Source organism: Coturnix japonica, chromosome 1 (assembly GCF_054131305.1).
Source record: "Coturnix japonica strain WE chromosome 1, WE-NBRP24, whole genome shotgun sequence".
Lineage (NCBI taxonomy): Eukaryota > Metazoa > Chordata > Aves > Galliformes > Phasianidae > Coturnix > Coturnix japonica.
Genome location: NC_140663.1, coordinates 171,593,825 through 171,882,182, shown reverse-complemented (window position 1 = coordinate 171,882,182; position 288,358 = coordinate 171,593,825). Strand labels below are relative to the sequence as shown.

Genomic DNA, 288,358 nt, shown 5'->3' with positions numbered 1-288,358 from the left:
CATATCAGACATTAACCAAACTATCCTGCAAATTAATTAAGTCAAATGTTTTTGCTAATATCCTGATGCATGAATGAAACTGGCTTTTGCTGAGAGACATACTACAACCTCCCACCTGAGGTCCAGCTTCATATTCCTTCTCCTGGGAGCATCCAACTACTTTGACAGGGCCTGGATGCACATAGAGAAGAGGAACCCAAGAGGGTTGCATGACTGTGTAGAAATATATGTCTGTACTAAAGACCAAACTGAAAGTGCACTGATTTCAGAAGGCAAAATTCACTGTAATGTTACTAAGAGTACGATTTGGATGCTTCTCTTCCAAATACACTGATTTCATTCCTCTTTGTGGAGAGCGCTTGCAGAGGAATCTGCAGACTGTTTCAGTCAGACTTGCCTAACAGGACATCCATCTCTCCTTCCTCATTAAGACAGCACCATTAGTTATCTAATTATTTTTCAGACTTCTTATCTTTCACTTTTTGTTAATGATTTTCCCATAAGCAACACTGTTTGTTTCTGGAATTACTTGAGTAATGCCCACTTAATTATCTTTTGTCTGTTTCACCTTGTAATGAACTCAGATAGGAGCAGTGATTTACCTAAAAGGAAAAGTTCTTTCAGCCTTCAGTTAAATATTTACTTATGCCTTTTTTGGCTTGCCTTGGTGACTTATTCCCATGCCCTTTGAGACATCATTATCAATTCCCACTGACTTTATAGACACTTCTCTGCTCATTCAGGGTTACTCAATACTGTTTGGCCTTATTTTCTACTACTTGATTGCAAATATTCTTGTATTTATGTTACAAAGGCCAGCAGAGACCTTGAGAAGTACTTCCTCCCTTTCTTAACACTGACAAATATTAGGATTCAGACATTTCAAACTGAATTCAGACTGGACTGTAGGACTGGGACAGGATTAAACTAGGACTCATGGTGATTAAGAAATTACAGATTGAAGGACCTGTGTCACACTTCCCTCATCTCAGCACACTTACTATCAGTAAAAGGAAGACCAGTGCTGAGGTACCTTGAAACCTCTTGGCTTTCCATAAGCTCATAGAATGTAGGATACAGAAGGCTTTACTTGTGCACTACAATATTTCCTCTTAAGCATTAACGGAGACTTTTCCTATGATGCCAGGCATCATCTAACATGGCTCCAAAACTTCCAGTGGGACTCTAGTATCAAATTTCTGCACCTAAGTAAAGAATTTGGTGCCTGAAGTCTGCTGTGAAACTTGACTTTAATGCCTGTAGCCCAGATAGCCATTTTTGTATACTCCCAGCCTTTCAACGTAGGTAAACAGAGGAGCTTTTCTGAGTTTTCCACTATTTCCCTAAAATAATCCTTCCACATCAGTTCTGTTTTAGCTGAAGGCTCAAGATCTCTGCAGGAGCTGGAGTTCAGTAAGAGCTGATGTCTTGGTCAGCTTTCTGCCAGGGACTTCACTTCTCCAAATGTTTTAGCATTACCAGAATTGCTCATTTGCAGAAGCTAACGCCCAAGCTTTCTGAAATGCTGTGTGTATAATTTCTGCTTGTCCCTTGTCTGGGAATCACATTTATATGGCAAACATACAGTAGTGAGACAAAACAGAAATATTACAGGATTGTGTCTAAAATGTTTATGAGTTTTATCCTGTGTTTTAAGTATGAAATCCCTACCAAACACAGTATGGCATGTTTTTATTCCAGTATTTCATTTTATGAACCATGGTGATGCTGTTTTGCCTTTTGGCCTTTTACTATCAACACCCTGACCCTTAGATACTTACATGCCCAGCCTATATACACACAGTGGCTTATAAAAGGTGAAACAAAAGGGAATAAAGAGTGCTGGTAAGAAGCAGAGTCCCTAAGTTGATCCTTTCCAGCATACAAATTCTTTCCACAAATGGCTCAGAGGGGCAAAAAGATATCCGTTGCCTCTGAGAAAATACCTGTACACTGTCAATCTGAACAACTACTAAGGGAGGTGGCTGATATGAGCAATCCAAACCTTCCCATAAGATTACTCACATAAGAGTGCTTCAGGTTAGGAGATATTTGTGTTTAGCTTGAAGATAACAACCGATCAGGTTCAAGACAAGCTGGCTTGAACAGGCCTTGTACATGCCTGCAGGCATGGAAAGGTATTTGGGAGGGACAGTGCTAAGCCTTCTATGTGCACGTTTAATCTTTGATTTCTGATAAAGCTTGGGAAGTGTGAGAAAAACCTCAGGGCACAGCCTGTGCTTTGACAGATCACTGACATTTGGAAACGTTCTGCTCTTCCACTAAAGGGGATTGAGGCAGCAATGTCACAACCGCGGGCTTTCTTCAGAAGGCACCCAGCGCTGCTTTTCATAGGCGGGTTAAATCGGTCCATAGAGCTTGTTATTAAAAAGTCCCACTGGATACATCCGTCATACTAACTGCAATTAGACCAGTGATTGTTGCCTGGCAAGAAGCCAAAGGCCATGTTATGACTCATATCCACATGACTAAATACTTTTCTCCCCCCAAAAAACAAGGTGGCCACACCCAAGCTGCCTATTGGGAACGGCCCCAGGAATGCATGGTTCTCTGTGCTGGGCTCAGGTGTTGTCTGCTAGTTGGGGCTAATTCATGTCAAGAGACCATTAAGCAATAACAGATGATCACATGCCAGTCCTAGAGCTAGTGTCATACTCTGTTTAACTTACTGGTCTAGACATAGCCATTAAGAGTTTAGCAGGATTCTTCAAAGGGACAGTATATTTATATAGCTAATAAGAATATCCAGAGGAACAGGAAAAAATACTTCAAAAAGAAAAAACAAATCCAGATTAGGATTTTGGTTTTGATTTTTTTGGAGGGTGTGTGTGTGTGTGTGTGTAAATGATAAAGTGCTGGGTTCCTCTGGGAACAGATTACACAGAAATGCTTCCTGCAGGGTTTCTGGTATCCTTCCCAGTAACGTCTGGTGCTGCAGGTTCTTGAGAAGAAGGTGCTGGACTGGCGGGCCTCTGCCCACTCTGCTGCCCTGCACATACACTGAAGATTGTCTCATCCAGACTTGGTGGAGGGTTGCTTGTCTCATGCTGTAGTATGCTATATACACCTCTCCAGCTGACCACAGGACCTCAACATGTCTGACCCAGGTAATGAGACTGATGTTCCATAGTCTAAGTTCCAAGAGAAAGCTGTTCTCTCTGGATTAATTCATTAATTCATTTGGTTTTGCTACAGCTGAAAACTTTGGTTCTCACCTGTACAACACTCAGTGTCTGAGAACCTTTTTATATGAGTGACTGTCTCCCTCTGTGTGCCACATAGATATTGGAATAATACTGAAGAAGCACAGAAATGTGGAGTAACCTATGTTGGAAGAGTCCTCTGGAGATCATCTATTCCTAAGCCCTCTCAAAGCCAGGCTGACTGGACCAGGTTGCTCAAGAGCTTGCCCAGTTGGCTTTGAGTATCTCCAAGGATGGAGATTCCACCTCCTCTGGGCAATCTGTTCTATGGCTTCACTATCCTCACAGTGAAGAAGTCTTTCTCAGTATCCATTTGGAATTCCTGCATGGAATTTTTCACATCAAAATTCCAGCAAAAGCGTTTGGGTCTCCTGGGAGTCCACTGCCCTCCTTGGTCTGAGCTACTTCAGACCAGTAAAGCTGTGCTTTTTGCATATGCCTTTGGGAAGAGCTGATGTAGCTGGGACTGAAGGTCCTTTGGGGACACGAGAAGACAGAGAAAACACTGATTCCATTAGTATTGCACTTTCTTTGCCCGGCATTTTTATACTTGTGGGAAGTATCCAGCTAAGTTGTGTCTGTTGTGAATTTTGAACTGTTTTAACTGATCTCCAGCTTAACCTTTTTTTTTTTTTCTGTGTTTTCTTATTTAAATGCAAATAAAGACATGGTCTCTCCCAAGGAGACATACCATGGTTTGCCTCCTGGGGCCCTGCTTTACCTCCAGGATGCAACACTTGCAAAGATAGGGAAGGGTCTGAGGGCAAGGTGTGTGAGGAGCAGATGAGGTCCATGATGTGCTCAGCCCACAGCAGAGGAGCTGAGGGGAGGCCTGATGGTGGCTGCAGCTTCTCACAGGGCAGCGTTGAGCCCCAGCTCACACCATGGGCAGACAGTGTGTTACAGTGTCAGATTGAAGACACATATTATGAAATCACAAGTGTACCCTGAACCAAAATGACTCACGAGACACCACTTCCTTTAGATGAGTGTCTCTACCTTTGATAAGTGATAACTGGTCTGCTGGTATTTTATGCACTGTATGTATTTACACTGAAGAAGTATTAACATACATAATATATTCATACACCCCTTTCATTGCAAAGGCAGGTTTCACGTATGAAGTGAAGCTGGAAGCTACATCCCATATCTCCTGCTGACTCCAAATTCCCATCAGAAAAGGGCTATGGAAATACAGAATCAGGCCAAGGAAAACCCAAATGCAGTTTATTTGTGTTCATTCTTCTGAATGATATTCAGGCTACTACTGGAGGTTAGCACAAAGCCCAGCCAACACTTAAGCCTCTCGGCAGGATGTTTAAGTGGCATCTAGGCTTTGTGTAGGGTCTCTGCACTAGCATGTACTTTTAAGGGTTGCTTTGTCCATACTGAAAAGTACGCATCCAGCCTTGTTGGTAGTATGCCTCTTAATTTCTTTTTGATTTAATCCTTTGCACTTAGGGGATGCTGGTTGGTTGCCTCCGAGGAACAAAAGCTATCACTATGAAGCAAGTGTCTTTTACTATCCATACAATCCAAACAATTAAATCTAATTGAAACACTCAAAGAGCCAAATCTAGAGCAGATTTCTTAATTAGTGCATAAAGTTTTAGTTCCTTTCATTAATATTTTAAGGCAGTTAAAAACAGTATTTTAAATGTTAAGGATTAAGCACTGTCAGCTTAGACAAGCAAATACTCCCACATCTCTTTCTTCGTATGGTCTGCCTGAGCTCTGACTAATGGTAACCGCACGTCTTTGAAGATAGCACCTAATCTGTAAGAGCTGCAATAGATGTATTAGGCATAGCTTATCACAGAAACAGCAATATATGCCAACACATGTCCATTTACAATGATAAAGGTACCTTCACTTTGCAGTACATATGAAGGTTTCCCTTTGCTGCTACTGTGATGCCATGACCATTGGCTCTCTGGATGTTAGGATACTGCATACTGGCCTCACTGGCTTTGCGTGGTGTTTCTAGCGATAGTCTCAATATAAAATGGCTGTCGTAAAAAGAGGGGCTGAAAAGCTCTGACAAAATTGTCAGCAGGACAGTAAAAACAAATATTTGGTTCAGTGGTTTGGTAAAAATATTCCAGGAACTGTTCTTCTCTCTATGTCGCTGGGAGGCAATCTGCCCTGCTTTCCCTATCTCCCTGTGGAGGTGGATGTGTCTGGTACTCGTTAGAGGGTGGTTAACACAGCAGGACCAGAAGAGCTCAGATTATAGTTGTGACGCACTGCAGGCTCCTGGCTCAGGCAGGGGGCTGCAACTCAGTTGTCCTGGCTTGCACTCTGGGTTTGTCACATTGACTCAGGTCAGGCTAAGAGCAAGACCCTGGTGCTCATATTCTTCTTACCCTTATTCTAGGTATGCACAGCACTGTCCAGCACAGAAGCTGGTAGGGACTTTGACGAGAAGCACTCTCAATGCAAGTATACTGGCATAGAATCATAGAATCATAGAATAGCTCAGATTGGAAAAGAACTTAAAGATCATCAAGTCCAACAGCAACCTGACCATACTACCCTAACAACCCTCTGCTAAATCATGTCCCTGAGCACCACATCCAAATGGTTTTTAAACACATTCAGGGATGGTGACTCAACCACCTCCTTGGGGAGCCTATTCCAGTGCTTAAGAACCCTTTCTGTAAATAAGTTTTTTTGGATATCCAACATAAACTTACCCTGGTGCATTAAAGTGATGAAGGAGAAGTATTTTACCAAGCAGACCCGTAGATGCCAGAATGGGAAGGGGAAGATAGAAACAGTAGTCAGTAACCAGCCAACAGGCAACACTGGGTAGCTCAGAAGAGCATGGGAAGGAACATAATCTCTTGCTTGACTCCATAAGGTACTGAGCACAGGACTGCCTGCACAGCATGGGCTTAATCATTGAGCTTATATCCATGAATAAACAAATGCTTTCCAAGAGCTCTGAGCACAAAAATGAGATTTTCTTGAGTTCCAGTGAGGTATTTGGTTGTATAGATTTACCTTATCAACTTGATTGTTGGTCTGTCCATCCTTTTTGACGACTAGGAATGTTATGAGGCTATGGATTGGGAAGAGTTAACCCTGTCCCTCATACAGCCAAGCTGTCCTAGCACATCTCAACTAACTTCAGGCACTTATCTCAGGCATCACCTTTGCCTCCACTAAACCTCCCATCTGTGATCCCCACAGAGACACCTTGATCTAGAGGACAATTGCATTGGATGTTAGCTGCTCTGAGCCACCTGACCTCAGGGCTGGAACTTGGATGCATTTAACTTGCTAACAGAGACAAAGCCTAATAATCTGGAAAGATATAGATGCTTCCAGAGACTGAATCAGCACCTTCCCCCTCCCTCCCCCCTCCTCCCGATCTGGATCACTCCTGGAGGTGTCTGTATGTCTGTCTGCATTGGAAAATGAAGGTGTTATCTTCCTGTGCAGCTGCCTCAGCTGCAGGCAGTCAGGTCAGACAGCCTAAGGTATCCAAGGTATATGGGATTAGACTGGAGGAATGTATTTCCCTTGTAATTCACTGGATGAGAAAACAGCTAAATGATTGTTATTGTTTAATACTCCTATCCTAAGTCTTCAGGAGCTGGAATCATAACATGTAATCCTTTGACAGCTTCTCTGGATGCTTTTAGAATAAGAATGTAAGGCTTTGCATTCACCCAAGGTCACAGACCGCTGTATAAATTGTAATTCATTTCCATAATGTTCTTAAGAGGACTCTTGAGAAGTAGTGCCCCCACTTGATGAATGTATAAACTGAGGTTCGGAGAGCTGAGAGGACTTTTATCTTGTTTCCCATATAGATCCTCAGAGATGAAGCTGGAAGAGCAACCCCTGGGGCTTGATTCCTCATCTCCCAAACCTGCCAGCTGAGGATGTGTCTTACTTTGTTTTAATGAAGCTCTGTTTGCTATTTCATTTTACAGGCTGTTAGCCCAGAATAATGGAACATGGGTACACTGATGGATGACAGGAAGCTTCTGCAATTTGCTGAAGTACAACTAATAGCTGGCAAGCTGAAGATCAACTCTGTCTGTAAATACAGTTTGGGTCAAACAGAGTCACTTCAAGGTTTCTGACCTTGTATCAGCTGCAGCTCAGGCTGGAGGTTGAATCCATGAGTGCAGAAGCAATCCTTGACCCTGCAGCCTGCTTATATCCCAGGCCTCTAAGGCCACGAGTCTTTCACATCTGGTCAGAATAAAGGCAGAGACAGGCAATGAGGGGCGAGGTCTGATTTCTGTCTCGTACTGAGTTTTGCTGTCCTCAAGCTCTTCTTCGAGGTGAATGTTCTTGCCAGACATTATCAGCTTCAGCAGTTTGGCTCAGAGTTTTGCTCCAGACTCTTTTGTTCTGTTGACTTTTGGATCAACTCTGCACTGGCTCTGTTTTGAAAGTTACTTTACCCATATTAATGTTTAACTTAAACAAGTATTAAATCATAAGTCTTAACATGAAAATGTTTTAGTCTCTGGACAGTTCCTTTCCTTGTTGCTTTTGAGCCGTACACAAGCACAGCTTCACTTGCCAGGATTTCTTCTGTTTGGTGCTGGTCTCATGACACTGTTATTACTGCTGTTTTAATGCAGTGGAAAACAAAACCAAACCAAATCAAAACCCAAACCCACTATCATACTTTAGGCAATACTGTGGGCTTTTGTGAATCAGAGCAGCTCGATGGTGAGGGATAGAAGCCTGAAACTCATTCCTTTTCTTCGCATCACAGCTATTTTGTTTCCACAGAGAGTGTTTTGGGGCAGGGGACTTGATGGTAGATCTGAAGGATCTATAAGGAAGGAAAATACTTCTTACTGCCTCTTCTGATCATGGTCTGACCATTTTAAGCTTATACCAATAGTACTGGCAGAGAAAAACAGATATAGGTGTTATCAGGATAGTATTGTGATGAACAGCAACTTAGCATTCCATATTGGCACCTACTTCGGTTTGAATTCCCAGGGAACATGCTGATCCCACTGCCTTTGGTTTTCAGATCTCAAAGCAGAACTTCTAAAGCCTTAATATAACCCATAGCATGCATCTACCACTTCTCTTTTCTGATGTTACCTTGTTCAAGAGCTTCATCTCTCTCCTGGGATTCATTTTGAAGGAAATTCCATCATTGTGCTCAGCCAAAGAAAGGGCAGAGCTTCATGCACCCATCAGTCCCAGCTGATAAAGTCAGGGTGATGGGTACGTGTCCAGCTGGTACTGTCAGAACAGTGCAGATAAGTACGTTGTGTATAGATTGGAATTTATCTAAGGCTTGGAATTTAACAGCTCTGTTTTGCAAAAAGGTTGTAGGGTCTTTAGGGAGCATGGGTGGTTTGGTTCTCATATTTCTCACTCTTCCTCCAGCAGAATATGTGCTGTAATGTACAAGGGATGTAAAACAAAAGTCACTTTCTATGATGATTGGAAAGCTTTCTTGGACCCTGTCTACTCCCTTCTGATTTCTTCTTCTTCTGACTGGAGTGGATCACAGTCTGAGGGTAACTCTGGCATCTCTGCCTGGTTTCACAACACAGAGCCAAAAGCCTGCATGAGTAAGGCAGGATCCCATGTGACAGAGTAACCACTGCTTTCCTTGGGAAGATATTTCTCATATTAGAAAGTCCAGTGAGTGGGAGGGCGATCTCTATGGCAGTCATTTGGCTTGGGACTGTGGAAAAGAGATGTGATGCAAGCTTAATCCTGGCCTCTCTCACCTTTACTTGGCATGGAAAAACTGTCTCTTCTTTCCATTGGCAAAGGCTGTGCAAATGGTCCTCTGATAAAAGGTGCTGTAGTTCTGTGCTCCTTGCTCTCATTTGTATTATATTAAATGTGAAAACTCAACAAACTTTTGCTTTCTCAACGCCTGTAAATAAACTTGGCAGAATCCTTCCTCTGACACAACCCTCCAAATGAGGAGGAAGGTCACTCAGTGACCAAAGGGGTGCTAATCGAAGCTGTGCACACTGCTCCTGGCTCCATCCAGCTAACTGAGATAGCTTGCCAGCCTCGCTCATCAATAGTGATCTATTCCGTTTTTCTCCCCATTACATGTGAAGTTTAAATTAATCAGAGCAGCAAACAGAGACAGAATCTCTATTGACTGATTTTGGCTGGAAATACACTTTCTGAGCTCCAACCAAATTTTTCATGGAGGTTAAGATCATTTTATGATACAAGCATGTCTCGCTGTTTTTATGAGAAGACAGCTGGATTCTACAGAACAGGTGTGAGTTCATGCTCCTAAAGTTTCAGTCTACATTAAAATAATAAAAGGAATATATACAAGGGAAGCTTTTCTCCCCTTCTATGAAATTGCTGCTATCAGATCTAGCTGAAACCTTAAGTTTCCATTCCACAAGAAATGCCAGCATTTTAATTCCAGTTCTATTATGGTCCAAAACAAAGAATGCTATTCTGACTTTAGCTTTTTGGAGTATTAATATAATGTAATATAGAACAAAATATGTCTGGGGACAAAAAGTCATTGTGAAATGAAAAGTCAGTTCAAGTCGTTACACCAAAATATCATCAAAGTCAGCACTGTTACAGAGGGTTTTCAATGCAGATGAATCAGAAAGGGAAAATGTGTTGCCAGAATATTTTCATGCAGTCATGGATGCAAGCAATGCTTTAACTACGGTTGCATTATTTTATAGGTAGATAAGGATGAAATAAGTATACGTCTCTTTTCCACTTACGAAATCCAGACACTAAGTTCAAATGTCCTTTGGTGTCCTTTTACACAGTGTTGACAGAGTGAGAGCTGCAGCATCCTTGCAGCAGAGGAGTTGGTACCAGTCAGCAAATAGGTTTTCTCTAGCCATTATTTTCTACTTATTTACTTTCCAATTTCCAGGAAATTACATGTCTGGGAACAAGGCGAGAAGACTTTCAGCAAGGAACTCTCCAGCTCGGAGGAAAAGACCCCAGCATTACTTCCTAGGATGGAAGAATGAGCTTCCAGAATTTTCTAGGATTTTCTTAGAGGTGACCGCAGAGGCAGCTGCTCTCCTCATTAGCACTGCCCAGACCTCATCTCTGGATGAGACAGGCTGTGTATCTGTTTCCTCAGTTGATATTAGCCCTGCAAATACCTTCACTCTTGCCTCATGTTCAACAGGTTTACAGGGATATATACATAAGGCGCACACCCTGTGGAGCTGCCAGGCTTTGAAACACCTGTTTCCATCACAGGGATATTTTCAGGCTGCCTGACCCAGAAAAGATAACATATCTGAGCCATGGAGCAGGAGACATTACAGAGCAGTTGGCACAAACTCCTGCCTGGCCACTGGCTCCTTGTCCTTGACACACTTCAAGTTCACCTGGGATTTAGATTTGATTGCTCTACCTTGGCAATTCCTTCCTGCTTCGCAGAACAAACTGCATCTCTCAGCTGCAGGTACCTCAGTCCCTCACAGCAGTGCTGAGCATCCTTCTGAGCTGACATGGCTTATTTTCTTCATATGATGGTCTGGATCCTATTGTGGGAAGCCCAGAGGTGGCAGAAATACCTACTCATATCTCATTTAATGTCATTCATTTACTGCTGTACCCTTTTTTTCTGCTAGCAGCTGGGATCTGTAACTCCACTGAGGTTGAGCTTGGCTGTTGGTGGCTTTTTGGATAAATCTCTTCTGATTTTTTTGAGGGGGAGAAAAAGAAGCTATTGTCCATTGTGGGACCCTTAAGTGAAAAAGCCTGTGCCCATCTACAGTTATTCACAATTAAGTGCCAAATGACCTCTTCCTTGGAAATCACTGGAAAACAATACTGCAGGATTAAGGATATAGAATCACATAATTGTACACTCATGGAACTGCAGAATGGCTTGGGTTGGAAGGGACCTTAAAGCCCATCCAGTTTCAGCCCCCTGCTCTGGGTTGGTTGCCTCTGACCAGCTCAGGCTGCCCAGGGCCCCAACCTGGCCTTGAGCACTTTTCAAGGCACTCTTGGCTCTCCTGTGTAATGCTATCAGGACTGGAATACAAGTAACACAGAGGACACAGGAACTACCAAAAGCAGTAAAGCACAGTACTGCATTGAAACACAGACTAATAAAATAACTAGCTGCTTCTATCACTGAACGTCAGTTTTTCGCATGCAGTGCATTAATATAATTGAATAGACAAAGTGGTTGGTCACAACCACTTCTTACAGACCTTAAAAGAGTTGTCTGCTTCTTATAATTCGCAGTAGTAAAAGTCTTCTTCCACTGTAGAAAACCTGTCCTGCTTCCACTCTATCAATTAAACAATTGTGGTTTCAGAGGCTGCCCTGTTTTCCTCTATAGATGCAATACTTCCAAGAAACAATTGGATGTAAGTTTACCAAAACACAAACTAATTACTGACTGATATTCCTAGATACGAGTGTTTTTCTTCATCAGAAGATACCAGGAACTTGTCTTCTTGGCAGTGTCTTTGTAATTCCAGCTTTATCACTGATTTCAGAGGCTGACCAGGAGGAGAAAAAGTGACGTAGCAAAATGCAGGGGGAATGAACTGTGACAAGGGAGAATGGAAAATGTAGGCTGGCTTTCCGGTGAGAGGTCTGTGAGGCTTAAAGATAGTCCTCCATGGGAAATGCTTTGTGGGGAGAGAGGATTTTGACAGGGTTCCTTTTTGTCACACACTCAAACTGGCTCCAAAGCAGCAGCCAGAGTTAGGCAGCTGGCACTTTGGAACTGTAATCTAAATTCAGTCTTCCAACAGTGCCACTTTCTGATATGTTTATCAGCAGAAAGGCCAGAGAGTGAGTAAGTGAGGAAGATCCCAGTGTCCCCTTAACTGCCTTTGGATGGAGCAGCCTACTGGTGTGTGAGATATTTTGGGTCCTGTGGCACTACAAATCCCAGGGGAAGCCACCTGGCTATTACCTAAACCAGGAGTAGCCTTCTAATTCTCATGTGGAAAGTCTCTGTCAAACTAGGAAAGGAATTAGCCAACATGAGGAAACAAACAGCTCCTGAAATAGTGTTCTAAAAGAGGCCTCCAAGTGCTGCTGTTTTCCAGCTCTGCATTCCTTTTGCTTTCTGCTCTTCAAATGTTTCCTGGAAGAAGGACAATCAGTCCCACAGATTTATTTCTATCTCTTCAAGCATATTAGAAACAAATTAACATTTCTGTCCTTCAGTGGATGTCACGTGGGGTTTTATTATAGGAGCTCCGTCAGTCTCCTAAAGCCGCTATATGAATGCGAACTATGAAAGAATATGAAATTTAAAAGCAAGTTAATTTCTAAGGTTAGGAGAGTAGCTGAGAAGTAGAACTGAATGAGAGAAATATTTCCTACAGGTCTGGGTTTCGGGGAACCTCCACTTTAAGGAACCTCAGCTTTATTCCACGTTCCAGTAATGCAATGTGCAAACACAGGCAGATAAACTTTCTTCTACTTTAATTGCAAAACAGGGCAAGAAAGCATTCTCGAAACTGCAGCTCCAAACTGAATTAGAGTCGTTGATTCTGGGGAAATACAAATAATACGTGGAGCAATAAAACACAATGCTGTCCTTAAGCAGACAGCTCCCATTTATTCCAGGGAGTATAATGCCCACAGGATCAGGTCGTCAGGTTCTAATTAAGTCTGACTCATCTGTCAGCTTCCCCTGCCCAGCTCAGAACAGGGGGCTCAGCCTCATCTCGTGGTCCTTGTGCTGTGTGCCACCCTCACAACAGAAACCCCATATTCACATTCACAATGAGCATTTGCGATGCACTGATTTAATTCTGACCAGGCCTGGCGTTTCCTTGGCTTTGTTCACGTCTGTGCTTGCTTGGGTGCTGTCCCTTATTGTAAGCCTAATAAGTACATAAAGGGTGAGGAATGGGGATCCAGGCAGGCTCACAGCAATGAGCTTTGAGGAGCTTGTTTGCCCGGGCAGACAGACTGGGTAAACAATTAGCTCCAGCTCAAACGTGCAGGCCCTGTGGAAGAATTGGATGCTTGGCACCGGCCGCTCTCCATGACATTCAAAATCTGGCTTTTCTCCAATCCAATATTTAAACATTTGCGATCGTTTGTCCAGCCGCAGAGGAATTTCTGCTGCTTTCTATTTTGGTAAATGGAGATTTGGCTGATGTTTACCAAGAACTTTCATAAAAAACCCTGAGCTTAGCTTTACAGCAAGGGTGAAAGTTTGTTTGAAAGTCATAGAATGGAATGGGCCGCCAGCTACCAGCATAATACTATAAGCAGTGTACGCTTAGGCAAAATACAACCTGAAGCATTGCTGATCATTCTGTGTTCACTGACAGTAGCAACCAGACGGCTTTTAATGAAACATAATAGAGAATTTGTTATTTTAAAACCGCCTTTCCATTTCTAATCATGCCTGTTGCAGTACAACGGAGAACTGTATCCTTATTCCTTCAGGCCAGCAATGCGGGAAATATTCAGCAAGCGCTTAACAAGTACTTGTTTTAAGATATGTTCAGAGTGTCTCCAGATCAGTGAATTTAGTGCGCTGTGAGTCATGCACACACATTGTACCTTCTGAATCAGGACATCCTATTTGTTATAATTCATGCCACTCATAATTCCAGATCATTAGAGATGTACCCGTAATCCAAGCTGTATATCACAAGGCCTATGTTTCATCCTACTTCATCAAGCCCAACTCTTTAGACTTGATTAAGTTCCCAGGAAATATGCCATGAGTCTGCCAGCTCAGCTTCAGTGGAAGCAGAAAAATAATAGTCTGGTAAGGAACGGATAAACAATGGCAAGAAAACACTTTGGTTAAAATGCACTTGAAGAAAATGGGGAAAAAGGGTTGACAGAGATTTTCTTATTGTTTCCTTGAGAACAGGAGAGTCATTCTTTCACATTGCTGCTAAGCTTGCTACATATTGTTCTCCTCAGCCACATATGCACAAAACACTTAGAAAGGAACGGGGCAGATGGATGCAGATCTCAGCCTGCCAAGCTATACACATTTCTACAAAGAACTCCCAACCTGCTCAAAGCTCACCCAGCCCCAACACCCTGCCATGGGCTGGTTGCCCCCGACCAGTTCAGGCTGCCCAGGGCCCATCCAACCTGGCCTTGGGCACCTCCAAGAATGGGGCGCCACAGCTCTCTGTGCAGTCTTAGCAGGGAGCAGCTAAGAAGATTGTTGAAGTGATTGGGAAGAACTGGTAGAAGCTGGGTAGAAGCTAGCTGGCAGCTAGGTAAATAGCACACATTCAAAGCCTTGACAAATGTTGGGCTATTTTTCCTTGTTAAAAAAAGCAGTTTATACGGCCTGTGAGAAAAACTTATAGATTTCTCTAGGACCAGGCTGTGACATTAAGCTGACGGGAGCAGAGAAGAGGGAAAAGGTAGAGCAAAAATGCATGGATTAGCATAAAATTAAACATAAAATAAATGAACACAGCAGCCAGGAGACTTAGAAAGAAGAAAACATCTCATTTTAGGCTAATACTCTGAGTCTGGATAATAAGCAGGAGGAATTCGCCTCTTTGTTAATAAGCATAAGTTTGACTTAGCTGCTATTACTGAATTTAGTGGCAGGATTCCTGTGATCAGACAGTTAAAATCAGTTGTTAAACCCGAGCCAGCAAGTAATGGTCTCAAATTAGCAGAACTGGTATTGTGTGTCAAAAATGGCTTAGCTTCTTTCTGTCACTGATAAGGGAAACCATTGATCTCAACTGTTTCTGAACCACGGTATAAATATCTGCTTAAAGCACCTCTCTACAGTGTGCAGAGCAAGAGTCTTAGAATGATGTAAGCTGAACTTCCCGCAGTGACAGTAAGGTTTCCTATATTGAAAATCCACACTAAAAATACACACTACCGTTGCCAGCTAACAGGGGTATCATTTCAAGAGTTAAATATCGTTGTTTACAGCAGTTGCTAAAATGAGATATTTTAAAAGGAGCTTGTCTGGAAGGCATCTTGGCCATTGCTGCCAGTTTTCAGTTGCTCTAAGGCAGAAGGAAAACTGCAAAGCTCTGGGAGAAAGTCATGGTGATGCAAGTGTTTGAATGGGTTGTATAGAACTACACAGAAAACCGTGGGCTTGTCCGCTCGATTCACATCTCTGATTAAATAATCTGATAGATGAAGTAATTCAGAGAGGACTGAATGAATGCAGCTAAGATTTGTGGAAATAGCTTTTGTCAAAGAACAATACTGCTTTTGGTGCAATTACACTTTTTAGAATAGCAGTAATTGTACTGATACAGAACACTCCTAAGTGGCCATGGAGAAATGCCTCTCAGAGTGAGCCATAGGCTGTTGCTTAACACAAGGAATTATCTACACTCTGCTTCTCTTGTTCACGTTTTCAGCATGGAGCCACGAGTTGGACTTCATCCTTGTGGGTCCTTCCAACTCAGGATATTCTGTTACATTCTAAATGCCATATACAGGTTAATGCATCACTCAGCCCTTGGTACCGAGGTCCTACTCTCAGGTCTGTAGTACCCATGCATTCATATGATTTGGCTTCTGTGAGGCTACGCGCTCATCATGAAGAATTAAATTTATCCACTTCAATCTTTCTTCTTGGCTTAGAAAGAAACTCAAGTTAACTGAAAGAATGTAGACCAAGTGCGTAGATTTGGCACTTAGAAAGGAGACTGTTTTGCTCAGTACATTTGAGAAAAGTATTTCCAGATCACCAATAAATACCTGGTACATAGCATGCAGTGGCAGAAAGCCATTGTCAGACAGTCATCTCTAAGTTTCAATGTACACTAGTGTAGGAAATAAGTTATAAGTAACCCAGACTTGATATCAGTATTCCTTGTGTGATAGATCTCTGCAAAACATGTTAGCAAATGATTTTCCTATGTGCTAGGCTTTCATCTGTGGACTGCAGTAATTATTGCTAACAAAGACATACAGCATGACCGCAACTGCTAGAGGATATTCAGGATCTTTTGCTTTCCTAACGTTATGCCTCACACAGTTTATATATCCTTTAGAAAAGGAAAATCCCATGGGATAGTATTTCACAACCATTTTGCATGGTCATTTTTTTTCCCAGTGACACTCAGCTCAGATACGTCTTTTCTTATCTTGCTGCTTTATACTCTTGTCATTATGTTATTTAGTGCTTGGTGAAATAATTCCTCCGTAGGGCTCTATATATTCTACAACACAAGTATAAGTAGTTAGATTTCTCTCTTGCTATAAAAACTATAAAAATATCCTTTATTTACCTAATTTTTTTTCTTAATGACCTCCATTTGTCTATATCTCACATGGAACTAGGTAGCCAAAACTGCACAGATTACTGCAGCTGTGGTCATGGCTGAGATGCATAAAAGAGCAATTATTACCTTGCAAATGTAAGTTGTCATCTGCCAAAGGGAAGGAAAAGGGTCATAGGTTAGTAAAACAGGTTGCCTGTTTGAGAGGAAAATCTCCTTCTCTGTTTTTATAGCTGGATACGCAAGATTTGGAAAACAAGCCAAGCTCATCTTAACAAGATGTGAAGAAGAGATTCCCAAAAGCAATTCTCTGCTGAGAAGCACTTAACTCTAAACAGTGTGTTGCCATCTCACTTTAAAAGCCAAATGTTCTCTCCACATGAGCTCTATAGGCTTCTTTCACTGACACCCCAGAGAAAGTGATTGCTGAGTGCAGTCCAGCCCATAATACCTGCAGCATCTGATGTGGGTGCAATGGATTACCCTCTTCTCTGATTTAAAGATGACCTTGCTCAGAGTACTGGCATCATTTTTAGATGGATAAATTTAGCAGAGGTCAATTCTGTTTACTCGTTCCCAAGCTAATCATAACTGATCTCTCCTACTTCAAATAGGACTCCTCTTCATGTGTCAGACCATAAGCCCCTTTTACACCATCCTATGCTGGCCATGACAGCTACACTGCTAGAGGGAGGTATCCCTGCCTATAGCAGGAACTAGATGACCTTAAGGGTCCCTTCCAACCAAACCATTCTATGATTCTATGCTCAATTCATTCCCCTTGGGAGTACTAATTCATAGATGTCATGTAGATTCACTGAAATTCTACCAGCAAAAGCTGACTGACTGAGAAACTAATGCAAAAGAGTTCATTAAAAATAGTCCCTGCCTGTTTTACCTTATTTTTTTAAGTCATTCTGTGAAAGTCAAAGAGACCCACTTGCTTCAGGTATCCCCACAGCCCCACATCCATCCCCGGATGCCCTTGCCAGCAGCAGCACTTGTTCCCCCTGATGGAAGCTTTAACTACCTAGGCTCTGTCTGCATTGCCTGACCCAGAATAGCTAGAACACAGCCTGAAATAGGATGGGGTCCCTCATGAGTCACGCTGCTAAACTCGGGGTGCTCAGGCATCACAAATCCCACCAGTTTAGCTGCACAAGAGGACTAGGAAAGGCCCTTCCCAGCATTAACCACACAACGCTGTTGCACAGCTGACAGGCTGGTGATGAAACACCATGCCCGGATGGATGGGCTTTCATGTGGGGTGACACAAGCTCCAGCCTTCTTCTTTGCTGTGTGTGCTGAACATGAGCTTCTCTTTAAACAAGCTGGGCACAAGGTGAGCATGATCTCAAAGAGCTGCTGAAAAACAGTCTATTAATACCCTCCGTGGTGTTTGAACTATACAGTAACCTCACGGTCACACAGAGCACTTATAAAGTATTATAGCTCACTATTCTTAGATGAGTACACTGTGGATTCAGAACTGCCAGAGCACTGAAACCTACAGCAGAATCTAAACCCAGCAGGAAGACACAGGCTTGCGTGAAGATAAAAACAGCAGTGATGAATGTGGTCCAGCTTCACACAACACTGAAGATTCCCTTTTGCAGGAAATTCCTGAGGGTCTCAGTGAGTGCAGTTGCAGCGAAGGTTTTATTTTTGAGGTGTTATTTTGGGATTACTTCACTGTATTGATATGCTGTTTATTCAAATAGTGAAGGCGCAGTGTCTTACAAGAACCTCAGCCTTTCTGGAGTAAATCCAGGTGCCTGCTTTATTTCAACTTGTTTTCACTATGATGAAGTTAAAGGGGCAACTGTTAGTCTAAATATCACTTGTCATAAATGTTTTCAGTAATACGATTACCAGCTACTCCCAAGATCTGTAAAGTTTGGAGCATATATGATATATATAGTCGCGAACTTTGAACGAAGCTGAATTCAAAATGTTTCTCCTTGTTTTCTTCTGCTGGTTTATGTACCTCACAGTTTGATCAAAATCTCTATATAACAGACTCTACTTCAAGCGCATGTTTAGAGAATCTGTCACATGGATGTAAATAATCCCAAAGAGCCTCTCAGTTGAGATTTCTGACCTTTCCCTGCCCCCCACCAGACCCCCCAAAAAACACACACCAAACACCCTACAAAATTGTTCTTAAACATATTGATTGGCCTTCACTGTATATTCAGACCAATGCCACCTCCTGTGTTTTCCATATAGTAGTAGATTATTTTGCCAGTAATTCCAGAAACTTTCTGTAAAGGTTGGGTCATCTCAGGCAAAGGTGCTTATTTACAGTTACGTCTGCAGATGAAATCATGCAATCGAAACCTTCCCTTATTAGTGAAATGTGCTGCTCAAATTATTCCCATTAACCCAGGAAGAAGATAGATAACGTTGAGTGAGGCTGACCTCACCTAACTGTCGGCATCTGCAGCTTAACCCCTCCAACCAGACAATGGAAGGAAGCAAGCATTTGTAAAGACGTCTGGCCTACCTTAGGATGTAATAAATCAAGGATGTAAACGGAACCCGGAGTGGCTTTTAGTTGTTCTTATTTGGGCAGAGGAATCCTCCCTAAGGGTACAGAGATCCACTGTATCACGCTGTTGACAACACTTCTGCCAAGACAAGAAGGGTATTGTGTACATTCAGCTGTCAGTTCTCCTGCTTAGAAATCTTTATCATATGATGAACAACTGAGTTTGACTCCTCGTATGCTTTCTTTAAGAGCTGATAGTGAAAGCATCGCTCTTCTGAGAACTGGAACTAAGTACCTCCCCCCTGCATCCCTGCATCCACAGTCTTGGAAAACTAAACATTCTCTCTGGATGACCTCATCTAATGGTGTAACATTTCTGAGGCCAATGTGTGGCCTTCCCCTTCCTGTCATCACAGCTCCCAGGCATGGGACAGTTACTGTATTATTATCACAAAACTACAATGAGATTGAACGTGCTCTCACACTTGTTGCACGGATCAGGAACCAAGACAGCAAAGAGCTTTCCTGTAGTGCTGCAGGGAAGAAGTGGGGACAGAACTTGCTTCTCCAAAGTCATTGCTCATGCCCTCATTACTTCATCATCCTTGCCTTCAAAACAGATCGTCTTTGTAGAGTTAGAGAGTATCTTCACATTGAACTTCTTCCTCCCACATTTAAATAGGTTTTTGGGAAATGGGGCACCTGTGTGCAGGGCTCTCTGTCCCACACAGTAAGTAAAAGGGAGCCTGCTGAATAGATGCCACGACATGGGGAGCTCCAGTCCTCTCCTACTGCATTACATCAGCAGTGAGAAATGGGAGGACTCATTTGAGCCAATTGTGGGTTGTCATTCTTCCTTCCAGACTCAGTGGCCTCTGAAATCACTCCATTGTCTGCAGCAGAATCTGGCACAGGCCCATAATGCCAGGTTACTTCACTTCCCTGCAGAATAAAAGATTTCTTCAACCATGAGAAATTATCTCCTGACAGTGCTATTCATTAGGGCTCCCACCTGTAGACTGTTTCATTTTCAGCTTACTCGCAAGGTGGTGAAAAGTCAGCATGTGTGTTATCACTTGACAATATAGTACAGCTAATACCTCTTCACCCTTACACATGTTGTCACTTATTGCTCTTTGCCTCAACAATGGCTCATAGTAATGCTGGGATCTTGGACTTCACCCTTTATTTTTTGATAAAAAAACCTCACAGCCCAGTTTCTTCTTTCTTAGGAATTGTACACACAGAAAAAAAATTATCTGTAATCCATTCATTTTTGTTATCTCTTTTGAATTGGAAAGTTAAAGAATTAGATGTTCATTACAGCTGAACAGAAGTGGGCAGTAGTTGATTTTTTTCCATAAGGTAAGTATTAAAGTCGGCCAAGTGAGCTGTCCTTTCTGTGCTTATGGTTCAATGTATTCCCTAAAAACAATTTAAATCTATTTTCTTCACTGGCAATTAAGGCATAATGCTTATGGTTGGAATGAATTGCCTGAACACTGGTTTCCAAACTCCTCTGAGATGATTCTACGATGATTCTATAAGGCCTTAGGACACCCCACCTGACTTTCAGCTGGTGCTCCAGACCTGTAGAACTATATGCTGTCACAGATATCCCAGGGCATCCCAAATCCCTGCAGTTTACGAGGCAAATCACACCACAGTCAATCCAGCATTGTCTTGTATCTTTGCCCGCTTACTAATATTAATTGCTTCCTCATCCTCTAAAACCTGTGTGATAACAAAAGGCTGAAAGACACATACAGTGTGTTTGGTGGTAGATTTGAGGTCTCCAGAATACAGAGACAGCCCTGCTTCCTTCCAGCTGGGTTTCTGCTGGGGATATCTGGCCTCTACCTCTGGGGACCTCTGCCTCATGTCGTCATTCTCTCATCCTTCATAGCTGAGAAACACCTGCCTGAGTACTGATGATTTTTGTACTACTTGCACTTTGCAGCCATCTTTTAATATATTTCTGCACGTGAAGTGGGATTGGTGCACGGCCCAAGTAAATGCCCATTCCTAAGAATTTATCCCCCCCTAACAGCCCCGCTCCTCACATAGGGCCGGTGCTTGGAGCAGGGCTTCAGGCTTCACTGGCCCTTTGTGAAAGTCTCAGTGAGGAGAAGAGATCAGCAGAAGGAAGCAAATAAACTGGTTCCTACAAACTTTATACTTCCTTTCTGGGGCAGCGGCCATCAGCTGGGAATCTTGGCAAAAGCCTTCATGGATTATTCTCTCGGAGCTAAAACACATTGCAGGATTTTTTGCCTTCTTGGCTCCAGCTCCTGCTTTTCCTGCCAGGTATCATTATAAGGATTCAAGCAGGATGAGCAATTAAAACCCATAAAAAGAATGTGTCTGACTATTAAAGCAAACTATCTGATGAGGCAACGGAGGTGACAGACCGCAGAGCTCCTGGACAAGGTGTTTCAGTGAGGGGGTAATCACATGGGATCACACAGGGCTGGGGGTGCATGGAGAAGTGATGTGCTGTATCAGGGACCTGAGGTGCCTGACGACATGAGGGGATCCCAAAGAGATCTGCAAAACTGGGGTGGCATTCAGACCACCTGAAGCTGAGGTGACCGCAGACCCTCAGCCACCATAGCACCACAACATTGGGTCTAAAACAAAACATAGAATTATTATTACGAACGAAACTAATACAAACAGTAGCACGAGGGTACAAAGGAGAGCGGCGGCGCCCCACTGGGGAAGCCTATGGGGGAAGCCTGTAAGGGAAGCTGGCCAGGTCCGTGCCGTGCCCCGGCCTCGCCCGCTAGGGCAGGAGGCGTCTGCGCCGCCGGGAGCGCTGCGGAGCGGCTGAGAGCTGCTCGGCGGCCCCGGGAACCACCTGCGGGAGGCGCCGCTCCGCCCCGCTCCGCCCCGCACGGAGAGCAACGCTGAGTGAGAACCGGCGGCCCCCCGAGCCCCGCGGAGGCGGCGGGTGGGATGGGAGCGGCTCCGTCGCCGCCACCACCACCAGCACCGCCTGCCTGAGCGGCTCCAGCAGACGTCGGGGGGAGCTGGTCGGTAACGGGTGCTCGCCGAGAGGGGGGACAAAAGAGAGGCGAGGAGGAGCGGGAGAACGGCGAACTTCGAGGACGGAGCTTCTCCGGGCGGTCACCTGGGAATATCGGGTCATTCATCCCGGTCCGGCGGTGTTCGCCCCTCCGTGCTCTGCGAGCGCATCTCTCGGGGTCACCCGATGGCAGCAGCTGGGCAGGGAGCCTGGTAGTGCTGATCCTGCGGTTGTGCGGCTCTTGGAATGGGAGAGACTGAGAGGTAGGTTTCTCTTTAAGTTTACGGTACTTAACCGCTTCTTTTGTAAAGAGAAAGGATATATCCTACGCTCTGATTTTTTGGCATCTTGTTATGAATAAGGCTCTATTTCGTTGCGACTACGGGTTGGTTTATTACCAGAGGAGACACGATTACAGAGGCGTATGTCAGTGCTATGGTCTGCGAGCGCTGCCTCGCACCTGCGGCCAGGTATAAACTCACAGCTGTGCTTTATTGCCGAGGGCTTTTATTAGCGTTTCAAACAACAGCAAAGGTCTTCGAAGGGTGAAGAAGGAGTTTTATCGCTCGTCTCTGTGATGCGATCAGCGGGGAGGGGTGGGGAGGCTCGGAGCCGTGAAGTGCGCTGAGTTCCACTGTAACGCAGCTCAGCGTTAAGGTCAGGTACAATCTTTCCGAAGCCCTTTCCTTAGGGGTACAGAGTTGTGCTGCAGCTCTTGCCTCGTTCTCTCCATTGGGTGGCTGCCCTCTGCTGTCTGAAACTGCCTTCCCAGTGCTGGAGTGCTGCGTGGTGAGCTGGGCAGGCTGCAGGTAACTCCTCGCCTTATGCTGGTGGATGAAGCTGTTGGATGCAATGATGGAGCACGGGGAATCTCTTTGCTTGTGCCAATACCCCACAGGATGCTTCCAGTTTTCTTCAGCCAGCTAAATTAACACAACGACTTTAAGATCTGAGGAGTGTGATTTAAATTGAGATTACATGGACTGGAAAAGCCTCAGATATCATTTAAGGGAGTTATTGTGGTGTGAAGCAGGTGACAGCAGACTGCATACGAATATGTACCCTTCATAGTGAGTTCTGCTAGCTGATGCACAGTGTCAGTGTGATTTGGTCTGTTGTGGGCAGCTGTCAGGGTCCTCATGGTCACAGATTAGGGCAGATATCAATTAACTAATGCTGGTTTATATTACCTTTGTAGGGATGGAGCAGTGACATGTGTCACTGTTACCTTCTTGTCTTTGTGTTTCCCTAATCGTTGTTACTCAGCAAATACAGTTGATATACATTAAGTGTTTCTTGTTATATCTCTTGGAGGCTGTCTAATTTGATAGCTTGTGAAACAGAGCCAGCATCCGGTATAAAGCTTTGCCATAGAAAAGAGCCAGTTTAGTGTTAGTCTTTGCAGAATCATTAAGATTGGAAAAGACCTCTAAGATCAGCTAGTCCAACCCCAGCCTGCTCTCCCCATGCCCACTGCCCACATCCCTCAGAGCTGCATGTCCATGATTCATGAACACCTGCAGGGACAGTGACCACAACCTTACTGTATGGCGTGTGCCAATATTCCCAACAACCCAGGCCCAATATTTGAGCTGAACACCTTTGGACTGTATTGTTCTGCTGTGTCTGAAGTCTTTTTCAGTGACCCTATAGGGCTGGAGTATTTCCTCTGTACAGCACTAGAGGAAAGGCCTTTTCTTTTTTGTTCTTAGATAGCTGTGGTTGTCTCCTGCCCGATTCGCTTTAGTTTGCTTGCTTGAGGTATTTCAGGAATGATCCTGCAGTTGTGATCAACGTAGCCCCAGCAGGGTTTAAATATGTGTAAGCTCAACATAATTGTGAAGTTTTGTTTGAATAATCTTTGTGTGAGGGAGATCCTGGCCGCCTTCTTGCCCAGGGCACGCTGCCTCCTGCTGCGATTCAGCTGTATGGCTAATTTTCAAGTAAACTGAAATTAACACGTTTTCTCAACACAATACTAGTGCACGCTGTTCTCTGCAGCCCAAGGCACTCTGCCTGGGGTTCATAAACACATTTACAGTCCCGTTTGCCCTGTGCTCAGAGGGGAGGTTGGTTTGCATCTCTAATTAATTAAGTTTGTGAAGGAATAAGTCAGTATGTTAACTAAAAAATCCCCCAGGAATTGCGGGCTTGCTTCATTAGCTGCCCTGGTGTAATTGTACCATCCTTTGTATGCTGACGGGAGAGCAAATGCTACACGGAACAGAAGCCTTCCTCTGCTGTGAGCTGTGAGGGGAAACGAGCTGCCTGTGCAGCACTCTGCAGCCCCCTTCTGTTACGGCAATCATTTCCCACCTGTCTGTTCCTGCTCTCAGCGTTGACGTCTCAGGCTGGAACAGCAAACTGTGTGAGGCGGCTGAAGAACCTCTCAGTGGAGTCATAGAGTAGGGTGGGAGCTTTTAGAGAATTTCAGAGTGCTGTAATCTAGTACACAGTAAGGACGTGTGCAGGGGTTACGATATCTGTATGTGGGGATTTATGCATAGTCTGAATTTTCTTGTGCTGCATAAAGGCAAATACTATGGCTCGTCACAGAAGTTAGGTGGCTCGACATGCTTAAGGGTTAAATGTTTCACATGCTTGTTTCAAGATATGAGTCAAAGTGAGAAGCTTGAAGAACTTCGTGGCGTTTTTGCTGCATTCAAATCATTTGGCCCTTATTTTATAATACTTGGTTAGCAAAGCATTGCTTAGCAAGGTAAATGAGTCTTGGAACAATTTGGAGTGAGTAACTGGGTTTTCTTTTGCTTTCCACAGAGCAGTGTTCAGAATGGCTGGCTTGACCACTCTAATCCTCCTTTTGTGTGCTGCTAAAGATGTGATGCCCTCCAGTCCTCACTGGAAGCCAACTTGGCCATCTTACAGAGTTCCCGTTATCCTGCCACAGTCTACCTTTAACTTGGACAAACCACAGTTCGATGCTGAAGCCAAACTGGAAGTGGCATCTCCGTGTGGCCCAGAGTGCCACAAAAGTTCTCCGCTTCCAACTTATGAAGAAGTGAAGAACTACCTGTCTTATGAAACTTTGTATGCTAATGGTAGCCTCACTGAAACCGAAGTGGGCATATATATTCTGAGCAGCAGTGGTGATGAGTCTCGAGGCAAATCTCGAACTAAGAGGCAGATCTATGGCTATGACAGCAGGTTTAGCATTTTTGGGAAGGACTTCTTGTTGAATTACCCATTCTCCACGTCTGTGAAGCTATCTACAGGTTGCACGGGGACACTAGTAGCTGAAAAGCATGTGCTTACTGCTGCTCATTGCATCCATGATGGCAAGAGTTATGTCAAAGGTGCTCAGAAACTGCGGGTGGGGTTCCTGAAGCCTAAAGTGAAAAATGGCAGCAAAGGGGCCAACATCACCAGCTCGGCAATGCCTGAGAAAATGAAATTCCAGTGGATCCGGGTGAAACGGACACATGTCCCCAAAGGATGGATCAAAGGCAATGCCAATGATATTGGCATGGATTATGACTATGCCCTGCTGGAGCTCAAGAAGCCTCATAAAAGAAAGTTTATGAAGATAGGCGTGAGCCCACCAGCAAGACACTTGCCTGGAGGGAGAATTCACTTTTCTGGCTATGACAACGATCGACCAGGAAACCTGGTGTACCGTTTCTGTGACGTCAAAGATGAAACGTACGACCTGTTGTACCAGCAATGTGATGCCCAGCCAGGTGCCAGTGGATCTGGGGTGTACGTGAGGATGTGGAAGAGGCAGAATCACAAATGGGAACGTAAAATTATTGGCATATTTTCAGGCCATCAGTGGGTGGACATGAATGGCACCCCGCAGGATTTCAATGTAGCTGTTCGCATCACACCCCTCAAATACGCACAGATCTGTTACTGGATCAAAGGCAACTATCTTGACTGCAGGGAAGGATAAGGATATTGAAACTCCTTGAAAGCACTTATTGACTGATTTTTAAATGAGGAGAGGCTAGGCTTTCGCTGCAATTGTATGTGATAGGGTTTTGTAACACCAGGATGTGATATATGGCTTTTCAAGCGAGCCACCTTGTTGTCGAGACAGAGGCTACGTGGTGCTATCATAGCAGCTAGAAACTGGGGAGTGAAGGGGCATCTTGTGGGTGGGGGAAGGAGCAGGTGGACTTGCTGGATTTACAGTTGAGCAACCGAAGATTAATTAGGGGTGGATCAATAAACAGAACAAACTCAGAACCATCTCCAAAGAATCCTATAAAAGGAGCACTGTTGACTATCTCATGCCTACAATGTTTGTTTTAATAAATCCTAGGATTAGTAGAAGTGCTTTGATCTGAACTTTTAAAAGAAAATATTTCTATGCTGTTGGGGGCTGAAGAGGGGTATTTAATGGTGTTTGCAACCCAAACATTACAGCTTTGTGTTCCTGCATGAGAAAGGGAGTGTGAAAAGGGCAAAGCATGCGCTGTGGGAGATGAATGCCGCACAAATAGCATGAAGGGTAAATAACCGCGTAACACTTGTAACCTTCTTTCAGCCTGAGTGATTCAAGACTTCATTAGTAACATAGTTAAGAAAAATGTATTTCAAACAGATAGACCTTGATGTTGCAAGGTCTTAACTGTGAAGATGGTGTTGGTCGTAGGAGCAGTGTCATTGCATCCTACTTTTGGAAATCATATCTGGGCTTATATCTTTATAGCAGTGGAGGCACAGCCTTACACCTGGCAGAATCCCTGTGAAAGCGTATGGGGACTGATACATGTTTTCTGTTATGTCTTAGATTTATTTTATTTTTTTAAGGAAAATCTCATGTCAGCAACTCAGAGGGGAAGCCTGTCTTTGCTCTTGGTGGCAATCTGAACTGTTGACTGTAAGGCAGACAAAGGATAGAGCAGGACAAGTGTTGTTCTGAATTTTCCACCCTTCTTGTTGAAGATTCATGCTGTTCTAATTAAAAATAAGCGTGGTAGAGGGACCTTAGGTTTGTGTCTCTCTTTTGTATCCCTTTCACATTGTACTTTGTAGAGCTCTTTGACTTCTGTTTCTTGTGTTGTTTGGGTCAGGGACTCCCCCTCCCCATCAGATCTTTGAGTTTCAATTAATTCTTGGCAAGTGCACTGTTCAGTAATTCTACAGCTGAAGTAGAGCCAAATTACAGGTTGCAATACGAACTAGTTATGAAGCGATGCTCTACTGTCTTTTGAAGATGTCAGCAACTTTTATTTTTACTATAGCAGAATTTTAGTTTAAAATGAGAAGTGCCTTGCATAGGTAAAATCAGTCCAGACAAACACTTGTGGCTTAGCAAACAGCACTGGGAGATCAGCGTGGTCTGTACAACTGCTGTTCCTCAGGTGGCTTGTGCCATTCAGCTGACACATGCTGCCATGACAATATTGTTTTCTTAAATAGGAAGATAGACGCTGGCTCCAGTTCCAGTCTCAATTCCATCCATCTCCCACTGTCTCCTAAAGCTCACCCAGTCGTCCTGGTGCTAGGTGTTATGGGGCAGAGCCATGTCTCTTGAGTGAGATGGCATAGCAGGGAAGGAATGACTCTGAGCAGAGCTTCCCTGTGCTGTACAAGGAAAATGTTAATTCAGCTAAGCCTTTCTTTCACTCTTCTAATTACTGAGGCATTTGTAAACATATGCCTGATGGTGCTTTCTGTTTGTGATGGCTTCAGCTCTAGCTCTGAAAGCCATTTCTTGCTAGAGCTGCCTATGATTATAACTTTTAGAGGTGTAGCATACAAAAAACATGGATCCTCATGGAGTTTGGTGCACTCAGATACAAGCAGTTACTAATGCTTAGAAGTATGAATAATCGCCTCATGTATCTGACGTCTTTTTCTCTGCCTTTTTATTTTAATTTCTTTACTCTATGGCTGTTATATGGAGCACTTTTGTTTGAATGTATCACAGTGAATAAAGAGAAGTTATGGAATTTCAATGCAGATATTCTTGTAGTTGTGCTATGCGTGGGTTTCCTTTTCAATCCTATTTTACGATTACTTATTTGTAAAGACATTCAAGCACTGGAAGTTGTATTAACATCCTCCATGATGTTTATTTTCTTGTAGTTTTTTTTCCCTCTCCACCTGTTACATAAATACTTTTGTTTTCAGCGAGCTTAATTACTACTGTATGTTTTGAGGAGTAATAATCAATCTTAGCTTTCGTGTGCTTGTTGTGGTTCCATAGCCAGCCATGACCTCAGATTAGTTAAAGCTGAAAATAATGTATTAGGCTAAAGAGACACATTGTTTTCATTAACTTCAGGGCCAATAAACCTTGGAGGAATTTGAACCAGTCAATATAAAGACATAAATCAGGTCCATCTCTTTGTTTCAGTTGATGGGGTAAGAAAAAATTTCCTTTGAAGCCGACTGGGAGTCACTGTTTTTAGAGGAACACCAGAGTGCAGAAATGTTCTAATTTGTGATTTGGGAATTGTTACCCATATGATTTCCTTACCTCTGGTTGTGGGCTTGAGTGCATTACTCCTGGTCTATTTCATGTATTTCCCATCTGCTGGGCCTATATTCTCGAATGCTTGCTTGGACTCTAGGCTGAGATCTTTAATTCTTTTGAGGTGTCTGGCAGAGTGGGGTTGTGCTGAAGGTCAATAAGCTGACACAGTAGGAGCAAGTTAGGGTTTTGGTCTTTTTACAGAGTTCTGAGGGAAGATGAGGAGTTGTGTCTCTGTACTGTATGCCCAATAAAAATAGTCCAGATTGTTACAGGAAAGGAAATAAAATCTTGGATAATGTAAGCAGAATTTTGGCTAAAACTCAGGACTGTTGCACTTGTGCCCATCTGGGCTTGTGGTCAGATCCAGGCTGGGTCACTGCTAAGCAGTTTTGAAAACTGTTCTCTTTGCCTTGATGATGTAAAGGGGGCTCTTCCAAGACCAGATGTTAAAATGGTGAGGAAGATAGTCACATAGCCAAAGCAGTTCATCGCGGAAACACATGGAACTAAATCATACACAGGCATGGCACTAGAAATGTAGTTGTCCAGTTTATCATCACTGTCACTAATCTGCAGAACTGAATTGAGTGCCTCTTAATGGTTGTACCTTCAGGCAGAGAAGCAGATAGGTATAGAGGGGCTGTTGCGGGTGTGAATGGGAAGGATTATAATCTTCCGTTCCTGAATCTTGATGAGACTGATGCAAGATAAATTCCGGTTATTGCAATATAACCCCCTCAGAGAGCAGTGCTGGAGGTGACAGCTAAAGGCTCGAGAAGGCACAGAACGTGCTGAGCTTCTCCAGAGCACAGCAGTGAACATGGTTCACTGGAGGCTGCAGAATATCATCATGTTCCTTTCTCAGAGGAAAGGTATTTTCCTTGCATCTGTAATTGTTTTGCAACCAAATTCCCAGGCCTGCCTGTTTAGAGGGCAGCCCTCATCTTAAAGATGCACGCTGAACTCCAAGCAAGTATAATACATGCTTGAAATTCTTTTCCGTGTTTCCACTTAATCTGCTATTTGTTAGCCGGGTTTGGTAGAGTGCCAGCTCGATGTGCACAGCCCTTCAGAGGGGAGGCTTTCAAAGAGTGGATCAACTATGACGGGTGGGTAGAAACTGCTCTGCTTTCTCATAGTGAAAAGGAAGCACAGAAGATTTGTAGTGAATCAGTTGCTGTGTGTATGTGCCGATACAGGGCTGTGTGCAGGTACTGGTTTTGTGTTTAATGGTGTTCATTTGCATTCCCTGTTCCACTAGGCATAGAATAATAACGCCCAAGCTGAACTATGTTAAGCCTCTTAAAGTGTGTGTATAAATGCTAATCTGTGTGACACTTACATGTGAAAGATGTAGTCTGTGACCTGTAGGCACACAGGAAAAGCATTAACGTCAGTGATGAGAGTTAGGAATTCCATATTTTCCTCTTTCTGGATGTTTTCTTTCCTGCCTGACGTGGTAGTAGTTTGGTAGTGTGTGGTTTGTGTCTGCTCTTAGAACTAGTTCGGGTTCTTACAGGTAAATGGCACTGGAAGAGGAACAACAACTGGAAGAGAAACATCTTAGCGCACCCTAAACATTATTATCAACACTGGTTATTCCCAAGGTAAAATACAGTGTTAGCACATGCCATGAAATCTGATGCCCATTAGCTGATGGTTGCTTGTTTGCGCTTTCTTCAGTCTTGAAAATTGCCATTCATACCCATGTGGTGAGGAGAGAACATTCTGCTGATGAGCCTGGCCATCTCCAATACAAAAAGTGTCATTGTAATATCTTAGAATGGTTTAAGTTGTAAGGGACCTTTAAGATCATGTAGTTCTGACCCCCTGCTATAAGCAGGGACACCTCCATCCAGCCCAGGCTGCTCACAGCCCTATCCAGCCTGGTCTTGAATGCTTCCAGGGGGGGTTATCCACAGCCTCCCTGGGCAACCATTGCCAGTGTCTCACTACCCTCACAGTAAAGAATTTCTTCCAAACTAACGATGCATGTTAGGTGTGTGCAGGCTGTCAGCTGTCAATTGCAGTGACAGCAATGGTAAGGTATGATACAATCGTCTATCTTATCCTACAGAATCTCCTATATATGTTTTATGCTGTGTTATCATAGATTTAGTGATTTTTCACAGCCTCCATAGGGAAAAAAAACCCTCTCTTTAGTGATGACTTGGATTTTTTTGGCATCTGCTATCAGCAATGCAGGTGTATTTACTACTGTGGGCAGCTCAGAAGAGGACAAAAATGTTCACCTCTGCAGATGTTCAGAAAGGCTACTATAAAATGAAGTGCCATTTATGAGCTGAATTTGAATTATCTATCTTTGCCGTCATATGGATGGGGATAGGTTTAAATGGGGTTGTTTAGCTGGTTTTAAGGCTGTGCTAGCTGGGTATCAGTTCCCATTGCTTCCATCTTTCTCCTTCTGTTCCTTAGAAAACTTCCCTTGATGGAAAAGAATGGCAGTCCTTAAAAATGAGATATAAAAAAGATGACGCCATGGCTACTCAATCACAGCCATCACATTTCTCTTGTCCATGATTTGCATTTTACTGACTTCCTGCAGTGTTGTTCACTCTGAATGGAGCACCTGTGGGCTTGTTTCAGTGTTGGTGGGGGGGTGAGCATGCAACAGGCACCAACACAATGAGCTGAATGTGGGATGCAGGGACTAGAGAAACAGGTGGGACCACTGGGGCTTTCTGTCTCCATGATGTCACAAAAGTTTCAGTCACTGAAGGAGCGTGGGGTGGAAGAAAATGTCACACTGGGCTCAGTGCTGCACCCTCCAATGCACGCTATTGTGTGCGGTGGGAGCGGATCCGTGTGCAAAGGGACTCACCAAAATGTCACCAGTGTGGGAGCACGGCTCAGCAGCCAGCACTCTGAGGGGTCTTTGTGGGCAATGAAAGAGCAAGGAAGGCTTTCCCAGCTCGTGTGGGTGGCGAGAGGCAACCTTTTGTGCTTGTGGGGGCATTCCAGATGTGTGGGTATCTCTGAAACACTTTCCTTAACTACAGAGTCAGACTGGGTGAACTTTGCAGGTGGAGGGCTGCAGCTTTGTTCAGTGAGTGAGCTCAGGGATGTTTTTAACTACCTTCTGGCCTTTCTTGATGAACTCCCAATATCTCCATCCAACGGGAAGTCATTCTTTAATAGATCCTAGCAGTGCAGAAAGGCAACCATATCCTGTACCAAAAGATAACATGGCCAGCAGGGCCAGGGAGGTGATCCTGTTCATGTGCTGAAACCTCACCTGGAGTACTGCATCCAGGTGTGGAGTCCTCAGCATAGGTGAGATGTGGACATGTTGGAGCATGTACAGAGGAGGGCCACAAAAATGATCCATGGGTTTTGTCTTTGCTCGACCCTACAAGATCTACAGAGGAGACTCCACTGCTGTCCAACTTCTGGCTCTGCACAGGACCACTTAAAATCCAAACCCAGTGTCTGAGCAGCATCTCAACTACTTGAGTTCTGGCAGCTTGGGGCTGTGCCCACTGCCCTGGGCAGTCTGTTCCATTCCCACTGCCCTCTGGTGAAGAACCTTTCCTTAACTCCTCTGACCCTTCACAGAATCAGGATCGTAGGGGTTGGAAGGGACCTCCATGGATCATGGAGTCCAACTCCCCTATCAAAGCAGGTTCCCTACACCAGGTCGCACAGGTAGGCACCCAGGCGAGTCTTGAATCATCTCCAGAGAAGGAGACTCCACAACCCCCCTGGGCAGCCTGTTCCAGTGCTCCGTCACCCTCACAGTAAAGAAGTTCTTGCACACATTTGTGCATAACTTCCTATGCTCCAGTTTCTGGCTGTTTCCCCTTGTCCTGTCTCCACAAACTCCTGAAAAGAGTCTCACCACTTTGCCCCCCACACCTCAGATATTTATAGAGCTGGATCAGGTCCCATCTCAGTCTTCTTTTCCCAAGGCTAGACAGATCCAGTTCACTCAGCCTTTCTTCATAGGAGAGATGCTCCCTTGCTTAACTCAGTTCCATTCCTGTGAAGTGTGTCTGCAGTTACCTGCACCAGGAAGTTGCAATTCCCAGTCTTTATCACAGAACCAGGCTTTCTGTCTCCTTGTTTGGACCTGAGCTTATTATGGCAGCGTGGTCCCCTTTTCAGTCAACAGTCATAGGGTTTGCATAACTGAATATTTTTATTGTATTTTTCAGTAATTGGATCCCTCAGTTCCTTCTGTGTGATATTTATTCTGCTGCTCCCCCTCAGCCTTTAGTCATCACTGAATTTCATCATTGTCCCCTCTTGCACAAATGAGTCTGGTAAATATATTTATTGAAGACTGGCTAGGAGTGATGCTTGAGAAGCTGCCTCCAACCTCCCTCCCCAACAGTTCCTCTTTCAGCACCTTTTGTTTTCACTCCAGCCAGACTCTCTTTTACTAACAATTCAATTCACTCTATGGCACCAATTCAATTGCTTTGCTGAAACCCAGTTAGATTCACTAAAAACAGTTATAAAAATTAAACCATTTCTTGAGCAATGCTAAGAATCTGCAATAAATTATGTACAAAATAACATATTTCATCACATTTACTTTAGTCTTTGGGTTTTTTTTTAATGCTTAACAGAAAGAAATACTTCAGTTAAGACTGCAGTATTGGGGCATGGCTTTTGGTTTACTATTATCAAAATAATTTGGGGCCTTATGGGACAAAACCTCAAAATTATCCAGAATGCAAGCTTAGCAAAAAAGTTGTGTATGTTCATTTTTGTTCAGCAGTAATCCAGACCATATGAACTGCATTGGTTTTCTTTCTTCCTATAGCTGATTGTTTAGAAGCTGATAAACCACAGATAAATCCTAAGGACGTAACTTTGCATTAATGTTTCTTAACATTCTCCATAGCTGCCTTATCTGGGCTGTTACTGATCCGAGCAGATGAAAGATCTTTAATGTTGTCATGATGATAAAACTCATTCTTTTGATGTCGGATAAAACACAATTTTGATGCAATTCCAAAGCCACGAGTCATAGGATCTCCTGTCACAGTATCTTCCACTTGAAAAGGCTGCGAGACACACAAAAATAGTGTTGCCGTCTTATACCTCCCAGTTTTGGCTCTTGCAATCTGGAAAGATTACAGAACCAGTCTGTGAGGTCAGTTTATGGAAGGCTTCAGTAGAAATCCTCTGTTTGGGATAGGAAATATTTTGCATATTTGGATGCAAGAGTTAAATCAGGAGTCACGGTTCTGAATGTCACTGGCATGAGGTCGCACAATCCCTTTATCTCAGCACTGCTGCTTGTGCGAGGGGCACATTTCCCTCCTCCTGACCTTACTTCTGTTGCATGTTGGAATGACCTGGCCTGAGCTGGGGGCTGGCCAGGAACCTGCTTTGTCCTTCCACAGGGCAGCAGGAGCAGCCTGGCCACTTCTGGCTGCCTGGCACTGAGCTGGACTGTTCTTTTCAACACCATCACAGTACCATAACCAAAGTCATATACCCACCTAACCTGAACAAATCCTATTCCCTCCAATTGACTAAGGTACTTCTATTGTTCCTTATTAGCTTACTAGGGTTTTGGTTTGCAATTCTCTATTAGCTGCTCCCAGCTGTCTGTAATGATGTCTTGAGAAACTGCAGTCTCTGGACTGTTGTGCAGTAAGACTTTGGCTTCCTTGCACCAAACTCTTGCCCCATCACTATGATGGCTTGCTGTTATGTGTATTAGTTTTCCAAAACCCTATTACTGACTCTGGAGGGATCATCCATATAAAATGAGGGAACCATGAGCCCCAACACCAGAATTGCTTTTGTGAAAGATCTGTGGGCTGAAGGTGAAATGGGAAGAGGCTGCAGGATTTAATTAATGATTAGATGTGCCCTTTGAATCTATTACATACAGAGGCCGCAAATGTTGCAACATGTAACCAAGTACCCCACTACTACATTATTTAATAGACCTGGAAACCAAATTTTGCAGCACCTGAGTTCTCCATGCATTTTTGTTGCAAGTCTTTCCATGCAGAGAGTGGTGATGCACTGGAACAGGTTGCCCAAAGAGGTTGTGGATGCCCCATCCCTAGAGGCATTCAAGGCCAGGCTGGATGTGGCTCCGGGCAGCCTTGTTGATGTGGCTTATTTCAGCCTGGTGGTTGGCTACCCTGCACATAGAAGGGGGGTTGAAACTAGATGATCATTGCGGTCCTTTTCAGCCCAGGCCATTCTATGATTCTATAAAGCTGTTTTGTGCATGATAAGTACGTGCTAAGTGTTCTTACCAAGGCAGAATATGTTATATTAAAAGGCATGTAGTGAGAAAGCATGGCTTGCTTTGATCTTAAGGCTTCTCCCCCTACTTGCCACTGAAGGTTTACGTTTGCTTTCATGCACCATATGCAATTTGTTTGGCTTTCAATAAAGCTGACAGACAGGACTAATAACAGCCATGATATCTCATCAGGAGATGCATTCCAGAAATATCTGTCTATCTGCACAGACTGTATAGGATCCTTGTCAATAAAATTTTTCTTTCTACACAGAAGTTTCATTAATCTGGAAGACTGCTTTCCTCATTACTATGGCTCACTTTCATGTGTACAGAGTTATTGAAGGTAACTACTGATTGTTTCTAAAGAAAAAAACCTTTCATACCTCTACTGCCTAGGTTTGCTTTTTGTTTATTAAAGTAGATTATTAAAATGTTGCTCTTTGTGGCAAAGGATGAGGCTACACTGCAGTGCTCAGGGACACTGAAGAAAGCACAAAATACACACCATGCTGTGTAGTTAAGGGGTTTTATCAATGAACATCAACCTTGAATTAAAAGCACTTCCTGAGAACAAAGGAATGGTTAAACTCAGGACCCTCAGATTCCAATCTCTGCCTTAATGAACAGAAATTCCTCTCCAGATTTTCCTGCCAAGTTTTATCTTGTCTGTTCCACTCCTCTTTCTTCTTCATCACTACCATCTGGAACTGGAAATGTTCCACTCTGTGTTGTCTAACTGGTTATCAGGGAGTTAATGAGTACCTGGGTAATACGGAAGGAGTCATGCTCCATCCTTCCCACACATCCTGTTCAGTCAGTGGGATTTCCCCCTCTCCTCAGCTTTATTTGTGATTCAGTAAAAATAGCTCAGCAAAGTTCCATGCAGTGTCGTGAATGGATTTTATTTTTAATCCAACTTTATGGTCTTTTCACAGAATCACTGATAAAGCTGCTACTAAACACCTCTGAAGTCCTTCATGCCCTCCAACCTCAAACAGTCTAACAAAACAGACCCATTACAAACTTTAGGCAAGAGATAAAGAAGATGAGCATTAGGAGCTTGGAAATAAAGCTGGTTCCTTCTCTTCTGGAGCATCAAACAATTTTTCAAAGGCCAATGGGCATGATCAAGTCCAGTCTTGAAAGGGAAGGAAGATAAGGACATGTTTAGATGTAGTCTGTTCTCAGGAAGGTGAGGATCAGAGATCACCCTTTTCAGAAACAAAATCATGGTTATTCATTCTTGTGTCAAGCCAGAGGACTAATATATACCAAAAAATGGGAATATCCACCAGATGCTGTGAGGTCTGGATACCAGCACAATGAAAACAAGACCTCGATCTCCAGAATTTATGGGTTTTATGCCTCGTGTGTATGTATTTTATGTCCAGTAGGGTCCAACTGCAAGACCACATCCAATCACAAGGCGATTCATGACATACAGCCCTTTGCTTTGACTGCTACATGTGCAAACACCAAGAGATCTTTCTAGAGAGGTCAAAGTTGCTAGGTGTCTATAAAGGAGCTGAATCAGGAGGTTGGAAGAGTGGGATTCTGCCAGGAGGCAGCTTGGCTTTCACAGTGAGCAGCTGATCTATAAGCCAATGAAAAGCCCATCCAGACAGAAAATAGACAGCATTACAGATTAAAATCTTGACATCACGGTACACAACTTTGGTTTGAACCCAACCTGAGCCCTTCTCCACCCCTGAAATATGTCAATGGGAAATATTCCTCCCCTCTCTGTGTGAAACAATTAGTCAAAGCTACAAGTTCCTTGGAGAACAATCAATACAAAGCATTCACAGTAAGGGCGAACTCTTTGAAGACTGTGGTTATTCCTACAGAAGAAACCTTTGTAGATCATATAAATATATAAAATACATACATACATACATACATATTTATTTATTTATTTATTTATTTATTTATTTATTTATTTTTGAGAGCCTGGGGATTAGTTAGCTTTTGGGCAGTCCTAAAAAAACAAGAGGAGAAATACTACTGCAAATCCCTGATCTAAACTAGTGCTTTAATCCTATGCAAAAATCTCTTTCAAACCCCTATTTTGACCCAGGAGTGGGTGATGTATCCAAGAATATGTCAGCAGAAAGCTAAACATCAGAACATCACTACCTTACAGCTTGAATTTGCTAGATAGAAGTGGATAGAAACCCCTTCCATTCCCTGAATGAAGGAGAAGAGTTGCTCTACCAAAAGAAAGAACATCAAGAAAAGGAAGAGAAAGGCAAAGTAATTCTTTCTTTGGGAAATCTAATGTTAATATGAAGAAAGAAAAGAGAAATTTATTAAAAAACTATTTAACCAGGTACTATAATCACAAAGAAATACTATAAACTATTATCACCCTATCGTACAATTTCATCCAACTGACAGAAGAGACTGACAACTCAAACACTCATAGGGATTTTTTACAGAATTTAAACAAATTCTCTGAAGCAAAGTAAGCTGGGATCTGGGTAGGTGTCATTTTAGATAGATTCGGTCTGGTTCAAAATTGAGATAAATTGGGGTTGAGGTTAAGTTTTCTATGATCAGACAAGTAGTTTAATTCAGAGTAAGAATTCTAATGTGGAAGAAATACTGAGAATTGGCCTTCTGGTGGTGTTTATGCTCTGTTGAGCACAAGAACTCAAACCATAGTGGCCTGTCTGGAAAATTTAGTTGTAACTGAAAGAAAAGCCAAAAACAAACTGCTTCTGACTTTATCCCAGGATGTAAGAATAATCCAGTGATCAGAGGTTAATCTGGAATTCAGACCTGGATTTATTTCTCCCATCTGTGTAACCGTGCACAGATTTGGAAGATGTTTAAATGTCAATCTCCTATGAAATAAAGAAAATTAAGTGTGGGCTTTAGTTTCTCTGGATGCAACTTGAACGGAGTAAATACAGATGTCTACAATGTGATAAACACTCCTTTGCAGTCAATGGAGAGAAGAAGCCATCTTGTCGGTCAGGATCCAAGTTTCCTTGGAGCTGACATTTAAAATAGGTCAGATGAGTCATTGCATAAAATTGTTTCTATTGTCACTCAAAGGAGTTGAGGGTCCCAGCTCAGCTACAGGAGAGCAAAACTTTCCTGTTTTGGAAAGGTGGCCGACAGATGAAACTTAAATTTGGAAGATACTCAGACACTGGTCTACCAGCATCAGTGCACTATAGATAGATTCAATGAGTCAGACTGCAACTTACTTTTCCTCTTAAAATGCAAAGGACTTTGAGTCAGATGTGAACTCCGGTTTAGGGGTTCTGCCCATCTTTGAGAATTGTTCCTATTATCTGGGATGCAATGAAAGTAATCAGTATGAGGGAAGAGTGGGAAATCAGAGGGAAACGCAAGCTGTAGCACCCCCTCTTCACAAAGCCCCACATCACTGGAGCCTGGGATGGGCCCCAGCACACTCTCTCCTTTCTTTTGCTACAAGACTGTGTTACAGGCCTCCAAACTAAGGAAATTTTAACAACAACAACAACAATGACAGTACAGAAAAAACTAAATAGAAATTGTCCCTGACTGGCTCAGTTCTTAGCTCTGCATAGTTTACATAATTTGCATCATTCCATTGTTCTCTGTAAGCACGCTTTTCCTTCCCACTCTCAGTGCCTCCCTCCCTCCCTCTGTCTGCAAGGCAAACTTGTTTCATGTGGTTGCAGCTCTGCGTGCATGGCCTGGCATCACAGCACCAGCTCTGGAAACCACCTTGAAGTCAGGAAAATGGAGTTTCCTATCTCCACATTTGGTATTGTTCTGATCCTCCATCCACATCAAACGCAAGCTGAAATAACCACATTCACCTAAAGGCATGTCTCCTTCCACCAAATCCTTTCTGTATTGGTTCAGGAACAGGAAAATTGCTTTGACCTTCAGAGAGGTTTTCCTGTTTCTCTGGCACCAATTTTAGGTGCTTGCCTCTATCCCAAATCCCTGGGATTTTTACAAGAAAGGCTCCATCACATCCTGCCTTGTTTCCTCCCAGCTGCTTTCTGTAGTGCTGAGCTACCAACCACTTTCTGCCTTCAAGTGTGAGCTTTCCTAAGCCTCGTAAGATATTACAGCATGAATCTCCAAGCAACAATATGTTCTGCTTTTTCCAGGCAGTTCCCAGCACCATTTCCAACCTCCATCGTTTCTTATCTTCTTACCTTCTCCTCACAGAGTTCAGGCATATGCTGTTGTTCTCCAGCACTGATGCCATACACTGTTTTAATATGCTGTGAAACACCCACATTGAAGAACTGGTGCAGGGATGTGCTGGACCACCAAGCCACATGGTGAAGAAATGCAACCCCAACCTTCAGAAAACTCAATATGAAAACCTATATGAAGAACTGCTCATGATGTTCTTCATAGGGTGGCAAGACATTTTGGAGAAATACCGAGCTATTTTTTTTACAGCTCCTAACAGATTTGAGGTTTTCGTGTGTAGAAAATCAAACATCTGATATGGGCAATAGTAACCTATTCACTTTCACATGCAAGACTCTTGGAATTCATTTAGCTGTTTTTCATTGATTTATATGGCTTTTCTCCAAACCAGCTCCCAGCAAAACTCCAAGCGTGCTCATAGTAGCTATTTTTTGATTTAAGCAATATCTCCCTTTGCTGTAACTTTCTTCTCTGGGAACTTCCTTCTCTTTTTTATACTACTGCTGTAATTCACCTCTTCTCACCTCTGAAACTCTAAGACATCTCCCATCTTGTTGGCTACCTTGCCTACAAGGAAGGAAGATGGCACAAGATGCTCTGGGACAGGCTGAACAGGGATCTGAAAGCAGAGCTGGAACAAAGGGAGTCAGAGCTGTCTGGACATGCTTGCCTGTAACAAGCCCACCAGAAGTTCTTTTGGATGCAAATTCAATAGAGCACGAACAAGAGCGCGTTGGGTGGCTTTGTCGTGTAGGCAGGTGATTGGCTTTCCACAATCTCTGTTGCTTCAGGTTCTTAATTTCACATTTTGCAGACTGTTAGTTTTCTGTCTTTTTCTTTTCCAGCAGTTTTGGGGAATTCTAGAAATTCACAGACCTACAGTTTTCCCTGCACTGGGTACCAGCAGGCCTGCCAGTTCCTTTGGCTTTTACAGCTGCTGGGTTTTTTTTTCTGCTTTTTCTTTCTTGCAAGTCTGACAAGAGTCTTAAAAGTCTGTTCTACTGTTATGCCCTTAGTAGCACTCGAATAAGTTTAGCATCACAGACAGTAATGGCAAAAAAGATTTATTTCATTATCTAGTTCATCCCTCTGCTGTTGCACAATTATTCCCCAGGGAGTACTTCAGGCTTCCATCCAAGAAGTTTTAATGCTTAGCTTCAATGTGAAAAGCAGCCCTGCAAGCGTGATAGCACAAGGCTCATTGTCTGCCTTTCAGCCATTTCAAAAATTAATTTGCCCAAAGTACAAATAAAAGGTTATTTTTTCCCCCCTTCCAACAGTCAGGCCCGTAAACATCAAAGCCAAGCTGGATTTCTTCTGGCTTTAACTTCATTAAGCAGAAAGAATCCTCCTCTGGAAATGAATTTGCAGCTGTGTTGATGGTTTGCAATCCAGAATTAAAAATCACCTCCCTTTCTTATAGCTCTGTTAGCACTTTAGAGAAGCCGGGAGGGGAAGATAAGGAAATTACACTGTAATTAACACAGGTAGTTATTTTTGAAGAGCGATCTTTACTGAGTAATATTTGTAGGTACCAGTATTTCAAGGAACTACATTTTTAACAGTGCTGAACTCTAATAGTAAATTTTCTGAAGAAATGACTCACAGTTCTTTCAGATCAGGCTTGAGTTGGACTCAGTGATCCTTACAGGTCTTTTCCACTTTGGGATATTCTATGATTCCATGTTACTTGTAAGCAGGAACTATGATTAACACAGCGCTGCAAGGAGACAGGTCTCTTTTCTTGAGTTACCGTGGGAGAAGCTACTTTACTTTGTCTTGATAAAGGGATACAAGGGAGCTGCAGGGACACAGGTAAACCCCTACAGCTTTTTTTTTGTTGTTAATATGCATGGTACAGCCATGCAGTCTGTCCTGAGGTATCATAGAATCATTGAATTGTTTGAGTTGGAAGGCAAAGTTAAAGGCCATCTAGTCCATCTCCCCTGCAATGAACAGTGATACCTACAGCTAGATCATGTTCCTCAGAGCCCTGTCCAGGTATGACCCACTCTCAAAGAGCTCAGGGAATGTTTTATAGGATTCTCACCCACACTCATGACTAGGCTGGTGTGAATATTAGCTCATGGCTGCTGAATGTGTTTTCAACAGCTCTGGACATGAGTAGTGACAAAACTCACCCAGCCAGAAATAGTAAAAATCACTGCAGATGCAACATATTTTTCACATCATAAAAATAGATTAATGTAGAGATAAATAAACACCATGTGGAGGCTTTCCCATTGCTTTGATCAAAGAATAGTCTCCTTATTGTTTAGCTTAAGCCCAAAGGTCTGTTATTCCTCTCACTTAACTGTCACATTAAGTTCAGTCTAAAATGCACTGAGCCTGGAAGGTCACCAGATTTCCCACTTTCCTTCTTTCCATCACTTGCCCCTTGCACCTTTTACTGCAGATTTAGATTTGCTCAGAGGGTTTTATCATAGAATTACCAAGACTGGATGGAAAGGACCTCCAAGTTCATCCAGTCCAACCATCCACCTACCACCAATATTGCCTACTAAACCATGTCCCTTAGTACAATAACTAAAAGTCTCTTGAACACCTCCAGGGATGGTGAATCAACCACATCCCTGGGCAGCCCATTCCAGCATCTGACCACTCTTGTGGAGAAGAAATTTTTCTTCACTAGTTAAGTGGGAAAAGAGGCCAATCCCCAACACTCACCTTGCCACGGCCTCCATTCAGGTAGTTGTGGAGGATAATAAGGTCTCTGTTGAGCCTCTTCTTCTCCAGACTGATTAGTCCCAATTCCCTCAGCTGCTCTTCATAAGATTTGTGCTCCAGGCCCCTCACAGCTCCATTGTGTTTCTCTAGATACTCACCAGGGTCTTGTAGCAAGTGGCTCAAAACAGAACACGGTACTCAAGGTGCAGCCTCACCTGAGCTGAGTACAGAGGGACAATCACATCCCTGCTCCTGCTGGCAACACAGTTTCTGATACTAGCCAGGATGCCACTGGCCTTCTTGGCCACCTGGGCACACTGCTGACTCATGTCAACCAGCACCCCCAGGTCTGTTTCTTCCCTAGAGTCTTCCTAACACTCTACCCCAAGCCTGTAGCGTTACCTGGGGTTGTTGTGGCCAAAGTGCAGGACCTGGCACTTGGTCTTGTTGAACTTCATCCCATTGGCCTCAGCTCAGTGATCCTGCCTGTCCAAATTGTACTACTGGGCCTTCCCACCCCCAGGCAGATTTACACTTCCTGCCAATTTGGCATCATCTGCAAACTTAGTGAGGGTGCACTCTATCCTCTTGTCCAAGTCGTCAATAAAGATGGCACATGTCAACATTAAGCAGGGCATGCTCCAGTACTGACCCCTGGAGAACATCAGTTGTGACTGGTCAACAGCTGGAGGTAACTCCATTCACTGCCAATGAAAGCCGAATGAAAATTATTCTGGGAAAGCCCCTGGTTATGACTTATCTTGCTGAATAAGGTGTCCAGTGTCTGCACCAGGAGCCCCGTGATGGGGCAGCTCAGAGATGTTCTCAGTTCCATGGTCCCTTTTGTTAGAGGTGTGATGTGGCCGGCTTGGGAGTTCTATCTGCACCTAGAACTGAATGACCTTCCAACTCAAGCCATTCTGTGACTCTATACTCCTTGGGAGACCCATGCTTACTTTGGTGGTGATTGCTCTGATTTGCAGGGTGGAAGAGGATTTGAATACAGTCTGTGACTGCTCCACCGACCAGCGCTATTCTCAAGCGGACATGCCTGGGGCTCCAATATATTGTTATGGAGCCCTTGTTGTATTAGGAACTGGCAAATTACCTATGCTTAGAGCTTTATTTGGTCTTCAGGGCTATAATTCTTTTTGTCAATACATGTACTTTAGGCAGTTCTGAATGCTGCTCTGGTGCAGAAGATGGGAACTCAAGGCTTAAGAAACAATTTTCTCTTAAAACAGTTTGTGCCCCTTGGAATGTACTCTCTCCTTCTGGTCTGATCGTTTGCAAAATGTTACTTAATAGAGACATAATGTAAAATCCCAGCTCCAGACGCACCCTACACTTGGTCCAAATATAATCAAAATCTGAGGCTGGAGCCACATGCCAGTTTTGCAACTGGCTGCCTGACAGCAGTTGAACTATAACCACGGAATCAATCAGCCCAGCACTCTGGGAGGTTGAAATCCAGGCCAGATTTTGAAATCTGGGACCTCTCTTTAGTAGTTTACAGCATACAAAAAGAAATTCAATAATAAGCCTGGTTTAGCTTCCATAAAACCTTCAGGTCAATAGAGAAGCATTTCCACATGTTCAGATCTGTCTGGTCCCAACACTCTCTGCAGTGAAATGCTTGCACAGCATGATGTGAGACGAATTGGTATTATATATATATATATATTTATTTTTTTTTGCATGGATTTTGAGCTAATCCCTCTTCTTCTCACTAATAAAGAAGAGAAATAAAAAGGAGGAGGTTTCCTGAGCAGCAGAGTAGCTCTATACAGCAACTACATGTGCTACAAACGACATTACTGAGAGTATCAACAAGCTGTTCCATTCTACCACTTCTCTTGAAGCAGTGGCTCCTTCCTCTCGCCTGGGACTTCCGAGACCTTTGTTCTGCAAATATTTTAGGACATCAGATTTCTTCTAAAACAAGAGTTACTACAGTTCATTCAACTCCTGTTGCTTTTAAATGTACAGCCAGTACTTTTACCAATGGCTGTCATTTTTGCCCTATTTTTCTTGTGCTGTCTTTTTTTTTTTTTATGATAGCTTATTTATAATGAAGAAAAGGTCTGTGAAACAGCTGCCAGCAAAGTGGTGGTAGCCAGATAACATCTGTACATCTGTACATTCAAGACAATATGCAAGGCAGCGCTATTACAAGTTTTTCTGGAGTTCAGAGGGTGCTTCATGCAGGAGTTGTTCTGTCGAAGTCTACATGTGCCCTTTTTATTAAAAGACAAAACTAAACAAGAAAAAGTTATTGGAACCAATTTTAATTAATTAATTAATAACTCAGTTTTTCTTTCCATGTCTACCTGTGCATCATTTGAAGAGAGCATCTATCTTTGAACATATTCTTTGTAAAAAGTAAAATGTTAAAGACTGAGAGCAATTCTATACAATGATATGGGCCATTATATCCTCATCCTACTGCTGGATATATTAGGTTATAAATGCCATAGCCAAAGGTTGGCAACTCTGCCTGCAGCAGGGGGTTGGAACTAGATGATCTTTGAGGTTCTTTCCAACCCAAACCATTCCGTGATTCTGTGGTTCTGTGATGCTACAACTCCCAGATCTGATTTGGAGAATGATTGTTAAGAATGTCCAGGTCTTTTTGTCTGAGCTGAGCTAGAAGAAGCCATGAAAGTGCATAGATGTGTGTATATGAATCTATTCAGTTTTTTTCTTACTTTGGATATCGTAGAGTCATAGAATCATAGAATAGTTTGGGTTGGAAGGGATCATGTAGTTCCAACCCCCTGCCATAGGCAGGGATACCTCCCTCTAGCCCATGTTGCTCACAGCCCCATCCAGCCTGGCCTTGAATGCTTCCAGGGAGGGGGCATTCACAGCCTCACTAGCAATATGACACACAACTTAGCGTGATGTAGCTCTGTATCTTTAACCTGATTATATCTATATTCAAACCTGAGCTTTACTTAACCCTTCCCTCCAGAATCTAAAATTAGATGCAGAATTGAGTTGGCTGACCTGAGAATGGAATCCCTCTTATCTGGAGAAAATGCAGATGTCTTCAAGGAGGTCTTGAATATCAGCTGTCTCCATTCAACTCACAGCAGAGAGACCTGTGCCCAGCTGCAATGCTAGCAGGAAGGCTACAAGCTGGAAAGGCTGATGTAGTGTACATAAAGAACTTTGAGATGTGTGTAATAGCCAACATAGCTCATGGGCTCCCCACATGTGCACTGGGTATATTCAGGAGCAGCAAAAGTGAGACAGCTCCATCAGGCCAGGTAGGGAGTGAAGAATGACCTTGGCATGGACAGGGCAGTGTCACAGGTGGGTCGAGACCAGGGACTGCATGTGTTGACCATCTGCCAGCCATTAGACTAGGCCAGGCCCAGGGACAAAGGAAGCATTTGTGTCTGGGTAGACAACTTAGTCAGGAGCAAGTGGAGATGGGGACAGAGACAGGACTGGGGACAAACATGCTTACCACATTGGTGCAGGGTGATCTGGGCAATAAGTAAAGCTTTTGGTTGTTCTCAGGTCCCTGACACTGGTTTGCTCATGACCAAGGCAGTGTGGTGGCAGGCTCTGCAGGAGGACGCTGCGAAAGGCAGTGGGTCTGGTCAAATAAATCTCTGCCTGACCTTTACCTGCTTGGCTTCTATGCCATTGAGCTCTGTTATCTTGACCTCAAGTCTCAAAAGCCTTGAGACAGAATCATCGAAAGTAATTTGGATTCTTACCACTGTCTTCAGTTTTTACTAAACCAGCCAGTTCCTGAGATGGGCTCTTCTCTGTCTCCTGGCTCTGCTGGCGAGTGTGCAGTACTTTCTACCCACCAGGAAGGCATCATCACGGAGAGGTCCAGGCTGGGTGTCAGCCAGAGCTGTCTGCTCATGTGTGACTGTAGGGAGCTCAATTATTAGAAATTAAAACCACACCATGGAGAGACGCAAACAGTGCTTGCTGCAAGTGCAATAGCATCTGGTAGCCAGAAGTCACTGTTCTGATTTCAGTCAATTAAGTCAAATTATCCCTCTTGGAACTTTTCTGGAATGAAAAATGACAAACGTGGCTTGTGACATAATGTTTTCATTGGGTTGAACCTGTGCCTGGTTGTGTTTGTCTCTTCCTGGCTTCAGGGAGGGCACGAGCAGCAGCGTCCCAGTCCCTGGGCTGCTGGGGCTCACTCTGTGCAGACCCTTGGCTGAGGAAAGTCCCCTCTCTGCCCTTGAGCTAGATGAGGGCAGGGAACTGGTTTTTTTAACAGGAAAAAAACCCTTGTCTGTATTTGTCATTCTTCATTAGCCTTATCTCAGCCCCTCTTTATCCTCCCTTGTTCCGTGTTGCCTGGCCACTGCAGCCCTTTTAATACTTCCTCTCTCGATAAAGATGTCTTGTTCAAAGTGTATTTATATCATCGGCTTCAACTGCCTTACTTGGCACTGTGACCCTTTGCAATCGGCTTGTTTGTTGTTTTCTTAATCTTAGTCTGAAGTGCAGGGTTATAAAAATATAATGGATATTTGGTGAGGCCCAGCCCTTTCAAGGAAACATTTCCAGGCTTTCATCTGTGCGTTCTCCTATCAGCCCTGTGGGATCACGTGAGGTCCATGGGGCTGCACGAGGGGGCAAGCACCACTTGGTGACTGACAGTTCTTTAGGAGGCTGAACTCCAGCAGCATCAGAGCAAAAAGCAGAGTGATCATCATCTTTTTACACTTCAGAGCACTATGGATTCTTTCACAGCAAAGCTGAGTGCTTTGGGTGTTTCTGATTATCAGCCTTGCTGCAGTGCTTGCAGCATCACATTTGGTTGGGCTACACGCTTCCCCTGCGCAATGCTTCTCATCCTCTCGGGCATTTAACTCTGAGGACCTCAGGGTTGATTTTTCCATCCCTTCCTGGCCTTTGTTGTGTAGATTAGATATTGAAGGGAAACTTCATGAAGCCCTTGATTTCCAGTATCACCCTGCAAAAATTTGTCAGTCCATGCAGCAGGAGGAAGCTCAGGCCACTTCTCTGATATATCAAGTGAGATTGAAAGGGCTGGTAGGAGAGTGTTTGTGTATGTTCGGTTTCTAAGTCTGAATTTCATGGAAACAGCATGATAGAAAGTGATTTTGTGTCAGAAATCTCAGTGTCTTTTGTTATAGCACAGTTCAAGGTAGGTAGCCCAAGCAGCCACTGCTAGTTCTGGCTTCACATCCTTGTGATCAGGATCCAAACTTCAGGCTCAGGTTTTAAGTGAGGATGCAGGGCATGGTAAGACATTTCTTGGGGTTTGAGACTAGTTGGTATTTTCCATGCGGAAACAGCTAGAAATTCTTCTGGTGCTTTACTTTGAGCTATGTTATTCATCACTGGAGTTTAATTCAGGGGTACTTTGAGAACCTGTGAAGAAATGCATGTGTAGAGGGAAAAGAGTGGTGCACGCTATGGAGTAACCTCTGTATGGAGTGGATGCACTTGGGATGTACCACTATTTAGACATAACTTGAGACTTGAGACTACTGACTACCAGTACACAAATGGCTTGTATTTTATCATCTAGGTGGGATTCAGTTAGACAATAAAACAAAGAAGTGAAGGTACGCACATAAGGACTGATTGTTTATGCTCCTGTTACAGTCAGTGGAGATCCAGCCAACAAAGACCACGTAATTTGGTTCACCCTCAAGGAGTCACCCTATAGTCGACCAATTTATTTCCAGACCATGTTAGTAGAGACTCCATCCTTACACACTATAACGAAATGTTATTTCTTAGTTCACATGCAGTCACCTACAAGTACATTCCTGAATCCCACACCGGTTTCTATTCTGGTGCACACCTTTGGTGCCTGTTCAGATATTTTATAAAGGAGTCAAAATTTCAAGCAGTAACATTATCTTTCATCAAAATCCACCAACTTGGATATATCTTTTGGGCACCTGAGTTTCAAAATCTTGGCCACTGTTTTTATTCTTGGATTTCACCCTCTAGACAGCTCAGTTTGTCTGGGTCTGGATGTGGAACAGAAACCTAACACCAAGATAGTTCTCCAAGCTCTGCTGGCTTCTCCATGAATACCTTCATGTGTGACTCACGCTCTTTGGCGTGGATAATTAGATTTCAAATGAAGTTTTGTAATTTTATTTCCAAATAAAGCTGAATGGAAAAATATTATTTATCTCTGCGCACCGTGCATTAAAAATACACTAACTTTCTTACAATAACAAAACTGTTTAATATCCTACATTAAGGAAAAGGCTTTTACCAGCCATTTTTAAGTCAAACAAATCTGAGTAACTTTCCCATTAGTAAAATATTTTCTCATTAGCCAAGGCAGGAGAATACTTCCTTGCTGTCCCTATGCAGTAAAGCTAGGCTTGTGCTATCTGAGAGGCTGTTTGGGATGCATCTCAGTGGAGATTATAAGGAGCTATAAAGCTTCTGACCTTTTAAACACTAAAGTGAAATGTGAAATGTCTCTTAAGTATTCACAACATTAAATCTCAGGCCACGTCTTTAAACTTATCTTTAATTAGACACCCGGGTAATATCACAGCAGAAATAACCCAGTGTGTCAGCACCAACGTAGCCTTCAGCAGCATACACAGACACTGTCTGGCTGCCCAGCTCCCTCCTGCACTTGCATTCCTCTTTCGTGCACTCACCTTCCCCACTGGTATCTAACACTTCACCCCAGGCTCCTGTGGAGGAATAGGGAAAATCATGAAGAAACTCATGATAAAAAAATATGAGCTTGGTAAAGCTGCAGCCAGCACAGTAAAAAGATTCATGCTTTGAGTGCACCCTATGTTTTCCAAATCAAGGTTGGAAAACATGGGGTTTTCTCACTGATCTTCATGAGTGCGCCCTGTTTTCATCCTAACCTCACAAGATCTGTGTGTCCTTAGGCAAACCATTTGCACACTTTCTGCATACAATCATAGAGTGGTTTGGGTTTGAAGGGATATAGAGCCCACCCAGTTCCAACTCCTGCCATGGGCTGATTGCCCCCACCAGCTCAAGCTGCCCAGGGCCCATCCAACCTGGTCTTGGGCACCTCCAGGGATGGGGCACCACAGCTTCTCTGGGCAACTGTGCCAGGGCATCACTGCCCTCTCTGTAAAGCTTTTCTTCCTAATATCTAACATAAATTTCCCCTCTTTTAGCTTATAAGCATTTCCCCTTGTCCTATCACTATCAGACTGTGTAAAAAGTTGTTCCCCTTCCCACTTATAAGCTCATTTGAGTACTGGAAGGCTGCAAGGAAATTTCCCCAGACCCGTCTCCAAGCTAAATGAGCACAATTTCTTCTTCAGCTATTGGTATCAATGGGGTTATCCTTTGTCCCTGCTCTGCCTCATCTGCACCAGGAAGGAGGAGGAACACAGCCTCAGCATCATATGAATGTGGTCATGCAACACTGGATCAGAACTTGCTTCAATTCCACCTGCCCCAAGTGCTGGGAAAAAACTTAATGTCTGCCCTAACCTCCTATGCAGATTTATCCGGAGTGACTGCACCTGAATGCTGGAAGTCATTAATGTGCTGTATTATGCAGGTTCATTTATGCTTCTTCAATAAAGGCAAATGGCGTGTGAAAATAAGGCTTATTATTCAGCTTCCCTGACAGGACATTCAGCTATGAAATACTTCAGCCTCTTTAACATTAATCTCCTTGTAATTATGAGAATTGCCTCTTACTATAAGTACTTTGCACAGTGTTTATCTCAGGGGAGTTCTTATCTTTATTACATTATGTAGGTGTTGTTCTAAGGCTGACAATTATAATACAAAGCTTTGGAAAAACTGATGTCCTTGTAATGGTGTTTCCCTCACTTCTTAGTGTTTAGGGAAATTCATTTTGTTCCTAGTAGCGTGTTTTACTTTTATTTACAAAATTCAGCTTTGTACAAGGGACATCACCTTGGAGGAAGGGCTGGTTGGACCTGAGTAAAAGATGAAGAGCTTTGGAGGAAGAGCCATAGAATCATAGAATGGCCTGGGTTGAAAAGAACCACAATGATCACCCAGTTTCAACCCCCCTGCTATGTGTAGGGTTGCCAGCCACCTGATCAGGCTGCCCAGAGCCACATCCATCCTGGCCTTGAATGCCTCCAGGGATGGGGCATCCACAACCTCCTTGGGCAACCTGTTCCAGTGCATCACCACTCTCTGAGTGAAAAACTTCCTCCTAATCTCTAACTCAAACTTCCCCTGTCTCAGTTTTCCTGTTTATATGCTCCCTTCAAGTACTGGAAGGCCACGATGAGATCTGCCAGGAGCTTTCTCCAAGATAAACAAGCCCAGTTCCCTCAATCTTTCCTCATAAGAGAGGTGCTCCAGACCTCCAGTCATCTTAGCAGCCCTTCTCTATGCCATTATAATTTGCCTTCAGATGGTGAATATTGATAAAAAGCAAATATTTTCATCTGGAATTGACCTTGTAGCTGAGACTGGAACAACAATTGCTTGCACTGACAGAGGCCGAGTCACGTTTTGGCAGAGCTGCTCCAGGCAGGAAGGGTTTACCTGACTTCCTAAAGGTGCTCAGGAACTAAACTTGTTTGATCTCCTTCGATAGGTAGACTCCATTGAGGAAAAATAAATAAAAACGCCTCTTTGTTTCATCTTGAGCTTGATTCTAGTGTTTCATTATTCCTGAGGTCACATCATGGTTCCTGAAGTACGGTGGGCTTAACTGCTGGTACCAGAAGCTGCATGGCAGAGACCTGTACTCATGGAAACCCAAAGCATGGAGAAAGCAATATGAGTTCTGTTGTCTTCAAATTGGGAATCACAGCATGTGAAATGAGAGACAATGAAGACATGGGTCACTAAGGCCTCCTCTATGAGGAAATAAGGACATCTCTTCTCTTGTCAGAGATAAAAAATAAGGTGCTTTTTAAGCTGAGCCCTTGAGAAAGGGCACGCAAGTATCAACAGAGGCCACAGCCATAAAAAAAAAAAAAAGTACATCCTTACATAGCAAAGGAATTTAAAAACAAACAAACAAACAAACAAACAAACAAATAAATAAATAAATAGGAACTGTATCTGTTGGTAAAGATGTTTTAAGGGTTTTCTTTCTGGCAGAGATGTGGTGGCCCCAGCTATGGAAAGGAAAGAAAAAGCCTCATGGCTGCTTGTAGATGGGAATTTGCTGTGCATAGGCAGAGGAAGGGCAAACAGGAACCCATTGCTTTTGAAATGTACAGGCTATCTTAAAATGTTTATGAGAATTTGAGGTACGGATGGAAACTGAGCCAGCCAGACAAGCAGCGAGAAATGAGCAAAAATTTAGCGTTGTGTATTTGGGTAGATTAAGTGTAAGTAACCAGTTGGTTGAACATCAATATCAGCTCAAGCTAGGGAAGGCTTAACAGGAACAGGATGAAGTCGAAGATCCAGGTGGGATTTCGTCCATCGGAAAGCATGCAAAAATAGGATATTTTGTACATGGTGGCTATGAAGTGACTACAGAAACATGTAAACATGTTTGGTCTTGTACAGCAGATGGAATTCCTGCATACACACAGGACCTTACCAATGGACTTGGTTGGCTAAAATAGACTTGTACTGCTGCATCTCCTTGTGAGCTCTGTACAGACAACACAGTTCACAGCATTAAAACGGGTTTATGGCTTATGGATTATAAACACAATTGTTTATATCATTCCAAACTGATTATTAGTGATGGAAAAGTAATCAAGAGCAGATTTGGATTTGGGTTTAGACACCACAAAGGAATGTTCGGGGTGAAATTCTGAAGTGATCCTGATATCTGAGTGTATACTGTTTGGTTCAGAGGAGCCACCTTTGATTTTCTCATTAACTTCGTTCTCTTGCATCAGAGATAGCAAAGGCACAGATAACCCTGACTTCTACTTCCTGCTAATAACAGTGCACAGCACAGCTGACTTTTCAGGCTGAAAACTGTGATTTACTCAGGTCTGAAAAGAACCATAACTCATTATGATGAAAATAAAGGATTCCCATGGTCTCAACTTGTGAGATGGATAGAGACCAAATTGTAACAGAAGCATGAAGAACAGAGGAAGGAAGATCCTACTCTTGTTTTATTTATTATTATTATTTTGTAAATAGCCATCTCCATATGCATATATGTTTTATGCCAATATCTCAATTTATTAGATGGGCCAAAAGGGGTGTTTGTTTTCTTCAAGATATTGGCTTTGATTTCTCCAAAGCTTACTGCCATGAAGCCATCTGGAACTAATAACATTTCCATTTATTTACAGCAGTCTCATTTTGGACTATGTTTGGGCTTTGAATTGTATTAGGACTGACTCTTTGCAAGGACTCATCTCCGTGTGACTCCTGGCCCTGCTTCCATCACAAACTTCAGCAGCGTTGTGGCTGCCCTGGGATGCTTCTACACAAGCTGCTCCAACTTATCTCCATTTTATGCAGCTTTATTTCAATGCCATTTCACATTGGTTTCACTGCAACAATTAAATGTCCCTTGTGTCATTTGTGCTTCTATCACAAACTGTTTTTTCCCTATGCCAGAGAAATGCAGACAAGTGAACAGAAGGGGATAAAGGGAGGGGAGTGTTTATCGACAGCTGAATGCCTTCCTGGCCTCAGCTTGGATCACTCTCTCACATGCTTTGATTTTGTTAGTATTTTTCCTCCAGAAATATGTTGCTTTTTGGAAGCCTGATTTGCCTGTATAGAGCACAGTGGACCTGGAAAAAGAATGACTGTGAGGCTGGGAGATGTCTCCTCTCTGGAATGATCGTTTCACACTCTTCTGAGAATATATCAGGTTGTATGTTAGGAAAAGTTTATTCTCAGAAGGAGTGGTGGGTCACTGGAACAGGCTGCCCAGGGAGGTGGTGGAGTCCCCATCTCTGGAGGTGTTCAACAGAAAGGTAGATGTGGCCCTGAGGGACATGATCTAGGGCAGTCACAGTCATGGGCTGGTGGTTGGACTGAATGATCTTACTGGTCTGTCCAACCATGATGATTCTGTAATTCTATGGGAATAGTAAGGACTCCCATAAGGATACACGCTTCTTGTCAGAGTCCCATGACAATAAACTGCGCGGAGTTTTGACTTCCACAAAGGTAGAGAGATTGTCCCATCTGCTCTGCATAGTGTGGCCTCACCTTAATCACTGGGCACAGGTTTGGGTGCTGTGATGTAAGAAGGACATAAGACTATTAGAAAGTGTCCATGTCAAGGAGGGCTATGAAGATGGAAAAGGGTCTGGAGGGCAAAGGGTGTGAGGAGAGGCTCGAGGTCCCTGGGTTTGTCCAGCCTTGAGCAGAGCAGGCTGAGGGGAAGCCTTATGGCAGAACAGGCCCTACTTTCACCACTGCAGCTTGAGTATCCATTTCAGTGCCATACTTATTGCAAAGCGGCATGAAAGTGGAGGATCCATATTGCCTCCCCACCTCTTGGTGAGCACAGCACAGCTGGGACTGGGACTTTACCCTGCCCAGCTGCTAACAGAGAAGTTAGTGTCTTTTGAGAGACTCACGGAGACACAGAGAGGTAGTGCAAATATTTAGATTTCTAATAATATTAGTGGTGCTTCAAAGGACTCTCCTTTCCCCCAGACAAGTGACAACAGACTAAAGGTGGCTGGCAAACAGCGCTGAGAACCCACTTGGCATTTTCTTTTTCACCCTTCGTATTTGACTTTCTACCATGGAAATATGTTAAAAATAAATGTTAGATTTGCAAAGGACATTCTTAGTGTGATTAAAACAAGCCTCAGAGGCCTGACCTGCCTGTCTTTTGTCACAAGATCCGGGCTACCTGCTGCCATCTCAGTGTTTTCCCTGTAAGGCAGGACCTACCGCATTCCCTTGAAGTGTGATGGCTGGGACACAGCTGGCAGCCCCCAAAACTGGATGCAACAGGCACTGGTCATTGCCCACCATCCCATCAGCATTGTCTATGGCAGGGCTTATTAGGTAAGAAATTGTGCTAATGTGGATGTGCAGCTTTGCTGAACTGGTATGGGCTCAGTGAAATTTACATTATGATCTTTCTACAGCACTTTGTTGTATCAAATCCTACAGCCTGAAAGGATAGACAAGACTCTGCAGTGAGGGAAACCTTGATGAAAATGGCCTATCAGCAGACATCTTTCAGATACGGTTGAAAAAATACAGAAAGAGGAAAGGGAGAAAAGAAATATTGGTTTAAATGCGAACAAGTAGCACTCCATAAAATAGACTGGGGATGCTTACATTCAAATCACATAGGTTTCAACCTACACTAAGTCAGGAAGGTAAAGCAAAGGCAAGCTGGAGGAAACCACCCTGCTTCCAGCTCACTGGTGTGACTCACAGCCGTCTCCTGCAGCAGCTGAAGGGATGTCAGGGGTGACCCTGGCCAGGGCATTTCACACCAGTCTAATCTTCCAGGAGGGACATAAGACACCGGCACCCCTGTTTGCCAAATCCAGGCTGACTAATGCTTGCCTGACCTTGGCTGCTGCTATGAATCCTCACAAGGCAGGGGAACTGGCAGTGTGACAGCCACACAAGCACTTCATCTTCAAGGCATTTTATTTAGCATTCCTGCAAGAAGTGGGGGAGTGGAGAGGCTGGGCTTGAAGGCGACTGGAAGGGACAAAAGGCTGTGCTTGGGGGCCTGGGGCCATTGCTTTCAGGGCTGGAATTTGGGCTCAGGAATGTCCAAGCCCTGCAAGCATCTCCTGTTCCTCTGACAGTTCCTGCAGTCACAGAAAAAAAAACAGGCTGCTCCTTTTCTAATTAGAAAATAAGCTCATCAAGGCAAGAATATCACTGTCATTAACATCTTATCTTAGTTATGGTGAAGTACAGAAATAGGACTAACCCCTTGTGCTTCTGTATTCTAATAGAAAGCAGAATTTGGACTGAGATGGGCAGCAGGGTGGAGTAAGAACATTTCAGTGTTTTCTTTTTATTATTATTATTGCTATTTTTAAAGGTTATTCAAGACCTTGGGGATGGATCGAAACCATAAAAGCTTTATTACAGTATTTTGAATCTGGGATGTTTCCTTGATGGCTTGCTGGCACTGTGATCCTTTGCCTTCATTTTGGGGGTGAGGGAGGCAGGAAGGGTTGGTTGATTTTTGGAAGAGGAATGAGGCAGAGCATTCTTCTCCATTGAAAATGGCATGAATGTGAATTGGACAGAAAAAAAGGTGTTCTGGCTTAAAGATTGATAAGCGTTTGAAGTGGACTTCATGCTGAACGAGAGATATCTCCTACGGTACATCATTTCTTCGTTTTTCTCTGTAGGATGGCAGCACTCCGGAGCATCCTCTCGCCTTGCTCTCGGGGCTTCCTCCGCTGCCCTTCCGGACCCCAGCCGCGTCACCTTGTTTGTCGCGTTCGTTCATCTCCCCCTGGCGGACACCTCCTCATCGTTCCAGGAACGGAGCTGGGCTGGGTTTTCATTGAATGGAATCAGTTGGGAGGGATCTTCAAAGGTCATCCAGCCCAACCCCCCTGGGATGAACAAGGACACCTGCAGCTCCATCAGGTGCTCGGAGCCCCATCCAGCCTGACCTTGAGTGTCTCCAGGGATGGGGCATCCACCACCACTCTGGGCAACCTGTGCCAGTGCCTCACCACATTTACTGTAAAAAACTTCCTTACATCCAATCTAAATCTCCCCTCTTACAGTTGGAAACCGTTTCCCCTTGCCCTGTCACAACAGACTTGCCACATAGTTTTTCTGCTTCTTTCTTACAGCCCCTTTTAGATACTGAAAGGTGTCTCTCATGTCTCAGGTGATATGGAAGCAAATCCAATGCCTCCTAGGGCACTCCACCAATGACTGAGCTACTTCTCTTTCTTCTCTCGTTAACTCAAATTAAGTTACTTGCTGAGTGGAGCGGGTCCCAGTGGAGAAAGAGAAGGAAACTGCAGCTACATCTTCAGCTGGGCAACAGGGCAATGGGAAATGTTGGTGTAGGTCACAGAAACATAGAACTGTAGGGACTGGAAGGAACCACCAGAAATCATTAAGTGCAACACTCCTGTCAAAGTAGTTTCCCTATAGTAGGTCACACTGGAAAGTGTCCAACTGAGTCTTTAATATCTTCGGAGAAGGAGATTCCATAACATCTCCAGGCAACCTGACCTGCTCTAAAATATTCACCAGAGGATGAGTGGAAGAGCAAGAGTTCCAGGCTTCTCAAGCCTACCCTACAAAGGATGACATTCTTGTTCCAGGCTGGAAGTGCATCAGCAGCAGGATGACCACATGTCAAAATGAACCTGGGCAGAGAAATCTCTTTATGTACAAGCAGAACAGGAACATGGAATGAAATGAACCCAAACACACCAGTAATCAAGTAGAAATAGAGTTACGCATGTGATGACTTTATTTGGGGGTATCAGTCAGAAATGCTCCAAATGTGTGAAAAGGTTTTAATGGAAAGAGTCCAATCAAAAGGCCAAATACCACATTGTCAATATAGCCGTCAAAAGATTGTCAACCACCAGCATATATTTACAGCTGCCAGCAGAACTCGCGGTCTTTTCTTGGACCACTGATGCTTGCTGGATGATATTCACAAATAGCCATCTGGAATGAAATAAAGAGCCATGGAAATTCTTACAGATAGAAACACAACAGTCATTTTACACACAGAGAAATCAAAATTTGTTTTCTTCACCAGCACGCACAGCTGTGAAATAGATTTCTCAAGGTCAGCCTTCATCTGGTACAAAACAGATCTTACTATTAGTGACATAGCTACACACAGCTACTGAGATACATGGAGATTTAAGAGGCAAACCGCAATATGCAGTGTTGACTTGGCACAATAAACGACCATTTATTTGAATGCAAATATTGTTGATATAGCAGGTGAAATCTGTATAAATACAATGCATTTTGTCCCTGCAATGATATCCAGATCATAATGCAGGCCTGCATTGTTTTTTGTTGGCTCTCTCCCACAATAACATTGGTTCTGGCTCTTGTATTTCAACTTCACAGTTGGATTAGGAGTGTTGAATGCCCAAAGGATGTAGATTAGGTCCAAAACCTGCCTGGCATCCAGTGTTGGCAATCCAGCTCTTCAAAAACTGTGAGCTGGCTCATCCCATGCATGCAGATTTGTAAAATAGAGTTTGTTTCTCTTTCAGATTTTCCTCATGGGTATTTCAAATATCCCTTATATTTTTTTGAGCTTCTTGCTGTAAAAACAAAGACCACAAGTGTTTAGGTTTTGTTTTAACCAGGAAGTGATCATGCTAATGGTAAACAACAAACATTTCAAAGACTTGATGCCAGTGGTTCACAAACAGGCCATCTGGATGTTTACTCTTATTTATCTTCACTTCTTTCCCTTTTGGATCAGCATGGCAAACCTCACAATTTCCTTTTTCTTCCCAAATAGGCTTTCGGTGCTTCCCTGCTCATCTGAAGCTGACATGCACCAAGAAGAGCCATTCCACTGTTATGTTTTCCGAACACCATTTTCTCAGCTGATCCCAGGAAAGGGCCCAACACATTTGCTGTCAGAAAACTTCACGTTCATTTCTTATTTCATCCTTCCACCCCCACCTCAGCTAATGTGTTTCTGGCATTCACTTAACTGGATATCAGCTGAGAACTTTACAGAGTGTTCAATATAGTTGTGGTGCTGATGGATGCCCAACAGCAGCTTGGTTACAAGGCAAATAAGAAATGTTTCCACAGCATGGAAAATGCAATGCGTGTACTTTTAGAGGTTTATTGCTGCCAGAAATGTGAGTACTTGTTGGCACATATTTAATGTCAGAGAGTCATTAAATCATCTATTTTGCCCTCTGAGTAATGCAAACTGTAGCGTGTCATTCAGATACCTGTATATGGAGACCAAAGCTTTGGAGCTCCAAAAGTTTGTCCAGTCTGTGTTTGTCAAATTCAGACACACTCAAGTTATCCAGACTTGTTCCCTTTCTCTCTCACTGCACCTATAGAGAATGTTTGATAGCAATGACAGATCAATAGAACTCTGTGTTCATTATCAAATGGGAAAGCAGGGGAGTATCAAGGAAAATGGATTGAACCATATTTTATCAGAGAATGAAAGACATTTTCAATGAGTGCCAAATAGTGCTGGAAAATGTGACCTGTATTAGCAATTCACCAGAAAACTTCTGAAGAAGATTCCTTATTTTCCTTCCCAGGAAAAACCAACTACCTGTACAAAGGAAATAAAATGGGAAATCCTTCATATTAAATAGAACAAACATAGAACAGAACAAACCAAACACAGAATCATTAAGGTTGGAAAAGACCTCTCAGATCACAAAGTCCAACCATCAACCCATCACCACCATGCTCATTAAACCACATCCCTCAGTGGGATCCATCATCCATCATCCACGAGAAATTCTGGATGTTTCATCTTATGTGTTCTAGGTTGAATACTGTGTCATCCTAGGACAGCAGATCAAGATCCAGCTTATCATTACACTCAGCACGGCAGAACAAAGTACTACTTTATTCCCTCCTGCCTCTTTGACATAGCTTAAAAACAGAATTCTACAACTAACTTACAAATAGCAAATGTCAAGAATAACTATTAAAAAGTTATTCCAGTCAGATAACAGCACGCTCATTGAAAGCATAGAGGTTATTGGAAGCATAGTTAGCTGCTACTCACTGAATATCAATCTCCTTTGCTTCCTGATATTTCATAGTTACAGCAGTAACTATTGCCACAGCTCAATGATCACCTGATATGATGCCAAGGTGAGGCTAGACTTGTTCTTCAGACCTGCTAGGATCAAGTCTTCTGGTAGGTACCACCTGTGTAGCTTTGCAGCATCCAGAGCAGATATATTTCAGGAAACACAGGTAAGCACTCCCAGATATGATGACGGTGACAATGATTATGACTGTAGCACTGAGAACTGGTGACACCGTATCCTCTGGGATGGAGTGCTGTCCTCCTGTGGCAGAGAAGGGAGGCAACTCCGTGTTCTCACCTGATAATGACAGAGTAGTCACAAATCAGAAACTACATTAGGAGGTGAACAAAAGCTCTCAGCCTTGCACAAAGGTTACTTAAGAAGAGTTACTACTTCACAAAGGTGTCTCTCAGCTTCCTTGCAATGAAGAGCAAGAAACAGGCATTCTGAGTGCAGAGTCAATATGCCTAATTGTAGCTGTCCTTAGCATGAGACAAATCTCTTCCTCAAAGTACTTTTTCAATGTGTATATTCTCAAGGAAGTCAGAGGCTGGCTAGCTTAGAAAATGATGGCTATATTTGGTCAAACGAATCCCACACATGATGGTTTTCATTCTTGGGAACTGTTATTAAACAGGCTCTGTGGAAAAATCCCTATGGATGGCATGGGAATTGGAAGCAAAGTCAATGCAGTGAATATGAGGATAGGCTGCTATTGTACCTGGAAGTGTTGTTGGGATATTTCCTGTTATTGAAAGGTAAGGTGTTTGACATGTTTTGACTTTGATTTAGATCCATCAGTTCCTTTGGACTATTATGGTCACTGGCCCTTACCGTGTGCTACATGCATGCAAGAAATAACCTCTAGAACTATGGACACACAGGATCTGACTGTCAACAAATCTACTGCTGACATGCACTATTAGTTTTGGCTATTATTATTATTATTTTTTTAAATCAAATATATAACAACTTTTCTCTAAAATATTGCTAAAAAAATCCCAATACCCCAAACCCCAACAACACAATGTTCCAGCAGCTCAGATCACATCCTTCTTGTCCACTGAGTTTTGCTACTCTATGTCCAAACCAACGCTAGATATCAATTCAGAGCTCTGCAATACCATTCCTTTACTATCCTTGGGGTAAAGCACACATGTGCTTTTCCTAACTCCTGTGCTTGGGTTAAGGAACTGATCACATTGGTCTAAAATCTGTGTCTAATCCTGCTTTCTGTTTTCCTTTCCAGATTCTGGCTTATCAACATTCCTGTATAATTCTATACTTTACAGCACAGACATTCCTGTCTATAGGTTATAGAGAACATGTTGTACTGGTATTATTTCTGAAGCTATTTGATCACTGCCACAAAGAGGGCTGATTTTCATGGAGGAACGTTTACCCCTCTGCCCAGCCAACTATAAGTCTGATTTTTGCACAGAGATTCATACACCCTTAGAAAAAAATACAGTTATTTTTGCAGGATGTGACCATACATAATCCTGCCCTCAAATTTAGAGCAGAAACAAAATTCAACCCATTTTTTATTTGTCTTCTGTTTTAACCCTGAGCTTATATTCTTTCCTTTGGCCCAGATGATTTATCTTTTTACATATGCTGTGCATTCTGCATACCTGTATCTCTCTGCTGTTAGAAAAAAAAGAAGACCAAGCTGTTAGATTTTCCATGTGCATTTTTCCTCTAAGTTCAAAGGACAGCATGCTGTGTTTTGTAAAGGAGTTATCCTTATGTACATTTCCCAGGGGAATATGTCAAAATGAGGAAATAGGAGCTTTAAATAGGATTTTCCTTTGGAAGCTTTACTAAAATCACCATTTTAATTAAGAGCTTTTTTTAATAGGGGCCAGATTTTTCTGTGTCTCATGTTGTGAGCAGAACAGGGATTCTGATTAGACTGAAGTCTGGAATATTTGGTGGCTTATGTTGGTATTTCTCATCTACAACTTATTTTCCCAGCACTTCAGCTACTTTGAATGGGAGGTCTTGAAGCGCAGCCACTGCTCCTACTGTGCTGACATCCCACAGATCTTAGTATCACACTAATTAAACACTCATTTCTGTTATGATGCCAGACAAAACACTCCCCAGCAGAGCCAGGATGTGGGTCTGTGGGCTTGAATCTGGCTACATCCAATATGGTTATAACTGTTACTTTCCCCTTTTCACTTGGTTTGTTTTTTTCCCCCTGCTCTTTGTGTTGTCTCACATACAGAATCCAAGCTATGTTTTTTAAGGGCTTATTAAGGGGGTGCCCAGTGCTTCCAAATGGGGAAGGTGGGTCTGTGAGTGGGGTGACTTCTTTCTCCTGCAGCAGAAACACACAACAAGGGCAACCCTTGCATTGAACCAGTGGAGAAAGCAAAGTCGGTGCAAAATGTGAAAGCACTGACAAAGAATTTGAATAGTGACACAAGGAGGCCTGGCATCTGTGAATGACAAAACAGCCCTTCATTTTTCTTTATACTTTTCTCCAAAACTAGGTTCATTTTTCACCTAACTCGTGTTTACTTCTGCATCTCAGTGACTGTAGAAACGTACGCATGGCAACGCTGCAGAAAGAAGGAAAGCAACTGCCTGGGATCATGTCTATTGAAGCTGCTGTTGGCATACAAGCCCTCTCTTTCAGCAGATAAATGATATGCTAATCACATGCTCAGCCTCCCTGCATAGATGCAAGAAGTGGTAGAGCCATTTGTCCTGCCCAGGGAGAACACAGAGGGCTGTTCAGGCTTGTTCTTTCTCTACACTGTTGACTTTTCCTATTAAGTTTCTCTGCCCCTTGATTTAATAACAGATTGATTGCCAGCTTGGCTACCCACAGTGCAGGCATTGCTATTCTTTATCAACAAGATGTTCCACTGAGGAAGGGAAAACAGCAAGTGTCGCTCTTACAGACAAGGATAGGGGAAAAGGTTGCATGGGAGAGAAGAAGAGGCTGATCTCAGCTTTTATTTCTCTGTTGCACCATCCCCAGGTTACATGCCCTCACACCCAAGGACCTACACATCTCTGCTGACCAGCTTTTGTCTTGATCAAATTGCTCCCAGTAATTTTATCCCGTATTCATTGGTTCGTAGAATCATTTAGTTTGGAAAAGGCCCTGAAGGTCATCAAGTCCAGCCATCAGTCTGTCTTCCCCAAGCAGCCCTTACTGCTGCATGGGCATGTTATGACCCAAGTCCACCAATTGGCATTTAGCATCGTTGAATGCCATGCAACTGGATGCAGCCCATTGGCCTGGCCTATACAGATCTCTCAATAGAGACTTCCTACCCTCAAGCAGTTCAGCACTCCTGCCCAACTTGTATCATCTGCAGACTTACTGATAGTGCACTCAATCCCTTTATCAGTATTGCTGATAAATACATTTAACACAACTAAACCCCAGGTTACACAGCTTATCTTTTTACAATTTTTTTTATATTCCCATGTTCTTATTTACACTTTGCAATTCTGAGCTGAACTTTAAGGTTTCAGTCTTTGAAATTCCTCTTGAAGACCCAATCCTCTCTCCAGAAATCAGATAGCACATGCTGGGTGGAGTGTGGTTCTGCTCTACTTACAGCATTTAAAACTGAAGAGGCCATAAAAACAGGCTGTTCACATACACAGAATTGTGTGTGCTTTGTCTTCTCACCTACTTAACTTCTGCTGTTTATCTTCTCACACCAAAAATTTTCAGGACAAAACTGCCTCAGTATGCTTAATGTGTTACTGAATTTTAGATAAAGCCCTTGGTCATTGAAAGGCACATCTGCAGAACTGCATACAGGATTTTTGCCATTCTTTGATGTAAATTGATGCACTAAAACTGACCTCCCCTATGAGCACGTTAAGTGATTTGAAAAGAATTTGGGATGATCATCTGAAGTTATTTTTTACAAGTCGTTTCTTTACTGTGAGTACTGTGTGCAATGCTTGGGATCAAGATGTCTAAGAGAGGCAGAGTTGAACTCAGACTGAAGTAAAGCGATTGTCCTCTTAAAGGATGCCTCTGTTGTCAGAACACATTTTCTTGAATGATCCGAAGTTTTGTTTGTTTGTGGCAAAATGGAAAAGACCAGCACTGCCATCACTTCACAGAGACATGTGGGTGGAGCACAGGTAGCACTTATAGCTCAGGACTCCTAAGGGTTGGTCTCCTCTCTGGTGAATTATGGTACCAGTCACACCTGATATTCAGATCTTCCTGAATGCAAACCTCTCCTGTAGGCAAGGCCTGTATGTTGGCTTTGGGACACCCTGCGAGATGGCAGATGCGTGCAAGATCTTGCTGTAGTGCAGTACTGAACATGTAGTGTAGAGTTTGCAGCCCAACGGAATGAAATGTCAAGTAAAGTCTGACGTTCACATTTTACCACAATTAATTTAATTTTTTTCATCACTAGGTTACTAGGACTAGTACTGCTTCAGTAGACTTCTAAGAATACACAACATCCTTTCAAAATTCCTTGGATACTAAGAGGAAACACACAGGCTATGGCATGTTCTTTACTCAGATATGTTGATGTGAAGATTGGGGATTATTTCTCACTTGAATGTCCACAATACTCTGAAGAGTGCTCACTGAGATCTTTGCAAAACAGTTCTGTGTCCACACTAAACTATTTTCCACACAGGGATCTGCATTTCTCTCATCTCCTTGCTCAAGATAGATTTGATGCTCAGGTTTTCTGGCCTGAGAAAACATGCAGTTCCTTCTGTCACAAAGCTCTATGCCAAGAACATCTCAATAGAGATGAGATTAGCATTAAAGTCTCCAGCTGTTCACAAAGGTCTCCATCTGCCATTTTCCCTCTCAAAACCTGTAATTCACCCTGCAACTCATCAGAGCCAAACTCAGCCACCTATTCATCAAATACTGCACAACAGTGTGAAGCCACTTCTGGTCCTGTGGAGATCAGAATGCTCAGCTCCAGTTCATAACAACCATTTCATAATGCCTGCAGTGTGTAAGAATGTGCTAGATGAGCTCAGTAAAGTAACTTCAGGTGTTAGATTGCTCAAAACTCATGGCACGCAGTTAAGCAGAAGGCTTTCTGTACAGCTCCATTGAGCATGACATGTTCTGCAGACATGAAGACAGGAAAACAAAGGTTCCTATATGTAAGTCAGCTGGATGTGGGAGAACTAACACAATAGGTCAGAAGGCAGGAGATATGATTGAGTGGAAATAAAGGGGAAGAAAATTCTGTAGATACATGAGATAGACTATCAAGAACATTTTCTAGAAGACATAGAAGATTAGGATTCACGTGTCGTCAGGCTACTGGTGCTAATAGTAAGAAAAGACAAAAAGGTTTTGTTATACTGTGCTGTAAAGAGTGACTGGCATCTAAGCACACTTCTGAAGAAGTAGAACACAGGTACATAACTACATTTAGCACTAAAACACAGTCTACAGACCTTCTCACTCCATTCTTTCTACAGACCTTTTGCCTTTTACTAAAGAGAGTGAAATCCAAAGTGGTTGTGAGAAATATTGAACATCTTTTAATTTCTTATTTTTCTTAGTGCTTCTATTGTGCTAGAAAATGTACGAAGCATTCTATGGTGGAGCTGGATAACATCTTTCTTTATGAATGATATTATATAAGAATGACACTCTACAGCTGTTAAAGAATTAACAGGAAAAACAGAAACCCTCCAGGAGAGAAGATTTAGACTGGATATAAGAAAAAAATTGTTTACAATAAGAGTGGTGAGGCACTGACACAGGTTGCTCAGAGGGGTAGTGGATGATCCATCCCTGGAGAAACTCAGGGTCAGGCTGGATGGGGCTCTGAGCACCTGATGGAGCTGTAGGTGTCCCTGTTTATTGCAGGGGAGTTAGATTAGGTGGTCTTTAAGATCCCTTCCAACTCAGACTGCCACGTAGACCAATTGTTCCAACACTTGAGGCTTCAGAAAGGCTCTGTGTTTAGTAAAAAACATAAGAGCAATTTAAGATTGCCACCCTTCCCTGAGTCTTGCCTTACATTTTTGTTTAGCTCCAAAGCAAACAGTAAGTGCCTGGAGCATCTTATTTCTCATGACAGCCATCTGAGCAGAAAATATAGATATGTTTGCATTTTATGAAAGCAGGTTGTTCAAACAGCTGCTTAAATCCTGAAGTAAAGCTCTCTAGTAACATTTTAATTTGTTCCTTCCTCAGTGCTTAGCTGAAGCCCTATAATTTATCACATTATATTAGGGATACTGATGAGACTTGCACCTGACTTCACCTTGCCCGTGCTATGCAGTTTGGATGCAAGGTGAAATCTTGTAGGTAAGGTTTCATACCCCCAGAGCTCTGGATCTGGGTCAGATACAAAGTAGCCAGAAAACTGTGCCTTGGATCTGGTTTATTTTCCCCACAGAACTATAGGAATTATCGTGGATTGTCTAATATTGCAAGTTGAATACAACTGAGAACGATGATATCCTTCAGGAAAATTATTCTACAGAGCCTCTGCCAAGTGAGTAGATTTTATTGGCTGGACTATGAAGTTCCAAATGCAGTTTAGCTCTTTACATTTCTTTGAGTTGTAGTCACCCAAGCTATCAAGGAACACAAATAAGAAAACATTTTAAAGTGGTATCCTTGATCGTGGTGATGTCCCTTATGTTTACAGATATCTGCAAGCTTACTCTGCTTATTTTTCATGGTGAAGAAGCTCTGTAATCCACTAGTACATAAAGCGTTAGATAAAAGAATGCATGTAATTGAACTTCTAATAATTCCAATAAATACAATAATTCCCCCTGATTTAACATCTCCATTGCTATCTCTGTTTGTAAAATAAGTTGCAATACTCTGTCTTTCAAGATGCTGGCAAAGAGTTCACCCCAGATCAAAAGACAAAGCAGTAGATGGAGGATTTGTATATAACACTTATCAGCAGTGAAAATGTCAAGAGCCTCAAGACACATCTCTGCTTGTACTTTCTTGGACAGCCACCACAAATGTCCCAGGAGCCAAGAGCTAATGGCCCCCCAGAGACCAGGAAACAGAATCTCTTGCTCATTTTACTGCATATTTAAGAAAATAAGTGGATTAGTCTATAAACACAGCCCTTACATCATAACAAAGTTGATGGTCCCGAGATTGGTACCACCACAACCTGCAGAGTACGTTTCCTGGCTGCTTTTCTGAGCCAGGCTCTAGGGCTGCTCTCTGCATGCTGCTGGTGGTAATTCTGGAACATGGTAATTGCCACAGCCTGGGTTGTAAATGATCCTGACTCTGCAAAATGGCTTGGAAATACAAACTGAGAGGAAACAAAGGTATAAAAATCAGCCAGCAAATAGAAGGATGAAATGGTTTCTCTTTAGGATAAACCACCCCTAATGGTGTTGGATAGCTTTGTCTTGCAGGAAAACACACCTGCAGCAGCTCCTCTCCTTTGTGCCATACCACAGTCCCACTGGGCTAGTTTCATGCTGACTGCTACCCCTACAGAGCCCTGACACCTACTGAAGAGAGAGATGCAGAAGTGGCTTCCATCTCCGGCCATTATAGAAATGTCACCTGCTGGGCAAGATTCTTCAAGTGGAAAGGAAAGAGAAGGAAATGCAGTGCTTTTGCTTTGGGACATTAATGGCTCAATTAGAGCTCCAGAGGTGGGTGAATCTTCCCTGTTTTGTACCAAGAGTGTCAGCCACGTGAAAAATAACCAAGACAAAATTAGCTTTCCTGCTTTTCTACCTTTTCCCATCTGTAGAATGACTCAGGGTACCTTTTTCCTTGGGTATTTTCACTCTTTCAATGAAAACTCCACTTCTATTTCACATTTGATACAGTCACAAAAAAAAAAAGGCATGTAAAAGAGAAGACAGTGAAATCATGCTAGACCACTAAAGCAAATGGAGTCTGGGAAGAGGAAGGTGTTGATTTGCCCCCATATAACACTACCCATATGTTTTTGGTTTTTTTTATTAGAATTGTATAGATTTATAGTGCGCTTTGTTGCAACATTGACGTAGCAGTCAACATTAATAGACTGTTCAGATGGGTGGCAAAAGAGCAGTGGAAAGATATTAAGGAACAGGCGGATATTTGGAATAAATTAGCAATTAATTACGTATTAGTGCCACAACAAAATTGATGCTCAATAGAAAAAAACATTTTAAAATCTAGCCAAAGGTATCATAACTTAATAACAAGAGTTCGGGAACATACAGTGTTGCTACCATACAGGCATATGTAAGTTTAAATTTCAGAGGGACAATAAGCCATGAGGTAAGACTATGAGTAATGGGATGAAGTTATGCAAAGGAAAATTTAGGATGAATTACAGGAAAAAATGATAATGAGTTTCACTGAGGTAGTTCAGACTCCTGTATTCCCAAAGGAAGCAGGAAAACCCCGATATATTTGTCACCTGAAAACAATCTCTCAGATATTCTAGCAAACCCTAAGAGAACTGATGAAGAAAACGCTATGGTTCAAATGTAACTTGGCAGTTTCTTGTAGTTTATGGTAGGACTAATCACTGCTATCATACAGGAGAGTAAGCAGAGCATTTCCAAGTGAGAAGAATGCTTTCCAGTTTATTGTCTCAGGTATGTAAGTGGCCAATTATTGCTTTGGAGATACCACTGGGGTAATTCCTTTTGTGGTCTGTGAATGATAAAAAAACCGCTTTTTTAGTGTCAGACCACAAAAAGAGTGGGTGCGTGGGAGCAATTCTGAGGATATAGTTTGGAAGATGAAGTCACACAAGTGTTTTGAAATGTTTTCTTCTCTGTGTATATCATGAGCATCAAACACCCCAAACACCACTCTTAAAATTGTATCATAGAATCATGGAGTCATAGAATTTCTCAGGTTGGAAAAGGCCTTAAAGATCATAGAGTCCAACCACAGCCTAACCATGCTACCCTATATAACAACCCTCTGCTGAATCATGTCCCCAAGCACCACATACAAATGTTTTATAAACACATCCAGGGATGGTGACTCAAGTTTATGAGATCCCTAAGGTAAGTTACAGAGATTTAAAGGGATTTAGTTTAGAGACATACAATTGATTGTAAGCCATTTCCAACTTTTTACTTTCTCCAAAACCTGCAGGAGGTTCTTATTATGGTGACCCTATCAAACCTACTGCAAACTGTTTCCTGGCTTGTATTGACTGGGAACCTCTCGGGATGTTAATAATTGATTTTAATTCCCAAATGATGTAGAATAAAAATTGCAAACTGAGACTCTCAGGAATAATTCCTCCTCCTTTCATGTTCTGTGTACAGCTACATACTGTAATTTTCATTTTAAGATATGAGGGTTATGGTATTTTATTCTTTTTTTAATTAAAATGAGGGAATAACTCCTGAAGGAGTGCTGAACGCAACTAATGTTCTGGTCTCAGTATTAATTAGAAAAACATAGTAAGTTCAAGAGTAGATATGATGTCCTCAGCTGGTATAAATCAGCATAATTGCACTGAGTCCAGTGGAATTACATCAGTTCACGTCAGCTGAAGAACTGACCTGAGATGCAGGGTGATTAATCTTCCCCACATACCCTTATGGAAATTACGTCTTCATGTATATGCCCTCCCTTCAGCACCTGCCAGAAAGGTTAACAAACACATTCACTGTGTTGTAACCCTAATACTACATATTCCTTACATACAGAAAACATCTGCTATAATATGTCATTCTTAACATCTGTCATCCATATTTACTAAATCCTAAACAAGGACACACTTTTTCCAATAATGTCTACTTCTAAATATTTCCTTTAGCATGCTTCTTCTTAACAGTTCTTTCCAGGACCATCTCCAGGTAGAAAGGGTTAATTAGCCAAACAAGATTAAAGCTGTGGCATGCCCAGTGTAACTGCAGAGGCATCCATACCAACAAAGGAAATAAAAACACAGAATCATAAAATGGTTTGGGTTGGAAGGGATCTTTAAGCCCACCCAGTTCCAACTTCCTGCCATGGGCTGGCTGCCCCCCACCAGCTCAGGATGCCCAGGACCCATACAGCCTGGCCTTGAGCACCTTCAGGGATGCCCACAGTTCTCTGGGCAGCAATGCCAGGGCCGAAATGGAGCAAAAGTTCCCATTTTCTCCTGCAGGGAATCTGTTGAAGTAAAATATCTGAAAAGTTTTCTTATCACAGGTTGCACTTCTAGGAACACCAACTGCTTTGTTGCTCATTTTGTGATGATCATGAGTGTGATTCTCCATTTGCTGGAACTCATTCTCAGCACATGCCAGAGGCACCCAGCTGGAAAGCAGCTCTGTAGAAGCAGGCCTGAGTCTTGGTGAACAAAAAACTAACAGGAGAAAGCTACACGCCCTTCCTAGCATGTATGAAGAAATGTATTGCCAGCAGGTCAAGAGAGGTGATCCTTCCCCTCTGCTTAGTACTGGAGAGGCCACATCTAGAATCCTGTACCAAAGCTGCCTGGACATGGTGCTGGGCACCCTGCTCTGGGTGTTGTTGCTGGAGCAGGTTTTGTGCCAGGTGACCCTTCCATCCCTAACCATTCCATGATTCTATGTCCCTGAGATGGTTGTAATAGGAGACAAACTGGTCCCTGGACTTCATATCTTGAAGAAATGGTATTTATAAAAGAGCAGTGTGGAACATGCAAGATGCTGAAATGCAGAGATATCTAGCTCACCTGCCGATTTTGATGGAACAGCTGGGGTACCCAGTAGTTACTTCTTGGAGATTTTAAATAATGAACTAACATTAAAGCAAGCTGCGGATGCTCAGAGGCTTTGCAGTTATCTGAAGTTAATTTGTGTAAAGTTGGACTGTAATTTGTTTTGTTCCACTGAGGTCTCCAGTGTTGTGTCATTCGTTAGTTTTCTTCCCAGCCAAGTAAATCATCTGCTAGTACTTGTGGGCTTTTTGAATTTACTTAGATTTTTATTTATTTATTTATTTGTCTTGCCCAGTATTTAGTTTATTTAATAGCTTCATCCAAAATCTGATTTTTCCCAGCTCCCATGCAAACAAACTCAAGAAGAACTGTGTGCCTCTGGCTAAGTCTGAGTAATTTTCTTTCTTACAAGATTCTCAAAACTTAACAGATAACTCCATTAGATCAGTCTTCAGTTCTTTATGAAACCATCAGCTACATTTTCATGAGTTTTGAAATTACTGAATTTACTTCTGAATCTACAACAGTCCTCCAAGTCAACATGAAAAATGTCTCTGTTAAAATCAAGCTATCCTACTGATTCTTTTTCATAATAGCCAGCAGGATAGCAGACATACTTGTAAAGCAAAGAAGAGTTTGGGGGGAATATTTAACTAGTCCTTCACATATTAAGCAAATGGGTCAGATGCAAAAGTTTGTTAAGTACAAGGAAACACAATGTGGTGCCTTTAGTATGTTGCCTTGTATGAGCAATGATGCAAGGGCAGCTGATGTTCCAGACACCTAACCCAGAAACATAGGCTTCTGCATTAAGTAGTTGTCATTAGAAATGAGACACTGTGAAATGATCATCTAGATAAGCAGCTATAGTGTTGATATGTGTTTTTAATAATACAAATGAAGGTATGACACCATATCCCAGGGCATTAGCGCTTTGCTAGTACATAGGATCATGATACACGTAAATAGTAATTCTGGAGCACAATTCAGAAGAGATTATATTTAACACTTGGAAAGTTCTAAAAATAAATCCATAAAAATGAAGGAAGAAGAGACTATTGCTTAATCACTAGTATAAAGCTTGGGACATCTAACTAACATCTAACATCTCCAACATATTCTTCAATAGAGGACATTCCCTTTCAAGAGAAGATCAGGTAGGATATGAGGATAAATTTCTTCTCAGACAGAGTTTTGTGCATTGGCACAGGCTGCCCAGGGAAGAAGTGGAGTCACATCTCTGGAGGTGTGCAAGAAACACGGAGACATGGTACTGAGAGACATGGTCAGTGGGCATGGTAGTGGTGGGGTGAGGTTGGACCAGATGATCTTTTCCAACCTTAATGATTTTATGATCTGAATGGGTAATAGCTAGATGTCCTGGAGATTGTTTTTATGATATCAGTAAATAATCATGATATATAACATTCACTGTTTTTGCAGCATACAAAGCACTATCTTGCTCTAGATTAACCTGACTAGTACTTTCCAGTTAATACAGTAGGGTGAAATCCTAACTGTGATGAAATCACTGAGAGTCATAGAATCATAGAATGGCTTGGGTTGGAAGGGACTCCAAGGATCATCATGTTCCAATCCTATTGGGAACAGGCTACAGGGTCCAAAGGATACTCCTCCATTAACTAGACTCTAAAAGAACATTCAAAATCATTTTACATAGCAGATGACTTCTTCCTGCCCAAATCACAATGCTCTGACTGGCCTGTTGACAGAAACAAATGCAAAATGCTTTTACAGCAGGCAGCTGAGAGGACAGAAAAGAGCTCAACTGGCATTCTGTTATAGTCAGTTTATTAGGTAAATTGTCATTGTCTGGAGGATCTATGATTGGTTATAATACAACTTGACAGGCTGATAACTCCATAAAACATACTTCTAATGTGTTTAGTGTACTTAGAACAGCTGTTAATGGTGCATCTATCTCATTCAATTTGTTGGCAGAGGAACACTGAGATATGATCAAGAGAAAGTAAGTCTATAAGCACAGTCAAAATTGGATTGTTATTTTAAAGCAGGAGAGATCTCCATGGCAATGAAATTTGTGGGAATATAGTTATTCTTTCTTCTGGTTTTGTGTTGTTGGTTAATGTTTTGTTTGTTTGTCTGTTGTGTTATTTTCTCTTATGTCATGGAATCATAGAATCATTTGATTTGAAAGAGACCCCGAGAGGACATCCAGCCCAACATCCTCACAATTACAGCTCCGTCAGGTGCTCAGAGACTCGTCCAGCCTAACCTTGAGTGTCTCCAGGGACAGAGCATCCACCACATCCCTGGCAATCCACTGTGCCAGTGCTTCCATCATTGTTCTGGTTTCTCATGGTCTCACCCCAGCTGTGCCACTCATTAGGTATCAGAGTGGACAAAAAGATGTTATTTCTTTCCAATTAGTTCTCATCTTTCCACCAATGTTAAAAATTTTGGTTGGCTCCAGTGCAGTTTTGAGCATTCCTTCTAACAGTATTTATTTTGTGCTCTTTTCCAGTTGGAATGGAAGCTGTAGTGACTTGACCCAAGAGCCCATAATTAAATGTGCTAGGAAGACATTTCGCTTTCAGGCTACAGAAATATTTGTCTTGGAAATAAATATATGGCTCTTATCTTTCTGTATGCTTCCTAGATTATGAGTAAGAATGTTTCCAACCACGACAGCTATATTTTACAGTAATTACACTGTTTTATTCCTGGCTCTTCCTAGGCAATATGTATAAGGACCATACATTTCAGCTGCGCTTTCCACACCCCCAAGGATCACATAAGATTTTCTGTGTCCACAGAGGAAGAAAAACAACATAATAAGAGAGAGATATCTAACTCTAAACTAACACAAATTCCTGTTTGGGAGATCTTGACTGTTTGAGGTATGTACCTGTAGCTGTGGAGCATTAGAAGGAGAAAGAATGGCAACTATGAATATCCGTGACATTGCTCCCCTACCCTTGAAGCAGAAGGTGTGGTTACAGCAAAGTTTCTATCTTTTGCAAATGGCTTATAGGACAGAAGAGGAGATGAGAACAAAGAAGTTTATACTGAGTAAGGGAGAAAGATACTAGAGCTCCCAGGCATTCTGCAAGATGCATCTCTCTAGATAAAACTACAGCAGCAGTGTTGTAATTAAATAGCCAAGGAGGAGGGTGGTGATGGTGATCAGGGAGTCTCAATGCTGAGGGGGTTTGGGGTAGGTTTGTAGAATCATAGAATGTCTTGAGGTGGAAGGGACCTTAAAGACTATCTAGTTCCAACACCACTGTCATATGCCAGGGTTACCAACTATACCAGGCTGCCCAGGGCCCCATCCAGACTGGCCTTGAGTACCTCCAGGGACAGAGAAGCCTGTGCTGGTGCCTCACCACTCTCTGAATAAGGACTTTTCTTCTAACATCTAGACCTCTAACTTCTCTTCAGGGAAGCAGCACTGGTTCACACACTCTGGTACCATTTTCTCATCAGCTTTGTCTGAGCAGCTGCCCATCGTGTGGAAACTTTAGGAAGAATTTGTTCATGGATAGGGTGGTTAGGGCAGTGGTGGAGTCCTCATTCCTGGAGGTGTAAGAGATACATGGATGCGGCACTAAGGAACACGGTAATGGAGGGTCATAGAATCATACAGTCAGTAAGGAAAAGACCTCCAAGATCATCTAGTCCAACCATTCATCTACTACCAATATTGCCCATGAGAACAGGATAGTGGTTGGACTTGATGCACATAAAGGTCTTATCCAAGCTGAATGATTCTATGATTCCAGGAATGCCTGGGAGTGAGGGCAGGGAAGGCTACCTGAGAGGGACTGCTCCTATTCTCTTGCAGTAATGCAGCATTTAAGTCGATTTGTAAGTATGTAAAGGCTCAAAGAGCAAAAAGGGAAATCAATACATGGCATCTAGCTCTTGCCAAAAGACACACTCCAGCTTCCAAACAAAACAAGTAAATAAAACCACATTTGCTCCCATCCAAGTTCCTGTCTCACGCTATTCCATCAGAAAAGGCTTCAATTTTTTTACAAAAAATACTAACAATTTATAGTGACAATAATAATAAGAAGAAAGAATCATTAGTTATTCTATCGATGCCTATTTGACGCTCTCTTCCAATCTCCCCCTTGAGAACCCAGCCCCCCTGCAGGGACATTCAGCTCTGCCCCGCACCCGGACAGGGGCTCGGGCTCCACCCGGGGCTGTGCTTCACTCTCCTCCCTCCACCCTGGGACTCCCGCTCCATCTCCACCCGCAGCCCCCCACACTCACCCGCCGGCCCCAGGCCGGGCAGCGCCAGCAGCAGTAGCAGCAGTGGGTGTGGAGGCACGGCTCCGACCCGTCCCGCAGCCATGGGGTGGGCGCCCGGCTGCAGCAGCGGGGACCCGGGACCGGCGGCTGCGGCGGAGCTGAGAGAAGAGCTGCCGAGTCCCCTCGGGGTAGGCGGGAGCTGTGTGCCCCCCCTACGGTATTGTATCCTCTCCCTGGTAGTGAGGGAGGGGGACGCGCTCACTGCGGGTACAGGTGTGGGGTGTACGCAGCCCTACTGCCCAACCGGCGGTGCAGGAGGGGCGGCAGGGGGTGTCCCCACCCCTACCCCGAAAGCAGAGCACGATGGGTTGGTTGCGCTCATCAGATCCGTGCCACCCTTGCTGGATGTCTTCACCTCTGTCCTGTCCCCAGGGAGGGGCAGGTGATGTTTTCCTGTTTATTGGATTTACACGGCAGGTTTTTGTTGCAGGGGGTGGGGGCTGCCCTCTCTGTGCGGGGCCCTGCACTGCCCCGTATCAGAGCAGAGCAGCTTCAGCTGCTCCAGCAGAGACCCACCGCTGGGCTGAGCTGAGCTGAGCCATGAACGAGCTGGGTGTGCTACTGGGAGAGCCAACAGGGCTGTGCAACTGCAGCTGGAAGAGGGAGGAGTGGGGAGGGTAGGAAAAATAATTAATGCTGGAAACGATATCTAAGTTCATTCAGTCCAACTGTCAACCCACCCCCACCATCCCTACAAGCCACATTCCTCAGTGCCACATCTCCACAGTTCTTGAACACCTTCAGGGATGGTGACTCCACCACCACCTCCCTGGGCAGCCTGTGTCAATACCCCTCCATTCCTTCTGAGATGAAAGTGGGGGAGCCACGCAAAGCAGAGAGTGACCATTAAGCAGTGGAGGAGAGAAAGTAGAGAGACTTTGCCCTTGGAAAAGAAAGACATGTCTCCACAAGGAGGCCTGTGAAAAGAGGTGGGTACTGAAGACCTGTGTCAGCCCATGGCACAAACAACTGTTGGTTTTCAGACTTTCTAAGGAGGATAGCAGGACACCATGGTGTGCCTGCAGGTGTTGGGGTTAGAACTGACCCATTCTCAGTGTAGCATAAAGACAAAGAATTTGAGAAACTGAATGAAAGGAAGAATCATTTAAGGGGTATGAAGGAGCCAATGGGCATATAGATCTGAAACCTGATGGCCACCAACAGATAGGAAACAACCAGAGAGGACTGTATACTTATGTGCTTAATGGCCTAAATTTTCAGGATCTTAACATGGCCTCAGTCCTTCCTGGGCACCCTGCTCTGGGTGTTCCTGCTTGAAAAAGGTGTGGATCTGATGGACACAGAGTCTCTTCCAACCCTGACCATCCTGTAATTTTCTGATGTTTCTCACGTTGCAGATCTTCGTCGTATTTCATTCTCTCACATTTAATTGAATGTAATGTGGTGGGAGATCATTAGTTCCTGGCATGTATTTATAACCACATTGTAAGAAGTTCACCACTATTTTGCTTGTGGATATTTTCTTCCATTTGAAATTGCAATAATAAGCTGCTGTCAACTGAAGTGAAGGAAAAAGAAATATCACAGCAAAGTAATTTGACATTTCTTAAGATGACCTGGCATTTCCAAAGCATTTTTCAGGCACCTTTAACACAGGCCAAGAAATCACTGTGGCTAGAGACTCATGAACCGCTCTCTTTATAGATGGGTCAGGTATTAACACTAGAAAAGCCAAGGAACATTTACCCCAACACAAAAAGCATAGCCCAGGCCCATGAATAGATGTGTATAAATATATTGCCCTTACCTAAATACCATGGCCTTTGTGGATTTTGTGGAAGAGACTGAAGAAGTGTTTGCCTCGTGCTGATGGACATGCACCCTTGTTCCCTCCCACGAGGCACATGTGTGGCCCCTTAAGCCCCACGCTCGGCAGGAGCCCCAAACCCACACGTGGAATTGCCTCATGCCTTCCCGCGGGGCGCAGGTGCTGGCCAGGGTGCTGAAACCCTGCGCCAACTCACCCCTTATTCACGAACATAATGTAGTTCACCTTTGCTTTCTTTTAAAAAAAAATCGTTATTATTTTTCTCTGTATATTTACTACGTTTCCCATCTCAATGTGTTTTGTCGTTGCTGTTATTGTTGTTGTTGTCTGTCAACTCACATCGTACTAGTTCCGTTCAGTCATCCATCTTTTCTCTTAATGAGCATCCAGTTCTGGTGAGGATGTCAGAGTGAAAACGTGGGGGATGAAGGAAGTCTGAGCATTATCCGTCTCTCGAGGAAACCTCTTTTCCAGCCATCAGTATATCCATATTTAAAGACTTCCATCTTGGTCCCCTGTTGTTCTTACCCACCTTGCCCTAGAACAGAAGTTTCCCCTCACGTATTATAAATTTACACCTTGTGAAACAGTGCTCCAGCTGAAGCAGCAAGTGTGTAGGACAGGTGGACAGGAATAGTAAGGGTTTGGTGTATGGCATGTGATGGCAATATGTTGTGTTTGTTTTGTTCTGGTTTTGTGTTGTTGTTGTCTGTTTTTCCAAGTTTGTCATGGATGCTTGCAAAGTAAAATTAACTATTCTTATCTATGTCATGGTGAGTTATTCTCTAGGGAGACTGTGTGGCTGCCAGGGAGATGTTTCATAAAGCAGTGAGGCTCTCTGTATCTAAAAATTCTGTCTTACTATGAAGAAATCAGAAAACAACCACCAACAAAAAAAATAATAAAAAAAAATAAAATAAAAAATTCCCTTTCAAAAAACATAAAGTTTTTTTGCCCCATTTTGTAAAATTAATGTATGTTTCACCTCAATGAGTACATTTGTCTTCTTTATTTTCAATAACTAAAAAAGAAAGGAACTGTGGTTTACTCTCTCCCATCACACATTATCAGGTGTAATGACTCCGAGGAGATAAAAATGTTCATCTGAAGAGACTCTAGCCATGCTTAAAAGCCTCCAGAGAGGTCTTCTAGATGATATAAAGTGCCTCACTCACACCAAAGTCTGACATTGTCTCAGTTATTCCCTTGTGTACTATGTCCACAACAAGAAAAAGATTAACTTAACATGCTGTAGTAGTATTTGCTGGTTTCAAGTGACTTAATGTTTGCTTGGAATAAGGTAGTAGAGTAAGGTCATGCATATTTCATAGCCAGTGCAGATTTGCCAAGGGTAAACCATTTTTAACTTCTAAAATGACACTGTGAGTGAAGGAAAAGTGGCAGGTGTTGTCTACCTTGAGCTTAGCCAGGTTTTAGGCACAATTTGCTAGAGCATCCTTGTTTTCAAGCTGGAATAAAAACTAGCTGGGCTGTCAGGCTCTTGCCTTCCAGATCCTTCCCCATCTTTGTAACCTTTGTAGCCTTCCCCATCTTAGTAGCATCCTGTAGGTATGGTGAAGGGAGGGTGGTTGGACTAGATGATCTTATTGGTCCTTTCCAACCTTGTGATTCTATGATTCTATGTTTCTATGATTTGGATGCTCTCTAATCGTTAAGAGACCACACAGCACAGAGCACAGGGGATAACCCCTCCCCTTGCCCGGTAGCAGCACTTGATCTGATGCACTCCAGGGCATGGTTGGCCCTTTTGGCTCCAGATAATATTTCTGTCTCAAACTGAACTTGCTGTCAACCAGATCCCCCAGATCTGTTTCCCCAGGGCTGCTCTCCAGCTTCTCATCCTCTGGTCTGCACATATAACCAAGTTTGCCCCATCCCATGTGCAGAATCTGGCACTTGTTGGGGTGTGCTCATGGCACAAAGCCTTCCAGAGTTAGAGAAGTGTGTGGATAGTGCTCTCAGACATAGGGTTTGAATTTTGGATGGTGCTTCGTCTGGAGCCAAAAGTAGGATTTGATGATCATTGTGGTCCCTTCTAACTTGGGATATTCTATATTTCTTTGATTCTATGGGTTCAGCCCCAAAAAAGTGTCGCTTGTAATATTCAATATGTGGTGGAGATACAGGTAACTTGGATTAGAGGTGTTCTCTTCTTTCCCCCCAAAGTATCAAAGAAATAAAAGATGAGCGGCTGCAAGAAAAATATTTTGATATGGGTTTTGACAGTTTGGGCAATCACGCAATGTCAAATTGCCCGTGTCTTCTGCAACAGTATGAAACTGTAGGCAATCTCTCACCGTATTAACTACACCAAACAACCTGCCTTGTGCATTAAATTTCCTCCTATTTATTGATTTCTGCTAGGAAATCATGCTGATTTTCCAGGAGCACAGAAACAAACAAATTCTCAGAACACAGTTGGAACTTCTGGAGATTGGTGTTATTTTTATTTGCCATGCAAATGGTGCTAAGATCTGGCTGTGCAAAGCACTCAACATTCTGGTGCTAGTCTAGCAAAACAAGCATGCGTTTAACTTCAGTGTCTAACTTCAGTGTTTTGCTGGATCAGAGCCATAGGGAGTACTGTCAGTACTAAAGGTATGTTTGTTATATAGCTAAACAAAAAAGGCAGACTTCTCAATGGCTGTCATTGCCTCCTTTTTCACCCATATACTTTTAAATATATATATATTTTCTCTTATATGCCCTAGCATTATCCTGTTGCAAGTAGACTGTAAGCAACCATATTCACACACTTGAATAAGCTTAGCTCACAGCTGTATTAAATACAAGCTTGTATTCATATTTAATTTCCTCCGCTATTTATACTTACAACTGCTCTCCTAGACTGCATACATGAATATCTCACTTCTGTGCAATGCAGATTTATCTTATCGAGTTGCAAAGGGCAGGTACTCAGGCACTTTCTGAAGGCATACAGCTGTTCCTGCGAAATACACATCGAAATTACTTTGGGAGTCAGGGTTGCCAAAGGAGAACTACATCAATACTCGTTAACTCTTAGCGTTTACAGCCGAGCGCCACTAGATGTCCTCTGCTGCCAACTCTGCTCCTTAATATACAGTTAATGCATTGCTACCATACCCTCACTTTACAATTATACTACTTGCATTGAAAAGCACATTACTACCAGATTGTTTTTTTTCTCCCTTTGATGACAAACGTTAGAAAAGGTGTGATCACAGTATGTCCTCAAAACATATTTGTACAGGAGAATTTGAGGTTTTCTGATTTCCTTCCCTTCTATTTCATCTTCTTACCCACATTGTCACCATCACACAACAGGGAAATGAATAGCCGAAGACTCTTAGCTTTGACTCCACACCAGGGAAGAAGTGGCCAAGCTCCAGCCATCACAGAGCCTTTTATTTTCTTTTCTAACATGAACTCTTCATGCTGATCATTGTGTCTTGTCTTTATGCCTACAAAACCATTCCGTATCCTTTGGTTTGCTCTGGAGCTTGGAAGAGCTGAACCACCCCAGCTAATGGTACCAAAATGACAGATAACATTGTTGCTGTTACATGAGATTGCAGTCTGTATGATAATGAAATTCATGCCTGTAAAGTTATAGAAACAATCTGGCATATAGTGAATGGAGAGAGCATAGACATACTGTGGAAAAAGCATCTCATTGCATCTGAACATAGTAGGCTAGACAGAGACTTGGCTAGAAAGCTGTTTGTGCCCATGGAGAGTGTGTTTATACAGAATAATGTACCACTAATGGAAGTAAAAAGATTTTCCAAGTGACAAACAGGTTTGCTATCTACAAAATTCTAGGAATGCACATTGTACATAAGAGTATGGGGACATCTTGTGTTTTTTACTGCCTTCTGAGAGCATGGGCTGAGGCTTTTACTGAGGAAGCAACTGTACATTTCAGGGTTATATAAATTGAAAGACCTTTTTGCTCAGAGCACCGCTACAGAAATGTTTCTCTGTATTAACAAGTAGAAAAAACTGTAATTTCAGGTGAGGGAAGAAAAAAGCTTTTCACAAAAGAAAAAATCTCCGTAGTACATTTAGGCATTTAATTATTTTTACATATAATGGTGAAAGACATTTCATTAGTAGATTTTTAAGAAAAGGGTTCATAATACAGAATTAATTATGAATCCCTCGTGCTTTCCATTTGGCAAGCCTACTTTAGCTTGATGATGCAAGCTACTCCTTATTCTATTCAGTCTTTCCTCTGCCCATCTATTTTTACAATCTTAATGAAAAGATCAGGAAATGGGGGCTCAGAAATTACTTTCTACTGCTTTTTGCCTGGAGTATATATTTATTCCTTGCAACATTATGCTTATTTTCTTATACTGTTCTTGCGCCAAAATAATTGTAAGACGTTGTTCCAGATGTAGCAGAATACCCGACTAAAAGATTCTGTTTGTTGCCCAAATAGTTTTCAGGCTGGTTGTGAATTCAGAAGCAGTTAGAGGTTGGCCATTAACTTCTTTCAATTCAAGATGCTTTACAATGCCTTCTACAACTAAAACTAAAAGCAGCTTTGCCCTGAAGCATTTAATTTACTACCTTACCATTGAGGGGACATTTTCTCTTCCCTTGTATTAGCTCCTTGAGTGCCTCCTTAGTCACTGCTGTGTAATATACACTGTGTAATATCTATGCCTTAAACTTTGGTGTTATATGTTCATAGAGGTGTCTGAGGGATAGCAGATAATCACAGCAAAATGTGGCTTAACCAGGAAGCAGCTGTGGTCTGAGAGTTCAATCTGAATTATCACAACGACATTTCATTATCATTTGCAATTGCCAGAGTTGTAAATGAGTTCCATTGATGCATGGGAATATGGAGTAGAGGCTGGAATTTTTCATGTCTGCTTTGCACCTCATCTCTAGTGCTGGTAGATTCCCATTATACTACACTGGTTTTCTTTTTTCTCCTACTCTGTCACAGCATAATTTTGATATAAGAAACGAAATCTTTTGGTGTTTTCTCATGTCACATCCCCTCTCATTTTGTCACCTCCAGTTAAAACAGAGGTAGGAGTACCTGGCTTCTTACTGCATGTTCCTTCAGACACAGAATGGATGCACAAGCCAACTGCTCTGTCGGTTGCACACAGGCTTTTGGCATTTAGCCTCGGTCATCTCACATTTAGTGCTTTTCTCCATGGAGATGTTTCATCTTTCATACACAGTCCAATTTGTACAGTTGCCCTTCCATCAGCAACTAATAAAATCAGCTGAACAGATTGATCAATTTTCTCTAGTTCAAAGAGCACCATAAAAAGAAAAGAGGCTGCAGCAACACTGGGATTAGGCACATAAAAATGCCCTTAAGAAATGCTCTCTGTTTTTCCTTTTTGAACATTTCAGAAAGGAAAAGGTAACTATGCCACTACAAACCCCTTGGTAGCCATATAGAAACCAAGCTCGCCATCTCGCCATATGCTTTCTTATCTTAAAAATCAAGTTAGGAACAAGTTTCCTTATAGTTTGTCTAAGCTATTACTTGCATTGCCTTTTCCTCCAATGAGTGGTGGTATATTAGACAAAAGCCAACCCATTTTGAAAGCTCTTGGACAGGAAATATGGCCAGCAAGAAAAAGAAGTTCACCAGAAAGGATTTCCAGCATTTTTCCAGCTGACAGGAAACTACAGTTACCACAAAGGATTTCTTGATGCTTTCACTCTGAAACATAGGTTGGTCAGTAGTCAAACACTTGGCTCATGACTCAAGCAAGAAAACTGTAAAACATCTGGCTCAAATCTACACTATGAACATGCTGTATGTCCTTAACATAAAGGCTCATCGATTCACCTCTAAGGATGACTGTTTCTGTTTGAAGAACAACATTCTGAGGTATTCTAGCTGTTAGGACTGAGGCAGTAAAATGCCTTCTGCTGCTCAACAGTAAATGGGGAAGTAATAGAATATATGTCTGTCCTACATTATTTGAAAACATGAAATTATTCTTTATTATTCCAAAGCATTGCATCAAGTCTCATTTTCTTCATTTTCTTGAAGTTTTGAACAAGAAATGACAAAGGAATAGTAGCAAGAACAACTGCATAGAAGCTGAAGCTAGCAGGAGGTCTTTCCATTTACATGGTAGGTGCTTACTTTCCTCACAGCAATTATAATGGCATTATAGTTCACAAAAACATTTAATATAAAACATGTCCATCATAAACTCTGCTGTGAGTGATGAAATATTTATCCCTGTTTTGCAAAGAGCAGAATACAAGGTGTGCTTGAAAACAGAAGAATACTAGCTGTGCTGGGAATAGACCCAATTCTCAACTGAGAACATCTGTGAAAGAACAGGGTCCAGCTGAGAGAAGATCACACGAACACCTTCACTGCTGCAAAATCTTTTAAGGTAGCTTGAAATGCAGAAATGACGATACTCACAAACAGCATCAGCATCAGAACCAGACCTTAGGAAACAATTGTGGAAGTTTGTAAAGGTGGTTATAGAACTGGTACAGTGAAACCACATTAGCATGCAACTCTTGCAATATTCTCATGGCTATACATGGTCAGTTCTAATCTCTGTATCTCTATGTTGTTCATTTTTGTTTGCTTTTGTGGCCATATACCATAGGAAGAGGTGACTGTACTGGGTACTGGGATCCAGGGTGTGTGATTATTAACTGCCAGTGCATTATTTTATGCACGATCAACTGGTGTTTTGATAATAGATTCTTAATTACTGGAACAAGTACTTGCATATCTCTAGGTAATGCATTTTAGGCCATTACCGTGGTCATTTGGTGAGCTTTTCTTCATTTGGCATGACTTTGTTTTGATTTTCATGGGTTTTAGTAATTATGTTCCATTGAATTAATTTATTTCCACTTATTGCTGCTTCACTCTGAAACCTGTTTCACGGAAGGGCTTTAAAATGGCTTTCCCTTCTCTTGTGATAGGGGTGCCTTTATTATGTTAGTTATTCTTAATTTCCCTTACAAATCAGAGCAGAGCTGAAGCTGGGGGAACAGGGAGGTCTTTGCTCTGGTTACAAGATAGCACTTGATGCAAACAAATGGAAATAAGACAGACTCAGGAATGTAAGTGTTCAAGATTAAAATATTCCCATGGGAATCGGTGCATCAGCTGTTTCCAGTCTGATGGGGAAAAGCAATTTGAATGGGAACAGGTGGAATTCTTCCCAGCATGAGTCATTTCTTCTTGGGCTCTTACTGACAGTGGTACAGATCCTAATGCAACACACTATTTTTTGTTGTTGCTGTTGTTGTTGTTATTTGTTTTGCTGTAAACCCAATCAGATGGGCAGCATGCAGCATGACCAAGCAGGAAAACACAGCTATATTTTTCAAGATTGTTGATTTTAGCTGAAAATGGACTATCTTAGTTTTGTCTTTTTGCTCAGATAAAATGCAGATGAGTAGCTTGGGCTGCAGGTAATACTTTATTCCCCAGCAATGAAAAGTTACTCCACATCTCCATCACAAATGCTATTCCTACAGACTGGGAGAAGGACAAAGGAAAGACAGAATCAAATCAAAAATTATTCAATATTGATGAAACACTGCTGTTAAAATTTGATAAGAACTTGACAGTCAGAATAAGATCTGGCTTCACTAAACATCAGAAGTGCCTACGTGTGATTTTTGTTTTCAGGTAAAATCCAGGTCCTGGAGAGGCTGACAAATCCTGCGTGGAGAAATTGATCAAAGAAATTTAGCATATCATACTCCCTTGTTGTCTTCTTCACTATTCCCCTAGTACTGTTTCTGCCAAGGCTCCATCAGTAACAGCTTGAAGCTGCCAATAGTATAGATGTCATAGCACATTACAAATGAGATTTAATGAAAAATACCTAACCCTGCAAGACAGGCCTACCACTAGGAGCAGTAGTTGCTCTTCTGTTGACTAGCTTGAATTTTGCCCTGTAAAAAGCTTGCATCTTTTTTACTTTTTAATGAATGGAGATTTCCTCCAGGCAGAAGGAGAAAGGAATATAATATATGCAAGTACTTGTGAGATACACGTAGGGACAAGTGCTGCAGCACTGCACTCTTCCTGCATATGGTTTCTGCATCTGCCTCCTGCTGGCTCCTTTCTATCCCCCTCTCTCCCATGAGGTATTTGATACTGGATAACTGGAAAAAAATTCTCAGAAGGAGTGATAATGCTTTGGAACAGACTGCCCAGGGAGGTGGTGGAGTCACCGTCCTGGAGATGTTCTAGAAAAGGGCAGATGAGGCATTTAGGGACTTGGTTTAGAGGGCATGGTTGTTATGGGTCAGTGGTTGGACTAGATGATCTTAGAGGTTTTTTCCAACCTTAGTGAATCTGTGATTCTATGAAACACGATAGAGCAAAAGCCCTGAGTCTTTCTGTGAAAACAGTTCTCTCCAAGGTTTGAAGGGAAGCGGCATATGAACAGCAAAAACTCAGAGTATTTATAATGTGAAGGTCCTTTTGCTGTTGAGTTTTTATTGGTATACTTCTGTTGTTTTCTTCTGGTACAGAATAGCAGGAAGCATAAGTAAACAGTACATGTTTTACTAGATGCTCCAAGAGCAGAGCAAATGCTTCTAAAGGGAATTCTCATTAAGAAGTTCTTCTCTATGTTCTGTGTGATCTGCAGTGCAGAGCCTTGAGGCTGTTGTTGTAGTCCACGTTCCTCTCTGCTTCCAAAGGTGCTTTTTTTTTTTTTTACTTGTTTTTTGGTTTGGATCCTGAACCTCCCCTGCCACAGCTTGAAGCCATTCCCTCTAGTCCTACCACCAGTTACATGAAAGAAGAGGCTGACCCCCACCTCACCACAACCTCCTTTCAGGGAGCTGTAGAGAGCAACAAGATCACCCCTGAACCTCCTCTTCTCCAGACTGAACAATCCCACTTGTTCATTGCTGGTGAAAATGCACCAGTGACTGCATTGGCAAATACTGTTTTGTAGCTGAGAATTTGCCCTATTAAGTAGTGTTAATGTGGTCTTTGCATCTGTTGTAGTTTCTATGGAAAGAAATAGGAAACATTATTTTCAGAATGACTGAGTCTCTAGAAAGGTCTTTTTTCAGGCTACAAATAACAGTGGGATTCAAAACCTATAGCACTAAAATGAGAGGTCTGTCTGCCCTCACCCTTCATAAAGTGAGAATATTGCTTGTACTTTGTACTTCCCACTGTGTTTGCTTAGTTTTAGGATCTTCTGCTTTCTAAATTCTGTGATTCATTCCTAAAGAAAGACATGTGGCTCTGCTGTTTGAGTTATGTTGTCATCCAAGGAATGAACACAGTCTACATATAAAAACCATTCCTTTCCAAACACCATTCTGTGCTTTCCTGCAGACAGGTTTGTTCAGCATCATCAGTGGCCAGCAGTCTGGTTTTTAAATCTTTCCTTACAGCTTCGTCTCATGTAAATGAATAAATCCGACTGCCATGCCTCATAGGTAAAAAGAAACACGAGTATATTTATGTAGCAAAGTTCAGCAGACTCCAGTTTTAACTGCTAAGCACTCTGTCTAGAAATAAGCCCTGGCTTCCTGTCTGCCAGATTTATTTGTAGGCTCCTGGTAAATTACTCCCAACGTGGTGCACTGCAAGTTCCATTCATTTCTCACATTGCTTTAGCACTGACTTCCTTGCATATGCCATGTGAAGTCACCCAAATACATTTGATTTGCTCACACTCTCAATTTCACACAAAGATACTGCACTGTGATCCTGGCACCTACAGGAAATAAACATCCACTGGTGCTTCTGAATCAGAGGAGTTTGTTGTGCTCCTACTGTTTTACCAAGGCACTGCACAAGAAGGAAGAAATAGACAGGCTGTCATATAAGATGAGTCGGAGTGGTGCTCTGAGTGCAGAGAGGTTGAAAGACAGGCAAAGGATCACCCTTTAACAGGAGTGCTAGTCACATCCAGGTGTGTGTGTTCAGTTCTTTCTCTGTCCACTGTAGGTCCTGACAAAATGCCACCAATGAAGACACCAATTATAGAAGCTGAATGTAGTCTATAGTTACAACACAAAATGACAGTCTCTGTTTTGTCCCTCAGCTCCTGTTTTGGGATGCTGTATCGTGGTGAACCACAACAGTGAGTCCAATTAGTTATACTTGGAGGGCAAAGCAAATTACAGTAAACAGCTCAATTAATATTAATTTGTATTAATCAAAGAAGCACAGGATGGCTTGGGTTGGAAGGGACCTTAAAACCCACCCAGCTCCAACCCACTGCCATGGGCTGGCTGCTCCCCACCAGCTCAGGCTGCCCAGGGCCCACCCAGGCCTTTAGCACCTCCAGGGATGGGGCACCCACAGCTTCTGGGCAGCAGTGCCAGGGCCTCACTATCCTCATCATGAAGAATATCTTATTTATATATGATACATACCCACCCTCTTTCAATTAAAAGCTGCTACCCCTTATCCTATCACTACACTCAAAGTCCCTCCCCAGATATTCTATATGCTGTCACAAAAACAGACACCCACAGAATTTAATAACAGAGTAGATCGCAGAGAGAAGTAATCAGTGTACAAAGCCTTGTTATTAAGGTAATCCCAGTTCTAATGGTGGAAATGTAAACCTGTGGGCTGGCTGAAAGCAGACGTGCAAGGTGCTAGGGAGAGTAGGAGGCCTGAATGATGCTGATAGCAAGGCAGTGACTCTGGAAACAGAGGGAAAGTTTGAGCTCTCTCGTAGCCACAGTCCAAATGTATCAAGCCTCCAGCACAAGCCTATTTGAACACTTGCTAAACTCACAAGGAAGATGGGCTCTGTGCAGAGATTTCTGTGGGACAGCCATGACACCTAGTGGCCACATGCACACCAGGTCCTGGGTAGCAAGGAGCAACCATGGCCCTTGGGAGACCCCCCTCAGCCTTTAGCTCCTGCCAGGCGTAGGAAAGAGAACAAGGTTTCTGTAAGGGCAAGACTGGGAGCATCAGTGGGTATTTTCAAAGCACCTTCATTATTATCAGTAGGTTTTGCTCTGTTGAGTTTCCTACCGAGGAACTCCATTTCACTGTGGCAGTCTCCATACTGGAAAAGAGGCGCAGGGGAAATCTTATTGCTCCCTACAGCTCCATGAAAGGAAACTGTAGTGAGGGGGGGTCGGCCTCTTCTGCCAGTTAACAGTGATAGGATGAGATGGAATGGCCTTAAGTTGCACCAGAGGAGGTTCAGTTTGGAGAATAGGAAATATTCTTCTCAGACAGAGTGGTGATAAATTGATTGGCATGGGTTGCCCAGGAAGGTAGTGGAGTCGCCATCCCTGGAGGTGTCCAAGCACTGTTTAGATGTGGCATTAAGAGACATGGGCTGATGTGCATTATGCTGATGTGTTGATGGTTGGACTAGATGATCTGAGTGGTCTTTTTCATTCTTAATGATTCCATGATTTTATGAAACAGCAACAGTGGGTTTCAATCCTGTAGTCCTCATCTGATGATGATGGTGGGCTAGCCCCACTGCAGAAGACACAATGCCCCAAACTGAGGCTAAAGCTCACCAGTATAGATTGTGATAGTTGCTGAGTTTGGGTTTGAAATCCATGCTTGTATTTGTGTTCATAACAACCCGTGGCCATTATTCCACTTATCAGGGGTTGAAAATCTCATACTCAAATTGTCCCAGCAAGCTGGCATGTTTGTTGCATCCTATCCAGTTCCTGGCTGCTATATCTATGTGCCTCAAGTCTCTGTGGTCCCCCTGCTGCCTTGCTGGGTGATGGCTGCTGCAATAGTACTTCTGATATGACGAAATACAAAGCTCAGCAGATATAGTCAGTAGAAGTATCATGTTTACTACTAGGTTTGCATGAGGCAAACAGCTTATTTGTTTATCCTAGTGGCAGATGTGCTTCTCGGAGGCTTATCTCTACTGTTCACAGAATCATAGAATGGTTTGGGTTGGAAGGGACCTTTAAGATCACCTAGTTCTAACCTCCTGCTATAGGAAGGAACAGTTTCCTCTACTCTAGGCTGCTCACAGACATATCCAACCTGGCTGTGAACATCTCCATGGAGGGGACACCCACAACCTCTCTGGGCAACCTGTTCCAGTGTCTTACCACCCTTACAGTAAAGAATTTCTTCCTAATATCTAGTCTATATCTACCCTTATCCAGTTTAAAACTATTTCTCCTCATCCTGTCATTCCATGCCCTTTTGCTTCTTCTGCATAAGATAAGGAACAAGTGCAGATTCTCTATCCCTGAAGGCAAACAAGGTCAGGCTGCATGGGACTTTGGGCGCCCTGATCCAGCTGTAGATGTCTCTGTTCATTGCAGAGGATTTGGACTAAACAGCCTTTAAAGGTCCCTCCCAACTCAAATGATTCTATGATCCTACCTAACAAACAGTAAGGAGATCTGAAGAAGACATTAGGAAATCTGGGGAATATAAACCAGAGCAGGACTGTGTTTGAGCTGTGCACAGTACAGTCAGAGCTCTGCAAGCCCTGGTTAAATCATTTACAGACAACAGCAGCAAGATGAAGTAGCTGTGGTGGGAAAAATACAAATTAGGCCATGGGGAATTATTGACTACAGCTAAAGGTCACAAACCTTTGTGAATATATGGTAAAATTTGAGTTAATGTGGTGAAATACATTAACTCAGTGGGGCGGAAAGAAGAGGGTGGCAAAACTGGGAGCAGAGTAAAAGTTGAGAATCATGTATTGGCAGATGAGCAGCCCTGCTGTTGTTGCAGAGAGCAGAGCTCAGCGCTGCCCTCCACTCCATGTGAGGGGCTGCAGGCGCCATTAGGCCTCCCCTCATCCTGCTCTTCTCTGGGTTGAGACCTCAGCTGCTCCTCACACACTTTGCCCTCAGACCCTTCTCTATCTTCGCATCCCTCCTGTGGACACTTTCTAATAGTTTTAGAGAAGTTGAGGAAGCTTAGTGCCCCAGACTGGCAGTCTCAAACAATCTCAAACCATGTTGGAGATCCTACTAAGGAGGTGCATCAGAACCACCTTATCTGTGTATAGAGGAATAAAGATTTCTCCTGAAAACCTTCATGATAACTGTCAAGATTAAAAAGTGCACTTTTCATACCTGAACTTACATCAGTATGTATTTTACTTCTAACTCATGTAAATTGCATTTGCCACTTCAGAAGTATCAAGAGAACAAGGTCCCAGGGGGCAGCTGGAGCCCAGTGCCTACAAATGGAATATGGAAATCACAGGGTGACATCTCAAAGCAGGTATGTGGGTGGTGTGGTCTGCAGGGCCCACATGCTGCTTTCTCACGTTTTGGTCAGTTGTTTCTCCTTTCTACTGAGTACAAATAACACGTTTCCTTGAACTTTGAGTCTTGTGATGTGGGAAGAACCACCTGTTAAAAAACACAAGGGAGGTTTTGTCAATGAATTTCCCGTTCATTTATCTTCATAGAAAGAGGACTCAAAAAACATTGAACTACCCCCTTGCTGATGAGTTTAACATGTGGCAAAAGTTATTGGATCCATCAGGAATGTATTAACGTGTGCTCGCAGCCGCCTGCAGGGATCTCATCTGAGGCCAGGGACTTTTTTGCCTCTTATTTGAAGGAACTGAGATTTGTGGCACATAGAGGAAGGTCATAAGGAGGACCCAAGGACATCAGTGCCAGGCAAAGTTATGGAGCAAATAATCTTGAGTGGGATTTCATAGCATGTGCAGGACAGCCAAGGGATCAGCGCTGGTGAGGCTGCATCTCAAGCACTGTAGGGAAATACTGGTACTAAATGATCTTAGACATCTTTTCCAACCTTGGTGATTCTGCAACTTTATGATTCTAAATCTTTTCTTGGCTCTGGGATGCTTGGTGAAAAGATCCATCCTAGATTGGACAGACTGGTTATTCTCAGCAGAAGAAACAGAGAATGGGAAAGTGTGGCTGAGCTCCATGTCTGGTGTGTGTAACATCTAAAGGGGAAGACACACCTGAGTCTGGGAAAAGCTCATCTAGCCTTCAAGGTCTGAAAATGGGTATTTTAGACCCACTGTTTCTTACAATATATCAAGAATGTCTGACCTATATAGGCTTAAATCACATTAGTTAGTTACTATGGTAAACAATAACCATAGGAAACATTTTGTAACATTTATAGAGTTTACACTAAAATGATTATACAGAAAAGTACAGATGCCAAATGCTGGACATTTGGGATAGTCTTCTGACTTGCACAAAGTAGGTGATATTTCACTGTTGAATCTGGTACATGATTTCTTATTTTCTGAAAACTAAACTCTGTCAAGTTTTGCATGTATTTGATGATGACATGCTTGTGGTTGTTTGAATAAAGGAAGTGCATTTTGCTTCCTCCATGCCTGTCCCATTGACTTGTCTGGAAATGCCTACCATGAACTTTTGTTAGGTAAACCAGTCAGAGAGAGACAACAGTGTGAATTCTGTTCTTCAGTGTTTGCACAAGCACCGTCAGCAGAACTAACACAAACACTCTTGGGATTTAGTTTCTCCAAGGTTAATGTCAGAAATGATTTATTGAAGCCTTCCTCCTGCTCACCAGCCTGGCATCCATCAAGTGAGCAAACAACTCCTCCATGAATTCAGAATGCTCTGAGGCCAGTCACTGAGCAAACACTCCAGATAGGGGTCAATATTTAGGGAGTAATCAATCAGATTACATTTGTTCCCACAAAATGTAGGTTGAAATACCTTGAATCAAGAATCATTATCAGTGTTTTTGAAGATAAATCCATTATTTTCCTGTTGTTGCTTTAAAGTTGCTCAGAGAAGTTGTTGAGATAATCGATCCCACTAAAGTTATATTATGTAGAATGATTAAAAAAAAAGAAAGTAACATTTTACTGAAATGACAAAAATTAACATGGCCTCTCTGCCCATGCTGTCATTTTAAGAAGCAAACAAAAGAAGGATGGTTTCCTTCCTTCCTTCCTTCCTTCCTTCCTTCCTTCCTTCCTTCCTTCCTTCCTTCCTTCCTTCCTTCCTTCCTTCCTTCCTTCCTTCCTTCCTTCCTTCCTTCCTTCCTTCCTTCCTTCCTTCCTTCCTTCCTTCCTTCCTTCCTTCCTTCCTTCCTTCCTTCCTTCCTTCCTTCCTTCCTTCCTTCCTTCCTTCCTTCCTTCCTTCCTTCCTTCCTTCCTTCCCTCCTTCCCTCCTTCCCTCCTTCCCTCCTTCCCTCCTTCCCTCCTTCCCTCCTTCCCTCCTTCCCTCCTTCCCTCCTTCCCTCCTTCCCTCCTTCCCTCCTTCCCTCCCTTCCCTCCCTTCCTCCCTTCCTCCCTTCCTCCCTTCCTCCCTCCCTCCCTCCCTCCCTCCCTCCCTCCCTCCCTCCCTCCCTCCCTCCCTCCCTCCCTCCCTCCCTCCCTCCCTCCTTCCCTCCTTCCCTCCTTCCCTCCTTCCTCCCTTCCTCCCTTCCTCCCTTCCTCCCTTCCTCCCTTCCTCCCTTCCTCCCTCCCTCCCTCCCTCCCTCCCTCCCTCCCTCCCTCCCTCCCTCCCTCCCTCCCTCCCTCCCTCCTTCCCTCCTTCCTTCCTTCCTTCCTTCCTTCCTTCCTTCCTTCCTTCCTTCCTTCCTTCCTTCCTTCCTTCCTTCCTTCCTTCCTTCCTTCCTTCCTTCCTTCCTTCCTTCCTTCCTTCCTTCCTTCCTTCCTTCCTTCCTTCCTTCCTTCCTTCCTTCCTTCCTTCCTTCCTTCCTTCCTTCCTTCCTTCCTTCCTTCCTTCCTTCCTTCCTTCCTTCCTTCCTTCCTTCCTTCCTTCCTTCCTTCCTTCCTTCCTTCCTTCCTTCCTTCCTTCCTTCCTTCCTTCCTTCCTTCCCTCCTTCCTTCCCTCCTTCCTTCCCTCCTTCCTTCCCTCCTTCCTTCCCTCCTTCCTTCCCTCCTTCCTTCCCTCCTTCCTTCCCTCCTTCCTTCCCTCCTTCCTTCCCTCCTTCCCTCCTTCCCCCCTTCCTTCATAGAATCATAGGTTAGAATCACAGAATCATTTGAGTTGGAAAAGACCCCCAAAGGCCACCTTGTCCAACAATGAACCTGCAATGAACAGGGACACCTATAGCTAGATCAGGTCTTGAAGCTGGCAAATGCCTCCAAACCAACATCAGGTAGAGCCAAAATCCTGGTTTAGTCCTGTTCAAATGCAAAGTTAAAGACGTGATTGGAGCATAGTAAGACATGAATAAAACAGAGCTGTAAGTATCAGCTGTGGACAGACATGAACTGTGCAAATGGATGCAGTTACTGAAGATCTTCCTCTCTGAGTTCTAGGAATTGCCCCCTCTGTGGGGACAACAATGAACTGTGAGCAAGACCAGCTCTGAGGTGCATTCCCCATCCATGGGTCATCCTGGCCTTGTGATAACACCCATGTTTCACACAGCCTACCCCAAAGGCCCTGGAATTTATTAACGTGGCACAGTTTTGTCAAGAGATGAGCCTGAGGAACATCAGCTCAGGCCTTCTAATCCCATGCTCAGCAACCACCTCCTTCGTAAAAAGAGGGTTAATTATTTAACCTGAGCTGTGTCTTGATTAAGAAAATGATTCTGATGTACAAATATCAGATACGCATGGTTACATTAGTTAAAAACAACTTCTAGTGGACCAGTCAAATTTGCACATATGTTAGGACCAGTGAGCTGCAGAAGTCAGATGAAGACAGGACCTTGTAGTGTGGCTTTTCATTAAGGCAGATTCATCTCTTCTCTCTGAATAAATCACTTTCCTTCCTTAAGTTAGTGGTGGTGAGCCAGTATCCAGTGGGGACTAGGATGAGAAGGGTTTGGGTGTTGCTGCAGATCCATTCACTCTCCTGATCAACCATACGCCTCTTAGAGCAAACAGATCCCCCATGCTCTTGTTTATGTTGCTGTTGAAAAAGAAGCTGGATTGCAGGCAAGGTTTTTAATCTTGAGCAACTCCAGCAATCGCATTTCAAAGCCTTGCACTTCTTCAGTTGCTTTGGTAAAGATGAAGGTGTGGATCACCCTGCAGAGCCCAGCCCCAGGTCACCACTCCCAGCAGCCTTGTCAGCTCCTGGCTCCTGCTCTATCAGCCCACCGCAGCCAGTCCAATCTATGTGACACAAGACAGCAGCTCGGTAGCAGATTTAGGAGTGTGACTGGAAGCTCCCAACCCCAAACCAGAGCCAGCAGCGGGAGGGAGTGCAGGTCATGGAAAAGCCATATTTTGGGGACTGGGCTGGTGGCCTCACCCATCAGACTGGAAATTTCAGAGCCAAAAAGGAAGAAGAGCCCGATGTCCTGAAGCAGAGGAGGAATGAGGCTCTGTGCCATGTCCTGGTGCATCCTGGAGCTGGCAGCCATGCAGACTCCAGCACACACAGATGCTGCTCCCCTGTGTAATCCAGGAGACCTCAAGGTCTCTCAGCAGCAAGCCCCAGAGCATCACAAGCCACACTGAAGGCTGTCTTTGTCGGTGCTGACAGGATGAATTACCCACATGTCAGGATGAGACTGCCCCTTCCCCTGCTCCAGTTATAAAACCATCCTCTAGGGAGGCAGGGATGGTTCTTTTCTTCTTTTGGCTCTGCTCAGGCCACAGCTGTAGAAACAATTGTTTTGTGAGAGAGATGCTGTTACCGTTTGTCATCCTTTCATACACTGGGGCCTCTGCAGCTGATTTTCAGCGTTATGGATATATATATATATATATATATATATATATATATATGTATATATACTCCCTCCTCCTCTGAGGATCTCTGTTTCTCATTTCCAGGCCTCTCCCACACCCCCTACCTTTCAGAAAGATGATGCAGTTTTATTGTGGTTCTCCAGCGCGTGACTCTGCTAATGCTTTCTGCTCTCTGCCTGGAGCCAGGCGGCTTCTTCCTACCCCTGACAAATGGCAGCAGAAAGAAGAAAGGCTATCTCAGGCCAGGGGCCTTCTCCTGTGCTTCTCCAGACCCTTTTCTTTATTATATAACTAGGATGAGCATGAGGAGGAGATGGTGTAAAGTCTTTTGAGGGAACTTTTCTGATAGATGAGATTCTGGCTTCAGCCACTAGCAGCTTCCTGTGCTGCATACAGGGGAAATCTATTCCTTTTATAGAATCACACAGCCATTGAAGTTGGAAAAGACCACTAAAACCACCTAGTTCAACCACCAGCCCATTTCCATCATGCCCACTAACCATGGCCCTCCCACATCTCCCTGTGTCTTGAACACCTCTAGGGATGGTGACTCCATCACCTCCCCAAGCATCCTGTGCCAGTGCATTGCCACTCTTTTGGAGAAGAAATATTTCCTAATACCCAACTGATATCTCCTTTGGTGCAACTTGAGGCTGTTACCTCTTGTCCTACCACTGCAGTGTGAGAGAAGAGGCCAAACCTTCCCTCACCACAGCCTCCTTTCAAGTCATTCTAAGAGCGATAAGGTCTACCCTGAACCTTCTCTTTTCCATACTGAACAGTCCCTGTTTCTGCAGCTGCTACTCATAAGACCCCTCATAGCTCTGCTGCCCTTCTCTGGACACACTCCAGGGCCTCAATGGCTTTCCTGCAGTGAGGAGCCCAAAACTGAAGGCCTTTTACCACCTCCCACGTTTTAAAGTCATTTTGATTTTCCTTTGTGAGCAACACGATGTAGGTTGCCCCGAGACCAGCGGTGAGCGCGGCCACGGCGCGAGGTGGCCACAAGGTGTCACCAGCTGCTCGCTGCGAACGAAAGACCCGAAAACGCGAAACACCCGAACCTAAAAACCCCAAAGCCTATAAAAATTCATGAAGCCCACCCAGTTGGCTTGAGTGGGTTGCCCCCCGAACCAGCTCAGGCTGCCCAGGGCCCATCCAATCTGACCTTGAGCACCTGCAGGGATGGAGAACCACAGCTCTCAGGGCAGCTGTGCCAGAGCCTCACTACTTTCTGAGTAAAGAGCTACTTCATAGCTGATCAAAATCTCCGTTCTTTTCTTCTTGCCCTATTAATATGGGACTGTGTAAAAAGTATTAAAGTAACAAAACTTTTATTTATTAAAACATAAAAATGGAGGGCAACAAAAACATAAAACTGGGGAATTGGGCACATACACAATGAGGTCTCCCTGGATCCTTCTCACCTCCAAGCTAAACAAGCCCAGTTCCCACAACCTTTCCTCATAGCAGAGGTGCTCCAGCCCTCTGACCATCTTAGTTGCCCTCCTCTGGACCTGCTCCAAGACCTCATAAGTTTTCCTATACTGGGAGCTCTGGGACTGGACGCAGTACTGCAGATGGGGCCTCACAAAGGCAGAGCAGTGGGGGACAATCCCCTCCCTGTCCCTATGTTGGTGCATCCCAGGTTGCTGTTGCTTTCCAGGCTGCAGGAGTTCACTGCAGGCTCCTGTCTGGCTTTTCCTCCACCACAACCTTAACTCCTACCCACTGGTCTAATACGTTTAATGGTGGGCTGCTTCTCTGTATATCAGTTTTTAAAGCCTTAATACATTAGAAGCCTGCAATTCTTTTTCAGGAAGGACGTTTTCCTTTTCCTCAGAGTAAGCTCAGGAAATGAGAGAAGCGGTCAGGAAGCCAGCTAAGCAACGATGAAAACAGAAAGCAAAGAGCCATGGGTAACTGTCTTACCCATGATATTTTTGTCTTTAAATATTTTAAAGCATTGATTAAAACAAAAAAATGACAAAATTAATGCTGAATCTCCCTCTGAAGCGTATCTCATTAGTCTGCTCATTTGCTTTTGCCAAGCAGATGCAGCAAGGACTGAAACAACGTTACAAATTACAGCCAGCTTTGCAGCACGATAATATTTGTGTTTGGGATTTAACCTGTTTCCTCTGGTGTTGTACCCAGCGTCTGACACACGGAAGGTCCACACTGTCCAAAATAAACCAGTGAAGACTGAAGAACAGCTGTTTCTCGGTGATCCCTTATCATGTGAACCCTTGTTTGCTGCCGCTGCCCTCTGAGCCACCTCTGTGCTGTGTGGTAGGCTGTTCCCAGAGTGGAAAACAGAACATCTGGCTGTCAGCAACACAAAGCTGCTGCAACAGCTGGAGTTTGCCAGGATGCTGCTGGCAAGTAATAAGCCCAATTAGCCCAAGTGTGCTAAAAATGTGCTGCTGTGCATCAGAGGGAGAGCTGCCATAGTGTTGTGCCACAGGGCTCTCACCCATGGGTGAGCAGCTCAAACCCAGACTTGATCATTCCAGTGGAAGCAACAGACTTGTGTTCCAAGCAGCTTCACTGGAGACTTTGCAGCTCCGGCCTTGCAGGGAGGAAGAGGAGGGCTCAGGGAGCAGCTCTGCAGTGCTCTGCCTTCAGGTGCAGATCTCAGACACAATCCAAGTTAAGAGTAACTTGCAACATAAAATGAAAAGTCTGGAAACTGTTTTAACCCAGAACTTCTTTACTGCTCTGTCCTGCAGCTCAGTGCCACATGTAGCCAGACAGACAAGATTAGGAGATGAAAATGTAGTGCAGTTACAGAAGTTGATGCTCCTGAAGGTCCTTCCATCCAAGTGAGGTGATTCAGATTCTCAGAATGGGTGGCTGAGGAAGGAGGGTGTGCTGGAGACCTCTACGATGAAGGCAGCATCTCATGACACCACATTTTCACATCACTGGGACTCTCCTGAGTTCTGGCTGCAGAACTCTGCTCTCCTTCGCTATGAACTTCTCATCACTTACTCTTTAAAGAGAGTATCAATGGTGGTGCTCAAGAAATGTAGAGATGTGACACTGAGGGATGTGGTTTAGTGGTCACAGGCATGGGCTGATGGTTGAACAAGATGAACTTATCGGTCTGTCCAACCTGTATGACTCTATGATTCTCCATTCATGCCAACAAATCCAACATGAGGCAGATCCCCACTTCCTAGGAGCTCTTTAATATTTATGTTTAACTGTAGCTATATTAAAGACTCCTAATTATAAGTTTCAAATCAGAGATCTCATTAATCCCCAGCTAAGAACATTACGGTGATGAGCTGCCAAAGGCATGAAGAAATCACTCTAATTATCAGTTTTAGGTGCTGCTCCTCAAAACTTGATTAGCTACAGATACACAGGTGATAATTCCTACTGTCTTTATAGTACATCTTCGCTATTATCCACTGTAGTCTGATTTAGTTCCTTATTAGAATAACACAATGCTAATTAAGCAATCCTGCATACAGAACATTTTGTGATGTAGATGATTAACTGGGTAAAGGTGGTGATTAATATGACAAACTGTGCTATCAGTGTCAAAAGAAACGGGTGAAGGATGTACACAAAAAGAAGGAACTCCCACTTTTCTGGCAAACAGAAGTGACAAAAAGGAATGAAAAGTAAGTGGAGCATTAAAAAAACTCAAGAAAATAAGCTTTAAGTAAATAAATAAATAGATAGATAGATAAATAAATGTAGACAGTAGGTTGAATTAGTGGTCATGCTGCTTCTCCCCACCAAGCGCCAGGACCCAAATTCTCTGCACATCTCTGGGTGCACACACTCTTAACACATGGAGGAAAACACAACTTGAGGCAGAGCTAAAGCTGCTAAAGCAGCAGCTGTGTTTCCATGTTTTCACTCCTGTTTGGTGTTGGTGACCCACTTGAGACAAGCCCAAGCACAAGCACACAGCACAGCACACCCTCCCCAGTCAGCACTGTGTCCCGCATACTGCCTTGGGAAGACTTTCTCTTTCCACCCCCTGTGCAGGCACTGAAGCGTGTACATACTTTGCTCTTGCCCAACGATGTTTTGTTCCCAGCTACTTCCAGTTGGCAAAGGTGCTCTCCCAACCCACATGTGATGCAAACTGTGCTGCTTTAACCCGTTTGGGCCATGCATTCATTGCAGTGTGAACACTGCTCCCTTCAGGAGCAAAGATTTGCAACAGCAGTGTGGCATATATGGGAAACAAAGTCACCGAGACCACAAGGACTGCCAGGAACGCCCTGGTTATCCACAGAGGTTAAAGTTTATTTTGATATAAAAATTAAATAGCAAAGTTTGTTTTATTTTTTTTTTACAGTGATAAATTAGAAATTTACAGTACATACATCAAAGCAGATATATCTTCTGTACACCCCAAATAATCAGTGTCTATTTCCTTAGAAATTCAGGTAAAGGAGATGACTTGTCTGCTTGACAAAGGAGCTTGTACCTCTCCAGTAGATGCTCCTGAGACCCGTGGTCAGTGTTGTGGGACTAGGGGGCACAGCACAGTGCCATGAAGGTAAGGGCCGAAAGGTCTCTGCTTGTATAACTGCAGCAACTGAATGTCCGGGACAGGATTAGTTACACATTTTTTGGCTTTAAACTCTTAACAGCATTGAAATGAGAGAATGTATGAGTTGCAGATACTTTTGTAATTGCTAGGTTTGGGGTTGTCTGCTCTGACTTCCCACTCAGCATCCCCAGAATAAGGCAAGGTGAATGCATATGGATGCCCAGCGAGGTGAGGGATGCTCCATCCTTCAAAGAATTCAAGGTCAGGCTGGATGGGGGTCTAGCTGATCTAGTTGTAGGTGTCTTGTTCGTTGCAGGGGAGTTGGGCTTGGTGACCTTAAAGGGTCCCTTCTAACTCAACCAATTCTATGATTCTGTGATTTGTGGGATGTGACTTTGTTGCTGCTACAGCTGATGTTGCTTTGGGGCTGCCACAGAGGCCTAGGAACATGTTCCTTCAGGAACAGCAGCTGGTCCCCACCTGCTGCCCATAGCATTTGAGTGCCTCATGCTGCAGTGGTCCCCAGCTCCCTCATGAGGCTACTCAGAGTTGTCCTCTTTTCATTCATTTTCAGTGTCTCCAACCAGTCAAGTATATCCGTCTGACACAGTCCACAGGGTCACAGGCAGGGATCTGATAACAGGAGTACTACTTAACATCCACTTCTGTGTACATAACACAGTTAAAAATGCTGTTTATTGGATCAGTCAGGTCAAACAGGAGTCATGTCAGCCAGGAGACTATCCAAACTGCTTCAGATTGAAGGACGCATGAGTGAATGTGACACCTTGGCACAGCCTGACACTACGCTGCAAGACAAGGCTCATACTGTGTCCTCACCCTCTGCAAGTTAAAATACAGCTGCTGATCACACGCCCCTTGCTGCGATGGGAGATGAAGCACATGGTGGAAAGGCTGAGCCATCGGAAGATTTCTGACTCGCAGAACTCCTTGCCCACATAGGAATAACCAGATCCAAACACAACACTAATGGTGAGAGAATTTAGAGAGAGGATCAAAAGGCTCAGATGGTATGCAACGCTGGCCGAGACAATGGCTGCACATTGAGCAGAATGTGTCAAGTTGTCACTAGTCCTGCTGGAGAGGGAGCCCAACCACAAAGACTGCAATTAGGGTTGGTTTGTTTTTTCAGTGTCTTTTTTTTTTCTTCTTTATTTAATAAGCTCTAGCACATGTTTCAACACTGCCGTTGAAACAACACACGCTGCTGGGACAGAGCAGGAATGAACTGTGGTTTGGGAAGCACGTGGGCACCTGTAGGAAAAGTGAGGGCTGTGCTAAAGCAATATGTGTGCTCTCAGCTGCCCTCAAAGATCACAGCAGTCAGGGCACTGGGGGATGCCCAGTAGCTAAGCAGGATCCACACAAACTAAGCAAAAACGTGGGGTACTCAGAGCTGAAGGTCCTTCAGAGGGACAGAGCACTGAAACAGCATTGTCTTAAATATTTATGGGTTATTGCTGCTCGCACCGCCTTTCTTAACAGCCAAACAAGTCCCAGACATAAGGTTCAAGCTCCCCATGAGCACAAGCCAATGCCTCCTCAATTAAAAGGATAGGAAAACTTGGCAGTCGCTGTGAAACAACATTATTTGTAAAGGAGTTGGATCTCTTCTCTCGGATCCCTTTCCAAAAACTGACAGAGTCTCTGTCGTTCCTGAGGACTGAGTGCCTGCACACATTCTGTACGTATCTATATAAAATAAAACAAAACCACTCCATAGCTGTCAGTGAGGAACTGGAGCATCGTTCTGAGGCAATCAGCTGTACTGCGATGTCATGGACTGAGAATGTTCTTTTAATTGTAACTGACACACATAATTATACAACTGATCTGTGTGAACATGAGGTTGCCAAGGAACTCGACGTTTCTCTTCCCCCAGACTGGCGTCTGCAGAGATACCATCACACTGAACGAAATATATTAAGACTTAATTGCTTCATGCCGTGGGTCTCCAGAGAGACAGATAAGTTTACTTGGAAAAAAACTGACATTGTTCTAAAGAGACCCTCAACTCGTTTTTCTCTTTCCTGTAGGAAGGAGCACGATAACGTAAGACTTTATTTAAAGCTATTAAGCTCAGCAGAACGAAACAGTGAGCTGGAAATAGCAGTAGCACCTGAAGGAATAGGAACAGAGAGGCTGGCGGACGACGACAGCTGATGCGTAACAGCATGCACAGTTTCCAGATTCCCACAGTTCCTCTACTGCTGACCACGACCTCAAGCAAAGCTTATTTAAAAATATAAAGCATGGGCAGAATCACTGAATGGTTCAGGTTGGGAGGGACCTTGGGAGGTCCAAATTCCTGCTCAAAGCAGGGTCTGAGCACTCAGATCAGACCAGTTTATAGGCGGTGAAAAGAACAAGCCAATATTATTACTGGACCATCAGATGACTTAAGAGTCATCCTCACTAATGCCTCACTAAATCCTTCTTTCGGGTAATTCCCAGACCAGTTCATGTGATTCTCTGTTGCAGGACCTGATTCTTGGCTGACTTGTGCAGCCTAAGAGTGTGATGGAATTCCCCAGGGCACAGAGACACGGCCCTCAGAAAGCACTTCCTTCACAATGCTCAGAAAGAAGACACCTATCTGAGGTGCTCCATCTTCTAGTAACTTCCCCCTGTCTCAGCCCAGAATTTTAACCTGGACCACCTTTCCTCCAGCAGCTGCATGATGAAAATAAAACAATATCCCACAGCTATGGCCTACTATCCCATTGCTTTTAAAGACTTTGGTATATTGCATCCTGCTTTTAAAAAAGAAGGAAGACGATGTGTTTGGATATTTCACAGCATTTAAAGCCTCCCTGGGCTTTCCTGTTTTGGGCAGCACAGCTTATGGCTTTTATATTTCCAGCATTACTTGTTTGTTTGTTTATTCTTTAAGGCATTATTTTTTCCTTCCCCAAGAGACAAGTTTTGTAACCATCTCCTTACTCAGCTCCCAACACTTACACTGCAGTTCTTTCACATGATCAGTCCTTCAGGTGAGAGCAGACCATCTGGACGCTGTCCTTTTCTCACACCACAGTCTCGTTCCCTTTCCCAGGTTTCACCCAACCATCCGCTCTCTTCTCCCGTTTCACTTTCCCTGAGTTCACCAGTCTGTTCGAGCACTTCTGCCACGTGTGCAGAGTTTTAGCTGACCAGATCCACATACCTGAAGTGATTCCCACCAGGAGGGACATGAAGATTTTGAGCATCTCCACAGCCATATTGGAATCATCAGCCGAATAGCGGAAAACGGCCCAGTTGGAGATCTCATAGAAATAACAGGCAATGACACACGTTGCCGGGACGGTGTAGAGCACTGAGAAGACACCAATTTTAACCATCAGCCTCTCCAGTTTGTCAGTTTTAGTTCCATCTTTCTGAAGATTGGATCTGATTTTAAATAAGGCCACTAATCCCGCTGCAATGAATAAAGTTCCAATAACCAGGTAGGTAAAAAGTGGAGCAACCACGAAGCCCGTCAGCGCGTCCAGGTTCTGGTTCCCAACGTAGCACAGGCCAGTGAGCTCATCAGCATCTACCAGTCTCATAATCAAAATGACGATGGTCTTCACAGCAGGGATAGCCCAGGCTGCAATGTGGAAATAAGAGCTGTGCATTTCTATAGCTTCATGGCCCCACTTGAGTCCCGCGGCCAGAAACCATGTAAGTGTCAGAATAACCCACCAGATGGAGCTAGCCATCCCGAAAAAGTACATCAGCAAGAAAATTATAGCACATCCTGTGTTCTTAAGACCTTCTTGGATAAGAACAGGTTCTGCTGCCTCTTCAAAATCACAGGATATCCTTTCCCGGCCCACAGTTAGCCTCACAATATAAGCAATGCTATAAATATTGTAGCACATGCTCAGAAATATGATTGGGCGCTCTGGGTAGGAAAATCTGGATGAATCAATCAGGAAGGTCAGGACTGTGAACGCAGTTGATATGAAGCACAGACTGGCCCACACAGCCATCCAGATATCTGTGAACTCCTTTGCTGACCTGCTGTAGAGCCCAGCGTCGTAGCCACACTTCAGGACACAGTCCAGGTTTCTCTTGACCCAGATGTACTGATCCGAATTAGATCCCATGCTGTGGCACTCCTCTCCAGGCTGCAAGGATGTCTTGCTATGAAGGGGAACCTCTTCATCTCCTGGCCCCTCCATGCACATGTGGTTGTGATCATTCTGGGGAGGGAATTTGCTGCAGTTCAGGCTGTCCGGCCAGGCAAATCCAAACTCTTTTAAAACAGGTTCACATCTTCTTTTGACGGAGAGGCACATGCCACCACAGGGACCTATAGGGATGTTAATCTTCTCCGTGCACATCGGGACATAGACCGAACAAAGGAAGAACTGCAAGAAAGAGAAACAAAAAAATAACGAGCGTGTTAGGAGAGACTCCAGCAGGTCAAAATATAACAAGTTTTTGCCTTTTTAGCAGTAAGTTTTGGTCCTTTGCCTCCAACAACAGGAAGCAACGTGAAACAAACCCAAAACAATAAAAGCAGAGGAGGAAAACTCCTAGAAATGCTGCCTTCTTTCAGTTCAAATGCACTCCTCAGGCAGAGCCCGCATGTTTTGCTCCCTAGATAGATGAGCTCCACGCAAACTGAGCCCATCAGTTTCAATACAGTGAGCGGGACTCAGCCAGATGTGAACCTCCAGGGTTTGCCATTTAGGAAAGAAAACAAACAAACAAACAAACAAAACAAACCCTAAACAAATCGAAGAGGTCTAAACCAAATAGATTCGTTGGAGGCACCGCCTGGATCTCGCAGCTAGCGAGCAAACAGAAGAAAAGGCATTTAGCGAACGCTTCGGTTCGAGGTCCCCCCGAGCACGGCGTGCTCCTCTCTCACTGTAAGGCCGACTACTTTCTTGTTTTTGCAGCGGCAATACAACATCGTCGCTTTCTCCGCTCCTCGGAGCACCTCGCACGCAGCTCCGCGCCCCGGCCGGTGTCACCACCGCGCTCAGCTCCCGCTGCCGGACCCCCATCCCCCCTTTCCCCGTCCGACACTCACCTGGAGCTGGCTGGAGCAGCCGTACTGGATGAGAGGGGTGAAGGTGGTGAGCTGCAGCTCGGCGTCCGCTTGCAGCTCGTGGCCCACCAGGTTGGGCATCTTGGTGACATTGTAGCCCAGGTTCTGGCACATGGCGATGCGGATGGCGTCGCATCGCCGCTCCTCCTCGTCTCCGAAGCCCCGCGCCCCGCCGAGCAGCCCGGCCAGCAGCAGGGCCAGCATTCGGCCCCCACCGCCGCTCCGCTCCATCGCCCCCCGGCCCCACCTGCCCCGACCCCGGGCTGCGGGCTGCGGGCTCCAGCCCCGGCCGCGCCGTGCCGCACGGGCCGGCTCCAACGGGGAGGGGCCGGGGGCGGCCCCGCTCTTAAACCGCCGAGCCAAGAAACTGCCCAGGGGAGGGACGTTGCCTCCCCGATCCTCAGCCTCCTCCCAGCGCCGCCGCCCCGGGGACGTGCCCCGCGCTGCCGGGGAAGCGTCCCGCTGCGCCCCGCTGTCGGGGAGCCTTGTCGGCAGCGCCCGCTGCCAACACCGGGCGCTCCTTCACTCCGGGGCGGTGTGCCTGCTGTCCCCAGCGTGCGTCCCCTCCAGGCCAAGGCGTGAGACCCGCTCCCACGAAGCACTGCCTGCCCCGGGGGCTCCACGAGAGTAGGGCTGCCCAGGGGCAGGGTAAAGCCGAGCCTTCCTCAGGCTGTGGGCAGAGCCGGGGCAGTTTCCGAGGTGCTGCCTTCCCTCTTTCATGTATCCGCTTCGAGTCACACAGAGGTTTGGGTTGGAATGAACCCAAACCTCTGTGAACATATATGAACATTAAAGCTCATCCAGTTCCAACCCCTGCCATGGGCTGGTTGCCACCCACCGGCTCAGGCTGCCCAGGGTCCATCCAACCTGGCCTTGAACACCTCCAGGGATGGGGCACCCACAGCCTGATCCAGAGCCCAAGCCTTATGGCTTGATCTGGACAAAAGGAGGCTCAGGGGAGACCTTATCGCTCTCTAAAACTCCCTATTGTGGCAAGGTGGGTGTTGGCCTCTTCCCCAGGTAACAGCAATAGGGTTCTTACCTAAGAACCCTATTGCTGTTAATGAATGTGAATGGCCTCAAGTTGTGCCAGGGGAGGTTCATGTTGAATATTAGGAAACAATGAGGCATTGGCACAGGCTGCCCAGGAAAGTGGTGGAGTCACCATCCCTGGAGGTGTTCAAGAAATGTGTACATCTTGGTTACACTTAGGTCGTGGTGTTCCTTCGTGGGCAGCAAGAAATGAGGAGGGCACTGCTATCATTAGCTCATGGTATTTGTGTAAATCTCATAAATATGATGGTTGTAGAACTCATGAGTGATGAGAAAAAGGCTGTGGGATTGAGGGCTGTGGGACTGAACTGCGGAGTGTTAGTGGGAGAATGGATTAAGAACAGACAAATGAGGCTTGCACTCCACATAATTTACACCTGTAATAAAATCTGGTAGAGCTGGTTGTTCCTTTAGCAAAAAATATGTCATCTATTAATGAAATGTTTGTAGAGCCCCGGTTAAATGACCTGGCTGGGTGCGTGTCACTGTGCTTGCAGTGTGGGACATGTGTGGGTGCTCTGTCTCAGAGCTGTGTGTCCATCTGTGCATGGCCATGGCAATGATCTTCTTCCTCAAGTGCTGGGGATTGTGTTTTAATGGATGTTTCATGAGTGCAGGTATTTACATAGCCCTCATCACCCTGATGCTTTGCTCCAATAAAACGACTGTGGCCTTATAAAACCCTTGTGAAGCAGACAAGTTATATTATCTTAACTTTTTTAACACAGGGGCAGACGGTGCTGTGGTCCCAAGGTCGTGCAAGGAGCCTGCAGTGCAGTCAGCAGCTCAACCCGTATCTGGTGAGGGCCGTATTTACTCATAAGCATTGCTTTCTGTGACCAGCCGTGCTCAGCTGCTAATCTCAGTTGGTGATAATGGTGTGAATGCACACAGTGTACTGCAAATGTCCACTGAGCCGTTCCCAGCCCCACCGAGAGTGTGATCTACATCAGGACAGGGAATGGGCACTGGGCGTTCCATGCAGGCAAACACAAACGCAGAAGGCAGAGACTCCCATGGGAGAAGTTGTGGTCTAAATTATATAGGTAAGGAGATTGGAGGGAGGAGGATCACGGTGACCCTAAAAGCTATGAATCTTTTTCTTAGTATCATAAAATCATTTGATCTGGAAGGGACCCTTAAAGGTCATCTAGCCCAACTCCCCTGTGATGAACAGGGACACCTACAGCTTGCTCAGGTTGTTGAGAGCCCCATCCAGCCTGACCCAAAGATATGAAAACCCTTTGCACTTGCAGATTGCTGTGGCAATAAGGCACCGTAGTGGGGTAGACCAGAGCAAACCTTTGCCTAATTCCCTGGGAACAATTTGCCTGCTGCACACATTCAGCAAAGCCCTCTGCCAATAGACCCTTTGACTCAGTGGAAGGAACAGGAGGACATGTTAGAGCTGCAGTGGGATACAAATGTTTCTCAGAAGAAGAGCCCCCCCCCCCGTCCCCCCCCTTCATAAAATAATAACTACCACTATTGCTTTTTCTTTGAGAACACAAAAGTAAATATTAGGAAGTGCTACACTGCCATGTTTGCTTTGGAGAGTCTTTTGGATAATGGGAATTAGTTTTCAAAACAAGAACGCTGGCAAATCGTAGCAGAGATCTGAGTTGGAAAAAAATGGCGATTCCACTGCTTTGAACCTTGTGCATATATTAACAGTGATTAAATGTCACCACGATGAGCATGTGTATAATAGCTTCTCGAAGCAGATCAAAGTAAGAAACCTCTGGGATAGTTGGTGTAGAGATTCTTAGATTACTGGACAGTTGTGAGATTCTGGCCTGAGTCCTGCACAGCCCAAGCTGCGTTACTTCCTTGTTTATTATTTGAATATATATTTAAGAAATCTGATTTTGAGATTGTCTTCATTAAAGAATCAGCTGCTAAGAATTTCCCTATTTATTGTGGCTGCCAATAATTATATCTGGTTTTTAGTTTGAGTTATCTCCTGCTTCCAGCCTCTGGCTTTTGTTATATCTTTAGTGGCCGGGGTGAGAAGCCATTCCCAAGATCATCCCTGTGGGTAATGTCAGACCGAATTAGTCACCCTTTGGCCTTTTAGCAGTAAGCAAAAAGGACTGAAGTTCCCAAGTTTCTTACTGCAAGGTGTCTTATCCAGTGATTTAACCATGCTTTTGTTTTTAAAGGAGTGAGATTTGAGCCTGAGTTTTCATCCCTTTTGAGTCAGCTAAGACAAGCAAACAACTGCAGGGGGCAACTCACATTATAGGAATTACATGAATATAAGATATTACTTATAGTCTGTTATCCTCTTTCTATTATTGTTCTTTTCCTCTGAAGTTGTTAAGTATTTTTTCTTTGAGTATTTACTTAAGCTGCAAGCATGTTTCTTTATTATAGAACATCTCCTGTATCTCTCAGATACTTGCAGCAGGAGATCTGAGGGGATTCATAACTGAGTATTTTCAAGGCATCAGTGTTTTCCTGAAGGCTGATGTTAGAATGTGGTTTGGCTGTCCAGTAGGAGTAACACTCATGTCAGACATGCAGATCTTCATTGCTACATGAGATCAGCCTGCTTGTACATCCAAGGATGTATCATCTGCCCTTTAGACTGCAGCCTCACATTGGTAGACCCTACTGCTTGTGGGCAGACCTGAGGAAACTCAGGCACCCTCTTGATTTCTTATCAAGCGTGGATACTGCACTGGGATATTTCCTTAACCAAATTTAGATGTCTACTTATGGTCAGGTGGATTGCATTCTAAAAAGCTAGCCCAGAAGTACAGGGTCACCGGGAGATGTCTAATGGTGGCTGGCAAATGGCCACTCCTGGGACACAGAGGGAATTGACATCGCCATCCAACAGATTTATGACAAAGTTCTTGGATATGAGTGAGTGAAACAGGCAGGTTTTTAAACATGTGCAACTCTTTGAGATGTTCTGGGATATCTACTTACGTTACCACTGAAACCATAAGATTGCATTGATCGCTATTCTCTGTAACTTCTCCTGTCTACATTTTCCAAAACTCAGCCCAAATATCTGTTGGACATTTGTCACTCGCATCGTTTATTGACAGTTCCACAACTCGTAGCATTTGTGCCTTTGTCTTGGTTTATATTAAACTCCATCGTCTGTCCATTGACTTTCTCTTTTTTGCTTATAACATTCCCTTAATTCCTTCTGCATTTGTTTTCATTCAGCTCAATGTCTTCTTTCTCCCATTTATCGCTGATGTTTTTCTTAACCTTATAGTTCTAACAATGTTATTAAAGGTGTTTTCTTTAATTTTTCGCCTATACCTTTAGCTGAATTTTTAAAATCAAGGTAAATCGCTTTCATAATGGCTTTTTCTGGAATCTAGTAAAATCTTTACAATTGATTCCTGGTTACTATTCACACGTTTGTTATTCTGTACTTTGAGAGGCTGACCTTTTTAAAGCAGGAGGTATGTCTCTGTGTCGACGTGGCTGTAGCCTCCTTTAAGGTACTGCCGTGCAGCTGAGCTGTGACACATCCATACAATATCTGAATTCACATGTGTAATTCCTTGCATGCCAGCATGGGTCAATAATTGCTCCATGACCCCTGAAAGTCAATAATGTTAACTCAGTCTGCACAGAGACCTTAGACTTTGTTTTCACAGCATTGTAAACAGGAAATTTCAGTGCTGCTTAATATGCACCATTTCAAGAAACTGTTTGCATTTAAGCTATCATCAAAATGGGTGCCAGTTTTAGAGAATTTCTGAGGTTATTTGTGTGGGTGGAAATCTGAAAGGCACAGATGTATCTCACACACCATACAATGGGATACCAAGAGCAAAGCTGGCCATAACTCTCATAAGATGACAGGTGTTCATATACATTTCACTTTATCTGTCCTAGAATTTTTCATGCAAGTATTTCTCTTTCTCGTCCTAAGAATATGTAGATTTTTTTTTAACAGTTTTGCCAAAGCCCCTTTCCTCTGATAATGAAGGATTCATGTATAGAATCATTATAGGATCATGGAATGATTTGGCTTGGAAGGAACCTCAACCCCCACGTTTCATACTAGACCAGGCTGCCCAGGGCACCATCCAACCTGGCCTTGAACACCTCCAGGAATAGATGGGGCATCCACAGCCTCTCTGGGCAGCTGTTCCAGCACCTCACCACTCTCATAGTAAAGAACTTCCCCCTGAAATCTGGCCTAAAGCTTCACTTCTTCAACTTAAAACCATTTCCCCTTGTCCTGCTGTTATCCACCTTTTCAAAGAGTTGACTCCCCTCCTGTTTATAGGCTCCCATTAGGTACTGAAAGGCTGCATTGAGGTCACCCTGCAGTCTTCTTTTCTTCAGGCTGAACAAGCCCAGCTCCCTCAGCCTGTTTTTGTATGGGAGGTGCTCCAGCCCTCTGATCATCTTTGTCGCCCTCCTCTGGACCATCTCCAACAGCTTCCTGTTTCCTGTATTGGAAGCCCCAGACTTGGATGCAGTACTGCAGGTGTGGCCTCATCACAAGAGCAGAGTAGAGAGACACCATCACCTCCTTGTCCCTGGCTCTTCTGATGGAGCCCAGGATGTCGTCTGCCAGATTAGCAGAGCAAATCAGCATTTATTTGGCAAAGACATTTTCAGGATCTGGTATGACAGAAACATTTTGGCAATGTTTCTTTTTTTTGGCCAGGCTGGATGTGGCTCTGGGGAGCCTGGTTAGAAGGTTGGTGACCCTGCATGCTGCAGGGGGGTTGAAACTGGATGATCATTGTGGTCCTTTTCAACCCAGGCTATTCTATGATTCTGTGATTCTATGATACTGTGATTTGACCAAACCACCCAGGAAAGCTGTGTTGCAGAGATACAGTATGCCAGATTTCAACAAAATCTGCTCCTTTTGGGAAAATCCACCAACTGTAACTTGACCCACAGGGGAGGCAGAAATCAGCCTGAACTTTGGAATCGGTGCTGCTGTGTCCCAAAATGGCTTTCAGCTTGAGCTGCTGCTCATATTTGTGTCTGCAAGGCTCAGGGATTTGCATTTTGGCCTGAAATTTTTCACACTTGATCATGATTTATTTTATTTTATTTTATTTTATTTTATTTTATTTTATTTTATTTTATTTTATGGAAAATGATAAATAGTATTCTTAGAAAAAAATAAAATGGCTCAGAGGCCTTTTTCATGCTCAGATAACTTCAACACAGCTTGGTTTTATAACTTTGGATTTGGCAAGTGCAGAGTGCAGTCCTGAATGAGGAATGCACTTTTTTGCCTTCATTTTGGAATAGCAAATTAGTCCGAATCTTTGGAAATAATAGACTGATGGTTCATGAGGCGTTATTTAACCATGGTGGAAAATGACAGACCGAGCTCTATTTCTCCTGGAGGTCACGAGTCTTGCTTTATAAATATGGCTTAGTTTCCTTTTTGCAGCGTCATCTTTCCTGCTAAATCTGTCCCATTTTGCTTTCTCTCCGCAGCAGCAGCAGAGGTCATTTCTGCTATATTTTGTCTCCATAAGCTAGGCTGGTTGTACAACCTTCTCATATGTAAGCAGACTTCAGAAATTAAGCTGTGCTGAGGTACACAGCCCTCAGAAGAGGAGCTCAGGAGGCAGATTTGCTGATACGCTTCAGCTGTTCTGCGCTGCTCCAGCAGTACAGAAACAAGCTGCTTTAATGAATCGGTTACTGCAGGCTTAAGGTTGTTCTGTGTCACTGGAGCAGCACAGAGCTGTGAAGCATGCTGATGAATCTTGCCACAAATCTTGAAATGTCTTATTTTGCCCATTAAAAAGCCTGTGTGAGCTGATACGCTACGTTTAATTACATAACAGCAAGTATTGACTTGCAGGGCATGGCTGGTAAAAAACCATCTTTGTCATGTTAGGCAGGCAGTGGGTCATCCTCCTGGGAAAGAAATTTGACATCTGCCAGGAGTTGAAGTTAGTGAGATTTATGCTCCTTTCATAGGGTTTGTGAATATACCAAGGGCGGATGGATGCAATGCTGCAAAGCTGTCTGATAGTACCTGTTGTCTGTACTCTGATGAAGAGCAGCTCACATGCCAGCTAAGGGGCACCATGTTACACACACAGCTGCATTCAGATCCTGCTAAAATGGCAGAAGGGTTTCACCAGGCAGCAATATGTGGCTCTTCCAGCTCTGGCAGGACAGCCCAGTTTACAGTGGCACTGTTCTTCACTTTGTGGGCCATCTAAAATATAGGTCTGAGCGCAAATCAATTCCAAACTCCACTCTCCCCTGTAATTCCTTTAATTTTTGGATTTATTGATGGCTGTTTTCTTTTCAGATGGTCACAGTATACTCCCAGGTTGGGAGTCAGTATAGTTATTTCATTCAAGCATGTTATTTTTTTGCTGATATGTTTATACAGATAGTCTTCAGCATAAATGTCATGGCAGGAGGTATTTGCTTTATTCTGTTCTCTCTTCCAGTACAGTTTATCCCTCTTCACACAAACGGAGTTTCTCTTCTGTAAACCATTTCTATATGACATTCACATCTTTCTCTACCTATTCCTATATGAGTAAAGACAAACACAAACTTCATTCCAGGCTGTGAGAAGGACTGGTTTGGCAAGTCTTCGGCAAACAGATTTCCTAATTTCTATCCAAGCTGGGAAATTAATCATATAGCTTGCTGTTATACACACTCAAGGACTTTCAAAATTAACACAAATAATGGCATTCATTCTTGTCCATGAAGGCTTTGCTGCCATTTTATATTTACCTTGTATTCCTTGCCTGTGTAGGTGCAAAGCAATTGAGACCTACAAATTGCATCTGTCTCCACAAGTGGTTCTTTGTCCAAAGCACCACTTCCATGACCATTTTCTGACCTGAAATATCATTCCTCCTGACTTGCCCTGTCCCACGTGCATTTCTGCCTCCTTGGCACGGTAGGTGCAAGTTTAATTGTCAAAAAAAAATGAACTGAACAAATTGAAATAAATAGTGCTGTGATGACGAGGACGGGTGGTGTGACCACAAAAGAAAACAGATTAGCTTAGATTGGCTTCAACTGTCATGGAGCCGCACCCTTAACCTTTTCTACAGCGCTGATCACTCTGGTATTCTAGCACTGTACAGAGGTTTTGTTATCAATGGAACAAACACTGAATTTTATTCTTATTGTTACTGGGTGAAGCATTGGAGTGATCTTTCATTCCTGGGCAGTGTCATTTATATTTGGAGGCTGACAATTCATCTGATTCCCCACAGACGTATAGATGAAGTTAGAAAATAATGGTAGTTTATGTGAATTCTGTTTTTCTCAGGCATTTTTATTCCTCAGAGAGACTTCCAAGGGGCCAAATTACCATGAAAACTAGAATACCATGATATTTCAGTTCCATATGGTAAAAGTTCATGTCATTCATTATTGTTGACACTATACATATAACCCTGGGGAACTATGAAAAATATAAAAATAAAACTCCTAAAAAATGTGCATTAAAAAAAATAATAATAATCTATGAAAACTGCCCTTTAACCCAAATGTTCCCCAAGAAAATCTAAAGCCAATTATTCCCCAAATATGGAAATTTCAGGCCGCAGCTGAAACATCCAGGAGAGTTTATGAAGGCTCCATATTGCCGCTGCACCAAGACCGCCATGACAGGACAGCCACTGAAAAGGCCATTGATGCTCTCTGTGCTGCCCCACACCTTGCCTCTTCTTCCTATGCACCTGGTAGATGTAGCTGTAGTGCAACGAAGTGTGAGTTTAATCTGGTTTGGTTTTCTTTTTTTGGAAGGCTAGTTTGCCATTGAATCCAGTGTAGTCAAGACAGAAAGAGAAGGTGCTTGAGAGTACAGTTCAGAGCTGCACTGCAAGTGCTCCACTTTGCCTTGACTATCAGAAATGCTTAGGATCATAGAATCATAGAATGGCCTGGGTTGAAAAGGACTACAATAACCATATACTTTCAACCCCCTGCTATGTGCAGGGTCTCCAACCAGCAGACCAGGCTGCCCAGAGCCACATCCAGCCTGGCCTTGAATGTCTCCAGGGATGGGGCATCCACAACCTCCTTGGGCAACCTGTTCCAGTGTGTCACCACCCTCTGTGTGAGGATGTCATCTCGGTGGATGTCTGACTCATTCCTTAGCTGCTCAGGTAGCTGGGTAAAGAGAAAAGGAATTAACACAGGCTTAAGTGTAATAAGAAAGCATAGACTAATGTATTATTTATAAAAGAACCCTTGGGGTACAATGCATCACTGCAGGATCAAAAAATGTCTTAATTTCAGGCTAACTAGAGAGTCACTGTAATGCCCTTAAGGCTTGCTATGAGACTTGCACAGAAAGGGCCATGCCATGCCAATCCAGCCTCAGAATTATGAAAGGATGAACTGGGTCACAAGTCCATAATTTCAAAGAGCAAACAGAGACATCACTTCTAGAAAGGAAAAGAGAACTTTCAAAAGTCCTCCTAGGAATTGGTATTGTAAGAGATGGCCCTCGGGGAGATCTTATTTTCCTTCAGCTGGAACAAACTGGTATACCTTCATATACCTCATACCTTCTGGTATGAGGGAGCTTCTTTAAATTATTTGAGTTAATGCTCCTTTGTGGTACTGAGACTTCACCCATGGACCGTCCTTAGAGCCATATTATTAGAGGCAGCCTATTATCCCATCCAAAGCTTTATTGACTCCCCCTTCTGGGTTTTTATCTGTATAAAATCGCGTTTCTTCTTCTCAAAATATAAGGAATAAGTATTTTATCTTCAATAAAGAGAATGTAAAAGGAAGGTGCTTTCTCGGTGTGGGAGAGGGATGTAAAACGATACCATATTTGACCAGTCACATCATCTCTATGGACATGCATACTCATATGCATGCAGAACTCTGGCACTAAGTTTACTGCTCCCTATCTTCAAAGTCTTCCAATACTACAAAACACTACAATGACAGTAACATACAACAGGCTGAGAAAGGAACTCACCCAGTGAGTGGTGAAAGCCCTGTGAACAACGGTGATTCTCAACACGATGTCCACAAATCTGGACAAATAATACATGATCTACAGAACATGACTTTCAGACATTACTGATACACAGAGGCATGGGTGGCTTTTTGGGCTTAACTAACCTCAAAAAGCAAAGCCATTCCTAAGAAAGAATTTATACAGAAGTTCAAGTCTTCTGGCTGGGAACTCTGATACCAAGATGTCACTACAGCCTTTATTTACATCTAGAGCTGACAAAGAGCTGAACACTATCTGGAAGACAGTTTTGGGACAGTCAGAAGAAGAACTTGTTGCTTTAGGAGGGGAATTTATTAAGAGGCACCAAGTTAGGAGTCCAGCCTGTACTAAACTGGTTGGGATCTAAGCAGTTCTCAAAGGTTTCTCTGAAAATCCTAACTTGAAATTCATAGAAGCATCGAATCGTAGAATGGATTGGGTTGGAAGGAACTCCAAGGACCATCAAGTTTCAACCCCCTGTTAGATTTCTATCTATCCTAGAGTTAGTATGGGGGAAGTCTCTGCAGGAGACCTCTGAAAATGAGATCAGAACTGAACCATAAAACGCTGACAAAGTGCTCAGTGATGAGCCCAACATTTCATTATTTTTGTGTTTATCACATTCTTTTTTCCCTCCCACGTGCTGTTTATCTTTTATCTGCAGCTTTTATTTTGATTTGTATTTCATTATGATTTACTTTCATTTGATAGCTCTCAGTCTATTTACAGAGAACAAAAGAATGCTCAGTGTAGAACAGTAGAATAATAGTGTTTATTTTCACAATTTTGGAACGATCAAATAACTCACAAGTCACAAAGTGGAACCATGCCTGAGGTAGGTTAGGTCATCTCAAGTGTGTGGAAACAAACAGAAATATCCCATTCTTCACTATTGTTTATTATGTTTATGCCACTTGGGAGTTCTAACAATACCATATATATATAACATTTGTTCTTGCTTTCTGCACTATTCGGGTTTTTCTCAAGTATCTTTGGTGCCCCTTTTTTTTTCCAGACGTTGCTATGCTTTGGTGACTTTCTCAACTGATTTAGCAGAACTGTAAGAAATAACCCCCAGGAATGAGCCAGGAGCGCTGAAAAAGAGGTTTTGTTCTCTGAATGCTTCTGTGTTTAAAAAATGGTTCTTTTGAGAGTTGTAACTGGCTTGTTTCAACTTCTCGATTCTTTTTAATGTATGTTTAAAGCTCAGTCCAGCAGAGAGAAACCAAAAGTGTGCTGGTAATGATCGGCAGCCACACAATCCCATCAAATCAATTCTTCTAACACTTTGTCTTTGACATGAGATCCAAACTTGGATGTCTAAAGCCACATCTACCTGCTTAATCCTGCTATTCAAAGAGCTAAAAGTCATGATAGGATGCACTACCTCTTTCATTTGCAACTGCTCACATTACTGGATGTCCAGAGTCCTGCTGAAGGACGACCCAGCTTTGCAGAGTAGCCTAAAATCACAGCCATTTTGCTGGGAAACAAAGACCTGCAACATGCAATGATTCAGCATCTGTGATTTAGGCTGCTGAATTTCACTGCTGGGATGTCTAAGAGTTGGCAGCGGGAGTGATCAGAGTCCTAAGGCTATTTCAACATGAGTATTTGAAAATTAAGTCAGTGAAATTTACTGTTCATTATTCCTCTGGAAAATTCAGGCTTAAACTGAAAGCCTTTTCAATAGTGCTGAATTCCTCGAAACTATCATTGCTTTTCAAAGGAGCTCAGTTGCTTTAGAATAACTACATTTTATCTGTGGTCTTTGCAGCCCAACTTTATGGACTGACAGATTTATTACAGAAACTTTAAGTGCATTAGGACTTCAAACAGAGAAAAAATGGCTCCTTCTGAGTCTTTTCTTAGGTTCACAAAGCTATTCATGACTACGAAAAAATTCCTGCGATTGAAGCATAAATAATCTTGCAGTAATAACCTCAAATAGGATGGGAATGGCTGAGGGGACAGAGAAACAACATTTTTCACTAAAGGATTTCATCATTCATTCCACCCTGCTTTTTCTGTCTGCTTTGGGAAAGATATAACATCTGTAGGGCTGAAGAGCACAGTCAACAAGCAATTGCTGCTCCCAGCTTGCACCTGCCCTGCTTGAGGTCAGACCTCTCTGTAGCAGATGTATCTCAGAACTCACTCAAGAGGTCCAGAACTCTACTTCCCTCCTTTCCACTCATGTCCATAGGAGGGTGAGCACCATCCGCTTGTTTGAAGGCTGCTGCCCCCACCTGGCATGCAGAGGTGAAGAACGTGGAATCTGCACAGGATAGGTCATTCCTGACTGCTGGATGTGAGAAACATCACAGAGAGAGGAAGAGGACATGAGTTCAAGAGACAGCACTGTGATTGCAGGGATCATGGGCAGACATTCACTTTGGTAGCACATAATTTTTCCACCCTAAAAGATTTTATTTCCATCTGGATGGAATAGTGACATAGGCTGGCAGTAGAAGTAGGCTGCAGAGGTTTAGGAATTTTGGTTGAATGAAGGCTGAAAAACAGCCTTTATTGCCCAGCTGAAGGAGTTCTAAGCAGGTTGAGGTACCTGGAGGATGCAAGATGTTATTTCACATTCTTTCCAGAACTACTGAGAGCACTTTCTCGAAAAGCAGGAAATGAGCAAAGAAGCAGCTGCTCCTTTGGGTCTCAGTTCCCATTCTGGGCTGCTGCTGGAGTGGTATCCACATGCACTGCCTCTCATTCCTCCTGTAGTCACCCCAGTGGCTCAGTTTAGCCCTTCATGTGTCACTTCAACCAATTCTGTCACCTGATATAGAAAGAATAAATCACCATCTCCAGGAACAGCAGCACCGTAGACGAAACACAATTGAAATACAACTCTCTTGAAGCAAGAAGCATGAATGTAGCTCAGTATGTCATCTCTTGGTTTGGCCTGCAGAATCAGCGTGGTGAACACCACGGTTCTGATTTCTTGATGTAATCCTTTCTACCTCTCTAAGAAAGACTTCAACATTTACGTCTGGAAAAAATCCAGACCTGTATAAACTGGAAGACGTTATTGTGTGTATTAAAATGTTCACAGGGTATTATCCCACAACCCTTCCCATATTTGTTTTGGAAATCATTACATCTGGAAAATGGGAAAACTTCCAGTTAATTCTTTTACCTTGTAATATCAGCAAACATGAGGGGATGTTGAGATTATTCCCTGCTAAAAAAGAGAAAAAAGAACAAGTAGGATTCAGGACTGTAAGCTAAAAGGGAGTCCTTCAAGTAATACAACATGGCTTAAGTTTACCTTAGGGAAAAAAGGGTGAAAAGTGATTCTTAAAGGGCCTCTGTACTCAGCCCTGGGGAGGGTGTACCTTGAGTACTGTGTTCAGTTTTGGTTCCCTCAAAAAGACACTGAGGCCCTGGAGCATGTTTAGAGAAGGGCAGCAGAGATGTGAATGGTCTGAAGCACAGATCTTTTCCAACTTTAATGATTCTAGGATTCTGTGATTCTAATGCCGGCTCAGTGAAAGGCCACTCACTGCCATTCTAGACAAGCATGCCAAGCATTAGGGAAATCGGTTGTGTTGTGAACTTATGGTTTATGCCCACAAAGCTCACTATAGCCTTCACTTACCCTTGCATACCACTGATGGCACAAGGCTGCAGACCTTCCTCAAAGGCCTTCAGTTCTCTCCTGAAATTTACTTCTTGCAAATTTCCTGGCAATGTTCTGACAGTGCCCTAGAGAGCACACAGCTCAGCCACGTCTCTGAGATCCTCCACAGTTTACCGAGGGAAGCAGGTGTCTGACTGTGCACACAGTGTGTTCACCTGTACTGACCTGAGCTGAAAGATGCATTTATTCTCCAGCTTTCATAACAGCACAGTATTTTGCAGTGAGGATTTAACAGAACTTTATAATGGAAGCATGAGAAGTTCACATGAATGGCAAGAGAACAAGCAGAAGGACAAAATAAGAGTGGAAGAATGAGAAAAGTGGCTGCAAAGCCCTATTCTCCTTGAGTGGGCAGTTCCTGGTGGACAAGAGGAGCTGCTTACAGAAGCACAGCTCAAGAAGGCACTGAGAACTGCACAAGCAGCAGGGAAAAGCTGGATCACCTGTCCCAAGGGAGCAAACAAATACATGGCAAAAAAAGCAATCAGTTGGAAAGCACTATGAGAGAGGAGAGAGGGCAAAGCTCTGCGCTGCTTCCAAATCAAAATGGTTCCAGATTGTTCTGATGCATTAAAATGTTTGGAAGGAAGATTTCCCAGATTCTTCTGTAGTTGTAGTGTGAAGCCTTCCGTGATGTGAAGTCCCTATGAGACCTCACCTGGATTACTGCACCCAGATGTGGAGTCCTCAGTACAGGAGAGACATGGAGCTGTTGGAGTGCATAAAAAATGATGCAAGGGATGTAACATCTCTCCTACAAGGACAGGCTGAGAGAGCTGGGGCTTTTCAGCCTGGAGAAGAGAAGGCTCCAGGGAGAATGGAGAGCAGCCTTACAGTATCTAAATGGGGGCTGTGAGAAAGGAGACAGACTCTGTAGCAGAGTCTATGGGGATAGGACAAGAGGAAATGGTTTCAAACTAAAAGAGGGGAGATTTAGATCAGATATAAGGAAGAAGTTTTTTTCTAATAAGGGTAGTGTAGCAATGGCACAGGTTGCCCATAGAGGTGGTAGATGCCCTGCCCCTAGAGATACTCAAGGTCATGCTGGATGGGACTTAAACACTTAATTTAGCTGTAGGTGTCCCTGTTCATTGCAGAGGAGTTGGACACGATGAACTCTAAGAGTCTCTTTTAGCTCAAATGATTCTGTGATTCTATGGTGACTCACTGTGAGGGCAAGCAGAATTCTTCACACCTCCATCTACCATCATGGGCTGTGATCTCTGATTTCCCTTGCAGACAGCAGACTTGTTAGACACTGAAGATATTAGTAGAAAATGTTCTCAGACAGTGAGAAACATGGAAAGGTGGACAGTGCTTTTCTACATGCAGCCATTGCTACCCGGGTCATCTGTATACCAGTTAGTAACAGTATAGGTGAGCTGGAGAGCTGTAGTGCTGTCCAATAATAAAGATGTCATGCCAAAGCCTGAGAGACATAAGTGGGAGTCTGGCCCAGCTAATACTTGAAACCTGTGTTCTGTCAGCTCAGCTTCAAATTTATATATTCAGATAGAAGAGTCCAGGGCAGTGGGATGCTGCTACATTGCTCACCTGTCTGGCAGAAGACACAGAAATAGGGATATCGTAGCTGTCCTTTAATGAGGCTTACATACATCTGGCATTTTTGACTGTCTAAACTTTAATCCAATGCTGGTATATCTGATAGTGCTGAATTAATAAGGAGCTGGAGTAAGCTAAGCACTCGGAGCATTCAGTTTCCCCATCATTCATGCTGCTTAGCAATTAGCTCTCGCTTTGCCTTTGGTTTTTAGTACTACTCAGAGAAACACTCCACAGGACACCCAGATATTTATTACAAGGCAAGTCCTGAGCCACATCACCCAGCCTCACACCAAGGGAGAGATGCTCCCTGGCATGCATTTAAGTAGCTTTACAGATACAACCTGGTATTCCCATAATACAGCCTTGTCCATATGGCCAGGAGAGCTCCTGAAAGCTTCAAGAACAGAAGGAGGTAAAAGTAAAGTTCCTTAGTGCTTTTTGAATTGAAGTCAGTCTCTTCTTTTCCAAGACGCTGCTGTCCCTGTTCCAAACAAGGCTGAGCTCCCAGGACAGCCCAGCTTGAGACGGGCTGTTAGTCTTTTCCCATGCTACATCACCCCTAGGGCTTCCCAGAATAGAGGACTGCAACCCCATGGAACAGGGCCTGGAGTAAGGTCAGTGCTGTGTTGCCTTCTTCATTACTGCACAGCCAGAGCTGGCAGAGATTCCAAACCTCCTGCTCAGGTCCAAGCAGAGCTGTTGCACATGTGAACAAGGCTGGGTTTTCCTTTATCTGGAGGTGTTTTCCTGAGCTGAGCTGGACAAATCTATATCTTAGGCAACGACTGCCATTTCTGCCTGCAAATAGTTCTTCAAGCAGAGCACTGCAGAAGCAAGAAGTGATGCAGTGGGTCACTGAACCACAAAACCTGTGGATCTGCTCCAAGGGCTGCTCTGAAAGTAACATTTCCTACTTTACTGTGTTGTTGGTCCATGATGTCAGAGGCAAATGTCGGTGGGATGGTAGTAGAGGTTGAACATTCCCAACAATATTCTGTTATGTTTTGTTGCTGTGTGACAGATGGCAGCATAGGGGCAGTCTAACAAGATGGTGTCTTACATGGAAGGGCATATGGAGCAAAGGTGTGGAACTGAATTCCTCCACAAGGGAACTGGCTGATGAAATCGCCAAGCTTCTATTCATCGTATTTGGAAGGTCACGGCAATCTGGTGAAGTTCCTGCTGATTGGAAAAGGGGAAACTTAACCCCCAATTTCAAGACAGGAAAAAAAGAAAAGGAGATCCAGGGAACTACAGGACAGAGAGTCTCACCTCTGTGCTTGGCAAGGTCATGGAGCAGATCCTCCTGAAGGCCCTATTCTGTGATTGACTCCAACACCTGGATCCACATTAGACCATCCCAAATCCAAACCCAATGTCTGAGAGCATTGAATCATGTTGAATCATCAACTGACACTCCTAAATCCTTCTTCTCATGGCTGCTCTCAAGCCATTCTCCACCCAACCTGTACCTGTGCTTAAGATTGTCCCACAGAATCACAGAATGACCCGGGTTGGAAGGGACTTCAAGGATCATGTAGTTCCAAACCCCCTGCCTAGCAGGGCCACCAAACATACACCTTTACTAGATCAGGTTGACCAGGGCCCCGTCCAACCTGGTCTTGAACACCTCCAAGGATGGGGCATCCACAACCTCCCTGGGCAGCCTGTTCCAGGGCCTAACCACTCTCCTAGTAAAGAACTTCCCCCTAACATCCAACCTAAATCTTCCCTCTTTTAACTTAAAACCATTTCCCCGTGTCCTGCTATTGTCAGCCCTTTCGAAGAGTTTACTCCCGTCCTGGGAGTAATTTCCCTTCAGGTATTGAAAGGCTTCAATGAGGTCACCCTGCAACCTTCTCTTCTCTAGGCTGAACGAGCCCAACTCCCTCAGCCTGTCCTCATAGGGGAGGTGCTCCAGCCCCCTGATCATCTTCGTGGCCCTCCTCTGGACTCAGTGATGCCTGTGGATTCCTTCCCACTTGGGATATGTGATTCTGTGATCTGGCTGCAGGTTCTATGATCTGACCCTACCAGCCAAGCTTCACACAACACCTCACTCAGCCACTTTCTACACCAGCACAGAGCATTCACAAACCTCACACAAGACACCACAGGACATCCCAGCACGTCGGGCCCACAAATAACCAGCACTGCAAGCTGGGCCACATGCCAGGGCTGCAGCTGACCTGGCTGCAGAACCACTCCTGCCCCCAAGGATCGAGCCCTCAGCCATCAGCCCTCAGCCCTACCCCCGCCGTCCCGCAGCCACTCTCCCCGCCCCCCGGTGCCGCGGATTGGCTGCGGGGCTCACGCGAGCCCGGCTGGGAAGGGAGGGAGGCCGGGGGGTGGGTGGGAAGAAGCGGCCGCGTTTGCCCGCAAGTAACCCCGGCGGTAGCAGCTCCCCGCACGACCTTTCTCCCGCATCACCGGTGACGCGACGGGAGCATTAACAAGATGGCGGCGCTGAGCAAGTCCATCCCCCACAGCTGCTACGAGATCGGGCACACCTGGCACCCCCGCTGCTCCGTCGCCGTTTTGCATGTCACTCAAGGAGCGCTGGCCGAGTCCCTCCGTATCTACGGCACTCTGTACCTGGTGGGTGGGTGGATGAGGAGGGAGTCTGGGCTGTGTTTGGGGAGGGTATGGGGGTGAAATGGTGGGATCTGAGGTGTTGGGGGTATCATGGAGGGCTCTGTGGGGTGAGAGGTGTGAGGCAGGGCCTGGGGTGAGGGGTGAAGGGCATAGCTGTGGGGAGGAGATGGCGTGGGGTGGTGAGCTCGGTGAGGAGGAGGGCTCTGGGCCTATGTGTGCTATTTTCAGCATTTCCTGGTGTTACGAGGCTTGAAATAGAGAAGAATAATGTGCCCAGCAGGTTAGCGTTATGTCTTTGGCAAGCAGTGAGTGTACCATGCGCGCGGTGCTGTTGGTGGCACCTTGGGAATGGAATCGTGGTTAATCAGTGCCTTAAGATCAAGGTGGTTCCTCTGTGTAATAAAGAAATGAAGCTGAAGGCATATATTAAGGCTTAGAGGGGGTAAAGTGGTCAGGGAGTATCCTACAGGTGAGGTGTTTTGGTTTGGGTGTGCAATTAGACTCAGTTATATCATCTCCGTTGCAGCTGGCTTGTGTCCAGCAAGTTAGGGTGTAGGTAGAGGAGTTGGCATCTGTTTACATCCATCTGAGTAAACATATCCTGCAAGGTGATCTAAGCTGACAGCGCTGCAGGTATATTGCTGTCCCCACCTCCGTGTTCCGGCTATAACGGTGCTCACAGGGCTGAGCAGTGAGCACACTGCAAGTGGAGTCTGAAGCAGAGTAAAACAAGTCACTGTGTCTCCTGCTCTGTGCCAGTGCTGGTGTTATGAAGACAGAAAATGGAAGGGAAGCAGTGAGAGCGCAGCAGTACCTGCATGATTAGTTTAAGCTCTCATTGAGTGAAAATTGAGCATCAGATGACCTGCTAAGGAAGGCTGGTTGGTAGCACTGTGGACCTAAGTAGTTGTCCTGTTTGGCTGTGAATATGTTCAGGCTGGAGTGGCACAAACTGAAGTTGTCAGTGTTTGTATGAATGTACACCAGGCTGGAACAGGAAGCCAATACCAAGAACGTGTCCTCTGTTCTACCTCCCCATTTTCCTTCAGTAATTTTTCCTCTGAGACAATTTCCAGAAGCAGTTTACCATGCAGGGGCATGAGTACTTGTAGCAGCAGAGAACCTGAAGTGAGCTGTGTAGTGATCCATCAGGCTGACTAAGGATAAAGCAGCTAAGGATAAAGCAGCTCTGTAGTTAAATCAAAGTTCTCCAGCAGCCAAACCTGGTAAGTAGGTATGAGCATGAACCTATGTGACATTTCCTGCAGCTGTGGGTTTGGAGGAAAGCTCCCCTAAACCTCAATTGCTCTAAAATCTTGTCATTACCTACAGAAGGAAGAAATGTTTGCCTTCCTTTGCTCACAGAAGTGTAACTGTACTTTGTGTGGTCTTGGACTTTGAATCTGCTCAAGGAGAGCTATGATAATTCATTCACTAACCCAGAAAGAGGTTTGTCTCCTGCCTGTAGCTAGGCTGAATTTTCGGCTGCGTTAATGAATTGAATTAGCTTTAAGAGGGTTTTGATGAGCAGCAGAGCCAGCAGCAGGTGAAAATTGAAAGGGTGCAGTAGGGACTGTGGAGGGTGAAGGAGAAGCCTTGCACATTAAGTAGCTTGGCAGGGAAAGAGCAGTGCTGAATTAAGAGCCATCCCTGAAGTAATTCTTTGTTGGACTTGAAGCTGTATTTGAAAACCTTGTATTTGGAGGTGAAATACGGTGATTGCACAGCACAAACATTCTCTCCTATATTTAGATTCATGTGATAGTGTGAATTCAAGTTACTTTATCTCTGTAGTCCTGTAAGTGGATGTTCAGAGTGTTGCTGGTACTGCTTAACCCCAGTCTAACAGCACAGCACCAAGAAGCTGCATTTCTGTTGTGCTTATTTGTTCCTTTTGTTGCCACATGCTAATAACTAAGGGAAGTAGGTGAAAGAGTTTGCTCTCAAAAGCTTGTGTGGAAATGAATCAGTACGAATGGATGAGAAGACATTGCCAGAGGGTCATTCTGGGTGAGAAGGACATGTGGTTAGGGACAGTTACAGGCCAGAGTCTGAATGTCTACACCCCACATCTCTTAAAAGTTTGAGTGTTCTTCTGTTGGGAGACTGATGGAGCTGAATTTACACTGTGCTGCTGTTTGATGTGTAATGCACTGGCTTTCAGTGCATACCTTGAGGGTTGGTTTAGAAGTAGATTTTGTATCTAAGAGCAAATGTGCCTCTCTAAGTGTATACTTAGTAACCATATAGTAATTTGTAGATGTAGCCAGTGATTGAGTAGTCCTTAATCTTTTTCCTCTGTGCTTAGGTAGGTGTGAAAAGCTTTAGTAATACTGAGGGTGTTTGAGGGAAAGGCAAAACGAATTGCGGTGCTATTTTGTGGGTCTGAGTAGTTGGATTAGTTCTGTGCACTTCATTTTCAGGACGTCTCAGTAAGTACTGCTGCTCCAAGTGCTGTGGATTTGGCCACTCTCCAGAAGAGATTGGAAGACAACGTGGGTTTATGTTGTGTGTGGGATGCAGTTGTGTGTAAACACTGCTGCTTACCTGTCACTTTACCTATCTATCCATCAGTGACACACCTACAGAACCATTTGTGTCTATATTATTCCTTGAAGGCTCAGCTATTATTTATATCTGTTCTTCATTAAGTGATAGTATCACAGAATCGCACACAGAATCACAGAATGACCCGGGTTGGAAGGGACCTCAAGGATCATGTAGTTCCAAACCCCCTGCCTAGCAGGGCCACCAAACATACACATTTACTAGATCAGGTTGCCCAGGGCCCCGTCCAACCTGGTCTTAAACACCTCCAAGGACGGGGCATCCACAACCTCCCTGGGCAGCCTGTTCCAGGGCCTAACCACTCTCCTAGTAAAGAACTTCCCCCTAACATCCAACCTAGATCTTCCCTCTTTTAACTTAAAACCATTTCCCCGTGTCCTGCTATTGTCAGCCCTTTCGAAGTGTTTACTCCCCTCCTGGGAGTAAGTTCCCTTCAGGCGGCAATGAGGTCACCCCGCAACCTTCTCTTCTCTAGGCTGAACAAGCACAACTCCCTCAGCCTGTCCTCATCAGGGAGGTGCTCCAGCCCCCTGATCATCTTTGTGGCCCTCCTCTGGACCCTTTCCAAAATCTCTATGAATCTATGTATCCTTTAGGAGAAAGGATCTTCCTGGCATTCATACCGGGTGCGGTATTGTGGCATTTAGGTGGAGATATACATCTGGCTGGTGGCTTTGTTTGCTTGGAAGCACCCATGTAACTTTTAAAACCTTTTAGATCCAGAGATACCTGAATGCCAGAGCAGCCTGAAATACCTTCTTGAAAAATGTCAGCCACGTCCAACTGCTTCTCATGTGTGTCTGCACTTTAGCTCAAATGGAGCCATGTTTGGATATAAAGGTCATTTTAAAACACCATGGTGAGTTGATGTGAGCTGTGGATTCCTCTGGAGCAGTATGTCTTTCATGCAAAAAGTGTAAGTTATCAAGTCCTGAGATGATAGGTGATATTCTGACATCTTCTTACGCAATCAGAGTTAAATTAATTTTATTTTTTTCAGCCACTAACCCTCTGAAACATCATGAAAATAACCATTGAGGTTTTAGGATTAGAGACCACTTGAGTCAAGCAGCTGTATGCAGACAGGATGAGAGGCTAAGAAGGTAATAACCTGAAGAATTCAGAAATTGCAGTGTGTGTGCAGTCTCACTAATGTTTTGGATATAAAGTGGCTGTAATTAAGATTGCTTGCATTTCACAAGTGAAGTGTTCCTTTGTGTAGCTCTTCTGGGAGGCTTGCTTTTTGTGGAACATAGAATCATAGAATGTTCTGGATTGAAAAGGACCACAAAGATCATCTAGTTTCAACCCTCCCGCCATGGGCAGGGTCACAAACCACCAGATCAGGCTGCCCAGGGCCACATCCAGCGTGGATGAACAGCTCCAAATTCAACCAATAGATATTTAGTTCCAGGTCTTACATAGCTTCTTCTGCATCTTCTGTGAGCTATCCTGATTAGCAGGCCAGGATGTGATGTTTCTCTTCATTACTTATTTTGAACTACTGAATCATTAAGGTTGGAAAAAACTACTATGACTGTATAGTCCAACCATGGACCCATCCCCCCCGTGCCTACTAACCATGTCCCTCAGTGCTACATCTCCACATTATGTGAACTCTTTCAGTGATATCATCTCCACCACCTCCCTGGGCAGACTGCTCCGATACCTCCATGCTCTTTCTGAGCAGATATTTTTTCTTAATATCCAACCTGAATCTCCTCTGGTGCAACCTGAGGCCGTTACTGCCATGCTGTGCAACAGAAGAGAAACTTAGTAACTCCAGAAGAGTCAGATGTAACAGGTACTGGACGTTCATTGATTCATAACTCACCAGGAAGGTTCTGAATCACAGAATGACCTGGGTTGGAAGGGACCTTAAGGATCATGAAGTTCCAACCTCCTGCCTGGCAGGGCCACCAAACTTCCACATTTACTAGATCAGGTTGCCCAGGGCCCCATCCTACCTGGCCTTGAACACCTCCAAGGATGGGGCATCCACAACCTCCCTGGGCGGCCTGTTAAGCTTTGTTGTCATTAGTTACAGCATTTATTGAGGCTCCTGGATGAAAGGATAAAAAATGCTGAACTCCTATCTTAAAAAACAAGCAAAACAATCAACAAAGCAGCCACCTATGGATGTAGACTTGTTTCAAACTCTCAGTCTTGATCTTTGAAGAAAATTTTGCTGAAGACCTTCGTCACAAGTTGGTGGGGAAAGGGATGAAGGGTCCAGCTGTGAGTGGCTGCATTATCAGGTCTCAGCTGTCTTGGCATCTGCTGCCTTTGGTTCCCATTGATTTCATGTGGGAAGCCTGCCATTCATTACACGTGTCAGGGCAAAGTCCTCTGTTTCCTGAAGGGCTGAAGGTTTTTCATGTTTTGTTTTGTGGTTCATATTCCAGTAGATGGAAATGCTTAATCAATAATATGAGGTGATGTAACTAGATGTGATAGTAACGTTTCCTTTCATAAGATAAAAATGGTTTGATTGTTACTTTGCAATGGAGATAATTCATCTGACTTCTTGCCTGTGGGATGGCGGAGTTGTTTGTGTCCTTCCCCTTGTCATTCTCCTGACCTGGCCATCTGTCCCTGCTTAATTTAAGCCAGGCTCCCTCCTTCCTTTTACAACTTGATATGTAATTTTCCTGGCTGTACCGACACCCTATGGGATATGGCCAGAGCCCAGCCCAAGGGCAGCTGGTGCCTGCCAGCACTGCCTCTCTCCAGCCTCGCTTCTTCATAGGGAGACCTGTTTGGATTCATCCTGAGCCAAGCCTGGAGCACCAAGCACCAAACAGATGCTGCTTTATCAGTCCACATAGGCACAGATATCTGTGTTGTTTGTGCTGTGTATGGTTAGTTATTTGGAGACAGGGTGGGGTGCTTCAGAAGGCTGTTAGCACTACCCTGTAACATGCTTCTGCATATTGGGATGGGGCCCATCAAGGAATGGGATTTGTTTATGGCATGACCTGATGCTATAATCACGTGCTGGGTTATCTGATCATCTCAGCTCTGTACTGTGTTCTGAGAGACCTGCAGGTCGGTGCGTTCTTGCTTTCAGGTTCTTCTGGAAGCCACTTTAATTATGACTAAAATTAGTTTGAATGTTCCTAAAGAAGGAGCCTGGTAGCAACATCTACATTCCAGTCTGCAATCATTTTGGTCTGTTCAGGCAGCTTTTAGGACAGTCTAGTAACATTCCTGAATAAAAGTAAAATAGACCAAAACAATTGTCTGGTGAGATGCTTGTTTCAGTGGGGAAAAGTCCAAACATTTCAAAAGAATCAGTGGGGGAATTTCACTGAGGTGTTGATGCTTAAAAGTGCAAGGATGGCCTGGAGTCTGCACTGCAGTGATGGAGAGAGTTGACAGAGCAATGAGCTCAGCGCAGGCACTGGGAACCAGCAAACCTGGCAAAGGGGCTTCTGTCAAGCAGGTGTATATCTGTTCTCTGTGGCTTGAGAGTGATGCCAGAACTGAAGGTAATCAGAGAGTACCTGAATGCTCCTGTTTGTTTCTATTATTTTTTACTTGAGTGAATGATATGCAAAGTTGAAAACGTACCAAAACTAAACACAACAAAACAACCCACATCCCTAATGCTCAACATCTCTCAAGGCACAGAGGAAGGAAGTTGGAGGGCAGAGCAGGGGAACACAGTCTTCCTTGCTGTATTGCAGGAGCTGACTTATGAGATTATAAAGCTTCACTTCCATATTTCTTTTATCAGTGAAATCAGGGTGGTACCAGCTAATTGGGGAGCACGAGATCTGAACGTATTAGAGGAGTCACTGGGAACAAATTGCTGGTGTAGACAACAGTGTCTTTCGAAACATTAAAGTTACCTGAGGGCATTTTGTGATTAAGTCATTCCAGAGTGCTTAAAAATAATTTTTAAGGCAAGAGAGTAAAGTCCTTAGAAAATTCATTCAGAATTGCAAGAATGCGGAACATTAAGCGTATGTGTATTAATTAATGTATTAAAATATAGCTTTGAAATAAATCTGACATCAGTCTGAGAATCACTTGTGTGGCATGAGGCATTTTCTTAGCTGGTTTAAATGCTGAGGATTGCTTTGCTTTCAGTTTTCTCCAGAAGTCCCTAAGGAGGGGAAGCAGGGAGGTGCCAGGCCCTGCTCAGGGGACCTGATTATGGGATGGCACAGAGCTGCATTGGGGAGACTCAGTCTGGGCATTAAGAAAAATGTCTTTATGATAAGGGTGAGCAGGCAATGGAACAGGGTTGCTGGAGACGTGGTTGATATCAGTGCTCAAGAAACATAGCACAGTGCTCTCGATAATACAGTTATAGCCCTGAAGAGATCGAGCAGTTGGGCTGGATCGTCTCTAAGGGTCCATTCCCATAACTTGTGTTGTGAGGGTTTCCATAGCTTGTTAGTGACTTGCTGAGTATATATCATATAAACCACACAGCACAGCATTATTGGTAGTGTCTAAATTTGCATTTTACATTTGCCCAAGCACTCTAGATAGCTTGGGCTATCTAGATAACAAACTTAAGTTTGTTATAATGTGCTCAATTTTAGTGGCACTTGTGAAAGAATAAAGCAGAAATGATTATGCTTTTTTCCCCCAGCTTTTATCAGTCAGTGTTGCATGCTGGGCTAAGTTCATAGAATCATAGAATGGCCTGGGATGAAGAGGACCACAATGATCATCCAGATTCAACCCCCCTGCTATGTGTAGGGTTGCCAGCCTCCAGACCAGGCTGCCCAGAGCCACATCCAGCCTGGTCTTGGTTGCCTCGAGGGATGGGGCATCCATGTTCACTAAAGCTTGATGGAGATGTTTGCATTCTTAAACATAAAGTTTGTACAAACTTAAGAAGTGGTGGCTTGAAGGAGATGAACGAATAATGCTGTATTCACACAGCAGAGCTGGTGCAAGTTCTGTGTTTTTTAGCCTGCCACAGAATCTGTCAGCGTGTGTATGTTGGTCATCACTTGCATTGAGTCAAGCCAGTGCCATCTGTAGTTCATAGAATCATAGAATTGCTCAGGTTGGAAAACACCTTACAGATCATCAAGTCCAACCACAACGTAACCACACTACCCTAACTCTAAATCATATCCCTGAGTATCACATCCAAGTGGTTTTTAAACACATCCAGGGATGGTGACTCAACTTATTCAGGAGGCTTCACCTGATGATGTGCACAGTATTAAACTAATTGTCTTATTTGGAACCAGAAATGTTTTCCCTGGAAGTCAGTCTGACAGGTCTGGTTCTGTCCCAGCCTTCTTTCAGCACGTGGCTGTAGGGCAGAAGTGGCACACGACAGAAATTAGGGTGTATTTCATCACTCTGACTTCTTACCACTGTGTGGGTGTTACTTGTCTTACTGTGAATGCACAAGTTTAGCTGTCTGAGAACTGAAGTGCTGGGATCGAAGTTTTGCCCAGATCCCCATATGTTTCCTGTTTTGAATCTGGAAATATCTGTGTTTTCTGTGGACTGTGTTGATCTGTAAGGAGATCAAGACCCATAATATATGGATGCAAAGAGGGAAGCTGCAAAGTCGTGAAAGCCCTGAACATCTTCCCTGAGACAGTGCATGACTTGTTTTAAATTCCTTTTTGCTCTTGGTTGTTTGAGCATCTAGAAGAGTGTTTCTTGTAGGGCATTGAGACAAGTGAGATTTACTGGTGGGCTACTTTAGAAGCTGAGAGTGCTGAGCTGTGTGTCCCCCTCTGGAGCTGTGTATTCTTTATCTACAGAGAGCAGATCTCTTTGAGGAAGTGCTATTACCTAACTGGTGCTTCATGTTAATGACATCCACATTGGTTTATATGGTAGAGCTGGATAGAACATCAGCTATATAGTGAGCATTGATTTTTTTAGGTCTTCTGTTCCCTTTCTAGTCTCCTCCTTAGATATGTATGCTGGGTAATACTTTGATTTTACAGCTTTGTCACTTGTTTTTAAACGGATGATATGTAGCACGTAGGCAAATGAGAAGCACAAGCTGCCTTGTGCCCGCTAGTCAGAAAGCAGCACAGTCAGCATTATTTGTTAGCATCTGTGAAACTGTTCCACACTCCTTGTGATATTTCTCAGAAGAAAAAAAGGAGAGGAAAGATCACATTGTACTGCAAAGGGTTATCTTGTTATCTTTTTAGTTCCATGAAATCATGATCTCGTAGTGGTATGAAGGGTGCATTCTCCCATGTCTTGGATTGCAGGTAGATCTCAGGGTTAGGAGGAGAGGTGAGGCAGCACAAGCAGTGTGAAAGCAAAGGGAAGGAATATGGTGTCTGGGTTTTGTGCAGTGGCAAACACTCATGGCATTATAATACTGCTTTGCTCCACTCATGTTGCGGGCATGCCATGCTTTCTTACTAATGCTGGAAATCTGTAGTGGTTTGTAAGCGCGGAAGAATTTTTCTGCTGCTCTGTCTCAAAAAGAGAAGAATGGAGCTGAGAAATTATGGAGAGGAAAGAAGAGCATCAGGAGGCATGGAGCTGTTTTGGCCACTCTTGGATATGTGGTAATGAACTGTTTAGAACAGTCAGTTGACTCAGAATTGCAGTTCTTTATTGTTACAGTGAGTAACATCCCAAACTTAATCTGCCTGTGCTAAGGTTACAAAGCAGACTTCCCTTAGGTACCCAAGTCAAGGAGTCTGAGGATTCATCTGCTCCTTTTACTCAGGCTGCCGAGGCCCCATCCAACCTGGCCTTCTGCTCCATCTGTTAGCACTCTCTTCATGGGCATTGAAGCTTGCCAAGGAGGTAGCTACTGGGCTTCCTAATAGCCCTTTTGTTCCATGCTGGTATCTGTTGTTAATGTCTGGTGCTAAGCCTTCAGCGAAGCATTTGGCCTTCATCACAGTGACCTCCCAATTCGCCTGAATGGAGTTTATCCCAGTGGGAATCAGGAAATGCCATGGGCTGACAGGTTTCCGATTCTCTCTTGCCTATTTCAACTGTAAGAGTACTTTTTGTAACTGTGGAGAGCTGGAAGGGAGTATAAGGTGGTGTCTGGAAGCATCATTGGTGTTTGTTCCATGTAATTGCACCATTGATGGTGGGGGAAAAGAGAGGTGTTTCCTCAGCCTGGCCTTTGTGTTGTTTTTCCTGGTTCTCTTCTGCCTTTCATGTAGGAGTTGAGTAGTGAAGAGAAGGGAAAGTGGAAAACTAGTATAAAACTTATTGGAGAAGCTACAGAATAACTTTATAATAAGCTTTTGATTTGACATTGCTTTATAACATACCGATATTTTCTTTTTTATATATTTAAAAGAAACACAACAGGATATACAGAAGTATAACATGCTCGTTTGGAGGAAACAAGACTGTATGCTTCAGCTCGAAGGTTGTGCCCTTTAAAAAGAAAAAAATTCTTCTGTTCCAAATGTTCACAACCTTTGTACAGTAGACTGGAAATAGCTGAGGAGGTGGCAACAAGTAATCTGCTGTTTAGTCTGCATTAAGACTTTGCTGCAACAAAACGATTATCTGGATTGCATTGTTGCCTAATCCATTATGGCTTAAACAGTCTTGACATGTGATGAAGTGGTGCTTTAATCTATTTTCAGAAGTCTGTTCGTGCATATGTTTCTCCTTAATCCTTAGCTCAGGCTTTGTTTTGGGCACTTGTTTTGGCAGAGCTCTCTTATGGTTAGTTCTAGCAGAACTATCTCTGTCTCTAAAACATCTTTGCCTTTAGCAAACAGTTCTTCATAACATAAATTCAACTGACCAAGCAGAGCGCTCACTTTTCAGATCCAACCTGTTTCCTACTTCATGTGTACGTAACGTAATGTTTATCCATAGCATTTCTATAAAATTTATCAAGAACGTGTTCTTTTAACAAACGGTGAAAAATTGGAGCACTTGGAGTTATTTGGTTGGAGTAGAAAACCTTTAGAAATGCATCATCACTTTAGGCCCCATGTCTGGGTTGCTTAGCGGTATTCTGACCTTTGTTACCACATAGTCCAACTGCCTGTAAGACAAATCTCTGTGAGTTTATTACATCTTAAAGTTCTACTATTTGGCACACAACCTTTCTGACTATTATGGCCAACGGTAACAAGGTAGTAAAACGTCTCCCATAGTTTCCACTTAGGCTTATGTGGTGTATTTCCTGGTATAAATACTGTAATATCTGGAACAAGTTCAAAGGAAATCTTTGCGGTATCGTTCATAAAACCAGCAAATTTAAGGAGATTTGATTTACTACGTAAATGGGCATATCTCATTTTACTTTTTTCTTTACAATGTGCAAGAAAGAACATAATTGAATTAAAGTTTGTCCTCCCTTTTTTTCTTCCCTCCTCCCTCAGATTGCAGCTATTCTCAGGAAACGAAAACTTGACTATTATTTGCACAAACTGCTACCTGAGATCTTGCAATCAACTTCCTTTCTGACAGCAAATGGGACCTTGTATATTGCTTGCTTTTGCATTCTAAGGTTGGTATACTGTCCTAAAAAATTAAATGTAATAGGAAAGCCATTGAATGTAACGTCTTAGCTTATAGAATAACTTGTCGTTTTAAAGAAACAACACATATGGGTAGGAGTCAGACAAGCAGTAGCTGTGCTTTCTGGTTTTAGTGCACAATATGCACAGTAAATAAGGCAATATATTCACATGGTTTCCTTTCCCATTTGTTACCAATTCCAAATACATGGGTGCAGGTAGATTGTAAGGGTTATCTAAGGAAATGTGATTTTTCTTTCCTAGAATGGTTTGAATGTAAATAGACATTTCAAATAGTGGGTCACAGGATTATCAGAAAAATTATGCTTTCCAATTTAAATGCTGCTCTATGAAGAGCAAGTGTATATTTGGTGACCTGTTTGACATATATGAATTGCAACTGGAATTGAAATTGACAAGATTACTTTCTAGGATTGCTAAAGGGGAATACTTTCCTGTCTTCTAGGAATTAATAAATCATTAACATGTAGTTAAAGTGTGTGTGTGGAGGGGGGGCAAGAGAGGAAAGGGGATAAATAATCAGTTTTCCTAATTGGGAGGTGTTGCCAGTAATGTTTTTGCTATGTTACTTGTTCTGTATATACCTACAGAATCTGGAAAAAATAAGATAGCGTGAGATTATGTGCGATTCATTATGATAAGAAAATCCCAAACTTACAGTCAGCCATTTCAGAAAAATCTCTTGATTTTTAGGGGAAAAAGGCTTATGGAGCTTGATTGAGGAAAGTGCAAAGTAATCGACTGGGAGGAAGAGAGCAGTTCTATCCTGTTCACGCACTGATGGGATTTAAACTGGGGACTAGATTAATCAAGGAGATGCTTGGGACTCATCAGGGATAGGCGCTGTGAACAAGTCAGCTGAACAAGTTGTATATGATCAAGAAAACAAGTGTTGAGAAGCGAGAAACTGGGAACAAACCAACGAGCACTATTAAATATGTGATATTTTTAAAAACTATATGTTGTATACCTTTATGAAGAACAACTACTGAGCTTATAATGTTGATAAGTTCATTACTTGGATTTTGCTTAGAATTAAGTTGTCTTGCAGCTTAAGCCATGTAAGCTTCCTTCTCTAATCAAATGGGAGGATGACAGGCTGGGTTGGTGCACGTGAAACTTCATTGCTTTTTTGTTACTACTTCGTGTGAGGTGGTTGTTTTATTTAAATATTTGTTTGAACTCATGATTCCTTGAGTTAATCACTGTATGATGTGGGAAATGTTTAACTTCCTGCTGTAGCCCTTCAGAGGGAAAATAATTATCTCATTTTCCAGCCCAGAATGCCATTTGGTTCTTCTGTATGTTTGAATCCATCAAAGAGATGGCAGAACACCATAGGTACATTGTTTAACTGTGGTCTGAGTGTTTCTAAAGTCAAGCTATGACCTTTCATAAAAAGGCTTTAGAGACCCAGATCCTTTAGGTCTGATTCTGCATAATGGTAAGAGATGAAATGGGATGTGTATCATTTTTGTGTCTTTTTTAGTTACAAGGTTTGTTATGTCTTTTCTTTGTCTTATCCGGGAAGTTCAAGTCCCTGTCAGGAGGTATTTGTTTTGTGAACATCTGAGCTGCCCACAGCTCTGAGTTGATGCAGTATTTCCTGCAGACTTCATACTCCTGACTAGGGGAGTTTCTAGAAAGCAGGAGCGGTAGTGACAAAGAAACAGAGTTCTCCATCAGTCCCCATATAGTTGACTTCTGGAATTCTAGAGTAGAGCAGCAGGTTAAAGGGTTTGTAGCTGGACATGTTAACTCATTTACCTGCACAATTCTTGCTCTGATAAAGAGTTGCGTGCTTCCTTATTTTGTAACACCTGGGTGATGTGTTGGTAGGCATATTGGGGTCTCCTGGATAAAGCAACTGCTTCATATTTTCATACATATACAGAAGCCTCAGTGATTCTTCAGTCACCATCTTATGCTGTATTCTGTAGAAAATACCTTTTATTCTCCCAGTAGTAATTGAAAGACCTAAATATGAAATGTAATTATCAGTGGCAGGTTTGGCTTGTGCTAATGTGTGGTTTTGATGCTGTTGTAGTATTTCCTTGTTTTCCACTGAGGAAAATGATCAAAATCAAAACAACTGCAAATACATCTTAGGATGTAATATTTTAGATAAGAAAATGCAATTTGAGTTATTTCAGTAATTGTTGAATATTCTCTCCTTTTCATTAATGAGTGAAATTTCATAACAATCCAAGTTCAGCTTCAGCAGTGACTTGGACTCTGGGTAGGTGTTCTCATTCTAGAAGGCATCGCTAAGTGAATAATCAACCAGTTTCAGCCCCCCTGCTATGTGCTGGGTCACCAACCACCAGACCAGGCTGCCCAGAGCCACATCCAGCCTGGCCTTGAAAACATGTCGCATTAGTGGACTGATTCTAATCCATGCAGGCAGAGAAAGTTCCTGTTTCTTTCCCACAGAAAAGGCATTTGTTCTGTTACTTAACAGATGTGCCTGGTAGGATGTGTTCATACTTACTAGGACGTTTCAGATGGCTGCTCTGAAACTTCATACAGTCATTGCTTTCCAAGAGAGTCCTAATAATGAACTTTAGCTACTGCAGCATTTGGCATTGTCATCCCGAGAAATCATCCTTTTTCAACCGTGGGAATGAATAGTGTGTATAATTGACATTACATCACTTGCTGGTGATACACTGGCTTCTTTTCTCTTCTGAATGTAAGCTGGCATTGCTCACTGCTCATGTTATTTTAGCAGCAGAAGTATGAAATGAGGCTGATCATGCCTTCTGAAAGAGTGAAAGTGATCTAATCCAGGTGGAAGTGGTAAATAATCTTAGTTCTTTCTATCAATATGAAATTTCATATAAGTAAATCACATTTGTATTTTGCTTTATTTTTAGAAGGGAAGACCCCACTGTTATTTTCCTCAAATAATAGTGCTTATCAGCTGAGCAGCCACAGTGTAACTGATGTGTATTCCTTATCAAATTTCAGTACTAGCTGACTTCTGCTTGCTTCTGTAGTCAGCCCAAGTCAGTTGGAAGGCACAGGTATATGATGCAGATTAAGTGTGGTAGAGGCCACTGTCACTGGCAAGCACTTTGGTCCTCCTATTCTCTCAGCAACCAATTTTATATCTTCCTAGATGATGTCTGTATTTGAAGAACTCTTTTTTTCAGCTCTTGGAAGAAACTGAGTGAAACCCAGATCTGGTTGCAAAAAGTGAGAGCTTTCTCACTGGCCTTAGTAGATCTGGGATTTCCCTCTTGGTTCCAGCTGTAATTGATTGCTTAACTTACCATAAGTGAGTGATTTACTGTTTTTAGCACCAGTCTGTCTGTCTATTTTCAGAGCACGTTGTATAGTAGAACAATTTGATTTGATTTCTGTCTCACTGGATTGCATTCCCACATTCCACAAGGCACATCTTCCTGAGGAGATGCATGTAAACAAATAGCAGAGAAAGGAGCAGCTGTCAGGTTGGAATCAGTGTCTGCAGCTTTTCAGAAGCATCTCTTGGAAAGTATTGCTTTCCTTAAGTTAATCCTTTAACTGAAATGGTTACGCTCATGAAGTTTTATGCGTCAAATGTTAACAATCCTCTCTGGGAACCCTCCTGAGAAGAACTATTCAACTGTAAGAATGGTTTGTCATTATCTGTAAGCACTGATTAATGGAAAATACAATTTATTTTAAATAAAGGTACATCAATACTGTGGTTGCTTTGCATGTAACATGTGTACAAATTAAATTTTCAGGAAACTACTTGGAAAATTCTACTTTTGGTCTCCTGGCTTTGGTGCTGCTTTACCAGCTTCTTATATGGCTATTCTCATCGAAAGGAAAAGCAGGTACAGTTTATGTTAATGGATTTTCTGTATTATACAATACTATTTCTTGTTTTGGACATTTGACAACTCAGTTTCTTTTTTCCCTTCAAATCCTGAAGTGTTCTCCATTTGAACTAGTGTCCTTTGCAGCCTCAGTATGGGAGGCTATAGTGAAAAAATCTTTTGACCTAAGATCTGCTTCTTATATATTTCTTTATGCTATTACTTCTTCATATTAAAAGAAATGATATGGGGGAGAAAAACTGAATGTCTCAGAGAGATGAAGTAATCCGAGCTGAAAGCAATGTAATGATAAAGAGAACAGAGGTTTTTGCTTATGAAATGATGTCTCAGTTCAGCTATCAACATGAAATTCATTAGGAAGAGCATGGAGTTAGGGGAGGAAAGCTTGGAGTGATCCAAGGATAGCTGGAAGCTGCCATTTGTCATGTGGCTGTGAGAAATGGCAGGTGAAATCTGGGTTAGGAAGGTTGAATGTTTCGAAATGCAACTTCCATTGGTAGTTTGCACAATAAAGAAAATTACAATGCTTAATTTAATAAATTAAATAAAATGATATAAATGCCGTGTCCCTGGAGGTGTTCAAGCCTGTTTGGATGGGGCCCTGGTCAGCCTGGTCTAGTATTAGATATGGTGGTTGGCAACCCTGCCCGTGATAGGGGGTTGTACCTTCATGATCCTTGAGGACCCTTCCAACCCAAGCCATTCTATGGTTCTGTGTTTTGATCATCTGGATTGTGTGCCCTTTATCAGAAGTAGAGGTGGTGACAAAAGCATAGTAGAAAAAATTATTCTTTAAAAGAAAAAGAGGTTTTAGTCCTGGAGATGATGTGAACACACTTCTGATGTCTATGATTGTCTGAATCTTCTATGTACTTCTGTTTCAAAATAGCTGTAAATGCACATACGTGTTGTCACCTATCTGTCAGGCCCTATCTCTGAACTTCAGTAAAGGAGTTAAGCAGTACCCAACCTGAATTTTGAAGGAAGATTGTCTGAGTTCTCTCCTCTGAAAATAACACACTACCTATTGCTTTTTGGAAACTGAAGAATCATAGAATCATCAAGGTTGGAAAAGACCTGAAAGATCATCCAGTCCAACTGTTCACCTATTACCAATAGCTCCCACTAAAACATGTCCCTCAACACAACATCCACTCATTCCTTGAAGAATGTTCCTTCATATGTAAGTAGTTCTGGAAAGGTGATGGTACTTCTAAACCATATTATTGAAATTAACTACAAAGAAAAAGGATCACAAAATTATGTCTGTATTATTTATTTTGGAAATAATTGAACTTCTTAAAAAGAAACTTCCTTTTTAGCTGTTTGGTTTACCTCTTACTGCAGTTACTTCCTCAAAGATACCTTCTGGTGTGTCTTCTTGTATTTACTCAGACTCTGGAACTGTGTTGCCATCAGTATTTCATTTTACAATGCAAGCAAATGCATTTTTCCCCTTTAATCGGGGTCACTTAAACTTTTCCTACAGACCTGTTACAATGCGAGTGCTTCATGTGTCAGACTTCTACTATTTCTAGGCAAGATTAGGTGGATGAACAGCCTCATTTCTTCCCATTTATGAGTTTCCTGTAGCTTTCAGAATATTCTTGAGCTAAGAGCTGTGACTACTGGTAAGCCCAAATTATATGGGGTTTTTATAATCTTGCAAACTAAGAACTTCTGAAGTGTAGAAAGAGAGTCTGTAAGCAAATATCATAACAAATGGCAGTTTTTAAAAGCCTTAGCCGCAAAGCAAGAAAACTTTTATGTGTTAGCAAGCACCTATTTCACTTCTGAGGTTTGGAAGAAATAAGAGTTGAGATAGGGATGTATGTAAGCGATGGAAGTAGATACAACGTGTATGGGTATGGTATGCCAGGGCTCCTTAAAATCAGCATGGCCAGCAGGTTGAGGAGGTGATCCTCCCCCACTGCTCTGTCTTGTTGAGGCTACATCTGGATTATTGCATCTGGTTCTGGGATCCCCTGGTACTACATTTGTATTCCTCCAGCATTAATAACATTTAGAAAATGTGTTGTATTTTTTGCTGAATAACTACATTTTGGGAAATGAAAGATATTCAGATGTAGTTCTGTAGGAAATAAGGTGATCATGTTGTTGGGCAGGAAGGTGCTCTTAGTGTGGTGGAAATATACCTGCTGTTGTGAAGGGAGCTTGAATACGAGCAGTCCCTGTTATTAATGACAAAAACAGATTGTAAATTAACTGGGAAACTTAATTAGTTAAAAATGCTGAAATATTTGGTGTGCGACTCTGTACAATGTGTGAACTGCGGCTGCTGACAGACCCAGTGAGACACGACTTTGATTTGAGAACTATTTGCTTGGTAGCTTCAGTTAAAGGCAGAACTGAAATTTAATGGACTTCTGTGGTGTTTTAGGAAGGTAGCTTTGGACAAGGAGATATGTTGAAATTTTTAGTCGTCTGTGGAGTAGCTTTCAACAAAGTGCATGGAGAAGTCTTGATTTTGGTTCATAAATGTATCTCTACCCCTTTAAATTACAGCTCGCAATGCCATCAGATTAAATCACTTAATCTCTTCCCAAGTGGAGACCCTATTTTAAGTGCCTCACTGGCATTTGCTTGCACAGCAGCCCTGTTAGTCCCGAACTTGGGAACAACGTGCTTGTAAATCGGATTCTTGAATGTTTCTGTACCTGTGTGCCAGTCTTGCAAGATAATGGGAAAAAGGATTGGGCAGGCAGTTCTGCAGAAAGCAACTCCATTTGGCATAAACCTGAAGGGGTCTGTTTATTTCTAAGGGGCTGCATAACTAGTTTGGTGATAGTTTGTGCCTTTGTAATGAGTAACTTAAGTTTTCATAGTATCACAGAATGGCCTGGGTTGAAAAGGACCGCAGTGATCATCCAGTTTCAACTCCCTGCTATGTGCAGGGTCACCAACCAGCAGACCAGGCTGCTCAGAGCACATCCAGCCTGGCCTTGAATGCCTCCAGGTATGGGGCATCCACAGCCTCCTTGGGCAACCTGTTCCAGTCACCACTGTGTGAAAAACTTCCTCCTCATATCTAACCATTGCTATGGAAGTAACTAAGAATTTCTGCCTCTTTCTTGTGTTCCCAAGCAGCGCAAGAGTGCCTGCTTAGAATAGAAGGATGCATCCTTACTGAGCAACACCGAGTTTGGAAAGTAACATCAGCCAACTCTTAGATGCATAGCTGGTGTGTGCTTCATGTTCTGAGAAGTGCACAGGGTTGGATCTTCTTGCCATTAAGTTATTGGTGGCAGTCGTATCGTGTTACTACTATATACGGTGTTCATGTTAGTGTCTCTCCAGAAGCAGAGATGACTCAGGTGTGTTCATTTGATTTCAGCCTCCTCTGGTAATCATCACCCTTATCTTATTAGTCTCTGTACAGATTCATTTTAAAGTGCACTCCTCATTTACTGCCACTGAAGCTGTTTCAATCTCTCTATAAGAAGCACTTCTGTTGGTTTCTAACTTTGAACAGTGACTATTTTACTTATGCCTTTTGGCTTCTGTTCATAATTCTGAGCTTATTAATGTCTGTTAAACACTATCAGGAAGCCTGGAGCTCCCAGCTGAAGTGGGAGCAGCTCAGACTGAGTGATTCCACACTGCTGTGCTGTGGGGTAGTGGGGCTGCCAGGAGGTGAGGAAGTAACTGAGCCTTCTCGTTAAAGTTGTTGTGAATGAAGCTGCTGAAATGTGCTGTGTGGCTTGGCCACAGCCTGTGTATTGCTGGAAGTGCGACCAGATGGGCTGTGCCTTTCACATTCCTGAAACAAAGGAGTCTGGCTGTTCAGTGAGCACCATTACTTCAGGTGTCTGTGTTTAATTATTTGCAAAGAAAAGAGTGATGCTCCCCCAGGTCTTTCATAAACCTGCTAATGCTCCAAGTTCTATTTTACTCATAGCTAAATCTTTACTTTCAGTTTGCTTAAACTCTTGTTTAAAAAAAAAACAATTTCTTAAAGAGTTTTAAGAGTTACAAGTGAACCTATAAGAAGGGGTACAGTTATGGTTTTAATGAAACTAATTATCTTACTGCCCGGTTAACTTTTTTTTCTGCCTTTGGTAAGCAATTAAGACAGAGAAACTGCAACTGCATTCCCCTGTAAGCTGTGGGGTGGCTCCAAAGGGACCTCTCTGGGATTGCCCCCACCACCCCACTGGCCAACAAATGTTTATGTACGGGCTGTTAACATTACAGTGGCGCCTGTCTCGTCGCTATGGGTAAGCCTGTGTCACTGATGGTGTTATAAAACCTGAGATTTAAGGCTTTTGTAATTTGGTTGTAAAATCTTGCTCTGGGCTACTATTGGCAGCAAGCTTTAGTAGAGAACTTTGAGTGTTTTTTCATCAAGTTCTATGTACTGGACTCATTGCAGGAGTTGGATGGGATGACCTTTGAAGGTCCCTTCCAACCCTAAGGATTCTATGATTCTATCTGTATGTAAAAGATGATATAGTGCAACAGTTCATGTTAATAGAGAATGCCTCTGTAGGTATAGTGGTGTTCTTGAAAACATGTTGCTTAGAAAAAGAATGGAAGCATTTCTAGAAGAACCATGTAGTGCTTTTAGAGTTCGGTGCATGATGACCTGATGTCATGCTGTCACTCACTGGGGCTTCTGCTTTGCCACAAGTGCCATTAACTTAAATAAATTGCAAGGGAAGAATGTGGCAGGGTAGTAATAAAGTCTATGTTTTAAATAAATATATATAGAAACTGATACTTTTTAAAAATGGGTTTTGTGGAATTCTCCTTTCAAATCTGAATCATGCTGAGGATCATGCTGAAGAAGTTGTGATTTGTGGTTATTCATGTTCAGTTATTAGGGTGAAGAAATAAGAAGGTAAAGGGAAAGCGTATACATTCAGGGTCTATATTGGAGAATGACAAATAATAAGATTGATAGATAACTGATATATCAGGTAGTATGTATAAGAACAAGCATCTTATCTGATGTAGTTTAATTATGATACGTTTCTGTAACTTGCTGTCAGTGAGTCATAGCATTGCTGGGGTTGGAAGGGACCCTTTGAGGTTCTAAATGCAAACCTGCTCTGGCAGGGTCAGCTGCACAACTGTGTCCAGTTGGGTTTTGAGCATCTCCTCCAAGTGGAGGCACCACTACAACTCTGAACAATGTGTTAGAGTAGGATAGTTCTATTGGAAGGGACCTTCTGAGATCATCTAGCCCAACTGCCCGATCTCTGCAGGGTTAACCATAAGCTAAAGCACATGGATGGGGTGGTGAGGCACTGGAACAGGTTGCACAAAGTAGCTGTGGATGCACCATCCTTCGAGGCATTTGTATTTTTATTTGAACACTTCTGCAGTTCCCTGTATTTCAGGAGGACTCACTGGGTTGGCTGCAACAACAAAAGTGAGGCTTCTTCATCGATTATGCTGTAAGACAGCACAGGCAGTGCTTTTGAGCTCTGGATTATGTCTGTCAAGCTCACATGAGGCTAGCTTGGATGGACAGAAGGCAGTACTAAGGCAGGGTTATGGACTGATGGATCCCAGGTGGCCGTGTGCAGCCAACACAGTCTGTGCTGCTCTAGGTGAGACTTGAGATAATAACTTGGGTGTTTCCCTCTCCATTATTCTAAGGACTACTTTTCATAAACCTCACTTTTCAGCCTATGAAGTGAAAATTAAAAAACCTGAACAATTAAAACTTATGTGGTTGTCTGAGTGTTAGTAGAATTTCCTATTGTTTTTTCATCATGCACAAGCACACACAAAAAGACTCCCCCTCCAGCACCCAAATGTTAAAGTGCTGTTGAAATGCCTGTAGAAAAAACGGTAACATTGAGACTACTATTGAACATCAAACTGTTCTGCAAGTCTAAGCTGAATTCAAACAACACAGGCAGTGGATTAATTGCTTGGTTCTGTCTGCTCCTTGCTCGCATGCAGGAGGCACTCACTTGGACTTCCTTGACTTAAACAAACACTTAATACATCTTCTGTGTCTGAACGCTTGTGTGTAACATGCAGAACCCAGAGGGGAATAATAGATATTCTGCTAATGTAGAGTAAGCTTCAGATGCTGCCTAGCTGAGCTAGCTACGGTGTTAGCTGATGTGGTGGTGAAAAGCTAGAGATGAGCCTAGGGGAATGATGATGGGGGCTGGGGGCGAGGCAAATGGCTCAGCTGAAGGCATCTACACCTTTGCTGTGACACAGTAATGGTGTATAGCAAACTAGAACAAAGTATGAGTCCTGGGTTCTGCAGAGCAGTCATGCTGGCGTAGCTGTGCTGGTTCTAGGAGCAAACCCAGTGTTTTCTTCTATATCAACTGAGCCAATTAAAAATAATTCTGGTATGATCAACAGCCCAAAGAAATTGTTATCTGGGGCCTTATTTAATGGGAGATAGACCTTCTTATACCAAGAATGTTAACGATTTAAAAAATTGCCGGAAATCCTTCATTTCTTCTCCTGAGATTTGAACAACTTGTTATTCTTCTGTTATCTACTGGTCAATCTTTTTATGAAAGCAGTAAGCACTTTGGAATCTGATTTTTATCTCCTCATGAAATCTTGTGAGGTTAAGTCACCCTTAGCTTAAGAGCTCTCACTCTCCCTTAGCTCTGCCTTTGCTTTGTCTCTGGGTCCATAGATGCCATGAGGAAGCCAGGAGAGGAGGAGAGGAACGATGAAAGAAAATCTGTATAAAATTAGAGTAGAAAACAGTTCAAAAATCAAGCCGTCGATGTTATCTTGTGTTACACTAGCTGAAAACTCAGTAAGAATTATTGGTACTAATTTAACTGGAATGTATTACTGTAGATATATTTTCATTTTGGCTTCTGTCCCTCTCTAGTTTTCTCATACCCTTTCTTTGGCATGTGTTCAAATCATAGAACACGTTGTGTTTGCTTTTCCTTTTAAGAACAACAAATTCTGAGTATTGCGAAGAATAAAATAACCATTTTTCTTAATATATAATGTGCTCAGCAGTTGCTGAATTGCAGTTTTGAGCAGTTCTTCAACTCAGAAGTGTTCGTTTCCAACTTCAAACCATCCCAAACTTGGAAATAGAGAGTCCTTTAAAACATGGTGGGTTGTGGGTCCTCAAACTGTATCTTTTGATGGGAAGTTTTGTGCCTGAAGGTGCTATTTGTGTGAAGGACTTGCCACTGGTATTTACTGAGCTCCAAAAGTAATGGTTTTCTTTTTGGAAAACTTATTGCTTAGGTCTGTTTTCTTAATTTTCTGCATTATTTTGAAAGCTTATCTGTTCCTGCTGATTCTGAGTGAACTTTTGCACCAGGATTTCACTGCTGGCCTCCAGCTGCCAGTAGGAAATCAGTGGGTGTGAGAGATTAACGATACCCTAAACATAATCAGCACTTCTTGTGTTATTACAGGGATGCAATCACAACTCCACATCTATCGTTGATTGGTTTTTGGTGTCAAGCTGCTGTGGAGCAGAGAAAGCCCTCTTCACGTTGACCTTTTTCTTTTCGGGGAAAGCTGTGATTTGTGTGCTTGATTTAAATCTGCAGGTTATGAAGTGGTGTGCTTTACAGTGTGGGGGGAGGAAGGTGGGGAGGGAATTCTTCCTGTTTTTGCAGACCACAAATCCTGTCTGGGGACCCATTACAAACTATTATGTTAGCTTCTTAGTTTAGGCTCAGAAATTCAGGTCAGAGTTAACTCTTTCTATTCTTTTTAATTTCTTTTTAATTTTTTTTTTTTCCCCTCATGACAACTGTAATATTTTCAGACTTTACCGTGACAAGTTGGTACAGCATAAACTGTGTGCTTTGCACTTTTGAAACATTGAATTCCATATTTACCTTTTGAAACCACTGGTTTCAAGCTACGGCAGGGGAGATTCAGGCTGGACATTAGGAAATATTACTTCTCAGAAAAGGTGGTCAGGCACTGGAATGGACTGCCTGGGGAGGTGGTGGAGTCACTGACCCTGGGGGTGTTCAAGGAGTGCTTGGATGTTGTGTTGAGGGACATGGTTTAGTGGGAGCTATTGGTAATAGGTGAATGGTTGGACTGGATGATCTTTTAGGTCTTTTCCAACCTTGTTGCTTCTATGATTCTGTGACTCCTTTGAAAGTAGTTATGCATGTGATTTTAGAAGATCCATAAAATGATTATTGATGAAAATAAGGTGCTAGCTGTCACAGTGTGCAGCACATCGAGTGAGCACTGATATTCATATTAAATTCCAAGTTGAATTTGGAGGAACCTTTTAAAAAACTATATATATATATATATATATATATATATATATATAGTTTTTCATAAAGATGACATTTATTATGTTAAATCTGCATGTGGTTCAGACCTTGTTGTATAGGTCTCAGAAAGTGGTAAGTTTGACGTGCTGCTTCTAGCACCTGCTTACTCTCAACTCAGACCTGTCAACGTGACAGTAGTAGGAATTCTTGGAGGAGTAAAGCACAAGTCTGAGATATTAGGAGTGTGACATTTTGAGGCAGGCAGCGAATTCAAAAGCTTTGTGAATAAGCTCAAACAATGCTTGTCTTAGCTTTGCCTTTTTATTTTTTCCTAGCTTTTAAAATTTACTGTATATGAGGACAAACACAACCCAGTGGTGAGGCTGCTTAGGCAGAGAACTCATGCTGTTAATTGCATGAGTTAATTGCATTTTGTGTTATTTGTGGTCTGGTCACATTTTTTCCTCTTCAGTTTTGAGCAAGAAAAACAGTGATAGTAAAAAGTCAGACTGGTAAAAGCAAAATAACAAACAAGCAAAATGTATTTAGAGTACTTCAAATCCAGTTACAGTGAACATCTAGATTTAAGAGTGCCTACGTGGGAGGGTTTATAGTATAAATGAAAGAAGGCATTGGCATAGACTGCCCAGAGAGGTGGTGGGTTCAGCATCCTTGGATGTGTTCAGGAGCTATGGAGATGTGGCACTGAGGGCTGTGGTCGGTGGCCATGGTGGGGATGAGCTCATGATTGGACTAGGTGGTCTTAGAGGTCTTCTCCAACCGTAATGATTCTATGATTCAGTAAAGAAAACAATATATTGAACTTTGAATTGTGGAAAAAGTTCTTAATGAGAAAACCTTCAACTTGACTGGAATGTTGTATATTAGTTTTATTAAGTTAGAGACAGCAAGGTAAGAAGTTCTCAAAGGAGAAATGAATATTGATGAGGAATAGCTTAAAGATCACAGATGCCTAACTTGTCTGTGGCTCTGTGGAGAAAGAAGGGATGTTGGTTTAGTACAACAGCTAAAAGCTTCTTGAACACTCTTATAGAAAAGCGTAAATATCTTGCTCACGGAAAGATGAGTTCAAAGGTTGAAGCTGGTGCTTTGTGATTTCTTTTGATTTTAAAATTCTCTTGATTAAACAAAGAAGCTGAAATCTTTAATCTGCTTTTTAATTTCCTGTACTTTCATTTCCAGTCCTTGAAACTGAGCTCAGAAAAGAGCTGTGTGTGATTAAAGTCTTAGAGAACATGATTCAAAAGGTGAAGGGGCTCAGTTTTGTGCCCAAGAACTGGGCTGTGGCCGGCATGTTGGATGGAAGCATTCGACTGTAGAGGGATGTGAGAGGTTGGCTGGTCCAGCGTCCTGCCCAGAGTAGGGCCAATCTGAGATCTGACCCCTGTGCTTGATGGACAAACTACCATTTCCTCAAGCAGATCAAAAATTGTCCTGCACTGCTGCCTCTTACCCTGGCAACCATGGGCTGTTCTTTGACCCCCTGTAACTGGTGTCCTGCCCTCAACTTGTGCATGCATATCAGCTGTGATCTGCGGGTGCCTAATGGCCACCTGTAAAGGGAACTGATCTCTTCCCTTGACCTCCTACCTACACTTCTGGTAGTACAGCCCTGTGTGCTGCTAGAATTCCTTGCTATTTTTGTCCTATAGCTTTATTTATTTATTTATTTATTTGTTCTTTGTGGAGTTATTTCAGTCTCTTTCCTCTGAGCAGTTCAGTCACAGGAAAGTGTCGTTCTTTGAGCTTTATAGACCAGAGTTGAAGAGCTTTTGCTGTTTGAGTATGGTCTGGATGCTGCTAAGATGTTAAAGAAAGTGAGTTGTACCTAGTGAAACCTTTCTTTGAGGCATAAATCATAGAATCATAGAATGGCCTGGGTTGAAAAGGACCATAATGATCATCCAGTTTCAACCCCTCTGCTATGTGTAGGGTTGACAGCTACCAGACTGGGCTGCCCAGAGCCACATCCAGCCTGGCCTTGAATGCCTCCAGGGATGGGGCATCCACAATGTCTTTGGGCATGGATCAGATTTATAATAAATTGTTCAGCCACGGATGATATCAGGTGTCTTGGATAACTGCACTTGGAATCATTGCCTTTTTTAGTTCTATAAAATACAAGAATACAGGTGCAGCTCTCTTTGATCCTGACTTAGGTACATGCTCCACTTCAGCCTTCGCTAACCTTGTCAACCTTCCATTAATTGTGCCCTAGCTTGTAGTTGTTTTTTCCCCACTTCCTCCAAATAAAAGATTGCATATCACTGGGGACTGATTATGGGAAATAATATCAGTGGAAGGGAGGCAGTGAGAAGCTAAGGCGAAGGTCTTAAGGAGAGCAACCTCTGAGAGAATGTGTATGGACGAAGTATTATCTGTTTCTTAGTGTCTGTAAGTCTCCTAGAGCATGTGATTATACATGGTTGACTAATTTTTGTTGTTACTTAATTATTTCCTGCACTTGTAATACTGTTTCCCAATTGTATGTGTCTCTTATTTACCAGCTGCAGCTTTAAAGCAGTCCTTGGTTGTATCAGTGACCCTTTTGCTTGGATTAACTCAATCTTTCAGTCCTGTTTTCCATCAGCTGCCATTGTTACAAAAGAGTGCAATGCTTTCTGAACTTCCACCTGCTTTTTACCAGTGGAGTTCACTGTTGGGTTAAGTTTGCTGGATCACATTTACACAAGGACAAGAAGAACCTTTTTCTTGGTAGAAACTTGGGGGTATTTAATGCTATAGTAGTCACAGAATGAGTTTGGGAAAAGCAACCTATTTCTGCATAGAGTTCAGCAGGCAGGTTTGCTGCGGGCACTAATTTCATCTTGCATCTTTCTGTACTCCCAGCTCCAGAAGTTACTTTCTTGGGCACTTTCATTGCCTGTGTGTTTTCCCTGCTCCTAACCACCTCCTTTTCATATCGGTCTCACTCCAGCTGCAGTGCTGCTTCTTGTTTCTTTCCTTCCTCTCTTCTCGCCCCTTTTCCTTTCTTTGTCTTTGTGCAGGTCGTGCTTTACATTTGGCCAAGAGGGACCATAAGGGAAGCTAAAGCTTTGAAAGATAGAGTTCCTACTTTTTCAGTACTTCCATTTGACGTTTTTTTATGTGTGAGGCCAAAGCTTCTCCATCTGCATGTCATCTCTGCCTGTGTGATACAGATGCTGCAGGAGTGAATGTACCAGGTTATCACCAAGCTATTCACATAGTAACAGTTGTCAGTATACACACTATGCTCTGAATGATGCATCTGTCACAGGGGGAAGCTGCTTTTGGATTAGTGTGTTACTACAGGTTGACATTGCTCGTGGTATTTTCCAAAGGGCTCAAAGTGCATTGAGTTGACAGGATAGCTGTCATGTGTAAAGTTAACGCTGTTTCCAAACACTTTTGTACATTCAGTTTATCCTGAGCTTTTTATACTTGTGCAGGAAAAGTTGAAAAAGAACCCCATCCAACTAAAGAAACATCAAATATCCCTTTTTTCACTCCCCCCTGGTCAGAATCAGCATGCAGGATTTTGATGCTTTGTTATGAAGTATGGAAGTCTAATTGCTTTAGCAGTTGTGGATGTTATTCACTATCTTTTTGTTTCTTCTGTTTCCCAACTTCACCAGATCTTTAGATTTGGGTTTCTGGCTGCCTGTGATTTTGATTTGCTTGCTTGTACCATTGCAGTGATTGCAGGTTATCTTATGAACATACAGTTCTGTTAAGCACCACACAAGTGCTCAAAACTTCAAACTGCGACATACCTACAAGCCTGGGTTGGACCTTTCATGTTGGCACATTAAAACAAAGAAAGCCAAACCATGTGAAGACAGATGAATTCAGGTTTATAAACCCGTTTCTGTATTAGCAATTAAACACGTAGTGTTGTTGTGTTTTTGGAATTGGTGTGTAGCAGCATTGTAAACAGTGAGAAAAATCCTGAAAATCAAGATGCTGATAGCAGTAGTCAGGTAAGAAATGCTGACATTGTGCCTGTGAAAGCTAATACAAAGAGAGAAGACAAATGAGGGCAAAGCAAATCCGTAGTTGTAAGTGCACAACCTTACTTAAAGCTCTCTGGCTGGTGAATGGCTTCCAGAAGACAACTGCATTTTTGATAGCTGGACCTTGTGGAAACTTCTGTTTCAGTCTGCTGCAGCAGCAGTTCGCTTCGATGTAGCTAGAGCTCAGTTTTTGGTCTTGTTCTGGGAATGTGGGGCAGCATGAGCCCAGGTTTATGTTTTTAATATCCAGCTAGTGGCACCATACAATAGAAGGGGAACAAAGAAGAAACTAGGTAAAGGTTTGTAGAGGGAAAAGCAGTGGCACTGTTGGTACTGCAGCTCTCATCTGGAGTGGGTGGGCATGCTGCTTTGTGCTATGGCATCTGCATTGCCCATTTCAGTGGAAAACACTTTTTGTGAGAATATTTGGTTTCATATCTGTTTCCTGGCAGGATGGTAATGATTCATTCCCCGTCAATATACCACTTACTAAACTCTCTTCTTTAATAAGACGTTCAGATGCTTAAGGTACTTTTCTTTATTGACAAAATGTTTAATTTGTTCACTGATTTTATCATTTCTGTTTATAGGAGAGGTCTCCTCACAATTTACATGGCAAATCAAGTAAGTAATTCTTTATTCAAATGGTAAAAATATGTGAGATCCTTGCAATTGTTTTTGAATCCACTATCAAATACTGTGCATACAAACGTATTTACCAGATGGTTGTGTCAGTTTAGTTTTTTCTCATGAAAAAAATAGCAGTAGTAAGTTGATCTAAATTTGTATTTTGTACACGAACTTTTTCTAAATAAGGACTTTTATCACATGCCCATACTTTAGGAATGATTGTATTATGCCAAAATAATTATCTAACCAACCTAGAATTCTACACTTTACTGGGGCCTTGAGGAAATCATGCAGACTTTGAAGATTCATTAGTAGAAGTACTGAGGCAAAGGCAATTTCTTGCAGCACAGGTCAGAGTGATAACACCGATACCTTCTCTTCCGTCCTGGTAAGTCATTGGTGGTGACAGTTGTAATTCTGAGGATTCTTGGAAGACTTCCAGAAAGAGATGATGTTACAGTATGCTACCAAGTAAATATCCTACCCATAAAAATATATGCATTTACAAACTCTATTGGAATTCCCTCTCAAATTCAGGTGTGTAAAAATTTCTTTTAGACAGGAATTGGTTCTTGGTTTATTCTGTATTCATACAGTGCCCGCCATGAGTAGGGTTCACAGAATTCAGAAGAGAATAATTCAGTTCTCACCATGAGTTATATTGATTTCAGCTGCTGTTTATGTCTTCTATAGCTGTGTGACCTGGATGGCTCATACCTTATCCTTTAAGATTCCTTTTCTTTGTTTGTAATTTGAGAAGGAGACTAACCATTTTTTTTGAAACTAATTTAATTCTATGTTCAGACCCTCAATAACACACTAACGTGGCATTGAATTCCTACTTTATATAACTTAATATTGGAAGGTTTGAGTCTCTCTTTGAACTAAGAGCAGCAACTGTGTAGGAACTTCTTTTTCAGGACATGCTGGTGGTCATGTCATCATTCATTGGGAGCAGACTTCAAGAGAAGGATGAAATAGGTTTGCTTAACAGCAATATTCTGGATGTCCCAATTCTGAGAAAGCTATTGCTATGTTTTCGTCTCTTAAATTGTGATACCAACAGCTCACTTGGGCAGTTCAACAGCATTAGAAAGAAAAAGTCAACCAATATATTTCTATTTTAAAGAAGCTGTTTGATTCCATGAGTGTTATGTTCAGCATAATGGTTTATTTTAGTCACGTGTGTTTGAACTTTGGACAGCCAAGGATTTGCCCCATAAATTGCCCTTGATCATGATGTTCTTTCCTAGTTAGCAAGCTGTGTAATCACTGTGAATGTTTGCCTACCTGTGTTGCTTGTCTCTGGTTGAGAGCTTTATATGCTTGGTTAAGATTTACTCATTACTTTACTATGCCTTTAAAATACTTGTTATCTTTAGATTGCAGCATGTTCTGAAAACTGGCAAGCTGCACTTATTAATGCTAGTATCCACATTTCAGACCTGGAGCATAATGACTTAAGCTACTTGTTAGGTAATGAGAATGCAAAATGGATCTGGAACATGAAGTGACTCTTGCATTCCTTAATACTATCTCCAGGGCCTATTAAGGTGTCCTTTGAACTGAACACGCTGCATTGTTTTGTTTCATATTTGCTAAAGTATGTTTTTTAGCCAGTAATTGCAGCTTTCTGTGTGATTTGTCCTGTGTGCTTTTGTCTAGTTAGATGGGGGTAATTGTAATTAGTTTTATTTGCTTATTATAAGTAATTATCTTGACTATTGATGCAGTGAATTTTTATACCCATACTAGGACTTCCAAAATAGAAATTTGTTCTTACTGTTCTATTGGCAATAGTCAATTGTTTGTCCTCAGAGATGAACTTAAGTAGCAAAATGGGCACAGGTATATTAAAGCCGTATATATGGCTGCTGTTCAGAAGTGGAAGGCAGCAGGGTGAAGAATGCTTGTTCTGAACAATAACATCAATATTGATTTCTCATCTTGGACTACTAGAAATATCTGAATAAGTGTCATGACTAATTGTAAGTAATCCAGTAATTATAGATTTATGTGACCCTAAACTCCCAGGCTGTATTTTCTGACTGCTTATACAATAAAATGACATTAGAAACCATAAGAACCATGTAATCAATGATTAGCATCTTATTTTTTAGTAATTTGTTAATATTGTATATGCTCTGTGGAAAATTTGAATGGAAATAGCTCCTGAAGGTAGCTTTCTGCTAGACTGAATCTATTGGAACAATACACCCAAGGACTGGATTTTTATGGGAATACTTAATATGCAACCTAAAATCAACCTCCAAGCTTTCTGGAAATCAGCTGAAGTTTTTTGGTAATAAATTAATATACCTGACCCATAACATGGTTGAAAATGTGGGTTTGGAAATTATTGACTAGTTACTTGTCTTAGAACTGACATTTGTGATACCCCAGTACAGACCTGCAGTAGCAGTCCGTGCTGGGGACCACGCAGCAGCACAGAGAATTTCAAGTTCTATTTTGGATTGCACGTGTTAAAGTCAAGACATTTCTAAGATTGTAAGTGATGCATTGGTGGGGAACATATAAGATAGCCCTTCATGGATAATTTGAGATCAAAAGGAACCCCAAGATTCCAACAAAAGGTGGAAAGTGAAATGTAATATCTTCAGCTATTTTTATCTGGGAAAGATGATGATAGTAATAAATAAGCACCCATGATTAATACCTATAGTTCTTGTATTTCAAAACAGTTATGGCATACTTGACGATGAACAGCTTGACATTTGAGTTGTTGCTTTGAAGCTGAAGAAAAAAATAGGGATTTTTTTGGTGTTGAAACAAAGTCTGTATTCAGGAAGAGGTTAACATGGACTACGACGTTTTGTTATAAAAAGTTTGAGAAATCAAATTACTGGAAAACTGAAACATCATCATTGGAATGTTTACCAAGAGAAGAGGCTCCTTAGCATATACTGAAATTTAAAAAGGTTTTTTTTGCTTTTACCAGAAAGAAATTGAAGTTCTTCCACTTGAAATTCGAACTGTGACTCATTATGTCAAATACTTCTTTTGCTTGTTCTGTAATTTCTACTTTATTTGAATACAACCATTTGTGTTGGAAAAGGCCTTCAAGATCATCCATCAAGTGCATCCATCAGTCTGACCTAGAGTCCCATTACTAAACCACGCCAGACTACCCTCTCCATAAATAAATTCTTGTTGGTGTCCAATCTAAACCTAACTTGGTTGTGATGTGAGGCTGTTTCCTCCCCTCCTGTCCCTTGTCACCTGAGTAAAGAGACTGACACCTCACCACAACCTCCCTTCAGGTAGTTCTAGAGAGTGATGAAGACTCTTCTTAGTCTCCTTTTCTCCAAACTAAACAACCAAAGTTCCATCAGCCACTCCTTGTAACTCTCATTTTCCAGTCCCTTCACCAGCTTTTTGTTGCTCTTCTCTTATATTCTCAACTCAGTATCTTCCTGTCAGTGGGGCTTGAGGTGCAGTGTCACAGGAGCTGAGTACGGGGGGTGGACTGTCCCTCCTCAGCCCTACTGGCCACACTAGTTCTGATACAAGCCAGGATGCCATTCACCTTCTTGCACCTGGGCATGCTGCTGTTTCATGTTCAGCCTGCTGTCAAGTAACACCCCCAGATCCCCTTCTGTTAGACAGCTTTCCAGCCACTCTTCCCTAAGCTGATATCGTTACATGGAGTTGTTTTGACCCACGTGCAGGACCCAGCACTTAGCCTTGTTTAATGTCATGTATGGTGTTGTACTTACAGAATGGGAAATGTTAACGTTAACAAGTTGTTCTTTGGGGTCACAGGTTAAACAATGCAAAGTTCAAACATGAGATGAAGCAGCTGGATGCAGAAGGCAGTGTGGTAATGTGGGGGACTTGTTCTCAAGTGTAATGAGAGGAATTAGTATAGGAATCACTCCCAGTCATAGAGGCAGGCATTAGGGAGTGGTAAAAAAAATATGGTTTTGAAAAATAAGATGAGAAAGAAGAAGAAGAGACAAAAAAGCGCAATCTAAAGATGAGATATTAGAACTCTTAATTGTAAGAGTCATGAAGGAATTGAAGCTAGGCTGCTGTAATGGCAATTGGATGAGAAGGCAGTGGGAGAAGTTAATTTGTTCTACATGCAGAGAGCGGATGATAAAGAAAATGATAGCTATGCAGGAAAGGGAAGTGATGAATTTTGCTGCAATCAACACAAGGAGAAATTTAGCAAGAGTCCAGAATGAGTGGAAAAAAAAGGCACTGTTGTTGGTTTCCTGGGTATGGCAGCTGGAGAAATTGTTGTCAGCATTTACATGTGGATGAATTTAACGCAGAAACATTGCTAGTCCATGTTACATTCTGCTGTTCTGATGTTCGCTCGTCTGTGCATCTGTCAGTGAAGAAGTATTTTAACAGGAGCTCATATAGCAGGGAAGAGATGATGTGCTAAGGGAAGAAATGTACAGCCACATGTGCCATCAATAGTAAGAAAAAAGAATGTTTTCCTATCAGAGGTTAGGAGGAAGAGTACATCTTCTTAGGTGCAATGTAAAACAGATTGCTCATTAGAGCTAGGTATTGATGAAGAGAAATACTAGTGTTAGAGGTAGATCTGAATAAGGAGAATTGCTGAGAAAACAATCGGGAGTACAACAAGGGAAATCCTTCAGTGTTTTGTACATTTTGAACTTGTGTTGTTGGAAAATTTGGGGGCTGCTGCTGAAGTTGAGATCTTGCTTACTGTGTTACTGTTTTTCAAAGCAAACAAACTCTTTCCTTTCCTTGTGTCTACTTTCATAAAAATACTGTTTCATTGGTATTTTGAGTCCAGTTTGGAAGTACCCAAAGCTAATAAAAAAAAAATGTTGTTCACATTAAACAAATACCGAATCAAACAAATTGGTTGAAAGCACTTGAGTGGGTGGGTGATGCTCTGTTTCAGTATGTGAGAGAGCATAATACTATAACTGAGTTTGGTTTCTTGCACTTTTAAAGTAGTCCAAGCAGTATCAGGGTTGAATTGTTTTTAAGTTACGTAACTGGTCTAAATCTGGCTTCATTTTGGCAGAACCTTTGTTTATTCCAGCCAAGCAATACGAAGGACAAGTACTGGGCTTGAGATACTTGATCTAGGAGCAGACAAAATGCTGAAGCACAGATTCAAAAAGAAATCTTTCCAGTTCTAATGGAGAAATGAGTATCCAGGGTTCTTCAGTCACAGCTTTAATTCTAGACACTTGTATGCTTTCTTACAGGATGGAAGTCATAGCGATTCAGAATGCTGTTAAATCTTCATGCTTCGCAATATTTAAAACATCAAAACCACTAATCTAGTTTAAGATGTATGGTACACTGCAGCAACAAACAGAACTTGACAGGAATATAATGGAATATAAAGCATGGTTCAAATGTTTGAGGCCAAGACCCTTCCAGTATCACTTTTCATACACACTAAGTTTGTTATTGTTTCGTGCCTTGTGGGGGTGGTGTGTGCAGGGATGAAAGAAAAAGGGGCAAGATTTGCTATGACAAGAGAAGCAGCAACAGCAGAAATCCAATTGGAAGCTGTGCTGTGCTGAGCCTGGAGTTTCAAGTTTTTGCTGAAGGCAAAGTGGTAATATTGTAAAGGAAGTTACTGGCACGCAGTGAATACTTTGACGCTGAACATTCCTGAGTGATTTTTCTCACCACTTTATCACATGCTTTTTGTACAAACTTGCAAATGCATTTGAGTTGTTATGAGTGTTTCAAGAAATACCTCGTGCCTGTTGTAATTAAGTATACGCTCCTATGAAAATACAGATTGAAGGCTTTTTTACTTGAGTAACGTGCTATTTGGCTATAAAATACCATTTCTGTCACGTTGTATACCTTGTTTCTCTTTTAAGAAACTACCAGCCAACGCTGTTATGTACCAATTCAGAAATATCCCTTAAAATAAAATAAGGTACCGATTATGACATTTTCATTGATAAAACTATGAGAAAATGGGTATTTTAGTAACCTCATTTGTTTTGACAGACCGTTGGGGTTTGTTACAGTTTATACGGTTTCTGTGTCAACTTATAAATCGACGTTTTATAAACAAGCCACCAAGTCTTTTTCTTTTCCATTGGGAATGGTGCAGTTTTATTCAAAAGATGGAGTCAGCGTAGAGAGAAGGACAGCTGGATTTACTTCTACCAGATAAATATTTTAGGGTTTTTAGCAATGATAGGTTCCAGGAAGGTCAATTTTTACCACTATTCCCTTCTCTTTTAAATAATTAGAATTTGCTTGTGTATTTCCATGCTATTCTTTGCGATACTGTTAAACAAAGAATGATGGGGTGTCTTTTTGGATAACAATGAAAAAAGGAATATCTGATTATTATTATTATATTTTATTTTCCTTAAGTTTTCTAATGTTTCCAAAGTAATCTCCATAACCGAAAACACTCCGAGTAAATGCTTGAGACAGTTGGTTCTGTGAAGTCTCACTGCCCTCCTGCCACCACCTCTTCTGTGATTTGTTGCTGTTATTTGTGTCCCTCTTTATGGGTGACAGTGGCTTTGGTTACAGCAGCAGCTGGATAAGACCATATGTATTTATTCTTTAATGTTGTTCAGGCTAGATATTCCTTTCATTCCTTGCATTATTAGCTTTTGAGCTGATAGTTTGGTAGTGTAAATAGAATGATTGCTTAGTTCCTTACAGAAAAAAAAAAAAAAAGAAAAAAAAAAGCTACTATGTTATACTTTTTGTCATTATTTTTCTCTATCTTATAAGATATTGATAGAAAAGTATTAGAACTTTATAGTGTGCTTCTGGTTGACTTATAGGAAAAATTCCACTTGGAGTTCTTGCAGGGAAGCTGTCTGCTTTTACTCATTGGAAGTTACCCCGAGGTGGATCTCTCACTTGTAAAATCATCCCTGCCTGGCAGAGCACAACCCCCTGATGTTGGGGTTGTTCTCCCAGTGAGGACAGGTCTGTCATTGCCTGGGTAAGTGAGGAGCAGAGGCAGCATTTAGTGTTGTCTGGAAAGACTTCTTGTGCACTCATGGCAAAATTTTTACTGTTACACAGGTAAGGAGATAGTGGCCTCAGGTAATCATAGAATTGTTTGAGTTGGAAGAGACCCCCAAAGGTCATCTGGTCCAGCTTCCCTGTTATGAACACCTACAGCTCCATCAAGTTGCTCAGAGCCCCTTCAAGTCTGACTGTGACCATCTCCAGGATGACATGCTGCTAGCTCTAGTTGATAAGGGGTTATGACTTAACTTCCAACAGACATTCAAAAAATAAACACTAACAAGAAACAAGTCTCCTCTGGTATCAAGTTAGATCTCAACATCATCTTGTGTCAGGCCATGTGCTCTTTGTTGGTGAGACCTGTTGTGGAATAGCATTTTTCTGCTGTTCTGTCATCTCGGTTTAGTCAGAAAACCTCTTCCTTAGCTTCTGTTTCTTCAGTGCTTGGGTCTTGCTGGAAAAAGGAGATAGAAAAAGAACTTCAGTCTTTTTCACAGAGGACATACTCGAATGGAACTCACCTGACACTCGTTCTGTAGGTTCCAGTTGTGTACTCTTGTTTTCATCTTGTCGTGCTTCCTCTATTGTGTCAGCATCCCCAAAGTGTGCATCAAGAAATGATGTTGTTTTTACCCTCAGTGGGACAGTAAAGAAAGGGTATTTTGAAGGAATATGGAAGTTATTCAGAAGAAACGGGTGCTCTTCAGTGTCTGACAATAACGTTCAGATCTGTTCCACCTAAGCAGAAGTAAAGCTTTACCCTTTCACAGAATCCTGGGGTTGATTCTGGTGACTGTGCAGAGAAGTGTGTTGTATGATCTACATTCCCAAGCTCCTTGCTTAGAAATTAAACGCAGATGTTTTCAAATAATCAAAGACTTAGGCATGTTTTATTCTGGTCGATAAATGCTCAAAACATTTTCCAAAAATTGTATTTTGGAATTCAGAAATAGATGCCGTAAATGAGTAAGCTATATACTTTACACATATCATGTTCTGTGGGATGGGCAGTTTGGCAACTGAAACAGGCAATACTGAAATAAATTGCTACTTTTAAATATAAACTTTACGTGAAAAGTCATGCGAAGAGGAATAAGCTGCAGTCTTACTTTCTTTTAAATAGAGCATAATGTAGAGTGATTTGATTAACAGAATACTTCACATAATCAAATTACGGGTAATTGATGGCACTCGAGGATGATTTTAAAAGGTTGCAACTTAAGGTCATTTTCACTCCCCCCCATTTGAAGTTATTAAGAGGCAGGTTTTAAGATCAGCAGTCGTGTGAACTGAAACATTGCTGATGTCTTCACTTTTAAGTAATACTGTAATAAAGTTAGATCCTGGCAGCTGGCGTTCTTGTGCATTTACATGGCTAATTGGCTTTGGCATCTTAGCCTCAGGAAACCTCATCCATCACTTCAGCGCAGGATGTTTGGCAAGCTTCAGAGCAAACATTTAATTCTTTGTCTCTTGCTTTCTATGCAAAGCTGCTTTGCATTTTTAAACATTCCTGTGTATCTTGTTAGGCACTGGATGCAATACTGAATGTGACGCTCCTTAAATGTGATCATTTCCAGTGAGCAGCTACTTGTCTTGACTTCCTAGAATTACCAGAAGTGTCAGAATTATAAATCACTTTTGAAACTTCTCTGCTAAGTGAGACTTTTTTATAGCACGTTAAAAAAATTTGTATTGGATTTGTTAAAGGTTGCTGACTTTTTGCTAGCTGGTAACTGAAGTTAAAGGAATGTTTGACTTTGGGTTACAAAGAGATTTGGACACCCATCTCTAGTGTGAACAACATCTCTGATTTTTAGTATTGCTGTAGGCAAGGGTTTGATAGACCAAGAAGGTGGACTAAGAAGGCAGATTCTATGATTAATATCCAACCTGAATGACAGGCTGAGACATAGTGAAGCAGGGAATGTGTCCTTGAGCTGGGTTTGCTGTGAATTCAGAAATGTTGGGGAGCCTTGTAAATTACCCTTTTTTAGGTCATATGCTTACTAGGAACACACACCATTTAACCAGTTCCTCTTGCTGGAATACAGAGGAGATGTGCAGAGACATGTGTGCTTTTGGGGATGACCTGACTTGAAGCAGTTCTGGACCTGCAGCACAACCTCTCACTGCGTGCTCAAGACTATAACTGTTTCTCTCCCTATGGCTTTTTAACAAAACTGGGAAGTTTTAATGTTGCACATTTTGGAATCTTAATTTTTGAGGTTTTGGCACTTCTACTTCAAATCTCCTATTACTGTGTTGATGATGGTGACTGCCGTCAAGCTGTTTCTGGAGCTGCTCAAGTGTTATGACAGCTCGGGAGACTTGGCATTCTGATTTCATCTTGTGAAAAAGAAAACTTTAATTCTGTGTTCAAAATACACAGAATGAAAAGATTTCTAAGAGGGCTGCAGTTTACGTAAGTATAAACTTATCCAGCTCATTTGTGAATATATGTATGAAACATTTGTTTTTTAGGCATTAGACTTGCCATAAAACTGCCTGATGGAATGAGTGTGTCTCATTACGGATTAATCACTATAGATTTAACTATTGCTCTGTGTTCCAAGTGATTCATTCAGAATTAAATCCTTTGCACTCTTAATTACCGATGTCCACTCTTACCCTATTACTGCCCCTTCTGGTGTGATGTTGTTCCTGATGTCATTTATAGGATGACAATAATTACAGCAGCAGTGTCAGCACAAAAATAAAGGCTGCATGCTTTTAGTGCTGAAGTATGTGTGCCAGTTGGTGTTTTGTTGGAAAAAAAAGCCAAGAATTTAGTCTAAAAGTGTTAAATATTTTCCATGCAAAAACAGTAATTGGTAAATATAAGACACTGTATGCAGTGTCTTTGCTATGAAACAAAAAGCACACCTTCACACACAGCATCTGAAATGGTTATTTTTAGTTTTTCATTCCTACTTTTTGAGGTATTTCCTATATTAAGAAGTGTTTGGCTTGGTTGTGTATGTATATAAAAGTGATTCCAGGGGTTTTATTAATGCTGGAAGTATGTAAATATGTTTACCTTTATTTATAATCAGATACAATGGTTGTGGTGGTGTATAGCCATCAGCTTGTGTAAGCTGGCAAATGTTAACACGTGGCGGTTTAAGTTCTTTACATATCCCATAACAGCAGAGCACAGATTTTAAACAGTGCTGAGGAGAAGTTTTTTAATTGTGTAAACACTCATTGGTTTGGCATTCAGGGGGAGGTGGTTCATTTGAAATCTTGTCTGTGGTGATATGCTCCTTATGCCTCTAATAAGGTTGGAAAAGTGGAGGAGGACAACTTCTAGCACAGCTTGTAAATGTCAGTCTGGATGGAAGACAGCTCGGCTTGAAAACAATATTGGTGTTGGAAAAGTGTAAGGAAAAAATCCCTTCTGGAAACTTCTCTCATGAGGAAAAACTTGCAGAAAATGTAGAATTATGATCATTTTTGGTAAAGCAGAAGGAAGTAATTCTGAAGGATCGAACTACATCTAGTAAATGTGGGGGAAACTGAAGACAGTATAAAATTTATTTCAGCTAGGTCTAAAGCTGCCTGGTTTCCTGAAGGCAGTATTTCACCGTGGCCTGAGCCCTGTCCACATGTGAAACTTTCCAATAAATGTCTTCTCTTTGAGGCTGTTCTGCCTTTGGGGGACAACGTAAATAAAATGATTACAGGAAAAAATGGGATGAATGTGGAAGAAGGATGCTTCCCAAATCTCCTCCCCTGTCATTTCTATACTTTCCATACTTTGGAACAGTGAGAATGTCAGTGCCAATATCTAAAGGTGGGCTGTGAGAAAGAAGGGGACAGCCTCTGTAACCAGGTCTGGTGTGGCAGAACAAGGGGAAACTAAACTAAAAGAGGGGACATTTAGATTGGGTATCGGGGAATATTTTTATGGTGTGGGTAGTGAAGCACCGGGCCAGTTTGCACAGCGGGGTGGTGGATGCCCCATGCCTGGGGACATCCAATGTGAGACTGGTTAATCTGAGCACCGAATGGAGCTGTAGGTGTCCCTGTTCATTGTGTTCATTGCAGTGGAGTTGGACTGGTGAATGATCTCTGGAGGTCCCTTCCAACTCAAATGATTCTATGAACATTAATCACTATGGAAATTTCAGTGGTGCAGCAGTGATGGTATTTTACTGCAACATTACAGTAAATTGGGTTCTTTCAGAGGAGCTGCATCATTTGAGGTTAGTTTAATACAGTTACTTCCACATCCTGCAGCACCTGAAAATTTGGGCTGGACTTCAGCAGCTAGTCTTCTGTGTTCCTGTATTTGAGTGCTGTGGTTTCCTAAGCAGTTTCTGTATGGTTCAGTAATTTATTTCCATTGGCTTGAAAGAAATAAAATGCTTTGGTAGCTGCTCTTCTTCTTGTGTCCAGTAGTTAGCTGTGAGGATCGTAGGAGATATTTGCAGACTTCATTCAAATAAGTTTGGATTTTGTATTTGGGACATTCTCCCAATATTTCCAGCATTGGATTCTCCCTGTATTTTCAGGGAGAAGAATAATCTGAAGTGGGAATTGGGAAAGGGGTATAAAATGCTACTTACATTTATATATACTTATATTTCTTCACGTATTTATGTTAGATGGATAGTACTTTTTTTCATCTATGAACTGGCACACGTTCAACTACTGTGAGCTTTGTTAAGGATATCCAAAGTAACCCATGTAATGAGGAACAGAATCAGCATTAGTTCCATTGATTCTGTGTTAGATTGATTTTCCTAACTCGTAAATGTGTGGAGTTTGTTTAGCTGTCCCCTATCTACAAAATAAACCCTAATACATTTTTATGTTTGAATGCTTTGCTAATAGTAAACCTTTTCATTTTATGCTTGCAATTGTACGAAACAATTTGTTAATTAACCTTCAGTTACACAATTGGTAGCTTCAGTTTCTTTTGTTCAGGTTAGCATATACTGTTCCTGAGGCAAAGCTCTTATTTGCAACACTTTATGTAAATAATTTGATATGTGGTGTTGAAACATGTGTTGATTGAAAGGTTTTTTTCAGGTTACCTTTCATCAGTCAGAAACATCAGTCAGGTTGCAAAACCTTCCAAAGAACACGTGTAAAGTTGTACTGGAAATGCACACTTGATGTGTGTGTAAAAGTGTACCTCCCACTAGCTGTTTGCAAACACTTTATGAACAATTCTGGGCTCTGAATAGTTGGAAATGTTAAATATTTTAGGTGGTTATTTAGAGAAAAAAGTCTATTTTTGAACACAAATATACATCTTTCCCTGATTTCTGACACATGCACATGTAGGGGTGATTTATTAGCTAGCTGGAGCTTTACCAATTATGATCATTCTCTCTCCCATATAAAACTACACAGATATCTTTGGTGCTGGGCTTCTATTAACACACTGAAGCTGTCTGCCATCCAGAAAATGTTTTCTTAAATAACTATTTCCTTTATGTTTAAACCCTGATGCTCACCACATCATATTCTGAGCCTAATGAGGACCTGAGGGTGATCCTTGAGCACATTAAACAGTATGGAGTACCTCCTGGAGTCCCAAGCCATTACTTGGATGGGCAACATAGACCATTTTGTGTTGGAATGGATGTCCTGAACTTTGATATGGGAACTGATTGATAATGCCAATATTTGGGAGGTGGTTGAGTCACCATCCTTGAAGGTGTTTAACAACCGTTTGGATGTGGTACTCAAGGACATGGTTTAGTGGAGTACTGTTAGAGTTAGAGTAGTATGGTCAGGCTGTGGTTGGACTTGATGATCTTTAAGGTCTTTTCCAACCTGAGCAATTCTATGATTCTATGCTTGAGCATCACAGTGAGACAGCGGTCGTAGGCAAAACTAAAGATAATGGGAATTCAGCAATGAAGACCTTTGCTGTGCTCATAAACAACAAAGCTCTCAGATATGTCCCTGTTCCCCTCAAATTAGAAAATCTTTATAAGATTTTTGATGAATTACATGACTGTTCATATTACATTTATGAATCTGAACATTCTGGGGGTTGGAGATATTTCTGTTTTGATAAGTTCCGGAGTCATGCCTCTCACTGGTCTCTGAGATTTGGGATTCAACTCATGGGTAAAAATCTGTAATTTTTCTTTCTGAATTCTAGTCTGTTTGTAACATAGGCTGTGCATTGTACTCAAAGAATGTGTGACAAACTAATAGGATTGTAAGACTATGTTTGGAATTTCAGTGAATGGAATTGTTGCAGTGTGCAGCTTAAGTAACAAGTGAAGGCAGTCCCACTGGTTTGCAATCACTGGTATCCCCTCTTGTATGGAAGGGGGATTTGGAAGAAGCCTCAAATACAGGTCTGAAATGGGAAACCTTCAGTCTTTGTAATGAAAGGTTTTCAAATTTGCTGCTAACAGAAAGCAGAAGAGTGTTGGAAGAGTACTGTGAAACTGCCAGGAGAGGAGTTTTGTCACTGAGTTAGGAGAGACCAGAACATAGTGATCTCTAGGGTGAGCATCATCTAGAGCTCAAGGAATATTTGGACAACACTCACAAACATAGCATTTGATTTTCCAGTTATTCCTTTGTGGAGCTAGGACTTGATTGTGGGTCCCTTTCACCTTGGGATAATCTAGGATTCTTTACCACAAGTACATAAGTTATTTGAGGTTAAGTGAGGTCCTCACACCAGAGGAACTGTTAGCAATGAAACGCACTTATTTTCATGTTTACATTTTTAATATTTTCAGATAATGGGTCATCATGTATCCCAAATTAACAACAATATGTACATCTGTGTCCCGTGCTACAAGTATACCTGAATTCAGCTACAAGTTCACACACCTCTTTTGGGCTGCAATGCATGGCTATTGTTTCTCCCTTCAGCCCAACCAATTCTACTTTACTGACTTTAAAACAGATATTTGCATGGTGCTAATGAAGATTTTTGAGGACCGCCCCAAAAAACAAACAAACCCAACCAAACAAACAGGAAACTCTTGGAATTCCTATAGAACTCATTTAATGTCTACCAGATTAATAAAGAGAGCAGTGAGGGGAAATACATTTCATTAAAGCATAAGAACACTGACAGCCTGCATGTCATTTTTTGGTCTTCTGAAATATAGTTGGGCTGGGAATTGAGAATAAAGTGACAAATGTTTGGTTAGCACATATGATGGTCTAGAAGGCCGTGTTCAGATCTCAAGTAGTAATTTTATTGGGTGAAACCACCTGTGAGTCCCAGAAAGATGCAGCCTGGTGAGAGTGTAATCTGAGATCGTGGAAACAGGAAGGCTGTAAATAGCACGGTGTCCTGTACAGAGTGTCACTGCACGGAGCGGGCAGCCATGCACCCTGCTCCTTACCCTCACGTTTTGTGTTGGATTTGTAAGTAGTGGGACAGGTGATGAGCAGAAAGGGAAGCCTATCAGTTTTCTGAGATGACATGTGATGGCAGAGCAAGGAAACTGGTGATAAGAATGAGGAAAAAGAGTAAAGAATGTTGTGCTTTTTTTTGTGTTTATCTCAAAAAATGCAGAGATTTTTGCATGTTTTTCTTAATGATAAACACCATAGGAACACGAAACTGCTTTAGGCTTAGTGATGTGCCTCACTGCTGTCTCCTGTCTGCACTAAAGATCAGGCCTGCCATACAAATTGCAGACCTGATGTTGGTAATTACTTGCTTAGAGTTGCAGAGCAGTCTGCTTGACTTGTTGCCTCTGTGCTCAGGTTTCTTTTTATTCCCCCTTCAATGTGAGCCTGGGGGGAGGCTGCAGTGACCCTTCTGTTCCACACATGGGGTCAAGATGCAAAGTGCTCTCAAAGTCTGGTGCAGTACTTTGGAAACATGGCCTCTGTCCCAGGTGTCTGCAGAGGTAAAAATCCTGAGGTACGCAATGAAATCAATAGCAACATCCTGTGTTGGATGTGAAAGTGTACTGCAGACTGTGCCATTAAGGGTTGTCCTCCTGTTCATTCAGAATCTTGAGGTGTAGAACTTAGCATGAAGATATAAAAAAATCATATAATAATAAAAAGCAAACAGGACTTCAGATTTCTAAATATGGATGGATTTTTATTCTGTAGTAATCTAAAAAGGCGTAAGAGCTGAAGAAAATGGGAAGAGTGGATTGATCCCAAAATGGAGAACAACTATTCAGCAACAGAACACCAAGACTGAAAAACTGATGAGATATTTCTGTTTTGCAGGTAAATAACAAATGCAGAGAAGGTGAGAACAAAAGCATTTGGCTTTATGCTGAGCTTGAAAGCACAGGACCATGCTTTCTGCCTCCCCTTTTAGTTCTTTGAATTCTACCACAGGATTTCCAATTGGCACTACAAGGATGAGAATTATGCAGTTACTAAGTACTCAGAAACAGAGAAGAACACAGATTCTTCATTTCCAGAGCATTCGTGAAAATAACAAAGTGAGAAGAGAGGCGTTTTACTGTTTGTAATTTATATGGGGCTGTGGAAATGAGAGCTGGTGGTGGAGCCCTGCAGAAGGCTCTTGTGATACTGTGCTCTTGACAAAGATCCAGCAATGCACCATGTTGGACTGAATTACCACTCAGAGGGACTCAAATTATGATGGAAAAAGTCAGTTCAACACTTGGTAGTTATTAATCTCCCCCTTCTCCCAATTTAGTATTAAAGATTATTTTGAAATGAATGAAGGATAAAACAGAAAAATCATTATCATGCCACTGTGTAAGTCATGGGTGTGCTGACAGGTTTACAACTGTCTGCAGTTCTGGTCTTCTTTAAAGTGTAATAGTAGTAGGGAAAGCACCCGGTTGAAAAATAAAGATGCAAAGGTGTTGAAGAACACATGTAAGTGGAGGAGTAAACTGGGAGCTGAGCCTGGGGGAAGTGAGTAAGGAGGAATAGGGGACAGGAATGTGAAACTGTATTGGAGAGGGTGAGTGGTGATGGGTGATTTATTCATCATGCAAGAAGTAAAGGCTGCCAAATAAAATTATGAGGTGTTCAAACCAGCCGGTGTGCACACACTGCAGAGCTAAGCTGAGGAACTCTATAACATCCTATAACTTGAGGAGGTTTTATATGCTGGAAGCTTCATTTCCATTAGGAATGGACGTTGAATGTTGTTTGAGAGTTTCTGTCCTGTAGTTTGCTGAAGCATGTAGCAGGGAGGATGTTTTTCAGGCTTTTATTACTGGTTGTCATTAGAAAATGTTTTTGTGTGTTGCTGGGTGTGCTGCAGGTTGTGCTGCTCCTGCCTTTGGAGTGAGAGCTCGAGGAGTTCCTGTGCCTTTGGTGGAGGGAATCTTGGCCTTCTTCCACCCCAGCAGCAGTAAGGAGTCTTTCAGTGTGTGTAACTTGGGAAATTTTCCACCTCATTAGCTAATTAACCCATTAGACCTCGAGTAGTCTGCGAGGAGCTGTCTGAAGCATGCTGCTCGCCTTCCTGCTGCATCTTGGGACCTAGCCCCTTCTTTGTGTGTTTGCTTTTCACAGGCCTAGCTGTCTGTGCATCAAGTAATAGAAGAGAAATAAGCAGGCTCTTCTCTATGCTTAATCATTTTTTCCCCTGTGCAGAACAACTCAGCGTCTTGAATCAAGCAGTAAGGGAAGAGGTAGGGAAGCTCTGCAGCATTTGCAGCACTCTTGGTGGCTTCCCTCCATAGATAGTGGAAAGTCTTCAACCAAGGTTATTTGCCCTGAGATGTCTGTTCTGATCCATTCAGATGATGGAGCGTTTTAGCAATGCAGTTAGTCACTCTTCCTAATACCGATACTGTACTTCTTTTCTACCTTACTGTAAGGAACTTTAGAATATCCCAAGTTCTAAAGGACCCATATGGATCACTGAGTCTGACTCAAGTCCAAGAATCATAGAATCATAGAATTATCCAGGTTGGAAAAGACCTTGAAGATCATCAAGTCCAACCACAGCCATAGTACCCTAACTCTAACAGCCTTCTGCTAAACGATATCTCTGAGCAAAGAACAAAGCAGATCTCTTCACCTTTCCTCCACACTAATTGAAACGCCCCATTAATTGCAATAAAAATTGTAGGCATAAACAGAATCACAGAATCACAGAATTATCAAGGTTGGAAAAGACCTAGAAGATCATCCAGTCCAACCATCACCAATACTTCCCAGCTAAATCATATTCCTCAGCACCACATCCAAGCGTTTCTTGAACACTCCCATGGTCAGTGACTCCACCACCTCCCTGGGCAGTGCATTCCAATGCCTGACTACCCTTTCCGAGAAGTAAAATGGCAGAAATAAAAAATAAGAAATATAAAGAAGTACTGGGAGGGTTGTAGAGAACCATAAATGCAATTAGTCTTTCTATTTATAATTTTTTTGTGTTTATTATCTAGTTAGAAGTAAGCCTTCAGGAGGTGTATTTCTGATTTCAGGCTGGAGGAACGGGAAGGAAGATGGCTGAAGGAGGGAGGGAATAGCTTCATTTTAAAGTGCTTTTGAATCACAGGAGATTTCTCAGCAGATTAGAGAGAAAAACACACCGTATGTGGTATGTTTGATGTGAATATTTGGAAGTGTAGAGCATTATTCAATTGTAATAGTAAGTGTTCCCTAAATATTTGTAGCAGCTAATGAAATCATTTAAGTACTTAAGACTGTTACATCACTCAGTGGTTTAAAGTAGTATTTTTGTTGAGGACTTTCAGTTTCCATCAATTAATGTTATTTTTTGTTGAAGTTATAGACGTATTCTATTGCTCACCGGATTCTTTTGATAGTATTAAGCACGTCTCTCATTTGAAACCAGAACAGTGAAAATGTTGGGCTTTATGGACTTTACCGTATAGGAAGTGAGATGTAAGGGAGTTCTTTTGATTCTGATGGCTTTGAGCATCTTTTCCATATGGATTCAATCCACATTTTAATCAGAATGTGGAAGTCATTACCCTGACATCTGAAACTGAGGTAGCAATAAAAAAAATTATCGCAAACAAGACAGCAGACACAAATTATTTTGTGTTTATTACTGGGTGGCCCTTTTGAAACTTTCCCAAGTTAATTGGTTCCAGATATTTGAGGATCGAAACTGTATTATGACAAATATATTTCTGGTCATATTTAACTTGCGTCTCCTCAGTAAGGCTGGTTTAAACAAACAAAAAAGTTGTCAACCCACTCATGTCTGTCTCCAGTTTTTGTTGTAGTAGCTTTAATCCTAGTGATTTGGTTTAATAAAGAGCACTGTGAAAACAAACACTGGTAGTTACTGCGCTGCTTTTGTAAATTATTTATCATATCTCTAAGATTTTACTGTGGCATAAGTGCTGCTGTGTTAGCTTAAATTGTTCACAAAGATGTCATGTCAGATTAAAATGCCCCTGTAGAGTTTATATGTGCCTGTGAGCAATGCTTCCTTCTGTATTTGATTAGAAAGTATTTGTACAAGTCTGCATACGTGCAGACCTCCTATTGCTGCCATGGGGAGCGATCGAGCAGGGCAAATTGAGCCACAAGTCTGTGCAGCTGATGGCTGCCTTGCTGTGTCAGGTGGTATGGCTTGTCTAAGCTGTCCTGGGGTATATCCTGGTTGCTGGTCATGTTGCTTTATGTGTGGTGGGCTTGGGGTCCTGACATGAAGGAGGCAGATTGTCCAGGGCAGGGTGTGTAGCACCTGAAATTGTTCTCATGAATTGGTGCAATGCGTTTGCTGTGGAAAGAGGAATCATAGACTAGTCGAGGTTGTAAAAGACTGTCAGGATCACTGAGTCCAAACACAGAATCATAGAATCATAGAATATTCTGAGATACCTGCCGAGTCCTGTCTCTAAACCATGTCCCTTTCTGGCACATCCATATATCTCTTCAGGGATGGGGACTCCACCACTGTCCTGGGCAGCCCACTCCAATGCCTGACAACCCTCTCCATGAAGCAATTCTTCCTATGTCCAATATAAACCACTCCTGTGCAACCTGAGACTGTGCTCTCACCTCCTATCCATCTCAAATATGTTGAATATGGTTACACATCATTTTAAATGCATATTGTGTATGCATTATCGTATACATTCTTTCCATATGCATGTTTTCGTGTAAACTACTTTAATGAGTATTTCTAGGCCACTGATGGAACAGCAAACTCTTCAACAGCTGTTTTCCCCTTTTAAAACTAAAACTGGGGAGATAATAATGATCAAACCTATCAGATTTAATTAGTTTCTTGCTTACTTGCCAGTGTGTACCTCAAAGTATTTTAGCTCCTGCTAGAGGCAATCCCTTTCCCAAAGTAGCATTTATAATAAAAGTTCAGTTAGTTTTCTCAATGATTTCTAATAGCTAATGTTAGAAAGAGCTAAAGCTGTTTGTAACAACAAAAATTAATAATGAAAATCTTGTAGTAGCAAAGTTGAAAGAGGAGATTGCTACAAGTTAATTACATTTATGTTAATAAGAAGGTCTCATTTAGAGCAGGACATACCACAAGCTTGGAAAATGGTCACTTTTCTGTCAGGATTTGTGTATTATCAGCTGTGGAATGTTGGTAATAAGATAGAAAATATACATTGTATGTATACATAAGCTTTTAAAACATGACTAGGGAGAGCAGAGAAAGCCTTTGTCTGACTGTGTGTTTTTCGGAATCATCAGTAAGTAAAAATGTTGAAGGAAATGTTAGATTTGTGTAGTCATGGTTTTAATTAATACAAGTCCGTGTTCTGTAAGCATTGTGTGTTTGTAAAATTTATGAAAGAGCACTAAACTGCATTAGGGTAATTTATGGGCCAAATAAATGTCAGTTACTACGATGGACTGGTGTAGGAAACAGCGTGACTAGGACAGAAAAGTGAAGAATGAGAGTAAATTGTAAACACTGTGAGAACAGCCATACAATTGTTCCTTTATATCCACCCAAGCAAGTGTAAGTTCATTTACAATATATTTATTAACAGTCTCGGGCCAATAAAACAACACTTACAGAGCAGCTGTGGAAACGTGCCAGCTCTCTGTTTCGTTCAGTGACAAGTCAGACCAGTGTGCTTTTTTCTTTGTGTGTCTCTTTCTTCTCCCAATTCGGTTTTTTCTTTAGTAAGAAAAAAAGAAATCAACATTCGTGATTCCTTTATAAGGCTGTTAAATCTGCCGTTCGGCAGCGTTGCGCATTGTGCTCAATTAGCGCAGCTGAAGCAATAGAAGTACCGATTTCAGAAATGCACCTAATGACTATAAAACACTGAGGGATCCATTCATTCCGAGTTCCTGGCTCCAGGGGTGCCAGCCACAGAGACTCCAGCAGCTTCTGAAGCCTAATCCTGTGTCGTGTCTCCATGTTTCTGTGGCACTTGCCTTTTGGAAGCTGCAGTGCGGTCTGGCTGTTTACGACCATGTGTGGCTGTGGCTGCCATCTGTAGTGTATTGTGGATGGGAACGCTTGGTGCATGCGGATAAACTGAGAATGATCCTCAGTGGTGGGGGATGGAATAATGAAAAATCAAGCATAAAATGGTACCCCTTTATTTGGGAGGGAAGGGTTGAAGGGCCTGTTTCAGATATCAGATTGATTTTGTAACAGGGTTTGTTTGCTGCTCATAGTGGCCGTTCTATTGGCTGCTTTGCTGACAGACCTCTCCCAGCAGCCAGTATTGAAGACTTCTGGCTGATAACTTACTGTGTCTCTAAACCAGGACTTCCACAGGTGAGCATCTTCTGCTTCCTGTGGTAAGAGCAGTGTCTGAAAGAAGAAAAGAGCACCTCAGCACTCCAGCACTCCACATCCAGAGGCTTTTGTAGAACATCAGTTCACCCTTTGTTTTCTACTACATGAAGTAGCCATTAGAAAGGTTTCCCATGTCAGTGCAGATCCTCTCAACATAGCTGTGTCTGGAGAGAATCTCACTGCTGTCAACTCATGCCAGCAGCTGTGGTTATGCAGCTCCTTTACATGCCGACAGAAGCTGTCCCTAAAGCAGCATCAGCACAAGGTGGTTTTTTTTCCCCCCTGTGCAATGAAAAGGTGAGACTTTTAGTGTCTGATGGAGAGATGAGAAAGCATCATGTGAAGACCTGGTCTGGCATGTGCTGGTTTAACTTGGCGTTAGCTACTCTATGTAGTGTTTGCAAAACAAATAAAGCATTTCTTCAGACATGCTTTGAAAGCTTTCTGAAGTGTAGGCCTGGACAAAGGCATCATAATGGTCTGATTTATGAGTGCCTGGGATGTTTCTGCACTTATCAGGATTAATTTGCTCATTTGATGGGCAACATATCATGCTTTGGGCTCAGTTGGTTGTCTGCCATGGTCTCTAAATTGTTTTTAGTATTGCTACATTCCTTATACAATTCCTTTTTCTGTAAGTGTGATTTATGTTCTTCTTCCCCAAGAGGCATGAGCTATTATTTGGCTGTGCTAATGTACAGGATGTTCAAACGAACATGCTTATCCATGTAGCCTAGGGCAGTTTATATAACAGACCGACTACATGTATTTGTTACCTTTGGATCTTGCCAGCAATAACTGCACGTTTTGTTCCTGGTCAAAAATCCTTTTCCTTGTTATTTTGTACTCAGTGAAAGAATTTGTTGTCAACCTCGAGATCTGCTGTAGCTTCTTTACGTGTTTAATACAAAGAGAATGGATAAGTATATGGTAAATAGAGTAATCTGATAAAGGGGTTCTGTTGTTTGTCTGCCTCTCAGATGGGAAGCACCAACTTCAACTTCAGTTTGAACTTAGATTTACTCCTCATAGCTTTCCCTACTTTGTGCTCTGATGTAACTCTACAACTCATGGAGTAGCAGAGGACCATACCATACTTTCTGGTATTGGTAAATCTACCAGATCATTTACTGCAAATGGCTCCTGTTTTACCCTCAGAAATGCACAAACTCAACTCCAGGCTTAAAATCTCTTGCTTGTGTGTGAGCCTCATATGTTGTCCATTAGGGCATGGAAATTTCCTTCTGTCATAAATAATACATTGTACAAACAGAACAAACTGTTACAACAGTGTATACAAACCTACATTTAATGTACCACCAGATACTCAGCTTCTGATTCTTTTAATAATTCAATTAATTCTGATTTCATTCTGCAAAAATGAAATATGAATGCAGGGTTTTTTGAAAAAGAGTTTTTCAAGCAGGATTACAGCTGTGTTATAATAGGCTTTACAGACCTGGCATTTATTGCCACAGCACCGTCTGTAGCAACCTACCCTATTTTACTGGAGGATATATTCTGTGTGAGAATTGGTGTGTGATAATAGGAATTGCTTTCTACAGGTTTTGTGTTAAGAGTAGGCTAAATTTTGTCCCTTATGTGAAAGCATGCCCAAGTATTGTTATGCGTCTATAGAAAGCAAGTTGGCAGTAATTGCCAGCTGATTTTACACAAGGCATGGGGTATTTCATGGAGCTGAGGACTGTTCATAACAGTGGTTTGGGTCATTGCAGTGCTGTTGTGCAGTCCAGACTGAAAAACAGAATCACAGAATGGTAGGGACTGGAAAAGATCTTTGGTGATCATCTTGTCCAACTCCCCCGCCAAAGCATGTCACACAGGAAAGTGTCCAGGAGGGCCTTGAATACCACCATAGAAAGAGACTGCAACCTCACTGGGCAGCCTGTTCCAGGACTCTGTCACAGTGAAGAAGTTCTTCCTCATGTCTTTTGGAACTCCCCATGTTCCAATTTGGGTCTGACTAACGTTTTAAAGACTGCAGGTAGCATCTAGGTTAACCTCTTGATTGTTAAAATATGAGGCTTCAGGATACAATTCCACTGTGACTTCTGTCTGCAGTCTTAGCGTTCAGAGCAGACATGGCCCTTCTGATAATGTCATGCAAAGAAGCATGAATTCCTTCTGACATCAGTCTTCTGGTGAAAGCTTCCTACCTTCCTTGAAAATAAAAGTCAGCATGCAGATGTACTTTGCTCCAAGCCCCACACCACTAAGAAGAGAGGGCTCCAGCCCCAGAGGTTCTGACTGCTCCTCTTCTACTTCCAAAGGCCCTTTGGAAGAAGCTGCCTTGTCTCTTCAATTCATGTGAAATGACCTCACTTGGAAACTCTCAGCATCACCCACCTGCCCATCCCTTGCTGTATGGGAGGAAGACATTCTACCTCTCCCTTCCAAGGACAGATCCATGGGGATGTTTCTGCACCCTGGCCATGCAGGAATGACATTTCTGCCCGAACAGACTGAAGTGAGCTCCGGAAGATCCTTTCTGAGGTCCCTTCCAACCCAAGCCACCCTATGATTCCATGATGTTGAATTCTGAAGTTTCTTACTGATTATTTGCCTTGGTTTTAATCGGTTACAATCAGCATTTTTGTTTATTTATTTATTGTGGACAACTGTCTGTGATCAAAAATCACACTAATGCACTTTTGATAGGTCTTGTCCAAAATACACATCCTTCACTGGAAATCATAGAATCATAGAATTACCCAGGTTGGAAAAGACCTTGAAGATCATCAAGTCCAACCTCAGCCTAACCATAATCTAGCTCTTGTCCAACATTAGATGTACTAATTTTATGTATGAAGAGGAGAGGCATGTTTATAAGCTGCCCTCAAATAAAATAGCATTAACCTATGTGTTCTGCTTCTTGTTAGCTTAGAAAGATTGCATGGCATACACATGTTTAAACAATAAGATTGGTAAAAAAATTGAGTGCCTCATCTGAAGTAGATGCAGTCTATAATACTTATTGTTTACAGCATGGTGATGAAAAATGACTAGTTTGAAAATGTTTTTTAGATTAGATTTGTATTAGTTTAACTCATAAATCTTTGGGTAACAAAACAATTGAGACAAAGAATATTCTTTTCCGTTTGCAAGTACTAAGAGCTACTGCTTAAAATTGCTACCAGTGGGAAATGTAAAAGATGAGGTAATTCCCTAAAGAAGAAAAAAGAGGACCATGGTTGTGAAACACATTAAATATAAATCTTGTAGCAAATGCACTGACTGGAACCCACTTGTAGCACTTCATGCTAACAAGAAGTTCTGATCAATGAAGGCCGATAAGTGAACTGTAAATGATTCTATTTAAATGAATCTGGAATTCCAGAGTATGCACTTGGAAGAAATGAAATGAAATCTATATATGCAGCGCTCATTAATTTAGTGATCAAGGTGAAACATAAACATGTCAGTGCTGTAAGATCTATATCTGCTGGAGTAGCTTGTTTGTGTCACCGAGTGCTTCAATCTCTACCATTTTCCAGGAAGCTGAGCAAAAATTAGGGCTTGGCAGCCTCTGGATTTTGCTTTTGGTTATTCCAGTAGCTCAGAGAGAATTGTCAGCCTGCTTGGGCAGATCTGAATGCCCTGTGCAGCCAAGGAGCAGAATGACTTGCGTTGGAAGAGACCATAAAGCCCATCCAGTTCCTGTCCCTCGCTGTGAGCTGATTGCCCCCCACCAGCTCAGGCTGCTCAGGGCCCATCCAGCCTGACCTTGAGCAACTCCAGGGATGGGGCACCATTGCTTCTCTGTGTAGCAGTGCCAGGACCTTACGGCCCTCATAGTAAAGAATTTCTTCCTAACTTCAAACCTAAATTTCCCCCTTGCATTTCCTTTGTATTTCCATCATTATACTGCTGGATTATTTGTTTACTTATTTATTTTTATGACTGCCTTTTATTTAATTGCAGCACTCTAGAGAGCTGAGCAGTTCACTCCTTTGTGTGGAGTACATGAGGAAAAGGTGATAGTCAGTTACAGGCTGGGGCCAGGAATCCCAACAAGTACCAAGCACCACTGCATTTTTTGGGTGGAGGGGAGAAGGTAAATCAGGGTGGGTACAGAAATCAGAAGAAGAAAAGATTATCATCCTGGAAAAAGTTGTAGATACCACAACTTCAGACTCCTGGGTTTAGATTAAGATAAATAAATGGTAATGCTTCTATTTCATACTCTTGGCAGCACGTAATGGTTATTTTTTGCATTAGGTTCATTTGTTCAGAGTGTGTTCTGCAGCTGGAAGCTTTGAAACCCTTCTTAAGGGGAGGCTCAGGCTCGTGAGCTGGTTGGCAGCAAAAAGGGTGTTCTCACAGCAAAGGCAGATCTTGTAGATTGAATCTTGTAGATTGCTCTGCTTTCATACTTGCTGTCAGCCTTTTCACTCTGATATCATGCTTGCAAAATGCAAATTGGCGTGAACAGTTGGCTTGACAGGAAAGAATCATTTTTAGAGCAAAGCTCTGTTTTGGTGTCTCTTGGGCACTGGTATAATACAAAGATTATCATCTCATAGAATGACTTGGGTTGGAAAGGACCTCAAAGATCATCTAGTTCCAACCCCACTGTTGTGGACAGAGTTGCTAACCATGAAATCAGGCACTAGATCAGGCTGCCCAGAGCTCCATCCAAACTGGCCTTGATCATCTCTAGGGATGGGGTATCCACAGCTCCTCTGGGCAGCCTGTGCCTCACTGCCCTCTGAGTACAGAATTTCTCCCTGACACCCAATCTAAATTTCTCCTCTTTTCAAGCCAATTCCCTCTTGTCCTGTCACTGTGAGAGTGTGAAAAGTCATCCCCCCCTCTGCTTATAATCTCCTTTCAAGAAAAGACATGATGAGGTAACTCCACAGATACTGGATTGCTTACGTTGCATTAATAATGAGTTTTACAAAGTTCCCAAATGTATAGTAAGAGGGATAGTGTCCTTTGTAATTTGAGGAAGGAGAACCACCTTCAGTGGGTACCTTTCCTGTACAAGATGCATAGGTGTGCACTGTATTTTCTTACCTTCGAGGTAGTCTTCCTCCATCCCTCATTAACGAGAGCAAATCTGCCCCTTCTCTTGTGTGTACTGAAACCTGGAGTTTGTGCATATTGCAAATAAATGCCATCCTGTCCCTTTCTACATCTGTGTTTTCATTTGAGGCAGGCACAGGATTATATTCTAGAATCATATTACCCATCTTGTAAAGTTGCACAAACGTTGTGGAAGGGGAAGGAAGGTGCGGTATGGAGAAAGAATGCTGACAGTGAAAAAAATTACAGAAGTTCCAGAAAACAGATGCAAGATCTTTGTAAAATCTCCTTTATTGCAGGAATTCAGATGTTTAATTTGCTTTATTGTGTTCATCTTTAAGTCACCTGTGTGGCAGATAAAGGCGAGAAGTGATTTGATCAGCTCATGACTGAAAAACATTATTGGTATTGAGGTACTTTCACTGAATGGCGTAACAATAAATGAGCTCGTTGGTTAAGTTAAATACAAAACCATCATCTGAAAGAACATTTAGATGTAGTGGATTGTCTGACATTTAACCTTTTTTTTAGTTAGAATTGGGAAAAGATTCCGATTTGAGAAACTTCGTTTTCTGTTCATTATTGCTTCTGCATCTTATCAAAACCCTCCTCTATTTTGTAACACTTGTGCTTGCTTTCAAAAGCTGGGTGATGGTTTGCTGACAAGGGTTGTGACAACAGTTCATTTGCAATATGTGGCCAAGTTGAAAAATGTTATTGATGATTTGGATAGGCTGTCATGAACTTTTCTTTAATATCACTTGCTTTTTGGGAACAAACACCAATGTTAAAGGCCAGAGCTGTCAGCCAGCTGCTGGAGCCAAGATCAGTGAACTTAATAGGGAAAAAAATGTTTTGTGCCATTCCATCCATTCTTGTTCTTATAACAAATTGCACCATTTTCATTCTAATTAAACCCATAAATTGTTTTTAATGACTTCCAAAGATCCGTGCCTTTCAGGACATATCTTTAGCCATAACTCATTTTTCTTTTCCTTTCTTCTTTTCTTTCTTTTTCTTTTCTGGAATGCAAGTAGATGCCAAAATTTGCCAGGTGATTAAAAAGCGTGTGGTTCTAAAATTGATTTACATTATCAGTTCCCTCTAATGCTTGTATTTGCCACTTCCACTTTGGTAAAAAAAGGAACTATTTTGATGTAGTATTATGAGACCATTTTATTTTTTGGAAAACCTAGGAAATTCAAGGAATCTGAAGTGCTGTTTTTCTCGTTGTTTCTCCCACTGTTTCCATCAATAATGCACAATTATTTCCTGTTAGGTTTCTCTGTAACTCACTTGTAAGAAACTTGAACAGAAGTTCCTGCTTTCTCTGAGGGAGGACGCACAGTCATCTTTGTCGGTAGATGACATTAGACCTTACAATACGTAACAGATTTGTAAGATACATTGGATTGCTATTTCACCTCACATACACTATGACACAGTATGCATTCCTTACAGTACAGGTTTAGGATTCAGTTGCTATCATTTCGGGAACACATTTATTTCACATTGAGATCATTAAAACCATCTGTTGATGATTTCTTTTCTTATGGACCTCTGGCTTGTACCTCTGAATAGCAGTATGTAAAGTCACTGCCCCATCCTATAATGATTCTTAGTTAGATCACATTCCCAGGAAACTGAATGAAAATAAACCTTAAGTTTTTACAACTTCGTAAAAATTTTATTATAATGAAAAACCTCATGCTAGCAGAGATGGAGGCAGTTAAAAGTGATCTAAATTCTGAGTCAACTGTCTCTTTGTGAACAGTATTGTTATTTCTTAATTGGACAGTTTTGTCTTTTAATTAGTTACTCTGGCATGATGATAACTATCTCCAGTCAGTTGTATCTCATAGTTACAATCACACATCCTGAACCATAAGAGCCCTGACAACTGTTCTGTGGGGACAGAAAGGCAGTTTTGACCTGACACTTAAAATTACCACAAATTTTTCTGGTAGAAATCTACTACTGAAGTCATCCAAGAAATTATTTTGTTTGAGAGCCTGTGTTGAAAGAGTCGTACCCCGTATGCTTATTTTCAGAGTTAATCACAGAATCACAGAATGGCCCAGGTTGGAAGAGACCCCAAGGATCATCAAGTCCCAATCCCCCTGCCTGGCAGGGCCACCAGCCTCCACATTTAATAACAGATCAGGTTGCCCAGGGCGCCATCCAACCTGTCTTTGAACACCTCCAGGGACGGGGCATCCACAACCTCTCTGGGCAGTTGTTCCAGAACCTCACCACTCTCTTGGTAAAGAACTTCACTCTGATATTCAACCTAAATCTTCCTTTAACTTAAAACCATTTCCCCTTGTCCTGCCATTATTTGCTCTTGTAAAGAGTTGACTCCCCTCCTGTTTATAGGCTCCCTTTAGATACTGGAAGGCTGCAATGAGGTCATGATCTTTGAGGTCCTTTCCAACCCAATCCATTCAATGCTTCTGTGATTCTAATCATCGTCCTTTTGAAAGCTGCAACTCCTTTATAATTTCACTTGGAATCTGCAGATCTCTGTCTCCAGCCTTGTTTTTGTCCAGGCTTCAAAGCTATGGGTGGCCTCATCCCCTCGTGCTGTTGGGGTAGACAACCATCACTGCAGTCCTAATCTGCTCAGTGGGGTTTAGCACATGGAGTGGTGCTCATAGGAGGAGATCTCTCTCATGCTGGATTTGCTGTTGCTGTGAATTTTCCTTGTTTCTGAATGGTTTTGACATCTGGTATTAACTGTGCATGTACAAGCATATTAAGAGAGATCTTTTACTAGGGAATGTGAAAAGAAAGTCACACACACCAGTGGCTTTCAAAAGAAACAAAAGGAACACAGCAGTATTGACAGAATACTCAATTCACTTGAAACATCCTTGAAAATGATGGTGGGAAGAGCTGATGAAAGAAACCAATTTGGGGAAGGACAAAAGGTGGCATGAGGTTCACTTTACCTCTGGGAGGATGAAGGCTTGTGAAGGAGAGCCGCATTCAGGCACTGCACTGCGTTATGGCTGTGTCAATGAAGAAATGCATTCTGCAGTTGAGGTTCTGGAGCTTTCACATTCATTTACTGATACTGATGGGAAACAAGACAAACAAAAATTCTTTTATAGGATTCCTTTCGGCAGTTATTTAGGGAAGGGTAAATATCACCTAATCTCCTAGAAATACTGAAGATTTAATGGCAGTAGATGTTTCTGGTACTATATTTGCTTAGATACTGCCGTCTTGATGTACTGCAGCATGAACCCCACGAATTTTGCAGTTGTGATATTAAAAGCATGTATGATTGCAGCTGAAACTGGGCCTCGTTTCTCTCCTTATTTTGGAAACAGGTTTTTGAAACAAATCTATTATTGCAAATACTGATGTGCCAATCCATGCTCTTATGTAACCAGTGAATTTTTTCACTACGTTTTCTGACCATCTTGTAAATACAACAACATGGCAATTTGGCATACTTGTGTTTAAACCCAAGGTTGAGAAATCAGCAGAAATACTGATCATTTAGAGAAACTTTCTCTGCTTGTTTCAGTTGTGTTGCTTGATTCTGCTTTTTACCAGAAAGAAATGTGATACAGAACCTATGAGTCTTGTTTCTGTGTTACAGTCAGTGGTCTGTGGTTGTCAGAAGTCTGTGTTCATTGTCCCAGCAGACTAAGCAAAGGATAGAGACATAGAGACATAGAGAAGCATGCAATGTAGCTACAGCCTGACCTACCTAAAGATTTCCTCCAAGTTGTGTTCCATGTCTTTTGCATCTAAGAAGTGTTATGTTTTCTGATGCCTAACTATTGAAGTTAAGAGTGTTGCAGGAACTTTAAGGAAGAATTCCGTTTCACTCTTGTTCGTTTGCTCTTTTAAGGCCATGTTAACCAGCCATATTTAAAATAGGTTCCTGATTTTGTAAAATTCAGCTGTAAAATGGATGGTGAATGTAGCTGACACTTTAAAAAATGCATTGAAATGTGAAACATTAATGATAAAAGGTGAAATAAATCTTCATGAGCTGAATGACCTTTCTTAAAAGTAACTGATTTGTGTGTGTTTGTTGATGCAGGCCACAGAAACCTTGTTCCGAATGGCAGTAGCGAGAGGAGCTATCACACCATTAAGACATGGAGAAGTAAGGCAATAAATATATGTATTCTTTTATTGCTTTGTAGTTTTTACATATGGTGTAAAATTTCAGTCGTGTAATGCTTTATAAATTCCTGGGGGGAACTGCATTGCCTTCAGGTAAGTGAAGAAGGCTGGGGAATATGTAATTTGTATTTCCATGTTATGCTTTTCCTGAAGGACAGTAGAGAATTTAAATCCTGCTCAGTGGGAGATTAAATATTCTTCCCAAATCACTCTTTTTAAAAATTTATTAAAAAAATCCACAAAAAAATTGAGCTTTCTTGTGGGGTGGCTGTAAAGAGCTCACTTTATCCTTTCTTTGTTTCTCTCAACAAATGAGTAACTTCAGGTATCGTATGTGTAGTTATGTGTGTGATATGAAATGCATTACATGTATATTATATTAACACCATAATTATTTGGAAGACGGGTTGAATTATGTCACTTGTGCTTACTTCTGTGTTGGCATCGTTTTCGTTTCTTCCTTCTCTGTGTTGTATATGATAGCATTTTACTGAACATTGCTGATGAAATATGTTCAATATTAGTGGATGCAATTTATTCTTACTTTGAATTTGATTTAAAAGAAATTACTCCAGTGAGTCGTGACACTCTGAAAATGAGAACAAACTGATCTGGACATTGCCACTGCTGGATGCAGCAGTATAAAGGATTTTAATGTAGAAACTTTTTTTTTCCCCATGGCAATCTGATTTTCATCAAATTCTTAGCTAAACTTATGAAAAGTTTGTTTAGTAGACACAGCATTCAATTTAGGATCAACAAAACTTCTCTTGGGAGCCCAGCTGTGCTCTACAGTGTTCTTTGTGCTGATGAAGTTGTCTTTTTTCTTTTGAAAGAAAGTCATATATCTTTGCATCTGTTTCTGAAGAAGTACCTAAGATTCGCCCCAAGAGGTTGTGGATGCCCCATCCCTGGAGGCATTCAAGGCCAGGCTGGATGTGGCTCTGGGCAGCCTGGTCTGGTGGCTGGTGACCCTGCACACAGCAGGGGGGTTGAAACTGGATGATCACTGTGGTCCTTTTCAACCCAGGCCATTCTGTGATTCTATGAATTCTATGATTCTACGATTTCCTGTCCTGACACTGTTTAGTTTTTTGCTTTTCTGAATATGATCCTTTCCATGTTTTGTGTTCTGCTCTTCATTATTTCATACTGAATGTAATGCAGCTTTCAGGAGTGGTAGTTATAGAATATGTGCAATGCTTCTATGTTCTCTCTGTTTAGATTTTTTCAGGGAAAGATACTTTTTTTTATGTGTTTAATTTTATTAAATTAACCAGATAATTTTATGTGTTTAAATGAAGAAGTTGGCCAGACAGCGTGTGAAATCTCCATCCTTGTAGATACCTGATGGACAGTGTGAAGTATGACTCAAATGATTCTTATGAAAGAATCTGGGGCATTTACAGCCATAATGATCTCCGTTGTGAGCAATTTGTGTATCTTACACATTGTACGTCATAGAAATGATGTGGTAGAAAATGTTTGTGTTTCTTCTTCAGATACTTCCTCTGATCTTTTTCAATTAATTAGCCTCAAGGGTTAGAGACCAACAGGCAGATAAGCAGAGTGAGGTTGTAGCTATGAATAGGAAGGAAGGAAGTGGACGAAAACACTTCTGTGTTGTGATGGTGCACTGTGAGAGTCCTGTGACACCATAACCTGGGCATTCCTGGGGCTTAATTGTAAATCAGTTCATGTAATGAGAAAAATAAATAGGCCTCTTTTCTTTCTCATACTCTTGTCAGGCTCTATGAAGAGCAAAAATTACTATGACTCACAGAAGATCTCTTCACTACATTTCACTGTGGAACTGTAATTTATTAGTTAGAAAATATTATATTAGATATTAATCGAGTGAAGTTATTTTCTTTTTTTTCCAGAGGAAATATAATTATCAAGAGCCATATTAATTTTTTTTTACCTCTTCCAAGAAATTGCTAAATGTTTGCATGGTGCGTAACTAGAAAGGAAGCCAGAACAAAAGCTGAGTGTGAGCTAAAGTTGATTGCATTCTGTTTGAGAAGTGTGAAGTTGGCAGCTGAAATGGAAGCTGAACAACTTGTTTATTGGCAGTTCCAAACTACGTGGGCATCAATCCAAATGTGCAAAAGTCCTTTTGGGCTTTCCTAACAATATTTAGATTATAGATCCCTTTAATATTTAAAAGGGAGCAAGAATGTTGAATTCTAGAAGAAAATGCAGATACTTATTTGCTTTAAATTCTTCTTAAAAATTACAGTATGCTAAATAGTTTAATGGAGAAACATTTCTTCTATGCAGACAAAACAGAATGCGTGAAAGGTTACTCATTATAATCCAGTTGTCATCCAGAGGTGGATTTATAATACTCCTTGTTTAGGGTTAATGTCTTTTCTGGTGCTTCCACCCTTTTCCTGTTCCTTGAACTCAAGTAATAAAGCTTACAGAACTTTTGAATCTTGCTTTAATTATCCTCGAAGGGATTGAAAGATGAGGTGATGCTGGATATTTGACTTTTGTATGTGGCTCGTAAATTTACTGTTGATAGTTTAGAAAATCGTCCTGCCAAAAGCAGTTACAAATTTGTGTACATTATGCTAATAGACATTGAAATTTAGATCATAAAGGTTCCTGAAGAATCTTCTTGACAGTGGTATTGCTTTTGGTTTGACTGAAACATTATAGTATCCCTGGGAGGGAATCAAACCCAGGAGACTTCATTTTCAGGAATCAATATGTTGCCTTGTTAATGAGTTATTTCCGTCAGCTGTTTGTCCTGAGGGTGGAGCGTGGGGCAGAACCTTGTAGGTTTTCATCACAGAATCATAGAATTGCTCAGGTTGGAAAAGACCTTAAAGATCATCAAGCCCAACCACAACTTAACCACACCACCCTAACTAACAACCCTCAGCTAAATCATGTCCCTGAGCATCACATCCAAATGGTTTTTAAACATATCCAGGGATGGTGACTCAACCACCTCCCTGGGCAGCCTATTCCAGTGCTTAGCAACCCTTTCTGTAAAGAAGTTTTTCCTGATATCTAACCTAAACTTACCCTGGTGCAACTTGAGGCCATTTCCCCTTGTCCTGTCACCAGTGAGAAGAGACCAACCTCGCTCTCACTGTAAGCACCTTTCAGGTACTGAAGGAGAGCAATATGGTCCCCCGTCAGCCTCCTTTTCCCCAGACTAAACAGCCCCAGTTCCTTCAGTCTCTCCGCATAGGGTATATTCTCCAAGCCCTTCACAAGCCTTGTTTCCCTTCTTTAGACCTGCTCCAGCACCTCTGTGTTTTTCCTGTACTGAGGTGCCCAAAACTGAACACAGTACTCGATGCGGGGGCCTCACTTCAAGCTCATTTTAAGATGATGCAAAGATTGTATGGGCAGATGTGAGTGCACCAATATATGCAGCAGAGCTTAAGTACAGAAGCCTCAGGCTGCGTTTCATTAACGTCACAAACTATATGATAGGCATATATGAAAAGGGATTTCCAAAATGTGTAATTCTGAGAGAGTCTGTTTGCAGTAATGGTTAGATTTAGCTGCCCTACCTGGGGAGATATCTGTCCCACAAGGCGATTAATGAAAATGCAGTATATTATTTATCTTTAGAAGTAGACTCATAAAAGTGGCAATAGCAATGTGAAATACTTTGTTATGCAACAGTTCTTATGTTAGTTCTATGGACTTTATCGTCTGCCTTCCAGTTTGTGCTTGGGATGGGTGTGGGATGACCATGTCCAACAGCCATGGCTCTACCAATGTGACTTGAGTTCAAGCTTTAAATAAAGCACCAAGGAGACACTTGGGATAAAATCAGTTTTCATTGGCCTGAATAAGAAAGATCATAACAACAGCAATGCAATCATTTCCAAATGAGCAATCCTTATGTTTGTGTGATATAAGGATTGTTGTGATAATCCTTGTTGAACCTTGTAGAACTAACCTACAGATGTCTTTGCTATATGAAGGGGTGTATATATACTTCAGTATAATTCTATTAAAGTCAATAACACATTTTAAAATGTTATAAAAAGCTGAATGCATTGTGAAAGCATTCATTTTTTGCTTTTGTGGATCACAAAACCACAAAACCCAGCAGTTAGTGAAGCTACATTTCTAACAACCATTGTCTGTGTATGTACACATATATGTGCATGCACGCATAGGTTCTTTTTCACTATGAATGTTTTTTTCCTTATTTTCTTTTTTTTTAAAAGATAGAATTTTTACCTGGGAAAGGCCCCTTTTCTTCCTCATCCATTGGGACAGGGTGCAGTGTAGACTCCTGTCAGCTTCAGCTACGTAATTAGATCAGGTAGACAATAACCTTTATTAGTAGTAGCAAAACTGTAATATGTGTATATATTCATGAGAAGAGTCTTCATGATTGTACTTGTCATTAGAGCAGTTTGAAAGAGATCTTAGGACATGCCAATTATTATTCTTAGTTCTGTACTGTGAAGGTGACAAGGTGTAGGGCAGTCATTAACATGATGATCTCCCTTCTGCGTGCAGGGACTTATTCTAGAAATCACTGATTTCAAGATTTGACTTTTAAGCTTTGAGTTCTATTGCAGTTCTATCTGCCTGTGTTTTCAGCCAGCTTCATTTGTAATGCATGACATGCAGGAAGGCTTCATAAACACCATCATTGTAGATTGTGAGAGGTATTGTGAATCACTCGAGATGAATTTTCATTCAAATATAATTGCCTTGGGCACTCCGCTTCCTGTGATTTCAGCCCGAGGGCATACCAGGCCTAATCACTTACAGGCACGTTAGAAACCAAATGGCAACGTGATCCCAGACATCTGATCCTTACCCTTTTGCCTTCCTATCACAAAGATGTCATTATTGCCAGGGGTTCAAAAGTTCTGCTCTCACAGACTACCCTGACATCTCTGATTTCCACTCTTTTGTCTTGAATACTCTGTGACTGTCATGTTAATATGTGAGGAAAGATGTTTTCTCAGATTTACATAAATCTTACAGCACTGGAGACACTCCAACTACAGCCCTGACAGCTCTCTACTCTTTAAACCTTCTGTTTCTAGCCAATGGCTCTTTCAAAGAGTGCTGTTGGTCAGAGCAAGTCTCATTTGCTCTCACTGGAAATTGAAATGCTTCATAGCAAACTGTGTTTGACATATACGAAAGAAATTTGGTTTGCTACAATGAAACTTAAGGTCTTGTAAGGCAATGTCACAACATTCATGGTCTTTTCCTGCCTTCAAAGTAGTATTGTCAGTCTCTTGGAACTTATTTGGTGTTTTCTTTCCCTCCTGGTTGAGGGTTGCTAGCACAAAGAAATATGTGTATTTTTTTTTCTGTAATATGTTACAGAAACAATGTCAATTTACTTTAACCAAACCAAGTTTTCTGAATATGTGGCGTAAGATCCAAACAGCCAATATGTTTCAGCGTTCACTTCTCTTACCCAACACTCTTATTTTTGAAAGGAATTACTTTGCAAAAGCAAAAGAAGCCATTACTCAGGGGCAGATCTGAGTCCCTTTTCCTTTAAAGGGTGATTACTTCTCTGTGTCTTCAGGGGACAGAACAGTTTCATTTTTAACTATTAAAAAAATATATATTAAAAAATTTTAAAAGCAGTATTAAAGAAAGTAAATCTGAACAAACAAAAGCCATTGGTAGGAACTGGGGACGTACGTACCTTTTACATTTCTGCCTACTGAAAACTTCTCTGGAAATGATTTTGAGTCTGCTTGTAAAACAGCAAATGGGTAAAACATATCCTTGAGCATAGAAATGTCCTACAGTCCACTTACTTAAGGTTGTTTTTTGGAGTGTGTGTCAGTACTGCTTTAAAATTTGTGTTGCTCTCTGGAAAACCCTTCTGGCAGGTCTGAATTTTGAACAGCTCAAAGTAATTTAATTGTTGAAGTCTGACCTGCGTACATTAATAATACCTGGCAGTAAATTAAAAGTGCATAGTCCTTCTGATTAAATAAAGTGAAAACTGAATCTGGAAAGAGAGAGTGCCACACATCCCTAAAGAGGATAATTACCAGATCCCCTTCAAGCTGTTCAGTGTCTGAGTGATGTTTCTGCCACGTGCTCAGCTATACGAAGGTGATTGCAGCCATGTCACTGCATCTTCGGTCCTACACTGTGCAGGACTGTCCTATCGATGTGCTTTGTAGGCTGGGAGTCATTTCTAATAATGAGAAGAAGATGAATTTGTCTCAAAGCGTTAGTTGAATGTGAAGAAGTCTTCTTCTCTTTTAATATATAATTTGCCTGAAGTTTTATTGATGCATATTATATTATATATATATATATATATATATATATACACCCTGAAATATATTGATGTATTCAGGATAGTTCTAAAGTGAAGCAGTGGGATTCATAAGGTAGGGAGCTTGCCAAATGAATACACTGTACATATTGTGTATGCTTCAAATCTAAGGTAGAAATATAAGAAAATAGGATAACTGTTGCAGAATATGAGAAGAATCACTTTAAATAGATAGCACTCAGGTTTGGAATCTTAGAGAATTAAATGTTAATGCTTTTATCTAAGTGATTAATGCTTTGCAGTTTTCTTTTAATGCACGAGCAATGTAGTCTGTCTGCTTTTTGGAGACTGGAATAATGGGGTTTAGCATTTAGAATGTTTTACATGTCATGCTATGTGTTGTTTCTGTTATAAAACAGATTTTTAATGCAGGCGGGTGGTATTTATTTACCTTCTTATAATCATAACTTCCCCTTTGTAAAGTAAAACATGAGTTTCAAATGTATATTGCATTAAGCTCAGAAATATTTGCCAGATATCTTCCACCAAGAAGTTTTTGACAAGCAGCAAAGAAAGGAAAGAATTACGTACTTTAAAGATTTACCTCTCTCTTAAAATTTCCTTTTACTTGTCATGTATTCTCCAGGTTTCTTATTCTTTCTCATCAGCAAAACAGCAAGTGTGAGGCAAAAGCAGACAGTAGAAAATTATGACAACAAAACCAAACATAAGGAAATACATTTACTTTCCAATTTAGTATTTGTTTAACGTGGCATCTCGTGACTAAGAAATATGGTATCTGGGAAACATACAAAGTTTCTTAAGATAACGACATTTCTTAATTTCTTTCTTATTAAAAATACAGTTTTTGATTGTCAGTTCAAATACAGGCATTTCTGTAACACAACAGCATCTGTTTTGTAAATATTTAAATGTTGGTCTTACATGCCATGGCCTTATAATGGAACCATCATCTCGCTTTACACTTAGACCCTGCCTCCAAAGACATGGTCTGGGAACTGCATTGTTCTGCCAGAGCGGAGATAATCTATAGGGAGAGCTGTACTTCCAAACATTAGCAGAAGCACAATAGCTGTTGCAGGAGGATGGTATTTGAGTCATGCCTCTTTCTCAGTCTGCTGGTGATGGCAATGACGTTATGTTTAAGCATTTGAAAAGCTGAATAAATAGGAAATTGTGAAAAGCTGTTTAAATTCATAAAGCTAAGGGTGTGTTCTCATTCCTCTATGCATTTAAGAATGCTAAATACATGCAGGAGAGAGGAGTGAAACATACAATCAATTGATCTTTAGTTTTCACGCCAGCAATTTCACTCGAGTTATTGGACTAATAGTCTTGCCAGTGGTGTCCTGCCTTTGTCATTTTCTTTAATCTGTTACAATAAAAATAAATGCATGCCATCTAATTAATTTCTTATGCTATGTGTAGATTCACTTTGAAGATGGGATACTTCAACTTTAGTGTAAATGTTTGCATCGAATAATTCCCAGTTGATGAAAATTAATATTCCTTTAGGAGAACAATGCAAATACAACAATCGTGTTAAAGCGATAGTTGGTGTTTCATGCCTGCTCTTTGGAATTATCACTGACTTCAGTTTGTTAGAGTTATGTCCTCCCATTTCATTGACAGATGAAGGAGTGGCTCATGGCTGTTCCTCAAATCACAATTGATTGGTAAAATCATGTTGACAAGAAAATAAAACCTGGACAGATGGGAGGCATCATAGGCTTTTTCCTCTGGTCAGGTAATAGGGGATAAAAGGATATCACTGTGTTTCTTCATGCCCAGTTGCATCTTTAATGTACTCATTCTTTCTCCCCAGTTCAAAATATTTGGTGCCCACTATTCATATGTTAGATGACTAAATATGCACAAAAAAAGTAGTTGGCTTTAATAACTGTGCCTTTGCTGCAAAGAAGGCTAATGGGATGGTGCTGGGAGGAGTGCTGCTGGCAGACTGAAGGAGATGATTCTGCCCTTGTATTCAGCACTGCTGTAATCTGTCCAGTGAAGGGCCACCACAAAGATGAAGGGACTGGAGCACCTCTTCTGTGAAGAGAGGCTCTGCCTGAATTATCAGTCATAGAGTCACAGAATTGGTGATTCACATTCACAGGTGGTTCAGAAGGCCATCTAGTACAGCCCTCCTGAAATGAACAGACAACTACGGTTAAATCATGTTGCTCAGAGCCCAGTCCAACCTGGCCTTGTGAATGTCTTCATGGATGGGATATCCACCACAGCTCTGGGCAACCCGTTCCAGTGTTTTACCACCCTTATCATAAACAACTTCTTTCTTATGTCCAGTCTAAATCTCTCTTCTTTTAGTTTGAAATCATGCTGTACATTTGAAATCATGCTGCATGAAATCTTGCTGTACATTTTTCTTTATTTGTAAAACTAGAATAATGGCACTTAAATATATGGACAATAAATAGCATACAAAATCTAGAATTTAAATATTCCCTATATAATCTCCTTCTAAATTCTAAGTGCAGTATCTAGGACAAAAATCTCCAGTTTTTACACTAAGGATCTTAGGATAACATCCCCAAAAGTGAAGGTGCATGAGAGTACTCTTCGTTTTCACAGATTCTCAGGAAAGTTGTCTACCACAGCTGGGAACGGTGAGACCCAAGTTGTGATCATAGAGTCATAATGTCATTAAGGTTGGAAAGACCACCATGATCACCTAGTCTAACCGCCAACCCATCCCCACCATGCCCACTAAGAACCACATCCCTCAGTGCCACATCTCCGTGGTTCTTGAAGACTTCCAGAAATGTTGACTCCACTGCTTCCTTGGGCAGCCTGTGCCAATGCCTGTCCACTCCTTCTGAGAATAAACTTTTCTTAATACCCAACCTAATATTGGATAGTGTTTCTAGTGGATTGATTACAAGAGGGCAGAGACTGGGGTATCTCTGCTTTAAGGCAGGTTGGGATCGTCATCTGTTGAGCAAAGCTGGCTTCCTTGGACCTCTGATGCCATGTTCCAGTGGTCTGAAATCAGTTCATGCTTAAAGTCTTTGTTCTTCTTTCTTGTAAATGAAGGACTTTGTGAGTTGGTTCTTGGAGACCAGCCCTGTGCCTGTGTCATGTTCAGGAGAGCAGTCTAGCCTTAGACAGCGGAATACCTCTACAAATGCAAAGCAACTCTTTGTTATGGGAAAGGTCAAATGTCATTGCTCAAGTGTGAGGGTGCTTCATGAAACACTAATAGCATGTGCTAATTAAACTCTGTTGTAAAAGTTCTCTGGTGACTCCATTGTAAAGTTTTTAGTGTATTAAATTGTTTTCTTCTATGAAAAAAAAACAAACATACATATTATTTTTCTTGACTAGCAGCATAGTGTGGGGTAGCTGGGCTAGTGGCAGGTCTTGCCTGGCAGCAGCAGGAAGGTTAGCATGCTTGGGTTGCTGGAACAATCCTCCTGCTCTGAACCATGAAACCAATCTGTTCCCGTCAGTTGCAATTTTATGGAAACTAATTCTTTCATGATGGAATCAGGTGAAAAATATGTGGTTCTGTTTAACAAACAGTGTGTGCAGTTCCTTAAGGTCACAGGGAGCTTTCCCAGTGACATGTGCATGCATTCAGGTGTGTTTGTGTATGATTATGCACATGTACATTTAACATGCATCTATATATATTGAAAATGACAGGCAGGTTGTTGTTTATTACATATACTCTTGTTTTTTAACTATGTAATATACTTGATTAAATTGTATTGAATATTAAATATTTGCTTATAATAGTAGAATTAATATTTAGTTTAGTTGTTTCTAAGTTTCAGAAACTCATCTTTTTAAACTCAATGAATATTCAATATGAACATTTAATGAAATATATACATAATGCTATAACACAAACTCCAATAATGAACATTTTTAAGCAGTACTGTTTTCTGTAGGAAATATGTATTATACCGATGACTACCTGAATAAAATAATGACCTTTCATTTTTAAGCACCCTGCAGAGCTGCAGAAAATGAACTGCTATCTGCAGTCTGCCTAACAGACTGCTCACCACATCACCGCATGCAATTAAACATAAGTGATTTTTCTGCTCAAGACAGGCTCAAGAGTGATTTAGCAATGAAACTTAATTACTTCTAGCCCTTAGAGAAAATGGCTCAACGAGGTTGAGGTTGTTGGCAGGGCAATGCAGGAAAGCAATTGCTCACACTCCCATCACCATTTCTGAGTTTCTGGTAGCGGTACTTAGCCGCGTTAACCTCTAATTAAGCAAATATTACCACAGAATTGTGCATTATGTGTTTTTGCTTCTTTGCTACAGGCTAAAGGCAAAGACAAAGGTAAGGAAAATGCAGCTACTTAAAAACAAGTGTTGTGAGCAAGTGAAAGCTCTTCTGTGTTAATAAAAAATAGCATGTGCAGCTTAGTTCTCAGATGCCTGTACATGTAAGGTCACCATGCTAGACACAGGAATCTCAGGCTAAAAGCTGAAGCTAGGTGGATCTGTGCACTTAATATCTCATAGTTAAATAGTTTCTTGAATTTGCACAAAGGTGACCAGAAAAATGACAAAGGAACTGAATATAAAAGAAATCATATTAACAAATGACTTTATAGTCAATATTGCTTTATCTGAGTTATTAGGAATGTGTTATTTAAAGGAAACAGGAACTTCAATTCTGTGACTCCAAGGAATACATCTGGAATAACAATTTGGAGGGCCATATGGCATCAATTGGCTTATATTTTCCTATATGGAGGTTCTGATTGCAGCAAAGAGAAGGACTGGCTGTTAATTATGTAGAATTTAAAATACAAACATTGTGTTGTTGTTTATTTTCCTCCCCTGTTGAAATCCAGTAAGTTCTTAAAAAAAGGTGTAAGCTAAGCAGAGAAATTTGACTTTTCTGTTTGCCATCTGTGATGGTAATTTGTTTTATTTCTGTATTTTATTTCTCCCCTGCAGACTTTTACTCCTTCACTCTTATCTCTTTGTGTAGATAAATTTCATGCACAACTTCATGAGAATTTTCATTTACAAAGAGCAGTGATATTACAGTTGCGCAATCCGTTCAGTACAGTTACCTCCTCAGTAGTGCTTGAAGTTTTATTCCCGCTAACAGCATTGGGCTTTTTTTATTACTTGAAGTATTAATGGTAACATATTGAAGACATGCCTAAGTATTTACAAGAGAGTACAGCATAGGACACTAATTCTCAAAGGCACATTAGCACATGCTCTAGTGCTTTACTCAGTAGGGAGTGAATTTAAGTGTTTGTATATGTCCCCTTGATTTCAACAGTATTTAATGAAAAGGACAACTTAAATTTTTTACTGGGCAGGAAATAATAATTTAAGCCTGCAAGTAGAGACTTGACGTGAGCACAATTTTAGGCTTATATTTGGAATCTCTAGAAATGAAGTTGGTGTATCTGGGTATTTCTCATAATGAAGGAGCAGATTTTTGGGGGGAGTAAACAGCTATTTAAAAAACAGCGCCAAAGTTTCTCCTCAAATTCATAAATACAGCTTCCAATGGTTGATTTTATGGATTGGCTTGTAGCACTGTTGGTTGGTTCCTTTCTAAACCTGTTTTTCCATTCCGTGTACTCTTACTTTGAAATGCTGAGGCTGAAGTTCACTAGACCAAATGAAATTGATGCCCCTTGGTAAGTCTTTGCTACGCAGTCTTGATTCAGCTCCTCTCATCAATGAGGTTGCAGCCTTTGGCAAAAGCCACTATGTCACAAAGTAATTCAAGGCATGTGGACTTAGGGAATTGAATTACAGTTGCACCAGCAACGTGTCAAAAACCACAAGAAGGTAATAAGAGATAATTCCAGTTCCAGTTAACTAGCTAAGTAAACTTGAGAAAAGGTTAGAAAAAATATAGTATTAATATGTCCATATGTGACTTGGATAGTAATCCAGTCACATGAGTGAAAGTGAAAAGTAGACTTCTGGTCTTTCCATCTGTGAAGATAACACGTTACTGATTGTTCTGTTTTAGTATGCAATAGCTTTACTTAATTCCTATCATGAGCACATTAATGGATCTTTATGACTCAAGTGGTCTCATGCAGTTTGGGGTTGCACTGGATCTAAATCCCAATGCCTTGGCTGTTTTCTTCAGCCATCCAATAATAACAAGGGCTGCTCTGTAAATATGACCCTTAAAATTTTGTGACTAATTACACTGTTGGGGTGTTAGAGGAATCACTGCATCCTGATTACTTCTTGAATTTCATTGAGGTTTGGAAGCTAAGCTTTATTCTGTAGAAGACGACGCTGTGCTATCTATAGTTTTATTGGGAAACTCCTAATAGCACTGATCTCTCCTTGCATACATCACCAAAACGTGTGGAGATTAATTGTTTGGTTTAAAAACTTGCTCTTGTAAGACGGGCACATTGACCCCCATGTATGTGTTGGATTTTACTTCTCTGTAAGAAGAGCTCAGCAGTTGTTTTTAAGTTAGTCCTCTGAATTTTCTTTCCTTCATCTGAGCTGTGTCATTGTACAGTGTGCAGAATGGAACTGTCCAGAGGCAGATGTGGAAATCCTTCTTTCTCAATAACCATATTCTGAACACAATGTACTCCTCTCCCGTGGATTTCATTACAACTGATTGGACTTTGTGTAAATTTGCAAGAAAAACTTAGATTAATTGTTCCTTGTGTCATCTGCATGCCCTTGAACTCAGTTTTATTTCAGAAGGATTATTTCAGAAGGGTTGAGCGCAAGAGAAACATTCATGGGTACAATTCTCCAGAAGGTTTGGAACATCGTGAGAAAAATGTTCTGAATTCCAGAAGTTTGGAAGCACTCACATGTTTACTAACATATTTCTGAAGAAAAAAACTCTTTTTTTCCATTGCTGAAACTCAGAATATTTCAACTGCAACTTTTTTGCACAATCAAATCTGAGCGTAGAATCATTTTTTAAGAATTAAAGAAAGTGTCCTTCACTGTTTGTCTGAATGATGATGGTGATGATGTGTGGAGGAAAGGTTGATCGATATTTGTTTCCAAGTTGTTGATATGCATTCGAAGTCTCAAAACTCATTCTCTTTTTCTTCATCTGAAATAGAAGCAGCAGCTGATAAATAGCGTAGCCTGTTACAGACACTAGTTATCAAGTAATAGTTTGAATGTGAGACATTATATATTTACTTGGCAAATATGACTTTTCAACAGTTGTCTGTACTCAGAAGAATTTCATAAATGAGCATTTTGCTTCCATTTTGGTGCACTAATAATTCAACAATATAGTTTATATCAGTTTAGGTATATGCATATGCTGAAAACAGCACTTAGCATTGAGGTTCACAAAATATTTTGATTACTTTATGACAGGGATGTGGGAAATATTGTTATAAATAATGGAACTATTAACACAAAAGACAAAGTATACCACTGTGGTAAACTGTTTTCGTTAGCTTCGTGGGACTGTATTAATTTCATTAAGTTTTCAGGCTAACTGCAGGATATTGTAATATGTCACTCATTAGTACTTTGCTAACAATGTATTAATTGTTTATATGGCCACTGATCCGCTAATGTAGCAACAGAGGTCATTTATCCCAAGATACAATAAAGAGAAATGTATTTTCACTGCCTCTAATAACTAATAAATGTTTAGGATTTGCCCACATATATAAAATAGCAGTGTGAGATTTCAGTGCAGCTGACCCTGAATTGCTGTTTCAGAGCAGACACAGTGACAGCAATGACAGATGACTGGCTGAGAGACGGGTCCTCCCTCAGTCGCTCACCAAGGCATTTTTGTGCAAACAAAATTATGATCTGAGATTATGTTACAGATGCTGGTGAAACACTTCTGGAATGAAAAGCTACAGCTGTTGGATGCTTAAATGCTGTGCTTTTTTGTCGGAAGCGGAAAGAACACTTTGTGCATTCAAAAGCTATGGGGCATTTTAGAAAACCTGAGCAGAATGGTTCAGAATGGATCCAGTGCCACTTGGGTCCTTCTCACAGCGGTGGATGTGTCTCTATGCTTCCATACTGTCTGTCTGTCCAGCAGATGCTGACATCTCCCCTTTGCTGTCCTCGCCAAACTAATCAGAGCAGCGCAGTTTCCTCCCAGCTACAAAATCAGTCAAAGTTGCTCTTATTGCTGGCATATCCATTTCCATAATTTTCTAAATATGGATGAGAGCTCAAATTAGTCTATATTAAATCACTCCAGGAATGTTAAGAAATTTTATTTGAGATAACTTAAAAAAATTAATATGATTCTTTCTTTTCCTGGCAATCTTATCTGGCATTATACTAAGCATTTGAAAACTATGTGTATGAAACATCTGGAGATACACTAATGGACCAGAGTTGCATGAATGTCTCTTTGACCTATTCCTCCATTGCAGGTTTGCAGATTGTAGTATCAAAATACTGCAGTAAATCACCTCCTAATTAAATTCTTTGTTGATATCTCAGAGGGTTGAAATTCCTTTGGGTTTTCCCACCATGACCTTTGAAGATAAGACTGATTTGTAACGTCTTCCACTACTCTGAAGTAGTTTCTGCTCAGGTGAACTAAGAAGCTGATAAAAAATGGTGCCATCTTCAAGGCACAAGAAAGATCTAAGGATTTCATATTATATATCTGTTCATCTTGTTCTTTTTTGTGGCTTTAGGGTTTTTGGTGGTGGTGGAGGATTTTTTTTTCATTAACAGAATAGAGAAGTTTGCAGCCTCTCATAATAACTGAGAGTTTGTATCCCGTTGTGTAAGGCTGTTGCTTTAGTGATTGACAGCTTTCCAATGCAAACACTTTTTATCTGGAAGACAAAAGTCTGTGCTAGATTAAATGTTTATTACAGGTAAGACCTGAGAAGGCTCTTAGTTTCTGTCTTGAAACTGTCCCAGTTGAAGAAAGGATTTCAAAACAAACCAGAAGGTAACAAATTCTGAAGGATTTCCAAGGCAGTAATTTATTACTTTAGTTTAATTTAATTCAGTTTTTATTTTTTATTCTTTTATTTGAACAAAAATGTTGCTTCATCCCGGCAATTTTGTGTCTTTGGTTTATTTAACTGATTTAAGTGGCACTCAGGATAGGTTCATAGAGGAATTAAATCTGTAAACATCAAGCCCCCATTCTGCTTAATTGCACTCTGTGTTGTGAGTTTGATTTGTGGTTTAAGAAGCAAACTGGTGACAACGGTCAGCGTTTTTCCTTGCAGACAATGTTTTCAGATACACTTATCCATTTGTTAAGGGCTACAGAGTTGATTAACATTGGAAGAAGGGTTTCATGGCCCCAGTAGGGCAGTGGGTGTTCAAATAGCGTGAAGCACTTCCAGAATCATATCATAGAATCATAGAATGGCCTGGGTTGAAAAGGACATCAAAGATCACCTAGTTTCAACCCCGCTGTCATGGGGAGGGTCACCAACCACTAAACCAGGCTGCCCAGAACCACATCCAGCTCTGGAAGCTCTGGAAGCAGTCTGAGAATTGCTTTGATGTGCTGATATTTGTGCATTGACAGTAAGTTAAAGACTCTGTACAAGGCTTACTTTACTTTCTGATCTTTGCAATGTCAGCTAAACCTCTTTAACACACAGGAAGCAGCAGAAAGCCCCTACCACCGTTTTTTTTCACAAAAGCAAGGCAGCTTGTAATTAGGGTTGAAAAGGCCCTTTAATGGTGTCCTAATTTATTCCTCTTCCTTGTCCTGACAGGTTTAATTACTCCTAAATATCAGTGAGCAGACTGATGATTAGCCCAGAGTCAACCAGCTCCACTGTTAATGGAACTGGTAAAACTGTCCCTGCCATTTTGTTTCATTTCTGTCAGTCCTACTAGTGAATTATTCCTCCCCAGGTAACCTGTGTTTTACTTCATTGTAAATAAGGCATTCAGCTCTTTTCTTAGGATCTAAAAGGTCCTTTTTTTGACTTCTCTGTGATGGTACTGGCTGCAATTTAGAGTGTTTAGGGCAGCTTTGCTAAGTACAGTGTTTTTCCTTAAAGTTGTACGCTGACTTTCTTTCCAATATGTTGGGGTTTCTTTTGTGTGGGTTAAACTTCACCAGTATTTCCTTCTTTATTTGACCTTCAAGAAACACTTCTTTCACATCACTCTCAAGCAGCTGATTTGTACGAAGACCAAACCCCACCAAAGCCACCCTCCCTTAGAGTCCCCAGCAGGACCAAGCTCCTTTTCTCTCTCCCTACCAACCTTCTCCCACTGCCTCCCCCAGTGCTGTTATACAAAGGCTGTGCTGCTGTCAGCCCCCTTCCATGTGATTCATCCCACCTGATGAATAGTTGCTGTCTGTGCACCCATCTGCTTTTTTATTTATTCATTTATTTTATTTATTTATTTTCTGTAGAAATATGGAAGTAAGCTGATTATCACTGTACACTTTTCCTCAGGAGCTGAATATCATCATTTCACTGTTGCTTTTGTTGTGTTGCAAGCAATGGTGAATAAACATATGGAAGAAGATTATACATCGGCAAAAAAAAAAAAAAAGAAATAATTATGCTGTTAATCACTAGAATTGATAAATTGTGCTGAGTCTTTATGAACTTGTCTCATGTGCGACAGATCTTGCCCAAGCAGCTTAATTAAAGGGAACCAAAATGGGATGAATGAGTACAGCAGACGTGACTCGCTGTGCAGAGGTGTGTTCTTAACTTACTGCTCTGTGCCCTGCTGGCAGGCTGACTCTGCTTCAGAGCTTTGTCATTACTACAGTAAAAGGGGAAAATTACAGTGGTTGGGCTGAAGGTATCGCAGCATGCTCAAATAAGTACTGTTCTGATGTTTGAAAATACGTTGATATATGAATGTTGATGGGATGCTCTGAAAGCAGTGCTTCCTATTTTATAATGTTGGCCCACATCAGGGGCAGATGGTGGTGGTATGGCACCTTGAACACCTCCAGGGACAGTGACTCCACCACCTCCCTGGGCAGCCTGTGCCTACATTTCCTCTCTCATTCTGAGAAGTCATTATTCCTAACATCAAACCTGAATCTACTGTGGCGCAACTCAAGGTTGCTCTTGTCCTGTCACTATTACCTGGGAGAACAGGCTGACCTCCCCGCACCACAACCTCCTTTCAGGGATCTGTAGAGAGCAATAAGGTCCCCCCTGAGCCTATTCTTCTCCAAACTGAACAATCCCAGTTCCCTCAGCCTCCCCCCATATCACTTGTTCTTCATACACCTCACATCTCTGCTGCTCTTCTCTAGACAGTCAGTATCTTTCTTGTAGTGAGAGGAACACAGTACTCAAGGTATTTACTAAAATGAGATTTTGAGAGCACAATGGTTCATTCTTTTTCACCAAAATCATTATTTTTATTTCCAAATTTTTAGCCAAATATCTGTAACAGGACTAATCTATTAAAGTGTTGCCCAGACTAATACTCTGGGTAGAGCAGCGTTGTATTTCTACAAGGTTTTCTCTGTAATTTGATAGCTGAAAATATCTGTCTGTGCTTTACTCTGGTGTATTCTTGCTAGACTTTGTGTAATCTGATCTCTTGTCTGAGTTTTGGTGAGAGTGGGCCATGTGCTGCCTGCTGCCCAGCTCTGTTCTGCTTTTGTCCCAGTTGTTTTCACTTTAGTAATGATTCCCTGTGGTCTGTGAACATTCAGGTCCATGTGAGGTCAACCATACCATGCAAATAGTGACAGTGGTGCAAATAATGACAAATAGGAGGGGGTCACGCAGTGTTTCCTGTTTCCTGCATTTAACTCACAGGCTTCTGATTTGCGAGCAGTTGCATTGCTGCACATAGTTGGGTGCGTCTTTCAGCATTCTGAATATTCTCCTGCTCCTGACCTCCTTTTGATTCCCATCTTTCAAATGCTTCCTGGAGCAGGAGCCTACCTGGGGATGTTCTCCCTCAGATGTTGCCTTTTTTTTGTGTTTTACATGTGTTTTAGTTTGGTTTTCTTAATGGGTGTAGTTTAACAAAGCTGTTTCTGTTTAATCACTACCTGAACTGGGATGGTGTGAAAAGGAAATTGGTTCTACTGAGGGATAATTTTGGCCATTGGCAACTGCTGAGAGCCCATGTTGGAAAGGGGTTTCAGAAAGAAGAGTTGACCCTGTAGGAAAGCAGCATTTAGAAATTAGGAAACTGAGATTACTTCTATCATAGAATCATAGGATAATAGAATGTCATAGATGGGTATGGACCTCAAAGCCTGTCTAGTTCCAGCCTCCCACCATGGGCTGGCTGCCACCCACCAGCTCAGGCTTCCGAGGGCCATCCAGCCTGGACTTGAGCTCATCCAGGAATGGGGCATCCGTACATCTTATCTTATAGAGAAGCTCAGAGGATTTTATCTCCACCAAGTGATGCTGTGAAACATAAGGTTGCAGTAACATTACTTGTAATAACACTTGCATCAGTGATGGAAGGCTATCAGGATATGCTGAAAAAAAAAAAAAAGAAAAAAGAAAACAACACAAATCACAATACTCTCTGCTCTGGCTTTTTATAAAGCATTTTCCAAACCATAAGATCATAGGATTCTGCTCACGTTGTGCTGTCTGATGTTGGCTGATGGAAAATAAAAAGCTTTTGGATTTCCTGATAGCCCTTTGCAAACTGTGGTGCTGGGCAGCGGTGGGCTCATTGCGGTAGCTGGAATGGAAACAGAATAAAAATGAAATTCTTTTGTTACTTTCTTGGATTTCAGAGAAATGACTAAAATCCCCCAAACCTCTGGAAATTATAGTAAAACAGATTACTCAAAGATTTCGGGAGTTTTTGCAAAGCCAATCCTTTAAATATGGAATAACAAAATTCGATATTTCTTGTTAACATATGTTAGCAAATAAATAAGGTTTTGTGTGTTATTGTTGTTAATTGATTTATCCTCTTGCGCCTTATTGTGAAGAAAGACAGCTGCAGCTTCTGGATATGACCGATGCCCTGATTTCATGAACGCATTTTACAGAGTAGGATGTGCACTTCAGCTCCTTCACAGGAAAGCATTTTGAGACCGAGGAAGCAGACCAGAAATAGAATTATGCAAAAACTGCTGACTTTTCTATAAAGAACTCCTGGTGATAAAGCAGTTTAATTACGTTGCTGCCGTTTTGAGGAAAGCATGTCTGCCTTTTCTCTAAATTTGTCTGGACTTGAGTTTGTTAACCCATTGTCATGATTGCTTTGTGAGCTGGGATGTTTTCTTTAGCTCTTGCTTTGCTAATTAATGATAAAATGCTAAACCTGGCCTTTTCAAGCAATCATTCTTTTACTGTAGAAGGGATGGGAAAGATAGTTTTCTTAGAAAGAAACTTACAGTTGGGAAGACTGGAGCTTAGCTTGGTAGAATGCGGTTAGAACTTCTCATTGCTTGTTTATGCGATTGGTTATAACCTCAAAACTGTGTGTTTTTGGCTGAGCAGGGGACTGACCCTACGGAATGCTCTTAGTGCTTTCTGTGCAGATGCACAAGAACGTTTGGTTTTGTCCATGTTAAAGCCAGCAGTAGTACCTTTGAATCTGAAATAATAGCATTTTCCGAGGATAACCCCACTTGGAGTTCCACTTCCATAGTTAGCTGTTCCTCCGTGCACGCATCTCACTTCAGGAAATTCAGAAATGCACTGTGGGGGTTTGGAGAGATGGAATCATTTTAATCTAGCATATGTTTTATGATCAGCTCTGCGTGTATTTCACCTTTCGCTGTGCTTCTTTCAAGGTTCTTATCCTGTGACTAAAAAAAGCTGTTACGCACCATTAAATTAACAAATCATTGGGCCTTCTTCACCATTTGTGGACTGCAGATGCAAAAGATACAAAATCAAATGAGTTTTCTTCAAAGGGTGCTGTGTCGGGCCCTGTAATCTCCCCTGGATGAAGCTGGGTGCTGGTGTGCTCAGTGGTACCCAAGGAGGCAGGTCAAAAGGCCAATGGCTGCACTTTGGAAAGCATGAAGAAATCAGCTGAGCATTTTGGTGTTGTGTTTGCAGATGCGTGTGTTAAATCAAAGCATTCTGTAACATTCAGTGTACTGAGTGAATTCAGGTTGTACTTTTCTTCAGTTTTTCTTATTCCCCTAAGGAGTCTTCTTAGAGTAATTGCACTTATCTGGAAGTTGTTCATCCTTTGCTATCCTCTAAGCAAATCAGATCTACGAAATGCTCATATTACCTTGAGATCTCAGGTGAGGTGGATTCTGGAGATATTCAGGACTAATTAATTGCTGAATGGTTTATGTTAAAAGAGATGAATTCCCCCCTCTATGGTATTTTATATTATTTTGCATTACATTCTTTTAGTTGGAAACCATTCCCCGTTGACCTGTCGCAACAGACCCTGCTAAAGACTGTCCACTTCTTTATTGTGCTCCCCCTTTAGATACTGGATGGCTGCTCTCAGGTCTTCTCAGACCCATCTCTCTCAGCCTTTCCTCATAGGGGAGGCTTAAATAATAACATTCAGATCTATACACAGGAGTAATAATTAGAAAGAGGATTAGCTGTTAGAAGAGTTTGGGAACTGTCTGTGGTGTAGCGCTAGAGAAACTTGAAATTTCTGGGTACGTTCCTGGAATGTGGTCAGAGGTTTGCAACAACTGCACACTAACCTTGGAGACACTGCGTCAAATGTCAGGAGCTCATTAAATTTAGCTGCATGATTGATTGCATGGGCAGTTACAAATGCAGCTAATCTGCCCATAATCACTTTTTCATGTACTCAGGAGATAATTTTCTGGGGACAATATCGTATTATTGCAAGTGTGTACTGTCAACAGTTATATCAATGGAGTACAGAGCTATTTTAGCAAATCAGCTTGTAATTAATTTCCACAGTAATCGTTCATTTTCCTACATTAGAATAGTTTATTTAAATAAATTGCTCGGGTTTTCTTTTTATCCAGTTTATAGCTTTGTGTTTTTAAGTTGATATGAACTTTGTTTAATGAGCTTGCAGGTCTTTTTGAGCTGTTTTGCATGGAATTGTGATATTCTTTGAACATATTTATAATTTTTTAAAAGTCACAAAACCACTGTGCTTTCCAATACCATGGTACCCTTACAATTACCAAGAAACAGACCAGGAACAGTTGATAGACTGGGAAAATCTTTTAATCCCAACCTTTTCCTGCTGGTACACACTGTTGGGCGCAGCAGCCACTGGGGCTGAGTACTGTGATGGCATCTGAGAGCTGGGATGGGCCTTCTGGTGGCAGCTCATGGAGAGGAGCTGCCCAGAGAGGCTGTGGATCCCCTGTCTATCCCTGGAGGTGTTCAAGGGCAGATTGGATGGGGCCCTGGGCAGCCTGGTCTAGTGTTAAATGTGGAGGTTGGTGGCTCTGCCTGTGGTGGAGGGGTTGGAACTTCATGATCATAGAATCATAGAATGGCCTGGGTTGAAAAGGACTACAGTTGTCATCCAGTTCCAATCCTCTGCTATGTGCAGGGTCTCCAACCACCAGACCAGGCTGCCCAGAGCCACATCCAGCCTGGCCTTGAATGCCTGCAGGGATGGGGCATCCATGACCTCCCTGGGCAACCTGTTCAAGTGTGTCACCACACTCTGTGTGAAAAACTTCCTCCTAATATCTAACCTAAACCTCCCATGTCTCAATTTAAAACCTTTCCCCCTTTTCCTATCACTATCCATCCTCATAAACAGCAGTTGATCCTTGAAGTCCCTTCTAATCTGGGCCATTCTGTGATTCTGTGCTGTGGAGTATCACTCTGAGGCTCAAACTTCTGTTATGTTCTGTACCAACCTTTAAACACTTAAGAGAATTTTTCAACTTAATCACCCAGAACCGTAATCCTACAGTGATATTAATCCCATTTCACTTGCTTTTACTGATTTAGTAGTATTATTTCTGTGCTAAGAAACAACAGTAGCAGAAGGAAGGAAGATTGTTCTCTCTTCTCTGTCACACTCTCTGCGAGTGCCAAGGCTTTTTCCTGAAGCTGTGATATTAAGGGGGTGTCAGAACCTCTACCTTTTGAATGGTACTTGGTAAAGCACACAATGCAGCTTTAAAACTGCTGGGAGAGAGGAGAGTGTAGTACAGTGTAAACAGTTTATCTAACAAGGTTGTAATGGAGTTGTGTAATGGGAGAGAATTGCATGTTCCCTGAGGTCTGAGCCTTTGCTATGTAATCTGTTTTAGAAGGACATCATTAAGTATTTCAGTAAAACACCATTATGTTTCCAACAGTTTCTGTATCAGATTGAGCTTTTCTTTATCAGTCCTAAGGATCTTAAAGCTTAATAAAACCTTACGAAAAGGCACTGTGAATCCATCTCAAATGGCTTAAAATAGTGCATCTCAGCTTGCGATCAGCATCTCCTCCTCCTTCTTACACTCTGTGTGAGATTCAAGGACCAAATGCTAAAGATAGAAGGACCAAATGAGGAGCTCTTCGAAGGACTTGTGAAGTCCTTCCTTCCCCAAAGAGCTTAAGTGCCCATGGCAGCTTAGCAGACTTCACTGAGAAGTAATCCCATTGTAGCACACACTGTTTAGTTCATCATATAGAGTACTCTCTGCTTCCACCCCTTCCCAAACTATTCTGGTTGTATGTCTTTCCCAGTGTGGTTATAATGAAATGTTAGCTGTTAAGAGCCCTTGTTACTCTGAGGAGTTAATTGTGTCTTACGATGACAGCTCGTGTCAGCTGTGCATTACGGAGGTGGCTATCTCAGGAAATGTGAGAGGCATCTCCTTAACCCCCTGTGCTATTCCCCCCTCCTCACGTTCTTGAGAGGCTGTTACGTGCAAGGAAGCATGTGTGGTTTGTGATGCTACTGAATACTCTGCCAAAGCAATAGGTAGCTGCAGAAATACTGATGTTAGATGGTGCCGTATAGGATCAGGCAGTCATTACGGTTGGAAAAGACCACTAAGATACTCTCTTCCAACCATTAACGCATTACCATGCCTGCTAACCCATGTCTCTTGAAGTTGCAAGTATGCAATGGCTTGTGCGTAAAAAGAAATGATAATAAATATTTTTAAATAGTTTAATTTCTGTTAGTAAACACTGAAATACCACCATATGTATTATGCAAGTGTACATACATTAAAAACCCACACATCTGTAGTAGGAATCTCCAGATGCTGCATGGCTTTCAGAAGGGAAGCCCACAGTTTCTGTGAGCTCGGGCACATGCACCAGGAAATTGTTGAGGCTGAAGAATAATTGTTTGTGCTGGGTTATTTTTCAGGCAGATCAGTTCCCTGGGTGTGTTCATCACATAGCTGCACAAACAGCTGTGGAGACACAGCAGAAGAGAGACAGTGGGGCAGGAGTGAGTCCTCAGGTGTGGGGCACTGGGCTTAAGCAGATGCATCTTGAAGGGTGGTCAGTAGTGAGAGGTTAAAGAGTGACAAAAGTTGAGGCAGGAAAAGACCTCTGAAGGTGATCATCTATCTGTTGGCCACAAAGCAAGAAATCTAAATCTAAGCTGTTCTTGAAAGGGTTATCTGACTTGCAGATGTCTGATAATAGAGGTTCTTGAACTCATGGTGTGGTGGATTTTTTAACAGTGAAGTAGAAAACAGAAGTTATAATTATTAATTGTTTACTTAAGGCATTAGAGAGAACCTAAATTTAATTAAGGTCAGATTTTCTTAGATGATTATTTTTCCAAGCAAAACTGATACAGTTTTTTGATGTAGGCTTCTGTCTCTGGCTTTCAGAATGGTTATGGAACAGGGAAACGTAGTACAGATAAAACAAATAATACAGTTCAAATAATACAGAAAAACAAACAAACCAGGAATCAAACCTAAACCTTTGTGTTTTTTCTTCCCTAGTTCAAATGGTATATATTAGCAATGTGAGAATAAACAATACTTTTCCACCATGTATAAGTGTATGTAAATAACGGCATGAATGCTCTGAGAGGATCAGTATTTGAGCAGGCTCTGTTTAGGTGCTGCTGTGCATTTACAGGTATTGATTGGCTGTCGTGTGCTAACTGCAGACATGCTTTTCTCCGTGGAGAAAATGCATGGGATGTTCAGTGCTTGTTGCATACTTTCATTCTGTGTGTGCTCCTAGAGCATATGTGAATGCCAAGAAGTGCAGAGAGCGGAGCTGTTTGGCAGGAGTTGTTTGTAACACAGAGGTGAGTGCAGTCAATCCTTGCACGTATGTGTTGTATGACATGTATGTGTGCATCTGATCATACCTTTTTCTGGTTATCATTAGATGCTATTTTTATGGATGACTGAAAATTTGTACTGAAAATGGAGGTTAAATAGCTCTGTTACAAATGACTGCGGCTGACACTGTGGGGTTATTTTTGAGTTACAGAAAGACATTCCTGAGGAGCGTCCAAAAGTTTAAGTAAGGCTTCTTTCCCATGAGTGTGTGACATTTTGCACAGTAAAGCCATGACTCTCTGGGATTCTTTGACCCTCATGTACTGTGTATATTTTATCCTTATACAATGCAAACAGGCAGGACATAAATGAAAGTTTAGCAAGTGGTAGTGTTTTATAACTAATCTTTGTACAATGGTTGGCAAAAAGTATTTGTTAGGAATACCAGGTTTCCAGTCTGCTTCTGTTTTTTTCCTCCAGTGATATTTTAGGGATAAGGAACTGTCAGTTCCACTTATATGATGATAGCACGTGCTTTCAGCATTGATTTGAGTTAATCTCCCTTTCCATATGCCTATCGTCAAGTTACCCACTTGCTGAAACCATCAGAGGACCTTGCAAGTGACGTGTGCTAAATCAGAGCATGCTACAAGTTCTTGCAATTGTTGAAGAAGTCAATCTAGCTAAAGTATTTCTGCTGTAGTAGTGAGAGAACCTTTCTTTTTACTTCTGTCAGTTATGATAATATTATTTCTATGTCTTTCAATCTGTTCCCTTCCTGTCTCAGTGCTTGTCAAAATTTCATCTTATCCTGGGTTTCTTAATAATTTTTACCAATATGAAAACAGATACAAATATGTAGTAAAAACAATTTGCACCATTATTTCTGGTTGCAACAGCTTTCAAGATGGCACATGGCACAGAATTATGTGGTTGGGAAATTATTCCAGTACATGTGCTTTTCAGCACCAAAAGTATTTGAGCACCTGTAAACTTCCAAAGACAAAAATCTATTTCATGATATTTGGTGCTATCAAACCTTGCAATTCTTCACTGAGCTCTGGAATCAAAAGAGGAAAAACAAAAATCCTCATGATGGAGGTGAAATCTGGAATGATATCTGTAACATGAGCTAAGGACTTATGATGTCAGAAGCCTAATAGGAGACATCTGCACAGACTATTAAGAAAATTTATTATTATTATTATTTTTTTTTTAGTATTTACTACATTTGTAATACTCTTGTAGGGTAAGTAACCAGATCTAAATTTCAGCTAACATGTGGATTTAATGCTTAGAGTCATTAGTGACTTTGTAGTTTTCATTTGCACGATTGTATTTAGAGTATATTTCAAACTCTACATTTCAAACGCATCTTGATTTGAATAACTCAAAGCCACCTGCTCCTCACTTTCATTCCTGAAAGCTGCACAGAGAGGAAGCACAAATTGTGCTGGAGGCTGTGGAGTGTCATGGGCTGTGGTTTTATCACAGCAGTGTTGGTTCAGCACTTTGGTTTAGTAGGGCAAAAATGCAGCGGCCTCTTCCTGACCCTATGTAGTCATCACTGAGCCATAGAATCAGAATGGTTTGGATTTGGACCCTTCCTATACCTCCCTCTAGACCAGGTTGCTCACAGCCCCATTCAGCCTGGCCTTGAATGCTACCAGAGACAGGCCATCCACAACCTCTCTGGGCAGCCTATTTCAGTGTCTCACCACCCTCACAGTAAAGTATTTCTTCCTGATATCTAGCCCAAATCTACACTCTTCCAGTTTAAAACTATTTCTCCTTGTCCCATCAGTACATACCCTTCTAAAAGGTATGTACTTCCGTAGGCAACTTCAGGTACCGGAAGGAACATGGGATGGAGTCTTTGGGATGGAAAAAAGATGGGGTTCAATTTCCTATGTGTCTCTATTCTAGTAGAAGGCATATGGAAGCGATCAGCCAAATAAGGTGCCCCCAAGCACGAGTGATGCCTACAGAAGTTGGCGTTGTTGGAAAGGAATCCGTGGACCAAAACATGTAACCATGTTTAGTACTGTCACAGTGACACAATCCTAGAAATAAGAACTAGGTTTAAGGTGTACATTTTAAATTCAGTGATGTAACATAAAATACTTGAATGTGTTACTAGAATACCTTGACATTGCTTCTTTCTGGGCTCTGTGTGTTAAATACATTTATGTGTTTATATGGATGGATAGATAGATAGATAGATAGATAGATAGATAGATAGATAGATAGATAGATAGATAGATAGATAGATGATAGATAGATAGATAAATAGAAAGAAAAAAAGAAAGAAAAAAAGAAAGAAAGAAAGAAAGAAAGAAAGAAAGAAAGAAAGAAAGAAAGAAAGAAAGAAAGAAAGAAAGAAAGAAAGAAAGAAAGAAAGAAAGAAAGAAAGAAAGAAAGAAAGAAAGAAAGAAAGAAAGAAAGAAAGAAAGAAAGAAAGAAAGAAAGAAAGAAAGAAAGAAAGAAAGAAAGAAAGAAAGAAAGAAAGAAAGAAAGAAAGAAAGAAAGAAAGAAAGAAAGAAAGAAAGAAAGAAAGAAAGAAAGAAAGAAAGAAAGAAAGAAAGAAAGAAAGGAAGAAATTTGGAGAGTTATTTATATTTCTGAGGTAAATGAATGTTTACAACAACAAAAAGCCTTACATGGCTAATGAGAATTTCAGGGCCTCAAATTCAGTTCCATGGGACCATGTCAGTTATTTCAGAAGAATCTGCTCAAATGTGGTGTGTTAAAAAGAGGTTGGAAAAGATTACTCCTTGTAGTTTATATATTTTAAAGCTGTTCCTAGGAAAATATGGGATGAAGTTGAAGTGTGTGTAGAACAAATGCTGAATTGTCTTCTTCTTATCATTTGAAGTTTATTGAGTGTGTGTGAGGGGAGGTTTGAGGTTGTATTCAGAAGCACTGCATGTTATCTAGAGTGTTATTTGACATGAGGCAATTTTGTCTGTTTTTTTCCTCAAGTCAAGGCTACATGTATAAAATACATATGTTAAATGTAACAATTTTCAGCAGTCCTAGTGAAAAACAGCAGACCAGAGTGAGGAGATCACTTCCACATGAAGACAGAAAGCTCTTCCTGCATCACGGATGCTCGTTTTGGCCTCTCCACTCCCCAGATGCCACTTGCAGTGAATCTTGCAGGAATGTAATTCTCTTTAAGGAACATAACTTGGTTGAATTTGATTGAAACCAGGCTAGGAGTTTGAATATTACAGTTATATAGGGATAGGAAATGAAACTAAAAAGCACAGAAATATTCTCTGTAAGTCTGTTAATTGCTAGAGTGAATGCTTATAAATGTTTCCTCAGTCAGACTGGTAATGTGATCAGAAAGAGGAAAATAAATTCAGATTCTGGAATTAAGAAGTGAGGGTCACTCCAGCTAATGGAAGAAAGCTGCCAGGATCAGATTTTGTGTGAAGCAAAGTTTCATCCTTTGGTTTTTGAGGGTATTATTCCCCAAAGAAGTTGAGCATTGGTGCAAGTAAGGTTAAGAACTTGGTTAGGTAACTTGACAGTGATGGAAACAGCACTGGACAAATGCTGTAGTTGTCCAGAACTGATTGTTTGGAGTACAAGAAATTTAGAGCTAAACTTGGTAATCCTTGTGGGTCCCTTCCAACATGGATTGTTCTATGATACTGTTGTTGAAATCACATTGATAAGAAATCAACTGATGCTAAATGAAAAGAAAAATGAGGCAAGAACACTAAATAACTCATGCAAAAGATAATCAAACCAGGACAAAAAGTTATCATTAGCGTACAAGTTAGACTGGAAAACTGAATGAGAATTAGTTAAGCTCAGTGATTTGATAAATTGCACAGTTTATTATAATCACTTATATTTACTCTGTGGTTTTAAATACCCTGAAAATGCTTGAATTTTTGTAAGCTGGGAAAGGTGAAATAGCTGATAAATCCCTATAGAAATAGCAGGATACCGCTATGCTAAAATAACCCAACACGAAACCAACCTTAATTATAGAAATGTCAAAGCATTTCAACATAATTTTTGTTCAGTTCCTTTGAATGGAAACAGAATGATGTAGATCACACAGCCTGTGAAGGTTACTCACTCTTTGGATGTTTCTGGGAGCATTTGTGTCTATAAAAAACAGTAATGAAATCAAGCACTTGCAAGGTCTGGTTATTGTTTGGGATTGCAAATCAGCTTTTGAAACTGGTTGTGCACTAAGTTTTACTCCAACATTTATTTGATTGAATTCCACTTCCTTAGCACTATTCTAAACTACTCATTACTGTCATAATAAGCAAAAACTATATCTAGAATTTTTACATGTTATTGTTCTTAGCAGTTGGGCATTTTTCTCTCATTTGTATTAATTTATCACTGATTTAGAAAACAACACTAGACAGATCCCTCTTTATACTGATTGTGACTGATAACTGAGGGGTTACATTTTAGAAGCTAAGACATGGCACTCAGCTGCCCACAGAGCCCCATGCATGGTTGGTTTTCGATGGGCCAATTGCTTTCAGAAGAGAAATTTCAGGATATAATATTACATTTTTGGACTTTATTCTCTCACACGCATTCTTACACGGCAGTGGCTTTCTGAAAAGAGGATTATGAAAGGCTATTTCTTTGCTCCGTTCCAGCATGCTGCCACTTTGTTTGCTGTGGTTAAGATATTATTTAGAACAGGGAGAGACATGACAAGTGCTTTGTGAGAAAAGAAATGAAGTGTTGCCGGAGTTCCCAACTACATGTGCATATAAGGAATTTTTGAGCTAGGAAGTCCTAGGGTTTAATTTTCTACCATGCTGTTCTGACATTTGCAGGTGCTCCCCATCTAGGCTCAGTGATGGTCTGCATTTTGCAATTGTATCTTTCAATTGTGATCAAGTGTTGGTGCTTTATCTTGCATCTACACAATCTCTTGTTTAATAACGGTTATTACTCTTCCTTTTGATCTTATCTCTTTAAAGATTGCTTAAGGCTTGCTGGCAGAAATGTGTGCTGTTAGTGGAGTAGGTGTAGCAGAATGGGCAAAATGCCCAACACAGATCTGCCAAATTGTTTCATGTGTTTTTGTAAAGCTTGTCAGTTTTGAAGTGGTAGAAATGTTGTATTGCTTCAGAAGTTATCTAATTTAGAGTAGAAAATTAATTATGTGGTTAACAAAGATTATGTCAAAAGATCTTGCCAGTACTTGGAAAGATCACGACATTTTCCCAAATGTCATGGATTTCAAGTATAGAAAATTATTGAATCTTCAGGGCTTGAAAAGACCCCCAGGAGCATTCAGTCCAGCTTTCCACCTACCACCAGTATTTCTCCAGTAAACCACGTCCCTTAGTACAACTTATTGAACACTTCCAGGGATGGTGACTCCACCACCTCCCTGGGCAGCCCATTCATTCTGGGCTCCTGACCACTCTTTCAGAGAAGAAATCTTTCCTAACATCCATCACCTCCTTGCTTCTGCTGGCTGCAGTATTTCTGATACAAGCCAGGATGCCATCGGCTTTCTTGGTCACCTGGACACACTGCTGGCTCATGATCAGCTTGACCAACACCCCCAGGTCTGTTCCTTTCCTACAGTCTTCCAGCCACTCAGCCCCAAACCTGTACCATTGCCTGGCGTTGTTGTGGCCAAAGTGCAGGGCCCTGCACTTGTTCTTGTTGAACATCATCCTATTGGCCTCAGCCCAGCTATGCATCCTGTCCAGACCCCTCTGTAGGGCCTTCCTACCCCCATACAGATTAACACTTCCTCCCAACTTGGTGTCATCTTCAAACTTACTGAGAATGCACTCAATGCCTTCATCATCAATAAGGATATTGAAGAGGACAGGCCCCAGTACCCTAGGGAAAGAAAACACTCCTGACTAGTCGTCAGCAAAGTGTAACTCCATTCACCACCACTCTCTGGGCCCAGCCCTCCGGACAGTTTTTTACCCAGCAGAGTTTACCTGTCCAATTTTCCATGATCTTGGGTATAAGGCCATTGGGGTATAAGGTGTAATCCACCTATTTTCCATTGTTTGAAAATATTTGGGGTCTTTGTAATTATTTTAAAATATTTTTATATAAAATAGTAAATAATTTTATATTAAATATTAAAATATTTAAAATATTTGTTTGTTTTTGGGTCAAATAATATGCATGGGAAAGAAGCAGAATGGCATTTGGGAACAAACAAATCGTTCCTTGTGTCTGAAGTAGAGGCAAAGCTGGAGAATGGGTCAACTAATTACAGGAGTATCTTCCTTAATCCCTGGAAACGTTAATCTTGTGTAATGGAAGATACTGCATCTAATCTACCACTACTCAACTAGGTACTCAGAGGCTGAAAATGTGCTTGTAAGCTCTATCAGCAGAGAAAGAAAGAAGCTTTTCTATGGGTAGATATCAACATGGCTTTTTTAAGGATTAAAGCAATATGTGAAATGACTTCTGGGTCGTGTATTTAAAAGGTAAAAGTCTGAGATCACATTTTCATTGTAAATTTTGGAAGAGGTTGACTCAAGTAACAGTTACTGGAGGGACTTGGCTTTACTGACCTTTAAGCCAAGTATCATTTGAGTTTTAAGTTTTCCATAATATTTACCAATTAATTTGTCCTTACACAGGCTGCTGCTGAGTGTTCTTTCTTTCTGCAGTATGCAGCCTTCAAGAACTGTGAGCAGTAACTTTTTTTGTCCATACCTTTAGCTCTCACATGGATTGCTAAGTGCTTCATCAAGAAGGTGGCGGATTTCACATCTCAGGAATAGCCTTGAAGTCAGGTGTTGATATGCTAGTGTTCCAGACACCCTTGAGGCCTCTGTGAAATGGATTTAACACTATCCAGTGTTGACACTCTAAAATACCAGAGGCAGCTAGTATCCCTAGTGTTTCCCCTTAATACAGATTACATGTATCTTCAGTGCTTTTCCTTTTTAATTACAACGTTTGGGTATTTTAAAGCAAACTTATGTTCTACTGTTCCTCTGACTGTGTGGGACAATCAGCAGCCTCCAATTAGAGAGTGTTGTCAGGAACTTTCCTTGTCTATTAAGGTTTAGTATAACACAGTAATCAGTATAGTACAGTAAAGTGCAATATAATAAACTAAATTACAGCACTCAAATACTCTAACCTGGTGCAGGGAATTTTCCTTGTAACCTCTGTGCGTTTCTCTGAACTTGTTAAAATATTCCGGGCGGATCACTCTCATTAGAAACATTTGGGTTGTCTGCTTGTCGTAGCTGTTTCTGCAGCTGGGAAGTTTCAAGGTCTGTGTGTTGCTAAGCACAATTTGTTGACCTTGTATCATAAATCAAAAAATGATGGATTGGCAAGAAAATCCTAAACTAGACTTCCTGCTCGCTAGCTACTATTTTGAGACTCAGTTCGCTCAGTATTTAGAACTATATTTCTGTAGGCCTCAGCATTTTTTAAAATCATTTTTAGTGTAGTTATTCTTCAGATTTAAAATAGACATTGAATGTTGTAGATACTGAGGATGCAGCCTAGAAGTTATATAGAACATGGAAAAGTTTAGCTGGGAAAGCAGAAGGCTTGTTTTGAAAGCAGCTTAGTTTTGGAATGCGGCAACCATTGGCTTTTTGTATGTTGGTTATATAATAAGCAGACAAGGGCTGGACTTCACATGTAGAGCCATGCGTTTCATGCAGAAGAGGCTGGTCTAGCTGCACATTTTACTGTCATTCAGTGTTGTTACAGTCATTCACTGGGCTGGAAGCAGCTCTTGAGCAATGGTGTCAGATATTCCCACTGCATTGCCAAGAGATGTTTGCTTCTACTGCTTGAAACCTCTCTGATAAGGGAAGGTTCCAGAAGCTCTCAGGTGACTTGTTGCAGTGTACCACTGCCCAGTGAAGGAAGCTCTTCCTAACATCCAACTTATGCTGTCCTTGCTGTAGGTTTATTTCACTTCTCCTCCTTCAGTACCAATGGCCAATGAGATATTTATCAGTATGCGATTATGACTTTGTATATACATAAATAGTTCTATTGTCATCAGTTACCTCTGTGTTTAGTTTCAGCAAATGGTTCTTGATTTTTGTCAACATTTATGCCTTGCATGCCTGTTATTTTCACTGTCTCCTTCTACACTGTTTTTGCCCACGCTTCCTTTTAGTGCCCAAAATTAAATTGCAAGATTTTAATAGCACCAGGTTATTAATGTAATATATTGCTACATCTTACATCCAAGTCCATAATTCTGTTTCATATGGCTTTCTGCAGCATCTGTGGAGTTCATTATACTCTTCTATTGCCTATGAAGTTGTTTCTACTTTTCTATATTTTTTGAGTGTATGTATGTATACTTAATTTTTCCTGCCAAGTATTTTGTATTTATTTTCATTGAATTTCTTCTTGTTGACTTTGGGCAATTCAATCACATTACGTGAAGCCCTAAAGGATTTTGTTAATTTGTAACATAATGACTATTTCATCGTTAGAATCGTTAATGAAAAGGGATGCAAAACCTTTCAGTTGACCTCAGTTAAAATTCCTTTGTTGTTGAATAATGAACTGCTAACTTTGAGTTTTCTTCTGTATTGTATTTGAAGAGCACTGTGCCCAATTTCTTAATGAACATATGCAACTGCCACAAAGGTGAATTCAAGTACAGATAAATTACACTTCCTCCTTTACTTAAAACATCTGTCAAATAAGAAAATTACAATGGTTTTAATATATTGCTTGGCCAAGTTGGCTGTTTTTTATCGTTTTGTCTAGATATTTATAACATTGAAGTTTCACATAATTTATTCTAATATTACTATGAATATTAAATGTTGCCTGGCTGATGACCTAAGGCTGCAATTTTGCCAAGTGTGCAGATGATACAAAACAGAGGAGTGGTCAATGCACCAGGTCAGCCACCTGGTCAGTCTCTTGTGCAGCCATCCAGAGGGACTTGGGTAGGTTGGGGAGGTGGCTGGCAGGAGACCCATGGAGCTCATCTTGGGGGCATCCAGCTGGGAAACATCTCTACAAGAAAGGACCTGGGGGTCGTGGTGGACACCAAGCTGAACATGAGCCAGTAATGCACCCTTTGAGCAAAGGAGATAAGCAGACTCTTGGGCTGCATTAGAAGTGCTGCCATCAGGTTGAAAGAGTTGGCCCGTCCTCTATACACAGCCCTGATGAGACACTTCTGGAGTGCTGTGATCAGTGCTGGGTTCCCCAGTTTGAGAGGGACATGGATGTATGGGAGTGAAGGGCCTTGTCGTGGTTTTATGATTATGAAAGGCTCTGAAGGACTTGGAACATCTCATACGAGAGGCTGTAAAGACTGAGGTTGTTGAGCCTATAGAAAAGAGAGCTCAGAGGGGATATTAGTGTTGTGTACTTGTTCATGTGTAGTCAAACTGTAATCAAAGAACTTTAAGAAGGAAGAAGATAATGAAACTAAAAGAGAATATTTAATAAATTGAGAGCATTTAACATGCAAAGATGCTCTGTTTTCATTTTCCTGGAAACTGGTTCTTTGCCATTCTCACTTATTTCTCAATATCATTGCCAGTGGCTGTCAAAGCCACCACGGCTTTTTGTCCCTTCTGCCTTGCTGCAATGGCATCCAGACAATTGATAGTTGTTGTGAATGGCTAAATATGGTTTGAACTCCAGAGGATTATGATAGATCTTTTTAAGTAAGTCTCAGGTTTAAGAGTGTCTGCATTTGCTGGTAGTTTGAAATATTTCATTGTCCTCACTTCGCCCAAGTGCTTTCATATAGAATGATTTCAGATGTTCGCTTTTGTGATGCAGAATTGTGAAATGTGATAGTACTGGGGAAGGAAAAGGAATAAAACAGTGTTACAATACCTTGTCTGACATAATTTGAAGTCATATATCAGAGGGCACTGAGAATGAAAATAGTCTCATTGTAAGACTTTTTTTTCTCTGAAGCTCACTATTAACTTTGCCTATTCAAGCTTTCCGGTTGTATCTACATACAGTGTCCTAATCCACTCTTCTACATCTGTTTGTAATGCCAATATTCCCCCTTTATTTTTTTTTTTTCCACTTTCATCATCCATATCTTATCTTGCTCAAAACTTTCTGAACCCTTGAAAATAAGTGCAAGTATTTACTAAAATTCTTGTGAGTTGTCTGCAAGTTATTTTCCTCATAACTGCTGGTATGACTGTGGGCCAGTGTACTTGGCACAAAACAGTATTTTCTCACTCCCAAGCTCTATCTGACAAAAACACGGATTAAGGCTGGTTATGAATTTAAAGCATGATATGGTTGTTCCTGACTATGCTGTGTGTACAGGTAGTTCTGCAGTCAAGGCACAAAAGCTTGTTGCTGTGTCGAGGAGAATAACGGTGCTGCCTCAAGGCTTCATCCTCTGTCATCTTCCATTCTCCTGGCACTGATGTCTCTCTCCATTCCTTTGCTTGTGTTTCAGTGATTTCCTTATCTAAATTGGCTGAAAACACCATTTTGACTTTGTTTTTTCCTCCCTGGGTTAAGAATAGAGAAAAATACAGTGCTTAAATTCCCATTCTACATTTTTATTTATTATTATTTATTCTTATCCTATCCTTGTTTTCATTATTAACATTATTTATTTATTTTTCTATTTATTATTTTATTGCTTTGCTGTGTACGCCATCCCACCACCCTATCCTGTATTTCTATTTTTTTCTGGCATTCACAAGACTGACCTGAAGTCCACTATAAACAGGGGAATCCTTTTGGGGGGATTCAGACAAGCTTTCATTTGTGCTGTTGAAGTATATAAATAAAGTGTAACTTTTATAGGAGCAGTTGTAAAATCTTTGCGATCCAGAACTGAAAGGAGAAGCGTGATGGTTGATGCAATAACACTCTTTCTCCTTCTTGTAGGTCCTTTTGTTCTGCATCACATCTGCTCTGTTCATGTTCTTTTTCAGGTATGTTGCTCATATGTCTATGTTTTTAAAGATTAAATAGCTGACTTGATTTTCGGTGTTCTTATGAAAACTTGAGTATATTCCTGACTCAAGACTTCTGAGTTGAATGGAGTGCTTCTATGACATTAAAAGCCGATGGTTGTGAACATAATTGGGCTAAAAATGGACATGCTGAGTTAAATGCTTTAAATCTTCTGGAGATTTAGCTGATTACTTAGGGAGCCTCTTCTTGTTTTGTAATTAACACCCTGGAGATCTAACATTACATAGTATGGAAACTTCTGAGATACTGTTCTATTATAAACTCTCGCTGAGCTTACTGCAGGAAGATAACTTTTTTCTTATGATGAAAATACTGTAGAATAGGAAACTGAGGTTTTTATAGTCTTAAATAATACCACATGTTTGATGTCCATGGGGGTACAACTGTTTCACATTCTTTTTTTCACACATTATCAGCTGTATTCCTTTCTTAAAACACTCAGTAGTGACTCAGATTATACACAGCTTTTTTAACTTCCCCTCCCCCCCCCAGACTGTAAGATATGTGTAATAAATTATTTACCTTCTCTGAGTTTCGTCTTTACATACCAGGCTCCCCACAATTGCTGTTTTATATCTCTGGTTGGACAATGCTTGTTAAAGTAACCTTTGACTATAACCCTTTGCCTTGGAATTTTCTATGGCTTGCAGCCATCAATGATACTTCAAGCCATATGATCCCCAGATAATTGCAAAACTCTAGAAATTGCAGCTTGTTTCTTTGTAATTCCCTTACTTACAAATTACTTTCAGATATTGGCCAAGGACAGTCTGTGGATAGGGGAAAGCTATTAATTTAAAAGATTCTAAAAAGCGTTCCTCCTTTCATCTACCACCCATGCATCAGCAGGCTTCTTGCTGTATTTTGTCCTGCTTCCAGCATTATAGCACAGCAGCCTCTGCAAAGTTTAGTAGTTGGTTGGAAAGCTGGTAGAGCTGAAGTTGGACACCCGTCCCAGTGAATGCTGATAAAACGAAAGCACAGAGCTGCAGAACTGGGCAAAGGTATAAATGCTGTGTGAGGAAGCTCGTTGTCTCCTGTTTATGTCCTGATAACAAACCGGTTTGAACAGAAGACCTGGAAGCTGAATGAGGACTGACCAGAGCCCAGAAATATTTGGTGAATTCCTTCCTGACCTGACAATGCAACGTTGACAGTTGAACGAGTTCCAAGCCACTTTCTCTTCTAAAATTAGTGTGCCAGGGGTGACGGATATCCTGTTGAGCAATCATCAGGAACATTTAATTCCTTTGTGCCTCTTGTTATAACAGAGGAATTAAGTTACAGGGCCGGGTAGTTCTGGGTCCATTAATTTGATTATCAGAAGAAAAGATTGTGGTTTTTTGTTTGTTTCTTTGTTTTGTTTTGTTTTTGTTTTGTTTTGTTTTTTGTTTTTTTGTTTTGTTTTATTTTTAATAAGCACCAACAAAAATTATACGATGGATAAGTTGAATTAGATTTATAAAATAAATCAGCATAAATCACTTCATAGTATTTTTTTTTCCCCCTGAGTTTAATCATTATTGTGATTAGAACATCGTCACAGAGATTGACGAGGTACTCTCCGTAAGGAAACCAGAGCAAGAGTCTCTGTGTGCAATTTGTGTTGTTGTGTGCATAAAACTGTTGGGTGGGAGTGCATTTATTTTGGAGAATAGACTTGGAATGGAGGTGTATGCAAAATGGATATGTGATCTGAACAAATGAAAACCTGGTCAGTTCTGGCAAGGTAAAGATAAAATGCTTAAGTTCAAGTGGCCATGGGGAATGAAATGGTCAGGGAAGAGTTGCCTGAAAAAAATTCTAACCATAATTGTTGCAAACTTCCAGTGAGCGTAAACCAATGGTGTCTCATTCCCGTAATAAAAGGAAACACTGTCACAGGATGTATAAACAGGATTAGCACTTGGGAGGTGTATAAAGTTGTCTTTTTGTTGTACATACGATTTAAAGTGTTGGCAGTACTTTTTCTGTTCTTTTGGATTATTGCACTCGAATTAGAATGTGGAATGGTGAGAGAAACTACAGAGTGTGATCTGAGTTGACTGAACGTGATTTATTAAGAAGGATAGACCGAATTTGTTTAATTAAAATATAAAAGGGCTGGCCTAAGTGTCTTTATGTCCGTATCTGTAAGTGCTGAAAAGTTGAATAACAGCCTGCTGTCTCTGGTGTAACAAAAAGGATGGGAGAAAGGAACAGGATATTTACTCTTACAGCAATGGATTATAGCAGGGATTAATTCATGAAGATAGTGAGGAAGAAAATCCTAAGAAGAAAACAGTGAAAAGATTCTGTGGTGAAGCTGAAGGTTGTCTTTCCTTTCAGATCTGCAGGAGCAGATTTTGGCTAAGTGGAGTAATTTTGCTTAGGGAAATCAAGGGACCATTTGTCTAACTGAATCTCTTCCATGTTTTAATGTTAATGGCTGTCATATTGTGAAATATTTTATGTAATAAGCTGCCAAAGCCAGTAACACTTTTGGAAGAGGATAACTTTGTGTGCTTTTGTTGGTTGCAATCTGAAAGATATATCTAGGGGGAAAAAATATTACAGCTCTGTGCTGTAGACACCAGTAAATCTTGTAGAATGTATGGAGAGAGACCATCACAGAAGTTGTTTGGAAGGGAGTTTAAGATAAATATTGTAATGAGATACTGAGAAACTTCATCATGCCAAAGAAGGAATTATCGAAATAAATTGAGAAGAATTTTCCTATTCTTCCATGGTGAGCAAGCAATGAAAAAAGGATGGCGTGGGGCATCTGTGAAAATTAGTAGAGTGAGAAACAACTTTTCTAACACACATCAGGGTAAACAGTTGTTCCACAATTTTTCATCATGGTAATAGAGTTTAAAAAAAAATAAGTAAATAAAACAAACTACAGAACTCCTTCTCAATGAGTATAGACAAGAGAAAAGTCAGTAGAGCTGCCCTTGGAGTTGTCCAGTTTGTTTGGACTAGGATTTTGAGTTGGTCATTGTTTTATTTAATGTGTAAATTCATCATGATCGCTTCTGGTAAGATTTTGGACAGCCCTCAGAGGAAGCCTCTTTGGATCTACTCAGCCTCCTGCCTGGGTTAGATAATCTTCCTGTCACTTTTGACATCTGAAGTAGAAAGGAACTGGAAGAGTCATTGCAGTGCTTTTCATGTGTTGAGTGGTTCAAAATTATTTCAGCCTTTTTTCTAATCACGAACAGATTTCACACAAATAGTGTTAGAATTATAGTGTTTTCAGAAATGTCTCAGGAAGATTTTTCTCAAGTTCAGACCTGCTTAGTTTAAGGAATGTTTTGCCATTGGCTGTACAATGCTCTTTACTGCTAACAAGCAACTATTGACCTGAAAATAGAGTCCTTCTTTGCTCTGACTCTGAACAACTTGGTGTCCAGGATGTCTTCTTGTCCTTCCCACTCCACGAAAAAGTCCAAAGAGAACAATAGCAATCTTGATCACCAAGATCATATATAATCCCTTCCATCAGTAACGATAAAATCCCAATATCTGTGTGGTGTAACTTGAAGCTTAAAACTTTCTAAAAGGAGACTAAATGTAGGTATGCCTTTATTCTATCTGACTATGACTGATTCTTGGCACTCAAATGACAAAAACGAGAATGAAAGTAATCTGTATTTTTTTAGTTCATATAAATTACCTGATCCAAGGTTATTAGAATCTCCAAACTGAGATGTGTTGACTGTCACAATCCATCATTCTGGTTACCTTTCCTGTACTGCAATGAGCACTCTTGGAGCTCCACAGGTAACTGAAACAAGGCAGTATTTTTGTTCTGTGCAGCAGGATGGTTTCTCTCCCATGGCTTATTCATGTCAGAAGTGCTTGAGATGACCAGAGAAAGCAGAAGTGCTCCTTTCAGCATTGGCATGGACTTTGGTCATTTTAAAGTGACTGCATATAGAATCATATAGGAGGGAAGATTTAGGTTGGATGTTAGGGGAAAGTTCTTTACTAGAAGGGTGGTTAGGTCCTGGAACAGGCTGCCCAGGGAGGTTGTGGATGCCCCGTCCTTGGAGGTGTTCAAGACCAGGTTGGACAGGGCCCTGGGCAACCTGATCTAGTAAATGTGTATGTTTGGTGGCCCTGCTAGGCAGGGGGGTTGGAACTACATGATCCTTGAGGTCCCTTCCAACCCGGGTAATTCTGTGATTCTGTGATTCTGTAATCATAGAATCATAAACATTGGAAAAAAACACTAAGATCACTCAGTCTGACCATCAACACATACCAGCCTGGCCTAAGGTAATCTTTACTGACCTATAACATGAAACATTACTTGAATTGCAGAGTTAAAAGTTGCAGTCTATGAGGGAATTAAGATACATTCTATATATCAAGACTCCCAAGTTATCCTTTGGATTGTCTTGTAGTTAACTATTACGTTGCACTTACTTTTTGTTGATCCTGGAAGGCAAACAATCCAGTTGGTCACTATCCACCAAAAGGGAACAAAGTTGAGATGTTTCATAGTGTAGCATGCTTGTACCTCTGCTCTTGCTTCACTCTGGTTGGAAATATCGCTATAACAGATGTATGAATTGAAGTCTGCAAAAGAATAGACAAGTTCTTCTCCATTCATTAGGATATTTCCTTTAATATAATGAAGTTTATCAGTATGTCTTCATAACATTTATCTTAAATTGTTTTCTGTAAGGGTCTTTTGGACAGACAGCTCCTGATCCTCCTAGCCTGTCCCTTTCTGGGTGTATTGCACTTCTTGAAGCTTCATCATGCATCCCTAATACATACCCTGGAGCTTCCCCAAATATCTATTGGACAGTTCAAGCATTATTGCGTCTCCTGCAGGACATCAGCAAAAGCAAGGTGCTAAATCTCAGGTTAAAAGAGTTGAAGTAGTACAATAAAAACCAGGGATAATTACTCCAGGAACAGTTTAAAGTGAGGAGGAAGCCAGAATGAAAGACAGATTCAGCAGAGCGATACAGAAAGGAAAAGGGAAGGGAAGGGAGGGAGACTGGAGAGGAAAAAAAATAGATGATGTCAGCAGACTAAACAAAAAATAGAAGAAAAAGAACTGGGAAAATAGCAGCTGAAATGCAGATGATAGGTTTACAAGCAACGATGTTATATTTACAGACAGAGGAAGCATATTTTAGTGTCTTATTTTTTTCTCCTTCTCAGTCGTCCTTTACAGTATTTTTTCTGCTTATACTTCATTTTGTCTCAAAATTGTCCTTCTTTGTTGTACTCATCTCCTCTGAAGTGCTGAAATTATGCTTCATTGATTTTTAGTTAATTGTAGCACACACTAATTTGTATAGTGCAGCCTCTCATACGTATATTTAATGCACACTTACAGTTAATCCATTTGAAAGAGGATTTTTTCCCCTGCTGCCTCTTTGTTTTTCTGAAAAAAATACTGAAATGTGTAAGAGTTGAGCCTTCCCATATCTTCAGGAGCTCATTTTCAGATTTCATTGAGCTCCTTTGGGAATTAGAGGAGTTGGACTCCCCTATTCAGCTTGAAGGTCCCTTCCAACTCAAGCCATTCTCAAACAGTTTTATGATCAATCTTATAATACGGGATTTGTTTTAAAATGCACTATTGTTAAAAGTATCTCAGAGTAGGAGCACACTTTAATGTTTCAGTTAAAACAAAATGCAGTTTGAATGGAATTAAGGTGATGGGATGGAAAGGTTTCGATTATACCATAATTTTATGTCATCTTATTTCAGTTTAAATCATTTGAGGCAATGGCTATTTCTGGAGCTCTGTTAGAGAATAATTGCATAGAATAAAGGGAATAAGCAGGAAGAATGCTATAATGGGTAAAATAAATATTAACCACTAATTAATACTAGTTTGTTTTGAATATTAGAATATTAAGCTGTGGGTTCTGAGGGGAGTGGGTGATTCATTGGCAGTTCTCCTGTCTATATTTATAGAAATTTGCATTAACACAGAACTTGCAAACTGCGCAACAAGTGAACACCTAAATATAAACTCAGTCTACACAAACAGAGAAAGTCAGACAATTTGGGTGAATATACGTTGTCTGGCTGCAACTCTGGTTGCTATAGTAGTTAATCCAGTGACTGTATGTCATATTAGACATGTTAATACATCTGCTCTGCACACTGGAAAGGAAAGAACCCTGTATGGGCTGTAGCTAGCCATTATGGGAAATCAGATGGTTCTGATGATTGATTGATCGTAAGTTGAGCATAAAGTCTGCCTTCTAGGGGTAAATTCTGATGTTATTTTCTGAAGCAATAATTTCAGACTATCAGAAGTTACTGCTGTGCTTGCACAAAGTCGAACAGTGTTCTCAAACTCAGAGTTTGCAGAACTCACAACAGAAAGCTCTCGATCTCTTAATGTAATTTATATTATATGATGATGGGAAGCGTGTCATGCAAAGGAGAATGAAAAGCACATTTAAGAAGTGCTCATGCACTGCCTTATGCCATCATTAAGATGGAATATTGAAACTTGTCTAAATTCATTGGAAACCTTAAGAAAGATCCTTTTGTTTGCAGAGCCCTTTATTCCATCTCATTAATGAAATCCTAGCCTCCAAAATTACAGCTATTTACTCTTCTTTCCCAGTGAAACACATATCCTGTAATTTATTCAGTATTTTTTTGACATGAAATTTCAAAGTGTCTTTATTTGCTTTTAAAAATGTGTGGTGCCAGTGCTGAATTGGACTCTATCATTTAATTGTCTGAGCTCCCTTTTGTACAGAAGCAACTACTTGAAAAGTACCTATGCTTTTTTAATATTGGTCTGTTTCTTACTGTAGAATGAGCAAACTTAATAGTTGGGTTGATATTGTATGAATTCAATATCAAATCCACTCCCCCTTGCTTACAAAGTTTGTCTTTTAGATTTGATGCAGAAATGTAAGAGTACATTAAAACTCCTCTGCTGTTGAATTGTTAGGTAATAAATTAGAAAAGAATGAGATGAGATTTTTTTTTGCATGTTTATATATATATGTTTTTAATGTCCTTATGTAAACATCTCAAGTTCAGTGGTTCAGAGCCTTATTTTGATAACTTCCATGGAACTTCATTTCTGAGATATTTTGGGTGACCTGAGAAGTCAATGAAACATCCAAACTTTTAAGAAACTCTATAAATATCAGTTAGTGCTATTTAGTGAAAGCAGGATTAAAGAACCACGGCAGAGCAACCATTGTGGGTGAGGAGGTAAGCTGGTGGGTTCACTCTTGCACTTCTCTGGCAGGAGCAGCGGTGTTGAGTTGCACATTATTAGTTCAAATGCAAGTATGTGTGGAAGGGTGAGGTGTCTGTCTTCTTGAATAACAATAGAATCAATCATCAGAAAGCATTTTTCCTTTTTTATTTGCATGGAGCACATTTTCTCTTTTATGAGACTTCCACTGAATTTCACATTTTCTTTGCTTTTTTCCCCCTAACACTTGTAATGCAATGCAGTATGGCCTGGGTTTGATTGATGGATAACCAGCTCCAGGGTTCTGCAGAACTTTAATCATCATGCCTTGCTGCACTTACAGGAGCAGCAGACTCATCTCTCCAAGCCAGTGTTGTGTATCCAGACCTTGTGGAATTATTTTGCAGAGCCATAGAATGGCTTAGGTTGAAAGGAACCTTCAAGTCCACTCAGTTTTAGCCCCTTGCCGTGGGCTGGTTGCTCCCCACCAGCTCAGGCTGCCCAGTCTACATTATCATAGAATGGCTTGGATTGGAAAGGACTTCAGAGGTCATCTACTGCCTAGTCCTGTGCCATGAGCAAGGATGCCAGCCATTAAATCAGGCACTACATTGGGTTGCCCAGGGCCCCATCAGTTCTGATATCCGTAACTTGATCTGTTTACAGTAAATAACTCAGGTCTCAAGCTCTTCTTTTAAATAATAAGTGCTAGGAGGAGAGTAAACTCTCTTAGATGGAGAAAATAGGAAGCACACAATTTGAACTGAGCTGTGACAGCATCTCCATTCTGGCACTGAGTGTCAGAATTGCATAGCCCATAATGGACTATCAAAGTACCTCATTTGCAAGGCACCAGGTCATTTTTTTGCTTATTTTCTTCCCTTGATCTGATACAGAAACATTATATGCTCTTGCAGCATTACCTAAGCCTTTATTTTGCTCAAATGATATCCACCGAATAAAAGTGATCATTGTCCTTCATGCTTTTCTAAAGCAGATGGATACCACCTCTATTCCTTTGAACCTTTGTTAAAGGAGATTTTCCACTCCCACCTCATACTATTTTTCACTTTGTTTTTCAAATTAAAAAGCCAAGAGTGGAGTAAAATAGGCAGGCAAGTATTTTAATGCTGTACTATACTCATTTTCAAAACAGCTTTTATAGTTTGAATCTATGAGCTGAGTGAGATGAGGAGGAACCTTAACTCTGGGAGTTGAAGTCTTTGACTGGTATTTGATTTCCCTTGGTTAAATCAGTGCTACTCCTGCTCCTCCAGCATGCTGAAGGGCTGTATAATTGTTTTTCTCAGCAGTTGTGAGTTAGGACAACACTTCTGTCTAATACACGTCTATCCCAGCTTTGTTTTGTGCTCGCAGCTTTTCATTTTGAGTTACTTAGGTATATCTGCCCAGAGGGCTGTTGTGCCCCATTCCTGGAGGTGCTCAAGGCCTGGCTGGATGGGCCCTGGGCATCTTGAGCTGGTGGGGGGCAACCAACCCATGGCAGTGGTTGGAATTGGATGGGCTTTAAGGTCCCTTTTAACCTGTGAATCTATGATCAGTTCCTTAGCAATACACATTTTGTCAGGTCAAGAAAATAGACTTAAAATTATTGAAGTATCTTTCTCTGGGCTTTGATGCTTTTAAACAGGTAAAACCAATTTTATATTAAGCTCATGTGCTTTGTTGCTTTCTGTGGATTAAATAGTGCAAAAGATTTTACCACTAAGTGGGAAGGAAGCGATACATTCTGATAAGAGTATCATGTGTAATTTGCATGGCGTGAATGCCAATTTGCCTGATGTAAAATAACTGAAATTGTGATTTTTGTTACATATATTACAGATATATACATACTACATAGATATTACGTATATAATTAGAAAAATGTAACCAAATATTCATTACAGAAATAGTTTCTTCAGGAGTTAAAATAAACCCCACAGTCTGTTTACTCTTCCATAGAAAGCACTAACTTTTGAATGTACTGTGAGAGCCAATGTTTCCTTTTCCATGTTTGGCCACCTTCAGACATATGGTAGATAGACTCCTGGCGCTTATTTCAACCTCTGCTTTCCAACAGCAGATCTTGTGCTGGTTTAACAGATTGCCCTAAGTGTGGCTGGATCCGGTTGCCCAGACTCCTCAGCAGAGGAAACACATTGCTGCAGACAAGTAGCACAAGAATTAGAATAGTACAATAGGGAGTATTTTTCCACCATTATCACTTTTCAGTGTGGATTCTTTTTCAGAGACGTAACTGTGGCTCAGTGAACCAGGAAGGTGTTTACCTGCAAGGTGATCTGGCTGTAAGGGGAGAAGCTTTTGAAGTCTACGGTTTCAGGCGTCTCCATCCAGATCCATCCCCAAAGGAAGAAAAAGAATATCCCCTCCCCATTTTCAGGTTTTCTCCGTCAATCACAAAGGGCTTTTGTCCCACTGCTGTATCGAAGTGTCTAGGCTTTGGTGGTTCGTCACGTTTCTGTCACCCTTAAATGCAAAATAAAAGAGGGGAAATAGCTCTTGTGTCTCAGGCGTAGTGAGTCAACCACTGCAGACATAGGGGACCTGCTCAGAGCCAGGCTGGCATGGCAGGCTGGGCAATGAAAAAACAATGCAGAACTGATCTCCGCCTTTGATCCTGGTGTGAAAGCACTGAGGTCCCCGAGTGGCAGTGTGTTATGGACACGGCATCCGTCTGCTCTAATCCTGGTGCTAGAGATCCACTCACAAGTTGCAGAGATGGGATTCTATTTTTGCCTGATTTCAAATCTGATAGAGATATTTTGTCTATCTTTATGACTCATCAAACACTATGGATATTTTTTATACAGTCATAGAATCACTGAACCATTTGAGTTGGAAGGGACCCTTAAAGGCCATCTAGTCCAATTTCCCTGCAATGAACAGGGACACCTACAGCTCCATCAGGTGCTCAGAGCCCCTGTCTTATTTCCTTCCCCCCTTACTTATTTTCCTACAAGGTTTTTCATGAGTGTGTGTTTTCTATAAACTAGATATTTGGCAGCTAATTGGTTTCCCTTCTCACTTATGTCTGAAGCAATTAACATTGCACAGAGGCAGCACTAAGGCAGAAGATTTAAGGAGCAAGCAGAAGGTGAGGCACAAAATTTTTGGTAGCGATGCCGTTGAGCCATGGAGTTCCAGTCCAGTTCCTAAATCACAGTGCTGTCTTTTCTGCATTCCTGCTACAGTACATAAATTAAATAATGGGGCACGGTACAGAAATGCTGCCAGAGAATCAGCATAGGAAGTAATGTGTGAGTTGCAGGCTAAGGTGGAGTTAGAAGCCAAATAAACACTAATTCAGTAGATTTATCCTTCATTTCCTTTTTCATCAAAAGCTGATACTTCTGTTATATTTTGGCTGTCTGAGAGAGTGAGAACATGAAATTCAATTTCCTAATATTCTCTTTTCTTTGTAACCACTCTGAAAAGAGAAGGGGAGAAAAGAGCTGGACAACAGTGTGTGCAATGAGAGTAAAGCTTTCTTTTGACTTTGTGTAATTGCCTTATGGGGTGTTTTCCTGGGCAACTTGGCATGTCAGTTAGGATGTATTTTTGTGATATGGTGAAAGCAAAGCTCATTTAATGCTTTGCTACGCTGATTTCTCTTGTTTTCATTACTCTCCCGGCTCCTTGGATTAATTTCTTTTTCCCAACTGTTTCCTGTCTGTTCTTCCTGTTTCTGCTGCTCTATTAAAAATAGTTATCTGGTTTCGCTGAGCTGAGGGATATACATGTGATTGCTCATTGAATTTTGAAGAACAAAATCTTCCTAACACTGAACAGAGAAAGGAGAGATACCTTTGAGCAGCAGTTATGCATCTGTTAAGATTAATTTGTTTACAAAATGTATTTAGAAAAACAGAAAGGAAATAAATCATAATCTATAGAGGATGGATTTGATTTCAGGTCATCCTGTGAGTGTTACCTGTGCTTATCTGTCTGCTGTAGTACTCTTTAAACAAAGTGAGCAGTACAAGGGCTGCAGAGAGGAGGAAGGAAAAAGAGGCAAAAAACCCAAAGAAAGCTACAGTTCTTGCAGACACCGCCACAGCCATGAAATACAATTCTCACACTGGGAACTCCTCTTCACATGTTTCTGATTTGATAGCAGTCAGGGCAGAAAATTTCCATTTCATGAAAAGCAGAAGGCAATTACATAACGTTAAAATCTATGTGTTTGGGAATGTATTTATAAAATAAGAAGCCTTTATGTAAGGGTTGTACACAATTGGATCTTTCATGCGGAACTACTGTGCGACTTCAGTAGTTTCCCATTCTATTTCTTTCTAGAGTACGGCCCCAAATATGGTTTTAACATATGACATTTCTATTTCATTTTAGAAACAAGCATATTTTTAACGCAGGCATTGGAAATACTTGGAATTCTGTTCCCATGAGCTAATTGCTGACTAGAATAGGAAAATAAGAGCTACTTTGTGGTTGGGTGTTTGTGGTCTTTCTTTTGGCGTTTGGCCCTAAGATAAAATGTCAGGGAAAACACACTGATGGATATTGGTATCAAATAGTGTATCCTGGAGGTAATTTTAAGCCTGTCAGATGTCTGTTACTTCATAAACACTGAATTACATCATTCTTCTTCATTCTGCCTTCTGCTCATATGTTATTTGGTTAGAGGAGTGTAAGCGATGTTGTAGATGATTTTCACAGACATGCTTCAGTTCATAAAGGCTCCATTTCAATGAAAAAGAAACTGCTGCATAAAGACAGCTTCTGCCGTGAAACTGAGCCTTTGTGGGCCATTTCAAATATGCTGAAGAATGAGACATTCTTCATTCTTTTTCATATGGTTGGTAGATTGACTAGGAAACATGCTGAGAAAACGTTTCTAGTAGTACATGTTAGCCAAAATAATTCTTTCCCCAAGCTAACCAGATCTTATTAATGTTACAGCAAACTATAAATCGTAACCGGCCAATGCAATTAGTGAAAGTATCTACTACATTAATATCAAGCCGTCATCTAACCTATAGCCCACTCTTCCAAAATCCAGTGGCAAATTTTTAGTTGGTTTTTAGGAAACTTGAATTTCACTTGCATTGCATAGTTTCATACAAGTGAAAAAAAATCTGAAGAAACATTGAATCGTAGTATTTTGCTATGAAGAATAAGAATGAATGTATTTTAGGTTAAAATTTACATTATTTTTTTTTAAAAGAATGCATTAGGAATTTTAAATAGTAATTCTCTTCCATTCCAGGGTACTATGTCATTATATATATATATATATATATATATATATATATATATATATATATATACAAATTCACATGAGAACATAGAATCAAAGAAAGGCCTGGGTTGAAAAGGACCACAATGATCATCCAGTTCCAACGCCCCTGCTATGTGCAGGGCTACCAACCACCAAACCAGGCTGCCGAGAGCCACATCCAGCCTGGCCTTGAATGCCTCCAGGAATGGGGCATCCACAACCTCCTTGGGCGACCTGTTCCAGTGTGTCACCACCCTCTGAGTGTAAAAAAAACCAAAACATGCTTAAATTCTTTCCAGTAAAACATTAAAGAGGTGTTTGGCCCAGGGTCATGCAATAAATTCTGGGGTGGTTACTCAGATACACTCAGAGAAGACACTTAGAAGAAACAAGAACTCACATAATCATATGCGTAGGTATTTGTTGAGAATAAATCTTGTCAAGCCAACTGGATTTCCTTCTGTGAGGATAACAGGCTCTGTTGATTCAGAAGAAATAGTGCATGTCATCTGTCTTCGCTTCACTAAGTCTTTAGGCAGACTCTCATAAGCAAGCCACAGAATCACAGAATCAGAATCACACAGAATCACAGAATGACCCAGGTTGGAAGGGACCTCAAAAATTCCCACAAGGTATTTTAAAATTAGTTGAAAAACCTAAAAACTAAATTTTCTATCAGAATGGAAATGTCATCTGGGGATGGTTGAGCCACCGGATGGATTGGGTTGGAAAGTACCTTAAAGTCTAAAATTCTTTTGATGTATGCCATGCTTCTATAACAGGGAAGAGAATAATTCATTCTCTTATCAGTGAGAAGCAAAATAAACAATAGACAGAAATTGAAGCAAAGTAGGTGCAGGTTGGAAATTATTATATTTTTGTATAATATATTATATACTTTAATATATAATAATAATATAATATATAATATTTATTATTAGTAGTATTATTAGTATTATTAGTATTAAACAACTTTTTAATACAAAGACTAACTAAAGGGTAGGGCAGTTTTTTTCAGGTAAGGGGAGATTCCATAATTCATCATGGAAGACCAGGTTAGACTTGAGGGATAGAACTGTCATCCTTTTTTTATTTTTTAAATACAAAATGGACAGTGAATGATAGGAATTTCTTCTATTCCTACCTTCAGTACTTCTGTGTAATTATTCTGTATGTCTTGGGATACATGTGGAATTATTATTCTCTCATTGAGGTTACATGTTGATTTTCAGCTCAGGAGGACTTCTCAAGTGGACAGGGATTTGTAAGTTGAGGCTAACTGGGTAGCACTGAGCCAACATATATTTCTAGATATTTGTATCTGATATCTTAAAATCAAATTTCCACTACCTGCAGGAATTTTTCCTGTGTTAGAACTGAACACCGTAAAAGAGTATCAGTTAGAAATGTTGTGTTTGTGACACCAAAATGCCAGAGAATTCTGGACTATATTTAGCTGTAGACAGCTAGCAAAATAAATAATGTATCACTGGAGTGTTAAAGATTAGTCACATTGAGAAGTAACTGGAACGTCTTTGTGATTTAATTCAATATAAAATTGCATATTTTTGGCCATATGCTGAGTCTGTGGTGTATGTTTGTATGTATTTATTCTAGGAGTGCAAGGTCTCCTGTATAAAGAAAGAAAACAAAGATTGCAGCACTGATCTTTCCTTAACAGCTGCTGTAGAAGGTTGTTTGAAATGCTGCCAGTCCTGAACCCTCATCACTGGTACACTGGAGATACCAAGTAGCTTAAGGTTTTCCTGCCTTTTCCTCTCTAAAAGCTGACTTAGTGGAATTTGAACGTAACCAGTACTCTGCTGTCAAAGGCTCAGAGGTTAGTGCTAGTTTCTTGCTGATGTGTCTTTTCCCATGGGTGCAAATGGTAAGACTTATGTTGAAAGCTGAATTTCTGGAGCGTTATTTGTGTCATTGTGGTAGGATAGTAAGAGTTTTCCCTTTAGCAAAGCAGTGTCAGTTAGAGTTTGGTCAGCAGAGTTCAATCAGAGGTTGGAAAGACTATAGCCTACAAATACTAACAAGATACTTTAAATCCATTCACTTTTCTATGGTTAGTCTGGATGATCTTAGTAGCGTTATCCAACCATAATGATTCTATGACTCTGGGCTGTTATCAAAAGTATTTAATGTGATTTGCTAAATGCTTGAGTTTGTTTTAGTAATGGATATATAGTGTTGGGTTTCTTCCTTACCCAATATAATATCCATGTTTTTCTTTGGGGGTATATGACACATTTGTTTACATGTGTTGTATGCCAAAGTTGTGTATGTGACTGTTTACAGTGTTTTTACTGACCATATATGAGCTATCAATTGCCTTTGGGAAGCGTGGGGGTTGGCCAGATGTGGTTACTGTCACATGCCAAAGCAGTCTGAGGATTTTTTCTGTACTGTACATCTCCCAGCACATCCTGATTGAAGATACATTCAATTAATAGCTAATGTTCATTTAAAAATATAAAAATTCACTTTAAAATCATATAATGTAAAATCCAGTGCGTTTCCCTTTTCTTATAGTACACTTGCAATCAAATTGCTTAGCAAGATTTAATAAAAGTATGCTGAACGTCCCATCTGGCCCTGAGCACTGAAGTTAGCACATTTGCGTGCATGTGCACCTATTGAAAAGCAGATGTTTTATAAGGATGTAATGGCTTAAATCAGCAACTCATTACATGATCCCAAAGTTGATCTCTGTGTGTCTGGCATGTCTAAAATCAAATACTTTATCCACAAACCAGAGAAGTTAAAATCTCTGTTCTGACTATGTCATGCTGACTTTCCCAATGGAGGAATGCTGGAGGGTTCTCATTCAAACTGAGATGGTTGCCTACATTTAAGTGTTTCTTGTCATTTTATTTTACTTGAGAAATCAGGCAACTGAGAAAACAAACAAAATTCCTCCTTTAGCATCTCAGAAATTATTTTATCTAACTAGGTAACATACAGGTAAAATTGAGTCAAGTCAAGTGCTTCGAGCTGTATGCAATGAAAGAGAATTTTTTCCTTGTACAAATTCTCCTTGTCATATTATTTAACAGTAGACTGATGGTAAGCACGTGGCATGTAGACATTCCTCTTACGTGTGACCACTGTGCCATGAGCTATGTGCACACTGATTGCTTTGGTAGCCATCTGCTTGATAATGCTTATCTTTTCCACTTAGCTGGAAAAGATTACCTGACATACTTGGCATTCATCTCAGGAATAGGATGCCTGAGCTCTTCTGCATGGCATACTTCTCCAGGGCTTAAGGTGCTCTTGTCTTGTGTCAGATCTAATCCCTTGCAGATATCTCACATTGCATCTTATCACAGCAGGTAGAAGATAGAGCTTTATCTGCATTTGTCCATTGGTGAAGATTTTCCATTAATCTGAGGGTTGTCATGTGCTGTTATTTTAAAATGTGCAGAAAAAATGTCCTTTCTAAATAGCATTTGCCAAGTTTCATTTCGCATTGAGAATGACTGCAGCATAAATATAAAGATAGCTGAAAGAAAAGGAAGTTTAATAAACTGCATTGTTAGTACTTCAAAAAACATTGCCAATACAAAAGATTCACCTGAGGTTTTAAGAATTAATTTTCAGTTCCTCTTTTTTTTTTTTTTTTTAAATAACATGTTGTAGTCTGACAAGAGTTTAGAATTTTTCAGATCGTTTCTATTCTGGTATAATGATTATGTTATTCATTAATATAATGACTGTGTTACTCATTCTGGAACAGGCTGCCCAGAGAGGTTGTGGATGCCCCATCCCTGGAGTTGTTCAAGGTCAGATTGGATGGGTCCCTGGGCAGCCTGGTCTAGTATTTAATGTGGAGGTTGGTGGCCCTGCCAATGGCAGGGGGTTGGAGTTTCATGATCCTTGAGGTCCCTTCCAACCCAAACCATTCTATGATTCTAAGATGCTATTTTTCTACAGTTAAAGTAGTCTTTGCTTAGTAGTTATTTGTTGGAATTACAGATATATGAGTTTTGGGATTTATTGTTTCTTGGAACTCCTTTAAGTGAAATGCTGACTGGATTATTTTGCCTACTGTACTAAAAGCAAAACATAGGAATTAAGTTTTTAAACTGTTACATGATTTATGTTACCTATATATAACAAACATAAAAAATTGTTTTCCACTATCAAGTTAGAGCTGATAGTCGATAGCGAACACGGCTGTGAACCCTCTTTTGAGAAAGACTCAGTAATACAAATTACGCGTTGGTTCATTGATGACATGATCATACAATGAGTAGTAGATACATACAGTAAAAAGATGCAATTGTATCCCATAAAACATTTATTATAACCAGATAATTGTCTACTGTTTTCTTCAAATGGGCAGAATTGAGTTTGACTGGATAACATTTACAGATCCGTTACAACTCAGTTCTATGATTCTGCGGTTCTGTTGCTCAGGTAAGGCTAAGGTGATATGAAATGCATCTGTAGAGATTGTTTTGGTCCTATAGTTTCATTGGAGGAAAAATAAAGCCTAATGATGGGGCTTGTCTAAAAAAGATGGCTCATTCTCATGAGAATTACTTAAAATACGAGCCTGCCAAGTCTAAGGAACACCTGGTGGACAGGGGAACTATATTATGGGTGCACTTCATTGCTTAATTCCTCTGCAGCTGCCTCCAGTGATAACAACTTGTTTATAAAGCTTTACCTTTCAATTGAACAAACCTGATTTCCCTTGACTTTTGCATTTGGTGAGCCCAAGCAGGACTGTAGCCTTCAAATTCTTATCTTGTGGAAGTCAACAGCTTAAAGCAAATCCACAGCAATGCAGGTGCAAGGTTGAGAACCCATGAAGTGCTTTATGAGTTACAGCTTCAACAACCTGTCTTTAAAATCCATTAAGGAGATGTTCTGTCAGTCCTGAGCCCATGAAACAGTCATGCAGGACATGGAACAAGGCCTTTCTGTTATGCAGAAGAACAGGAAAACTTTTAGCTCTTTACAAGGCTTTTTGTATTTCTTTGACTTGAAATTTGATGTCAATGAGCTCCTTCCTATACAGCTATTCAAGTTCTCAAGGTGTAGGCACTTGTGGTTATCTTCTTTAGTATCTGAGTTCTCCTTGTTATTTTGTCTGGCCTGACTGAGACTGGTTGAGGTGAAATTTAGAGGAAATACTTAAGTGCTGACTGCCTCTCTGTCTATATTTGTTGTGTTCAGCACTTCACATCAAACTTTTCTGACATTTTATTTTATTTTTTCCAGATTTATTTTGTTTTTAAAAAAACCACGTATTGCCAATGTAACTGCACAGCTGAAATGAAATTCAGTGTTTAAAGGGTGAAAATTATCCAGCTGTATGCTGTGCCTACTAGATGTGTGTTCAAATATTATATAGATTCTTCTGAGGTTATGAACATGCACAGAAATTATTGTACTGGAACAGATCAATGATTCATCCAGTCCTGCTGAGAACTGCTGGTATAGCATGCCAAAGCATAAATCAAGGACTTGATCAGGACTTCAAGTCTGTCATGCAATGCTTAGCCCAGCTGGAGACCTGGCAGCTGAGTACAAGTCACGGGTGATGACGCTTTCCCCACCTCCATCCTCTACCCTACAGGAGGCCTCATTCTTTCCTTGACCTAAAAAGTCTCAGTGCTGGAAGATACTTCCAGAAAAATCGACAGTGGAGTGATGGAGTTCTAGAATAAACCTGCTTGCTGGCATTTGGTCCCTGCTTACAAAATTAAATCATGTAGCCAGGAGTGCCTATGGGAACCAGGTCTGCCCCTCAGATCTTCTCTGTGCAGAGCAAATCCCATGGAATTGTAATCCAAGAAATAGGAACAGGCTCAAGAGGTGTAGCCATGCCTGCCCATCACAGTCACAGTGAGGCTACAGAGTATTTAAATGAGGCTAAATATGCTTGGTCCTGAATTTAGGATATGTATGAATGACCCTTCTTGAAAAACTGTGTAAGGGATCTTCAAATAATAGAGAACCTATTAAAAACTGACACAGAAAAAGTCCCTGAGGATCATGGGTGTCTGAGCTAGGAATCCTATACTAGAAGGTGGGAAGAATTTCCTCGTCTCTCTTGGAAATTAAGAGCAAACATGATAATATACTTGGAAACCTGGCTGTTGCAGGTTGAGCAAGTACAGAGAAAGCCATGTGGAAACACTCCTGCTGAGGACCTTCTGGGCTATCCTGGCTGCTCTAGGGCTGGGAATTCTTCAGCATTGACGACATGAGTGGATGATGCTGATGTGAGTTGAGGTCGTGGTATCCAGCTGGGAAAGGAGCCGTCTCATGGACTTGCCTGGAGTCCCGCTTACAACAGCACATGTTTGTGCTGCTCTGGACTCTGGCAGTGACCTTTTGCAGGATATCTAACAGAGCTCTACCTGGATGGATATTGTTAGGGATCTGTCACATTAGCAAGTGACATTCTTGTTAATTTGGACTGAGCTTGCTTAAGTTTCAAAGCTGTTTGAAAACTTTGTTGTGAAATAGCACGATTGAACAATTGCTGGTAGAAAAATGAGCACAAGTAGTACATTTGTTGATGTCAGACTTGGAGAAGAAATTGTCTTTTAGATTAATTCTTCCTCCACCCCTTTGTTAATTCTGATTGTTTATTTTTTAACAAGATGCCAATTACAGTGCTTATGTAATATGTGGTCAGTGTACAATGGGCTGCATTGATTACTGTGGATGTTTACTACAGAGTTAAAGCTGACATTATGTAGAATGTGATGTGATAAATAAAAATTCAAATAGGTGTTGTATGACCTACAAAGATTAGATGCAGTTGTATGTTAATTTTATGTTACAGTTAAGAATTCATGAAGTGCTGATTAAGACAGAGGTTCTGTGGAGATCCTTGTAGCACCATGCAGATGTTCATTTTATTGAAAATCTGATTTTGTCACAGAGAAATTTTAGCAGATGTAAATCTGTAAATCTTGCTTCATTGATTTCATCAGTATTTTGTGGCAGTTCTCAGTTTTATAGCTGTTTTCTGACAGATTTCTCCTGCCATCAGCAGAGCTCTGGCTAAAAAATGTGACTGATGCCTCACACACAGCTGATTTTAAAGTTTGAGAAGTGACTTTGATTTTTTAGGACATGATTTAAACCATTTTAAACAAATATATGTTTGAAGTCGAATAAAAACAGCACCTGGCAATTCTTTTAGACACTCTTCTGCTTGCAGTCATAGTTTTAATAAAGGGATCCTGCTGTTTCATATTGAAGACGTACGGATATAGGATATTCCTAGCAATATATGGGGAGAAACAGTACTGTCAGACACTATCTTGTGATTGCATTGCAAAAGTGGATATAATTCACAGATTAGTTGAGGAAAACAAATCAGAAAAATATTATTTTGAAGATGAGCCAGTTCATGTATTCCTGAACATTACACAGAACACCCAAACCTGAAGACATGCTTTACATCTCTGAAATCTAAATAGATTCAGCATAGCCTTGAACCATTTGCCTATGTCCAACTGAATACCACCCATTTAGAAAGTAAGCTCTACCTTCTCATCTCCCTTTCTTTACCCATCTTCCTTAGCAAAAGACTTCTTGGTGAGTGAGCCCGATGAGTTTCAGGAGTAGAATCATAGAATCATTAATATTGGAAGAGATCACAAAAATCATCTAGTCTGACTGTCAACCCATAATAATGTCACATCTAAAGATTCATGCCTCAGAAATGTAGCGTCTCATGCTGAGAATCAGATGTACTTGTGACATAAGTACGCTTTGAGAGCACCACAAGATAAACAGAGGACACGATCCTGCAGTGCGGTCTCTTTCCAGTCGTGATCAAGCTGTAGATATCGATGTTCATTTTAAGGGACACGGACTGGGTGACCTCTGAGGGTCCCTTCACACAACAACACAAGGTGTTCTCAGTTTAAAAAGCCTCTTTTTACAAAAGAATAGAAAATCAAAGGTGAGTTTCTCATACTTGAAAACATATTTAAAGAGGAGGAAAATATGAATATCCCAAATATGAATATCCCACTTTGCTGTTTCATCCAGAATTCTGTTTTATTCTGCACTTATCTACAAATGGAAAATGTTCTTGAAAGTGCTTGCTTTCATTTCAGGACTGTAGTTGATGCTGTGGCAGCTCCTGTCACATTAATTTATACATTAATTTATAATGTAAACAGTTTATATTTGGGTCCATGGTTAGTGTTTTGCAGGGACACACCACAGTGCTGTGTTTTCTTCTCATGGATTACTTACAGCTCAAGCCATCAAAGCAGGGTAATGGTCAAGGAAATGGTGGAAACCAGAACTTTCACAGAATCACAGAATTGTAGGGGTTGGAAGGGACCTCTAGAGATCATCGAGTCCAACCCCCCAGCTTGCGGTTCTGTATCTCTCCGTGCAGTTGTTTTGCAGTGTTTCCTTCCATGTTTCACAAAAGGGGAAATATGTTGCGGTAGATATGCTTTTATTTAATTAATTATAATTAAAAAGGAACATTTCAAATGTTAATTGACAAATTGTTAAGAGACAAAGAGGCTGGGTGAATTTCAGGTTCACTGTGGGTTTTAAAGTTAGCTGCCTTGCTTACTTTAATGTAGGAATGAGGCGGTCTGAGCAAGAAAGGGAGTTAGGAAAACAGGATTTATAAGAGTCCCCACCTCAAAATATAATATATTGAATTTAACATGCAACTTCTGACAATCATATTGTGAACATATGTTAATCTATGCTTTGTGCAAAAGCAGATGACAAGATGTGAGAAAGATAAGGTGAGGAGAGTTTGTTTTTCTTAAGTATATCTATATTCATGCTATCCTTCTAACAGCCATGGTTTCTGTCAGGGGAGATAACTGCATAACCTCAGGTGTATTTGTCAAGTGAGTTCCTAACTTCACAGCCTCTTTTAACCCCATTTGCTAATGTGGAAAGACATTTCCAACAGGGTTATCTTATGTTCCCATCATGTATGTTCTTAATAACCTTTGAAACCCATTGCCAATTTTGGTCTTATTTGCAAATGCATACAGGCCCCAAGGAGTTCTGCTTCTTCCTGTGAAAATACAGAGCTGTGTGGACAGTCTTAGTGAGGGGCTTGTTTGACTGGAAATTGAATATGAGTCAAAGATGGGGATGGGTCTACTGGGAGGATGTGTGATGAGCATGAGTCCATGGCGTGCTCAGCTCGGAGCAGAGGAACTGAAGGGAGGCCTGATGGTGGCTTCAGCTCCACACAGGAGGGCAGCGCTGAGCTCTGCTCTGTGTCACAGCGACGGGGTCCAAGGGAACGGCATGGAGCTGTCAGGGGAGGGGCAGCTGGGGGTGAGGGAAAGGGGCTACACCAGAGGGTGGTAGGCAGGGAACAGCCTGCACAGGGTTGTGGGCACAGCCCTGATTGCTGGAGCTCAGGGAGCATTTGGACATTGGGTTTGGATATTGGGTGATCCTATCTAGAGCCTGGAGCTGGATTCAGTGATCCCTGTGGGTCCATTCTGACTCAGGATATCTTGTGATTCTGTGACAAATACACAGTGACTGCCAAGATGAACCTGGTCCTGCACAGAGCTAATAAACACACCAGGATCTGTACACATGGATGAGTTTGCTGTGCCACCTACTCAGAGATGAGTCTACAAGGATTTGGTTGCTGGTTTAAGTATTAATGAAAAAGAAAGCAGAATTTATTTCACCTTTTTTTCAACTTTTCTGCTCCTCCCTAGTTTTCCATACTTAGAAAAGATGATTGTAAATGGCCAAAGTGCCTTAAAACTTGTGTGGTCATTTGTAATGGCTCTATGTGGTCATTAGTAATTGCTTTCAGTTGTCCCAGAGGAGGTTCAGGCTGGATATTAGGAAAAAATTTGACTCAGAAATTTACTATTTTAAATTTATCTGGTGAATTAAAGAAGTCTTTCTTGAACTGAAATTCATCTGATTGCTGACAACATGTCTAAGGTCATCTTTACCTCTTAATCCCTGCCTGCAGTCAGGGGCTATAAAAGATGCAGTTTGCAGAAGCCGCATGAGGTCTTCCTTGTATTAACCCAGGGGAGAGATAACAGGGCTGTCCTGTTTTCTGTCTTCTGTGATACTGATATGGTCTTCCATGAAAGAGTATCATTCTGTTTTATTTAAATATAGGAAAAAATAGTCTGCAGATGTGTTTTAGTGGTGGGATGTATCATCTCTTGATCCCAGAAAACCTTGTTCCAGAGTTTAATTACTGGATGAATAAATAGTGATATTTTGCATGGAAATACCCAGAATTTTTTGCATACTAATTGTGAACTTTCAGAGCATGAAGATAATCAATATTGCTAGTTCTTAATTTGAAACATAACTTCAATATCAATTTTAAAGTTAAGTTATTGTTTGTAACTATGCCAATTCCATATCAACAGGACAAACAACATAGAAGGGCTGGCCAGTATCAGTGTCTAGTAAAACAGTATGAATCTTCCAGGAGAGCATTATTAATCTGAAAGGGGAAGATAAAGAATGTATTTCCTCCATTGTCTGTAGAGATCAGCTTCATGGCACGCATTTGCAAGACAAGGGATGATCTGACAGGATTTTTTAGATAAAGGACAGTGAAACAATTCAATAAAATTTGTATGACCAGATGAAAATGAAGGCTCTGGGAAGTTCCTGTGGTTTGGGCACACAAACATTCCGAGTCTTTAAGCCATGTGCTGCTTTGAGCTTCTATAGAAAGAGTTCATGAATGCTCTATGCATCAGTGTGTAGAAGTCACTTAACCCTGAAATATTTGTACTGGGAACAGGAATGCACAACATTTGTGTTGATTGTGTTAGAGTCTTAGAATCATTGAGGTTGGAAAAGACCTCTAAGATCACGTAGTCCAACCATCTGCCCATCATCACCGTGCCCACTGACCATGGGCCAGGTGTCGCATCTCCCCAGTTCCTGAGCACCTCTAGGGACAGTGACTCCACCATGTCCCCTGGGCAGCCTTTGCCAATGTCTCACCATTCTTTCTCAGATGTTCTTCCTAATATCCAACCTAAATCTTCCCTGGCACAACTTGAGGCCATTATTTTTCATTTTCCAGGAAAGATCTACTATAGTGATTGTGATTCTATCCACAACATAAATACAAGGTGGGGGAAAAACACCAAAAACAAATGAACAGTGAGATTTTCTTTTGAAACAGTGCAGAAAGCACTGATGCAGTTCACTGTGCAGATTACTTGTGTAATAAACCCACCTTTACTCTCTGTATGCTAAATGTTCTTGTACACATTTTGTTCCAGCCCATATGGATGCAGCATGCATCTCAAAATGAGGAAGGCATTAATGAGAAGATTCTGGTTGCCTTTGGCATGGATAACACAGCTGTTGGTTATTTTATCCTTTCAAACTGTCAGAATAGATACTTGAGGCTGGGCTGCAAGATATGGCCCTGGAAGAGGACACGTCTCTGAGGAGTTTAGATCTCACCATTAGCAGTAGGATATATGTGCACTAGAAACAGAACTAATAAAGTCCAGAACTCTGATATTCTGGACTAAAGATGGAACTTTTTACCCCAAAAGTCACTTGGCTTTATTCCACCATTCCATTTGTTGTGAGCAAATCGTGAAATACATTCATCTCTGATTACTGTATGATGGTGTTTTGCAAGGTACAAATACACAGATTTTTAATTTAGAATGTATTTATATTTATATTTTAAAATATATTTATAAAAGTAATGGTTATACTTTAAATATTTAACAAGTAAGTGAATAGAGAAAATATCCCAAATCCCCAGACGCCATCCTTTACTCCATCACAGATAAATCAACAATGTAAAATTGTTTTTCCTCTAGTGCAAGAAGTTTCCCAGCTGTATTTAAAAGTATGTTGATGAAAAGTGATTCATAAGGTGAAGTAATCCTTTTTGTACAGCGCTTTTGGCTGATTTCAGTCAAATTACACCATAAAAGAAATATTGGATTTGATAGCAAATTGTTTGTGTTCTGAAAGTCGAGGAAGTTGGCTGCCCAAATGGCTGTGCTGCTCTCTAATGGCACTCTGTTCTTCATGCTCAGTTGTGGTCAGTATGTGTTGCTCCCCTCTTTGTTATAGGTTTAAGCTTTGGCTACATTTCTAATATCCTTCCATTGTGAAATCATCCCTTTTCTTTGGTTTAAGCGCTTTTCAAGGCTGTTTTATCTAAGTTGTCTATTCCACAGAATTCTTACTGGCTAAATATACTCGTAAAAGTAATTAAACTTAAAAAGTTTTGGGCCAGCTTAAAGGTTTTCACATTATGTTCATTTTGTCTATTGTGTTTTCATTTGAAAGGGGCATGCATTACTGTGTGTATAATGCTAGATGACTTAAAACTGTAACAAATAATTACAAGGATTTAATAGAATGGGGCAAACCTCTTTATCCCCTTTTGCATGAGTGACTGGGAGCAAAAGGTTGTGACCCACGGGGTCAAGAATACTGTGTGGAGTGTTTGAGTGCAGTGGATTTATCAGACGATCCCATTCAGCCTCGGCTTTCACACTGAAGCTATCCTGATGCTCTGCAATTAGTATACACCAGTTACCAGGGTTGTAATGTTCTTCCTGGGTTTTGTTTGTTTTGTTGCTTGTATAGAGTACTGATTAGGGCTTTTGAGTGTGGAATTTACTTGCAAGTGATTTATTTTCTATCTCTAGGATGGGTTCCAGCTGTTTGGGATATATATATATATATATATTTATTTTTTTTTTTAATTATTTTTTTTTTTTTTTCCCAGGGAAATCTTGGTTTCAGATAGCAACCAGACTAGCAAACTTGAGAAGTTATAATCAGCTCCTGATAAACTTGCCTTTGTAGAATGAGACTTTCATTTTCTACCTATCATTATTTCTGCTTTGATTGTCCTCCTTCAAAATCAATTCTGATCTTTTACTGCTTTAAGCTTTAAATGAAATGCTGATAGCAGATTTATAAGAATCTATTGAGTAAAGTTAGAACTGAGGATGTTACTGAGTCCGTGTATTCTAGGAAACCCGTGGGATGATTTACAAAAGAATGTGCCCTAGCTTAAGCTTCTCATTCAGAAATTAAACCCCTATTGATACACAGAAACAGACTCCTATTCATATGTTCCATATGATTTGTAGCATCCTAATCCTTGCTATGAATCCCTTCCTTATTCTCAGTATTTTAGACTGAAACACATAATTTCACAACATGGCTTCTTCACATTTCTTTTGGAAAACGTCAGCCCTTCATTGATTAGAGTTTAATTGGTCTCTTTTCACATGAGCGATTGGTTTCATAAGCCTGTTGAAGAACAATTTAGTTATTTAAAACTTTTCTCTGTGAGTATATATTTTAAACTTACCATGAATCTGCATATTCATGCCTCTACTTCATTTTGTAAACCGTTAAGTTCTTCCACTTTTACCATTGCTTGTATTTCTTACCTCCAAACATTCATGCATTGTGTGTGAAGCATATAACTGTTCTGTTATAGACAGTTTAGTATGCCAGTAGCCTGTGGAAAATAATGAGTAAAACTGAACTTTGTTAAGTAATTGGTAGGTGTAATGACCATGCAGCTTGTATGCGCTGCCTGACTCACATATTCAGAAAGACCTTTTTCCCCTTTTAGCATAATTTTGTGGTCGCAGCAATGCATGGCTATTGCTGCAGCTATTTGCCAGATTACAAAAAACATTCTGAAACCATAGCAAGTCTTTCTGCAGTTGGCTTCTGCATGAATTGCACTTCATAACTTTATTATGAACTCTTGAAATGATGTAGGTCCAAGAATCACCATCTGCTATATGGAGTTTGTGAAATTGTTTACATAATATTGATGAGCGTATTAAAGTCATAAAAAGAGGCCAAGAACATGTCACGAGAACTTGCAGTCGTCTCCAGCTAATTACTGCAAATTAAAAATTAGGCAGCCTAGTTTAATCTCCTTTCATGGCTATGCAGCATCCAGAGCAGATTGTAAGTCAGTATCAGGTGCAGTTTGTTAAAGGCCATGTTCTTGCCTGGAAAGAGAGATGGAGAAATATAATCCTCTGAAGAAAATGATTCGAATGCTCTGGATATTACTGAAAAGCACTGAAAAATACTTAAGCACTGGAATAGGCTCCCCAGGGAGGTGGTTGAGTCACCATCCCTGGATGTGTTTAAAAACCATTTGGATGTGGTGCTCAGGGACATGATTTAGCAGAGAGTTGTTGGTTAGGGTAGTATGGTTAGGTTGTGGTTGGACTTGATGGTCCTTAAGGTCTTTTCCAACCTGAGCAATTCTATGATTCTATGAAAACTGAACTTTTATTTTTACTGTAATGGTGTCAGAACTGAAGGAACGATTCTTGGTGCAAAACATTTGTGCATTTGTTTTATTTACATTCTGCTAAAATGTGTATCATTAGCAGATCCAGTGTGCCAAAATGTATCTTCGTGTACTACAGTCTTTCCTTAGTTTGCTACGTTTTCTTGCCTCAAATGAAATGAAAGATAGGCAGGAATGGGAATTCATGATATCTGTTCATTTATTTTTACCAATGCCTCATAAAGAGAGCTCACCTCAGAGCAAGACAAGGGCGTAAAATGTCTCCTGAAGCATTCCAAAACTAGCACCAAAAGGCAAGAGCAGGTCTCCTGCTTAACCTGGCTGGGTGTGTGCACAGCCCATGTCTTCGTTCTCAGAATCTTTGAGTTATTGGTCACAGCTAACAACAGTTCTTATGAAATGTTGACTTTGGAAGAGGTGCCTGGAACAAACAAGTAGAACATTTAATTCTGATTGGCTGGATGCTTTATCAAGTTCACACATGGTGGCAGAAATGCTTTATGGCCGTGTTATGTACTCTCCTCCATTGGGTTTCACAACCAGTTGTACAGCTGTGTCACCTCTCCAGGTGTGTGCTGTAGCCAGAGGGATTTATTTACCTGGTTGAATGTCTTCTGTTTGTTCATTACTGAGAAGCAGCAAGTAACACTTTGGGGTACTTTGTATTCTCCTGCTAGAAAATATCCCAAACTGACCTTTGCTCCTGGGTAACAAACATAAAGTAACACTTCCTGTTTCTTCCAAAGTTACTGAGTCTGTAGTCATAAGAGGGGCTGTTTGCCACACTATTTTCTTTGACTTAGAGTTTTCAGGGACAACAAAGTACAGTGAGCTTACTGTCACTGTGCTCTTGTGCAGCCTACATTTAAAATTAGGACAACTCAGATTTCATTCTTGGTGGATAAAGTATTGCATTTGTGACTTCAGCATTAGGAGGGAGAGAAAATGTTAACAAGAAAGAAGCAAATTCAAAGTTAAGGCATACCCACCGTTCAATCTTTTTTCTTGTTCTCATGCAATATTTCTTCAAGGCTTTTAATGTTTTTTTTAGCTGTATGAGCCAAAGGGTGACCTCAGTACCTTCCAATTGAGATTCCCTTTTGCATCCTCTTTCAATGTTTCTCCATTATTATGCTGCTGAATATTATGCTCTTAGATAGAATAACAGGGCTTAAAGAAATCATGAGAAATCATATATTTTCACTTATACCACAGGGACACATCACTCAATGCATTCCTATCAAATGTCTGACTAACTTATTCATTAGGAACTGCAATAATGGAGAGCCTGTGTCATCCCTGGACAATCTATTCCTATTTTTAACCATTTTTGTCATTTTTTACTTTCTAATCTGAATGCTGTGATGCAACCTTAGTCTATTACTTTTTCTCCTGTCCACTACAAGTGCTAAAGTGAGCGGATTATTTCATCGTTGCAAACGTAAGTTGCAAAGACATATCACATCCTGCCCACTTCTTTCCTTGCCTTAGCCCTTCTTGTCTCCTCTTGTAAATCTCAGCTATTTCAACCAGTCCTTACATTCAATTCTCATTGCTCTGTTCTGGATTCCCTGAAACAAATCCATCCATTTCTTGAAACGTGGTGCATAAGACAGTGTACTACGGATGATAAAGCACAAGAATTAATTCATTGTTGTGTACATCCCAGTGCAGCTTTTGCTTTTTGACCCTCCACGGTCGTAACATTGGTTCCCAAAGAAACGCCGATTGTTCCTTATTGTTTCTTATCTCTATTTGTGGTTTCCGCTTATTTATGATGTCAGTGCACAGAATCCTATTGTTTTCCAAACCTCTCTTTTCATAGTCCTTTTCTGCTTGGTATTAGCTATAGATGTAGAAGGCATACCGTTTTTTGCTGTCTTTTCTCTCACTGCTGAAATGATTGACTTGCAGACATCCAGGAGAGGTGCTTATGGAGCACCACTTAGTACTTCCTTCCAGTTGGTCAGAAGCTGCTGATAACTGCTCTCTGACTCCACTTGTCTAACTGGTTTTGCATTCAGCATGGATCCTTTCCATTAGACTGTGCTACAGGGACCAAAACATGACTCAAGCCAGTACTATAACACATACTGCTTTTCTTCTCTAGTCACAAATTGTCACTCAGTGTTAAATTAATTTTACTCAATTTTTTTGATAGTTTTATGTTGATGGTTACACATACCTTAATGATTGTCTTTCAGATGCTTACAAGGCACCTGGAGTCTAGGTGTGTTGATTTCTTCTAGGAAACACCCTCCTCTAAGGAAGGCAGCTGAATTGCAGTTTTATCTAATTTGTATTTTTCTGTATATACGCTATTTAGTGCTTAGCTTTTTTGGTGTTGCTCTTTTTTTTTTTTTTTTCCCCTAAAATTTTCTTGTCTATAGCATCCTGAGGCTATGTTAGCTGCTGTCACACTGGTGGTTCATAATCGTTCTATAACTGTCCTCTAAAATGAGATTACTGTCTGCAAAGAAGATGAAGATAATGCCACATCTTTAGTAGTCAGCAAAAGATGTGAACTCATCACAAGTATGCTCTTAATTTTTCTGGTTATCCATGCTTATCTTGAATGCAAGGCTGAATACAGTCTTCTTCTCAAAATAGCAAGTGCTTGGAGGGTTCGGCCTTATCTGTTATAAAAGATTTTTTTCTTTATATTTAACCTAAATTTTACTGAACTCAGCCGTAGCGTGATCACTACAGCCCAAACAGCATCCAATCCTGATGCCACCAATCAGTTAATTTGCATTGGTGAACAACAGGTCCATATTGCATGTCACCTGGTGGGGCCATCTATTACTTGACTCAGGAATTTGTCCTCAGTGCATTCCAGGCCTCATTGACATCCTTCTCTTGATCGGGATGGCCTGTAGAAACAATCAGAAGTCTCCATTTTTTGCCTCAATCTCAAACTGTCACCCATAGGCTTCTGGCTTGCTCATGACTATTATTTAGAGACAGCTCTTAACATTCTGTTCCTTTCCTGATGTAGACAGCAACATGCTCTCCCCTACTCCCTCTCTTGTCCCTTCTGAAAAGCTTGTAGCTGTCAATAGCCTTACTCCAGTCATGGGAATCATCACACCAGATTACAGTGATGGCAACTATATTGTAGCTTTCTGGTAGCACAGTAGCTTCCAGCTCCTGTGTTGTATAGTGTGGGGCCCAAAACTGAACACAGTACTCAAGGTGTGGCCTTGTCAGATCTGAGTACAGGGGGATGATCACCTCCCTGTGCTAGTTCTGAAATGTGCACATTAGGCTTACACTTTCTGCTTTCCTTACTTGTATTCAATACTTGTGTTCATGCTTCACACCGGGGAGGGGCTGGAAGTAACACTGAGAGAAAATGAGATGAAGAAAGCTGATAATTTTCTGAAACCCAGCCAACCCAAGAACTGGGACACCGTGACCAAGCCCAGCCATGCTGGCAGTCTCAGCATGATGAGACCAGCAGCACGTGGGTGCTGGCTGTGCATGGCAGCCTTAAGCACCATGTAGATATTTGCAGAGCAAATTGTGGCAGAATTTATTGGAGTAATAAACAATGATAGCAGCAGGTAACTTCCTAGCAATAATTTTTCAAAAGTTATTTTCATAACCGCCGTCATCATTCACGGAGTTAAATTACTGAAACACAGAAAGTGTTTTGTAGTAAAAAATATCTTTTCTTTACAATTTTGTGGATTTTTACAATTTTTTTTTTTTTTTCTCCTGGTGATTGCACACATCTGTGGCATTGAGTTCATTTTCTGTTTTGTCGTTAAAGTTTTACAGTGGAAGCTTTACAGTGTTTCTTATTGTTCAGAGGCCATATTGCCGTGATTATGAGAGTAAGGAAGGACCAGAAGTCCATTGCATGTAATGCCCCACCCATAAGTCGGGCAAGATTTATGAGCAGTTTCTTAATCTTTTGTCGGCGATGTAACTTTCTATTTCCAATACTGCACCTGGATGTGCAGAACTAAATATAACAGTCTCTCTGAAAAGCACTGTTGGAATTTAAAATAAAACTATGTTAGAATAAAGTTTAGCCCCTAGTTTTTCTACACTGTAAGCCAGCTAGGAAGCTACTAAGGAATGAGTTTCTGTGGGAGCACTGAAATGTGGTTCTCAAAGCAGTGTTTTCTAAGCTGTGCACAGACACTTTGCTCACCCTGTGGTTCTTCAGATAGTCTTGAGAATGCAGTGTGTTCTCAGGAATTCCATTGATGGTTAGAAAGCTTAGAGATGCATCTACACAACACAAGATGAAGTCAAAGATCTGTAGACTCCGGAGTTTACTCCAGTAAACTCCATATTTCAGTCATTACAAATAAATATTATATTGTACAAAATACAAGTTCAAGTCTCAAGAAATTTTGCTGTGTGGTCCTTTAGCTTGGTTGTACCCATTTGAGGGTAGGGCTCTTTTCCCAAATAACTGGTAATAGGATGAGAGATAATGGCCTTATGTTGTGCGAGGAAAGATTTGGGTTGGATTCAATTATTCATTATTCAAAATTGTTTTCAGAAAGTGTTGAGGTATTGGAACAGGATGCCCAAGGAAGTGGTGGAGTCATTGTCCATGGATGTGTTCTAGAACTGTGGAGATGTGGCACTGAGGGATGTGGTCAAGGGTGGTCGCAAGCATGGGTTGATGGTTGGATTAGATGATCTTATGGGTCTTTCCAACCTTAATGATTCTATGATTCTATGAAATGGATGCTGTCCTAGTGCAAACGTACTTATAACAGTCTCGGTGATTTTTGCTGTGTCTCACATTATTTTTTGGTAATAGTCAAAATCTCACTTCAAGTCATCGTATTGCACATAACAACTCACTGATCTAAAAGGAGCACATCATCAACCTAATTTGGCAATGGCCTTGACGTACTCAAAATGATTGCTAACTTCTTTAAAATCTTTTTATAGCTTTTAATTTCCTTAAAGGTTTATTCTGATTAAATACTCCCATTTTATTTGATGTCAGAGACACGGCTAATATGATATAAAAGTCTAAATGGACAGTCTCCTCATAATCACATTTTCCTCAAAGCAAACAGCCAAACACTGCCCTCACAATCCAATTACAGGATCATTTGGTCAAAGCAAATGATGCATCAGTTTCTCTCAAATGCTTGAGTTTGCCAGTTGATTTTTGTGGGAGAGGTGTAGCCAACTGGAGTTTTGAATCACCTGTAAATAGCAGGATGGTTGTTCACAGAATACAGCTCCAAGAAGCTCAGCTGTTGTTTTTGTTTGTCTGTATTTTTCCCTGGTTGCAGAGAGCCAGTAGAAAAAGCCAGTGGGGAATTTGGCGGTCGATAAATTTAGCGAAGGGCACAGCATAACAGAATTACTGCATGTGCCACTATGATTTAAACCAAGCCGAACTCAATTTGAATTTAAAATAATGTGAGATCGATGTCCTAACAGCCTCGTTGCTCTAATAGGAATCACATAGCACCAGCACCAGCACAGTCTCAGAGGTGGATGTGGGCAGGGGTGTGTGTCAAGGTACAGTTTTGTCAAGGTATAGTTTTCCCCATCTGGGGCCTTTGAGACAATATTTAGGGAAGGGATCTTCACTGTGTGAGTGAGCCAGCTGCTTTGGGATGGGTTTGCTTCCCCTTGCTCCCTTACTAAAAGGCACAGAAGGGCTGTGTCCAGCTACAATATATAAAGAATATACATATATTTTTAATCCGAGAGAAACTGTTTCCTTAAAAATACGCATTTCAGGGACATTCATCTCTCCAAAGAGATGAGAGCTTTGTAAGTATTGAGGTAATTAACAGCACCAGAAATCAGATTTTGTATTTGGTAATGATGCACACAGCCCAATTAACTTGAAGCACTGATTGATAACAGTTTTTATTTATAACTTAGGACCCAGTATTGTACTTTAGTATAAGCAGCTTTCTTTTCAACTGCATCAAACTCTTACCAGATTACGGATGTTTTCTAAATGAAAAGCAATTCACTGGATTTACATGGAATCTTAACAGGATAGGAGCTCACTGTTGGCTTTACTGCTTGCCATCTCCTTTCTTCTCAAGTATCATAAATGATGCTTTCAGTACAGATCTAATAAAAGCTACATGCTCTGCTGTGCTGCCTTCTCCCTTCTCCTTGGAGCTGTCACTGCTTTCTCTCTATTTCTTCATTCATATATCTTTAAGTATTGTTTTATATTCACTGCATGTGAAAAACTCTTTTCGAAAGATCATCTGATACTGAAAATATCACGAATACCTTCATTTTATGTTTTGTTTTGTTAAAGTGCACAAGTTTAAACTATCAATCTGATTTCAAAACACAAGCAGTGAGAATTCTCTTTGCATTTATATCCCAGCAGCACAGCACGTTCAGTGGTTTGGAATATAATTTTTACAAGAGTTTCAGACACAACTTTTCCAGCTTTACCTACATTTAGTCTGTTTCTAATGTATCTTCTGAAAGCTATGTGATGTTTGTGGAGGATGTTACTGGGGGGCTGGATGATTGTTGTTTTAATCACCCCTTGTTTCATGGACCTGTGAGGGAATACAGAAAGAAATTATAAATGCTCAGTCAAAAAAAAAGGGGGGGAAATTCGGAGAGAAAATCCAGTTGTAAATCATTCCTTTTCCCTTAAAGTTGCCTCTGTGAGTTTCCTCCACACGAATCACAAGCTGTGCCGCATGATCCTGTTCAGTGGCAGAGATGATCGCGGTTTTCTTTGACCGCATCCTTGGGAGGAGGAGGAGAAGAGAAGGGTTTTCATCAATTTCAATTTCTATTTGTTTTTTAATTTTCTGAAGCAGCCTTACTGGTGCCTTTGCAGAGGTGCTGTGCTCAGGATGCTTTGGCAGTCAGGGAGCCTCCAAGACAACAGGAAGAGAAACAAATAGTGGTCCTGGGAACAGATTGCATATGGAGATCATGCATAAAAGGGAGGAGGAACTTATGTTGGGTATTAAGGGGAAATGTTAATGCTGGTGAATGCTTTTGCTCCCTGCATTTCCAGATACCTTGATATGGTGATTGCTGGGTTTCTCTAACAGGAAGTTTGCAGCCTGTCTGGATATACTAAAATACATGGACATCCATACAAGGAACCCTAACTTTGTTTGAAGTATATTTTTCTTTAGGTAGTAAGGTGTATTTGTGAGATATGCAAGTTTTAGTGTCTTTACCTTGTGTACTGTGTTTTTTGGGGCCCTTCACTACAAGAAAGACATCGAAGACCTGGAGTGTGTCCAGAGAAGGGCAGTGAAACTGAGGGGTCTGGAGCACAAGTCTCATGAGGAATGACTGAGGGAACTGGGATTGTTCAGTCAGGAGAAGAGGAGGGTCAAGGGAGACCTTATTGCTCTCTACAACTCCCTGAAAGGACTTTGTGGTGAGGTGGGAGTCGGCCTTTTCTCTTTGTCAGAGAGTGATAGAATGAGAGGGCTTGGCCTCAAGTTGAGCCAGGGGAGGTTCAGGTTGGATATGAAGAGAAACTTCTGCTATGAAAGAGCAGCGAGGCACTGGCACAGGCTCCCTGGGGAGGTGGTGAATTCACCATCAAGATGTTCAAGAGCCACGGAGATGTGGCACTGAGGGGCATGGTTTAGAGTGGTCACAGTCATAGATGAATGGTTGGATTAGATGATCTTATGGGTCTTTCCAACCTTAATGATTCTGTGATTCTGAATTAATCAAAATGGCCATAATTGCGGGGGGAAAAAACAACACAAAAAACAAACAAACAAACAAAAATAAAACAAGAAAATTTCAGTGAATAATCCATGTGAGAGCAACCTTACCATTTATGAGGCAGATATGTGTTTCGGAACTAGATGAGCTTTAAGATCCCATCCAGCTCAGTCCGTTCTTTGAGTTTGATCTTCAGTGCCATGTGTAGTAGTAGATCTAGAGAGAATGCTTCTTAGTATTTAGGGGCTGCTCATTTGCAGGTAGTGCCATGGATTCAAGGAAATCGCTTCTAAATGTCTCTATTCCAACTTGAGTACTGCAGTTTCATGTTCAATGTACTTTATTTCTGATAGAAAAACAAATAAGCAGAGCATTCTTTTTTAAGCTGATATGAAAGTCATGAGTAGCTTTGATCTCAGAAGAGCCATGTTTAACCAAATCTATTAAGAGTTTTAGAAGTCAGCTTCTTACAGATTTATCTAAATGAGGACCAAAATGCCAGAGCTTTTGGGAAAGTTTATATTTCCAAAAGATGATTTTATTTTACAGTCTCCACTTACAAATTACAGCACTGCTGTGTGCGCCCCGTGCCCCCCGTCTACCCCATCCCCCCCATACACCCCATCCCCCATCCGGGCTGGTGCTGCTGCAGCGTTGCAGAGAGCCCTGAGACAGAAATCATGCAAAATTAAAACAAAGCCGCTGCCTTTTTGTCATCTTTTTTTTCTTAAGATAAAAGAGATCTTTGAAAATAATCTTTAGAGGACAAGTGGGAAGAGGACAAAGTACAAAAAAGAAAGGATTTGAATTGGAGGAAGAGACACGTGATTTGATTTTTTGGTAGTCCTTTATAGAGCCATGAGTTGGAGAACTTGATGATCACTGGGATTTCTTCCAACTCAGGATATCTTATGATTCTAAAACAGTGGAGCAAAGGAGGAGATGGAAGATGAAAAAGAATTGGATGCAGAAGATGTCTCAGAAAAATGACAGTTGTTGCTGTTGACTATTAACACTGGGGAGGACATGAGATGTAAAGATCAAGAAACAAAGTAGGAAGATGTAGTAACCTCACTAACTATATTAAAAAAGAGAATGGATTATCCTGCAGAGTTCATTGTGGCTCATAAAGGAGAGGAGGTAGCCCTTAATTCCCAATAGCAAGGGGTTTAATAACAGGGGATGCAGCTGGTGTGTTCAGATGCAGTTCCATTTCATCACGATGACCTTCCCTTCTCTATACAACGAGACACCTTAATGTGGAAATGTAGTCCCCGGCTGGTCCCAGCGGGCAGGATGTGCTGCAGTAATGTACAAACACGTCCTGCGCTTGCAGGGCTTCCTTCCCACATGGCCATAATGAACGCTCTGTATAGGAGTTTCTAATTTACTCTTACCCTGAAGGATAACATAAGCAATATGGGAATGTCGTTAAACATGGCATGTGGTGTTGCTGTGAGCTACTTTCTCCTTATGAGTTCTGTGGGTGAACGGGGACTTGTTTCCTCAGAAGGCTTCTTGTGCTGAGTACATCAATTGGTCACACAGAAAATCGTTAAAGGGCTTAGGACAAGGCGCCTGATAAAAAAAAAAAAACAACCAAAAACCAACCCAAAATATAATTGCTGGCACTCAGCCTTGCAGCTCAGTGTGGGAACTTCTCCTTCCCACATGACAGAAGGAGAGTGGTGTGATCCCATGTACAGCACCTCTTTACGTACCCAAACCTAAATAATTATGGTTAGTTCATGTCTCATTGGAAACACAGAGACTATCATGCCTTGGCCTTCTTCCACTTTTGCTGTTTTCTTTATGAAAAAAAAAGAAACCTGTGTGTGGCCATAAGTTAAATTTACGTTAATAATTAAACATGATTGAAATCGACCCCATTTGCTTTTGTCTTAAAATCGTCCCAGCGGGGGAATGTGGAGAACCCAGATTTATTGCTGCATCTCCTCAATTCCTCTGCTGCTCTGGTTCCAGCGAAAGCTGGGCTATGAGCGGTGAATGATCCTGCTCTGTTATGGGGTGCATGGAGCCGGATGGCAACAGCTGGCAGCCATGGGCTCTGCTGGCTTCGGACCAGGGGCAAATTCCCCTCTGATGGGAAAATTCTCTGCTGGGTGGCTGTAAGCAGATTGCGTGCCTTTAAAAGAGTGCTTACAGGGCAAAAAGCGGTGCTTCCTTCCTGCAGCTTGAGGTGGCTACATTAAAACAAGAAGAGGGAAGGGTTAGGTTAGATGTTAGGGGGAAATTCTTTACTCAGATGGCAGTAAGGATCTGGCACTGCTGACCAGAAGATGCAAGTGCCCCATCCTTGGAGGTGCTCAAGGCCACAATGAATGGGGCCCTGAGTTGGTGGGGGGGCTAGGGGGGGTGGGATGAAACCAGCCCATGGCAAGGGTTTGAAACTGGATAGTCTTGAAGATCCTCTTCAAGATCCTCTTCAACCCAAACCAGTCTGTGATTCTATGGCTCTTCCAAATCTCCCAAATTGAAAAATACCATTAAAAAAACCCTGGATGTTATTGAGATTTCTTCCTGTCTCAGGGGAATCTGAAGTGCTGGGTACATGCACTGTTTTTTACTGTGCTCATTTACAGCTTGAATGGCTCACAGAGGTCAGCAGGAGAGTAGGGACTTTTTCACCCCTTGAGCAATGAAGCATTGAGTAAAAGTTATTATTACCAATTAGCAGTGGCCTGTATGAAGCAAATCATTAGTCTTAGTTCAGTTATTAGCAGCCAGGTGTTCATGAGAAGTACCATGTGCCACTGCCATTGTACATTAGCAGTGTTTGCAGCTGCAGTTGAGGCCAGTTCTGGGTTTGGGACATCTCCATGCTGTCTCTGGGTGTTTTTTACCCTGACCCAAAGAGCGTGTTAAGAGACCGCATGGAGCTTTCTTTTGTTGCTGCCAGTTTTATGTGTAAATTGCTTTGGGAATAAATAAGGGAATGGCAGAAACTAGAGCAGTGGCCTTCTAGTACTTGAAAAGAGTTTATAAGCAGGAGAGAGGAAGAGTGACTTATTACACAGGCAGATAGTGATAGAGTAAGGGGGAATGGCTTTAAATTAAAGAGGGGAAATTCAGGTTAGGAGTTAGGAAGGAATTCTTTACTCAGAGGTCAATGATGCCCTGGCACTGCTGCCCAGAGAACTGTGATGCCCCATCCCTGGTGGTGCTCAAGGCCAGGTTGGATGGGCAGCCATGGTTGGATGGGCAGCCTGAACTGGTTGTTATCTCTGATAAGAAATAACTATATGGAACTACTAATAAAGGAACAACAAAAAGAATAACCAAATCTCAGTACAGCAGATATTTATTGCATAGGATTTAGTCAGCATGCAATGAGAACGGCTGTTAGAAATCCTTTTTCATGTTTCTTGTGGTAATGAAGAGAGAGTTGGAATGTGGCTTTCCCTTTCAGTAATTCAGATGTCTTGTGATTTTCACTGGAGGTAAGGAGGGGTATGCCCGGCACTTTCCTTGCATGCGGCAGGGCTGGGGATAGCAGCAGCTGGGAGGGACATCTGGTGGCCTGTCCAGGAATGGAGGCTCAGCATCAGCAGCTGGAATGCAATTGCGCGGTAGTGATTAAAGCAAAAGCATCCCTGTGCTTTCAGTGTGATTGCTTTTCTGTTTCAATATGACTCTAGGAGCACTTAAGCATGTTTACGTTTCAGTTTGTGTGTGGTTCCAATTTACCTGAAAACAGAAACTAAGGCCTTGTTCTTGAGCTGGCAGACGTAGTATGTCCAACACCCATAATAACTCAACAGGACCTTAACTTACAGCTGTCAGTAGGTTTTAAAGCAAACTCATGATACTGCACAGTGGTTCTGTGGGCAGTCAGTATACCCAAACCCTGTGCTTTTGGGCTCCCTTCCAACTCAATGACTCTATGATTCTGTGATTCCTTTGTTTCAGTCTGTCTGTCCCCGGGCAAGTTGATCCATCTTTATGTTAGAGTGCTATGAGAATTTCTTGCTTCCAAGTTTCATAGATGAAGTATCATAAAATGTTTTCTTTGTGCCTTTGCTATATTAAGGAAAGATTCGGTGGACAATATTGAGGTTGTGTTGAAATCCTGTAGATCCTATATACATCATCAGTGTTTTAGTTGCAGGAATTTTAAAGAGAAGCTGTTCAGGATGAGCTTCTGGTGTTGTGCAGAAGTGTCTCAAAGCCTTCTATGATATCTGTTTTCTGATCAGAGTTTCAGGATAAGAGGGAAGGCAAGTGAGAGTAATGATTGGAGCGATGTCTGCCTGCATAGTACAACCAGGGAGATGGAGTCTATTGCATGGCCAGTACATCCATAATGCTGAGCTAGAATCTAGCTTACACCTCACTGTGTCCTTCCTGCTTCTCTCCCCCACCCAGCTCCCAGCTCCCAGCAGCAGACACTGGCTGTGTGCTCTGCCCCCTGGGAGCCCATATTGTGTGCTCCTGGGGGTAAGCATGGGCTTCCCAGGGACAGTGTGGTCTTTGTGAGCAGAAAGAGGAGGGTTGTGTTCACTCACTCTTGTTTATGAAGATCTTGCGGCGTCCAAATTGTCTTCTCATACAGTAGGGTGTTTTTGAAGCGATGATGTTGGTAAGTTGCTTATGTTTTGTAAAACTCATCTCGACTTTTCTTCTTTGGCACATGAAATTGCCCATTGCTACCCCAGTGATTCTGTCACTGTGCTTTAAAGATTTCACCACTCTTGGTGTTGATAAAACAGAGAAGCACTGACATTTATATGCTTTACCCTTTGTTTCTAAGGCATTCCAAGGCTGTGGTGACAGCTGTGAGATTGGGGGTAGCCCCAGAGTTGTTACAGACTTGCTGTTTTCTGTTAATGAGAAACTGGTGTTCATTCACAACCCTTCTATACCATACACAACCTACAACTCTTTGCTGCAAGCGGTCCTTTATAACAAAGACTGTTTTTTTTATGTTTCAGGTGCAAAGACGGCTTGAAGGGATTTACATACTCTGCACTGAAGTAAGTCAGGAGAATAGAATAGTTCTTTGAGTATGTAGCTTGGAGAGAAGATTTTGAGGAGCTGTGCACAGAAGCTGCATTGCTTGGAATGAGTTCTCCTAAGAAAAACAATGTTGTTATAAAATGTTATGATTTATTTTTTCTGGGGGGTAGTAACAGCATATTTGAATGCATAGTATGCTGGTAAAAGAGGAATCTTTTCATATTTTGAATCATTATAGGTAGGAAATGAAGGCACGTGCTTGTGTATGTTTTTGAAGGCATGTTAATCTTTTTTTCTTTCTAAACCTGCGATTCGCGATTCACATCATTCTCCTGGAAGGAAAGGGCTGCTGTGTTTTGGCCTGGAATTTATTTTCTGTGTAGTTCCATGCCCAAATAAAGCATGGACAGCCCAGAGTACAATCAGTACCAGCTCACAGGTGAAGAGAAAAACTGAAGCCAAAGTCAAGTAAAGCAGAGCTGCTGTTGATAGGGGAAAATATTTTATAGAATTTGCATCCATAATTAAGTAGTTAAATAAGTCCCCATTCCCAGAGGTGTTCAAGAAACATGGAGGTGTGTCACAGAGGGGCTTGGCTGAGCAGAACAAAACTGATGGTCTTGGTGAGAGCAAAACATTTTGAAGGCTAAGGAAGCTGGGGCTGTTTAGTCTGGGGAAAAGGAGGCTGAGGGGAGACCTTATCGCCGTCTTCCAGTACCTGAAAGGTGCTTACAGTGAGAGTGGGGCAGGTCTCTTCTCACTGGTGACAAGTGACAGGACGAGGGGAAATGGCCTCAAGTTGTGCCAGGAGAAGTTTAGGTTGGGTGTTAGGAAACACTTCTTTACAGAAAGGGTAGTCAAGTACTGGAATAAGCTCCCCAGGGAGGTGGTTGAATTGCCATCCCTGGATGTGTTTAAGAGCCGTTTGGATGTGGTGCTCAGGGATATGATTTAGCAGAGGGTTGTTAGAGTTAGGGTACTATGGTTAGGCTGTGGTTGGACTTGATGATCTTCAAGGTCTTTTCCAACCTGGGTAATTCTATGACTCTATGATTCTTACAAAATGGGCATTTTATAAAAACATCTCATTTAGATGGAGATAAATGAGATGTTTCACATGTTGTTTCACTTTCTTCTTTGGTGTTTTTCTTTTCTTTGAGAGGTGGGCTTCCCCTGTAATGTTTTTGTGCCTGGTTTAAAAACTTCCCGACATCACTTTTGTCTGTTGTCTGAAGTTTGTGTCGGTGGATTAATCTTTTCCAAGGAGATACAAGTGTGGCACCTGTTCTTGCAGACCTGTGGATAACTTCAAGTTTGTATCACAGACTTTTAGAGACTGTAACACATAATAACAAGAAAAAAAAGTCTCTAATAATATTAGAGACATCAGAGCCTTTGTATATCTTTGAGTTATTTATGCAACTGTTGTTCTCTTTGGTTTTGTGATTTTTTTCAGATTCATTGTAGGGAAAGAAGAAATCCCCACTCATTCATTTTCACCTGAAACAGCATTTTCAAAAACAGAGAGAAAAATAAAGCCTTGTGAGAAGATGTCACAGCGAATGAACTTGTTGGCTCTGACGAAAAAGCTGATGGACAAAGTGTGAGTCAAAAGAAAGTAAAAGAGTAACAACACAAAACAAATCCTTCCTACTCAACTCATTTTTATGTTGTGTTACACTGCATTTGACAATGTTTAACGATTCTTTTGCTTTGCATTTAAGTGTTTTGCGAATCTTTTTTACTGGATAATTAAATGTAACAAGTTATGAACCCTAAGAAAAACAAAATTTAAGACCTGTTTCTCATTGCAGGGATTCAAAATAGCTTGCACTGTGCAGCTGTCTAAAAAGGCAGTGTAAGTTCAACCAGTTCTGTGTGGTAGAGTGCTGTTTGCTTTTTCTGCAGCACTGGCTCAGGACATGGTTTCATCAGTGCTTGTAGTGATATTAAAGAAGGAAAACAGCACAGCAGCTCTCCTTATTTAAGTCTCCTTAAGTTACCATCATGTCATTTTTGGGGGGAGGACCCACATCCCTGCATTGCATCAAGTAGAATTTTCTCTTAAGAACAGGATTTGTAACACTTCCATGTCAGGAAATTCCCAAGTAGAAGTGAATCTAAAACTTTTGCATGAGGTCAGACACGGATTAGCTAAGACATGTTCCATCCCTGTCTACAGAATGCAATTTGCTGACCTTTAGTATGAGCTTAAGGAAGTGTTATGGGGTGGCTTTTCGAGCTTTTATAAAGACAAGGGAATAACAAATTGAGAGAGCATCTGACCATAACACACCTGTGGTTTCATTTCCATGACTTCTTCAGGTGCAGTTCTGTGACCAGACCTCTACCTACTGATGTGCAGGAAAGAAACAAGTCTGCAAAGGGCAATGTGTAGCCACTTATCTTATTTGCTCAGCTGATGAGCAGAAATGAACTGGCCGGTATCACAGGGAGACTTCCTATGATTTTTTTATACCTTTGAATTGAAAAATATGAGGAAAATCAGTAGTGCCTTTTCAGACAAGATTGTATTAGTAAATAAAAAAGAAGACCTACAAAGAGAAGCAGTGGGCTGTGTGCAGATTCCTCTAGCTCAGTTGTTTATATCTGTTTTGTTTTAAATACTCCTTATTCAGTTTGTTAGTTCATAGCTCTTCTGCTGTTTGCTAAATGCTGGGATCAAGGGACTATGTGTGGAGAAGAGTATTTTTTCCTTAAGGTTTTGAATCTCCCTACTCAGACGTTCAGAAAACTTCCAGTTTTCAGCCCTAATGCTCTCACAGCTTTCTCTTCCATATGGTTCTTTTCAATATAATTGAGTCTAAATGCCCGTAACCTGATCACATTCTCATTTCAATTTTTGCTACATAAACTGACCTCACAGAAGATTTATGGCCATTGGACTTTATAGTACGTGATTCAAAACTTCCAAGATATTTGGCACAGTATATAAATTGTGTAATTTATTTTGTATTAAAACTTAAATACTTGGCTATAGCAAAATGTAACACTCAAACATGGTATGTCATTACTTCTTTATAATTGTATATTATGCAGGGCTAACAACTGCACAGTCTGGGAATCCCACCATCTCAAGCCAATCTTTCTTATACATGAAAGGTCAAATTTGCAGTTCTAAGTTGGAGTCACAAAACAAATCTACGCAGTGGGTGAATTAGCCCAGAAGTGAAATGCTTGCAATTGGAAGATGTCTCATGGGATAACTCTGTGCATTGCCTGCATTTCATTCCAATGAACCTTACAGCGCTATGAAAGATAGGACATGGGAGGCACTGGCACAGGTTGCCCAGAGGTGATGGAAGCCCTGTCCCTGGAGACATTCAAGGTCAGGTTGGATGGGGCTTTGAGCACCTGATGGAGCTGTAGGTGTCCCTGTTCATCACAGGGAGTTGGACTAGATGGCCCTTAATGATCCGTTCCAGCTCAAATGATTTTATGATTCTATGTAAGGCCACAGATAACTGGTGAAACATACTGGCAGACTGGAAAGGGTGATATCCATAGAGTTCTGTCCCATAGCTACTCCCTGTTGCCCACAGAAGAAAATGTGTTGCTTAATTTTGTATTATAGGTGTAGCATGGCAAGAAAAGAGGTTGGATCAAAATAAATCTGCAGACACTTTTTCTGTACAACTAAAGTATTGTTTCTTTTTATTGCCCTTTTATAGCATCATAAAAGCTCACAGTGCCCTTCGATGGTGGGAAAATAACACTTTATGTATTTTTAGGCAAGAAAAATTTATGAAGTCTCCTGTTGATTAGACTGAAAACAGCTACAGGTTAATATGTGCTTCATTGTGCTTTTTGCAGGTGCAAACATGGCCCAAGGCATAGATGCTGTAAACACTATGAAGATAATTGCATCTCATATTGTATTAAAGTAAGTGCAGAAGTTAGACTGACAAACTCTGGCAAAGATGGGGTAAAATTCTTTGGTTGGAAAAAGCGTATACTTCGGAAATGAGAAAGGAGCCTGTTACTTGTTCTTTCTCTATTGAAAATGTGACTAGCTTGAAAACACATTTTCTCAATTTGGGATGGGGCAGAGGTTAAAGTTTTCTCATCTCACAGATTGGCTGAAGTGAACGAATAACGTAAAACGTGTGGGAAAAATGGACTGGTGAGCGAGGAACTGAACTATGTGATGCACTCCATTACTGAGCCCACTTGTGACTCCACCCTAAATAAAGCACCTGGAATGTGCTGCTTCGGCAGCACCATGCATACAGCTGTGGTGTCTGGCACACGAGGCTGGCTCTGGGCTCAGTCCCCCGTTCATTTATTTTAATGGCTTGGAGTAATGAGAGATTGCTCCCAGTTGCTGCGCACAGGAAGAGCTGGCCATGCCCAGTGGCAGAATTTGCCCTCCTTTAGAGGAGTGCCATGCAGGGGAGGCTGTTTTGGCTGACGTTGACTTTGCGCAGGTGGTACCACCTGCTGTGCCTTTTTTTAGGAGCTGGTAAGACTCCAAAATATTTTGATCTCTTAATAAATCTCCTCATTTTTATTTATGCAGATGCAGAAAATGATTTGAGTGTTTTCAGATGCTGCTGATGCGTTCCACTTATTTTTATCAAATTTGTTAGAATTTGCCTGCGTTGAATGTTTTGGCATTCTATCCTTTCTACTTGCACACAAGGTAGTAGTAAATTTAACCACACATCAGTATAAAATGATCTTGATCAGGAACTATGAAGAAACAGTAATCAGGAGGCAGAAATAAAATGAATGAGACTGGAGTGGATTGCTGCCATGCACTTTTTTTGCTTAATAATTTATCATATAAGCCAGAAATTTATAACACATTTCCTGCTGGTGGCACCCACATCCAGCCAGTGTGGTAAGTCAGCATCACATGCACAAATGTCTAAGTAGTGCCCACCTTCCTGATGTCTGTTGGTTCCTGTTTTTTTGACAGCGGTATCTGTGAAGCGTTGCAGGTTTGGCAGTTGGATGGGTTTGTGATACTTTGCTGTTTCATATTAGATTTTTGTTCTCAGTCTCTCACTACTGTCTCAGCCCACATGTGATCTCATTCATGGGCTGTGCCTTTTCTTTAGGGTGTGACATCTTGGGGACGCAGACTTTCCGCTTGCTTTGTGCTCGTTCAGTGCCTTGCCCAGTGAATTTGCTATTCAAAGTCTCCTGAACACCTTTGTCCCCCATATCTTAAGAGCTTGAATTGGTCATTATTCTCTGGGTACTGTATTTTCCCCAGAGAAATCAGTATGTGGTCCACAGTATGAATGTCCAACACTAGTGAGGTGTATATTCAAAACAAAGAGTACAATCAAGCAGAAGTGATGTTATGGGTTGCTCTGGATGCATTTCCAGATGTCTGCTGATGTAACATCTCCTACTGTGCATCTGTTTTAAAGGATGCCTTGCTAACTTCAGCATGCTTCAGTTTTACATAAAGCGCTGGTTTTCATTACATATACATATTTATAGTAATTAGCTCTTAAATGCTGCTAGACCAAACTTTACTTTCTGAGTTGTTTTTTTTTTTTTTAATTAATATTACCAAATTCCTAAGCGGTTTAGTAATCTTAAATCCTTACGCATTCTGTACTACATGTTAGTGGTATCTGAGTATACATCTGTAAGTACCCCCATAAACTTATTTTATTTTAGAAGCACAGCTAGAACAAAAGAGGAGATTTCTATTAGAGTATTACTTGTAGAACTGATACCCTCTTCCCTGTGAAAAAGTTTCTTAATCTAGTGGAAAATTGGTTCTGTTTGTGATTTCATAAGTAAAAAGAGAGGTCATTTTAAGGCAAGAAACCAGCATGGCTGAGCCAAGACCTGCAGGTCATCAAACTGAAGAGCAAGAAGAAAATATACAGGCAATGGAAGCAGGGATGGGTAACCTGGAAGTAAAGGGCTGCTGCTAGGCTGTGTGGGGATGGAGTCAGAAAGGCCCTTATGCATCAAAATTAAGCCTTAATGGTGCAGCTCATCACTTCTGAGTTCACTACTCGTAAAATGGCAAATATAATTGACTGCCAGCTGGCACTGATGTGTGTATTAACACCGTGATCTTGTCCCTGTCTGAATGGTCTTTCCTACAGCTGGGCAAAAATTGTTACCTGATTGTTGTATGTTCTCTTGTTAGGGCTTTGATTGTAACTGGAGTTTTTAGGACTTTCTGTTTATATAATGATACCCGGTATTGTAATCATCTTTTTGTGCTGGAAGAGAAGGGCTGTGTACTTTACAGCAGAGTACTTCTTCTTTGATAGTATGAATTTACGTTCTTCTTAATTTTGACATTTTAACTATACAAAATTCACAATGCACTTAAAAGTCTGCTTACTGTACATACCTTTCAGTAGGCATTTTCATTATAGGACTGCAAAGCACTGGGTCGGTAGCACAGTACAATTTACACACCTTTAAAAGTAGCAGAGGAAGAAATGGAATATTTTCATGCGTAGTTATTGGATCCACTGGATGACACAAAATAGTTTCTTCCACTTGATTCCTATAAACCGCTTCTTGAGTAGCAGCTCAGGGAGAGTAATTGTTTCAAGAAGTTTACTGCTGGATGTTTGAACAGAATAAAGTTTTATGAGCTTGATGATGCATTAGGAAGTTCTGCAGGATGCAAAGATGTTTTGAGTTTCTGAGCTGGAAAGGTTGCTCAATCCAAGTTTCTTCTGGTTACAACTGTCTCTGGGGTTATCTCAAAGATCCAAAAAACAGGCTGCAGAAATTATGAGCATTGTGTGCTGCCTGATTTGCCAACGATGAGTGCACAGCATTCTCATAGTTTTCAGATGAGGTATCTACCAACCAAACAACGGATGGATTTTATTCAGAATTCTCCTAGAAGTTCAGCCATAGGGTAAAAACGATGATAGGAAGCTCAGGAGGAAGTTACAAGAGACTGGGGAAAAGGATTTGAAGAGAAACAGCCAGTGTAGTTCTGTGATATAAAATAGCAGATCTATGTCTAAGGTGAAATAGTAAGGAAAAAATAATTTGAGCCAACATGATTCTTTTGCAATAGCAAAATCTCCTGTCCATGTTTGGCCTTGATCTTACTGCAGAGCTCACTGAGGCTCTGCTTTGGTTGAGGGAATGTACATGAGCGCGTGCCAAGCCATTGGGGTCAGTTTCTAATTCTCCCACTTTCTGAAATTTATGTTGTGTGGACTTTTTACTGCTTTAGTGCTTTCTTGAGACATTTGAGTGTAGAAGTGCTCTTTTTTCCCATCACATTACTTTCCTCTGTGTGCCCATTTGTGGTTAAAAGCCAGTCAATAACACAGAAGGGAAACCATCAGGATGATTTGAAGGGACAGAATTTTAGAGCAGAAGACAAATAGAGTTTGCCTTTTGAGGCCTTTGAGGTATTCATAGAAATTAAAAGAGAGTCACTTGTTTATTACTTTATTGCCTTTGTTGCTAGGAAACTGGGAAAACAAAATTGAAGATGGGAATGCATTTTATGTAGTATATGCAGAATGAGTTTTAAACTGCTTTTAAAGTACTTCTTCTCTAGACATTCTTGGTTTTCCTTCTTCTGAATTTGCGGTTTCTTCCTGTTTCTTCTAGGGCTTCATTAGGATGTTTAGCATTGGTTACCTGATCCAGTGCTGCCTTCGGATTCCATCCACCTTCCGGCATCTGTTTACAAAGCCATCCCGGCTACTTTCACTCTTCTACAACAAGGAAAATTTCCAGCTTGGAGCTTTTCTGGGATCTTTTGTCAGTATATACAAAGTAAGCTTAAAACATGTAGAGTAACAATTGCCATGTGTTTTATTTTGCTTCTTAGAATATCAGGAGGATACTCTTCTAATTGGCACTGGCTTCTACAGAATGGTACTGACAGTTCTGTAGTATTCTGGTCGTCAAGCTGTAAACAGTAAACTGGTCTTCCATTCATTCTGTGTTTTTTCCGTGTGTATTATTTCTGAATAAACGGGATAGATTTTGCAGCATGGTATTGATATCATGAGATAAGAGGTACTCAGATTCCAAAGGGACTTTGTGTTATGGAAACACATTGTAGTGCAGACATGAGCAGTGACTGTAGTAGCAGCATTGCTGCCAAAGAGAAGCCATTTGCAGATTTTTTGGCTCAAATGTCTGGAATCATTACTTGATGCAGAGTAGAAGGAGCTCACATAACATATATCATGCACAACTGAGGAGGCACTTACCACTTAGAAATCAACCCTTCTGCGCCATTAGAAGATGACAGATTGTGAACTGATATGCATTCATTTGGCATTGTTGAAGTTAATTGATTTATGTGTACTAATGCCAAGCAGAATGTGAACAAGCCAAGGGAGAGGATGTGGCAAAGCACACTCTTTAAGTTTTTGCACCTTTATGTTGTTAATCACATGTGCAATTTTTCAACTGCCACTTCCCTTGCTCTCTAAAGATAATTCTGTATTATTCATGGTGCACATTTCTAATTGGAAATTAAATGAAAACCAAGCCTTAATTGTAAGGAAAACAGAATGTCACTTGAATTGCCATTGGACTGAGACACCAGAACTTTTAAGATTTAAAATTGCAATGGTGAAGTGCAAATGGGCTATTTAGACTTTGTTTGAAAATCAGATTTTTACTACAATTTTACTAAAAGTGCCCCTGGGGAATAAAAGCATCTAAATTACAAAAGCTGAAGTGATTTTCACTTACTTTAAAACCTCCAACTACAAAGCATAGTTTAGTTCTATGAATATTCGTTTCATTAGACCGACACACTCTGACCTTTATTTGTTATTTATTAAGTAGGTGCTTTCTGTTATTGTTTGCATTCCATAATTTATATTGATTTGAGTTGCATTATGTTTTTCTTACAGTTTCAGATAAGCACATAGGGCTGTAGAGATCCTAATCACTGCAAAAGATTGGATCTTGATGCATTTTGAACCTGAGGGCAGATTGAAATGCCTTTGTAGAGCTGCAGTAGCTGTACTATTAATATTTTGTGTCCCACTTTCTATAAAGTATTGCCAGCAAACATGGTTTTATAGAAAATAGATCATCTTTGTCAGCCTGGTTCCCCTTTTTAAATAAGATTACAATTTTGATTAGTAAAGTTGACTGTCATAATTCAGTTTTGGGACAATGTAGACATTTGCTTCTGAACTTTTTTCATGTCAAGACTTGGAAATAACACAGTGAATTCAGCTGAGGGCCACCAAGATGATTTGAGGATTGGGTCATCTGATGTGAAAGGAGAGACTGGGAAAACTGGGTCTTAAGCTGGAGAAAAAAGTGGCTCATGGGACATCTTACTGCTATTTATACCTCATGGAGGGTACAGAGAAGACAGAGGCAAACTGCTTTTGGAGTGTGCAGTAACAGGATGAAATGAGATGGACACAAGATGAAATACAGGAGATTCTGATGGGATACAAGGAAATGTTAAAGGGTTGCCTGCTAAGGCTGCATGGTCTTCATATGTGGAGACACTCAGAACATAATTGGATGATGAGTTCCTGATCAGCCTGCTTTACTTGGATCTGGAGACTGGACTAGATGATCTCCAAAGGTCTTTTCCAAAATAAATTGTTCTTTGTTCCCATGAAAAGCACACGTTAGATGGGTTAAGGGGCTGACATTCATCTCAAATTAGACACTAACAGGCTATCATACAGAATTGTGTACTGTTGTCCCAGAGCCATCAGCACTGGATCTGGCCCTACAGTCAAGTCTTGAGCCATTTGGAAGCAAACAGATTTGCCAGGGATAAAATTTGGCAGCAAAGTATGGATTTCCAAAACAGTTTAAAAAAAAAAACAATACAGAGGATGTGATGGACTTCTCATGGGATAGAGTCAAGGCAACTAGTGCAAAGAAAGATGCTCTCAGTTCAAAATTAGCTTTACTTATCACACGTGAATTAGATTGGTATTCAAACTAGATTGTTCTACTCTGCAATTGTAAAAGAAATATTAACAGTGAACAACTAAAATGCTTTAGGTGGTGTGGATTATGGGTATTTCAACAACGTACACTTAATCCATGCTGTGGGTTGTACTACTAGCTTATAGCAGAAGATCTCCAGTTTATGAATCCCAAAAGAGAAATGCCTGGAGCTCATCCTGCTGTATGTTCTCCTGCAGGGTACAAGCTGCTTCCTGCGCTGGGTACGGAACCTAGATGATGAGCTTCACGCACTTGTAGCTGGTGAGTCCATTGTAAGAAAGCTACATGGGCTCTGTTGGGGTTCTACAAGTATTTGTCTTGCTCATAGCTGGATGTCTGTCTCCCATTCCCTTTCCAGAGTTAGATGATGAAAGTAAGGCTGTATATATTTATGTTCTGTCAGTAGTGTTTCAGATATGAAAACGTAGTGTTTCAAGTATTTTCAAATATAGGCTGGCATTAAAATTGTAAGGTAGATTCAGCCAAATGTTCTTTCTGTTTATTGAGTCCAGCTTCTTGGACAGTAAATTATCATATGCACAGATGTAAATTTATCCTTTATTTTCCAAGTGTTTTGATGTGAAGTTTCAATACTCTTCCATACATGGTAGAGTATGCATTTGAAAGAATGGGCTCCACTGGATCTAAAGAAAGACCCTTTTGCAGTGAAATCTGTGTAGTGTTGGAGGCCCTTCCTTATTTATGCACCTATCATCTTGAAGATCCTCTGAGGTATCTGTTGTTTGTGGGATGAGGGAGGATATTTGAGTCTGTGCACCTGATGGTTGAATGACAGCTGTATTTCAGGGTTGGTTTTTGTTGTTGCTTTTTTTACTGACACAAACCATATTTTGATGGGCAGCACCAAAACGTCACTGATTTTTTTTTGTGGTGGCAACAGAAAGCGTAATCTTTTGTAACATCTGTTGAGCTGATGTCCTGTGACTGCAACAGTAAATGACAATAGTGCTTATTTTCTAACTGTTACAGGGTGTCTAGCTGGAATTTCTATGATGTTCTACAAAAGTACTACTATCTCTATGTATCTGGCATCCAAACTAGTAGAGGTAAGATGTTGTCCTCATAACAGAGCTCTTTCTTTTAGCTTCATTGAACTTCATAGGCTTTGAATATTGAGGCTGTGTTTTCCTAGGTGTATACCAAGTGGCAGTGCCATTCTGTGGTCTCATGTCCTTCTTTTCCTTTCCATGTTTCATTTTAAATGTTCTTTATCCGCTGCGCTTCATGTATATTTGCCACAATTTTTGTTCATCTGCTTTCTTTGTAGCTCTTTGCTTCATAGCTTTAGCACATTTTAAAATCTGAAAGTTCCAAGAATGTGGATTTTGTCTCTCTTGTTAGAAACATAAATCAGAACTAGCCTGTAATTGCAGATTTATTGCCAAAAGCTACAGCTCAACTTCCTGCCTTTGTTCCATAATTTTGGCATTCAGCTATGTGAGATAACTCAAAATAGCCTAGGTTTTAGACTATAGCTGAAGTTGTTTGTCAGTATACTTCAACTGAATGAATTCCTGGCATTGCAGAGATCTTTGTTCTACTTACCATTTGGCTAATTGGAATTATTTCTATGAAATCACTAAATTTCGAAGCCCAGGAAAGAAAAAGTTAAGAAGGTTTGTAGAACTCTGTACATTGATTATACTTTGCTAACAAGCTTTTCATTTCTTACTGTCAATTTTCCATAACACCAGGACATTGCCCCAGTTGTTTCCCCAGCAGCACCGCTGGAATAGTTTGACAGCATTCTCCTGTTATGCTTCATCTCCAAATCACAAAGCTTTCTCCTGCAAATATCAAGGGCCTCATTCCTTACTGATATTAGGCACCACCATTAGTTGCTCTGAATTCATTTTAAAAATGGAAAAAGAAGGAACCTATTATTCCCTTAAACATAAGATTAAACATAAAAAGAGAAGTAATGCTCTGCTTATGCTTTTTCCCTGCATTCCTAGATCAGGCTCTGAAAGGAGTTCACGCAGTGCTTATATAAAAGCAACTGTGAGTTATCCATATCGACTCCTTTGGAACATCAATTGGAAAAGAAAAAAAACAACCAACAAAACACCATAACAACAGCATCTTGTATTGCCGATGGTTTTCTCTGGACTTTGAGACATTGTGGCTGCAGTGCTGTGTGCTCTTTTTTTTTTTTTTTAAACTACTTTTAACGTCTTATGCAAGCCAAGGGTAACTGACCAAAGAGGCGTGTGCTGCTTTGGAAGGTCAAGCTGTGCTCAGGAAAATAAACTCTACATGTTTTCTCAGAAATAAAAGTATGTGATTTCAAGCTGTTTAAGAACAGTGAATATTCACTTTGTTGGAATACTTCTTGCGTTATTCTTTTGCTTTTCTCAATCGAGGAGTTCATCCTAGCAAGCTTTGCTTTTATTTTTCTCTTTTTAAGATATAAACAGCCCTTTTAACACTCCCAGCTGTTGCAAAGTCCTGTTCAATGTGTGTGTGGCCACTCGTTTTATTGATCATGGATAACTTCTGTAAGCTAATTCAATCGATGTCACATTTGTGGACATATATGAAAATATAAGAGCGTGAGTTAGTAATGCTGGCACATTCTGAAAATGTAAAACAAAGGAAATGTAAAAAGCTTTTTTTTTTTTTCATTCCAAGTATTCTGTTTCTTTTTATAGACAATATACTTCAAAGGCATTGAAGCAGGGAAGGTCCCCTATTTTCCTCATGCAGACAGCATCATCTATGCCATTTCTACATCAATATGTTTTCAGGCAGTAAGTATATTGTCTTCTAATAGAATAGGAAGCTCTTCTAGTTTAGCTGAAATGTCAAATGGAATGAGGACCATCAGTATACAGTGAAAGATGTGATTGGCAAGATAGTTGTGGATCATACAACCTATTTTTGAGTGTCACTTTGGGAAGTTCATTTCTACAACTCATATTTCTGATAGGCTTAAAACTATCTTGCACAAAGCACTGGATTATTTGGAAAATATCTCAAAACACATTGACTCGGGAGACTTTATTAAATGTAGGGTCTTTCATAAACATATGAAAGGACCATTTCTCAAGCAGGGAAACAATGTATTGTAATATTTTATGTTTCTTCTTAATTAACTGGAGGTTTTCCCTGTCAGCTAACTTAAAATAAAGTTGCCCATTTGCAAGAATCTGCAAAAATTAGCTGTTTTGAAGTTTTACATTTGAAACAAGCGGTTGTTACCCTCTTTTGACTTTTCTGAGTCAATTATGAACCCTCATCTGCAGCCCCTTTTCTGGCCTCATCAATGATAAAAGCTCCTTTTCAGTGTCACCTAATTTACTCTACACTTTTCCATTTCTTTATTGATCCCTGGATTTGACAACATAATGTATCAGAACAGGCTCTCTGCTGACCAGGCACAGCTGGCTCTTACAGTTTATTCTCTTTGTAGGCTGTCATGGAAGTTCAGAACCTGAGACCTTCATACTGGAAATTCCTTTTACGACTAACAAAGGGCAGGTATGCACTCCGGGTATTTTACAGCTTTCCTAAACATACCATTGATCACATTCCACTTTCTGTGTCGTTCTTTGTCAACAACATAGCTGTAGCAGTACATATGGGCTTATTTCCTGAACATTTACTTTGCTTTTCAAGCAGCTTCCAGTCCACTTGATGTTTTTGACAGTTGGTTTAGTCTAATGGCAGGAGCAAAGACTTAAATCTGGTTAAGATTCTTCAGCAGATGGAATGTAACCAAAGGGCTTTTTTTTTTTATCTTTAGTTTCACTTGGAAAGGTGGAATGCTTTCAGGTTTCAGTGGAAATGAAGAACCCAGTAAACAAATAGAGAAGCTGATGAAATCACTTAATACAGTGACCTACAGCTTGATAGTACTGTGTGTTTAAAACTATTAATTGAAAATTTCTAGTATTTCTGCAGGACACTTTGAATATTTGGCAGTTTTTAGTCAGAAAAGGATGGTTTTCATGGAAAACTAATGACTAATTTTCACTGATTTTAACCATGAATTTACACTGCAGTATCTTAAAATGCTTATCTTTTAAAATAGATTTTGCTCTATATGTATTATAAAAATACAGTTTGGTGAAGTGTGCAGTATTATATGGGTACACTGTATGGCAGAATCAAAGCATCAAAACTGTGCTAAGAGCAGTTATGAATGGGACTATAAAAGGTAATATCTCGATAATCCTGAGAGTTCCTTTCAGTCCTTTGGATATGACCTACTTAACTGAGGGACAGCATTGAGAGGAGGCTCTGTCTCTGTCTAGACTGTAAAAATAGAAGAGAGATCAGAGGCCATTCCCTGGAGCGTGTTGAACCTACACGCCCCGGCACACAACATGCTATTAGGTGGACATCAGGTGACTTAACACATTGCTGGACATTGTGGGGAGCTCTCTCAGGATGCCTGGAAGCAATCCATAGGCAACCTCTGAGGCCGAGTAAACATGATATGGGAGATAATGTCAGTGCAGATGTCCAGCTTTGGCTGTGTTTTTCTCTCTTGTGCTAATCGTAAGATTGCTTTAGTTGACAGAGAAAATGGAATAGTAGTTCTGCTCATTTATTTCACCTGAAGCAAATGGCTGTAATAATAATTTTGATACTCGCTGTAGAGGCAGATTATTTTGACATTTCCTAGGTCATTCGCTCAAAGGTTTTGAAGACTAAAGAGATGAAAATAACACCCAATAAATTATTACACAGACATAGGTATGGACAGACTTTGCTACAGCGGGAAAAACAGTAGTGTATCTTGTTTAGACTTTTTTTTTGTGTAGTTAAAAGTAGAAGGGAGCTCTCGTCTTTCCCATTTTATATAAGTTGTGTATTATAAATCATAACAACACCAGTGTCAAATGTTGATGGGTTGGCATTTATTTATTCATTTACTTATTGTATAAAGAAATGAATGATCTGCTCACTCACTCATGTTTATGCTTTCTCAGGTTTGCTTTGATGAACAGGAAAGTTTTAGATGTATTTGGTACTGAAGCATCCAGGAACTTCAAGGATTTTACACCTAAGCTTGACCCAAGATACACTGTTGTGCCACCAGAGCTACCTCTGGAGCTGTCTTGAAAATGAGAATATACCTTGTCATTGAATGTGATCAGCGTTTTGTCCTGAGAAGTTGAATAACTTAACAGTAATGTATATGGAGGAGGGCTTGGGCTCCACTTCAGTATTATTTCAATGAGAAATGCTTTTTACCAATCAAAAGTACTGGAGCTTTGTAGGAAGGTGTGGCTTAGTGATTAAGCCTCTTCCACATACAGAACTTATTTCTGGGTTACTGTAGTTGGCTGACAGTATGATAGATTCCTGAATGAATTTAACAGATGAGTAATATATTTAGAAGTAAAACATACATAAAACACAAATATGCATCATAATTTCAAAAATTTTATTCATACCAGTAGAATACTTCTCGGTAAAACTAAAAGCAATTTCAAAGTTAGAAGGGAAGATGTATGGCATATGTTAGGTCCAGAATTTCACCTGATCTTAAAGCTATTGCAGTCTGGAGAAAAAGTCTCCTTGGCTTTCCCAATTGCATCTCTGATTTATCTCAGAGGAGCCACTGCCCATTCATTATTTAAAATAACAATATTTTTACACAGCTGTGGTTGCAAAGTAAGGCATTCCTTAGAGAAAAGAAAAGAAAAGAAAAGAAAAGAAAAGAAAAGAAAAGAAAAGAAAAGAAAAGAAAAGAAAAGAAAAGAAAAGAAAAGAAAAGAAAAGAAAAGAAAAGAAAAGAAAAGAAAAGAAAAGAAAAGAAAAGAAAAAAGAAAAGGAAAGAAAAGAAAAGAAAAGCATTGGTGCAAAAATCACATTCCAGGGCTGTAAATCACAGTGACGATATGGAAAACAGACAAGGAAAATAAAAAGGCAATACCAGCGACTTGTGCGTAAGGAGCAGCAGGGTGTGGTGGTTTGCATCTGCCAAGTGGAAAATGACAAAACAGGCAGGGGAAGGAATGAAATGTTTCAGCCTCCGAGATGGTACTAGAAACAGCAGTTACAAAAATAAAAACCGAGAACCAAACCAAACAAAAATCCTCCAGAATATACTAAAATTAAACGTTTGTTTTTAAAGGGCTCAACATTGTCCCTTTAGATGATGGCATTGGCTGGTTTGTCAAGCAGTATTTCCAGTGGCCTTTAGAAGGGAACTGACCTCTGAAATTAGGTCGTTTTGACGATCATATTGATAGCATTTTTTTTTCCTTGTATTTGGTGCAGAATGGTTTTCTATTCCCCATCACACAGCTGTAACTATGACAGTTACATTAAATCTAATCTACTCAATGCAATTAAATACCTATTCAGATTCCATCTCATTTTTATCCTACATATTTCTACATATACTAACTTGCGTTCTAAAGCAAGACCTTGACATTCTAATAGCCTACTTGCTTCTTGGCTTTTTCTTTCCTAGCCTAGTGAATGATGTTTGTTGCTCTAGAACTTAATGGAAGGTTGAACTATGTTCGCATTCAACTGAAAAGACACATGGTAAGCCAGGGAGTAAAAGCTAAACTATGTTGCACATATTCTAAGAAGAAAAGAAAAAAAAAAAAAAAAAAAAAAAAAAAAAAGATGAAGAAATCAGTGTTTCTATTGGAAGTCTGTCAGATAATATGAATTGGATTAATTAATAGAATCTTTGTCTCTTAACACTGTAATCCTACCACAGAATTATGCATATTTTAAATTTCATTAGTTTAATTTCATATTACTGAACAAAAAGTAATTTTATTGAATTTACAGAGCTATCAGGAAAATTGTACAAGTCTGAGCACAAAATCTACTTCATCAGCTGCTGAAACAGTGATTCTCTATCATTGTTACTTCATACTTTAATACACCAGTGTCTGAGTTAGTGTGAATGCAGTTCTGCACGCCAGTTTGCAAGCAATATTTTACTGCTGGAAATACTATTTTGAAATTCCTCAGAAGGAAATAAAACTGAATTCAAGAAGGAGTTTAAAAGGATTGTAACAGGTTTGTAGTGTTTTTCCACTGGAATATGGTCTAAAGTATTTGACCGTGTAAAGTCTGAGAAATTATATATTTTAGGTAACATGTTAGAACTCACACTCTATCTTATGAATGCTTTCTAGTATAAATAACTACATGCTGTTCTCAAACTTCAAGATATTTTATAAATGGATTAATTTTCTTCACTGGAATGATAATTGTGATTGTTTCTCCATTTGAGTTGAAAAAAACAAACATCCACGTCCTACATCTCAGCAGCTACAAGTTTTGTCTAAGTTTTCTTGCTTCCAAACTTCAGTCCTTGTTTTGTTTGCATGTAATATAAAAAAATAAATAAATAAATTATTTTTATTCAAATCAAATATATGTAAGGGGGAAAAAAAAAGAGTAAAATCTGAATGTTTTTCCCAGTAATAAAGAATTGCTGCTTGAAAAAAAGTGACTTTTTCTTTATGTTGTTGTTAAGCTATTTGGAATCATGAGTGGTGAGTACTCTGACTGAGGAATGCTGGGCATGTGACCAAGCATTTGTATTATGCATGGTTAGAAAATAAAGCCCTGACACAGTGGAAGTGAAAAGGTAATGCAAAACCAGTTCAGCTGGCAGCTTCAGCTCTGCGCTTTCATGTTCAATTGGAAAAGATTGGTTGACACCATTTAATCTTTCTTTTCTAAACAGAGAAAACCACATAGACCGTCCTTGAAGTGGGGAAGGGCTGCACACCGCCAACAGCGGCAGTGCTATTTAGTTGGCTGTTTGGGCCTCGTGTGATTGAACCAGCAGTGTTCCTTCCCACTTGGTGTGGCACAGCTATTGATTTGTGTTTTTATGTCATCTGATGGTTGTCTGTTTGATCACCTCCAACATCTTGCAGTAGAAGTTGAATCTGCAGAGGAAACCTGGTGGAGTCATTCAAGGCATGGTGGGAATGAGGACCATCAGAATACACTGCATTCCCTCACACCTGGGTCTCCAGGATAGTCTCAAAGTCACGGCCTGTAGAAGGCATCTCTCCTCGCAAGGCTGTTCTTAGAAAATGATACATTTCTGCTGTGTGGTTGAGAAGCCTTATGTTCCCCCTGTATCATTTCTCCACCTCAATGGTAACCAAGATGCTTTCCATAACACGGACAATCTTGTTTTCCTATCAGCTTCCTGCGGTCCTTCATATGCAGAGCTTTTTGTCTCTTCTGGTCTCAGCTATGGGACATTTCTAAGAACTGTCAGTAAAACTCAATTCTCAGAAAACATGTTGTGTTGTTCCCATTCTCCTGTGAGAGTTTGCCTTCCTTTTGCCCACACAAACGTGTTCTTGTTTGTTTAGGAAGTGAGAAGGGTTGCATTTCAGATGCTCACTGGCATCCCTGACAGGGATATGTGGTTTGAGCTCACCTATGCTTGGTGAATAAAACGTTCAGGACAGCCTGTGTGAGGATATTTCAATGTCATTTAGTCATGTTGAAATGGGCTTGTGCCACCTGGGACATAGCACTCACCATCTGCAACTGGTAGACTTTGTCCTTCTATAACCATCAGATGCGAGACTCATTTTTACCAACAGGCTTCCCTGAACACAGCGGGGAACAAAAGTGAATTAGCATCCACTTTGATCAGAGGGATTTTTTTTATTACTCCTTGAACAAACCAGGGAGTTTTTTGCTTGCAGCTTAAAACAGAAGGAGGTCAGAAGAATTTTACATATTAATGCTAAGCTTTGCCCATGGTGGAAGAGGCTGATTTGAAGTCCTACAGGGTGATTAATCTTCCCAGGCCCATGGAATCCAATCGATGTTATCCCCCTCAGCTGCCATAGCAGAGACGTGAGAATCATAGAAACACTGAGGTTGGAAAATGACCTCTGAGATCGTCTAGTCCACCCATTCCCCACCATGCCCACTAACCATGTGCTTTGGTGTCACACTTCCATAGCTCTTGAACTCCCCAAGGGGATGACAACTCCACCACTTCCCTGGGCAGCCTGTGCCAGTGCATTATCACTTTATCAGAGCAAAATGTCCTGGTATCCAACATGAAAATGCTGCTGTGGACATCAGAGTGAGCACTAGCAGAGGCATTCCCAGGTTTGCCCAAAGGTCACAGCAAACCTGGTCACATAGGGTCAGGGGCAAAAGCAAGGAATGTTTCTGTGTTCTGAAAGCTCTTTTCCTCTTATAGAGTCAAGAAATGCCTTCCCACCAAAAAAAGCAACAAAAGCTTTTGTCCTAAGGAAAAAGAGGAGGTTGTGCTGCTGGGATAAACAGAACTCCTGTGAGAGTCCCACGTCAAAACTCTGCTATGTGTCCTAAAGCACACATACGTAAATAAAGTCCTGAACGATCCAGAAATGATGCTTTGCTCATTGTCTATCACACATTAAAAAAAGAAAAAGAAAAAAAAAGGAGGCATTTCCAGCCCTGGCAGCTTGTGATTATATTCCCAAATGTCTTATGCTGAGATGCTGTTACGTCTCCTTGGACACATAAAAATAATATAATGTAAACAACATGAAGCCCTGGCAGACTGCAGTCCCTGGTTCCCCCCTCTGGTGGTCACAGCCTGGTTGGAAGGGATGGCTCACTATCGCATGGGCCACATGTGTGCCAGTGAGGCCTGGGCCCCATGCATAGCACCCAGATTTCTGCTGGAGATTCACAGAGTTTGCTCACACACAGAAGTTCATGTCAGACTATGACAACTACTGCTGTGGTGTTTGTTTGTTTATTTGCTGACATTTAAGAGGGAATAAAGCAGAAGTTTTCATTTGTTGCCTCAGTGTGCCTCAGTACTGCATGGGTACCATGTAAAACAGGGATCTGGCCCCAGTTCCACCACATCTGCTGGGGCAGCCTGGTCAGGGGACACCCTCAGCCCACCACAGCCCCTCTACTACCAGAGCCATTGTGCCTTGCTGTGGATCAGTGCTCTTGTTGTGTTTAAGAAACCAGGCATATTTTCACCAGCCACATCTTCATACTGTCTCTGCGAAAGTTGTACCTTAGAATCATAGAATTATTAAGGTTGGAGAAGACCACTAAGACCTTCTCTAGTCCAAGCTTCCCTATGCCCTTACCTATTCCTCCGTGTGTTCCTGGTACCCACCCCTGACAAATGCTGTGTCAACCCTGTCACATAGGGCATATTGTTTCCCAAGGGTGATGGACACTCCAAGCACCCTGGTTGGGATTCCTAGGCTACACGAATCCTATGGGATAGTACATACTAAATAATCCTGTAGGAGTGCACTGGTCTTCTGGACAGAGCTGATCTAGGCCTCTTGACTGCAGACTGATTAATTAGTAAAGGACCTTTTCCTCATTACCCAGCACTTTCCATCAGGCAAGATGGCTCTGTGGTCAGTGTGATGTGGAGTGGGCCTTTGCTCGGTTGCATTTGGAATGAGACTAACAAGCTATTTGACAATTCCTGTCAGAGCTGCCACCTCAAGTGTTCTTCTGTGATGGAGTTATTGAATTTTGCCTTGACTGGAACTCTGAAGGCATGGCCTTTATTTCCCAGGCAACATATCATGGATGATGCAAAGCTCAAGCTGGATTTCTACAACAGATCAACTGAGTTCTGCACAGGGTCATTGAAAGAAAGGAGCTATGCTAAAGATCAACACCTTTAGCTTGCTGAAGCCACAACCTGCAGTGAAGTGTAACCCTAAAAGCAAAGGAGTGCTGTTTATGCAAGGGTTATCAGAGAAGTGGAAAACATTGTAAATAATAACCCTTGAAAAGTCCTCTTCACTCTTGCAAGCTTATAAGGAGAAAGAGCCATCAACTTCAATGCATGTTCTTTTCTGAATAAGACCAGCAGCAAAACCTTCATCTACAGTTAGCTGAAATTATGGCAGGAAACTAGAGGCCCACAAGAACAAACTCCAGATCATTAGGCCCCTCACCAACACTTTTCCTTCAAGGTTTGGGGATCCTTTTTTTCAAGGAGGTCCCAGATTGAACCAGGCCCGGGCTGATTAGATCAGTCTCAGCAAACCATCTGGAGCCAGATCAGTGCTCGCATCAGAGACATGCCCAATGGCCTCCTGCAATTTGCAATTTGTACCATGAAGAACAAAGCGGCACTGATGAAAACCTCCTGCTTTGATAGTGCTGCTCACATGGTAGCCTGCCTGGGAGTGTGGCTCCATGGAGTCTCGGCTGATCAGCTGCTTCATGAGCACAATATCGGGCTTCACTTTCCAAGAAACAGAAGGAAGCCAAAAATTAAAGTTGGCAGTGCTCCTGCTGGAAGCTTTGTGCTTAAGACTTGTGCACCCCAGAAAGAGATCCTGCTCATCTCACCTTCAGCCTCATGGTTCTGCAAACCCAACAGTAACTCGCAGAAGACTGTTGGTGGCTGTGCCTCAGGGCACACAGAATCCAACCAAAACCCAGCAGGTCAGATTTAACCTCCTTGCTCAGCTGGAAGCAGTGGCAGTGTCACTGCCTTTCTCAGCCAAGGGTGGGCTTGACCCAAATGCTGGCTTTGATCTGTATGTAGACATTGCTCCAGCAATCATAATACCACTCAGCAAGGGATTCATTTTTATTCCATGACTGGTTTGAAATTATTTTGCTTTAATAAGTTTGACTGGGAGGAGAATATTCTTACAGAAATGAAAATGAGTCCAAATAAAACCGTGTGTAGCAGTGCAAAGTAATTTTCCTAGGAGCTTATGTGAGCTGAGGGCAGACTTACAATCTCTATCTCAGCTTAGATTCTCAGAGTAAATGTTTTTTTGGGCTCCTTATCCTCGAGGGTTTCTACCTAAGTCACTCTGAAAGTAATGCCTCATATTTATTTTCACTGCAACTACATCAGATACAAAGAGCACAATACTGGTATCACATAGAGCAAATTCTCAGCTACAAAATGTTATGTTTTAATCATCACCACCATTAGCTGTGCATTACTGCCAGTGATGAACAAGAACCTCCACGCTTTGTGTGTCACCTCTGCTGAAACGGATCACCCACCACCTCACTGTGCTCACATCCACTGCCCAGTTACCAGAAACATTCAGCAAGTATTGATGAACGTCAGAAGGTGAAATTTCCTCTGCATGGAGAAATTCAGTGACACACCATTGCTTCATACACACTTCTTTGTCAGAATCCATTTAGTCAGACTGCTCCTCTGCTGCCACCTGTCACACAAAATCAAAATGTGACTGATCATTGATAGGAAGGTTCAGTCTCTATTGCCATCCTACCAACATTCACTTTTGATGTAAGAGGTGACATTACTTTCGGAGCAGCCCTCGTATAAGGAATGAGTGATGTGTTGCTTGCTCTGTTGGGATATACTGCCCAAGACTTGGCATTTGGAGTGCCATATGCCATCATGTAGTAAAAAAATCTCCTTCCACTCCTGTATTCTCTCTCCTACAGCAAGTGAGAGCACAAATTGGACTCCCAGAGAATTTAGGAGTCTAATTCACCCCTTCTGCTTTTTCAGCCTCAAATTGTGATCATTTTTCACCACACTCTCTTTCTAACTTGCCTTTGGCATGCCATTTTCTGATGATCTTCTGCGCTGCTGCTGCTCCTGCACAGATTTCCTCAGCTGTGCACGTGCTAAGCAGCCTCCCACCTCCTGCACACCCATGGGACAAGGATGTTCCTTGGTTCCTGCCAGGCCTTCTGCACACCCAGGAGACGCTGACAGTCCATGAGGAACAGCATCTGGCCCTTGTGCCCTCCCAGACATCTCCCAGGGCCTGCTGTCCACTTACTGCTTACTCTCATGATGCCAAGGAGGTTGCTAATGATTTAGCACCAAGAACACACCCAGCAATGTCCCCTGGCACCCTTCAGTTTGTGGTGTGGGTGTATAAGGAGGAACAAGGCTTCATGCAGGCCCAGAACTGATGTTGGGCCAATCCTGCACTCACTGCAAATCCGAAAGCAACAATTAAACCACAGATTTCCTTGTGATTTAGAGATTTAATCCCTGATGAGACTTGTCACAGCACTGTTTTGTCCCTTTGTTCTCACAGGAAGTTTCTGATTCCAGTCATTGCTTACTGCTGTTGCAGGGGAGGAAAGTGAGTCATGATGTTTCCTATTGGCCTGATGAGATACGCTGAGGAATGACCTGCAGCGGGCACTGCTCAGACAGCCCAGTGCCTGGCAGAGATTGGGTAGAGAACTCTCAGATTCATTAGTACAGCTGAAAATTTATTGCTCATACCAGGAACAGACAGAAATATGTTTCCCCTGTGGGCAATCACTCCAGGAGGGAGCAGCATTGCTTTGTCAGGGATCAGGATCAGGCAGGGCCATACGCACTTTATAGCTTTCACCTCCGTAATTTACTGTGGGGACAAAGCAGGGGAGGAAAACGGATGTGTGCAGAACAAAGATGGATGTGAACTTTCCTCTCACTCACTGCTCTGCATGTTCTCTTGGATCATTTCCATTTTCCAGGGGTTGTTCAGCCTGCCCAGAGGACACACACTGCAGTGGCTCAGCCCCTGGGCCTGCTGCCATTTTGGCTTCCTCTCCTCTCCTCTCCTCTCCTCTCCTCTCCTCTCCTCTCCTCTCCTCTCCTCTCCTCTCCTCTCCTCTCCTCTCCTCTCCTCTCCTCTCCTCTCCTCTCCTCTCCTCTCCTCTCCTCTCCTCTCCTCTCCTCTCCTCTCCTCTCCTCTCCTCTCCTCTCCTCTCCTCTCCTCTCCTCTCCTCTCCTCTCCTCTCCTCTCCTCTCCTCTCCTGCAGGGAGGAAAACAAGTCAACACCGTTTGAAGAGGGGGAACAGCCCTCCTGTCCCACCAGCAACTCTCAAAGTACAAAGTACATAACACTTCCAAAGAACTGATGGTGGGTTGGGTTGGCCTATGTTCAGCTTTGCAGGGAAGGCAAACATGCTTTTTTTGCTCACTGAAACAGGAGGAAGAAAAATTGTGAAGCCTGGATAGAGACAGAGACTGGCAGAGGGAAGGGCTGTCTCCGATGGGCAACAGATTACAGGCATTTGCCTTTTTTAATTTATCTTGTGAACTGGCCAGTTCCTCCTTGTGCAGGAGCACATGAAGTAGAGGAAATGCTTCTCTGCAATTTTAATTTTAGTGGGTGCTGCAGGATCTGAGGTCACACAAGAAAAAGAGGAGAAACAGCATTAAGGGGAATACAGTGAGCATGGACCAGATCTGGGAATGGAAGGATATGAATGTGGCTCTGTCTTTTGAGCCATCACTGCATCAGAGTAATTGCACTGGCACAGGCTGTCCAGAGAAGTGGTGGAGTCACTGTCCCTGGGGCTGTTCAGAAAGCGTGGAGATGTGGCACTGAGCGATGTATGTGGTCAGTGTGCATGGTGGGGGTGGGCTGATGGTTGGACTAGCTGATCCTAGTGATCTTTTCTATCCTTAATGATTCTGTGATCCCTCTTATCCTTTTAAAGATGGGTTTTTATCCTTCCATCCTCCAGGTGGAAGGACTGAAGAAATAAAATTTCATGTTACAGACTCAGTTGCTCATATACTTGAGTTGCAACCTCTTGGCTCTATAATTCTTAAGAACCCTGCTTTCTGATAGGGCTTCCCAAGGAACATGACAACTCCTTACTGTCTGCAGGGCTCAAATGTCGAGGCAAGAAATACCTCTGCATCAATAAGCACATTTCCTGAACTCCTCACCCAGGAATGCTTCACATCCCTAATTGCCCTGATGCCATGAGTTGACTTCTCTGTATATAAATACACACAGAGGCATCCATGCACATACAGATGCCTACAGTGTAGGGAAGAGAAATTCAGGATTTTGCTTAGCTTTGCTTCATATCAACGTGATGCTCCTGTGAGAAGAGACATTTGATTTTTAATCAAAGCAGGATTATAAAGGAAGCATATTTTTAATAGAGATGAAGTGTGTATATATTTCTCTCCCACCTATGCTTTATAAAATTCTCTACCACTGAATATGAATACCAATCTTTTTTTCTGGTGAGGGTATGAATTGTTATTCAAAATGGAGCATAGCAAATTAAAGTTACAGTTCACAGCATGTTGTCTCTGCCAAAGAAACTGCCCAAGACTCATTTCTTGCAATGATGCATGAAACAACCATCCTGTATTGATGCTATGTCTAATTCCTACCCCTTCTCAGAAACCCATCCTGGGCAAGGAGTTTTTGCACCCTCTACTACTGTACCTAGGGGCAAGGTGGGAAAAGACACTGGGAAGTGTCTGTGGCATTTGCTGTCTCTGCCTCTTTCAGAATGATATGGTTGACAATGGGAAATGCTTATCATCTTCCTAGTATTGCAGAGATAGGAACAGTAAAAAATAGCAAAAACATCTGACAGAAGAGAAAGAGAAATAGAGCCATCCATTGCTGTCTGTGTTTGGAGGACAAGACCAAACAGGCCAGAAATGAGCAGGCTTGCTGGTGAGGGAGTGAGGAGAAACAGGAACAGCCAACTGTATTTCTATGGGTGCCAAAGGGTTTGGACACATGTTCTTAGCCTGAAGGCTGAGACAAACCAACCCTGCAGGGAATCTATTTATTTATTTATTTTTAAATCACTGAATAGCCAGATTAAAAGTCAATATGGGGTGGAAATAATTGGGAAGATATTATTTCCTGGTTCCCGTGGGAACATGAGCAGGGATACCCTGTGCCAGTTGCTGTCAGCAGCAGCTATTCTGAGAGGAGCCAAGTACCAGGTTACAGCAGCCCAGGCTGGGAGGGCACGGACTGCAAGAGCAGCTGGATCCCAGTTGTCCCAATTAGTTTGTTACTGGTGTCATCACTCTGCTCCTTAGCCTGCAGGTGAAAAGGGAGTGACCTAAGTTACACCCTCCAGCATTTATGAAATGCCACATCCTGCCAAAAAGCAGATTCAGCTTGCCTGACTTGGAGTATGGGTGTTGCTGTTCCTTGGATTGGTTTTGTGTGCCAAATTCTGCAAATTCTGCAGTGTGAAAAGGTTAGTGGAAGAAATGCTCTTCCTCTGCAGTGGGGAGGAGGTCTGTGGAGGAGAGCATCTCCATGTGTACTCAGACCTGGTGAGGCCCTGCACCTGAAGTATGTGTTTGGTTTTGGGCCCCTCGCTACAAGGACACTGAGGCCCTGGAGTGTGTCCAGAGAAGAGCAGTGGAGCTGTGAGGGGTCTATAGCACAAGTTTTATGGGGAGCAACTGAAGGAACTGGGATTATTCAGTTAGCAGGAGAAGGACCTTCCTGAAAGGAAGTTTTGGCAAGGTAGGGATCAGCCTTTTCTCCCGGGTAACAGCAATAGAACAAGAGAGAAAGGCCTCAAGATGCACTAGGAGAGGTTATTAGGAAACATTTCTTCTCTGAGTGTGGTAATACATTGGCACAGGCTGTTCAGGGAGGTGGTGGAGTCAGTATCCCTGCAGGTATTCATGAGCCATATGGCACTGAGAGATATGGTTAGTGGGCATGGTATGGATGGGTTGATGATGTGGTCACATGGATTTTCTCCCTACTCCATACTGTCTGTGAATTTTTGGGGCCATATCTCAATTCACCATTACTCATGGTGAGGCAGCTCTTTTTCCAGGGGAAATGGAGGTTTTGATGGATTTTTGGACACATGACAGGTAAGTAGCATTAGGAGGTATTTGTCATGTGCAGGGTGCTACTGCTGGAAACTTTCCCTCCTCTGAGGCCAAATTTCTTAATCTTCCTTAATTTAGTGACTCTGAACTCCCATTTCCTCTTTATTCTGACTTCTGCATGGCATTTACTTTTCCATTTCTGCTTTCAAGCTCTTATATGAGTTTGGCCAAAACCGCTCAATATCATTCTTTTGTTTCCTCTTTCAAGCTGTGCTCATCATATCCTGCCTGGCCCTGTGCATTCTAAAGGATACTCCATTCTAAAAGTAAGTGTGTGAGTTTGGGATTAGAAAACAAGAGAATTTTATTATGCAACGGTACAACAGAACAAGGCTCTGGTGTCAAAAGGAATCACAGAACAATGTAGGCTGGAAAAGACAATGGGAAGTCATCTAGTCCAGTGAAGGTCAGCTGATGGCTGTAAGATTTTGTTAGTACTAGGAAATGACCCTCTTTATTCCTGGTTAGATTTTTCATTGTTTGATTCTCCCTTTTCTTTAAAGTAGCTGATACTTACAGGTAGAAATGGATATTTCTGATCTCAGAGTGGGAGAAGAGCCCTAGTTCAAGCAGTGGTGTAGTCAAAGACAAACACAGTTACTTCACTCGCTTTTCACTGCTTGGTCTGAAAGAGATGATTTCTCCTGGTTTGTGATCATTGGTAACTGACTGATGACTTTTGTACATTGAAAGTGCATCATCCAGGATGTCAGAAGACCAGGATGTGCCCAAAGTGGAAACTTTTTCTAATGTCAGTAGAGGATTACCAGACACAGCTCAAAGGTAGCTTCTGAATGTGCCATTTCCACGTGGAAAATGGCAGTGCTTCAACTATCAGGAAAAAGCAGTGAAGGATGTCATATTGCCTAACTCCCTCCCTCCCTACCACAGTCCCAATCCCATAACAGCTACATTTACAGCTAAGACAACCAGCAGTGAAGCAGCCTAACAGAACCAATGTTACGTTTGTCGTCACAAGACATTAGGGCCCCCAGGCCCAGCTCCAAGCAGGAAACGCCTGGAAGAGCTCTGGCTGTGGGTTTTGATGAGGTGGTGCTAGTTCATGCCAGATGAGGATTTGTTGCACCAAACTGTCCATGTCTGAACATAGGAAATGGGTTGATGTTGGTTATCTACACAAGGAGAAGGCTTAGGAATTGGAGCCTGATTGCCATCTCATTTTCAGTAATTCAAGACTGCTGAAATCATACTAATTCTTCTCTGTGTAAGAGCATAATTCATCCTGACAGAACCACACAGCTGTATAGAGGAGGCTAGGGAAAAGGAAATCACTTTCAGACTGGAGAAAAAAAACAACAAAACAACCAACCAGTCTATATGTAAATCAATAAATCTGAATTTCTCTAAGCTCGTACAAGCAAGTCTCTAAGCAAGTACACCAGCCTGTACTTGACACTACTGCTCTGAGTAGGAACATGGTTAGTGGGCATGGTTGTGATGGGTCAGTGGTTGGTCTAGATGATCTTAGTAGCCTTATCTAACCTTAACATTTCCGTGATTCTATGATAAGCACATAGATTTTATACCATAAATGTTTATGCTAAGCCTATAAAATTTTATGTAGGTAGACAGCATATAGTGTAACAATAAAGACAGACAGTAGTAAATAATTAATTATTTAAAAGTGTGTGTCCACAACCATACGTACATTTCTAAAACACAATTATTCTTGTATTTTGTGATGTTATGTCAGCATGAGAGAACTAGGAAACTTTGTTCAGCTTCAAAGCTTTTATATAAGCCACTCACCCAGTTTAGCACACTACTTTAAATTCTGCTTAAATCCTTTTTACTTCAAACTTTGATTTCAGTTAACCCAAAGGAAAGCTAAGCTTTACAGCTTTTCCAAACCAGTGCCTAGGACAGCTGGTGATGGTTCCGGCTATCAGTGAAACTTGAGCCAAAGACTATTTCTTTGGTTTTGTTTCCAACCCTAAACTTGTTTTGCCCAGCTCCAGGTGTGCATTTCTTTAGCAGATCCCCGATGAATTATTTATAGCCTTGGGGTGTCCAGTGCTAATGTCTGTCCCTTTTCCCATCGTACTCAGCTTGTTGACACCACATCCCATGTCCCCATCCTCAAACCTCTGCTTTCTTCCATTCTTGTTCTCCTGTACACTGCATTATTACCTCGAGGTCATAAATATTTCATTTCAGAGTAACTACCATTTATATAATGATTTTACCACAGTATTAGAACAAAGAAAAATCCATCAGACAATAGCCACCATGGTTGCGAGTAAAATCTGCCGTCATGAGCTCAAGGAGAACTCCAAGCAGGCCAAGGCACATTTAAACAAAGCCTGGTGTGTCCTATGGGCTTGCAGAGAGAGAATGAAGCCTGTGGCCTTTTACCAGCAATATTAATGCCGAATTTAGCAGGATAAAGTGTGACAGCAGAATGAAAGCATTGCAGAGGTTTGGCATCCAGACTGACTCTTGAGAAACAGCACTAATAACATCTTCTTATCCTGCTAATTCCTCTGTCAGAAGACTGTTTTAGGACATAAAGCGCTGTAACAAATATTTGCTTAAAGAGAGACAGAAAAGTTACTCTGCACCATACTTTTGTAAGAAGTTCATTATCACTTGAAATATGTCCAATTTGTCAAACATTATGTACTTTAGGTAATACTCAGCTTCACCCCTTGACCTTGATGACCCTTTCCTCCCCAGTCTGTTCCAAGTTCTTAAGTGCAGCAACCTAAAGAGTGGCCAGGATCTTTCCCCTGCACTTTTCTGCAGTGTGGGAGCCTATTCCTGATAGCAGCACTGCACATCAGTGGAGAGAAAAGAGTACTTCAAGGAAGTGAGTCTCCTGTGCTTCGGTATCTGTTTTAAGATGAGATCATAGAATCCCTACAAGTTTTCCCCAGCGATTGCAAAAAGTTGTTCCAGATGCATGGTTTTATTTGGTCATTGATTTGTGAGGCATCAGAAAATGCTTTATAAAATATATACAATATTAGTAAGAATTATATGCCTTTTAGACATACACAAGCAGATTCCTATGTGCACTGTAATATACAGCAAGGAAAAGGTGGGGGTAGTGAATAAATCCTGACTGTGTAACTTTTTTTCCTGATTTTCAGTAACTGAGAAACTTCAACTGGGTTGATCAATGTGACACTAGGTGGCATTGTGTAAATACGTATAAAGCTTTGTGTTTTTATCTTTCTATTTCAAAGGAATGATCAAGTATGAAAATCTCACTGAAACAAGTAGGTTCTGTTCACTGATTTCTGTTCTCTGTTCATTGTAGTTTGTGATTTAGCATGACTGAAATGTGTGGAGTAGTCCAGAGATAAGGTGCATTTCATTGTTTCATTTGCTGGTGGGAATATACAGCTCACAGTCCTCTTATTTACACAACACCTACTACCAAGCAGCAGTATCTTCTAGAATATAACAGAGAATATGTTCAGTTGTCATGGCTTCTTATCTTTTGTGAGCAGCTGAAGGTCTCACTGGTTCAGTCCTAGGGTGGCCAATGGGTTTCTGTGAATCACCACAATCTATTGAGCATCCCTCTTCTGAAATAAATGTCACACACTTGTTTGTAAGAACTCCTGTCAGCTAGGCTATGACTCTCAGGGATCACAGCAGGTTGTATGTGACGGCTCCTTTTCTTGTAAACGGGTTCGAAACACCAACAAATCCAAACAGGAGGATGTTGATATGCACATCATGGGAGGAAATTAATCTGAGTTATTTGTCACCAGTGGGAGAATCACAGAATCACAGAATTGTAGGGGTTGGAAGGGACCTCTAGAGATCATCGAGTCCAACCCCCCTGCCAAAGCAGGCTCCCTACACCACGTCACGCAGGAAGGTGTCCAGGCGGGTCTTAAATATCTCCAGAGAAGGAGACTCCACCACCTCCCTGGGCAGCCTGTTCCAGGGAGATTATGGGGTGTCTCGAGTGTGAAATTATTCAGTATGATCATGTTCACACTGAAGACCAAGGAATAAACTAGATTATAAATTTTCTTTGGAAACTTCAAAATTACACAGCCTGTTCTGTACACCAAGGTGGACAAGAGCTTAAGAAACGGAATGGCGCAAAAGAGCAAATTGTCTTTATTGTTTATTCCTTCTAGGCCAATGCAGACTTTGAGGAACACATTCCTCTACATGTCCTGCTCTCAGCCTGACCTGAAAGGGAAGATGGCCCCTGATGGCCAATGCAAAACTGACTGGAGCCAACAGAAGTGAATCTTCACCAACCTAGTGAAGACAGCTTTAAGGTAGGAAAGCTCTCGCGGCTTTTCTAGGAAATCAGTATGACTGGGCATCTCTCTGGAGTGCTGACAAATGTTCAATATAGCTAACTGACAGTAGGAATTGCAGCTCTGCAGGAAGCTCTGGGAGTAAGACCTCACTGAGATCACAATGACACCACAGGATGACTCGTATACTTGGAGTGATGCAAAATTCTTTAGGTAAGACAGGCTAGGATGCTGAAAAGTCATCATCCTTTTTATGAGAGAATGTGGGCAACACCTGGGGCTCTGCCTTGGTCTGAATAATGAGCCATAATCTAAGAGTTTATGAATCAGGATTAGGTGTTGTTGTTGTGGATGTCTGCTGCAGATAACCTGATCAGGAAAAAGTAGTCAAGGCATTTCTCAGTCAGCTAGAAGAAGTCTCACATTCACATTCCTCAGTCTTCATGACGGACTTTAACCATCTAAATAGGAGTAGTCAGTATGGATTTGTGGAGGGGATGTTATGCCCAACTAACCTTATGGACTTATAGATGGAAGTAATGACCTTGGTGGATGAGGGGAGAGCAATGAATGTGAACCTTAATAAGACTTTTGACTCTGACATCCATAACATCCTTTTGCCTAATAAGCGAAATGATGAAGTATAGGGTGGGTAAACTAAAAGCAAGTCAGACTAGAAACTTGCTAAACTTCTGACCTAAAAAGTTGTGATCCACCAGCATGAAGGCCAGCAACTAATGGGGCACCTCAGGAGCTGATACTGAGACCAGTACTATTTATCTTCATTAATGACTTGGAAGATGGAGGAGGCTGCTGAGTGAGCAGTTTTGTGATGGTACAAAACTGGGAGGAGACCTTGATGCACAAGACTCCATTCAGAGGGACCTTGAAAGGATGGAGAAATGGGTGGACAGAAGTCTTACAAAGTTCAGCAAAGAGAAACTTGAGTTTCTCTGCTTAAGGCTGAACCTGTGGCTCAAACCTTCAATTTCCAGAACATCTGGAACTATTTTAAGTAGGGCAGAGTGACTGGTGCCCTGCAGGACTGCCCCAAAGCACTGTTCTGTTGCTTGGGGACAAAAGTGGCAGCCATGTGTACTCTCATTTTTGGAAAAAGACTGGTTATGACCACAGCTATATTTGTTGCTGTAGGCTAGCATATAAAAACTTGGTCCTGCTGGAGCCTGTAAGAGAAGAAATTGGTTTTCGCTCTTTAATGTGATTTGGTACTTGGACTGAATTTTTTGGTGCTGGGGAGATTTCACACACAAAATAATTTAAGTTTTGATGGGTAAATAAACAGTGTGTTTGGTAATTGAACTGCCATATTAGTAGTGCTGCTATAAAACACACAAAATTTGTTTCCAGCCACTTGAAGCAGCAGGCTGTCTGAGGTTTTCTGATGTCCACGAACAAACAAACATGGACTGCAGCTAGAAACTTGCATGCGGTAGGAGAAAGCCATCCTTGCTCACTTTAAGGAACCTACAGAGGTGGCCAAGGATACCTCAGTGAAATACTCAGAAGGTGAGAGGTTTATGTGGGCAATGAAGGCAAAAAAAGGATACGTTGATGGTTATAGTGATAGAGTAGATGATCTTGGAGGTTTTTTCCAACCTTAACAATTCTATGATTCTGTAAACTTTTGGGAAAAAGAACTGCTAAAAGTTTCTTTTATAAAACAGGGATTATTTTCCTCTTGGCCAATTCCATTATCTTTCACGTACTTTCAAAATATCCCCCCACCCCAAAATCTTAATTATTAAAAGAAAAGATGTTCTTTGTTAGTGCTAATTCAAAATAGTACCAGATTATTTAAAACAGTTTAAAAGTAGGTAAACTCCTTCAAGTAATTCAATGACTGTAGGAAAATGGATTACATAGGTGGTGATTTACGGTGTGGTTTTCACAAGATGGAAATAAACCAACCAAAATACTGTAAAAAATAAATTTCTGGTCAAATACAACCCTGTAAAATAGTTTATGTTTTATTTATTTTATTTTAAAAGCTTGAGATCTCTGGAAGAGAACTGAATGCTGCAATGATTAACAGACCTAAGTAATTGGACTGGCCTAAGAAAAGTTTCCTGCTCTTGCCTGCTCTCTTCAAAAGTACTTTCAGCCAATAGAGCCTGTTTTCCTGCATTTATGGATCATTGCTCCTATTTCATAGGAGACAGTAGGGAAATGAAAGTGTGCTGAGATCATGGGGCAGTAGAACTCAGCACAAAGACCAATTTATTTCTATTTTTAATAGCTATGGGGAATGTCACAACATCTGTTCTTTGTGACTATGGATAGCATTTGGTCAACCTGCCAGTTTGTGATTATTGCATTGTACAGACAAGAATGAGCATCACACGATTTCAGACATATGGAAGGTGCCTGTTGGGATGAATTTCAATCTGAGTTATAGGATTGAGCCAAAAATTCACAGTGAATCATTTATATGACAAATTTGGGTTCCCTTCTGCCTGTGGGATATTCTGTCCATCTTTCTGATTCCTTAAATATGATATGGGATTTCTTTCTTACAAATATATGAGTAATTCCCAAGAGTTCTTTGGGCACAAATGAAAGGTCTGGGGCTCTCCTCCGGCTTTGCCTTTGTGATTGAACATTCTTGCACACCGGGGCAAAATAATTATAATAGATGTCTATGTGGTTGCTCTTTCATGTCATTGTCACCCTGCTGTGTTATCACAGAAAAAGCTGACCTAGCCTGTGGTGTACAGTTTGTAAAGAAGGAATCTAGGTAGCCCTTACAATCTCAGATCTCTTGGTGCCTTGTTTCCTCCTAGCTTTAAAATGAAGACAACACCTGTCATGCACGGATCACAGGTCATTTTCTATGGAGATAGGTGCTGCAGAAATGCTTTATGTCTTACTTAGGATGGGCAATGATTGGATTGAAAATCACATTGTATTGGTATTGTTTCTGCACTGCATGACTATACCCACATCCAGCTCTGCTGGTCACAGCACTGCAACAGGAAAGGGAGGTTTGGGTTCTCCTCAAGTTCTGCTAGTGTGTTCATCCTGATTTCTTCATTTCCACCCAGCAGGCTCGCAAAGCAACAGCTCCTTCTCCTGCGAGACTGGCATGATATTTCTCAGTCATTTCAGGTGTTAGTTCTGTATTTATTTTTCATGTATTGGAGTGACATTAACTTTCCTATTCTATTTTATGCCTTTGGCAGCACTGTCATGCAGTTCCCACCTTGGCATAGTTCTTGCCAGCAAGAACTTTTTATTGGCAATTTCAAGTAGCGAAGAACATTTGTATCTGGAGAGGAGGTTCCCTTCTGCACCTGACAATTACCATACTACATGTAAAACCCATTAATTCACACTATTCAGCATCATATATTCAACTCTCTACAGATCTCATTGCTTTTATGTGCACCTCTGGGCCTTCCTTTTAGTGGGAGAGATGGGAGGCAGAATTGTACTGAAATTATGGTCAAACACAGTCATGCTTCCTCTCCCCAGTTAGACAGAATTCGGCCCAAAGCTTGAAAATGGGAGAGGCTCATATTGCCATCCCTTGGTGATGCTGTAAAGTTGTTCCCTGAGGAGTTACTCCTGATTTTGGATGCAGCACTGTGCTCTGATCTGAGCATGGTGTGAAAGGGATCAGCCCACCCTCTTATGGATTGCTTTTCCTTTCCTCTTCCTACGATCCTCTGGTGTAATATTTCTAAGCCTCCATCTACCAAAACACACCTTTCAAAGACAAGAACAAGTAAAGACTTCTAAAAAGCTATAGCTAAACCTAGACAGGCACACAGTTTTCCTGGTGGCTCTGAAAGGGCAGTAATTGGAATCAACAGTGGGATGGCAAGATGGGGACTAGTGCTGGGGATAGGCTGGGGTGATGGTCTCTTAGACCATGTCAGCTGCAGCCAGTACAGTGTGTCCAGTAGAGACATTATGTAGCATGAGGTAGAGGACCCAGACTGGAGATCACGGGGACCTTAATTCCTCTTGTTAGCCCCAGACTTTGCCTGATGGGTAGATGCCCACTGCAGCTGACCTGCCCATCCCATCTCCATTAGCGTTCTGGTGCTTGATTGATTCAGCACTGGTTTATGCCTTTATACAATTAATTTCATTTTTCTTGGCATCTGAATGACTTTTTTCTCCCCAGACCTTCATTTAATGTTCATCTTCCCACAGACAGATTAATAGTGTGCTCTAATAACAGATAAGTGGTGTAGTAAATACCCTTGGGTCTTGTTACCATTCCAGAACTTACTGTTAAGGAATGTGGCCCCAAATGTGCTGGCAAATGAAAGTAATTAGTCATAGCCCATTTCAGACAACTGCTCTATGCTGTGCTCTCTTTGTGCACTTAGCAACACATGTGGCCAGCACAAATTACTGGTGAGGTCCTTTTTCAAGCAGAGAGTCTGACTGGAGCTGGTGGTCTCACCATGCCATTTCCTAATACCTAGTGTTCTTAGTGTGCTTGGTGTACAAATTTCTCTCATTCTGGGGAAACAGGCTGGTGCTTTAACTCGTAAATAAAATGCTATGGTGTGGTGTGAAAGCTGAGGAGAAACTGTGATGTGTGCTGGAAGTTGCCTCCCTTCACTCTTACCTACTCTTTACATAATCTAGGGAACCTGTTTTAGCAGGGGGTTGGACTAGATGATCTCTAGAGTTTCCTTCCAGCCCCCACAGTTCTGTGATTCCTATATTTTCTGTGAAATCTGAGCTCTGCAATGGGACAGTGATGCTTCTTGGTTCCTTTGGAAGATGGTGGCTACTTGCATGGAAACTAAATTAGAATGTTGTTATAATTGATTTCATAATCAATTAAAGTAAATTATTTTTACGCTCTGCACTGCCATCTTTTTTTTTTTTTTTTTTTTTTGTCTTGAGATCTTGGACTCATGGTGAACCCAACCCAACTCTTTCTTGATCACTGCATGGAAGATTCAGATTCACCCTTTTTCACACTGCTATTCCAACAAGTGTACCTGTCCTCTATGGTAATAACACCCAGAGTTCCCTTCACGCATCTTGTTGGCATGGTGAGAGCTTCATCTAACAGTGCTTCAGTGATGGGGAGCTATTCCTTAGAGAAACAAGCTTTTCTACAGTGTTAGTTTCTTTGGAGTTTTCTCCTGCAGTACATAATGCAAATAGAGCCTGACCCTGAGATGAAATAAAAGCTCCTCTTTCTGGTGATACCACAAACCCATTGCACTGAACTTTGAGATTACCTAAATTTTATGTAGGAGCATAGGGCTCAAGAAATTTTTTGGTAAACGTAGATGTGAACAATATCTTCACTTTCCTATTCAACAGACTTGTTGTGGGGAGCACATGCACTTTAACTTCATTTCCACCACTATTGCTAGCCTGGAAGACTGCAGCCATTCTCTCAGCCAGTTCTCTCCATCATTGTTAATTCCTTGAACATTTAATCAGCTTTGAGCAAAGAAGCCTGCAGACATTCCACTACTCTGCATCTGTTGAA

The 288,358-nt window shown here is 41.4% G+C and overlaps 4 protein-coding genes and 1 long non-coding RNA gene across 14 annotated transcripts; 2 read left to right on the top strand and 3 right to left on the bottom strand.

Moving 5' to 3' along the window:
* Positions 1 to 21,826: 21,826 nt before the first annotated feature.
* On the top strand, positions 21,827 to 27,845 carry PRSS23 (serine protease 23). The gene is made up of 2 exons (XM_015852394.3): positions 21,827 to 22,184; positions 24,700 to 27,845. The coding sequence occupies exons 1-2, from the start codon at positions 22,168 to 22,170 to the stop codon at positions 25,829 to 25,831; spliced, it is 1,149 nt and encodes a 382-aa protein (XP_015707880.2). The 5' UTR covers positions 21,827 to 22,167; the 3' UTR covers positions 25,832 to 27,845.
* A 5,079-nt stretch (positions 27,846 to 32,924) lies between these two features.
* On the bottom strand, positions 32,925 to 41,714 carry LOC146762864 (uncharacterized). The gene is made up of 2 exons (XR_014942264.1): positions 41,463 to 41,714; positions 32,925 to 33,459 (listed from the first exon to the last, which is right to left on the bottom strand). It is a non-coding gene; the product is annotated as an uncharacterized LOC146762864 (long non-coding RNA).
* A 14,066-nt stretch (positions 41,715 to 55,780) lies between these two features.
* On the bottom strand, positions 55,781 to 73,380 carry LOC107308466 (uncharacterized). Of its 3 annotated transcripts, none has more exons than XR_014931942.1 (3): positions 72,997 to 73,380; positions 58,081 to 58,405; positions 55,781 to 57,615 (listed from the first exon to the last, which is right to left on the bottom strand). XR_014931942.1 is itself a non-coding variant. In XM_085509353.1 (3 exons), the coding sequence occupies exons 1-2, from the start codon at positions 73,076 to 73,078 to the stop codon at positions 58,176 to 58,178; spliced, it is 312 nt and encodes a 103-aa protein (XP_085365479.1). In that variant the 5' UTR covers positions 73,079 to 73,380; the 3' UTR covers positions 55,781 to 57,615; positions 58,154 to 58,175. The 3 variants fall into 3 exon arrangements, 2 of the variants coding, with proteins under 2 accessions (XP_085365479.1, XP_085365463.1); XM_085509353.1 differs by having other exon boundaries at positions 58,154 to 58,405; XM_085509337.1 differs by having other exon boundaries at positions 55,781 to 58,405.
* A 23,301-nt stretch (positions 73,381 to 96,681) lies between these two features.
* FZD4 (frizzled class receptor 4) lies at positions 96,682 to 102,363 on the bottom strand. Its single transcript, XM_015852395.3, has 2 exons — positions 102,000 to 102,363; positions 96,682 to 101,328 (listed from the first exon to the last, which is right to left on the bottom strand). Exons 1-2 carry the CDS (start codon positions 102,246 to 102,248, stop codon positions 100,000 to 100,002), a joined length of 1,578 nt encoding a protein of 525 aa, XP_015707881.1. The 5' UTR covers positions 102,249 to 102,363; the 3' UTR covers positions 96,682 to 99,999.
* Positions 102,364 to 103,557: 1,194 nt separating this feature from the next.
* On the top strand, positions 103,558 to 269,471 carry TMEM135 (transmembrane protein 135). Of its 8 annotated transcripts, XM_085536499.1 has the most exons (17): positions 103,558 to 103,687; positions 103,799 to 103,870; positions 110,608 to 110,776; positions 130,726 to 130,853; positions 134,619 to 134,711; positions 147,543 to 147,576; positions 177,324 to 177,389; positions 212,604 to 212,650; positions 252,071 to 252,112; positions 253,552 to 253,698; positions 255,930 to 255,999; positions 259,683 to 259,850; positions 262,217 to 262,280; positions 263,010 to 263,086; positions 264,692 to 264,790; positions 265,453 to 265,520; positions 266,978 to 269,471. In XM_085536499.1, the coding sequence occupies exons 1-17, from the start codon at positions 103,671 to 103,673 to the stop codon at positions 267,108 to 267,110; spliced, it is 1,494 nt and encodes a 497-aa protein (XP_085392625.1). In that variant the 5' UTR covers positions 103,558 to 103,670; the 3' UTR covers positions 267,111 to 269,471. The 8 variants fall into 8 exon arrangements, with proteins under 8 accessions (XP_085392625.1, XP_085392626.1, XP_085392629.1 ...); XM_085536500.1 differs by lacking the exon at positions 177,324 to 177,389; XM_015852396.3 differs by lacking the exons at positions 103,558 to 103,687; positions 103,799 to 103,870; positions 110,608 to 110,776 and adding an exon at positions 119,679 to 119,842.
* The last annotated feature ends 18,887 nt before the right edge of the window (positions 269,472 to 288,358 follow it).

What these genes read in the sequence shown, in the direction of transcription:
- LOC107308466 (XM_085509337.1), bottom strand. Translation starts at nt 73,078, where the DNA reads ATGGCTGCGGGACGGGTCGGAGCCGTGCCTCCACACCCACTGCTGCTA. An exon ending in GCCCGGCCTGGGGCCGGCGG is followed by an intron (nt 58,406 to 72,996) that starts GTGAGTGTGGGG and finishes TGTCATTATCAG; the next exon opens with GTGAGAACACGGAGTTGCCT.
- FZD4 (XM_015852395.3), bottom strand. Translation starts at nt 102,248, where the DNA reads ATGGAGCGGAGCGGCGGTGGGGGCCGAATGCTGGCCCTGCTGCTGGCC. An exon ending in GCTGCTCCAGCCAGCTCCAG is followed by an intron (nt 101,329 to 101,999) that starts GTGAGTGTCGGA and finishes TCTTTCTTGCAG; the next exon opens with TTCTTCCTTTGTTCGGTCTA.
- TMEM135 (XM_085536499.1), top strand. An exon ending in GCTTGCTTTTGCATTCTAAG is followed by an intron (nt 130,854 to 134,618) that starts GTTGGTATACTG and finishes TTAAATTTTCAG; the next exon opens with GAAACTACTTGGAAAATTCT. An exon ending in TTTACATACTCTGCACTGAA is followed by an intron (nt 252,113 to 253,551) that starts GTAAGTCAGGAG and finishes GATTTTTTTCAG; the next exon opens with ATTCATTGTAGGGAAAGAAG.